General features: G+C 37.3%; 5 protein-coding genes and 5 long non-coding RNA genes across 38 annotated transcripts in view; 7 read left to right on the top strand and 3 right to left on the bottom strand.

Moving 5' to 3' along the window:
- The window catches only part of LOC136246419 (uncharacterized), a 28,398-nt gene extending 8,293 nt beyond the window's left edge, over positions 1-20,105 (top strand). The window contains exons 2-3 of the long non-coding RNA XR_010696408.1: positions 5,423-5,463; positions 19,959-20,105. This is a non-coding gene — a long non-coding RNA (uncharacterized lncRNA). The remainder of the gene's footprint in view (positions 1-5,422; positions 5,464-19,958) is intronic.
- Positions 1-35,758, top strand: part of LOC136246420 (uncharacterized) — a 423,931-nt gene extending 388,173 nt beyond the window's left edge. The window contains exon 4 of the long non-coding RNA XR_010696411.1: positions 35,554-35,758. This is a non-coding gene — a long non-coding RNA (uncharacterized lncRNA). The remainder of the gene's footprint in view (positions 1-35,553) is intronic.
- A 7,201-nt stretch (positions 35,759-42,959) lies between these two features.
- LOC136242478 (uncharacterized) lies at positions 42,960-44,450 on the top strand. The gene is made up of 3 exons (XR_010694551.1): positions 42,960-43,987; positions 44,039-44,308; positions 44,364-44,450. It is a non-coding gene; the product is annotated as an uncharacterized lncRNA (long non-coding RNA).
- A 61,191-nt stretch (positions 44,451-105,641) lies between these two features.
- On the top strand, positions 105,642-174,578 carry LOC136246411 (uncharacterized). The gene is made up of 8 exons (XM_066037800.1): positions 105,642-105,724; positions 130,794-130,913; positions 144,457-144,529; positions 169,027-170,755; positions 171,297-171,643; positions 171,701-171,763; positions 172,374-172,433; positions 174,128-174,578. Exons 2-8 carry the CDS (start codon positions 130,872-130,874, stop codon positions 174,406-174,408), a joined length of 2,595 nt encoding a protein of 864 aa, XP_065893872.1. The 5' UTR covers positions 105,642-105,724; positions 130,794-130,871; the 3' UTR covers positions 174,409-174,578.
- LOC136246412 (uncharacterized) lies at positions 112,303-118,929 on the bottom strand. 15 transcript variants are annotated; one of them, XM_066037802.1, is made up of 23 exons: positions 118,560-118,929; positions 118,252-118,458; positions 118,131-118,202; positions 118,010-118,081; positions 117,889-117,960; positions 117,768-117,839; positions 117,642-117,713; positions 117,521-117,592; positions 117,395-117,466; positions 117,284-117,346; positions 116,918-117,231; positions 116,669-116,724; positions 114,365-114,485; positions 114,154-114,295; positions 113,942-114,090; positions 113,823-113,894; positions 113,702-113,770; positions 113,603-113,644; positions 113,482-113,547; positions 113,388-113,426; positions 113,305-113,334; positions 112,487-112,513; positions 112,303-112,433 (listed from the first exon to the last, which is right to left on the bottom strand). In XM_066037802.1, exons 2-23 carry the CDS (start codon positions 118,271-118,273, stop codon positions 112,377-112,379), a joined length of 1,773 nt encoding a protein of 590 aa, XP_065893874.1. In that variant the 5' UTR covers positions 118,274-118,458; positions 118,560-118,929; the 3' UTR covers positions 112,303-112,376. The 15 variants fall into 15 exon arrangements, with proteins under 15 accessions (XP_065893874.1, XP_065893875.1, XP_065893873.1 ...); XM_066037803.1 differs by having other exon boundaries at positions 113,969-114,090; positions 114,344-114,485; positions 118,560-118,927; XM_066037801.1 differs by having other exon boundaries at positions 114,344-114,485; positions 118,560-118,925.
- Positions 174,579-186,668: 12,090 nt separating the features above from the next.
- On the top strand, positions 186,669-188,909 carry LOC136246339 (zinc finger MYM-type protein 1-like). The gene is made up of 3 exons (XM_066037732.1): positions 186,669-186,759; positions 186,834-186,960; positions 187,016-188,909. Exons 1-3 carry the CDS (start codon positions 186,669-186,671, stop codon positions 188,907-188,909), a joined length of 2,112 nt encoding a protein of 703 aa, XP_065893804.1.
- A 56-nt stretch (positions 188,910-188,965) lies between these two features.
- LOC136246340 (52 kDa repressor of the inhibitor of the protein kinase-like) lies at positions 188,966-189,448 on the top strand. Its single transcript, XM_066037733.1, has one exon. The coding sequence runs from the start codon at positions 188,966-188,968 to the stop codon at positions 189,446-189,448; it is 483 nt and encodes a 160-aa protein (XP_065893805.1).
- Positions 189,449-196,176: 6,728 nt separating this feature from the next.
- Positions 196,177-229,106, top strand: LOC136246390 (pleckstrin homology domain-containing family G member 1-like). Of its 5 annotated transcripts, none has more exons than XM_066037777.1 (22): positions 196,177-196,324; positions 203,062-203,409; positions 206,277-206,489; positions 207,779-207,882; positions 209,481-209,606; positions 210,293-210,350; positions 210,523-210,615; positions 211,426-211,476; positions 211,784-211,864; positions 215,672-215,700; positions 215,838-215,876; positions 218,563-218,695; positions 219,851-219,932; positions 221,963-222,088; positions 222,184-222,379; positions 222,439-222,569; positions 222,801-222,978; positions 223,279-223,443; positions 224,336-224,441; positions 224,629-224,798; positions 224,873-225,010; positions 225,069-225,264. In XM_066037777.1, the coding sequence occupies exons 2-10, from the start codon at positions 203,125-203,127 to the stop codon at positions 215,687-215,689; spliced, it is 1,029 nt and encodes a 342-aa protein (XP_065893849.1). In that variant the 5' UTR covers positions 196,177-196,324; positions 203,062-203,124; the 3' UTR covers positions 215,690-215,700; positions 215,838-215,876; positions 218,563-218,695; positions 219,851-219,932; positions 221,963-222,088; positions 222,184-222,379; positions 222,439-222,569; positions 222,801-222,978; positions 223,279-223,443; positions 224,336-224,441; positions 224,629-224,798; positions 224,873-225,010; positions 225,069-225,264. The 5 variants fall into 5 exon arrangements, with proteins under 5 accessions (XP_065893849.1, XP_065893850.1, XP_065893848.1 ...); XM_066037778.1 differs by having other exon boundaries at positions 222,439-222,557; XM_066037776.1 differs by having other exon boundaries at positions 222,439-222,978.
- On the bottom strand, positions 221,565-225,448 carry LOC136246392 (uncharacterized). Of its 2 annotated transcripts, XR_010696380.1 has the most exons (4): positions 225,261-225,448; positions 224,328-225,210; positions 224,012-224,100; positions 221,565-222,969 (listed from the first exon to the last, which is right to left on the bottom strand). It is a non-coding gene; the product is annotated as an uncharacterized lncRNA (long non-coding RNA). The 2 variants fall into 2 exon arrangements; XR_010696379.1 differs by having other exon boundaries at positions 224,328-225,448.
- On the bottom strand, positions 228,996-235,926 carry LOC136246391 (uncharacterized). Of its 10 annotated transcripts, none has more exons than XR_010696374.1 (5): positions 234,689-235,926; positions 233,748-233,869; positions 232,395-232,481; positions 229,734-230,718; positions 228,996-229,678 (listed from the first exon to the last, which is right to left on the bottom strand). It is a non-coding gene; the product is annotated as an uncharacterized lncRNA (long non-coding RNA). The 10 variants fall into 10 exon arrangements; XR_010696371.1 differs by having other exon boundaries at positions 228,996-229,293; positions 229,519-230,718; XR_010696376.1 differs by having other exon boundaries at positions 229,734-229,802; positions 234,689-235,910.
- Positions 235,927-243,793: the final 7,867 nt, after the last annotated feature.

The following is a 243,793-nucleotide window of genomic DNA, read 5'->3' on the forward strand; positions in this document are numbered from 1 at the left end:
CCAGCTTTTGTAATTTTAGGAGTACGAGTGTCTCCACTCCGAACTATTTTTGCTGCAAGCTTTTTGTTAGATTTTCTAACACATTTTAATTCATTTGAAATATCCTTTAATTTATGATTGGCTTCTTTGAATTTATCATTGGCTTCTTTGAATTTATCATTGGCTTCTTTGAATTTATGATTGGCTTCTTTGAATTTATCATTGGCTTCTTTGAATTTATCATTGGCTTCTTTGACTTTTTCTTCTAGTTTGGCAAACTTCTGATGAAATGACTGAGCAACCAGGTGGTCAGGGTTTCGCTTCCTATTGGTTGGAATAATTTCAGTATCCTTTAACTCGAGTAACCATTTTGTTTCTTTCCAATTGTCTAACAATTTAGCATGGCCAGTTTCTCCTACTGATTGAATAGCTTTTCCCATTTTTGCTAATTTAGATGTAAACAAAGCTCTCAACCTGTCTGTTATCATCACATCACAATGGTAATGGTTGAAAAGTTTCACAATCACCCTTTCAATCAATAGTTGCTTATCACTTAACTTCTGCTTACTGCATAATTTTGCCTCAGAATCATCTGATAGGTCACACTGAGGAAGACCATATTTATTTGGATGGCTAATACTGTACAGATAGTGGCTATAAAAAACAAAACAGAGTCATAATAAAGTCACACAAAACAAAATAAATAATTTATAGAACCATTAATATAGCTAGTGCATAGACAATAAGAGGAAACGCCTACTGCCCTAAATAAAATCAGGACTGAGATAAACGCTCTGCAGCAGTTATCTTACGTACAAAACTACCCTGATAAAATTGCCATTGAAGTAGGAACGCTAAAATAACCCACTTACTTGTCAATGTTCAATGAGCAAACTTCTGTGGAGTGTAGCGGACTGTATGTTGACTTACATAACGAAAAAGCAGACATTATCGCTCAGCATAAAGAAAAGTCTTCATAACTAAGATACGCTTCAGACATCAATAGTCGTAATTCCTGCTGTATTTACTGTTAGTCTCATTCGTAACAAAATATTTTCATCAATAAAGGGAGATTGTTGAAACCCACAATTGAAATTTGTATTGTAATGGCTGACACTTGTAACGAGAACTAAGCAAAAAGCGGATATTACAGATACGAGTATTGCTTTTATTCCAATGTACACATGACATAAAGATGTTTGTGAGTTAGTGTCCAGTTGTTTTGTGTAAAAATATATTATACAGAATTTGCTATTTAGTGCCAGAAACGAAAAAACTATTACAGCCTAGGCTTAGGTTGATTTGATTTTTTGTTTAAACTCATGATGTTCGGCATAGCTGTTCTTCCACATCAGAGTACACATGCAAATACACAAGTACAAAACTGAAAAACATACAAGACATGACACATACAAAGCAGTACATTTAAATAATACACAAATTAACTACGTATTATTAGTCATACAATTGGTCTTCGTTAAAGTGACAATAGGAAATAGTGACATTACATTTTACGAATAATAGATGGGAGTGTCCCTTTACATGTAATGTACAAAAGATCTATTTGGGTGTTTTGATATGGCTTCGGGTAAGGGTAGAGGGTGGGGCGACTTAGCAACGCACTAATGGTCTGGACTTGTTTAAAGGACCACTGCTCCACCCAGACGATCTATGCAGAGAGGGTATTATTAAAAGATCAGTACAAGAGTAAAGTATGATAGAATCACATTGATCACTATCTCATTACTTTGTCTGATGTAGTGATTATGTCATCATAATTTTGGGAAGCTATCAGTGCTATAAGTGTGGTTTTGAAAACTGTAAGAAAATGTGCACAGTTCGTTAAATATGAGATACTCTAATAGAGCAGTCAGAAATTCTAACAAGTGCAAAGAAAAATATTGATATGAAATGCAATAATAATTTGTCATGTTGTGCAGTATTTTTGGCATGTGCATTGCACGTTTTAACTAAAATTCTTGAAAATCATCCTATTATGCTGGCATAATGCTTGATGCTTTTGCTAGCCTATTATGCTCGAAATTATGCCGGAATAATTGGCACAAGCCTAATGGACATTTAATCCCTAGTTCAATTATGGGTATAGGGGCTAGCAGACAACCTCCCTTGTTTCACTACTTCTATCCCTAATCAAACCGAAGTTTCTGTTTCCTTATACTGTACTTGTTAATGTAAGTATCTGTTTTGATTACATGTAGGTCTACCAGAATTTCGGCACTGCTAAAAAAACAAAAAACCATAAACAAAAGAGCAGTAAAGGTTTCCAGATTTTTCTTACACTTAAGTATATGTACAAACACTACATTTCATTATAGTTAGAATAACACAAGACAACAGGTTGGTGACCAGGTAATATTCATAACAACATGTTAGGCTAGGTACCAACATTAGTTACCATGGTAAGACACACATACAACAACTAGACAGACCATCGGGTAAGTAGAATTGGGGGGAAAGTGGAAATGACCAATGGAAAATGCTTGACAAAAGCCACCATGATTACATACAGGTTGGATTTGCAGTACAACGCTTCTCTGCAACATTGTCTAATCCTTCTGCTAAAACAATCAAAATACACACACTAATATAGCTCATAAGGTAACTATTTGAAAATCATCAAATAGTTACCTTATGAACGAGATTACTTAGTCTTGCGTGGCCAGATCACCTTTTACTCTATATCATTGGTTGGGAAAAACAATGAAAAAGAGAGGTCTGGCCAAGCGCATGAAGCGAGACTATATAGAAACTACTATGGGTGGAAACATAACAGACCAACAGGGTGGATTATACATCCCGTACAAACACATCATAAACACTTACTACACATGCTCACTGATAATTTCTTTTGGTATCGCTCCTGCTCTCTCCTGTTCACCTTGCTCATGGTTCACTTCCAGACCCGAGACCTCGCCCGAGACCTATCCATACTTTCCGGATATTACCTACACCAGTCTCGTGATTTGCCTTAGGTAGTCCTCGTCGGTCTTCGGGTCCTCGTCAATAGCTGATAATCACTCTATAACAGGTGTTTGTGTGTGTTGTGTAGTATATTATGATGAAGTGTTGATTCTTGTTCGTGTTGTGTCCTCGGGTAAGGAAGGGTAGAGGGTGGGGCGACTTAGCAATGTACAAATGGTCCGGACTTGTTTAAAGGACCACTGTTCCATCCAGACGATCTATGCAGAGAGGAAAGCTGGAAAAGATCAGTGCAAGAGTAAAGTATAATAGAATCACATTGATCACTATATCATTACTTTGTGACAAATATTCTGATGTAGTGAAACTGTCAGTGCTACAAGTGTGGTTTTGAAAACTGTAAGAAAATGTGCATAGTTCATTAAATATGAGATACTCTAATAGAGGGGTCAAAAATTCTAATAAGTGAAAAGAAAAAAATTTGGGGATCATAGGAGTGTACCTGAAGATAGCATAAGTGACCGATTATCAAATGAGATTTATACTTTACTTTTCATAAATGTCTCCAGGAAAGCAGTATTAACCTCAAATTTTCACCAGGAGGTAGCACCTTTCTCATAGAATATCTCACGTAAGTTTGAGCCGATTAGAGTCCATGTTACAAGTGGATTTCTGCATTCCGTATAATACGAAGTATTGAACATTGCTACCTAATATCGAATGACCGTTAATTTCCGTTGATCAATTATCAAACATTTTGCACCTTCTCTACTCTGGTACCCTCAGTGAAACCTACACACTCTTAATTATTATATCAACGTGTTAACTGAAGTACCATGGTACTGTAACTGAAGTATAGTTTTGATACAAACATGCACATGTGAGTTACAACAGCGAATCGTTTATAGTGTTAAAGATATACAGTAAAAAGTCAGCACACTATGAACAATAACACAGCCTTATCATCCTTGTTTACAACAACCCCTTCTGTACAGTCTTTGTGGATACATCTTTCACTCGGAAAAATGATAAATAGTTGGCAATTCTGCTGCCAAAGTCACACTCGAGTTTTAGTTCTTTCATGACAATTCCTGTGTTCTTTTTCTTCATTTCTTCATCGGTAAGCTCATGGACTACACTATTGGAATCCTCCATATAACACCTTACGAGTATGTGGAATAATATTGTAACTTCCAAATACATTACATAATTTAATGTTTGATAATAGGTACCGTTCGATAATAGGTCACTATACTGGTGGACATTTAATCCCCAATTTAGTCGTGATTGAAGAAGGGACTAAATGTCCACTAGTATATCGTCAGGTGTAGGCGACTCCATGCACTTGTTTCATTGCTTTTAAATCTTAAAATTCCTAATTTTTCCTTATATTATATACTTGTTTGTTGTTTGTTTACCTTTTTGTACAATAATTATACCAGCGCATAACACATTAAAAGACTTTACACCAGACTTGGTTTATCTGAATGGGCACACCAACTTCAGTTACTGAAAAGTGGCAAGTGGCCAGTATAATTCATTTTTAGCTACAGGTATGTTCAACCCTTTAAACAACGTTACAAATGAAGAACCATATGAGAGGTACCTCTACAATCAATCCAGTCACTACAGAAAATACAGATGATTCCTGTTACAAACTTAGAGATGTTATCACTTGCTGAATCAACACCTTGAGCTGTCAACAAAGAAAAATAGGACACAAAGGAGGAGAGAAAGTTAGTCCATGATGGATACATTGTATGTACTGTGGTATCACAGTTAGGCTGAAGTGATGTCTAACAGTAACTGACTGATACTACCTGACTGACATACTACCTGACTGACATACTTACTGATACCTTCACACAAGCATAACTTAATAACACCTATATATGACTAATTGACTATGGGCTTGATTTTGTCAGTCATGTAGTAGAAATTCCTCTAAATGAAAGAAACTCATATAGCTACACTGTACCTAATGGAGGCATTTCAAGTAGTATTAAAGGAACTTTTGTGTTTGATTATACTTACTGTATACTGCCAAGGTGTCATGAAGGTATTGTGAGGCTGGTTTACGGGTTGTTGTTTTTTTGAGACTCCGTGATCCTTAATATACAGTACTGGTAAACAGTCACACCAGTTAAACTACTCTACTAGGATGATCCTTAATATATAGTACTACTGAATTGCATGATAAACAATCACACTAGTTAACTGCTCTACTAGAACAGTCTGGTAGAATGTGAGAGCATGATTGCTAAATTATTTAACCAATCACTGCTTCGGCAACTTTAGTAACCACATGATGACATAAATCAAAACACAGAAATTTAAATGTGTGTGTTCTGTTACTGACTCCATTGGAAAGATACTGTATCTATGAATATATTCATCCCTATTACAGGTAGCTTATAAATTTCCTGATTCATGTGATCATGTGATCCACAATAGATAACTGTGTAAATATTACAACATGTTGTATTGTGTTATGTTGTTACAGAGGATAGTGATATGGCTGAAAAGAAGAGGAAACCTACTTTTGTGAGTATACACTTATTATACCTGTATTGTGCATTGTGTTATATAAATGTCAAACCTACAATGTGTGGTTGATGTATTAGTGTGTGAAATAATGTTTGGACAATGGACAATTACTGGCCAATTACACTCGTTGTCAGGCCATATTTTGTCAGGAAATAATGTCTTTATAAGTTGAGTGTGAGTGAGATATTGGCCAAGGAGGGACACCAAACATAGAGGTATTGGCATATAATTTGTGCTGTTTCCTTGTGGTGACCAAAAAGCCATTCCTAGGGTAAACTGTGAGGTTAACAGTTTACTATGTTGTACCAGCCTACTTGTCTCAGTTATGTACCTGTATTGTAGTAGTAAAATGTACGTACTTATAACCTGTTAGCCATTATTACCTTTTACTTGTGGTTTTCACCTGTACATCTAGAATGAACTAGACATCACTGCATCTCTTACACTTTTGACCTTAGTGATAAACCTCAATAATAAGGCCACTTTGTTTTATAGCTACACTAGCATTGGTACCTGCCTTACATGTAGGACCATCTCCACATGTGTTAATGCTGGACACAGACACCAAGCATTTAGCATTGGTACCTGCCTTACATGCAGGACCATCTCCACATGTGTTAATGCTGGACACAGAGACCAAGCATTTAGCATTGGTACCTGCCTTACATGCAGGACCATCTCCACATGTGTTAATGCTGGACACAGACACCAAGCATTTAGCATTGGTACCTGCCTTACATACAGGACCATCTCCACATGTGTTAATGCTGGACACAGACACCAAGCATTTAGCATTGGTACTTGCCTTACATGCAGGACCATCTCCACATGTGTTAATGCTGGACACAGAGACCAAGCATTAAACACTAGCACTGCTCATGTAGGTATGTACCATATATGGTAATGTTACTTTTAAAGAACTTGTCACCCCTCAAGGTAGGTAAAAACAGTGTACCCAGGGACCAAGGACCCGGGAACCTGCGGGAATCCAACTCTTCTTGGAATTTTATACACTTCACAACAATCTATACTTGTACTAGGACAAGTAGTCTTGCATGGACAATCCACTTTTTCCCCATCATTGTGTCTCCCTTGATGTTTATACCAATTAGAAATTACAAGCTCCTCTGGAAAAGTGTATGAAGCTGACTGCACTTTATATAGGCCACTTGCCTACATGAGCATACGTACTAGTCTATTATGCTGCCTAGCTACTAGAATAATTTAGAAGCATTGTGCAAAATGTATGAAGTCTGGTTTTCGAGCTGCTGGAACTTGCTTAGTTTGGCTTAGCTAGTAATCGCTATTTACATAGAATATTTGTTTGCACAATATTTCTAAACTTTAGTAGCTAGGTGACATAATAGACTAGCATGCTCATTGTGCAGCAGGTGAATGGTTTGTGAATGCAGTCAGCTTCAGACACTCTTTCATAGGGGTAGGTAAAAACAGTGGACCCATTGACCCAACTCCCTGACCAGGGGACCCAGGGACCCAACTCTTCTTGGAATTTTATACCCTTCACAAAATTCTATATTTATACTAGGTACCTTTGCAAGTAGACTTGCATGACTAATCCACTTTTTCCCCCATCACGGTATCTCACACAATGTCTCACGCGATGTTTAAACCATTATAAGCACCTCTGAAAAAAAGGTGTCTGAGGCTGACATTTATAGGCCACTCGCCTGCTGCACAATGAGCACACTAGTCTATTATGTTGACTCAATACTAAAATTTAGAAACATTGTGCAAATGTACCACCATGTAGGCGTAATGTATTTCACGGACTGGACTCGCGGACTGGACTCGCGGACTGGACTCGCGGACTGGACTCGCGGACTGGACTCACGCACTGAGCTCGAAAGAGTTTTTAAACAATAATCCAGACATTATCCATCTCTTGCAACACTGAAGACACGACTATCGAGCTACAACTGCTAATACTGCTCTTCCTTACAAGTACAAGTGAACAAACTAGCGCATGCACTAATTAATTAGAATACACTTACAATGCACGAGTACTAGCAGTGATAAAACGTGATAGAGGCTGTTGTTGTAGCTTAGATATTTTTCCTTTGTTGCTCCAGTACTTAGGACTAGTGTTAGGGCTGTAGTGATGAGCCAGTTTATTTGCATAGCCCCATCACCTCACCGGGTGGTGCCATCTACAGCTACCCTGCTAAGAATTGTTACTGACTCATCTCTACAACCCTAGCACTAGTGCCAAAACAATAAAGGAAAACATCTATGCTACAACAATAGCCTCTATCACGCTTTATCACTGCCAGTACTCGTGTATCGTAAGTGTATTCTAATTAATTAGTGCATGCGCTAGTTTGTAGACTTGTAAGGAAGAGCAGTATCAGCAGTTGTAGCTCGCTAGCGGAGTCTCCAGTGTTGCAAGAGATGGATAATGTCTGGATTATTGTTTAAAAACTGTTTCCAGCTCAGTGCGTGAGTCCAGTCCGCGAGTCCAGTCCGTGAGTCCAGTCCGCGAAATACATTAGGCCCATGATGTATGAAGTCTGGTTGAATGTCGAGCTGTTGGACTGAAACTTACTTAGCTAGTAATCGCTATTTCCCGTGAATATTTGTTTGCACAATGTTTCTAAATTTTAATAACGAGTCGAAATAATAGATTAGTATGCTCATTATGCAGCAAGTGAGTGGCGTACAGTTTCAGACACTTTTTTCAGAGGCATTTATAACTTCTAATTGGTTTAAACATAGTGTGAGATGCCGTGACAAGGGAAAAAGTGGATTAGTCATGCAAGTCTATACTTGCAAAGGTACCTAGTATAAGTATAGAATATTGTGAAGGGTATAAATTCCAAGCAGAGTTAGGTCCTTGGGTTCCCGGGTCCTTGGTCCCTGGGTCCACTGTTTTTACCTACCCATTTCATAGGCGCTTATAATTTTTGGTGCAAACATCATGCGAGACACTCTGATGGGGGGAAAAGTGGATTGACAATGCAAGATCACTTGTAGAGCCGGGTACCTATAGGACCCGGGGACCAAGGACCAGGGGACCTGCACGAATCCAACTCTTCTTGGAATTTTATATACTTCACAATGTTCTATACTTACATTGTATTAGTCCTACTGTTTTTACCTACCCCATCCTGCATACTGAAATTAATGATGTAAAGCAACAGAGTTATTTGTCTGTGGTTTTGACAGGAATGTAGCTCATTTATGGGGTGAGTCTTGGCTACCAGTGCCTTCAACGTGCTGTAAAGAACAAATAAAAGCTTTGGCACCTGCTGTACATGTAGGGACAACAAATGTGACATTATTAGTATTTCTATATTGCTGTGTAGCATACATGTTGATAGTGCTATGAACATAATCCTTATGTCATCCATATAGTGACATAATGAACATGCAGGGTTAGTTGAACTACATGCAAGCTAAGGCCATTACAGGTGGTGTGCACACATAACACGGTTTCTATCTCTGCATGAAATTTACCTTACTGTCAACAAAAAGAAAGAAATGAACTTGTGCATAATTTAAAGGACATGACTAAAATGCAGAGCAGACTGGGAAAACAGACTCATAAATGAACAGGGAAAACTTACTCCAAACATCTGTTTACCACTCCTGAACAATATCAGATGCTGCAGTGACTGTAAATAAACCTCTGAACATTGTCTTGAAACTTGTATAAGCCGATATTAAGTAGAGCTATACCAACAATCGGATCAGCCAAAATATCGGCCACCGATATGGCATTTTTTTACCAATCGGTATAGAACAATATCAAGACCGATATCGCTACCGATATTTATACAGCAATAGTTCGTATATAAACGGATTATAATATTAATTTTCTACGTTATTCATGTGGTTGTTCAGTGGCAGTGGCTTATTTTCACCCTACAGCAAGCGCTACGTTACGAGAAGCCATGCAATTCTATTGTTTGTTGCTGGAAAGTTTATCAGTCTTAAACAAAGCAGTTATATGTAGTACCTTTGTAATAAAAAGAGGAGTCACAGGATAACCAAGGAAACCTACTGTACCAGCCTTCACACAAGCCAATAAAATGCAGAGTAATGCAGAAATATCTGTTTAAGGCTTCATGGGAGTAACTGATTGTGGGTGACTAATTGTCTGGATTGCACAATAGAAACCCAAGCCACCATCACCACAGGCATAGAGTGAGCAATGAATATATCCACATGTTGTTGAATAGTAGGTAAATGTACACTTTTGCATAGATTAACTATGACTTTTATTTGTAATGCAAATATCGATCGGTTATCGGCTTCTTTTGGTGGTATACATATCGGATATCGGTACATGCCAAAAACCCATATCGGTACAGCTCTAATATTAAGCACCGTGCTTAAAACTGCTATTGAACTTCATTCCTTCTGTGCTGAATTAAAAGTGCATTCTTCATGGCGTGACTTTATAATGCTGTAAACAAGCCAAAGGTGACTTGTTGAAGAGATGCTGTTATTATTAATAGATTTGTGTTCAGGTTAATTGCTACATAGCTTTGTGGCTGCTTCTCAGTGTAACAGGTTACGGAAGGTGATGGGCAGGCTTCAAAGTCACACCACAGTTTTACTTCACCAGCTGATAAGGCTGACTGCAACAATGAAATGTGCTATAATTATTATTCAACCATGTCTACAGCACTGATAGTGACAATTTCACCCGTGACTGCTATTACCTGAATTTATTGAACCCAGTTTTAAGTGCTGGGCTTGTTGTTAGCTCGACCGCGTTTTAAAATCATGGTTAAAAGCTTTTGTAAGACCTTTGTTGAGTGTAGTATTGTTTATGGGATGCTATGCTATGAGCTATACTGGTATTTAGGCTTGTTTGAACCAGTCCATTTACGAGTCCGTTCCGCATTTTAACCATGTCCATTTACAATTGTAGTTACTGCATGGCAAGCAAAGGACCAGAACTTGTTCTATGCTATGCACTTTCAGTATTAACGTTGTAGTGACACCTCTTGCCATACAAAACCCCATACTGGTGTTTAAACATCATCATTTAATTTTATTGTAATATATGACATTTAATGCACTTGTGCTGTAAAGCATAAATAAATAAACTAGTGTCCATTTGGTTCTACTTGGGGTACTTTGAGATAATGAGTTACTCTCTAGAATTCCTATGGATATAGTTACATGAAAATAACAGGGAGAAATCATCCTGACCACCTGGTAGACTCCTGTAAGTGTTCGAGCGTAAATCGGATGGCAGCAAGTTCGAGGCTACCTAGGTCCAGTCATGGATTTTTTCTTCTTTCTCCAACTTTTCAAACACACCTTAAGTAGCTAAAGTCTTTGAGCAGGCTGTAGGACCAGGTGCCCTACAGACCTTCAGCACTTGTGCTGTAAAGCATAAATAAATAAAATAAAAATAAATAATGATCCTTTAAGCAGATCTAGAGTGAAAAGATGTAAGCAGGATTAGTGAAATAGTTGAGCAATTGCATGCATAGTTCCTCACTGCAAACTATGGTATCTGCATGGTGCCAGTAATATCATTTTTCAGATGCACAGTAATACCTGCTCAATCATGCAAGTTGCTTCTTTGAGGTAAATCTGAACAAAGTGTCGTACAGATTAAGTGTGAAAGAAGCTATTAGCTACACACTAGACAAACACACAGATGGACAAATATTCTGACAATTTGCCTGCCCTACCACAAAAGTGCAATAAGAGTCCATCCCTATGATGTAAAGCAGTCTCTATGTACCAGTGCTGAAAAACTGTAAGCGTAAGGATTTGTGGATAATACATTGCATGTAACAGACACTGTAGAACAAATAGATACATCTAAATTTTTTATAAAGTTATGACCTAGGCAGGGATCAAACCTAGGTTGGCTATAATCAAGGGAGGTGCACATATCACCTCAGTTGTTTTCCTGTGGTTTTGACAAGAATATTACTGTAGCTCAACTTTTCAGTGATCCTATCCTAGACCAATGTCTTCATCGCCCTATAAAGAACAAAGAAGAGCATGTATTGATTTACGGTACTGCTCTCGCGTAATATCTCACTCACTTGCATGCATGCAATTACAAGCAATTTAAAAAAAACTCACTAAAAAGTTGGCGTGGCACCTTTTTCGATCGTGAGTCTTTATCCCTCGAATCAACAAATGAATACCAGTGATCAAAACAGGTGCCACACCCACTTTGTAGCAACTATTTTAATTGCGCGTAATTGCACTCGAGTCTTGGGTGGTACCATACACTTGGGCAGTACCATACTACAACATCACTTAAGATGCCAGATGATATACATTTACACTAAAATTCCTTGTCAATAATAAATTATGTGCTTTGCATGTCATATATGAGCTAAACGTTGAGTTTTATATAGGTGTGCACTAAAATGTACTGTTTAGAAAAAAAAGTGCCAACACATGGATTTGAACCCATCACCTCCAACACGTTCTACTACTTGAACAGTTTGTGTTGTGGTTTTCAAAGGAATGTTGCTCAAAAATTTTCCAGACCTTGGCCTTATACATGCTGTAGAAAATGAATGGAATTACACATGAACTCGTGATTATAATCTTCGAGTAGCCAGATGATGAGTGCTTCATTATCAGCTTTGATTATGTCGATTCTCTCTGAATTTTGTGAGTAAGTGGCGTGACGGATGGATAGAATGCTTATCAGCTTTATATATACTTAGATTAATGAGGTTGTCAGTAATAGGGTCACCTTGCTAACAGGGCCACTTATTGTGGTCCTATAGGTGGCTCTGTTAATGAGGTTTCACTGTTTTCTACTTGTTTCACTACAGTTTTGACCTTGTATACAAACATCCCACACTAACATTGTGTCCTCCTTACTTTTATCAATTTCATTATTTTGCTGTGCATAACTTAGAATACACAATTGGTGGTATTAATCAAGTATTGTTAGTCTTTTCAAATCAGTTCATCTCATCTAATATCTCCAAACTAAATGACAACTCTCAAGATGATTATATACAATTAAATTACCTGTAAGTGTCCTCCACCACTGACTACAATATTCATTAAATTTAAAAGGACATGTACTGTAAGTTCTACCTCATCATTCTCTTTACACATTATACTAAGATCAATGAAATTATTATGGGATAGCATGTACATGCCAAGCTGAGTTCTGAGAAAACAGATAAAATAGATTTTTCCTGGATAGAATAGCAATTTAACCAACCAAACAATAATAGTGATGACAGTAAGGTGTCAAGAGCAAAACAGGCATGTGCAGATTGACTCTGTTGCAAGTTGAAAAGAGTGAAAAGATGTAAGCAGGATTAGTGAAATAGTTGAGCACTTGCACACACAGTTCCTCAGTGTAAACTATGGTATCTGCGTAATGCCAGTAATATCATTTTTCACATGCACAGTAGTACCTGCCCAATCATGCCAAGTTGCTTGTTTTCTAAGTAATGAGGTAAATCTGAACTAAGTATCATACAGATTAAGTGTGAAAGAAGCTTTTACCTACACTGGACAAACACATAGATGCACAAAAATATGCTGGCAATTTGTCTGCCCTACCACAAAAGCACTATAAGAGTCCCTATGATGTAAAGCAGTCTATGTGCCAGTGCTGAAAAACTGTAAGCATAAGGGTTTGTGGATAAAAAAATTGTATGGAACAGATACTGTAGAACAAAAGGTGCATTGAAAGTTTAAAAAAGCTATGATCTAGGCAGGGATCGAACCCAGGTTGGCCATAGGCGTGCATATCACCAGTTTTTTTTGTCTGTGATTTTGACAAAAATATAACTCAACTTTTCAGTGATCCTTCCCTACACCAGTGCCTTCATCACCCTATAAAGAACAAACAAAAGTATTTACTACAACAACACTTAAGGTGCCATATGATATGCGTTTAATTTCACTAAAATTCCTCGTTGATATATGCTTTGCATGCCAAGACACTATGAGCTAAAGGTTGAGTTTTATATAGGTGTGCACAAAATGGTACTATTTTAAAATAAAGAAAAGTGCATTTGAACCCATCACCTCCAACACACTAGTCAGGCGTTTTACTACTGAACAGTTTGTGTTGTGGTTTTCGAAGGAACATTGCTCAAATTTTCTCTACACCTTGGTCTTCTACATATTGTAGAGAATGAATGAAAGCACACATGAACCTGTGATAATAATCTTAGAGCAGCCAGATGATGAGTACTTCATTATCAACTTTCATTTTGTTGATTCACACTGAGATTTTATGAGTAAGTGACATGATGGATGGATAGAAGGCTTATCAGCTTTATATATACATAAGTTGTTAGTAATAGGGTCACCTTGCTAACAGGGCCACTTATTGTGGTCCTATAGGTGGCTCTGTTAATGAGGTTTCACTGTTTTCTACTTGTTTCACTACACTTTTGACCTTGTATACAAACATCTCACACTAACATTGTGTCCTCCTTATTTTCATCATTTTTTGTTCTCTGTAACTTAGAATACACAATTGGTGGTATTAATCAAGTACAAGTACACAAAAAAATTTGGAATTTTCAACTAGAGTAGGGACCATAGCACATTGATAAAAAGTACTGAAACAAGTTGGAGTAGTCCATGATATTAAATCACAGCAAAACAATAAGAAGTGTTATATCCGTACTGTGCTCAAGATACCATAACGGAAATACACAGTAGGGATATAACACTTTTTATTGTTTTACTGTGATTTAATATCATGGACTACTCCAACTTGTTTCAGTACTTTTTATCGATGTGCTATGGTCCCTACTCTGGTCGAAAATTCCAAATTTTTTCATGTACTTGTTTGTTAACTTTTTTGTAAATAATTTTATTGTGACTGGTGAACCCACGCATACCGCATCTGAAATGGCGCCACGTCCCAGCTATATCAATTATCGTCTGAAAAGTGAAGTATCCATTACGCTTAGTTGTCAGCTATGTTCAACCCGTTACACAGCAATACGAATCAAGAACTTTTCCGGAAGCACCTCTACAATCTATGCATACCAAAAGAAATGGTGCCACGCCCCAATTTTATTAATTATCGTCTGAAAAGTGAAGTATCCATTACACTTCACTGTCGGCTATGTTCAACCCGTTACACAGTAATACGAATCAAGAACTGTTTGAAAAGTGCCTTTGTAATCAAAATAGCCACTATGAAAAATATGGATGATTTCCGTTTCGAAGTGAAGCCATCACGTGCTTGCACCAAATTGACACCTTTCCCTGTCAGCAAAGATGAATGGGACGCAAAGGAGGACACTGGTGAGTCCATGAAGAATGTATTGTACGTACTGCGGTATGCCAAAGGCACCTGTCGGGTCGAAGCGACGTCGAACAGTGATAAAATCAAGAACATAGCCTTAGCCATTATCGAGTTACACTTGTCTGAAGGCATCAGTCAGTTACTCAGTCAGTCAGTAGAAAATTCTGTTAAATAAATTATTTTAAAAATTCCGTAACAACTTGTTGAAAGTATTTCGGGTCTGTTTATGATTTCCTCATTAGAATTGTACGATGAAAACTTTGATTGGCCATCAATAACGTGTCAGAGATCATCACTACAAATGAGCCAAATTTCAAGAACTTGTGTAATTCCATACTTGAGAGTTATTGAGAGTTCAGCTCAATGCATATAAAAGAGTACTATACTAAGCAGGCTCAGGAACACTGTGATAAAAATGCAGTGTATTTGATGTAGTTGTACTACTTGAAGAGGTGTATGGCTAGTTTAGACAACCATTACAAAAGTTACATTGCTTATAACATGACATGTGTGAATTAGTGGGCGATGCCTATCAAAATGGTGTAGTTGGAGATGGTCGGATATCCAAATTTCTTGTAATAACCATTTCTGTGTCAAATTTGGTCATAATGTACACTTGTTATGCTATGCCACTGCACCATTTCTAGTAGTGGTACGTATTACTAATGTCACAGTAGTAGGCCATGTCAACTTAATTATTTCACAGGCCTGACCAGCCCATTGTTCAAAGATTAAAAAAAACTCATCCATGGAAAAGGAAGCTAAAATGCCACTAAAAACTGAAACTCTGAATACAACCCTTGTATTATTCCAATACAATTAACTACTATGTATTTACCTGCCATTCACCTTCTCAAAACCTAACTCAGAAACACAGTATGGTTGCAAATGAGTTGTTGCTTTGTTGAGACCAAATCGCCGGGTTTACTGAAATTGTTTTCATAAATGTGTGTGTACCTATCTATTTACCTAACTATCTACCTATGTTTGTCCGTATGCACCCACATGAGCAAAATCATTAAAATGGCAAAAGTAGCTTTACGTAAGAAGTAAAAGCGAAGTAAAGTCTGTATTAAACTTCTGCACAGGTAAACTTTGCTCTGAGGTGGTTTGCAGTCTGAAATGTGGGTGTGGCAGCTCTCCTCAGACTTTGCGAATTACATTCCCTTTGGGGTTTTACAGACATTTAACAACTAAAAACAATGGTGCAGGCTTCGTAGACTACTAGGAACAGCATATCCCTTCTAGTCGAAAGGGGACATATCCTTTGCGTACATGAACAAAAATGAAGAGCATGCAGCTTTCAGGCTTTATCAAGAGAATTTGTGGGAGAAAACATGATAGTCAAACTGTAAAACAGTTTAGACGATACTTTTGTGCATAATGTTTAACAAGCGCTTCCATAGCAGTGCATAGCAACATAATTGAAAGAATTATGAAATATGAGAGTTACGCACTGATAATAATTTATTATCGCACAACCAAAAACCCTATTGGTTAAAATTATAAGATAGTAATACATAGTTAGTTAATTCCAGATGAGTTAGAGCTACTGTAGCTGCATGGCGCCTGGTTTTTATAAGTAGCACAACATCAACTTGTTTTTGTACTCATATTGTTCTGATTCTGTTAATATTACATACTGACCTACCAACCCTATACTCTTGATATTTTAGTCTGTGAAACAAATAATCAAGTTGAAGTGTTCTTAATGTAACAATCATTTACCACAATAAAACAAATACCTGTGGTAACTCAACAAGTCTCATGTGTCAATACCACAAATAAACTTGTTTACATAAATTGACCAGTTGTCTACATCACCCCCTGACTTCAAACATCTGGTAATTCTCTACTGAAATTATGTGGAATGAAACATGTCCAAAGGAGTCCTAGAAGGTATGGTGGAATTGTAAAAAGCAGATGATATCAAAATCAATATGACTTAAATATCATATGATACTGGTATATTGGCCAGTCCTATTTGTCATCATTCATTACACACTACTAACAGTAATGTAACTTAGTTAATTTACTTTATTATTGTAATCCAATAGTGCTCCTAGTTATAGCTAAAGTTCAATCACTTTAACATTACACTATACAAACAGATACAAAAGGTATAACTTGGCTAATAATTAAACAAAATAAGCATCTATCCATATTGTCTTCACTTGAGAAGCTATTTTGGAATCATACTGTAAACAGTGGTGAAGAACAACTTGTATACTAACAATATGCTAAGGTTCTTACATTCTCAGTGATATACCTTGTGTACATGTTGAATTTGGCTTAAATTTTTTACCATGAATTGGTTTTAAATAAAAAGTGACAAAGATCTTGTTTACGTACATACCCCATTGTAAACAATCGCATATCATTCATATACTGTACTCTTGGTTATACAGTGTAACTACAGGAATGATACAAAGATATTCAAAACTCTCCATGATAACAAGTTAATAAGATAGTATATGGTGATAACTAACTTATCACACAGTAGTAGAGCCATCCTGTATAGTTGTATGGCAGTTATCATCCAGCAAGGAACTTTGACAATTCCACACACTGGGATTTAAGAGGGTGTCACTAAAAGGAGGAAGACTGAGGTCACTTGTCGGAAGAATGAGGTCGAATTTGCACAATACTGAGAACAATTGATGAGCTGCTTTCATTCAGTCTTGTTCATTGTCACTCTAGCTACTCTTAGCAAAGTTGCACTGACTGTAGAACACCAAAAAATTGATTCAAATACTAAGTTTTGACTATGCACTTCCAGCTTGCACCCTCACTGATAACTTTTGACGCCTTCACTTGCTAGCAATACCACCAATACGTCGAAAACAAACTATGGAGAAATACTCAATTTCCCATTTCCTCATTTCCCAAATACATATTTGTGTATCTCATGCTGTGATTATACTATAGTGTGATTACTCTACTCAGTGTCACAAGTTCTCCTGTCACTGCTACTAACACTGGTATAATGTACATGTGATGTTGTAGCTATCAGATGATTGCTCATGACATTTGTATTTACCATGTGCTTAATATATAGTCTCAGATGTAGTAGTCAGTGAAGTAGTAGTAGAACAATCAGTTACCAAGGGAATCTCTTACACTGTATCATAATCACAAAATATTAATTTTATATCATGTACTATAGCTACTACAAACATTGCAAGGTGCAATACTATAAGTCACCTAGTTCACTATACAGTCATGATAGTACTGGTGAGCATATACTGGTAGTGGATTGGTGTTTTGATATTACCATATCCTTAAATAAAACTGGATCATCTTTCTTGGAACACATTATTTGATATTTTCTTTTTGAAGGAACTGAGTACCAGTAGCTGGCTAATGACACTCTACCCAAGCTACTACCATGTACAATTACCTCTACATATATGCTGATTACACATGTGTCATATACATGTACATATAATCATATTACGTTACCATGTGTATGTGTCATTAGTGGCTACTTACATTCATAATTCTTGATAAATCATAATTTGATTAGTACGAACTTCAAAACAACTAATACAGTAGTTGCACTAATGCCATGACAGTGTTGATGGAGACTTAATGTAGTGACAGGAGAATTTGAGTTCAGTAGGAGGTACACAAATATGATTGAGATCACATGCCAGAAGAATGAGGCCAAGTTTGCACAATACTGAAGAGCTACATTCAATCAGTCTTGCTCATTGTCACTCTAGCTACTCCTACTCCTGTAGCAAAGTCACACTGACTGTCGGATGCTGAATACTTGATTCATATACCAAGTTTCGTCCATGCACTCACTTGGCTTTATGTCCAGCTTGCACCTTCACTGATGGCTTCTGATGCCATCACTTGCTAGCAATACCACCTGGAATACGACAAATTAAAGTGCACTATATAGAGAATCACTCCATTTCCCATCCATTTCCGGTTTCCTAATTTCCCATTCCTCCTTTTAGTGACACTTGATTTAAGATGGTTTAGTTGATGTTAGGCTTGCTTCCTAGAGTAACACATAATGTATTGTAGCACATTATTCCTTTTTCTAATAGCATGCACAATTTCACATACTTTTCAAATATTGTTTATTTAAAAAAATTGTTGTGCAAGCAATGTGGGTTATGCTGAGATGGTCACATATACACTGAGCACTGTAAGTTTTGACACTACATTTGTTGAGACATTAGAATGAAGTCATTTCCCTTCAATTCAAGATAGGATTATAGCATGATTGGCTATTTTTGTCTGTACACCTTTTAAAAACATGACCAGATCTGTAAAAGGAGTCTTATAGCCTTTCCAATTTCCAAAATCGATGGGTCGTAACTCATCATGTGATTAACCCATTGTCTAAAATTACATCCAGGAATATTGCTATGTTAGGAGCAGTGTTGGGAGTAACGCGTTACAAAAGTAATGCATTGTGTAATATTATTGCTTTTGTGGTAATTAAGTAATATAATGAAATACGCTATAAAAACAGGTAATATAACTCAAGTTATTTTACTTACAAATGTAACGTGTTACCTAAGTAATATAGTTACTGTAACAAGTCTGATATTACATAATATTAATACTACAAGTAACAAAGTTACGAATCTCATTAGTAATCCACTGAGTAATGCCTAGCCACAACGAAGTAATGAGGCCTACTGAATGAAGCTTATTCACCAGCTTCTTACTTATAACCAAGATTTGCATATTGTCCAACAATGCAATTATGTCACGTGATAAGGTGGTAGTTTCACACGTGACAGCTTAAGGCTGTGGACACAAAGTAATATAATATGTAATATTATTACAGTCACTTTATTTTATGGGTAATATGTAACTATAACTAAATAGTTCAGTTGCAAGTACTATGTAACTAGTTACTTTACAAGTAACTTGCCCAACACTGATTAGGAGTGTAAGATGACTAAACTTCAGGCTACTCACAAATCAAGTTATGGATTGCCAAGTACATGCAATTGGAAAGGCTATAACACCTTTTTGCAGATCCAGTCACAGTTTAATGTTGAAGCCTGGCTTAGAACTGTAAACACTCGGGTTTCTCCACAGATAATGTGTTATGTCATAATGTAAATATTGAAGTATAGTACATTATGTGTAAAGATGGTAATCATCATTGGAGAGATAGTTCACTAGTAATGACTATAATTGTGTTGTGGTATTAGTGATTGTTGTTATGGTTACTAGTAGGTCTGGTGTAGATGATGTAATACATGTCATATATTAGGATGAGAAGAGCAGACTTCGCAGAGCTATAGAAAATGATGATTTGGAAACAATTAAGACAACAATGGAGTCCATAGATGTTAATTCCTGGTTATATTATTCTGTAAGTGTTACTTCACGTTGTCATCACAAAATACATAATATAAGATTAGCAATATTATAATTTGATAAAAGTACAACATTATAGACAATAACTAGAACTACGTAAAAGTAGAACATGACTCAAGGTATAGTAAGAAACACTCTGCTACACTTCAGAATATTTTCCATAACAATTATGAAATTTTCCAGTAATCATCTGAGCATCATTTCACATACTGATAACGGTATACCATATTTGGTAGTGTTGCACATTCTAGTATGGAACAAGCTTGTAGGTATGATTTTTATTGTTAGATTAAGGTTGAAGTTAAGGTTGACTCACTTTCAGTTCGCATTTTTAAATAATGTGATGACATCCGGCTCTATTTAACTACAAGTATAAGAAAAAATTTGGAATTTTAACTTAGATTAGGGACAGTGTATAATGCTGCAATAAAAAGTACTGAAACAAGCTGGATCGGAGTAGTACGTAATGTCCAAATACAATAAGAAGTGAATATCCCTACTGTGCATTGATCATGAGTGTAGCACAGTAGGGATATTCACTTCTTATTGTTTTACAGTATTTGGACATTACGTACTACTCCGATCCAGCTTGTTTCAGTACTTTTTATTGCAGCATTATACACTGTCCCTAACCTAATTTAAAATTCCAATTTTTTTCTTATACTTGTTTGTGAAGTATTTTTGCAAGCTCATGAGCACTAAATATCTGCTGAGTTACTCACAGCACTATTATACTAGATTATGACCCATACAATAACAACTGATCAGTGGGCGTGGCCATAAGCCACGCCCACTGATCAGTTGTTATTGTATGGGTCATAATCTAATAGCGCTACTTTAATAGCGCTACGTTAATAGCGCTACTTTAATAGCGCTACTTTATTTATTCAACATTAAAACGAACCCAACAGAATTGTATGGCTGTTTTCTCAATGAGTTTAAGCGGCAGAGTCACCGGATGTAATTAACTGTAAGCCACGAATCTTTTGAAATGTACGCATTACATAATCAATTTGAAATGGAGCAATCTGATTGGAGCTTCCAACATTCCGGCAGCGCCAAACTTTTTGTACACAGTTTCACCAGACCCTCTTTTCAGGGTCGGGCGCCGCAAGACTATCGATGTCCCTAATATGCAGTACTATCGTACTGTATGATAAATGTGAGATAATATACATAGTATACTTGTTAATGTCTCCAAATGTTTATACAACTATTGTAATTGTCAAAATTTAATGTTGTTATTACATGTTTCTTAGTGAATTGTGCTTATGTGATGGTGTGATCATTTGATGTTTGTTTGTCTTAATATTATTGTTGATTTGATGTATATACACAAGTATAAGGAATTTTAGTTTGATTAGTGATCATAGAAAAGTAGGGGGGAAAAGGAAGGTTGTCTACATCTTCACTTCAGTCATGGTATATAGACTGAAGTAGGACTTAAAAGTTCACTAGTATATCTGCAGGTGTAGGCGACCTCCCTTGTTTCCCTACTTTTTTCTATGATCCCTAATTGAACTAAAAATTCCGTTTGTTTGTTTGTTTGTTTGTTTGTTTGTTTGTTTGTTTGTTTTTGTTTTTCTTTGTAACATTATTATAACTAGTAAAGCTGTACATACCACATCAAAGAAAAGGATGGCACCAGATTTAATGTTTTCATTTGAATGTGCACTGTAACTATCGATTACTAACTTGAATGTGAATTGGTCATTATGCTTTGCTTTCTGCTATCTTCAGCCCATTACACATTGCTATAAATGAAGAACAGTAGGAGAAGTGACTCTGCAATCAATCCAGTCACCACAAAAAATATGGATGATTTGTGCAGCCCAATTATCAATTGCTGACTAGAAAGTGAAGTGGCAGGTATGCTTATTTACCCAGTGTTACAAATAAAGAACACTATCAGAAGTACTTTTGTATTCAATTCAGTCACCATGGAAGAAACGGACAACTCCCATTTACAAACGTATAGAGAAGCCATGCATTACACCACTGTGGATTGACACCTTGGGAAGTCAGTGAAAAGAAATGGGATGCAAAGGAGGACAAAGTTAGGTCCATGTTGTATACATTGTACATATTACAGCAGGGGAAGATGTAGGATCATTGGGAGGGGAGTTTATAATAGCTGCTTGCTAAGAAAAGTAACAACTGGTTGATACAACTAACTACAACTAGTATAGTATACAATTAGTATAGTGTGCAAGCACACTTAGCACGCGGAGCATGTTCTATCTATCTAGGGGGTCTAGGGACATGCCCCCACAGACTGCATTATTATCACACAGATGCATTAGAAGTGCATTAGATATGTACTATGGATCCCTTTCAATATGTACTCAGTTGTAAGTGATGTTCTGATGTTTGTTATTGAGATTAAATAAGTGACTCATAGTGCTTGTAAAGTATTATGAGTCATCCAAGCGTAATGATGATGAAATAACATCATTATTCCTGAACAGTTGTAATACTAGCTGTCATATAAAGGGTGCAACCAGTAACTAAACATTAATTCTTTACATCTTAAAAGAAAACAGGAAGGGGAAAGATATGAATGATAGCTACACTTGCCATTAATTTTGTGTTTCAAATACCTTAATTTAGCAGTACATTAAATTTAGCAATTTTAGAGTTTTGGATTTTGCTAATTGATTACATCAATTCACGAATTACTAAAATTTTTATATGCTAATTCATCAATATACAGGATCACTAATTTAATTTAGTGTATTGCTCAGCTTAAGGTATAGCTAGTGTGCTGGTTCAAACTATAATGTCCAAACAGTAACAATGAAGAGAGGGCTTGAGAGCACAAATATAGACTCACCAGTGAATATGTAGAGTACACAAACATAGAATTTTACTGGTAGGGGTGATGCTCTGTCTAGAAATTTTTGGATTATAGCAGCTATCACAAGATTGAATCTAGAAGCTATTTTAGCTGAATACTCTACTGTACTGTAAGATTGTGAGTACAAGATGGATGAGTTCTGTTATTAACAATTTTAGTTGAAAAGCAGGGCTATACTAATGTTACTGGATTGTAAGGCAATGCATTGTCAAAGACAATACACAGGATTGAATCTTGTGGTCATTTAGTTACATGTAGAGATTTAAAATGCACACAAAACTAACCTCAGTTTTATGTTATAGCCACACACTTTTCTGTTGCTATTCAAACTGACTTTTTACAGTTATGGCCCCATCACCATACTTTACAACTGGAGTCCAATGTCACATACATATACAATTAGTTTGTGGCCACAACTAACCCCCTTATAACCTAGGCGCACTGACAGCATATATTTTGCAGTATCATTTGAGCTTATAAAGTTGAACTTCAAGAGGTTTGGCAAGCTCTTGAATTTTATTAGCTTTAATTGATGCTAAAATATAGGGATATTCATCAGATAACTGCAGCATGAAACTTTGGTACTGATGAGCAAAAACAAACAGTTCTCAGATGCTAAACCCTTGTTAACTTTATACATGCTAAAAAATTCACTGTGTTACTTAAGCATGTCAACCCAAGAATCAAGTTTGTAGCAACAACTGAAAATACTCACTATGATATTAAATGTTTGACAGAAGCTGTTTTCAGAAAGTGATTAGTATATGGCAGGATGTTTGGAACAATGGTAAAATAGCAGTGCACAGGTAAAGAAGAAAGTGTTTTTCAAGAAGTTGCCAGTCAGCACTGAAATCGGGTCACTACCGCTTACCTGGATACCTGGATGTGACCTAGATAAATTAAAAGTGAGGCGTGTACCAAGAGCTACATTTAGACTGCCAACTAGTGCATTAAGCACAAGGGTGTCTACACTCAATGATGTTAATCAGTGGACATGATTCCACATAAGTTTGCAAAAAAAAAGGATATGTTTCCTACAAGTGGGTGTGGCTTTGCTTATACCTAACACACAATACTTGTAAAGTATGACACATTCCCGATATAAAATGAGCGTGGCTCATGAAAGAAGCTGACCTTGACTGTGTCTCAGACAACAATCGATTAGCGGGTGTAGCTCAGCATAAGCCAGCAGGCAGTTATGAACATGGTTTCGTACATACCTGTAGACTTTAATATCACCAATAAATGGGTTTGGCTGCACATATGGCTGCAGGCAGTTGTCCAATAAGTGGGCATGGCTCACAAAGAAGCTGGGACTTGACTATGACGCATTATACACTTTCTTATCATCCAACTATTTACTTTGCTTTGCACGTGATCCAATCCAGGTTAGACCTGGATAATTTTTAAAGCATGACTGACCCAGATGACCTGGACAAAATGTGACCCGGTTGACCCAGTTTCAATACTGTTGCCAGTGTGTGGCACACTGACAACGTTTGAAAAACATTATAATTTCATGATGGATGTTCTATTAGAGTAGTTTACTGTTTTATTAGAATATTTTGATTTTTAGCAGCTTTTAGATTAGTTTTACACCAAAAGTATAATTTAAACCATTCACCTTTCTCTTTCCATCTTTTCATTGCCCATGCATACATATATAAGACATAATTGCAGCTGTACTGCAATTATATCTTCTAGAGGCTTCCTAGCTTGCACATAGCTAGGGGCACCCAAAGTTCAGCATTCCAAACACCCCCTTCCCCCAATCTGCTCTTTTGTGGTATGCCAAAGGGCACATCTCAGGACAAAGTGATGTCTAACAGTGATAGCCATTCTCAAGTTACACATGCATAAAGGCAGTTAGTCAGTAGAAGATTCCATTAAAATATTTTTAATTTTGTAGAAATCTATTGGAAGCATTTAAGGGCAACCAAAAGTACTTCTGGGCTTGATTATACTTAACCAATACAGTCAGGATGGTATTGTGAAACTGGTTTTTGAGTGATTTTTTTTGGCCAGAAAGACCAAAACATTCATGATCTATAATATACAATACTGCCATACTACATATGTGATAATTTTATATTCTACTGAATTGAGAAACTGTATGACACCCATCAACTAGGGGAGACAAGCATCACAAGGGTTGTTGACACAGGCAGTACATGTATGTAGGATCATTTTGACTATTGTCAAGGCCTTGTTTGCATAGACAGCAAATGTCATAAGAAAACAATAATTAGATACAGTATTCTATGACAGTTAAGCAAGGTCAGGGCACTACTACAGGTCATGTCCTAATACACTATAGGAATTAACCTTTAAGGTTGTCATAGATTCTTTCTTTGCTACTAATTATTATTTCGGCATAATGTATACATGTCTAGTTGTTGTCTAGAGGAAATATCAAATTTACTGTTAGTGTTAACATTTTAGCCTTATCTGTTGAGTAATCTTAGAGTTATGGTAGAGCAGTAACAGTGAAATCAAAACACACGATATTGTGTTGTGCTGCCCAAAAAACCAGTGCGCCACACTGTGAGTATAACAGGGAGAAAAGAAAACATGTTTTCACACCTATGTAACTCAGTGATCCTTTATCTGATTGGAATCAAATTTGCTACAGAAGTGCTATCCAGGTAGGGGAGGCTACATAACAAATTTGAAGAAACTCACCCCAGACAGTTCTGAGATATGAGTGGGCATACTTTTATTTTAATTTCTTTGTTTATTCTTCATTTTGCACACTTTGTAAAATCCGCCATAAAACACGAATGTGTGCTCCAATTAGGTTGAAGTTTGGCACACGTCAAGGGCTCATTGAGGTGGATTTAAGTACCAACTTTAGTAGGAATCTGATGGATATTCACAGAGTTATGACCGATTATTTGCATAAAATAAACTTGAAAGTCTGTCACGCCCACACAGTAAACCTTTTAAAGGAACGAACTGAAAATTGCTATGTAGATAGAGTAACCATCGTAGGAGTGCCTTTTTATGGTTTAAAAAAATAGAGATATGACACAAAGCCCCACCTGTGTCACAATTACGTGATTTAATTTTATGAATAAAAGAATATTAGTTTTCACACCTACCAGGCAAATCGCTTAGAGCAATGAGCTGAAATCTATATGTAGCTGGAATAATCATCATAGAAAGTCCTTGCAGTAGTACAGAAGAATTGGATCACAAACTACGTAGTGAAGTGAACTGTTGTATGTGTAGCAAAAGCGAGATCGAGATACTCTTATAGAACTGTCACCGTAATAGAGCATTCAACTGCCAAGTTACTCTAATAGAACAGTCACCATACAGCTACAGATAAATCGCTCTAGCGATTCAGAACATTGCAAGTCACCCTGTACGGAGATAGCTTGAAATCAATTCACCTTGTAGAGAGTTCAGCCACAAACAAATCACCTTGTACAGAGTTCAGCTACAAGTAATAGACAAATTCCATAATAAGGCTTTATAGCAAAAACCACAAATGGTTTGAGCTACGTACATTAGTTAGCCTATATGCATACCAATTTTAAAATTATTTCTATTAGTGTTTTACCCTGTAAGCATGACAACAAGTCGGCCTTTTTTAATGAAATAATCTTTGACTACGTATTTAGCAGATATGCACCAAACTTGGTACATGATTTTGCCACAATAGATCCTTAAAGTGCACCAGAAATGAAGCTATGCATTTGTATGTTATAATCATTTTGTAAAGTGTGCCATGGGAATAATGACCAAAGTAAAGGAAAAGAAAAGAAGAATGCATCGTTTTTAGAACCAAAGCCACAATAGTGGCATTTGGGGCCAAAGATTTAACTACTTATAGAGTAATAAGGGGAGGGGTGAGTCTTGTTATTACATATGGAGCATGAACAGTAGTAATGAAAAGTACAGATATTGTCATTGTTGTCTATAAAATCTAATCAAAAACAGCCAAGCTGTAAAAAAAGGTGCGGCCCCCAAAAAGGCCATGGTGAAAAAAGATGTGAAATCCAAGGTGGCGGCCAAGAAATGGCTGTGATGGTAGGTTAATGGTAAAAATTTTAATAACGACAATTCAGGTGAATTTGATGCCAAGACCAAGTGGCACAAAATTCACTTGAATTGTCGTTATTAAAATTTTTACCATTAACCTACCATCACAGCCATTTCTTGGCCGCCACCTTGGATTTCACATCTTTTTTCACCATGGCCATTTTGGGGGCCGCACCTTTTTTTACAGCTTGGCTGTTTTTGATTAGATATCACTTCTTTTTGTATCTGTATACTGCAAAGCCAGCCTATGGCTGGCTTTGGGGCTTTTTTAACCCATGTGTTTTTTTATTTACCACAGGAAGAAGAAAAGAACTTATAGAAGATTTTTAATACTTCAATTATTTTTGATTTTATTAGTAATTATACAAATTATATACATATATTTATTACATGCCCATTATTCCCCACAGGATATTTTTTAGCAGCTGATCTCTCTACTGGGTGACTTAAAATATAGCGGAACTATATACAGGATGGTTTCTTTGTAGCTGAACTCTCTACAAGATAAATTCTTCTAGCTGATTTCTCTACAGGGTGATTTGTTTCTAGCTGAACTCTCTACAGGTTATTTGTTTGCAGCTAAACTCTCTACATCCATGGTGGTTTCTTTGTAGCTGAACTCTCTACATGATGGTTTCTTTGTAGCTGAACTCTCTGCAAGGTGACTTCTTCTAGCTGAACTCTCTACAGGGTGATTTCTTTGTAGCTGAACTCTCCACATGATGGTTTCTTTGCAGCTGAACTTTCTACAGGGTGACCTCTTCTAGCTGATCTCTCTACAGGGTGATTTGTTTCTAGCTGAACTCTCTACAGGTGATTTGTTTGCAGCTAAACTCTCTACATGCTGCTTTCTTTGTAGCTGAACTCTCTACATGATGGTTTCTTTGTAGCTGAACTCTCTACAAAGTGACTTCTTCTAGCTGAACTCTCTACAGGTGATTTGTTTGCAGCTAAACTCTCTACATCCATGGTAGTTTCTTTGTAGCTGAACTCTCTACAAGGTGACTTCTTCTAGCTGAACTCTCTACAGGGTGACCTCTTCTAGCTGATCTCTCTACAGGGTGATTTGTTTCTAGCTGAACTCTCTACAGGTGATTTGTTTGCAGCTAAATTCTCTACATGGTGCTTTCTTTGTAGCTGAACTCTCTACATGATGGTTTCTTTGTAGCTGAACTCTCTACAAAGTGACTTCTTCTAGCTGAACTCTCTACAGGTGATTTGTTTGCAGCTAAACTCTCTACATCCATGGTAGTTTCTTTGTAGCTGAACTCTCTGCAAGGTGACTTCTTCTAGCTGAACTCTCTACAGGGTGATTTCTTTGTAGCTGAACTCTCCACATGATAATTTCTTTGTAGCTGAACTCTCTACAAGGTGACCTCTTCTAGCTGATCTCTCTACAGGGTGATTTATTTCTAGCTGAACTCTCTACAGGTGATTTGTTTGCAGCTAAACTCTCTACATCCATGGTGGTTTCTTTGTAGCTGAACTCTCTACAAGGTGACTTCTTCTAGCTGAACTCTCTACAGGGTGATTTCTTTGTAGCTGAACTCTCTACATGACGGTTTCTTTGTAGCTAAACTCTCTACAAGGTGACTTCTTCTAGCTGAACTCTCTACAGATGATTTGTTTGTAGCTAAACTCTCTGCATGGTGCTTTCTTTGTAGCTGAACTCTCTACATGATGGTTTCTTTGTAGCTGAACTCTCTACAAGGTGACTTCTTTTAGCTGATCCCTCTACAAGGTGATTTGTTTGCAGCTGAACTCTTTAGGTGGTGATTTCTTTGTAGCTGAACTCTCTACATGATGGTTTCTTTGTAGCTGAACTCTCTACAAGGTAACTTCTTCTAGCTGATCCCTCTACAGGGCGATTTGTTTGTTGTTGAATTCTCTACATGGTGCTTTCTTTGTAGCTGAACTCTCTACATGATGGTTTCTTTGTAGCTGAACTCTCTACAAGGTAACTTCTTCTAGCTGATCCCTCTACAGAGCGTTTTGTTTGTTGTTGAATTCTCTACACGGTAATTTGTTTGAGGCTGAACTCTCTACATGGCGGTTTCTTTGTAGCTGAACTCTCTACAAGGTGACTTTTTCTGGCTGAACTCTATACAGAGTGATTTGAACTCTCTACATGATGGTTTCTTTGTAGCTGAACTCTCTACAAGGTAACTTCTTCTAGCTGATCTCTCTACAGGGTGATTTCTTTGTAGCTGAACTCTTTAGGTGGTGACTTCTTCTAGCTGAACTCTCTACAAGGTGATTTCTTTGTAGCTGAACTCTCTACATGATGGTTTCTTTGTAGCTGAACTCTCTACAAGGTAACTTCTTCTAGCTGATCTCTCTACAGGGTGATTTCTTTGTAGCTGAACTCTTTACAAGGTGACTTCTTCTAGCTGAACTCTCTACAAGGTGATTTCTTTGTAGCTGAACTCTCTACATGATGGTTTCTTTGTAGCTGAACTCTCTACAAGGTAACTTCTTCTAGCTGATCCCTCTACAGGGCGATTTGTTTGTTGTTGAATTCTGTACACGGTAATTTGTTTGAGGCTGAACTCTCTACATGGCGGTTTCTTTGTAGCTGAACTCTCTACAAGGTGACTTTTTCTAGCTGAACTCTATACAGAGTAATTTGTTTGCAGCTGAACTCTCTACATGATGGTTTATTTGTAGCTCAACTCTCTATAAGGTGACCTCTTCTATAGCTGAACTCTTTACATAGTGTCTAGTTTCTAGCTGATCTCTCTACAGGGTGATTTGTTTGCAGCTGAAATCTCTACAGGGTTATTTGCTTGTAGCTGAACTCCTTACATTGTGTCTAGTTTCTAGCTGATCTCCACAGTGTGATTTGTTTGTAGCTGATCTCTCTACAAGTTGATTTGTGTGTAGCTGATCTCTCTGCAGGTTGATTTGTTTGTAGCTGAACTCTCTAATGGTTGATTTGCTTGTAGCTGAACTCCTTACATTGTGTCTAGTCTCTAGCTGATCTCTCTACAGGGTGATTTGTTTGTAGCTGATCTCTCTGCAGGTTGATTTGTTTGTAGCTGAAGTCTCTACAGGGTGATTTGTTTCTAGCTGATCTCTCTACAGGGTGATTTTTTGTAGCTGACCTCTCTTCAGGGTGATTTGTTTCTAGCTGATCGCTCTACAGGTTGATTTGTTTGTAGCTGAAATCTCAACAGGGTGTATTGCTTGTAGCTGAACTCCTTACATTGTGTCTAGTTCCTAGATGATCTCTCTACAGGGTGATTTGTTTGTAGTTGATCTCTCTGCACATTGATTTGTTTGTAGCTGAACTCTCTACAGGGTGATTTGTTTCTAGCTGATCTCTCTACAGGGTGATTTTTTGTAGCTGACTTCTCTTCAGGGTGATTTGTTTCTAGCTTATCTCTCTACAGGTTGATTTGTGTGTAACTGATCTCTCTACAAACTGATTTGTTTGTAGCTGATCTCTCTGCAGGTTGATTTGTTTTAGCTGAACTCTCTACAGGGTGATTTGTTTCTAGCTTATCTCTCTACAGGTTGATTTGTGTGTAACTGATCTCTCTACAAGCTGATTTGTTTGTAGCTGATCTCTCTACAAGTTGATTTGTGTGTAGCTGATCTCTCTGTAAGTTGATTTGTTTGTAGTCGATCTCTCTACAGGGTAATTTGTTTGTAGCTGAACTGTCTATAAGGTGATATGTTTGTAGCTGATCTCTCTGCAGGTTGATTTGTTTTAGCTGAACTCTCTACACGGTGATTTGTTTCTAGCTTATCTCTCTACAGGTTGATTTGTGTGTAACTGATCTCTCTACAAGCTGATTTGTTTGTAGCTGATCTCTCTGCAGGTTGATTTGTTTCTAGCTGATCTCTCTACAAGTTGATTTGTTTGTTGCTGATCACTCTAAAGATTGATTTGTTTGTACCTGAACTCTCTGCAAAGTGTTTTGTTTGTAGCTGATCTCTCTACAGGATAATTTGTTTGTAGCTGAACTCTCTGTACAGTGATTTGTGTGTAGCTGAATTCTCTAGAGAGTAATTTAATTGTAGGTGAACTCTCTACACGGTGCATGACTTGTTTATAGCTGAACTCTCTTCAGTGTGACTTGTAATGTTCTGAATCTCTACAGTGATATAATTGTAGCTTAATTCTCCACAGGGTGACTTGCTTCTTGCTGAACTGTCTATAAGATTAACTGTTTGCAGCTGAACTCCCTACAGAATAACTTGTAATGTAATAGAATTCTATAATGGAGTAAATAAATTAGCTGAATGCTCTATTAGGGTGACTGTTCTATTAGAGTATCTCGATCTCGCATTTGCTACACAGAGTTGGCTTTCGAATCATAACTCAGTAGTTTGTAATCCAATTCTTCTATACTACTGCAAGGACTTTCTATGAAGATTATTCCAGCTATACACCGATTTTCAGCTCATTGCTCTTAGCGGTTTGCCTAGTAGGCTTAAAAACTAATACTTTTTTATTACTAAAAATCGATCGCGTAATTGCGACACAGGTTGGATTTTGTGTCATATCTCCGTGGTCTTAATCTCGATTCCTTTCAAACCACCAAAAGGCACTCCTACGATGGTTACTCCATCTACATAGCAATTTTCAGCTCATTCCATGAAGCGGTTTACCCTGTAGGCGTGACAACAAATCGATCTTGTTTTACGCGAATAATCGGTCATAACGCCTGAACCATTCATCGGATTTGCACCAAATTTGATGCTAGGATGCGTCTTTGGACTCCCTTTCTGTGTGCCAAATTTCAAGGCGATCGGAGCACGCGTTTGCGTTTTATAGCAATTTTTGCAAGTGTGCGAAAAGACGAAGAAGAAGAAGAAAAAAAAAACGAAGAAAAAAAAACCTAACTTTGGCCGCTCATATCTCGGAAATGGCTTGAGCGATTTCCTTCAAATTTGGAATGTAGACTCCCCTAGCTGGCGGGCAACTCTGCAGCAAATTTGGTTTCAATCGGATAAGCTATCACTGAGATACAAAAGTGTGAAAATGACGTTTTCTTTCTTCCTGTCAATATACTCACGGTGTGGCGCGCCGGCTTCTTGGGCCGCACGACACACTATCGTGTGTCTTGATCACTGAGATACAAAAGTGTGAAAATGACGTTTTCTTTCTTCCTGTCAATATACTCACAGTGTGGCGCGCCGGCTTCTTGGGCCGCACGACACACTAACGTGTGTCTTGATGATTCCTAAATGGGTAAGTTGATATGTGATTGTCACAAAGCATAAATCAGATCAATAAGGGGTAAGTAAATTCACAGTCTTGGGAATGTGCAAAAAAAAATAAAAATAAAAATTTGACGTAGAAGTATGATGAATAAGCTTGTTTGATGAAGATGATCTTGTAGAAGTGGATGATCACATTGTAATTTAGTTATTGATGCCAAAGTGCGAATGAGGAGTTTTGTATGATTTTTATAAAATGTTGTAAATCACTTAGTTTGTACTGGTACACATGTTAGGGATGCAATAGGATTAGCCTGACCTTGTAGGATGAGTGATAATCATTCAATGTATACTTTGTTGCTCTCCTTTGTAATCTTTCTAGGGCAATGATGTTCTTTAGGAGGTAAGGTCTCCACAGCTGGCTGGGATAAGTCAATTGAGATCAAACTTATTTGATGTATGTTTGGCATTGATAGAATGAGTAGAGAAAGTTCTTCAGAGCAATCCTAAAGTTTTGTATGCTTTTGAGGTGATCTTGTCATAGTGCATGGAGAATTTACCAGAAGATGATACATAAACTCCTAGATCTTTTACACAGTTAGTTTTTGAGATGGACAATCCATTTATAGTAAAATTGAGGGAACCATTTTTTTCCAAAATGTATATGGAGGAACTTAGATTCATTAAATAATAATCCTTTACATTGCTCCAGTTTAGGATTCAATTGAGATCATGCTGTAAAGAAATTTAATGTATGATGTCATCTAACTGCAAAGGGGAAAGTGTCCTTAATTTTTCATACTGTGCCAAAGTGTGCTATATTTTCCTCTTCAGTCTACTATATTTTCCTTTTTATGACAATAACATGCTTTTTGTGAATGTTACACAACCATAAACACGACCAATGGAAACACTGGAATGACCACCACTAATAATGCTGTCAACAAAAGTATCATAGCCATTAATAACAAGTAATGGCTATGCATACAAATGTTTGTAATTCCACTACATTTATCATAGTACAATTCAGTCTTCCATTATGGGTGTACCTAAGTCTAGAAAATTCTTGGTTAGATTTAGTGGGCCTCTGACATTGAGGCCTTCAACTTTGTTGCATTGATGGCCTCGCTCCTGAACAACAATATCTAGCCTTCCTAAGTCGTTCTCTTCATCCTCCTGTCCCATTACTAAGTGAGTTCTGGATCTGACGAATCATAAATCATGTGATAACTCAGCATTAATAATTATTAATGGCTACAAATTAACCTTCTGCTAATCATGAGTATGTAGGCAATACTTTTCTCACTGCCATCATGGTGTTCCTTATACAGTTACCTTCTTCTTGATTGCTACTTCGGATTCATATATTAAACCAGTTAACTCACTACATATGCTTGTACACTATGGAAAATGCCAATAACTACATTTACAAGAGGGCACTCTCAAATATTCAGACAGGTGTCAGCTCGCTTAAATGTTTATTCTCACTCATTTTCTCCTGCCACTATTAAAATATGGAACAGCCTCCCAGCTACCGCAATTGAAGCAAGCAATATAGATGAGCTTTAAGAAAAGGATTGTAGACTATGTTTGTATTAGCCCAGCTATAGACTAAAATGTTGTTCGCTTTGTGCTTATGTATGTTTTTTTGTGTGTACCTGTGCTTTATACTCCCTAATTAAGGTCTTCACAGTATCAATAATAAATAAATAAATAAATATAGTACTCGGGTCTGGTCTTGTGCCAAATGTAGTACTCAGCTTTGCTTTGTGCTATGTTTATCTTTCGACTACATTCTCTTGCTAATTTTCCGTACTGCACTTGTCACGGTACTTTGACTGCTATATATTGATGTGGTTAGAAGTAATCTTACTTTGTGTCATCAGCAAATAGAAATAGCAAGGATAATACGATGGAGAATAGTAAGTCATTAACGAACACAGCAAGCAGAAGTGGTCCAAGAATGCTTCCTTGTGAATACCCGAAAGAACAGACATCACACTTGAATACCTGTTGTTGGTGTGCACACATTGTTGTCTAGAGCTAAGACGTTGCCTATTCCTAGTAACCACTTAAATTTATAGTTTGCCATGTGAGACTGAATTAAAAGTCTTCTAGACTAGCCTTTGATTGCATTTAGAGCTACAGTGGATCCTCAGTTATTCGAACAGCTTTGTTCTTATAGTTAGCCAAAAGTATTCAGATAAGTGAAATTGTTCGGATAACTGAAACCCATTGATTTATATACAGAGCTTCGTTCAACTACTCTAATAGTCACATTCGTATAATAAAGGTGCTCGGATAACTGAGGTTCAGATAAGCGAGGATCCACTGTATTTGAACTGTGTTAGCCACTAGCAGAAGTTATAAAATGAATGGACCCAAACTGTATGTTTAATAGTGATTGCAATAGAAATGACATTGAATTGTCATACACTATATGGTCTTTCTAGAACTTTAGAATAAAGGGATAGGATGATAGTTATTCACTGCTACACAATCTCCAGATTTGAACATGGGTGTGATAGAAAGTATCAGCAATTCGTTAGGAAGTGTGCTATTTGTTAAGCATCAGGCAGACAGCTGATGGAGGAGTGGGTAGCATAGAACTAGTTCATATGCTTTCCACACTTTTGGACTAATCTAGTCAAGTCCTTGAGCCTTCTCGGGGTCAAGGGAAATAAGAGCATTATAAACATATTTTGGAGAATGAAAATGGTTTCCAGGATATTACTGTTGCTATTGTTGATATAGTTGGTAAATGAGGTTGGTGAAGAGTTCTTAGTAAAACTTGAGAAGACAATACTGCACTTAAAGACTTCACTTCTCAAGTTATCAGTTTTTGTTCATTTTGTTGTACAGTACTATCATTAGGTATTAGTCTTTATTTTGAACCTTGCATTATGAGGATAAATGAAGTGCTTATGTAAATATGCTTTTATAAGCAATTTGTGACAGAAAACACACTATTATAGTAGCAATAATGACATAATAGTCAAATGTGGTAGAGTAGACTAACACTTGAAAAGCTTCATAATCCATCATGCACTGTGAAATATTGTAGTTAAGGGTGCTAGCAGGTTTTTGAAGCCATTCAAGGGACAACTCACATAACCACATGTGGCTGTTACATCATAATTGGCAAAAGTACACATACTCAAAGTATCCGTGTTAGGCAGCTGTGTTTTGCACCAAAGAAATTGGCCAAGAAACAGCCTGTTTCATTTGAAAACCATCACGAAAATGATAGTCTGGGTCCCCAAGAGTGACAATAGAGTGAATTAGCCTGAAAGTGTTAGTTTTGAAGACACGTGCGAACACAAGCTGGTTTGTAGCCAACACACGTTGTTCCTGTGTATTCTCAGTGATAGCGTAAGCTGGTAAGTTATATTTGTAATTGTACACCTATTTTTAGGTAGTGACGATGTTCCAGCTGGATTTATCACCCATTACAAGACATTGACTGTGTGTTGTTACGAGGTGTTACCTATCGAAGAGCAGGCTTGGCAACTCCACAAGCAACAGGAAGGTGTCCCAGTGCGTAAAGAAACAACAGCTTTTCTTTTGTTCAGAACTTCATTTATAGCCTGTTATTTGATAAAGTTGGCATGTGTGGTTTATTGGAATTTGTTATAATAACTTTTCAGCGTGCACAGGCTCTACACAGCACTGTAAAAGGTAACACTCTGGAATGCACGATGGTCGGATTTCTACCAAACTTTTGGTGGGCCATCAGTGATAAATTTGCAAACTTTTAGTACATGGGATTATAATTGTTGTGATCCAGCACAAAGTTACAAGGCCCAGAAGTTAACATTCGTTCACGAGCACTCGCTCTTTGTCTTATAACTTAAGAAAGAAGCAGTGCAAAGACAAATCCATGCGCTAAGTTTCCACAAGTTCATTGAAGAATCTTCACAGCGAATTTGATGCCTGTGCAAGCAGCCAGTATCTCTAAATAAAAAATGTATGGGTTAACTTTGAGGGACTATAGTGCCTTAATGAAACAAGGTACGATCTTATACTTTGGTCTCTGTATAGTAGAAAGTTAGGTCAATCTTTGAAGCAGTAGTTTGGATTCCTGTAACCTCCTTTTTGTCTGTATCAATGATAAAAAGAACAGCATTTGTATGGCTTCAAAAACCCACTAGCACCCTTAATTCGATGTTTGTGTCAGTGAATATATGAATGTTATTTTGTTATTGCAAATACTGGAATTTTAAGTTTGATTATGGATCATGGCCAAAAACTGAGGTGCAGTGAAACAAGGTAGGTTGCCTACACCTGCAGATAAACTATTTAATGGACATTGAATCACTGCTTCAGTTTATGCCTATTTTGAATTACGGGTTAAATTATATTTGCAGGTGTAGACGACCCATAGACTGAATTAAGTAGGGATTAAATGTCCAGTGTTATATCTGCAGGTATAGATGAACCACAGATAGTCAGAGATATAGAGATTAAATGTACACAGATGTAGTATATTTGTAGAGGTACACAATATTATAATCAAGTGCTAATGAGCCTCAGAAAGCAAGAAGTTAGTAGGCTACCCAGCACGTTTTATTCTTCTCAGTCAACCACACAGTGTTTTCCAATACAATACATTACTAGTAAAAGACTTCTATACTATTCTTTGTTTGCATTTGAGCTATCTGAACTGTGTTAGCTACTAGCAGAAGTTGCACATTAAAATGGATGGACCCAAACTGTATGTTTAATAGTCATTGTATCAGAAGTAACATTGTTTTGTCGTACACTAGTCTTTCTAGAACTTTAGACACAATACATAGTAAAGAGATAGGATGATAGTTATTCACTGCTGCACAATCTTCAGATTTGAATAGAATGTATCAGCAATTCGTTAGGAAGTGTGCTGTTGGTTAAGCAGATGACGGAATGGATAGCATAGAACTGATGCACATGCTTTCCACCCGCTTGGACTAATCTGGTCAATTAGCACTGTAAACATACTGTGGAGGAATGAAAATGCTGACCATAATATTACTGTTACTACTGTTGATATAGTCGGTAAATAAAGTTTGTTGAAGAGCTCTTAGTGAAACTTGAGGAGACAGTACTGCACTGAAAGACTTCACTTCTTAAGTTATCAGTTATTGTTCATTTTATTGTACAGTACTGTCATTAGTTATTAGTCTTTATTTTGAACTTTGAATTATGAGAATAAATAAAATGTTCGCAGAGGTTGCACAATTATACAGAGTATACAGGTTGTAGTTGATTAAAGTCTTTAACAAATCGCTTGACAAATCACAATTACAAGGCAGCAACAAATAACAACAACTAGTAGTATAATAAGAACTACACTGCTTATATAATCTAGCTTCATGTGTTTAAGATGCACATTAATCAAATCAGTCTTGTTACAAGCTACTGACATCATCGCATCATATCCCTCCCTTGTCCCGAGCGTCATGTTTTAAAACATCCAAGTACTTGTTTTTCTGATGACTTTTCAATGAGTATGGACATCTGTTAGGCTTAGACTGTTCATTTTGCTGTTTCTGGCAAGTAGTATCTTCCTCTACACTGAAATAGAGGTCTGGCCACACAAGACTAACTTACTCTGTACTATATAGAAATTCTGCAAAGAATGTGACAGTTAACGCTTGTTAATTGATGACATCTCTTTAGATATCCTTTGAACGTAAGCTTCAGTAGCAAACTACATAGTTTTGAACTTCTGTTTCTGTACAGTGGTTTACCAGTTAGAGATTTTTCATAAAGGACACTTATAGACTGTAATTGATAAGTGACTGAGCTGAAAGATAGGTCTGGCCTAACTTGTTCCTTGAGTGAGTCTTTGAGCTTGCTCTAATAAAGATATCATGCTAGTTGACTGTCGTTGTTATGTACATCCCCTTCATACAACATGAGTGCTGTATAACGAACAATAGTAAAATTATTGTTAACTTTTTACATATTTAGTCATGCATAGTCCAGTCCACTAAGTGATGACCAAAAGGGATTGTTGTAGTAAATCAACAATAGGCATGAGAATTTGATGTTATTTTGCTCATAAAGCTGAGCATTATGATTTTGAGTAATGCTACAATACATACCACCTTTGAGGAATGTCCAAATTATGCCACCATTTTAACCAATATTGCTGTATCACATTTGAATTGATGATTTGACTTTAAATAGGCTTCTTCTCCTTAATTAGATACTATATTACAGTAATTCATCTCATATTTGTGGCTTATCAATATATGTGACCACTTTAATAGAGTGGCATTAATAATGTGACTGTTCTATTAGAATTTCTGACTGCTCAATTCTTTTAAGGGAATTTTGTAAATTACAGATTTTCTTACTGTTAAACTTTATAATTGCTTCAAAGTACTAGCATAATTGCAGCAGCTTCCGCAACAGAGACAACTAGGTGACTAAATTTTGGAAAATCACCTTCATGGTTGCACCTGAAGCAACTAGAATTTTTGAAACTAGCATGGTGCTGTTAACGGTAGAAAACACTTATCAAATAATTCTAAGTTTTTTCTTGTAATTCAAGGTATCTATGCTTTATTCCACCCTTAAATGGGTAGGAATTTAACTTATAATGCTGTGTTGCGGAACTAAATATTTTATGTGTCAAATGCGCCCATGAGAGTGATTATTCAAAATTTGGTCACATGTAACGTTTTGCAGTAGACTGGTCATAATGACTTGTCATATGTAGAGGTGTACCGATAATCGGATCGGCTACAATATCGGCCACCCGATATGGCATTTTTTAACCAATATCCGTATCGGTACAGAACAGCAGGAGGACCGATATCGCTACCGATATTTATACAGTTGCAATGGTTTGTACATAAACGGATTATGCATTGGTTTTCTACGTTATTTATGTGGTTCATTAGTGCCAGTGGCTTATTGTTCACTCTGCAACAAGCGCTACGCTACGAGAAGCCATATAAATGCACGCGATTCTAGTGTTCAGTCTTTACAAATGAAGCAGTTATAGAGTACCTTTGTAATAAAAGAAGGGTCACAGGATAACCAAGGAAATTTACTGTATCAGCTTCCTCACAGGCCATTAGAATGCGGAGTAATGCAGAAATATCCATTTTAGGCTTCATGGGAGTATACATAAAAATATTTGTGGGTGCCTAATTATCTGGATTGCACAACAGAAACTCAAGCTGTATACCACCACAGGTACAGTATAGCAATGAATATATGCACATGTTGTACATAGGGTAGGTAATTGTACATTTTCGTGTACTTAAAATATTAATGCAAATATCGGATCGACTATCGGTTATCGGCTTCTTTGGTTGCATCAATATCGGATATCGGTACATGCCAAAAACCCATATCGGTACACCTCTAGTCATATGTAGGCATGATCGGTCATGGTGGGAAATTACAACTAAGAGTTAGATTGTACATGATTATTAATTCTGTTATATACTGTTCACTCATTCATTGCTCTACTGTATAACATTGCTAATTGAACGGGAGTAGGCCTAGTGCATCAATGGCCACCCCCCTTGTGTTGTAAGAATGTAGTATCTCTTAGCAACCAAGTGGTAGTTATGATTAACAGTACAAGCCATAAACCAATCAGATAAACTTTATTCCTTAGGCTCCATCCCTTTTCTTTTGATAGCTAGGACATTATGTCTGAGCAAACTAAGTTATGCATTGTCCAGACCCAGAGGCAGCAAATGTCAAATGCCTGGTGATTGACTGTTATAGCATAAGTAATTGATAATCGACCAAATTTCGTACTATAATGGTATCAAGTACTGCGGCCCAAGAAGCCGGCGCGTAACACCCGTGAGTATATTGACAGGAAGAAAGAAAACGCAATTTTCGCACCTCCGTAGCTCTGTGCTTCCTTGATGAAACAAGACGATTTTTGCTGTGGACATTCCCTCCAACTGCAGCACTCCACATTCCAAATTTGAGCTAAATCGCTTAGCGCGTTCCCGAGATATGCGACTTCAAAAATTGGCTCAGTTTCTTCGTTGTTTTTCCTCCTTCTTATTTTTCTTTTTCTTGTCGCACACTAACAAAAATTGCTATAAAACTCGAACGCCATATCCGATTGCCTTGAAACTTGGCACACAGAAGGGGGATATAAGGGCGCATCGCGGTACCAACTTTGGCTGGAATACGATAAACAGGCAAAGAGTTATGAGCGATTATTCACGGAAATTAACACCAATATGTTGTCACGCCTACAGGGTAAACCGCGTATGGGAAGAAGCTGAAAATCGGTGGGTGAATAGGTTAACTATTGAACCTCAAACCTTTTGTGGTTTGAAAGAAATCGAGCTAAAAAACAGGAAGATACAACGAAAAAACCAACAGTGTGTAACAATTACGCAATTGAGATTAGCTAATAAAAATAACGACTGCTTGCCACGCCTACCAGATAAACCGCTTGGGGTATTGCTTTGAAAATCGTTGTACAGATGGAGTAATCATCTTAGAAAGGCTCATCAATGGTGTAGAAGAATCAGACTTAAAGCCACGGAGTTATAACACGAAATCCAACTTGGTGTAGCAAGTGCGAGATCGAGATACTCTAATAGAGCAGTCATCCTAATAGAGCAGTCACCCTGAAGAGAATTCAAGAGATCAGCTAGAAACAAGAAACCTGTATAGAGATCAGCTACACACAAGTCACCCTGTAGAGAGATCAGCTAGAAGAAGTTACCTTGTAGGGAGTTCATGCAACTATGGAAATGGATAGTTCAGCTAGAAAAAATCACCTTGTATAGAGTTCAGCTACAAACAAATCGTCCTGTGGAGAGATCAATAGAAGAAGTTACCTTGCAGAGAGTTCAGCTACAAAGAAACCATCATGTAGAGAGTTCAGCTACAAAGAAACCATCATGTAGAGAGTTCAGCTACAAACAAATCTCCCTGCAGAGAGATTTGTTTGTAGCATGTAGAGAGATTAGCTAGAAGAAGTTACCTTGTAGAGAGTTCAGCTACAAAGAAACCATCATGTAGAGAGTTCAGCTTCAAACAAATCACCCTGTAGAAAGATCAGCTAGAGGAGGTCACCTTGTAGAAAGTTCAGTTACAAAGAAACCACCATGTAAAGAGCTCAGCTACAAACTAGTGACTTTGTAGATACATCAGCTAGAAGAAGTTACCTTGTAGAGAGTTCAGCTACAAACAAATCACCCTGTAGAGAGATCAGCTAGAAGAAATTACTTTGGTGAGAGTTCAGCTACAAAGAAACCACCACGTAGAGAGTTCAGCTGCAAAGAAATCACCCTGTATAAAATTCTGCCACAAGCAAATTGCCCTGTAGAAAGATCAGTTAGAAGAAGTTACCTTGTAGATAGTTCAGCTACAAACAGATCTCCCTGTAGAGAGATCAGCTAGAAGAAATTACCTTGTAGAGAGTTCAGCTACAAAGAAACCACCATGTAGAGAGTTTAGCTGCAAAGAAATCACCCTGTAGAAAATGCAGCCACAAACAAATTGCCCTGTAGAAAGATCAGTTAGAAGAAGTTACCTTTTAGAGAGTTCAGCTACAAAGAAACCACCCTGTAGAGAGATCAGCTAGAAGAAGTTACCTTGTAGATCGTTCAGCTACAAACAAATCACCCTGTAGAGAGATCAGCTAGTCTAAGAAGAAGTTATCTTGTAGAGAGTTCAACTACAAATAAACCACCCTGTAGAGAGATCAGCTAGAAGAAGTTACCTTGTAGAGAGTTCAGCTACAAAGAAACCACCAAGTAGAGAGTTCAGCTGCAAAGAAATCACCCTGTATAAAATTCTGCCACAAACAAATTGCCCTGTAGAAAGATCAGTTAGAAGAAGTTACCTTGTAGAGAGTTCAGCTACAAAGAAACCATTTTGTAAAGAGCTCAGCTGCAAACAAATCACCTGTACAGAATTCAGCTATGAACAAATCACCCTGTAGAAAGATCAGCTAGAAGAAGTTACCTTGTAGATAGTTCAGCTACAAACAAATCTCCCTGTAGAGAGATCAGCTAGAAGAAATTACCTTGTAGAGAGTTCAGCTACAAAGAAACCACCATGTAGAGAGTTCAGCTGCAAAGAAATCACCCTGTAGAAAATTTTGCCACAAACAAATTTCCCTGTAGAAAGATCAGTTATAAGAAGTTATCTTTTAGAGAGTTCAGCTACAAAGAAACCATTCTGTAAAGAGTTCAGCTGCAAACAAATCACCTGTACAGAATTCAGCTACGAGCAAATCATCCTGTAGAGAGATCAGCTAGAAGAAGTTACCTTGTAGATAGTTCAGCTACAAACAAATCTCCCTGTAGAGAGATCAGCTAGAAGAAATTACCTTGTAGAGAGTGAAGCTACAAACAAAACATCCTATTGAAAGATCAGCTAGAAGAAGTCACCTTGTAGAAATTTCAGTTACAAAGAAACCACCATGTAGAGAGTTCAGCTACAAACTAGTCACCTTGTAGAGACATCAGCTAGAAAAGTTACCTTGTAGAGAGTTCAGCTACAAACAAATCTCCCTGTAGAGAGATCAGCTAGAAGAAATTACCTTGTAGAGAGTTCAGCTACCCAGTAGAAACCATCTTGCAAGAACCTGCAAGATCCTGCAAGTTCTTGCAAGAATTTATGGTTGCAAGAATTTCTTGTCAAATTCTTGCAAGAGTAGTTAAAATCTTGCAAGAAAATATGACTGCAGGAATATCCAGTGCAAGAATTACTCTATTCTTGCTAGAACATAAAAATCTTGCAAGGACTATACAGATTCTTGCAAACCTTCTTACTTGAATTTATAATTACACTTGAAAGAATTAATATACTTTGGGGAAAATGATTTACATACTATATGATGACTATCTGCCGAATTGAGGAAAGTTCTGGATTAGTAGCTAGCTATCCCTGGAGCCAGTAGTTCATGGAGAGTACAAAGATATCCAAGTAACAGCATGTTATAGCAATACATTTTACAGGTAGCTTCAGTACAGGTAGTTGTCATTCATGTTTTTTTTCTTTCTTTCAGTGTTTATGGCTATACAAGACTGATAACACCATGCCAAGAGCCTGACAGAAGTCACAGAGTCACCAGAAGGATAAGCTGTTGCAGAAAAATACCGAAATACATTTCAAATTATTAAATACAATATTCTATAATAAGCGCGTTATTTAGAGTAAAGAATATTACCATAGAAACGGCTTCTTTAGCAACGGTGTCGAGTGGAGTAGTGAAGAAAGCATTATTTTATCAGTGAAATTCTTGATCTAAAAGGTGACATTTAAGTTTTTACTCGTATTTTGAATGATTGCTGGCCGGTTTCTTCCGGTGGGAGTTATTTTCGAGCTGTGACATCGTGACTATTTACATCATAAAGCGGCTCTAGCGGAAGTCGCCGTTACTTGTAGTATGGCACCTTATTGTGACATGGCAAAGGAAGTTTAAAGACTGAGAGGAAAAGTGCAGTATTAGTGCGAGCTGGTTGTGACGGCTACGAGTAGTGGCCGGTCTTTCAGCCCGCTATGATGTAAACTACGTGATGGTACCCTACAACACTGCAACCGTAGTTTTCTATCGTGAAGGCGAAGAAACTGGGAATTTATCGACGTGTGAGAACATGCGTCTCCGAAGTTCCATCACTATGCAGAGCCGTCTAGGCAGCCGGTAAAGTCAGTGATGTCTTGCTTAAATTATCTGGTAAGCTAGTTTGTATCATTGGCATATTCCGGTGTGACTAGTATCTATATTATACTGTAGGTTACCAAGTCACTATAGAACAATAATATTTTTTCATACAGAAAGATAGCTACAATACAATACACATCATAGTAGGCGGTTAGCTACATCTTGCCACTTCCAAGTTGGCTCTTGCTCTGCTTATCTTGTAAGGAGATAATGTGTAGTTGACATAAGTGAGCAATTAAATGTTTATTAGTATGGATGCCTCAACGTCACTGAGAATACCCATAAAGTTGAGAGCATTAACACTGTACATAAGGTTGTAAACAAGATAATGCAAGCAATCATCCAATCAGTTGACCTCAACAACGAAATGATGTGCTCCATATAGTGACTAATACTGTTTTATATATGATTGCAACTACATATTACAGGTTACCTAATACAGCATGCAGTGGGGAATTCAAAACCGAAATAGCATTGACGACAACTGTATGTGACATATTTTAAATGGATAAACATATAGGTAACAAACTATATAGTGGTGGAACATTCCTTAAATGTGTTGTTTTCTACGATAGCTGGAAATCAAGTTCTGTACAACAATCAAGAGTTAAATACAACAGTTTGGAACAAGAGTCATGTCCATTTACAAGATTATGTTCAGCTTCTAATAAATGTTTTCATATTCATTGATTATTGAATTATAAGTGGCCAGCTATAGGATGCATGCGTAAAGCTAATGATGGTCTTGCAAGACATGCAAGAAACCGAATTGCATTAAACTTTCTTGCAAGAATAGATTTGTAAAATCTTGCAAGAAAAGATATGCCAGAAAATTAATGTAAGAAAATTTCACAAGATCTTGCAAGAATCTTGCAGGACTATGCAGGATTCTTGCAAGAAAAGGTCCTTTTTTATTGCAAGAATGAGAATCCTGCAGGATTTACAGAAATCTACCAAGACTTTTGCGAGAATCTTGCAAGACTTACATGCACAGATCCTGCAGGATCTTGCAAGATGGTTTCTACTGGGTAGAAAGAAACCATTCTGTAAAGAGCTCAGCTGCAAACAAATCACCTGTACAGAATTCAGCTCCAAACAAATCACCCTGTAGAGAGATCAGCTAGAAGATATTACCTTGTAGATAGTTCAGCTACAAACAAATCACCCTGTAGAAAGATCAGTTAGAAGAAGTTACCTTTTAGAGAGTTCAGCTACAAAGAAACCATTCTGTAAAGAGCTCAGCTGCAAACAAATCACCTGTACAGAATTCAGCTACAAACAAATCACCTGTAGAGAGTTCAGCTACAAACAAATCTCCCTGTAGAGAGATCAGCTAGAAGAAGTTACCTTGTAGAGAGTGAAGCTACAAACAAATCACCCTATTGAAAGATCAGCTAGAAGAAGTCACCTTGTAGAAAGTTCAGTTACAAAAAGAAACCACCATGTAGAGAGTTCAGCTACAAACTAGTCACCTTGTAGAGACATCAGCTAGAAAAGTTACCTTGTAGAGAGTTCAGCTACAAAGAAACCATTCTGTAAAGAGCTCAGCTGCAAACAAATCACCTGTACAGAATTCAGCTACAAACAAATCACCTGTAGAGAGTTCAGCTACAAACAAATCTCCCTGTAGAGAGATCAGCTAGAAGAAGTTACCTTGTAGAGAGTGAAGCTACAAACAAATCACCCTATTGAAAGATCAGCTAGAAGAAGTCACCTTGTAGAAAGTTCAGTTACAAAAAAAAACCACCATGTAGAGAGTTCAGCTACAAACTAGTCACCTTGTAGAGACATCAGCTAGAAAGGTTACCTTGTAGAGAGTTCAACTACAAAGAAACCATTCTGTAAAGAGCTCAGCTGCAAACAAATCACCTGTACAGAATTCAGCTACAAACAAATCACCCTGAAGAGAGATCAGCTAGAAGAAATTACCTTGTAGATAGTTCAGCTACAAACAAATCACCCTGTAGAAAGATCAGTTAGAAGAAGTTACTTTGTAGAGAGTTCAGCTACAAAGAAACCGTAAAGAGCTCAGCTGCAAACAAATCACCTGTACAGAATTCAGCTACAAACAAATCACCCTGTAGAGAGATCAGCTAGAAGAAGTTACCTTGTAGATAGTTCAGCTACAAACAAATCACCCTGTAGAGAGATCAGCTAGAAGAAATTACCTTGTAGAGAGTTCAGCTACAAAGAAACCATCATGTAGAGAGTTCAGCTGCAAAGAAATCACCACTGCCCAAATTTCAAGGCAATAGCTCTTTCCAATCTGAAGTTATCAATTGTCAAAGTTGGCAAATTGGATGTGTGGAAGGCCCCTTTTCGCAAATCTGGTCACATATGTATTATATGTGACCGGATTTACGAAAAAGGGTCTTCCACACACATCCAATTCTATGAACTTGAATGACCATACCTTTGTGCTCAAAGAAGATACTAACCTGAAATTTTGTTCATGCATTAACCTATGTTGTTACTCATCACTGTCCAAATTTCAAGGTAATACTATTTTCCTATCTGACATTATGAACTGCCAAAGTTCGTAAATTGGATGTGTGTGGAAGACCACTTTTCGCAAATCCGGTCACATATATATAATTTGTACATTTACTGATAAAATATTTAAAGTACATCTATTTCATCTTTTCTTCTTCCTGTAATAAAGAAAAAAACATAGGTTAAAAAATTCCCAAAGCTGGCCATAGGTCGGCTTTGGGGTATACAAATACAAAAAGAAATGAAATCTAATCCAAAACAGCCTAGCTGTAAAAAAAGTGTGCGGCCCTCAGAAAGGCTATGGTGAAAAAAGATGTGAAATCCAAGGTGGCGGCCAAGAAATGGCTGTGATGGTAGGTTAATGGTAAAAATTTTAATAACGACAATTCAGGTGAATTTTTGTGCCGCTTCACAAAATTTACCTGAATTGTCATTATTAAAATTTTTACCATTAACCTATCATCACAGCCATTTCTTGGCCGCCACCTTGGATTTCACATCTTTTTTCACCATAGCCTTTCTGAGGGCCGCACACTTTTTTTACAGCTAGGCTGTTTTGGATTAGATAACTTATGACAGGAACCTCACATCTACTTCCAAATTTCACCATCATAATTGGCTATTCTTGGTCTCCTCCATAATCTAAAGTTGTATACACCATTGTTTGCCTAAGCAGTGCGTGTTAGACTAAGACCATATTATAAAGCCGTGATTATCGACCACCAGTATCTATTATTGACCACCTGTACAAATTCAATAAAAGTATTATTGACCACCCTGCTACTTCCCTTACAAGTGAATACTCTGCATGCAATTTACCTTCCACTGATATACTAACATAATAGATTTTCAAATTGTTTGTGTGTGTTATTGGCAAGTTATATGGCAGACAAATAATATTGCTCACACAGTGTATTTGTCAATGCAAAAAGTACAAAAATATTGAAATCCATCATTGTCTGATACAACATCTTCAATGCAGTCTTCATGCAACCATCTTCCACACTTGAAGAATATCCACTCTGCCCCACCCCCTTCCAGTACATCATCATGCTACAATTGAAAACACATACAAGATACGTTCGGATCAATGTCTTCATTGTCCATTAAATTCTTTTGCTGAGCTATTTCTGTCAGTAGCTCTTCAGCAGCAATATCACTGATATCTGAATCATCAACTCCACCATTGATAGCTGTAATGCCAACAGTGCTAGCACTACTGTTTGTTGTAGTGGAATTCTTTTTCTTCCTAGATACCCTCTTTGATGCTTGTCCTGCTGCCTTCTTGAGCAAACCTGGGCCCTTTGTTCTTTGTTTCTCTTTGCTGTTTCTTCTCTTATCCATTTCTTATCAGCTCTTTCCTGCTTTCTTTTTTCTTTTTCCTCAAGCTCTCTTTTCTTATTGTTCTCTTTTTCTTCTAACATTGCTAAGCTCTCAATACTAGTAAGTAATCTAGCACAAGGCAATGATCTCTCTGGTGTAGATGATGGCTCCAGGCACACTAAGAATTCTGATATGCTAGAGTTTGAGGACCTAGGCACTCTGCTGGGAGTTTCTGCAGATGCATTTAAGATCTTTGCACAGTTTGTTCTGGTGTAATACCTGATCGTAACACTGGGGCCTTAACAACACTCATAGAGCCCTCTGCAGATGCAAAATTCATTCCACCATCTGGTGTCCTGCAAGCATCTGGCACACTAGGATTTCCCAGAATGTTACATCAAAGACTTGGGGGTTTCTGCAGGTATGATTACTTCATCAGGTGTAGTGGGACCAGGTTGCTCTGGGGTGATGCATGACAACCTTGATGCAAGGTCCATAGTATATCCCTGGTAGGGGTTTCTGCAGGTTTGGAAATTATACTTTCAATAATACAAGTGTATTCAAAAACTGCTACAGGTTCTTCTGGAGAGATATTTGAAAATAAGACAACTGATTCAGATTCTGAACAGCTACTTGGATATGATTCGGGATGGTACATTCTAAGCCATCGTATGTAATCTGGGTCAATATACAAATTATATCCTTCATCAAATCTCTTCTTGTATAATTGCTGTTGTTCAGCATTAAAATCACTAGGTTCTGCATCTATGTCCACAGGCACATCATTGTATGTGCTAGAAATCTCAGTAGCGGGTGATCCATCATCATTGCTGCAAGGTGGCTTGCCTTCCACTGCTGTATTACTTCTTCCTGATTGTAAGGATGAAACTTTTATAGCTGAAGAATTGAAAGACCTGTATAATAAGACCGCCTCTAATAAGACCACCTCATTATAGTAGTTATGTCAACAAATATTGCTAAGGTGTATACTCATAAGTATCAATCAATCAATCAGTCAGTATTTAAAAGTTAAAGTGACAGCTGCAGGGTTGTACAAAAGGATATGCGATCTCACCATGCCAAGACCATACCAAGACCTAAAGTCCATGGTCATTGCATGTCACAAATGAAAATGGAGCAATTGCATGGATAATATACTCCGCTGATACTGGATTTGATAATGGAATCGTGCGTGATTTAGGAGTTGCATAGTTACAAAGTAAACATTAATGATCTTGGACTTTATGTCTTAATAATAGTTAAGCACTCGTATAGACATCCTCAAAGATTTAAAAACCTGAGGTGACATCAATAATTACCGAGGCACAGGTAATTATTGACATAACCTCAGGTTTTTAAATCCTGAAGCCTATAACGAGTGTCTAACTATTACCAAGACACAAATTCCAAGATCATTAATTTTACTATACAATTCTTAAATCATGCACAATTCATGAGAAATCCATTATCAAATCCAGTATCAGTGGAGTAAATTATGCATGTAATTGCTCCATTTTCATTTGTGTCTTGGCATGGTAAGATAGTATATCCTTTTGTACAACCCTGCAGCTGTCATTTTAACTTTTAATTACTGATCACATGACTGACTGATTGATTGATATTTTACATTATGAGTACACTTTAGCCATATTTGTTGGACCTACTTGACATAACTACTATAATAAGGTGGTCTTATTAGAGGCATGGTCTTATTATACAGGTGGTCTTATTACAGAGGTGTTCTTTGTTAAGAGGTACCTGTTAATATAACATTTTGACCAATTTTAGTTTTTTGTCAGTTTCAGTTTTTAATTTCAGCTGTTTCCAATTTCCCATGTGGTTGTCAGATCAGATCTGTGATTTAAAGTCAACTTGTCTAATAAGAACTATTTTTGGATTTGCTAGAAATGGTTGCTACACATTAATATCCAATTAAAGAAGTATAAAGTAACTGCAGCACATAGATGGCCTTTCAATACAGGTGGTCACTAATACAGGTTGCAATGTATCTAGACACCTTCATTCTGTAAGACAAACCCCTTGTTGCAAGTGGTTATTGGAGGTGTACACTCCCATACAGCAATTATTTAATTGGATATTAATGTGTAGCAACCCTTTCTAGCAAATCCAATAATAGTCCTTATTAGACAAGTTGACTTTAAATTACAGATCTGACCTAACAACCACATGTCCAAAAGCATATCATGTGAATATTGTATCATCTCTTCAGAAATACCTTCTTTATTAAGTTGAATCACACTGTACTGGACTTAGCCCTATTTAAGTTGTGTATGTGGTTGCATAGGTACACACGACAAAACTCCTGAAATGGATACCTGCATGGACGCCTTGATAAGCAAGATGTCTGTTTATATTCCCACTCTAGTCAGTAGCAGATCCAAAGGGGGCACGTGCGCATGCCCCCTTCCTCTCCAAAAAATCATATAAAAGATTGAGATACTCCAAAAGAGCAGTCCGTCGATTAGTTTAATCTCCACAGTAATTGCAACTTGTATCTGTAGCACTAATCCATGGACACATGTAGACTTAGCTACAGCCTGCTAGGAATTTAAATGAATTTGGTCCTTTGCATGTCATTCTACAAGACAACTTACTTTGGGTTTGTAACTGAACTCATAACTGCATGTCATGGCATGATCCCTGCAGCTCTTGAGCAATGCAGGCTACATAGAAAGCATGTCATATTAGATATTTGTCTACCCTACAACAAAAATTTCAGTCATGATATATATATATATATGTATATATATATATATCTAATCCAAAACAGCCAAGCTGTAAAAAAAGTGTGCGGCCCTCAGAAAGTCTATGGTGAAAAAAGATGTGAAATCCAAGGTGGCGGCCAAGAAATGGCTGTGATGGTAGGTTAATGGTAAAAATTTTAATAACGACAATTCAGGTGAATTTTTGTGCCGCTTCACAAAATTTACCTAAATTGTCATTATTAAAATTTTTACCATTAACCTACCATCACAGCCATTTCTTGGCCGCCACCTTGGATTTCACATCTTTTTTCACCATAGCCTTTCTGAGGGCCGCACACTTTTTTTACAGCTTGGCTGTTTTGGATTAGATTTCATTTCTTTTTGTATTTGTATACCCCAAAGCCGGCCTATGGCCAGCTTTGGGACTTTTTCAACCTATGTTTTTTTCTTTACTACAGGAAGAAGAAAAGATGAAGTAGATGTACTTTAAATATTTTATCAGTAAATGTACAAATTATATATAATGTATAATACATATGTGACCGGATTTGCGAAAAGGGGTCTTCCACACACATCCAATTTGCCAACTTTGACAATTGATAACTTCAGATTGGAAAGAGCTATTGCCTTGAATTTTGGACAGTGGTGAGCACCACTATAGCTGAATACGTGGTGAAATTGTCAAGTTAATATGGTACTTGAACACTGAGTTATGGTCTCCAACGGTTACGGAATTGGATGTGTGTGGAAGACCCCTTTTCGCAAATCCGGTCACATAATATTATACTGATTACAGAAATCTCCATGGTGGTTTCTTTGTAACTGAACACTCTACAAGGTGACTTCTTCTAATTGCTCTCTCTACAGGGTGAATTGTTTGTAGCTGAACGATCTACAAGGTAACTTCTTCTAGCTGATCTCTCTACAGGGTGATGTGTTTGTAGCTGGATTCTGTATAGGTGATTTGCTTGCAGCTGAGCTCTTTACAAAATGGTTTCTTTGTAGCTGAACTCTCTAAAAGGTAACTTCTTCTAACTGATCTTTCTACAGGGCAATTTGTTTCTGGCAGAATTTTCTACAGGGTGATTTCTTTGCAGCTGAACTCTCTACATGGTGGTTTCTTTGTAGCTGAACTCTCTACAACGTAATTTCTTCTAGCTGATCTCTCTACAGGGAGATTTGTTTGTAGCTGAACTATCTACAAGGTAACTTCTTATAGCTGATCTCTCTACAGGGTGATTTGTTCGTAGTTGAATTCTGTACAGGTGATTTGTTTGCAGCTGAGTTCCTTACAAAATGGCTTCTTTGTAGCTGAACTTTCTCCAAGGTAACTTCTTCTAACTGATCTTTCTACAGGGTGATTTGTTTGTAGCTGAACTATCTACAAGGTAATTTCTTCTAGCTGATCTCTCTACAGGGTGATTTGTTTGTAGCTGAATTCTGTACAAGTGATTTGTTTGCAGCTGAGCTCTTTACAGAATGGTTTCTTTGTAGCTGAACTCTCTACAGGGTGATTTGTTTGTAGCTGAAATCCCTATAAGGTAACTTCTTCTAGCGTGATCTTTCTACAGGGCGATTTGTTTGTAGCTGAGTTCTCTACAGGGTGTTTGTTTGCAGCTGAATTCTCTACATGGTGGTTTCTTTATAGCTGAACTCTCTACAAGGTGACTTCTTCTAGCTGATCTCTCTACAGGGTGATTTGTTTGTAGCTGAACTCTCTACAGGTGATTTGTTTGTAGCTGAACTCTCTACAAGGCGATACTTCTAGGTGATCTCTCTACAGGATTCCTTGTTTCTAACTGAACTCTCAACAGGGTGATCTGTTCATACCTGAACTTTCTACTGGGTGATTTGTTTGCAGCTGAACTCTCTAAATGGTGGTTTCTTTGTAGCTGAACTCTCTACAACGTGACTTCTTCTAGCTGAACTCTCTACAAGGTGACTTGTTTCTAGCTGATCTCTCTACAGGGTGACTTGTTTCTAGCTGAACTCTCTACAGGTGATTTGTTTGTAGCTGAACTCTCTACATGGTGGTTTCGTTGTAGCTGAACTCTCTACAAGGTAACTTCTTCTAGCTGATCTTTCTACAGGGTGATTTGTTTGTAGCCGAATTCTCTACAGGGTGATTTATTTGCAGCTTAACTCTCTACAAGGTGACTTCTTCTAGCTGAACTCTCAACAGAGTGATTGATTCTTTTGCAGCTGAACTCTCTACATGGTGGTTTCTTTGTAACTGAACTCTCTACAGGGTGATTTGTTTGTAGCTGAATTCTCTACAGGGTGATTTGTTTGTAGCTGAATTCTCTACAGGGTGATCTGTTCATAGCTGAACTCCCTATAAGGTAACTTCTTCTAGCTAATCTTTCTACAGGGCGATTTGTTTGTAGCTGAGTTCTCTACAGGGTGATTTGTTTGCAGCTGAACTCTACATGGTAGTTTTTTTGTAGCTCTACAATGTGACTTCTTCTAGCTGAACTCTCTACAAGGTGACTTGTTTCTAGCTGATCTCTCTACAGGGTGACTTGTTTCTAGCTGAACTCTCTACAGGTGATTTGTTTGCAGCTGCACTCTCTACATGGTTTATTTCTTTGTAACTGAACTCCCTGCAAGGTGACTTCTTCTAGCTGATCTCTCTACAGGGAGATTTGTTTGTAGCTTAACTCTCTACAGGTGATTTGTTTGCAGCTGAACTCTTTACATGATGGTTTCTTTGTAGCTGAACTCTCTACAAGGTAATTTCTTCTAGCTGATCTCTCTACAGGCCGATTTGTTTGTAGCTGAACTCTCTACATGATGGTTTCTTTGTAGCTGAACTCTCTACAAGGTGATTTCTTCTATAGCTGATCTTTCTACAGGGTGATTTGTTTGTACCTGAACTATCTACATGATGGTTTCTTTGTAGCTGAACTCTCTACAAGGTAACTTCTTCTAGCTGATCTCTCTACAGGACAATTTGTTTGTACTTGAACTCTCACATGATTGCTTCTTTGAAGCTGAATATTCTACAAGGTGATTTCTTCTAGCTGATCTTTCTACAGGGTTATTTGTTTGTAGCAGAACTCTCTACAAGGAAACTTCTTCTAGCTGATCTCTCTACAAGGAGATTTGTTTGTAGCTGAACTCTCTATACATGATTTGTTTGCTGCTGAATTCTCTACATGATGGTTTCTTTGTAGCTGAACTCTCTACAAGGTAACTTCTTCTAGCTGATCTCTTTACAGGGTGAATTGTTTGTAGCTGAACGATCTACAAGGTAACTTCTTCTAACTGATCTCTCTACAGGGTGATTTGTCTGTAGCTGAACTCTCTACAAGGAAACCTCTTTTAACTGAGCTCTGTACAGGGTGAATTGTTTGTAGCTGAACTATCTACAAGGTAACTTCTTCTAGCTGATCTCTCTACAGGATGATTTGTTTGTAGCTGAACTATCTACAAGGTAACTTCTTCTAGCTGATCTCTCTACAGGGTGATTTGTTTGTAGTTGAATTCTGTATAGGTGATTTGTTTGCAGCTGAGCTCTTTACAGAATGGTTTCTTTGTAGCTGAACTCCCTACAAGGTAACTTCTTCTAGCTGATGTATCTACTGGGTCACTAGTTTGTAGCTGAATTCTCTACATGGTGGTTTCTTTGTAACTGAACTATCTATAAGGTGACATCTTCTAGCTGATCTTTCAACAGGGTGATTTGTTTGTAACTGAAGTCTCTACAAGAAAACTTCTTCTAACTGATGTCTGAACAGGGTGAATTGTTTGTAGCTGAACTCTCTACAGGGTGATTTGTTTGTAGCTGATCTCTATACAGGTTACTTATTTCTAACTGATCTCTTGAATTCTGTTCAGGGTGACTGCTCTATTAGGATGACTGCTCTATTAGAGTATCTCGATCTCGCACTTGCTACACCAAGTTGGATTTCGTGTTATAACTCCGTGGCTTTAAGTCTGATTTTTCTACACCATTGAAGAGCCTTTCTAAGATGATAACTCCATCTGTACAGCGATTTTCAAAGCATTACCCCAAGTGGTTTATCTGGTATGCGTGGCAAGCATAATAATAATAATAATAATAAAATAATTTTGCTAATCTCGATTGCGTAATTGTTACACACTGTTGATTTTTTTGCTGTATCTTCCTGGTTTTTAGCTCGATTTCTTTCAAACCACAAAAGGTTTGAGGTTCAATAGTTAACCTATTCACCCACCGATTTTCAGCTTCTTCCCATACGCGGTTTACCCTGTAGGCGTGACAACATATTGGTGTTATATTTCGTGCATAATCGCTCATAACTCTTTGCCTGTTTATGGTATTCCAGCCAAAGTTGGTACAGAGATGCGCCTTTATACCCCCCTTCTGTGTGCCAAATTTCAAGGCAATCGGATAACGCGTTCGCGTTTTATAGCAGTTTTTGTAAGTGTGCGAAAAGAGGAAGAAAAATAAGAAGAAGAAAAAAAACGAAGAAACTAAGCCAATTTTTGAAGTCGCATATCTCAGGAATGCCTGAAGCGATTTCGCTCAAATTTGGAATGTGGAGTACTGAAGTTGGAGGGAATGTACACAGCAAAATTTGTCTTGTTTCATTAAGGAAGCACAGAGCTACGGAGGTGCGAAAATTGCGTTTTCTTTCTTCCTGTCAATATACTCACGGGGTTGCGCGCCGGCTTCTTGGGCCGCACGACACACTACCGTGTGTCTTGATCTTTCTTCCTGTCAATATACTCACGGGGTTGCGCGCCGGCTTCTTGGGCCGCACGACACACTACCGTGTGTCTTGATATGTATATATATATATATATATATATCTAATCAAAAACAGCCAAGCTGTAAAAAAAGGTGCGGCCCCCAAAAAGGCCATCATGAAAAAAGATGTGAAATCCAAGGTGGCGACCAAGAAATGGCTGTGATGGTAAGTTAATGGCAAAAATTTTAATTACAACAGTTCAGGTGAATTTGCATTGCCTCCTCCACTGGGATTCGGCACCAAAATCACCTGAATTGTCATAATTAAAATTTTTGCCATTAACCTACCATCACAGCCATTTTTTAGCCGCCACCTTGAATTTCACACCTTTTTTTCACCAGGGCCTTTTTGGGGGCTGCACCTTTTTTTATGGTTGGGATGTTTTCGATTAGATATCACTTTTTTTTGTATTTGTATATAGCAAAGCCAGCCTATGGCTGGCTTTGGGGCTTTTTTAACCCATCAGTTTTTTTTATTTACCACAGGAAGAAGAAAATAAAACGATTTTTAATAGTTCAACTATTTTTCATTCTATTATATAGTAATTATACAAATTATATACATATATTTATTAAACGCCAATTATTCCCACAGGATAATTTCTTTGCAGCTGATCTCTCTACTGGGTGACTTGAAGTGTAGCTGAACTACAGGATGGTTTCTTTGTAGCTGACCTCTCTACAAGGTGACTTGTTTCTAGCTCATCTCTCTATAAAGTGGTTTGTTTGTAGCTGAACTCTCTGCAAGGTAATTTGATTGTAGCTGAGCTTTCTACAGGCTTCTTTCTAGCTAATCTCTATATAGGGTAACTTATTTGTAGCTGAACTTTCTACAGAGTGGGTTCTTTGGAGCTGAACTCTCTACAAGGTGACTTGTTTTAGCCTATCTCTCTACAAGATGACTTCCTCTAGCTGATCTCTCTACAATGTGACTTGTATTTAGCTGAACTATTTACAGGATGATCTGTTTGTAACTGAAATCTCTACAGGGCTAGCTGATCTCTCTATAGAGTAAAATGTTTCTAGCTGAACTCTCTACAGTGTGCTCTTTGTAGCTGAACTCTCTACAAGGTGACTTCTTCTAGCTGATCTCTCTATAGGGTGACCTGATCTCTCTGTACGGTGACTTTTATCTAGCTGAACACTCTAAGGGTGATTTGTTTGTAGCTGAACTCTCTACAGGATGATTTCTTTGTAGCTGAACTCTCTACAAGGTGACTTGCTTCTAGCTGATCTCTCTAGACGGTGACTTCTTCTAGCTGATCTCTCTACAAGGTGACTTGTATAGCTGAACTATCTACAGGGTGATCTGTCCATATCTGAACTCTCTACAGGGTGATTTGTTTGTAGCTGAACTCTCTACAGGATGGTTTCTTTGTAGCTGGTCTCTACAAGGTGACTTCTGCTATTACAGGATGACTTGTACAGTATCTATAGCTGAACTATCTACAGGATAATCTGCTTGTAGCTGAAATTTCTACAGGGTGATTTGTTTGTAACTGAATTCTCTGCAGGGTGACTTGTTTCTAGCTGATCTCTTCATAGGGTCACTTGTTTCTAGCTGAACTCTCTGTTCTTTGTATAGCTAAACTCTCTACAAGGTGACTTTTTCTAGCTGACCTCTCTAAAGGGTGACCTGATCTCTCTAAAGGGTGACCTGATCTCTCTACAGTGTGACTTTTATCTTGCTGAACTCTCTACAGAGTGATTTGTTTGTATCAAAACTATCTACAGGGGGATTTTTTATACCTGAACTTTCCTCAGGGTGATTTGTTCAGTTGTAGCTGAACTCTCTACAGGGTAATCTGATCTCTCTACAGGGGGGTGATTTACTTGTAACTGAATTCCCTATATTTTGTCTAGTTTCTAGCTGATCTATCTACAGGGTGATTTGTTTGTAGCTGAACTTTCTACAGGGTGATTTGTTTCTAGCTGATCTCTCTACAGGATAGTTTCTTTGTCACTGAACTCTCTACAAGGTGACTTGTTTCTAGCTGATCTTTCTACAAGGTGACTTCCTCGAGCTGATCTCTCTACAGGTTGATTTGTTTGTAGCTGAACTCGCTACAGGGTGATTTGTTTGCAGCTGAACTCTCTACAGGGTGATTTGTTTGTAGCTGAACTCTCTACAGGATGGTTTCTTTGTTACTGAACTCTCTACAAGGCAACTTTTTCTAGCTGGTCTCTCTACAAGGTGACTTCCTCTAGCTGATCTCTCTATAGGGTGACTTGTATCTAGCTGAACTATCTACAGGATGATCTGTTTGTTGCTGAAATCTCTACAGGGTGACTTGTTTCTAGCTGATCTCTCTATAGGGTAACTTGTTTCTAGCTGAACTCTCTACAGGGTGATCTGTTCATAGCTGAACTCTCTACACGTTGATTTGTTTGTAGCTGAAATCTGTTGTTTCAAATTGATCTCACTGTAGGGTAACTTGTTTGTAGCTGAACTCTCTACAGGATGGCTTCTTTGTAGCTGAACTCTCTACAGAGTGATTTTTTTTGTAGCTGAACTGCATATAGGGTGATTTGTTTGCACCTGAACTTTCTACAGGATGATTTGTTTATAGCTGAATGCTCTGCAGGGTGATTTGTTTGTAGTTGATCTCTCTACAGAGTTTCTCTGCAGCTGAGTTCTCTACAGGGTGACTTCTTTTAACTGAGCTCTCTCTTGTTTCTAGCTGATCTCTCTACAGAGTAACTTGTTTGTATAGCTGAACCCCTTACAGAGTGGTATTTTGGTTGCTGAACTCTCTACACAGTGACTTGTTTACAACAAAGTGACTGCTTAATTAGAGTATTTTTGTGATTTACTGATTGTTCTATTAGAGTATATCGATCCGTACTATGCACTCTACCCGTGTCTTGCAGGTTTTCACTGATAAAATACAAATTATGGCACTTAGATAGTTAGATTTAGCATACTTGTTGCAGCCCAATATTTGTTTCTGAAATCCAGGTTTTTCAAAAAGCTGATGCGGGCATTATACCCATATATTTCTGTAATTTCACATTCTCCTAAAAAGGATGCGGGCAGTGGACCAGAAACATAATTACCAATAGGAGTGGCCTAAGGTATAACCGAGATACAAAGGTGTGAAAATGACTTTTCTTTCTTCCTGTCAATATACCCACGGTGTGGCACGCCAGCTTCTTGGGCTGCACGACACACTATCGTGTGTCTTGATATATAAGATACCTGTAGCTTCCAGGGTTCTGTGCTTCTGCTTTATATAACTACCTATTATGCTGGTCATGGTGCACCCCTCATTCCAAACCCAGGATCCGCCCCTGCTAATGGTACACATACATTTGGACCAAGATTCTGTAATATGAACACCTTATTATGGTCCTAGGAATGGAGGGGTTTTACCGTATGCAAACATTACTTACACCTCAATGTATGAAATTAATTACTAAATTACTTTACACTGTTTACCCACTTTGAAGATCAAATCATATAAATTCATGCACATACTCATGCGGTAGGTAAACATGTTGACCATGTTTTCATCCTGTACTGATTTTCAAAGCGTGAATGCAAAATACTTTGAAAAACCATCTAATAATTACAGTACTATAAATCACACACTGAGGTACAAACAAGAGTTCATATTATAAAAAAAAACACTCTTGGTATATACAAGCAATGCATCTACTGTATACCGTGTAACTCTTCTATTCCCTGGACCATAAATAGTGACTGGATCTACGAAAACAGGACATTACTTGTCTCAGGGGAGCACGCTCCCACAGTGGCTGCCCGGCCAGCCATAGGGCTCTTGACCCTGCTCTGAAAGAAGGTCAGGTGCCTTTCCCTTAATCCAATAAATTTTTTAGTCTTTCTTTTGGCTAGCACTTCAACATCTAGTGCTAGGGGTGGTGGAAAGGGGTGCTGGATACCCCGGGAAAAATAAAAACAAAAAATAATAAACAGGACATAGCTAATCACATATTTTTCGAATCCCTGTTTGTTAAATATTTATAATCTACGTAGCCAAATGTACCCACTGGCAAAGTTTCAGCTTCATATGCCAATAACTGTGGGAGTCACAGTCCTACAAAGTAGCAACAAAAGAAAAATCGATTTGTACAGTAAGGGAAAATAAATTACAGGCGCTTACAAAAACGGTTGTAACTTACCAACGGATTGAGATACAGAGCTACAAAGTTGACCATCGTGTTCGCCATGAATAGGGCAATCGATTACTGGGTAATTTGTTTCTTTACTCACTCTTCTTCACTGCATACAAAGGCAAAATTCTTGAAGAAAAATTGATCTCGTACGATCGCTTCGACATAATGTAAACAAACGCTCATAACTTCCGTATCCTTGGGTCTACTGCAACGAAACAAAGATTTTCCAACTCCTCTTGAGCAGGCAAATAAGATGATATCTATGGTGTTATGGTTAGTCCCTTTCTTCACTAAGAACGCGGCGTTCAAAACATTTCATTACAAGAAATGGAGGTCATTATTGAATGCTCTATTAGAGAGTTTTAAAACTATTTTAGCCTGCATCAGAGCACAGCTAAGTGTCTTTGATCTCTGCTATTACAGTCCTCTTATAGTGTAATGTAAGCTGACATATAGGTAAAATTATTCATTGCAATAATGAATCACATTAACAAAATGCCTTGTGAAGAAATTCAATGTGCCTTCGCAAGGCCTCTTATGAATATATTTGACACTTATATGGCTTTCATTTGTTAAATAAGCTGCTAGCTGACCACCTGTAAGGGAATTACAAGTATATGGTTTCCTGCTGAATTACTCTTAAGACAACAGGAGAAATATTTTTAAATATCATCAAAACTTTCTAATAAAGCAGTCTCAAATTTCTTGTAATGAGTACGGAATTTTTTCAATAATATGCAAGTATTTCACCCAATGTATTCAATGCTTTATACTGTAAATTTAGGCTTGTGTGATTATGTCCTGTTTTCGCAGATCCGGTCACCATTGATAAAGTGAGAAATAACAGACTAGTCTTGGGTCCAAACATACGTACAATTATAAATTGAAATCAAGAAAACATATCCTGGCTATCAAGGTGTCTGGGCCCTGGTGTCTGGGTCATCTTTTTGAGGAAGTCTGTTTTACTTATGCAGCCATGTACGTAAAATGAAAATAGTGTGGAGTGGGGCTATGTATGTAAGTGCACTATAGCGAATATGACTTAATAAAGTATTTCTAAAGAGATGGTAAAACATTCATGTATTTATGGATGTGTGGTGATCTCATTTAATGTCCACCTGTCTAACAAGGACAGATTTGCTAGAAAGGGTTGATGCTTTGGTGCTATACATCAATATCCAATTAGAAAAGTATAAATAAACTGCATCACAATAAACGGTCTTTCAATACAGGTGTTCACTAATACAGGTTACACTGTACCTAGACACCTTACCTAGACACCTTCACTCTGTAAGACAAAACTTGGCATGGCCTTATTGTGAGTGGTTATTGGAGGTGTATACTCCGATACAGCAATAATAGGCAACAAAACTCCACTGCATACCACAACATAATTCATCATATCTCTTGAGCCCATTGTGGTCCCACCACAAAACTTTTATCAAACATAGACCAAGACCCATTCAATATTCACAAAAAATTTACTACTTGGAGGAGGTCGTGTGCATTAGCCAAATGTTGGCACGATGTATCAATTAGCGGATTGACATAAAACTGTGTAGACCAATAATTATCGCTAATGTGCACTACCTGAAGCTGTAATGCCAGAACAGTAACAATACTAAAATTCTGTAAAATTTCCCACTTGTTTCAGCTTCTCACCCATGAGAGTGTTGATGGTACTAGTCTTGCCTGCTCCCTCAACACCGAGTGTTACCAGTTTAAACTGATTAGAAGAAAGGGAGCCTTTTAAAGAGCCTCATTGTAGGCATTTATTATCTTTTGGTTAAATTCTTCCCTAGGCTGCAGTGGTTCATCTCTTGCTAACCGAAAAATAAGGGAGAAAGTGGTCTAGTGAACAAAGAGTTGATTAAACAGAATTTCATTTTTATACAGTGAAGTATTCTTGGATTGGCTGCAATAGTAGTGCCCACCAAAACGCTACCACTAAATTATTATCATAGAATTATCTTATACAACAAATTGTAAATGTAATGTTTCAACAGGGAATCCACTCAGTGAAGCACTGATTTTCAGTGGAGCCCTGAACATAAACTGTAGAGATTGATGCAATTGGAAAAGAGCTTTTTTGTCCATACTTCTCAATTTAGATTTATTATTATCTCAGTGTAGTTATTTTAATATGCATGATTGTAGATCATATTTATTTTGAAAAATCATGGATCACAAATGACAATTTTTTTGGTGTCTGCCTTCATACTTAATTGATAAAGACTGTGGCTGAACTGCAACTTCTTGTGTGCCTTGCTCTGATGTTTCTTCCTCCTGTGTGCCTTGGTCTACTAATACTACCTCTTGTGAGCTATGGTCTGCCATTTTTCTTCAATGTCAGGTTCTGGTAGAATGGTTGTTACTTCACTGGTGTAGCTACAGGCAAATCAGAAAATAATCTACTAAAGAAGACACGTTATTACTTGAGCCATCAGCTTCTGGATGGGTGTCGTATAACCATCTTAAGTACTCATCGGACAAATCATAGCCTTCTTCACAACTATGCTAAAATATAGCAACTATTTCAGCTGGCCACTGGCTGCCAGTTGCTTCCTCACTGTCACGGGTGTTATGTAACCCACTTAAGTACTGCTCATCAGGCAAGTCATTTCCTCTTCATGTTTACATTCAAAAAGAACATCATTTTAAGCTGGCCACTGGCTGCCAGTTGCTTCCAGATTTGCACTTTTGGGATCATTGGAATTCTGATTTGCTTTGTTTGATCAGGTTTAGGCCATCCTTTATTACAGTAAGACCACAGTCAGTTACATCAAGATTAAATGGGAAAACACCACACACTTGTGAAAACCAGCACATACTGCTGAGGGGGCCATAGTTTTGCCACAAACATGGTTCAAGAGACTAGAAAACTGGTACTTGATGATGGTCATTGTTGGGTGAGATTGTATATAAGGCTTGCCAATTTTGCTTTAAAGATTTAAAAACACTGGCATCAAGTGGCTGACTCACATGAGTTGTGTGGGGTGGCAAGCAAAACTGCACAATTCCATATTGCTTGGCAAAATAGTTTAACTCAGGTTGATAATGTGGGCTATGCAACAAAAGAGGGTGTGCTCCAACAGCATGCTCAATGAAATGCTCAACAAACCAACCCTTAAGCATCTCACTTCCTACCCAGTCTTTCTCACTAAGCCCATAGGAAGTTCCTGGTACTTCATCCTTTGTGTAGTCACTGTTCAGTCTTTTGGCATCAAAGATAACAAAAGGTGGAATGCACTGTCCACTGGCACTCACACAAGCTATAACCGTACTTTGATTTTTGTTTACTGATGTCCTGTATCATCTTTTGGCCTTTTAGGGCTACAACCCATGGTGCATGACCTTCCAGAGATATCCCAGTTTCATCAACATGGTATATTCTACTTGGAAAATTCATAAAGTTGCCTTTGATCAACTCCTGTTTTAACAGAGCAAAATGATCAGAAATTACCTCCTCAGTTAAACACTAAATCCTAACATTTGAGTCCCCTTTTCAATACAATAGTTGTGGTTTTCTATCCATAAACTTTCTGAACCATCCATCTGAGGCCACTATTGGTGATTCTACAGTCTTTCCCTTGTCACGTGCACATGATCCTGTGATGGTATGTACTTGCTTCCTTGTTCTACCATATCCCACTTTGGTAATATCTACGTGCTAAGAAATCAGCTAATTCCTTTTCTTCTGTGCTAGATAAGTATGGTTTAGGACCTGGCTTATGTTTAACCTTCCCTGATACCAGGTCATGTGGAGTCGATTTTGGCACACTGTAAACTTTTGCAGCATGAATCACCTTTATTTGTCCATTCGTAACAGCTGCTATAGCATCTTCCATTGCTTTGGGACTCCATTTCTTCTGCATTTCTCAGCTTTCGACATCAAGCATCAAGAACAGCAGGAGCTAACTTAGACCTTGGCCTACCTCTTTATACACAAAAGTCATACTCAATTTGGTATTTACCAACCTGGACTTCACATACTGTTATCACAAATGTTAGGCGATATAATACTTACAGCTATATGAGATAAAAGTAGGGACAATCACAATGCTATGTACAGAAAGTTTCATGTAAAGTGAAGTCGTGGCACTGAAAAATAAATGGAGAACTACCGTTTTATATCAGAATTCCATATCTGATAATTGAAAATCATTGTTCCAGTAATTGAGCCCTGTTGATAATTGGTTACTAATGCTAGTACCAGATCTAGACATGAACTTTAGAAAACTGCAAACTTGAAATGGTTGAAGCATTCCTTTATTATGCATCCTTTAGGTCGCTTAAGTATTTACACTGTCACAAAATGTCTATTAATTAATCTCGAGAGTTAATCTTGTATCTAATTAGTGACCTGCAGAATATGCCTGAATAATAGGTAGTAAAAACAAGTTTAGAAATAATAGAATAATTTTCAGAAATACAGTTTAATAAATTTATAAATTATGCCTCCAGTATTTATTTTGCAGAGACCACTCAAACACTACTAGCATAAATGTACACTAGAATAAATGACCGATGTACTCTAATAGAGCTTTCATCTATCCGAATAAAGCAGTCAGTTAATTGTAACATGACAAATATCTTGATCTTTGAAGGTAGAAGTTATAATTGTTGATGGTTGCAGAAGAAAACAGATATACTTAAGTATATTTCAGAATCAATCTATAGAATTTTGACAGTTAGAGCGGGACGCATTTTACATTTGCGACTAGAAGTTTTGTAGTGTCAAGATCAGGATGAACAGGATTTTTCCTTTATTTTCATGTCAATAATCTAATAATATCAGGTATAATGGGCAAAGAAAAATAATAAGGAACCTGAAAAGCATATTCCGCTGATCCTATTTATGATCAGATTAAGTAATGGCACAGACAAACAATAGTGTTGTGTATATTATTTAAGAGTTACCTTCCCTTTGCAATATGATGGTACGCTAGCTAGCATGCTCACTATGCTGTGAACTATGTTATCTCACCTGCCATCCCCAGTAATGATAGGATTGATTATTCTACTTATGCTCATTTTTGTGATAATGAATACACATCAATTATGATACTACTATTATTGCATCATTCACAACTACTACATGCTTGACTTATCAGTGATGATCTGAATTGCATCTCTTGTATCTAGTACATAGCCGTAGCATCAAAGGCGATTGTAAGGGTGGCCATGGCCCCCCTTGCTGAAAAATAATTTTTCTTAAATCTTGGGGAAAGTTGTAGTATAGATTGGCATTGTTATTTTGACATTTTTCATGTTTTTACCATCAATTTTAGGCTGTTTTCAAGCTTTAAATTGCAAACATCCTGCAGCTTCTTGCACCCCCAGACCCCCCTGAAATTCTACTTTATATTACAGCCATTCAACAATAGTTATACTGTTCCCTACTTGGCCCTCCCCTGTAGGTCAGATCTAGAATCACCACTGCATAGCATCTAGTGTACCTAAATTGTGATTGAATTTTGGAAATCTCCCATATATGGTTGTGCATAAAGCAATAAGAATTAACACGATGCAGAAAATAATTTTTGCAATGTTGTAAACTTTAATTGTACTTCAAAGTATTTAGGTTTATTCTACGCATCAATGAGTAGAAATTCAGCATTAACTGCTTTAGTTAAGATTTATATTAATAATTCACTGATATGGTTGAGTTTCGAAAATTCAAATGTTCATTTTATAGGTGAATTTTTGTGGATGTTGCTATTACTGGAACAATGGAATAACATATTTTTGTTATTGTACATTTGCTTTACTGTGTCACTTTAGTTTAGGACCCTTAATTAGGGAAGCTTGAACCCTCTATGGAAACTGGATACAAGCCATGGAATGTGTGAAAACTGTTTTTTCAACAACTTTACTTACTGTTATATATGTGACTGGATTTGTGAAAAGGGGTCTTCCACTCACATCCAATTCTACGAATTCAGAAGACCATAACTAAGTCCTCAGGTAATGCATTAATGTGAAAAGTTCTCCATCTACTAAATAGACTATGTTAGTGCTCACTACTGACCAAATTGTAAATCAATAGCCTTTCCAGTCTGTAGTTATGAGTCATCAAAGTTGATAAATTGGATATGTGTGGAAGATCCTTTTCGCAAATGCGACCACATATTATGTCACTATGTAGCACTTACTCTTACTCTCACATGGCCAGACCTCTATTTTAGTGCAGTGGATATCAATTAAAAGTGCCCACATTAAAATGTTGCACTTTATATCAAAATCACCATGTTTGCATCAGTAACCAAATGAATGTTGTATTGTTTATCCTATAGGTACTTCATTTATATTGTTATTGTGAATATCACATGTGTACACATTGATTATGACTATGTGTGATGTGTTCTTTGAACTACTTTTGTTACTTTATATATACTTCTTTATTTCATGTTCACTTCATCAAATTTGATGGATGCATAGGGAGTAAGTTATCATAAGTAATCTTGATTCAATTAATAATGTTATTATTGTATGTGCATAACATGTGTACACATTGATGATGATATGTTTATTGTACAGCTTTGTGAAATGTGCGACTTGTAATTGTGTCAGTTGTATATGTACATAATACAGTACACGACTATTTATTGGTGATAAATTTAAAAAGGTCACAATGTTTCTGACTGTAAGTGTTGCCTGTTTTTACTGCATAAACCACATGCACACACACATCAGTTTCTTTCTGGTGTCAAACTGTATTTTTAGTGTAAACATGAACCTCATGCTGTAAGCAAGTTCATTCATGAAACAACACTCATAAGACTTATTTTATTATAAATTGTGTAACTTGTATAAATTGTGTTGTTGTGAACCTTAACTTTAGCGTAATTTTGATTTTGAAAGCATTCTTTTGAGTATAATAAGGTTGATTTTTGAGCATTACTCAAAATTATAACTTAAGCATAATTGGCTTCAGCCTGCTGGTGATTCCCAGGAGGCTCAAGTTTCCACCTTGCAGGGCTCAGATAAGTGATAGCCTTGATACGTTTTCATGCCAGGTAGTTTGTATAAACTACAGGTACACAAAAAATGTTAGAATTTTCAACTAGAGTAGGGACCATAGCACATCAATGAAGGGTACTGAATCAAGCTGGAGTAGTGCACAATATTAAATCACAGTAAAACAATAAGAAGTGTTATATCCCTACTGTACATTCTCATTATGGTATCTTGAGCACAGTAGAAATATAACACTTCTTAATGTTTTACTGTGATTTAATATCATGCACTACTCCAGCTTGTTTCAGTACATTTATCAATGTGCTATGGTCTAGTGATGTTCTATAATAAGTTTGCAACTATATCAATTAATCATGATAATTACGATAATTATCACAATAGCAGATCCAATAATTATTTTCTATGCATATACGTCATACCAAAATACAGCAAAGTGCAACCTCAGAGAATACATACATAATTGAGTAATCAACGAATGCTTTAATTGTTAGAGTAATTCCAGTGAGGTAAGAATGTCTAATATTGGTGCTCACGATAATCACAAGCTATTATCATATCACGATAATGAACCTCTGCGATACGATTATAACACTATCGATATTATAGCACATCACTACTATGGTCCCTGCTTTAGTTTAAAATTTCAATTTTTTTTGTACTTGTTTTATAACTTTTTTTTGTATATAACATAATATTATTATGACTGGTGAACCCATACATGCTGCATCAAATACAGAAATAGCACCACATGTCCCAGCTACCAATTATATATTGTCTGAAACCTTTATGCTTCATTGTCAGCTATGTTCAACCCGTTACACAGCATTACGAATCAAGAACTGTTTGAAAAGCACCTCTGCAATCAAAGTAGCCACTATGAAAAATACGGATGATTTCTGTTATGAATGGAAGCCATCATACGTTACTGCCAAATCAACACCTTTTGCCTTGCGTTTTGCTGTCAGCAAAGATAAATGGGACACCAAAGAGAACACTAGTAAGTCCATGAAGAATGCATTGTACATACTCCCTGTACTGCCAAAAGGCATCTCTCAGTCCAACGCAACATCGAACAGTGAAAAATCAAGCCCGTAGCCTTAAGTTATTCTTGTCTGAAGACATCAGTCAGTCAGTTACTCAGTCTGTCAGTAGAAAATTCTGTTTATAATTATATATACAAAAAATTCCATAGCAACTTTTTGAAAGTGTTTTGGGTCGATCTGAAGGCTTGTTTGGGCTTAGTTTTACCTAACCAATACTGCCCCATCATCATCAGGGAAATGTAAAGCTGGTTATTGGGTGATGTTTTTTCATGGGCCATGCCTACACCTACTGTACTATACAGTATTATTGTAGTTCCCTTTTTACACAAAACCTAAAGAGTACATGTGACTGGGCCTGCAAAAATAGGGCATGTGGGCACATGATTTTTGTCTGCTTTTTCAATGTTTCATTTCTCATAGTGTTTTGTACCATTATGCTATGGCACTGCAATTTTCAGTTCTTAGTAAACATTTAATTGGCATAGTGACGCAAGTTACAGAATGGAAATATACTTTTCCAATACTGCAATATGACCTGTAGAGTGATGGGGTGTAGTTTGTGCCTACATGCCCTGTTTTCGCAGGCCCGGTCAAACATGTATGGTGAAGAGAAGTACGTATGTAGTGCTTATGGGTGGACTCTACATATAGAATTGCCCTACTGAATGCCCTTGGTAACTGGTTGGAAAAAGTGGTTGGGCAGCCAACATGGCTATAACAGAGGGGAGAGTTGATGCCGTTCAAAGTGGTTAACTCACTTCATGAGCCCAGTGGAGTCATCAAGTAGCAGCAAAAACCTTATTCCATCTACAAAGTCAAGCATTCACCCCATACTAGAATAATCATTTTAGAGACCGATAACATGACAACAAAGCCATTCAATGAGCAGTATGCATAAATGGAAAGTGGTCACTCACAATTCTTTACAGTGGGTAAAACTCTGAAGTTGGAGGTCCTCTTCATCCAATTCATGTGATCGCAATGAATTTACTTTAAAGCAGTTTGATGTTTGCCATGGATCACTTTCATTATACATGGTGGATTTTAAGTACATGCATAAATATATTACAAGTGAGGGACCTCATAAAGCTGGAATGTGAATATCCCACAGTTTGGAACCAGTCCCTTATAAGGGACACTACGTCTCTCAGATACCCCACACAAGTTATCAATGGTGGCTCATGATCAGTTTCATGAGCAGTTGAATGCCACTGTAAAGTGGAGTAATACGTTATTGAGAATGAATCACTCTTCGATGCTTGATGATTGCTGGCTTAGATATGGCTATGAAGGTAACTGAGATCAGCATTAAAAGTCTGGAAAACCAAAGTGCAGTCATTATGAATAAACTCGAAGTACACAGAACAGATTTGCAAGCATGTAGTAGATATTTTCAGTTAATTGGGAAATAGATGTAGTTTGGGACTCATACACTGCTCTGTGAATATCGTGTACTAGAAATCATTTGTGTGCATTTGAGAGAACCCTCAGAACTGGAGGAGTTTTTACGTGTTAATTCCAACAAAACGGAGCTCTTCCAGTTTCTTGCTTCAGCCATTGAATCTGTTGTGACATCTGAGGCCATCACCACAAGCCTTGCATGCAATAAGATGCTGGCCATTGTGTTATGTTTCATTGTGTTCATGCTCACCCACATGGTCTGGAGAAGATTATGTTGTATGCGACTGGCACACATATGCATGCTTGTACTTGCTATCGTTACTGCCAGCGAGTTAGAGATATGTAAAATTTGGTTACAACAAAAATTTCAGGTACAATGCATTTCATGTAATTGTAGCTGAACTTGGTGATGATTTGGTGCAAGTTCCTGTTGTTCATGCACATCTTCTCAGGCTTTGATACAGTCTTATCTTTTTTGCAGCATAGAGAAGAAAACTGTTTGGGATGTTTGGAGGTCTTTACCAAGCTTAACAATTCTGTTTGGTCATCTTTCTCAAGACCCCAGAGGCAATTATTAATGATCAAATAGATAGATTTTTGTGCAGCAGTATTTCACAACTTGTCACTCTAAATGCTGCAAGGAAGCAACTCTTTTCTTATAGGAATAGAAAGCTGGAAAATCTTCCTCCTGATAGCAAAACCATCTCTTCCAAGTCCCAAGGATTGGAGTTGGAAGAAAGACAGAGATGGAAATGGATACCATTATGGACCAAACTTGCTGAAGCAAAAAAATTCAGAGAGCTGGTTAAGTGTAACTGCAAGAAACGCTGTCTTGGACACCACTAAGCCAACTTAAAGTCTACACAGTTGTGAAAAATCTTGACCACACACATACTGAGTTAAAATTTAAGTAGGAAGCCTTGTTCTAATGAGCTGGTTTCAGTTAAATTTAGAATCAACATGTTTTAAAATACCAAATTTTATGCTTTCTGCCAGAAGTGAACATGTTTGCCATTTGATGTTACATATCCACCCCACTATTATCTATACATGCTATTGGTCTTTATGGTGTATCTTTATTGTCTTTAGCTCAATTTTTTTCAAAAAACAAAAGGCTTGAGGTTCAATAGTTAGCCTATCCATGTACCAGTTTTCATTTTATACCCATATGTGGTTTACTCTTTTAGGCATGATAACATATTGGTGTGAGTTTTCATGATTAATCACTAATACGTAACTCCTTGACTGCTTACCATATTCAAGCTAAACTTAGTACCAAGAAAAGCCATTATAGAGACTCTCCCCCACCTCTGTGTGCCACATGTCAAAGCAATTGGATAACCTGTTCGCGTTTTATGACAGATTTTATCATTATGCAAAAGTAGAGGTGTACCGATAATTGGATCGGCTAAAATATTGGCCACCAATACGATAATTTTTACCAATATCGGTATTGGTTCAGAACAGGAGGGAGACTGATATCGGTGCCAGTGGCTTATTGTTTACTCTGCAACAAGCACTACGCTACAATAAGCCAAACAAATACATACGATTCTAGTGTTTTTTGCTGGATAGCTTATCACAGTCTTTCCAAATGAAGCAGTTGAGTACCTTTGTAATAAAAAGAAGGGTCACAGGATCACCAAAAAAACTTGCTGTACCAGCTTTCACATAAGTCATTAGAATGCGGAGTAATGCAGAAATATCCATTTAAGGCTTCATGGGAGTATACATAAAATGTTTGTGGGTATCTAATTGCCTGGATTGCACAATAGAAACACAAGCTGTATACCACTACTGGCAGAGTATAGCAATGAATACATGAACATGTTGTAGGTAAATGTACACTTTTGTTTGTTTAAAACTAAAATGCAAATATCAGATCAGCTATCGGTTATTGGCTTCTTTTAGTGGCATCAATATCGGATATCAGTACAAGTCAAAAACCCACATCAGTACACCTGTGTGCAAAAGATAAAGAAAATGAAGCAAAAAAAAGCCAGTTTTAAATGTTTCATATATCAGGAATGCTAACAGTGAAGCAATTTTGCTCAAAATTGGTATGTACAGTGCAGACAGTGGAGGGAATTTTCACAACAAAATTTGTCTTGCAGAATGGAGTTACGAATGCATAAAAATTGTGTTTTCTTCGTGACAAACTTGGGTAGCATTACTAGCGTTATCAAAGAAGTACTGTACTTTTATAAATAGTTTCTTTCATTGTAATATCAATAATGTAATCTTGACTACATTGTGGTATTAGCTATCATACAGTACGATAGTACTGTATATTAGGGACATCGAAGGTGTGAAGTTTTTCCTCACAATGACATGACAGTATTGGTTGAGTAAAACCAAGCCCAAAAGTTGTTATTGTTATTGTTATTGTTATTAGTGCTTTACAGTGACCAGCACTGAAGGTCTAACAGCAACATGTGCTGCAGCCTTAGGATTACCTAACCGAATCTCAAGGACTTACACTTAGTGACTTATAGCTGAAAAGGTGTAACAGAAAAGGGGCCAAAGTAAGGAAAAGTGTCTTCAGATCGACCCGAAACGTTTCTGCCAAGTTGCTACAGAATTTTTAAAAAAAATTAGTCAATGGAATTTTCTACTGCCTGCCTGCCTGACGCCTTCAGTCAAGCGTAGCGGAAAACTGGCTACAGCTACAGCCCTAATTCTTTTGCAGAAACGTTTCTAGATCGCTTAAGAAAAAACCTTTGGTATATTGATAAACATACAATGCTTGCGCTATTGTCTTACCTTTATCCTTCTTTACCATGGCCATCAGTCAAGGTTCTACCACGAAGTGTTAGCTAATAGACTACAGTACGGCTTCTATATTGCATCAAACTATTCGAATACTTGTGGTCGCCGGTTGTACCAAAAACACACGCGTACGTTAGATTCGCTGTTGTTATCGATTGGAGAGAGCAACTCACGGCGAACTATATAGCAATGTGTAAGTCAATAAATATAGTTTAATTAGTAACAATTAATTTTAAACCGAGTCGGGTCATCCAGGTCCTGCTTTACAGATTATTCGGGTCTGACCCTACGTGCTAAATTAAATGTGGATGTGTTACCACAAGTCATGGCGCAGCTCTGCTTCTTTCGTGAACCACGCCCACTTACGTAAATTACAGTCTGTAGACATATGGTAGCCACGTCCATGTAGATATGCACTTGAATTTGCAAAAAATCGAGATACAGTCATCACATTATACTTTAATAGAACAGCCACCGTGATACTCTAATAGAGCATTCAGTATACTATATCAATGCTTTCATTACACTGGTTGGTCTAAGCATTTTAATAGTCTTCAAATTACTTTTCAGTGAGCCATCTGCATAGAATTGCATGATAGGCTAATTGATAATGCTTGTTATGTATTGGAAATTAACTACAATCAAAATTGCTTCTGTATCTCAAAAGAACTAAACTCACTTTGTAACATGAAAGTAAAATTAGCTACTAGCTATGTATTAAATTGAATTAATTGGTATACAGTAGCACAAAATTACCTGGATATATTCTTGGTGTTAAAAAAGCAAAAAGTGACTGTGTATGTAAAATAGCTTCCAGATGCCAAAATTTTCCCTGGAAGCATGCCCCCAGACTTCCCTAGCTTAGCATGCTAGCAATTGCAAAAAATGAAAGTAGATGATCTGATTTAAATTTCAAATCAATAAAAAAGTAGTGTGCATGACTATGACCTCCATGCAGTCCATGACCACTCAAAATCTCTGGGCTCCGGACCGTTTTACCCTATAAAGGTGTAGTTGTTTTAAGCTTCCGTTATTATTCAGACAGACAGTTGACAGTCACCACTGTATCAGTACATTCTCTTTAGCTGGCTGCTTAAAATATCACATTCACTTATACCTCTAAAAACGTTGGGCTTATACCTCTTCCGATATTATCTCAGCATATAAGTATGTTGCTAATATATATATTGTCCTAATGGGTGTACCACATTGATACAAAGACACAGGACAGATATCCGAGAAATGGGACCTCTATGGGTGAGTCCGTTTCAGTACTAGCATATCTTGCTATGAAACAGGTTTTGCAAGGTATAGCAAGGCTAAAGTTTGTTCTATGAGTGAGTCATGTGAAGCCATGCCACCATATGGGGGCAGTGACTATTGATGGATTAAAAAAGCATAACATCCAACCATAGAATGTGTTTGAATGGTCTCATAGTGAATTTCCACATCTACAAGAAGACTCACCAGAGATGAGTAAGCCATCTTCTATGAGCGAAGAGCACTACTACAGCCCATAAATAACTGCAACGTAATCTCGAGTTAAAAAAAAACAGTGGATACAATGTATAGTTGTTTATTATTATGGCTAACATAACTTAGAAGCATTTAGAATGGCAATCTGCAAAACAAGCATATATATGTTTGTAGAAGGACTCAGTATGCATGACTATAATATTTCTAGCACAAAACTAAATAACTTTTTGTTGTGTAGGACTGCAGCAACCTAGCTACTATTAAGAACAAATATAAGAAAAAATTGGGAATTTTAAATTAGATTAGGGACAATGTATAATGCTGCAATAAAAAGTACTGAAACAAGCTGGATCGGAGTAGTACATAATATCCAAATACTGTAAAACAATAAGAAGTGAATATCCCTACTGTGCTACACTCAATGCACAGTAGGGATATTCACTTCTTATTGTTTTACAGTATTTGGACATTACGTACTACTCCGATCCAGCTTGTTTCAGTACTTTTTATTGCAGCATTATACATTGTCCCTAATCTAATTTAAAATTCCCAATTTTTTCTTATACTTGTTTGTGAAGTTTTTTTGCAAGCTCATGACCACTAAATATCTGCTGAGTTACTCACAGCACTATTATACTAGATTATGACTCATACAATAACAACTGATCAGTGGGCGTGGCTCTACATAAGCCTGCAGACAATAATGGATGTGGATAGGTGGCTGAAAAGTGGTAAGTGGTGTGGCCAATGCTGGACCAGCCAGACCTTGGGTCCAGCCCTAGAGTACAACCAATTGTCCTGAGATCTTCTACTTGCTGTTGTATTCTGTGCCTCTCTGTATTATGTACACGTTGATGATGAATACTCTGTGATGTCCAATAGTATGAACTGTGTGCAAGCCTTTTCCTGTTGGCATCGTATAGTGTTAAATAGTAGCATATAATGTGTCAATTGCTATCATATATACTTTGCATACCCAATTGCTGCCAGAATTCTACATTGGGTGTACACACAACAACTAGTGTGCTTGTCAGTGACATAGACTGGCAATATTGACAATTATTGAACATGTATCGATACTTAAAGAGTGCATGTATGTGCATTTTTATGGTTTATTGGCATCAAACTAGGAGAACATGTTGAACAGGCCCTGCCAGTGTTGGATTGCAGGTATCAATGTGTAGTGTTAGGTATTTATGTAGGTAAATATGGAGTGACCTTTATGCATCAATTATGGTAGTCACACTTTTGCATACAAACTGTATGTACATGCGTCCCATCTGGGTATATAATGTACGTGTGACGTGTATATTATAGTGTACCCAGTGTTTGAATGAGAATACTCCCCAATGGCCAGGTGGGACTTTTGGTGCTCTCCTTTGTTTGTAAGACATAATAATGGTTGTAGCTGTGCCTCCAGAATTTTTATACTGATCCAATAAAGCAGCTCCGTATTTTACCTGATGGTGCTAACATTGATGACCACAACAGGTGAAAGCTTTCCTCAAGTGTGTGTATGGGAATATATATATATATGTGCTTGAGAGAGAGGAGGGGGTGGTGGTGGGTAAGATAGCACTAATTCATAACCCATGTCCCTGGTAGTATTAGCAAACCAAGTACGGATAGTATGCATAGTGGATATTGTCATACAGCAGTTATATGTACCTAGTGTTAAGCGATACTTGCAATTCTGTAATATTAATTGAATACCGACTACAGATACTGTTGTATTTTGGATCACCTGGGCCCTCTGAGTACCACTTGCACTTCTACACTGTCGTTGTGTTCTTGTAATATCCATGCTGTACCATGTAGTGCTGGACGGTATTCCATTTTGTGCTCCTTGTATCCAGTATTGAGAAAAAATTCCCCAATATTCTGGTGATTCACTAATACACATTTTAAATCAAGCTGGTAATGTTATTTGTGTTAAAAACAGACAGCAGTTAATCTGTAATTGAAAGTTACCACAGATGAAAGTTATTTGTGTCTAACTAGGTTATAAATGCATTTTGTTAACTGGATACAAGTAGGCTAGTGCTACACTGTAACCTGAAACCTCACAATTTACTGTTAGGCAGGACTTGTGGTCATCAACACATAATTTAGTTAAATGCCAAAGACCTGATGTCTGGCTTCCCTCATAGTGTAATACACCTAATGGCATTCATACCAATATTACCTGTATGTTTGATAGTGAATACCTTTGAACCAGTTTGGAGATAATACCATGATATCCCAGTACTAGTACACTGCACTATTTTGTATGTAGGGACCCACCAATTATGCTGACATAATTATGAGCATAATACGTAGGTGCCTGAAAGCATTGAGCATAGTGCTAGCATAATAGGTAGAATATTTGTGTAATAGTATGAATCCTTTCTTATTAAAATGACTATCACAGAAAGACCGATATACTCTAATAAACAGTCAGTAACTCGATAATAGAACAATCACATAGCTGACTGTTCTATTAGAGTATATTGATCTTTTCTGTGATGTGCATTTTGACAAGTAAGTTTGTACTTCAGCCACTTATTATTTATCCATGTAAATTATTAGCAGAGCATGAGAACTGAAGCATAAATAATTGGGCATAATCTGTGCATAATAGGTAAGTATTGAGCATAAATTTAAGCATTATATATAGGTAAATTTTTGAGCAGCGCAGCATAGCATAATATGTGAGCTTATGAGCATAATCAACAGATCCCTATTTCTACGTAATTGTTGTCAAGTCTTATGGCCTCCTCAATGGATATGAATTATTTAAATTCAGTTGACTACATACTGGAGAACTGTTCAAAAATGAAAATAGACAAGCCAATTAATGTAAGCACTTGTTATATGTGCAATTGACATCGAGGAGAAACTGTACATGGCTAGTAAGGAGAAACTTCAGCAGACCCCAAGCTGTTGTACATACAGTATCTTTTGAGTCTGCTTTTTGATGTCATTTACACTAAATCTGGCTCAAGACATACACCCATAGATAGCTGAATACATACTACTCTAGCAAGTCATACTTCTAACTAGAGCACTTTGTGGATACCAGTTTTCATCAGCATTAATTTAATATTTAATAGTTAAATATTTTAAAATGTTTATTGTTTCAAAGGAGTAGCTAACATTCAATATTAATGACTTAGCTTCTTAATGTATGAAAGCTATAGTCCATCAATTCACAGGTTTCCAAGTGAAATAGTTGACAAAACATTCTTGACTGCTCTATTAGAGTGTTTCAATCATTTTAGTGGAAGCATCCAAACCACACTGCAAAGAAACATTGTGCTGTAAATATAACCTATACCCAACACTATATTTCATGATGACCTTTATCAGGCATTTTCCATAGGTCATTCCCGTCCTGTTCCCATTTTTCTCCAATTCTACTTACTTGACCATGAATGTACTAGGCCTACTCCCATTCAATTAGCAACAGTTTTTAGCTCACAACAACAACCACCAATGACCACCAATTGATACAAGTGTAAATGAAATTGATTTAACTGACTCTAACTGATCGAATATCCTACCGTGTCCTACCACAACAGATAAAGCCTACACATGATAGGACATTATGGTGGGTCTACTGCTGAACATTATATTTGTCTCTGCTTTAAAATTATCTTCAATACACAATACCTATATTTGAATAGGTACTGTTCCTATTTTTTTAGCTTAGTAGTGTAAGTTACCAATTATCAGAATGCTTGTTACCACAGTGCCTAGCAAATGTAATTTTAGCACCGTGTACCCTATTTTAGGTACTACCATTCTAAGTGTCAGTAACCAGACACATTCCAAGTTATAAGTTGCTAGTACATTTGGTTTACCAGTTACTATTTGGAGGTCAGTGTGCATTAGCCTATTGTAGGCACAATGTATCAATTAGCGGATTGACATTAAATTGTGTAAACCATTATCGGTAATGTGCACTACCTGAAGCTATAATGCCAGCTCAGTAACTATACTAAAATTCTGTAAAAATTCCCACAGGTTCCAGCTTCTCACCCATGAGAGTGTTGATCGTGCTGTACTTGCCTGCTCCCTCAGCACCAAGTGTTACCAGCTTAAACTGATTAGAAGAATGGGAGCCTTTTAAAGAGCCTCACTGTAAGCATTTGTCATCCAAAGGTTAAATTCTTCCCTAGTCTGTGATAGCTCATCTCTTGCTTCATTGTAACCTAAAATAAGAGAGAAAGTGATCTAGTGAACAAACAGTTAAACAGAATTTCATTTTATACAGTGAAGTATTTATGAATTGGTTGTAATAGTAGTGCCCACAAAACACTGCCACTAAATAATCTTATGCAACAAAAGTTGTAAATTGTAATGTTTCAACAGGGAATTCACTCAGTGAAACACTGATTTTCAGTGGAGCACTGAATACAAACTGTTGAGATTGATGCTACTGGAAATCTGCCATTTCCTCTTCAATGTCAGGCTCTGGTAGAATGACTGTTACTTCACTGGTGTAACTACAGGAAAATCAGAAGAATAATTGCTAAAGAAGACACATTATTACTTGAGCCATTCAGGTTCTGGATGGGTGTCATATAACCATCTTAAGTACTCATCAGGCAAGTCATAGCCCTCTTCACAACTATGTTAATGAAAGAACATCCTTTTCAGCTGGCCACTGTTTGCCAATTGCTTCCTGATTTGTACTCCCATCTCTGGAGTTCTGATTTGCTTCATTTGATTAGGTTAAGGCCCTCCTTTATCTGGCTTGGCTACAGTAAGACCACAGTTAATTGCATCAGGATTAAATGGGAAAACACCACACTTGTTAAAACCAACACGTATTGTTGAGGGGGCCATAGTTTAGCCCCAAGCTTGGTTCAAGAGATTAGAAAACTGGTACTTGGTGATGATCATTGTTACATGGGTGGGATTGCATATAAGTGTGACAAACGGCTTGCCAATTTTGCTTTAAATATCTAAAAACACTGGCATTAAGTGGTTGAATCTCATGATCGTGTGAGGTGGCAAGCAAAACAACACAATTCTATATTGTTTGACAAAATAAATTAACTAAGGTTGATATTGTGAACTACGCCCATCTAAAAGTGGGCATGCGTTCAATAAAATGCTCTACACTGCTTGAAGGTTCTTAGTTTACTAATTTGTTAAGATGCCTTACTGTAGTTATACTGATAGTAAAGTGTCAGTAAACTTAAGTATATGGAACATAATTATTTTACTAAGTTTTAAACTCTCAGTAAAACATCAGTAATGCGGGTTTACTGAAAAACTACTAAAATAACAAACAATTAACTGTTCCATATACTGGGGATATACCACTGTAGTAAACTAAGATACTTCAAGCAGTGCTACAAGCCAACCGTTAAGCAACTCACTCTTTCTCACAAAGCCCATAGGAAGTTAACCAGTTACTGTTCAATCTTTTGGTATTAAACATAACAAAAGGTGGAATGCACTGTCTACTGGCATTCACGCAAGCTATGGCTGTACTTTGATTTAGGTTTTCTGATGTTCTGTATCATCTTTTGGCATTTTAGGACAACAACCTGTGGTGCATGACCTTCCAGAGATATCCCAGTTTCATGAACATTGTATATTGCACTTGGAGAGTTCATGAAGTTGCCTTTGGTCAACTCCTCTTTTAACAGAGCAAAACAATCAGCAATTACTTCCTCAGTTAAACACTCCATCCTTACATTTGCAGTTGAGTCCCCTTTTCGATGCAATAGTTGTGGTTGTCTATCCATAACTTTCTGAACCATACATTTGAAGCCATTATTGATGATTCTAGCCTTCCCTTGTCATGTGTGCATGTTCCTGTGATGGTAGGACTTGCTTGCTTGTTCTGCCATATCCCACTTTGTCAACATCTACGTACTGAGAAATCAGCTAGTTCTTTCTCTTCTGTCCTATGGTTTAGGACTTGGCTTATCTCCATGTTTGACCTTCCCTGATAGCTGGTCATGTAGAGTAGATTTTGGCACATTGTAAACTTTATAACATGAAACACCTCCATTTGTCCATTCCTAACAGCTGTCCATTGCTTTGGGATTCCATTTCTCCCGCTTTCCTTTATTTCTTAGCTTTTCGACATCAATATAACTCTTGGCCCACCTCTTTACACACAAAAAATATTATAAAAGTCACACTCAATTTGGTTTTAACCAACCTGGACTTCACGTACTGTTAGAACGACCATGTATAGTCACTACATTTGCCATCTACTATTGGTTGTGTCAATTGAACAGCTATAGACAAGTTGCTTAGTTAATAAAAGTTGCACAGTCATAATATTATTGTATAAATAATATAGAATATAGATACAGATCAAAAACCTTGTGTATCGGTATGTCAATAATCCTGCATAACCTAGCTAGCTAGCAATTTCTTCAATGTTTAGGGCAAAGGCTATAGCTTTAAATCATACTGAAGAACACAATTATGTATAATTTGCAATGTTTGAGGTGCATATTGTGCACTTTGAAATCCTCATGCAGTGTGGTTGGGTGTTTTATGTACAAGTAAAGTAGTCTTTCAGGGATGGCATCCCAGACATCCTGCAATGTATGTGATGATAGAATCGCTGTTGGTTTTCACTAATTGTTGACATGTGTAGTTACATTTTTATCCAAACGCACTTAGTTATACTTGTAGGAGTGCATCTAGCTATAGTTTCATTTGAAACAATGTGGTATATACTTTATAAAGTTGCACAATGTTAATTTATAGCATTACAATTTCCATTTTGCCATTAGCACTCTCAATCAAGGTGTTAAAGCACGAAAGTGTTCTAGGATGGAATCCCAGTCCCCTGCCATGTAGTTGATCTCATGCTAGGACCAGCACACTAAGTGTTGCACTTCCCTGTGTTCTATGTTGCACACTCATCATCTCACTCACATTACTTTGGAAAGCATGCAGTCACCAAAGCTGAATAATCCATGATAGCTGTCAATCTAATGATAGTTCATGGAATTATAACTACATACATATACGCAGCTTGCTACACTGCTCCTCTAAGAATACTGCATGTGACTGCTCTAGATTGAGTATATACTTCAATCTTGACTGCTCTATTATAGTATCTAAATTATTGATGCTATTGAGCTAGGCTCTCCATCACAGCTTCAGATAATTTTAGGGGGGCTAAGCCCCCCATAATTTTTTCACAGGGGTTGCAGCCCCCTTCTCTGCTGCCCCTGAGGAATAGACTGTTTTACCATAAAGTTGTGTTAACATCAAGTGTAGCACAATAAGCACATGCTAAATTTATAATTATGAGCATAAGTGAGCATGTTTATCACTGCAATGACTCCTTGATAATTAACTCTATAATAATTATCTATATTCACTAGTTGCATTGTGCTCAATAAGTAGACAAACTGCCAGGTCTTTCATTTCTTATTCCAGCTCCTGCATACATTTCCCATATCTTGTTAACTATATAGTGAGACGTACCATATATACTTGTACATTAACCTACCCACATTCTATAGGTCACTTCAAGAACAAATTGTGTGATTAGTCTATTACATTACACACATGTAGTTTACAGTAAACAAATCATACATGTGCATGACCATACGCTTAAATAAATTAGGTCACATAAACCAATCATCAGACCAATTATTATTATTTCTTTACAAACTAGTTGGCTGAAATGATACCCCAAATGATTTGTAATGCTACATTTTAGTCTGCTCTAGCCATGCATTTATTAACTTTGATGACAGCTTCATACAGCTGCACTCAACAATCAATGGAACAAACAATCATTGATATGGTAAGAGAAACAATGACATAGGCAGAGATGCAAAATTAATAGATCTAGATGAACAGAAATTTGGCTTTATAAAGCAGACAACATTGCAGATTGATGAGTATTTTCAAGATAAGTTTGTTATTTTGGACGGGTGTTGTTACACAGAGCAGTCCAATGCATATGGGCCTGTGACAAGCAGAAATCAATACAACAGGATAAACGTATTCTTTGGACAATAAAATTCACTAATGTGTTCAAGGAATTATTCAACCATGCACATCTCCTTACAAAGTACTTGCAATTAGGCCTGTGCCAAATATGCCAGCATAATAAAAAGCATAATAGGCTGGAGTACCATGCCACATAATGCTAGCATATTAGGTGGATATTTCAAGCTATGGAGCTTAATTCCATGAAAATAGGTTGATACTTTCCAACAGAGCAGTCAATGCATGGATGCAGCAAGCTGAGCACTCAAATACATTGTAGATTTATACTCTCTAATAGAACAGTCACTTTTAGTGAAATACTTTAATAGAGCATTCACTGATTAAAATGTTCAAAGATAATTGTCAGAATTGTTGCTAACCTAAGAGCATAATGTAAGCATAATGGGAACATCTGATGAGCATAATAGGTGAAAATTTAGGGAAATTCCTGAAAGCATTTTGGGCAAAAGTTTGAGCATATTTGACTCAGGCCTACTTGCAATTGAATGTAAAAAGTTCTTTAATTATCCCATACAGACACAGATTCTGGATGCATACCCCAGGGCTCTGAGACAGTACTTTGGGTGTCACTTTAAAATTAAGCAGCTACTAACAGTTTGTGATTGCTCTATTAGAATGATTAAGAGCACATTGATCTTTTGATACAAGAATTGACCACCAAAACTGGGGGATCATGGCCTGTGGTTCCCTGCCCTATTTTCACTACCTGTGAAAACATGATAAAAGGACACTGCAAAAACGTGTGTAATCTATTGGTCTACCTCACCTATAAAGTAATAAACTATTCTAATAGAACACATTGACAGATAAAACTGTGAAGCTTTACCTCTATCTTAGTCATGAATCAACAATTTCACAAACTCATAGGCCATATCATAGGTGGTGGAGACGGGGAGGCCAGGGGGGCCATGCCCCCACTTTTATGGGACACTGAAGATCGAGATGCTCTAATAGAACTGTCAGGATCTGGATACTCTAATAGAGCAGTCACAGTATTCAGAGAAACGGTGCAGCAAGCTACTTAATTAGCTACGTATGTGTAGATATAAAGAGATATAATTGATGGAGTGCAGCTATTGTCAGCAGGTAGTTGTTACCTTTTCTTTTTGGTCTTCAACTTACAACTGGCCTGGCCCCCTCACTCTTTGGCCTGCTCCACCGCCCCTGGGCCATAGACACAGCAGCATTAGGGTATTATGGCTATACATGCATTACTGAGTTGTCATTTGTTTAGGCAGTTGCACAAGATTCATTGTTGTTAATTTCATATAGAAAACCAGGTATATAAAATGTGAGGTTAATGAGCTGGTCCTACAATAAAGTGCTCCAGCTGATACACAATGATTACTTCATAATAAATGAATGGATTTCAAATACTATTAGACTCTCCAGCATTATGGATACTGCATTGCTTGCATCATCATAAGGTTAAAATATCAAGATTTAAATGTCCATAAAATGCACACTTGCCAAGCAATCCATATAGCTGTTTAATTGACACGGCCAAAAGCAGATAGTAAATATAGTGACTACATGATTGTTCTAATAGAATACTGAATGTTCTATTAGAGTAGTAGCTTCCAATGACCTGTTAACTTTACAAGTCAAGGATTTGACCACTTCTTAGAAGCCTCAGATGTTCTTCTGGATCTTCTCCTGATTTAAAGCTCCTATGGAAGACAGTTTGTAACAGTAGGAAGGAGGCAACCCACCAAAATCATTGAAGATCATTGCACTGAAAATTTCATCTCTGCCAGCCAGATGGTTAGAAAGGTCGCAGCTCTTTCAAACTTGGTGTGTACAACACTTATACATCCAACTTCATTACCATCTTATGTGATAGGATTGGCTTCTCTTCTCTTGGCTGGTAGAGCACCTCGAATGATAAATTTTCTCGACCCATCCGCAGAAAGTCAGCCTCTGTGGAAAACACAGGCAAAGTCTTACTCACTTCTATGCATGGTTTGGTAGGCCAACAACACTTGATATCACACTCAGAATCTGGGAGCTCTGGACGTCTTCTTTGGAGCGCACGAAATAAAGATCAATCATGTGAGATATTAAAATCCGCGTGTCTCTCCAACAAGGGAACTCAGTTCCAAACCAAGGGTGGTATTAGTGATGGGGCACTAAGGGTAACATACTACGATAGTCGGGGATTTGTTTCTTGCAGCTTCATTTTTCACGTTGCGGACCCTAACTAAGTGTAACAAGTGCGCGATCGAGATACTCTAATAGTGCAGTCACCCTAATAGAACATTCAGCTGCGTAAAAGTCACTCTATCAGAACGTTCAGCTACAATCAAGTCACCATGTAGAGAGTTCAGCTAACAACATAGGGAGTTCAACTACAATCAAGTCACACCTTCAACTAGTATCAAAAACACATAGCTCTGTAGAGAGTTCAGTTACAAACAAGTCAACCTGTAGAGAGTTCAACTACAAGCAAGTCACCCCATAAAGAGCTCAGCTAGAAACAATTCACCCTGTAGAGACCAGCTAGAAACATATCACCCTGTAGAGAGATCAGTTAGAAACAAGTTACCCTGTAAAGAGTTCAACTGGAAACAAGCCACCCATAGAGAGATCAGCTAGAAACAAGTCACCCATACAGAATTCAGCTACATTTCATAGTGTTTCAGCTAGAATTAAGCAACCCTGTGGAGAATTCAGCTACAAACAAACTCTTTCAGTAGAAAGATCAGCTAGAAACAAGTTATCCTGCAAAGAGTTCAAATCCACTTGAAGTCACCCTGTGGAGAGTTCAGTTGGAAACAAGTCACCCTGTAGAAAGATCAGCTAGAAAGAATTCATCCTGTAGAAATCGGCTAGAAACAGATCACCCTGTAGAGAGATCAGCTAGAAACAAGTCACCCTGTAGAGAGATCAGCTGGAAGCAGGAGAGAAATTCAGCTACATTTCGTAGAATGTTTCAGTTAGAAATAAGTTGCCATAATGGTGAATTCAACTATACAAACCATTCACCATGTAGTCAAAGAGTACAGTTACATTATGAGGCTCCCTGTAGAACTACATGCACATTTCCCTGTAGTTGCAAACAGTTGAACCTGTGTGACTTATTTTTATGATAAATCAACACAATTAAAAGTAATGCCTAAATGTATATGTAGCTAAACAAATCATCAGAATCTTCTTCATAATAATCTTCTCTCTAGATCTGTGGTAAAGAAAAAGACAAGTTAAAGTTAATACCTAAAGCTGGCCATAGGCTGGCTTTAGTTTGACATTACAAAAAGAAGTGATATCTAATCAAAAACAGCCAAGCTGTAAAAAAAAGGGTGCGGCCTCCAAAAAAAAAGCCAGGATGAAAAAAGATGTGAAATCAAAGTTGGTGGCCAAGAAATGGCTGTGATGGTAGGTTAATGGCAAAACTTTTAATAACGACAATTCAGTGTTGCCTCCTCCTAGGCACCAAATTCATCTGAATTGTCGTTATTAAAAGTTTTGCCATTAACCTACCATCACAGCCATTTCTTGGCCGCAACTTTGATTTCACATCTTTTTCATCCTGGCTTTTTTTGGAGGCCACACCCCTTTTTTACAGCTTGGCTGTTTTTGATTGGATACTGTAATAGAGCAGTCACCTATACTCTAATAGAGCAGTCAAGTACATTCTAATAGAGCATTCATGTGAGTATGAAAGTAGCTACTAACAGATTTGTTATTGTGATAAGGGACTTTTTATTTAAACTTTTATTGAGGGAGGAATATTTCTACGTCAGACATTGTGGCATTATACATAATATGCATGGGTGATGCAAACTGAGTATGAGCTTCTATTGTTATAGTCAGCAGTTTTTAGTCATGCATGGGAATCTATAGAACTCCTGAATTTATGTTGCACTTGGGTGTCCAAGACACATCCTCACTACACTTAATTGTAGCAAAATTGAAGTCTACCTGACGTCTGAATCTCCATGTATAGTTAAATGAATCGTGTATATGTTATTTGCATATCCATTCAGGCAGCTGCAAGTTATATCACTTGTGTAGGCAGGTGTAGTGTGATGGTAGAGCACCAGTCAAAATATTAAAAGAGTGATAATTAGTAATATCATGATATTTTTCCATCGATATACTGTATGGATCCTCTAAATAAATTCTTCCAAAGCTCTGCCGTTTAAAAATCTTCATAGAAATAATTTATTGGAAATAGCTAGTCTATATTTAGCACCACATTTTGTATTATAGTAAGAGAACACTCACAAATAAATGAATACATGTTTAATTTGTTTTGATTTGATTTGATCCTATAGGTAGGGCTGGATGGTATTGAAATTTTACTGTGGGAAAATATCATTATATAACTAATTATCATGATATTAATTTTATCATATTTTGACAGGTTCTCTATATTATCAAACTACACCTGCCTACACAAGTGACATAATACAGCATCATGAATGCAATGATTTATATGCATGTCAATGATGGCATGTATGTACCGTTCATTGAAATATACATGGAGATACAGACATCAGATAGACTTCAATTTGCTACAATTAAGTGTAATGAAGATGTGCACGTGTCTAAGTGCATGACAAAAATTCAGGAGTTCTATAGATTCCCATGCATTCTGCTGAAAATAACAGGAGAAGGTCATACTCAGTTTTGCATCACCCACATTTATATATTGCTACAATGTGTAAAAATTTTCCTTGATTCATTAATAAAAGTCCAATTAATCCTTTATGACAATAACAACTTTTATTGATGTTCAACACGGCAAATCTGCATTGGTAATGGCAACAATGCCATTGGACAGAGTTTGCTTATCTTCCCACAGTTTGAGCCAGGCTTGCATGAATACTCTCTTGTAGTTGACTGCTCTATTAGAGTATTGATGACTGCTCTATTAGAGTATTGATGACTGCTGTATTAGAGTATCTTGATCTATCCTTACAACCCCCACCCCCATCCCCCGAATCTACAGTCTGGATCTGGATCCTCACATGCACCTTTCCTGTAGCTACAACAGCAGTGGTGTGACATCCTGCCATGTTTACAGTAGTCAATACAGATACATATTATTGGAGAGTGCCACAGTAATCTTGATATCGCGATAATATATTTCTAAGAATTTTTGATGATACTGGTATCATTTAATCAGAGTTTTATGATATAACCGAGTTACGGCCACCACTACCTATAGGTACAGTATATTGTTATTGTGAATATCACATGTGTACACATTGATTATGTCAATGTGTGTGATGTGTTCTTTGAACTACTCTTGTTACTTTGTATATACTTCTTTATTTCATGTTGATTTCATCAACTTTGATGGATGCATAGGAAGTAAGTTATCATAAGTAATCTTGATTTAATTAATAATATTGTTAATGTATGTACGTAACATGGGTACACATTGATGATGATGTGTTTATTGTAAAGTGTGACATGTAATTGCGTTAGTTGTATATATACTAGTTAAAGCAAACCCTTTAACGCCTGAATTGTTCCAATGAAAAACACGCATTTTTGCTGTGTTTGTGAATTCACCCTTCTCTCTCCCAAATCATGTGCTACTGTTACAAGAACCCTTTATAGCTAACATCGATGTACATACCTTGTCCCAAGTCTTCGACGATTAACAAGCCCATCAGTAGGGTTTCCAACTCAAAATATGAAAGTGTCTCTTTTTGTTGTTTTTGGCGATTTTCACACAGGCTGACCTTTAAGATATAACAAACAACCATTTATTTGTTGTTAAAATGCTTTAGCACTTGGTATTAGTGTAGTTTTTAGCATGCGTAAATACTCAAAAAGTGGTCACGTGACCAGCAATTCAATAGGCGATATTCAAACAATAATTATGGCTAAAGCGAATTCATAGGGTGAACTAGGACACAATTGTCGTGTTTCTTACCTCAGTAACATTTTCTACATCTTGTAGTTCCGTAGCATGTACAAAGTGTGTAACTCAAACTATTGTGGGATCTTTGGTCACGTGACCACTTTTTGAGCATTTACGCATTCTAAAACTATGCTGTTACCAAGCGCTAAAGATATTTTAACAACAAATTAACACTTGTTTGTTATATCTTAAAGGTTGGCCTATGTGGAAATCACTACAAATAATATAAATGAGCACTTTCGTATTTTGAGTGGAAACCCTACCATCAGCCGACAAGAACAATCCTTGTACTCCTGGACTCTCCTTTCTTCACGAATCGGCCATTATTTTACATCTTTTTTGTTCGCGTCCATATCTCGCGAACAGATATAAAATCTAGACGCCATTTTGTCGAGTATGACGTAGGGAATCCGTTGAACTTTTATCCAGGTCCGTGCACTATAGTATGCGGAAGTAATGGCCGTTTGTATTTCGATAAAGAATTACGCGTTTTAAAACAGAATCGCCTTGTTGAAAACCGGTTCGTTTACCCCTTTCCCCCAAACGCTTAAACCTATATATCATTCGATTTCCCATTCATTAAGGAATTCAGGCCCGTAGCCATGGGGGGTTCAGAAGAACCGCCCTCTTGGGAAAAAGGTCCACAATTTCAGTAAAAGGTCCACAATTTTAGTATACAAGTCCAAATTTTCAGTAGCGAAAGTCCGTTAGCTCCAGTTTAATAAATACCACTAATAAGAAGCTAAATTAAGTGCTCTGCCGAGTAGCTGGCTCATTCAGTGCTTGTAATGCAATGCAAGATCGAGATACTCTAATAGAGCAGTCAACCACCCTAATAGAACAATCACTCTAATAAAACAATCACTCTAATAGAACAGTCACAATTACATTTTCTTTTAAAATCTGTATGTAATTGCATCAGTACACCTCTATACAAAAGATATAAAATATGAGGCAAAAAATAAATTAAGCCAGTTTTTAATGTTTCATATATCAAGAATGCTAACAGTGAAGCGATTTTGCTCAAATTTGGTATGTGCACTGCAGACAGTGGATGGAATTTTCACAGCAAAATTCATCTTGCAGCATGGAGTTACAAATGCATGAAAATTGTTTTTTCTTCCTGTCAAGTGTGGCATGCTTGGGCAGCATTATTACCATGTGTCTTTATCAAGGGAGTACTGTACTTGTATAAATAGTTTCTTTCATTTTAATATTGATGATGTAATCTTGACTAGATTGTGGTTAATACTAGGTTGCTGCAGTCCTGCACAGCAAATAATTATTTACTTTTGTGGAAGAAATATTATACTCATGCATACTGAGTCCTTTATAAACATATAATATGTGCTTGTTTTGCAGATTGCTATTCTGAAGCCTTCTAAGTTATGTTAACTATAATAATAAACAACAATACATTGCATCCACCAGTTGTTTATTTTAATTTGAGATTACATTGTAGTGTTGTTTGACTTTTTAAAGGCTGTAGTAGTGCTCTTCACTCATAGAAGATGCATCTCTGGTGAGTCTTCCTGTAGGCATGGAAATTCACTGCAAGAAGTCATTCAAACACATTCAGTTCCTTATATGTAGCTACGTAAGATAAGTAATAACATTGATTACAGTGTATTCAATGTTACGAATTTGGTTTCTATAAGGATATCACAGTGGAACAACACTGCCACTTTAAGATTGATGTACTCTATTAAGCAGTCAGACTCTCTACTATAGCTAGTGGTCAGTTATTCCTGTACATTAACCACACACTATAACAACCCAACAAAAGGAGCCAATGATTAGACACACTAAGGATGTGGCACCTTACTGCAAAATTTTTGAAGCCTGACCAATGCCAGATTGTGTCCTACTCCCCTGTTCTAAAAAAGCATTTTATTTTCACATCGTTTATTACAGCAAGTGCCACTCTTGACTGTCAACAAAATTTACATTACTCAATATTCAGTATTCCATATTATATGTGCATAACAGCTGCTGGGTTCAGTAGATTTCTTTAATACTTTAATAACTGCAGAGCATAGCATCCAACCATAGTACTGTATGTAAAAATCAAAAGTAATTCAGTAGTATAATTAATGTGGCCGTCCAGCCCACCCCATAGTAATGGCCTCACAGAAATAATTTGCACATATCTGTATAGTAGCCTAAATGTCTAGCTATTGATGAAATATTTCTCACACAATTTCTATATATGGCTAATGAATTCACCACAGATAATAGTGTGGCTTAACTGTTCAACTTCAAAGCAATGTACATGTTAGCATGGAAGAGTGTATAAGATAAGTACATTGTTCTTGTCAACAATATTGATAATATTATTATAATATTGTACATTAACTTAAAGTTTGGCCATCATTAACTTGGCCACCTTAATTTGCTGTTTTGCAAGCTTTTGGATTAAGCATTGCATGAAGATTGCAATACCTTGTACAAAGATGTAAAGAGATTTGTGTTATGTTGTCAGGGACATACGCGGGAATTTTGAAAAGGGTTTCCACTAAAACTAAGTGACTGTTATATTAGAGTAGCTTATATTACCTGCAGGGCCACCCAGAGAAATTAAGGGGCCCAGGGCAAAAGAGTTAAAGTGGGGCCCCAGAGGCAAGGAGGTTTCCATTCTGAATCACAACTTTACCCAAGCTGTAAGTTTGAAGACCAAAAAAAAAAAAAAAAAAAAAGGTCATGACCTGCTAACAATGACAATAGCTACCCCTCAACAGCCATATCTCCTTATCTATAAGCTTACTACACTGCTTCTGTGAAGAATACTGTGACTGCTCTATTAGAGTATTTAGGTCTGACTGCTCTATTAGAGTATATCGATCTTTTAAACAGGTATTCATGGGGCCTCCTGGGACCCCTTTCAGGCAGGGTCCCGGGGAAAAATGCCCCAGTTGCCCCCCCTCCCCCCGCGGGCGGCCCTGATTACCTGACTTCTCTATTGGAGTACCTCAATTTTTTTACCAACATCATAATTCAGAAAAATGCTATAAGTGTTGCTATCATGTTAGAAACCGTTATTTAACTAAGATAAAAGTTAAAAATATATCCTGTTCCATGACAGGTTCCATATTCTGGAAACCTGAAGTTTCAATTTCTTAATGTTTCAAGTAGTGTATGAAATCCAAAGGGGTTTCCTGAAACCCCTGGAAACCCCCTCGATATGCCCCTGGTTGTGAAGATGTGGATAACATTTCAGAAACAAATTTAAAGTGACATAATGAAGGACATGTTTTCTGGATGAGTTGGTCTGTTTTAAGAAGTTAATGATGGGAGTAAAAGCTTTCTAGAATCAAATACTCGGAGTTTATGCAGAGCATGCATGAAAAGTGCAATAATGACAATCTTAATCTAATCCAAAACAGCCAAGCTGTAAAAAAAGTGTGCGAGATGTGGATAACATTTCAGAAACAAATTTAAAGTGACATAATGAAGGACATGTTTTCTGGATGAGTTGGTCTGTTTTAAGAAGTTAATGATGGGAGTAAAAGCTTTCTAGAATCAAATACTCGGAGTTTATGCAGAGCATGCATGAAAAGTGCAATAATGACAATCTTAATCTAATCCAAAACAGCCAAGCTGTAAAAAAAGTGTGCGCACCCTCAGAAAGGCTATGGTGAAAAAAGATGTGAAATCCAAGGTGGCGGCCAAGAAATGGCTGTGATGGTAGGTTAATGGTAAAAATTTTAATAATGACAATTCAGGTAAATTTTGTGAAGCGGCACAAAAATTCACCTGAATTGTCATTATTAAAATTTTTACCATTAACCTACCATCACAGCCATTTCTTGGCCACCACCTTGGATTTCACATCTTTTTTCACCATAGCCTTTCTGAGGGCCGCACACTTTTTTTACAGCTTGGCTGTTTTGGATTAGATTTCATTTCTTTTTGTATTTGTATACCCCAAAGCCGGCCTATGGCCAGCTTTGGGACTTTTTTAACCTATGTTTTTTTTTCTTTACTACAGGAAGAAGAAAAGATGAAGTAGATGTACTTTAAATAAATATTTTATCAGTAAATGTACAAATTATATATATGTGACCGGATTTGCGAAAAGGGGTCTTCTACACACATCCAATTTACGAACTTTGGCAGTTCATAATGTCAGATAGGAAAATAGTATTGCCTTGAAATTTGGACAGTGATGTGTAACAACATAGGTTAATACATGAACAAAATTTCAGGTTAGTATCTTCTTTGAGCACAAAGGTATGGTCATTCAAGTTCATAGAATTGGATGTGTGTGGAAGACCCTTTTTCGCAAATCCGATCACATATAATACATATGTGACCGGATTTGCGAAAAGGGGCCTTCCACACATCCAATTTGCCAACTTTGACAATTAATAACTTCAGATTGGAAAGAGCTATTGCCTTGAAATTTGGGCAGTGGTGATTTCTTTGCAGCTGAACTCTCTACATGATGGTTTCTTTGTAGCTGAACTCTCTACAAGGTAATTTCTTCTAGCCGATCTCTCTACAGGGAGATTTGTTTCTAGCTGAACTATCTACAAGGTAACTTCTTCTAGCTGATCTCTCTACAGGGTGATTTGTTTGCAGCTGAATTCTGTACAGGAGATTTGTTTGCAGCTGAGCTCTTTACGGTTTCTTTGTAGCTGAACTCTCTACAAAGTAACTTCTTCTAACTGATCTTTCTACAGGGTGATTTGTTAGTAGCTGAACTCTGTACAGGTGATTTGTTTGCAGCGGAGCTCTAAACAGAATGGTTTCTTTGTAGCTGAACTCTCTACAAGGTAATTTCTTCTAGCTGATGTCTCTACAAGGTGACTAGTTTGTAGCTGAACTCTCTACATGGTGGTTTCTTTGTAACTGAACTTTCTACAAGGTGGCTACTTCTAGCTGATCTCTCTACAGGGAGATTTGTTTGTAGCTGAACTCTACAGGTGATTTGTTTGAAGCTGAACTCTCTAAATGATAGTTTCTTTGTAGCTGAATTCTCTACAAGCAAACTTCTTCTAGCTGATCTCTCTACAGGGTGATTTGCTTGTAGCTGAACTATCTACGAGATAACTTCTTCTAGCTGATCTCTCTACATGGTGATTTGTTTGTAGCTGAATTCTGTATAGGTAATTTGTTTGCAGCTGAGCTCTTTAAATAATGGTTTCTTTGTAGCTGAACTCTCTCAAGGTAACTTCTCCTAGCTGATGTCTTTACAGGGTCACTAGTTTGTAGCTGAATTCTCTACATGGTGGTTTCTTTGTAACTGAACTCTCTACAAGGTAACTTTTTCTAGCTCATCTTTCTACAGGGTGATTTTTTTGTAGCTGAATTCTGTACAGGTGATTTGTTTGCAGCTGAGCTCTTTAAAGAATGGTTTCTTTGTAGCTGAACTCTCTACAAGGTAACTTCTTCTAGCTGATGTCTCTACAAAGTCACTAGTTTGTAGCTGAGCTCTCTACATGGTGGTTTCTTTGTGACTGAACTCTCTACAAGGTGACCTCTTCTAGCTGATCTTTCTACAGGGTGATTTGTTTGAAGCTGAACTCTCTACAAGGTAACTTCTTCTAGCTGATCTCTCTACAGGGAGATTTGTTTGTAGCTGAACTCTCTACATGATGGTTTCTTTGTAGCTGAACTCTCTACAAGGTAACTTCTTCTAGCTAATCTCTCTACAGGGAGATTTGTTTGTAGCTCAATTCTCTCTACTTGATGGTTTCTTTGTAGCTGAACTCTCTGCAAGGTAACTTCTTCTATTGATCTCTCCACAGGGCGATTTGTTTGTAGCTGAACTCTCTACATGATGGTTTCTTTGTAGCTGAACTCTACAAGGTGATTTTTTCTAGCTGAACTATCCCTTTCCATAGTTGCATGAACTCCCTACAAGGTAACCTCTTCTAGCTGATCTCTCTACAGGGTGACTTGTGTGTAGCTGATCTCTATACAGGTTTCTTGTTTCTAGCTGACCTCTTGAATTCTCTTCAGGGTGACTGCTCTATTAGGATGACTGCTCTATTAGAGTATCCCGATCTCGCACTTGCTGCACCAAGTTGGATTTCGTGTTATAACTCCGTGGCTTTAAGTCTGATTCTTCTACACCATTGATGAGCCTTTCTAAGATGATTACTCCATTTGTACAACGATTTTCAAAGCATTGCTCCAAGCGGTTTATCTGGTAGGCGTGGCAAGCAGTCGTTTTTTTATTAGCTAATCTTGATTGCGTAATTGTTACACACTGTTGGTTTTTTCGTTGTATCTTCCTGTTTTTTAGCTCGATTTCTTTCAAACCACAAAAGGTTTGAGGTTCAATAGTTAACCTATTCACCCACCGATTTTCAGCTTCTTCCCAAACGCGGTTTACCCTGTAGGCGTGACAACATATTGGTGTTATTTTTCGTGAATAATCGCTCATAACTCTTTGCCTGTTTATCGTATTCCAGCTAAAGTTGGTACCGAGATGCGCCTTTATATCCCCCTTCTGTGTACCAAATTTCAAGGCTATCGGACATGGCGTTCGAGTTTTATAGCAGTTTTTGTAAGTGTGCGACAAGAAAAAGAAAAATAAGAAGAAAAAAAACCAAGAAACTGAGCCAATTTTTGAAGTCGCATATCTCGGGAACGCGCGAAGCGATTTCGCTCAAAATTGGAATGTGTAGTGCTGCAGTTGGTGGGCATGTCCACAGCAAAAATCGTCTTGTTTCATCAAGGAAGCACAGAGCTACGGGGGTGCGAAAATTGCGTTTTCTTTCTTCCTGTCAATATACTCACGGGTGTTACGCGCCGGCTTCTTGGGCCGCACGACACACTACCGTGTGTCTTGATTTCAATTGCCAAAATGTATTCAGGTCATAAGGAGTGAGCTTCTTACAAGATAGCGTAAGTGACCAATTATTGATCCATATCTATTATCGACGACGTTGAGGCATGCGTAATGTAAATGGTAATATAACGTAAATTGTAGTATACGTACAGTGGCGGATCAAGGAATTTATAAAGGGGGTTTCCAGTTTAGAAGGTGGAGATATACACTGACATGAGATACGCAAAAGTTTACACTACATCGTCTGGTTTGGTAAGGTGAGACCAAAAAAAAAAAAGGTCACAGCCTAGTGACAGTACATAAAATATCTAAAATAACTTGCTACACACTACTTTAATAGTTACTGCTATGGTTACTGCGACTGCTCTATTAGAGTATCTCGATCGAGGCGCACGCCGCGCTAACTAAATCATTTAATTGATACGCAATCATTTTTTCAAAGGGGGTTTCCGTGGAAACTTTGAAACCTCCCTAAACCCGCCACTGACGTATTAAGCAAGGAGAAAAATACGTGGTTTTCTTTACTGGTAATATAAGTTTTAAAAAGTATTTTTTTGTATATTCTCTACTAGTCCTAGGTTGTAGTTAGCAAGTTATTGTGAATAGTTCAGTGGTTTTCATCAACCACAAAAACCCATAATGTCACTACAGAATAATAGTACAGAATAAGGACCCGCCGATTATGCTGGCATAATAATGAGCATAATAGGTGACTGTCTCTAACTGAAAGTATTTATTTATTGTTACTTTTATTTATTGTTACTGGGCAGACGGCAATTGCCGATGCGCCCAGGGGGCGATCAACACCCCAAAGAAATCACACATACACATAAGATATACAGCAAACAATTAGATAGACAATAAGTAATTAGTAAATGTATCTATGTTTTCTGATTCTATGACAGATACTGGCAAGCTGTTCCAATCTTTGATTGTTCTTGGAAAAAAAGCATGTTGATAATAACTGGACCGTGTAAAGTATTGAGCATAATGTTAGCATAATAGGCAGAACACTTGTGCATTACCATAAATTCTTGCTTACCAAAATACATATTACTGAAAAAGATCACTATACTCTGATAGAACCGTCAGAGAATAATCAGGTAGCTAACTGTTCTATTAGAGTATATTGATCTTTTCTGTGACATGTATTTTAACAAGCAAGGATTTAGAGTCTTTGCTTCAGCAACTTACTGTTTTCCATTAAAGTGCAAATTTACTAGAAAAACATGGGAACTGAGGTATAAATATTGAATATAATTTGAGCATAATAGGTAAATATTGAGCAAGCATATTAAATATAAGGAAAATTTTGAGCAGTGCAGTATAGCATAATAGGTAAAATAATGAGCATAATCAGTGGGTCCCTAGTACAGCACAACAAAGCCAAACATGAGCCATTTACTTTTCAAAGACATCCCCACATTAGTGGCAGATCTAGGAATTTATAAAGGGAGTTTCCAGTTTAGAAGGTGGACATATCCACTGCATATAGGCTCCGGCCTTTTATGCTCAAAATTTTACCTATTATGCTTTTGAGTATTGCTCAAAAATTAAGCCTATTATGTTCAAAATTATGCTTTTAAAATCAAGATTATGCTCTAGAACTGACCGTTTTATTAGAGTATACCAGCCTTTCCTGACTGCTGTATTAGAGTAAGTGACTGCTCTATTAGTGTATCTCAATCTTATTTCTGCAAAGTGTGAATAACCAACAAAGAAACGGTTATGGTATAATAAGTTATATTACGTGTTTTTAAATATGAAATGCACTAATAATACTATTAGCAGTGAATATTTACTTTCTTTCAGGCGCACATTTTAATTAAGTTTTCAAATATCGTCCCTATTATGCTGATTACCGTAGGCAGGGAAAGTTACGCTTGGGAAAAGTTTCGCGAATTTCGCGATTGTAGTAGCTATCACGAAACTTTTACGCCGGTTAGCTTCTACATGCTTGTATTTGTACAGTAATAGATCAGTATGCAAAATCAGCATCGCGAAACTTTTACGTCAGTATACAAAGTAGAGTGCAATTCGCGAAACTTTTCCCATGCGTAACTTTCCCCGCCTACGGTATGCTTGATACTTTTGGTCAACTATTATGCTTTAAATTATGCCGGCATAATCGGCCGGTGCCTAACTGCATAAGAGGCAGAAGGATGCTACAGTTAGGGGTGCCTTAAATTTATGGTGGTAGTAGCTAGTAGGTGTGCAAAGCACACCAAGCATACTTTGCATGCTAATTCTAGGGGGGTCTGGTACCATGCCCCCACTAGAAAAAAATTGAAAATTAGGTGTCAGGAGATTGAATTTGGAGGAATTTTCGGTGGTTTAGCTGTTAATCAAATCTAATCCAAAACAGCCAGCTGTAAAAAAAGTGTGCGGCCTACAAAAAGGCTATGGTGAAAAAAGATGTGAAATCCAAGGTGGCGGCCAAGAAATGGCTGTGATGGTAGGTTAATGGTAAAAATTTTAATAACAACAATTCAGGTGAATTTTTGTGCCGCTTGGTCTTGGCAAAAAATTCATCTAAATTGCCGTTATTAAAATTTTTACCATTAACCTACCATCACAGCCATTTCTTGGCCGCCACCTTGGATTTCACATCTTTTTTCACCATAGCCTTTTCAAGGGCCGCACTCCTTTTTTTACAGCTTGGCTGTTTTTGATTAGATTTCACTTCTTTTTGTATTTGTATATACCCCAAAGCCGGCCTATCCGGCCATAGGCCGGCTTTGGGACTTTTTTAACCTGTCTTTTTTTCTTTTCCACAGGAAGAAGAAAAGATGAAGCAGATGTACTTTAAATATTTCTGATTTTATCAGTAAATGTACAAATTATATATATAATACATATAGTTATTACAGAACTCTCCATGGTGGTTTCTTTGTAACTGAACACTCTACAAAGTGACTTCTTCTTGCTGCTCTCTCTATAGGGTGAATTGTTTGTAGCTGAACTCTCCACAAGGTAACTTCTTCTAGCTGATCTCTCTACAGGGAGATTTGTTTGTAGCTGAACTCTATACAGGTGATTTGTTTGCAGTTGAACTCTCTACATGATGGTTCTTTGTAGCTGAACTCTCTACAAGGTGACTTCTTCTAGCTGATCTTTCTACAGGGAGATTTGTTTGTAGCTGAACTCTCTACAGGTGATTTGTTTGTAGCTGAACTCTTTACATGATGGTTTCTTTGTAGCTGAACTCTCTACAAGGTAACTTCTTCTAGCTGATCTCTCTACAGAGAGATTTGTTTGTAGCTGAACTCTCTGCAGGTGATTTGTTTGCACCTTAACTCTCTACATGATGGTTTCTTTGTAGCTGAACTCTCAACAAGGTAACTTCTTCTAGCTGATCTCTCTACAGGGAGATTTGTTTGTAGCTGAACTCTCTACAAGGAAACTTCTTCTAGCTGATCTCTATACAGGGAGATTTGTTTGTAGCTGACCTCTCTACAGGGTGATTTTTTTTTGTAGCTGAACTTTCTACATACAAAGTGACTTGTTCTAGCTGGTCTCTCTACAGGATGACTTGTTTCTAGCTGATCTCTCTGCAGGGTGACTTGTTTCTAGCTGAACTCTACCGGGTGATCTGTTCGTAGCTGAACTCTCTACAGGATGATTTGTTTACAGCTGAACTATCTACATGGTGGTTTCTTTGCAGCTGAATTCTCTACAAGGTGACTGCTTCTAGCTGAACTCTCTATAGGGTGATCTTCTCATAGCTGAACTCTCTGCAGGGTGATTCGTTTGCAGCTGAACTTTCTACATGATGGTTTGTTCATAACTGAACACTCTACAAGGTAACCTCTTCTAGCTTATCTCTTTACAGGATAACTTGTTTCTAGCTGAACTCTCTACATGGTGATTTGTTGGTAGCTAAACTCTCTACAATTCGATTTGTTTGCAGCTGAACTCTCTACATGGTGGTTTCTTTGTAGCTGAGCTCTCTACAAGGTAGCTTCTTCTAGCTGATCTCTCTACAGGATGACTTGTTTCTAGCTGAACTCTCTACAGGGTGAACCTTTCGTAGCTGAACTCTCTACAGGGTGATATGTTTGCAGCTGAAGTCTCTACATGATGGTTTGTTTGCAGCTGAACTCTCTACAAGGTAACTTCTTCTAGTTGATTTCTCTACAGGGTGACTTGTTTCTAGCTGATCTCTCAACAGGGTGATTTGTTTGTAGCTGAACTCTGTACAGTTTGATTTGTTTGCAGTTGAACTTTCTACATGGTTGATTCTTTGTAGCTGAACTCTCTTTACAAGGTAACTTCTTCTAGTTGATCTCTCTACAGGATGACTTGTTTCTAGCTGAACTCTCAACAGGATGATCTGTTCATAGCTGAATTCTCTACATGGTAGTTTCTTTGTAACTAAACTCTTTACAAGGTGACTTCTTCTAGCTGATCTCTCTATAGGGTGATTTGTTTGTAGCTGAACTATCTGCAGGGTGATTTGAACTCTCTACAAGGTGATGTTTTCTAGTTGATCTCTCTACTCAGTCTGGATGACTTGTTTCTAGCTGAACTCTCTACAGTGTAATCTGTTAAGTTTCTACCTGATCTCTCTATAGAGTTATATCTTGTTTGTATAGCTGAACTCTTTCACATGGTGATTTTTTGATTGGTTGCTGAACTCTCTCTCCACGGTGACTTGTTTGTACTACAGAGTAACTTGTTAGTAGCTGAACTCTCTACAGAGTGACTTACTTGTAGCTGAACATTGCATAAAGTAACTTGTTTGTAGCTGATCTAGATGAACTCTCTACTAGGTAGCTTTTTTTGTAGCTGAACCCTTTACGCAGTGACTTGTTTGTAGCTGAATTCTCTACAGAGTGACTTGTTGTAGCTGAACTCTCTATAAGGTGACTTGTTTATAGTTGAATTCTCTTCAGTGTGACTTATAATGTTCTGAATCTCTACAGCAACATATTTGTAGCTGAACTCTCTACAGGGTGACTTGCTTGTAGCTGAATTGTCTATAAGATTAACTGTTTGTAGCTGAACTCCCTACAGAATAACTTGCAATGCCAAAGAAATTCTATAATGGAGTAAGTTATAAACGTAGCTGAATGCTTTATTAGGGTGACTGTTCTATTAGAGTATCTCGATTTCGCATGTGTTACACGTAGTTGGCTTTGGAATCATAACTCAGTGGTTTGTAATCCGATTCTTCTGTACTACTGCAAGGACTTTCTATGATAATTATTCCAGCTACACACCGATTTTCAGCTCACTGTTCTAAGCGGTTTGGCTGGTAGGCGTGAAAACTAATAGTTTTTTTATTCATAAAAGTCGATCGCGTAATTGTGACATTGGTTGGGTTTTGTATCATATCTCGATGGCCTTTAACTGGATTCCTTTCAAACCACAAAAAGGCACTTCTACGATAGTTACTCCATCTACATAGCAATTTTCAGCTCATTCCTTCCAGCGGTTTACCCTGTGGGCGTGACAGACCTTCGACCTTATTCTACGCAGATAATCGGTCATAACCCCGTGAATGTTCATTGGATTCCTACCAAACTTGGTACTGAGATTCGCCTTAATGAGCCCTTTAAGTGTGCCAAATTTCAGCCCGATCCAAGCACGCATTCGTGTTTTATTGCGGATTTTGCAAAGTGTGCGAAAAGAAGTAGAGAAGATTGAGAAAAAACGAAGAAAAAAACCCAAACTTTGGCCGCTCGTATCTCGGAAATGGCTGGAGCGATTTTTGTTCAAATTTAGTATGTGGACTCCCCTACCTCGCCGGCATTTCTGTAGCAACTTTGGTGTTAATAGGATAAGGAATCAAGGAGCTACAAAGGTGTGAAAATCGCGTTTACTTTCTTCCTGTAAATATACTCACGGTGTGGCGCGCCGGCTACTTGGGCCGCACGACACACTACCGTGTGTCTTGATACTAGTATTATTAATGTTATTTTAATACATGCTTGAGTTGTATTAGGGTGGCTGCTCTATTGGGGTGACTGCTCTATTAGAGTATTTCGATCGTGATTGACAAGATTCTGGAAGTTCATGTGATGACTATTGTGTAATCCAACTTTGAGTTAGGGGTACTCAGCACCCCAGTAAAATAGTTGCAGCACCCCCTCTTCCGCCGCCTATACACTGACATGGATGAGTGTGCGAAGAAGCACACTCACCATGCATACAAAGCATGTATGTGCCAGGAGGGTCTGGAGGCATGCCCCCAGGAAATGTTTGAACTTTTGATGCTCTGAGACTGCATTTAGCAACAAGTTTAGCTCATTTCACTAGTTGTGGAAACTTTTGGCATATGGACACCTTTTACTTTGTCTATTCTTCATTCTATTGCTAATCGTACCACCACCCATAGTGGCATTACATTTAAAGTAGCCAGAAGAAATTGACTTCAGCAAATTTCTGTTGTTTATGGATAAATAATTCTCACATGATTTTAAGGTATTAGGCTCTACAAGGTGGTGATGATGACTTTCCCCTTTCCCTGTGGTTGTTCTTTCTTTGTTGTTCCCCTTTCCCCATAGCTAGTTGTATTTTGTACTTTATTCATTGTGGTTATATAGTTTGTTTTGTAGATTCTAAAAATAATTAATTAATTAAAAATAAATGTTAGCGTGAAAATTTTTATGGAGTGTTGAGCATGCACACTGTTTATTATAGGTGAACGTTGCAATAATTAATTAAAATACTTAACTGTTGCATAATCATTTGTCAAAGGGGGTTTCTGTGGAAACCTTGAAACCCCCCTAAATCCGCCACTGCACATCTTTTGTAAATCCATAAATTCCACAGAAAGTTAGAGGGAAAAGTTTCAAAACCCATCTATATCAATGTATTGGGCAATAATAGGCTGGCGGTTTTATGCTTCCTGACATAATGAGAACTTTGATTACTTCCGTTAGTGCTCTGAAAATTGTTGGGGAGTGAAGAATGGTACTATCGTACAGTGAAAACTTGACCTTCGTAGGTGGTTTACTTACAAAGTTATGATAGTTTTGATAAAATGTTGACAATAATCTATATACCTACTGTATTAAAATAGTTTTGTTTTAAATGACAATAACAAATAACTTGAAAAAGTGAGCGATTTTATATTTTGTTAACCATTGTACAAACTATGGTGATGAAGTGAAGGGATTGAAAATTCCCTTGAAGTTTGTACCTACACCAAAATTATTAGTTTGGCTGTGCAGATAAAATGGTATAAGCACTGAATAAGGCATGGAGTATAGTGCAATAAGTGGTAGTATTTAAAGTGAATATTACTCAGGGTTAGTTCCTGATGTAGAATAAAGGTAACATCTAACTTAAAGGTCCGGTACAATATGCTTTAGCAATTGTCAATTCTTGCAACCTAGTGCGTCACCATGAATGCGAATTAGTCACATTTGATTTGCTCAGTTAATATACTGTGGTTAGTTGATTACATTGCATCATAATGCATCACACCAAGAAAGTCCACTTCAGTCCATAGTGTCAAACCATACCAGACATAGCACTTAAAATGCAGTAAGAAATTGGACTGCAGTCAGTACAAAGCTACAGGAGAATACAGTGCCAAAACGTTTGTGCTATTTTGATGTTACTTCTACTGTATAAACCTCCAACTTCCGTAAAATTCCATAAAATTTCTGCAGAGTTTCAAACTTGCACACCATTTTCATGCAATTTTCAACTTCCACAACACATTACTTCCAAGTGTTATGACACACTATTACCAAGCTCCATGCCACACTTCCACACAATTTCAATACAATTTCCAAGTTCCATGCCACACTTTCAACTTTTCCCAAATACACTTCCATATTATTTCACATGTTCTATTAGTTTAGCAGAAAAAATGAGCATTCTGTGCACTTCCTGATAGTAATGTGAAACTACACAATTTGCACTCCTTGTTGCATGCAATTCTTGATACAGTGTCACCACAGATTTGACCTTTACATTGAAAAGTCATAATTTTTGTCTTCATCTTCCTGAGGCATTATAACTATTAAATCATGACTTCATATTAAAATTTTTTAAAATCTTGGATTAGCTCATTCCTCCTAAGCTACAGTTTGATTATTTCCATTTGCCACAAATTTCTTTGAATTTATCTGACCTTGCAGTGTACATTGCCCATAGGAGGGTGACATAATGTAGACAACTTGTGATTTTATACTTTGTTGACCATGCATGCAGTTTGCACCTACACCAACAGTACAGCACATGTAAAGGTTTATAAGTACTGAATAAGGCATGGAGTTCAGTGTTTTGAGTTATAGTAATGTTACTCAAGGTAGTTCCAGATAGTGAACAAAGGTAAAATCTAACTTAAGGTTATGGTATATTTTAAAATGCGTGGGCAGAACAAATTACAGAACTTGCTCTAAACCACGCAAGGGATAAATAATTTCACCAACTGTGTTGTGGAAGTAATACATCTATTTGTACTAGTTTGCTTATGCTGCAGAACAACAACTGTTCTCGGGTGTGTGGTCCATGATAGAGCCATTGTTTTTCAAAGACGCACTGCCAAAAACCAGACCAACAGATTACTGAATCCCTCACAAGTAACTAAGCAACTAAAATATCTAGGTCCTGTGGAAGCGATATTTTAAGTTATTGTTTATGATGACGTTTTATTAAACTTTTAGTAGTTTCTTTGAGTGAAACAAGCTTTTTGAAGGCTTGTATCTCTGTCACTGGGAATAAATATGCCAAAAACGCTTCCACAGGGCCTAATAAATTTAATGTACAGCATCATCATGCCCCAGAACTGCCCATAGAGTCTACAGCTTTTGCTGCATTTGGTGGCAGAAAAACATGGCAGTGGCAGCTGATCGGTGTACGGGCAGGCTTATCCGTCTTGCTACAACAACTTGTAGTGTTCCACCTGCCTCAAACTACATTGTAGCAACATAAAAACATTAATTAGACTACAACAAGTTTGATACTGAAATTTGATTGGCTGAAAACGTGGTCTCTAAATCTCGTAGAGCCACGGTCATGTCCAATAGAGACCACGCTCTGAGGCGATACGAAACACGATAATTACGCGCCTGTAACATTGGCAACGCATGGGCATTTAAATGGCTAGTAACAGCCGTACTGAATTAGAGGGAGGTGTAATGGGCTTGTTTGTACTAATCAACACTACATTACTTGCTTACAAGCAGCTGTCAAGGCACAACAACAGCAACAATGAGTTGTAGTCCACTCGCTGAGTCCAGTACTTCGATACATAGCACGCGCTTGTAACATTGGCAACGCATGGGCGTTTAAACGGGTAGCAATATCCACGCTGAGGTCCCGCCATGTCGGGAGGTGTAGAGGGCTTGTTTCTAGTAATTAGCCATACATTTCCTATTTACAAGCAGCTGTCAACTCAAGGTACAATAACGAGTTGTGGTCTAAATAAGTTAGACGTCAAGAACCACTGGGTTCTTGACGTCTAACTATTAGCTATATATGAATGAACAACTCTGTGTTCACTTTAAACCTTTCATGCTGCTATACTTAGTAGACTTGTTTTATGGCTTTCTCAAAAAGCATCGATAGGCATTCAAAAATTTGAATGATTACCTGTGACTATACCGTAACCTTAAAGGTGCACTGAAGTTGTGAAATATACTTTAGCTATTATCAATTCTTGCTACTATGCAGTGTCACTGTGAATGTGATTTAGTCAAATTTTACTTTACTATATACAGTGTAATACATTTTACTATATTGTGGTTAGTTGACTGTAGATTAAATTGCATAATAATGCAGCGTCCTTCCTTCTACAGTTCAGTAGAGATGAAAGAAGGTTATAAAGCACTCGAGAAAACAGATTCATCCTAAGTTAAATTTCTGTAGTATCTCTGGGCTAGTCCATACATAGTAACAAATGTAGCTACAGTGTTTCACTATACCTCCCATAATTTATAAAATGAATGATGTAGTTAATTCATGTTGGCTTGGGTGCCTGGTTACCTGCTCTGGCTATATATTAGCCTGAAATATGCTTACAAAAATAATGCAAATCAATGATCAAAACTTAATAAATATTTGCAATGTTAGTTATTTGACTGCAAAGTTAGTTATCTGACATGACTGCTCTTTTAGATACCGATTGCTGCACTTAGATAATGGCATTCATAATGCTTTCAGCAATGAGGTATTTAAGAGACCTGCTAGCAAATCTTTAAAATAGAGACCTGATGTCAGAAAGACCTCAAGTTTATATGGGGCTGCTTTATTACAGTACTTTCAAGATGATACTGCCAATAATTAATTTTAATTTTTTCAATGGAAATATGAGACCAACTGTGCAAAACCTGATGGAATTCTGTTTTTGAGAGCAATGCAAGTGAAATGCATTGGGTAATACACATGCTAAAGAAAACTAACTTAATTGCTTCAGTAAACATTGAGAGAAGACATGAATTAAATCATGTATGTACGCACGTGTTGACCTGGATCCTCAAAAATGATTGATAACTTGTGATTGTTACATTGCACAGACCTCCTGTATCGCTCTTTAGGTAGCACCTCTCAACCCGCTAAATATATATATTAAAAGTGTTTCTCAATCGAATGAAAGCACTCCAGTTATGATGCTGTAAAGTTTCACCATTCATTTTCAATGTGGAGGCCTCTATTCATGGCCTTTTGATGTTTATGTTGACACATGTTTGTAGTGAAACCACAGGTCACACCCCCTCCCTCAACATGCATGATTTCAATATCTGTTATGTAAGAGGCTGTAATACATTTTAAAAAATTTTCATCAAATGAAACACTATTTGTATGAATTTGGGCTGATAGTACCTTTAATAACTTCCAAACACTCCTGCACTGATCAAACATACAATGGTATGCTCACCTTCTGCTAACAATGCATCAATAATTTCAAAAGTGCACTCACTTACTCTTCAATTCTCTTCAAGTACTTCACAGAGTTCGATACAATGACTTTAGTATAGTTCTCCATGCAATGACTTCTGGAGAAAAATAATATACAAGTTGTAACACTAGTACTGTAAATAGCAAACAATCTTACATCAGATGAAGTAGGCTCAGAAGAAGGCCTGGGCTTGCTGCTGGTGGTGGTTGTGGAAGAGTCATTAATACCACCACCACCATCATCATTATCTTCTATCACTGCTGATGTGGATGAGGAATCACTCTAGAAGTTCTTCATGAAGTGCATCGTGTTCACAGTAATGATCTTCAACTTTTTCTTGAATTACTTTATCAAGGATTGCCACCTCTTAGATGTAGTGACCTCATATCCTTGATAAACCAGTTCCTTATCTTCAGTCAATGTAAACTTTTAAAACAGGCCCAAAACTATGATATTGTCCATAATAATGTTGTTATACATCTTGTCATTCTGTTTTACATGTCCTTTCACTTGAGCCCGGGCCATCTCAATTCACAATGTAGCCACATGCCAAATATTTGACTCTGCCTACAAGTGTTAACAACTACACTATGACTGCTGTGATATAACTGGCTTATATCAAGTGAAAGACTGTCAGTGCTTTGATGTATGTATATACAGTATATATATGGCTTCATACACAGCCAAGGACAATTGTTAATATCTACAACTGCTGTGATATAACTAGCTTATATTCAAGTGAAAGACTGTGGGAACTTTAATAGGTATGACTTCATATTCAGCTTGCATGAATACATTACACTGACACTGCATTCTGATTGCCAACATTTTAACACCTTACTGGACAATACGGTAGTTATTGTACAGGCTTTACAGTTTCAGTATAGTATGGCTTCAAATAGGTCTATATAAAAGTGTGACATGTTATTTGAATGTATAATATCTGTTTTGTATAATTGTGTGTTGGAAGTGACAAATTTAAATGATTTTTTTACTCTAATTGGTAGAATCTAAATTCAGTATGTACTTGATTATAAAGTAACAGTTAAATGGTTAATTTTATAACTGCATGCATACCTGAGTGAGTAGCAAATATCTTAAAGCTAATTCTTATGGAATATACAGTGTAAACAAACATTAACAAATGAATAACATTTAATTAACAACTTGTAAATTGTAATACAATTTTTCTTAGTCAAACATAGTGATGATATTTTCCATCACATGTTGTATAGTGGTATACTGGACTACACTATTCAGTGCAGCAGAACAAGATCAACTGCGTAAGGTGCTACTTACAGCTAGGAGCTGATATTACCATAAAGGATCAAGTAAGTAACTATTGTAAATGTTTAGGTATACTCTAAACTATTACTTAGTCATGGGCCTTATGTACCAATCTGGTATTGGCTAATATAAACTTTACTATAGTGTTTTTTTGCTGGTTATAGTAGTAGTATAGTAGTAGTAGTAGTAGTCTTTCCTACACACATTAAATAATTGACTAAAATATTATAAAGTAAGGAGGTGTTCAGTAAGATAATGTACATATTTGGAATACTCAAAGGCATAACATTTTTATAAACCAACTGGTACTATACATTCATCTCCATTGTCTGTTGTGTATTTTTAACTAAAAGCATGTTTTAAAGACTGTATCATTTTGTGGTATAGTAAAATTGCACTTGAATATAAGTAGTAGAGAACTGCTGACCTTGCTAATCATATTAAATATTCAATTTATGTACAAGTAATAAACATGTACATTGTAGTACAGCACAAATGTAATGTTTAGGCATGTGGCTACATATTATGCTTTTAAAATTGAGCATTATACTTTTGGGAAGTGCTCAAAATGTACTTTGGAAAAATTAAATTATGCCCATTTTTGGCCTGTTAAATGGTGTATAATAGACCATATACTTTGATTTTCATTCTTAAATATTGCTCTATTCTTATAGCCGGTTAATATATTAGAGAATTTCATTATTCCAAGTGACTGCTTTAATAGAGTAGTGAAATTGTGTGACTGCTCTTTTGCAATTGTTGACTGTTCTATTATAGTATATCATGTAATTGTACAATTTGCAGATTTTCTCATTGTTAAAGCTTTACAATTGCTTTAAAATGCTGGTATAATGTCTGGCTCCCAAACATACCTATTCCCAAAATTATGCCTGCAACCCTTGCGATGTTCCCAGTCACAAGGGTACTACCCTGTCTTCAACTGTGAGTGATTTTTAACCTAAACCCTCGATGCATTAAGACAACAGCTGAATGATTTCCACAGGTAAATTTTGCCAGAACTGTGGATAAGGAAGCCTAAGGTGAGGCCAAAACTGTAGCTCAACATCAACTTGTTTGAATTATGTTTAAGAGTCCAGTACAGCAGGTAGAGGCAGAGAAACACAAGGAGAAATGCTTGTGATGGCACCACTGGCAAGATATGCATAAGATAATTATTTTCCCTGCCAGGTAGATAAGTGACTCAGGAAAAGTCTAACAGTGATGCTATTGTTTGTTTCCTGGTACTGCTAACCAAGCGTTGTAAAAAACTAAACCAATCTTGCTTCAGAGGAGCATAATGAAGTGTGGGTTTCGATAGCATGAAGCACTACAGTCAACAACTCCATGCTTTTTTGAGTAGAAAGTTTTAGTATTCTTGAAATGCTACAAAGTTGATAAGGAGAGCTTGGTCTTACCACCTGCACAATAGACTTTCACTTTTTTGTCTACCTTTAAAGTAACAGTTCTTGCGATTCTTTGTTTTATGTCACAATGTGACATATGCAATTAAAGATTGTGGCTTAATATATGCATTTCACTATAATTATAACAATGTATTTGATTTATTTAAAGGTGTTTTTGAACATTGCATGATGCAAGCCCCCTATATATTCAAGCAAGAGAACACCTGGTATAATTTTTTGCATACTACAGTAGGTGACTGATACATCAGGCATAATAGCACTGTAGTATAGTGGACACAATAATTATTCCTTACTTTAAGTTGTAGTCCTACTTACATGCTCTAATAGAACAGTCAGTAACTACTTTGTAAAGCTGCCAAATGTCAAATTTATATCATGGACAACAATTCTTTTCTTCTAATCATGAGGTAAAGTTAATAATGGCTAAGGTGTATTTACTGTGAACATAACAAGTTTATACTTTGAACAGCAAATATTTGAAAGCATAATAGGTTGGTACCTAGTTAAACAATGTACATTAATACAGTCACTCTCACTGTATCCCAGGGACAAAACCAGCAGCTGGCAAGGAGGGGGACACAAACAGGCTAAGTTGTAAGTGGTTGGGGAGACCCAGATTATCTTGTTAGTTGCTGTATTTTTGAATTTTGAAGCAGCAAAAAATTACCTCTTAATAGTATCTCAGTGTTGATTTTGCCATTTTTGACTTTGTAGATGGTTGTGAAGTCTTAAAAGCTGTTTAAAAGGCTATTAATGTCTTTAAAAGCAGCGCAACACAATAATTATTTTATAGGTGCTTAGTATGCACGAAGGTGTTGAGTGACAATTTTATGGCTAGTTTGACTGATTTGCTTTGATTACTGGTGAATTTGTAACAATAAATGCTAGTAAAAATGTGCATATTTTCATGCGTTATAAATTGATCTTGGCCTGACATAAAGTTCAGTATTTTAATCAAAAATATAGCTAGCTATATGGCTACTCCACAAGGTAAGGAGCGAGATTAGGCATGGGGGTTGGCGGGGGGTCATTTGCCCCAAATGTCCCATCATGGATCTGCCATTGTATTCTGTTTTGTACAACTTGGCAGATGCATCTCTAGCAACACAAATATACATATGGATAATGCAGCAACGAAAAAATTGAAATATAGGTTCAATATACAGTTATTGCACTATTGAATCTAGCCTGATGGTGTGGATTTGGTGATGAAGTTACTGTATATACCTGAAGGCAGCTATAGTTTATGCATGTATGAATATTAGTTATAGTAGTCACATTATTCTTAATATGTAAGCTATGTAGATGCTGTAGAAGAAAAGTCATCCACAATTCCTAAATAAACAAATACTCAACTACACTAGACTCTTATTGGAGACTCATAGAATATGCCATTATAATTTTGGGTAAAAATAAGTAGTAATAGGCTTCTGTCATTTGCCAGGATAATTAAGAGCATAATAGGGTGCTATTCCAGCATAATTCTAGCATATTAGGTGGATATTTCAAATTCTGGAGGTTAACTTCTGGAAATGGATTGATACTACCTAATAGAGCAGTCAGTGAAATTGCAATAGAGCACTTAAATGATTGATACATAGCTCTTTAGATAGATAATCTCTAATAGAACAGTCACTTTGTAATACTGTAGAATACTCTAATGGAGCATTTACTGATTATAATATTCCAAGATGGTTGTAAGCAATGTTGTTAAGCCACAGTAGAAGTATAATGCAAGTATAATGGAAGCATTGAAGAGCATAATTAAGGCCTGAGTCAAATATACTTTTACCTAAACTGCTTTCTGGAATTTTTCAAAATTTTCACCTATTACAGGGTGCTCCCTAAAGAGTGGTAGAGTAGTGCTGCACCACTATACCTTGTAAAATACCTTTGATGTGGTTAAAGGAATGTATACAATAAACAAAATCTAATGGCTTTGGTGTTGTTAGCAAATTGACACTTTCTGGGGAAGGCTGTGTAGGTAGTATAGGAGAGTGGCTAAGCTAAACAAGTTGGTGTTGTGCTGCTTCTAAAAATCAGGAGCCATGCATCCAGTTAAGATAGTGAGCGACTGTCTAACAAAATTTTTATGATGTAATTAAGGCGGGCTTGATGTTGTTGTGTTGTGTATCAGCTGATAACAGGCTTAAATTGTTGGGAGAATAATAACATGCTGACTGGACAGTTACAATGCACAAGAAAACACACGTAACAGTACAAGATAATATAGAAACAACACACTTAGCAACTGACGCAGCTGTAAGCTCATGCATAGTTTTGCCCAATAATTCCCTGAACCAAAAATTAGGACTGTCAAACAAGTTGTTAACATTTTGTATAAACATACTACTAGTTTGCCTTCTTGTCTAGATCCTGGTGGAGCCATTTCTAAGAAATAATGTTTCTAGTGCTTGTGACATGAATTTAAAATTTTATTTTGTGACCACAGTCATTCTTCTTGTCAGTCCCTCACAAGTGATGCTCTTCAAACCTTAGAATCGTCATAGTTCTTCATTGGTCTGATTTTTGGTTCATAGTTTAACTATTTGGCATGGGGATAACTCATACTTCTATGACAACATTTGAATTCCATGTCAATTAATGAGAAGTTAAGAATGCATAAATATTTAGTAACATTGGATTAAGAACAAGTTGATGGAATGCTACTTCTAAAAACCAGGTGCTGATGTAGTTAATACTATCCCATTCTAACCATATAGTAATCAACCATGTATATATTTGTATTATATATTCATGCTATTGTTATTATTAATTCAGCTAGACAATTAGATTTGTAATTACTGTCTCAGTAATTTAGCATATTTCATAATTCATGAATTATTTTGTAATGTGGTAATTATGTTGCTCTACACTGCTAAGGAAGCGTAACTATAACCAGCAAATTACGTACAAAAGTATATTCTCAACTGTTTTATAGTGTGTCTATCATTTTTTCTCACACGGATTGTTTAGAGAAAGCCTCGAGGATTCCTATCATTTTTGTTCTCATAAGTATGGGTGATACCCCCATTTCTACCCAAAGGATACACTATCTCTGGTATCCTAAGAGTCCTTTAATGTTGTTTTAAAGATGTTAAATGTCTATAAAACTGAAAGGGAAGACCGTTCACGAAGTATATGAATAGTCGCCATACTTGTTTTACAGACCACCGAGAAGAAACCAACTCAAAGCAAAGTTTACCTGTGCGGAAATTTAAACAGACTTCATTTCGCCTTTACTTCTTATGTGCAAGTTACTATTACCATTTATGATTTTGCTCACGTTGGTGCATACGGACAAACATACAGTAGGTAGATAGGCACACACACACACACACACACACACACACACACACACACACACACACACACACACACACACACACACACACACACACACACACACACACACACACACACACACACACACACACACACACACACACACACACACACACACACACACACACACACACACACACACACACACACACACACACACACACACACACACACACACACACACACACACACACACACACACACACACACACACACACACACACACACACACACACACACACACACACACACACACACACACACACACACACACACACACACACACACACACACACACACACACACACACACACACACACACACACACACACACACACACACACACACACACACACACACACACACACACACACACACACACACACACACACACACACACACACACACACACACACACACACACACACACACACACACACACACACACACACACACACACACACACACACACACACACACACACACACACACACACACACACACACACACACACACACACACACACACACACACACACACACACACACACACACACACACACACACACACACACACACACACACACACACACACACACACACACACACACACACACACACACACACACACACACACACACACACACACACACACACACACACACACACACACACACACACACACACACACACACACACACACACACACACACACACACACACACACACACACACACACACACACACACACACACACACACACACACACACACACACACACACACACACACACACACACACACACACACACACACACACACACACACACACACACACACACACACACACACACACACACACACACACACACACACACACACACACACACACACACACACACACACACACACACACACACACACACACACACACACACACACACACACACACACACACACACACACACACACACACACACACACACACACACACACACACACACACACACACACACACACACACACACACACACACACACACACACACACACACACACACACACACACACACACACACACACACACACACACACACACACACACACACACACACACACACACACACACACACACACACACACACACACACACACACACACACACACACACACACACACACACACACACACACACACACACACACACACACACACACACACACACACACACACACACACACACACACACACACACACACACACACACACACACACACACACACACACACACACACACACACACACACACACACACACACACACACACACACACACACACACACACACACACACACACACACACACACACACACACACACACACACACACACACACACACACACACACACACACACACACACACACACACACACACACACACACACACACACACACACACACACAGTTTTCTGAAAATAATTTCAGTAAACCAGGCGTGCACCCAACCTGGTTTAAAACATCAAAACCCCACACAGCGAAACTGGTAGTCTATGACGACCTTGTCCTTGTACGTATAACATACCGTCGTGGATTGGTTACGAGTGGATACAGCGTTCGTATCAGATTTCGTATCATCAGTCGTCTTGCTTCGTCGTGGGACCATTTCTTGGAGACGGAATTCTGTCTGGCACCGTAACAGTAGCTCTCTATCAACACCCAGTACCTCCGTCGCGGTAGTATCAAAGCATCCTTTGCCGTATCAGCAGTCCTCTATTAACACCCAGCAACACCGTCGCGGTAGTATCAAAGCATGCTGAACTTCGTCCCAGTAAAACTAGATCCCGTAAAACTAGCCATTTTCCGTATAGGTATATTAAATTTTCCGTATACTAGATATTACATTTTCCGTGCATTAAAAAGAAATAAAATGTTAGTCTGAATCTTCAAATATGGCAACCACCGGATCAGCCAAATCAACTTGGTGTACCTAGAAATATGCACCAAATAACCACTTATTTCAACAGCAAAAAATTTACTTACAAGATTTGGAGGTGTTGCATACTGACCCTAAGGAAAAATAAATAATTTAGCATATACATATAATTTTGTACAATGTCTCAAATAGCGGGCTGGATGTTTCTTTCAAGCTACTGCTAAATTCACCCAAACCGCTAGCATAAGTGGAAAATGGTTACAAAGGTACTACAATAAGGATTAACAACACGGTTGTGGCTACACTTGTACAAGGCACGTCCCATAGGCCAACTTATGATGCATATTTGTGGGCTATCAACTGCCTTCATAGTTGTAAGGTTTCCAATACCATGCAGGACGCCCAGCCACTACACCTTACTAGGTGTTCAATTTCATAAGGAAGAAAGGAGCCAAGTCCTAGCGGCTTGCTTCAATTCCTTCATGAGTTATGATGGATTACACGTTACCTTCTGTGGCTTATTTTTCACATACTGTAGACATGTACAAATTCATTATTTCACTCTATTGCTGTTTTCTAAAACTAAGGCTAAAACTTTGGACATCCCAGGCCATCGGTTTTTCTCTATATATAACCAAGAAGTTATTATAAAAAGTTTCAGAAAATTGCAAAACTAGCTGTGCTTTTGGTCACATATCAATAATGTATGGATGTAGCCAAGCTTTTACCACACAAACTCAATCTTAACATTTCAAGCAAAACGCCTTAGATTTGCTGTTGTATTGCCAAAGTATCAATCAACAAACTTTCTTCTCAAACGTTAACATGATGGTAGTGTATAAAGCAATCCCATTGAAATAACCCAATATTCAGTATGCAATGCTTATTATTTACAGTAATGACAAATTATACACAAACAACTCACCTGCTGTGATGGCAATGATTCTTCATAGTGCTACAAAATCAATAATATGTAAATGTAAGCCTAATCGACACTTTGACACTTACGTTAATGCAATGATCATTGTTATCTGGTCGTTGACTGAACTGTAATACAACCAGTTAAGGTACATCACACGGAAGATTTTGTAGGTTAATTTACCTGAAGATAGTACTGGTCTTGTGGAGGCTGTATGTTGCGAGCATAGTACGGTGAAGGTGAATAGCCCTTTGCAATGTGTAGCTAAACTAAACATATGAACTTTTATACTGTACACACATACATCTGAATAATCATCTTGCGGCAGAGGATAGTGTGTGAGGCTCTGAAAATAGATAATAGCCATCAGAAGAGGTTTTGCTATGTCATACGTAGTACGTACCTCAGAATCATAAGCTGCGTGCATCTGATCATGACCTGTACCACCACTAGCAACAGCTGGATCTTCAACCTGTAGTGGTCAAAATAAAATCACAAATGATACAGCTTAGCTGTGTACACACCTGTTCCACTTCAGTATAGGAGGATTGCAACTGGTGACCATTTTGTGGTGCATCATGATAAGCAGTTGTTACCTAAAATGTATCATCTGTTACACTATACTAATTATAAGTTAACACACAGTAGGACTTATTGACCGTGCTCTCACTGCCCAAGCTGGAGCTCCCCTCGGGGCCTCACACACTAGTGGAGTAGACACTACTCTGGGCTTCTTCAATACACTTTTCACTGTCCACCTTTGATCCAGCTCTTGAATGAAGTCTTCTAGTTCTATCAGGGAGACCATAAAATCAGCCTTGTTGTAAGAAATACCATTCATGTAATGTAACTAACCAGTAGATCGCCACGATGGTGAATGTGTTCTGTAAGAGCCTTCACCGTCATCACTCTCTTCAGTCATATAGGCTGGTATGATTTCTCTCCATCTTTTCTTTTCTTCTTTCGTCGCGCATAGCTTCTTGCGACGATCATACAACTGTTTCCACAATATTGAAATTTATTGATGCACCCAAAGAAAACTAACCGCTTTCTGCCTGCTCCTCACTTTGGTGTTCCTGTCATTGGCTTCTTTAATAGCCACCCTGTCAGGCCTCACATCAGTAACTAGCTTTCGTCTACGGGATTCGTAGTAACGATGAACTGCCTCTAATATTAATAACCAACATCTATATATGTAAATAAAGTATGTAATGTGTACTACGTTACATGACTCAAACAATATATACCAGTATGCCTTGCAAATCCCAGATTTTAAACAAAAAAACTATATGTACATGTTCCATCAATTTTTAAAGTATATACAGCAAGAGTTGCTAAAAGCTGACCAATTTAGTAATATGTAAATAAAGGGTCTAAGTACCTCATTAGCGACGAAACTTTAAAGCATACTATGCGTACCGTAGTCTCAATTAGGTGTAGTCTCATGAAGGTACAAATATCACCTGGTGACATTGCTCTTACTTCAATGCAGCCAAAATGTTGGCTGGTCAATCATAATTATAACCCCAATCATTCAGAAAATCACGATGCAGAATTTACTTAAAACAACCTTGAATTATAGAGGAAGATGATTTATTTTAAAACTTCAGTGCTGGTCACTGTAAATTTCTTTTGAAATATTTGAGCCAAAATTCTGCAGTTCTCAAGTGCAATGAAAAGACGACTTGAGTCACTTGACAATGAACAATTAGGTGAGAAAAGGCAAAATATGGAATAACGGAACGGCAGAATTACAGAATAAGCAAAACTTTGAATATCCCTACAAGGCGAAGATGAGACAACACTAAAACTATGCTCAGCAATTCTCAGGACGATCTTGAAATAGAATCACTCTAAAGTAGAAAAGTACCAATACTGACATTACGTAGTATCACTGCCTATATTACTGGTATCGGTACCAGATCCATATTGGCAATACATACTAAGGAGTGAAGACTTACCACATTTCCTACATTTTCAACCATCATTAAATAAGTTTCTAGTAGCAAATAACTTACAGTAGTTATGCAAACAAACTAATACCTTGTTACCGGGGCTCTTTTTAAACTATTGGCACACACACACACACACACACACACACACACACACACACACACACACACACACACACACACACACACACACACACACACACACACACACACACACACACACACACACACACACACACACACACACACACACACACACACACACACACACACACACACACACACACACACACACACACACACACACACACACACACACACACACACACACACACACACACACACACTCCATGTGTATTCTAATAAATGCTCCACGTCACATGGTGCTTAAAGTGCAGTTAGGTACAAAAACTTCAGTTCTTTCTGCTGTACTAGCTAATATCAGCTATCGCTCTAAGTTAATAGCCCTAATTTATTGCAGACACCTTTCTATTAACAGGTGAAAGTTAAAGCAGGATTTAACCTTCATATTTTTTTTTATTTGCTTAGAGATGGATGACTAACAGTTGAGGAAGATGATTAAGTAGAATAATTATTGAAAACACAGAATACGGCAAAATGCAATAGCAGAGTTGCAGAAAACTGAAATTTGAAATCTACCGAATCCGATCTGGCTTTATATGCTCTTCACCTCATATAATCACAAACACAAGACAACAATAGAGTAATGCTCAGCGATTTGAAGGGCAGTCTTTAACGAATCGAATAATGCTAGTAGCAAATTATCGAATAGTTATTTCAGCACTATTTCAAATGCACTTCACCATAATTTGCCACTAAAATTTAAGTTCTCTTTGCTGTACTAGCTAATACCAGCTATCACTCAACATTACCTGCCCCAATTTATTAGTGTACACCGTCTTCTACGAATATAATCTCTCAAACCCTAAAGCCACCGGGCTGCTCTTCATTTTCGTTTGCGTAAGTACGGGTCACGCCCACTTTTAGAACGGCGAGATACGCATCTACTGGGAGCCTATGAGGCCTACTACGGCGTTTTTCAGTTGTAGAACACCTGAACAGCCCACTAGGAAAGCCAATTTCGAAGCCTGTGGAGAGTTGCTGCGCCGGTTTTAAACCTCGGAAAAGAAACCACCTTCAAGCCAAAGCTCACCAGTGCGGTGGTTCACTAAAGGCTTTGTTTAGCCTTAACTTGTTGTGGATAAGCTGTTTTTACCACTGAGCTAATGGTTTGCTCACGTGGGTGCGTACAGACAAACATACATAGGTACACACACACGTTTTTCGGGAAACAAGTTCAGTAAACCAGACGCGCGCCCACAGCCGGCCTTCGGCTGGCTGTGGGCGTGCGCCTGGTTTAATTACATCAATATTTGTTGTCATTTGCTATTTCGTACCTTTCTTCTAAATCAAAATCAGCATCGAATTCTTCATATAGCTTCTTAACATCTCCCTACAAATATGATCAGTTAGCCATGATAACGGTTGCAGAAGTATCAATCCAACACAAGGTAAATAAACAAATGAAAGTTTATTAATCCACCTGCACATGGCAATGCAATCAAGTAAGATGCAGCAACTAATACTTAAGCACTTACATAAAAGCTTCTCTAATATTAACTGTTAATGAATACTGTAGTACTTACACTCAAATTGGTATCGAGACGTTCATCATTAGAGCTAGCAAGTGCTTCGTCTGGTGTGGTACCTTCCTGACCGGCAGACTGTAAGTTTGCTATCTCTTCTCTCATTGACCCAACTTCTTCTTTTAAGGCTTCTACGGTCATCCTCAATGCCTGATTGTCCATGGCAAACTTTGATAGTGCTTCCTGCTGACTTTGCATCATAGCAGCCATCTGGTCAAGTTTCCCCTCAATTGCTGAGGTCACAGGTTCACTATGCTGCTCTTGTCTAGATCTCGCATAGAATCCAACCAAATGACTGTTCCTATTATCCACACCTAGTGGTACCCAAGTAACACACAGAATAAATTTGGACTGTTGCCTTCTCACCTCGAGTCCTTGAAGTAATTTGTTGCTCTAATCTTTGAGGTGTGCCACGGTTGGCATCCATATCTATTGGAGAAGTAGTGATATGCAGAAATTAAGTCTGCGACTTCTCACCTCGGCCTTGTGGAGTCTGTGATTGAAAGCTGTGATCTGGTCCCTGAGGTGTGCCACGGTTGGCATCCATACCTAGATATAAGTAGTGATAATATTGTGTAGAAATTATGTGTGCTGACTTCTTACCTCGGCCTTGTGGAGTCTGTGATTGAATGGTCTGACCTGGATCCTGAAGTGTGCCACAGTTGGCATCCATACCTGTATATAAAGTAGTGATATGTAGAAATTACATGTGCTGACTTCTTACCTCGGCCTTGTGGAGTCTGTGATTGAAAGCTGTGATCTGGTCCCTGAGATGTGCCACGGTTGGCATCCATACCTAAATATAAGTAGTGATAATATTGTGTAGAAATTATGTGTGCTGACTTCTTACCTCGGCCTTGTGGAGTCCGTGATTGACTGGTCCGACCTGGATCCTGAGGTGTGCCACGGTTGGCATCCATACCTGTATATGAAGTAGTGATATGTAGAAATCATGTGTGCTGACTGCTTACCTCGGCCTTGTGGAGTCCGTGATTGAATGGTCCGACCTGGATCCTGAGGTGTGCCACGGTTGGCATCCATACCTGTACATGAAGTAGTGATATGTAGAAATTATGTGTGCTGACTTCTTACCTCGGCCTTGTGGAGTCTGTGATTGAACGGTCCGACCTGAACCCTGAGGTGTGCCATGGTTGGCATCCATACCTGTATATGAAGTAGTGATATGTAGAAATTATGTGTGCTGACTTCTTACCTCGGCCTTGTGGAGTTCGTGATTGAATGGTCCGACCTGAACCCTGAGGTGTGCCACGGTTGGCATCCATACCTGTATATGAAGCAGTGATATGTAGAAATTATGTGTGCTGACTTCTTACCTCGAGTATTGTAATGGGTCATTGTGTTAATTAATCAAAATGCTCGAAGAATTGACCACTGGGATTTCTGATTCCACTCTCTAGGACTAGCCAATTTCCGAGCTGGTTGGACTGTACAGCTGGCTGTTTTAGCGGTTCAAACAACTCAAGTTGTATAAATTTTCTTTGATGGCGCTTATTTCTTGTCATCCCTCTCCAATTTTCTTTCTACAACCAATTTCACGCTCACACATAACTCACGCTCACACATAACTCACGCTCACACATAACTCACGCTCACACATAACTCACGCTCACACATAACTCACGTTAGATATCTCAACAAAGTCCTCTTCGTTTCCATTTTCGGGGAATTCCAGAAGTTCTCTACTTGCGTCCTCCTCGAGATCCGAGTCTTCTGTATGCATTAACTTGTGCCGATAATACGTAGACTTGGACACTTCTTTGTGGCAGTGATCACAAAACTGTCGCTTTCTATTTCGCTTGACTCCTAGCTAGGCTTTGTGAAGACAAAGTTGTCTCGGCCATTTTATTATCGTGTCAAACCGTAATAGTTACGGATTCTTATACGATTGGCGTATCCAATGTATCACGAAATTTATTTCGTATCCGTACGTCTAGCTCGTCTCGAGAAATGGCAGGTTTCAAGTACGGAAATCGTGTCAACTCGTAACTATTAGTGAGTTTCGCTGTGCCAAATCATGAAAAATGATATATAGTGTACACATGGGTTTACGGTATCCTGTGAACTTAAATAATAGGTTTTTGGTTGTGCAATAATACATAATTAATTGATTGTAATTCTTGGATTTAGTAATTCATGAAATTTTCATAATTTTTTGATTGTGCCTTGTTAAACAAACCACTCATTATGCACACAAGTATCTTCTATAGTTTAACTGTTGTTTTTTTCTCAAAAATTCTCTAGACAAAGCCCCAAAGCTGCTCTTAATTTTTTTTGTGCACATAGGGATATGCCCCCTTTTAGCCATTGGAAGGGATAGGGTAGTTTACAACCTGCACCATTGTTTTTCAGTTGATAAATGCCTGTAAAACCTGAAGGGAAAGTAATTCACAAAGTCTGAGAAGAGTCACCACGCCTGTATTTCAGACTGCCAAAATAAAGTCACCTCAGAGCAAAGTTTACCTGTGCGGAAGTTTAATACAGACTTCATTTTGCTTTTACCTCTTATGTAAAATCTGTTTTTATCATTTAATGATTTTACTCACGCTGGTGCGTACGTACAAACATCTGTAGATAGATACATAGATAGATAGGTACACATGCACACTTTTTAGAAAACAATTTTACTAAACCAGGCATGCACCCACAGCCAGCATTCAGCCCGCTGTGGATGTGTTCCTGGTTTAATAAATCATTAACTTTGATAAAAGTTCCAAATATGGTACTGTAACAGTATTTGTGATTCATACCAACAGTTAAAATTACCATATTACACACAAAGAACTCAACAGATAAAACCAATAGAGAATATGGAAGACATAAAGTGCTCAAATGTGCACATATAAAATATTACATCTTTATTGCCAAGCAACAGATAATCAGCTCTAAAAGCTGATCAAGGGATGTGTCAGGTCAGTAGGTCATATTCTTATGAGGCACTTTTGTAAAGCCATGGTTATGCAGCATGTTATTTCTATTGGATTGTGTTTGTACTTTTATAATGAAATATTGGCACCTTCAGAAGAGCAACTAAAACAGTTTGCGTTATCATAATTCAGTGGCAGGTCTAGGATTTTTAAAAGGGAGTTTCTGAAAGTTAGTATAGTTGAATAAGGCATTTGATGACATTTCTCCAGAAAATGTTGCAATTTAGAAGCTCTAAAATCAGATTTTAGGCTACTTGTAGTTAGCAATTACAATAAATCCAATGCTTTAAACTGTACGTACTATAGCTAACTATATAGGCAATTGGTGACTATAAGCTGTAGCTTTGATTACTCTATTGGAGTAGTTACTTGACTGCTCCATTAGAGTATCTCGGTCGTTTTTAATGCAGTGGGAAATGAAAAGTGAAGTGTTACTAAGGATTTAATAGCTATAAATGGTTTCAGTTAAGTACAGCTGCATGCATTCTACTGAAATGCAGTGGTATATAGCTGTTTGATATGACAAATTGTCAGTACAACAATCTGTATGTATTTAGACTGCCACTGAGCTAAATTTAAAGGGGGTTTCTGTTGAAACCCCAGAAACCCATCTAGATCCACCACCTTAATTTGAAATATATTCTGACTGCACCTGTAATATTGGAATAAATTCATGTTATGTAAGACCAAAAGACCAAGTTTGTAATTATCATCATGGCTTCTAGATCAGCTAGAAATGGTTTAATAGTTTTAAAAGATTTCAAATATCACTTTCCTTTATAGTTAAAATAGGCTGTTTTCACTTTAAATTTTTCTCAATCTTTATTGGTTCATGGTGTGTGTGTTTGCTATGGTTTGGTTGCAAGACCACAAAATTAATGGTTCTAGAAAAAGTTAATGTAAATCAATAAGTTATGATAGGCAGTGGAATTTTGTGGTCTGTTGCTGTTGTATGTGGTGTAAACCTCCAATACTAACTCTTGACCAGCCCATGCAAAGGATTGTACAATAATAAAGTATCCCTAGTACAATGCAATGTAACCATCTGTACAAAATGACTGCAGTTACTGTTTTTTGGACTCATGGATAATAATCCATTAACTCAATAGGTGGCATGGCTACTATACAAAGTACAGTAGGGCATTGATGGGGCAAACACTTGCTACTATTCGTTTACACCATCCATGTTACATGTAATGTGCATAACAATGGCCAACAGTACACTGCATTTCTACCCCAGTCAACCCTCCAGTCTGCCAGTTTATACCATTAATTTTTAGAAAAGGTGCTTTTAAGTGTCTTGTAAGTGAAATGGAGATCTGCGGAGTTAGCTAGTATGCAAAGAATGTGCCGTATGTGCACGTACAATTTTTTTTAATATTTACCCATCCATATACATGCCTGATAACCAGAATAAAAAAGGCCATGTGGGTATATTTACAATCTCAAGATCTATACACAGTAAGTAGATTTGTACCTGTTGTGCCAGCTTAACTAATTTAAAATAATCATTTTTTTGTGAGAATACCGCAATAAGCCATTTACAGACATAGTTTTGGAATTATAGACGATATGCACACTTTATTACTCGAACGAAAAATGATCAATTTAGCGTAGACGGTGCAAAACTCAACGGTAAAGAAGTGTATGGCAAGCCAGATGACCTGCCCTTAGCTCGAGTGGTGAGTTATTGCTCGAGCCGCATTTGCTTCCAATACTTTTGTATGGGACTTCTGCTTTTAAGTTACCGTTGAGTTTTGCGCCGTCTACGCTAAATTGATCATTTTTCGTTCGAGTAATAAAGTGTGCATATCGTCTATTGGGCATCCAAGAGAATAATCAGTGGAATTTGATGGCTATCTCTTCTTAGTATGATTAAACTGAAAGTTGAACCAGAATTATTAGCTATGAATATAGACGGAAAAGTTTCTAAAAGATCAACATACACTAAGAGAACATTCAAATACTATAATGGAGCAAGTCATGCCATGTCATGTTAAAAAATCTGCTAACATTAATTGAAATTGAACACATGATTACCTCCCATTCTGAGCACTGCAAGTCACTGAGCACATTATTGTCTAAGTCTCTATTATGTACATAGATGCTCTAGTCTGCTGTAATATATAATAGGAACTTACCTAAATGCTAAATATTTGACCTCGTTGGTTTTTCATCAGAAACTTGTAAGTGTGCAGTGAGAGCAGGAAGGTCATTACCATTATCTGTTATCTCTAGTACTCTCAACAGTACAGCTAGTTATAATAGTCCAGATTAATGTAGCTATTAGGGCTGGGACGAAGCTTCGAATGCTTCGTGGGTTCGAAGGTTAAATAAACTTCGAATTATAAAAGTATCCTTCGAAGCTTCGTAGTGCACTCATAGTCTACGAAGGAATTACAAATAAACGTGGTTATCTTTATTGCAGCTGCTTATTCCTCAATGTTCGTCTCTTCGCGATCGATCTTCGTGTACCACGCCCACTTTTAAACCATCGCAGTTCAGCTTGCTACAACAGTTGCAACCTTAAAACACCTTATAAAGTGATAGATAGTCTAATGCATGGAAAATGCCATTTCTCGGTGTTTACCTGTGCATGATTGTAGTATAGCGGACACGCCCATTTGCAATCGATCGTTCGTGTCATTCAGTACTGCTGCTTTGCACTTTCCAAATGCTTACAAACTTTTAAATAGGTTTAGAAAGATAAAACTTAAGAAGGGAATGCATAAATACAAGAAAACTTGTAACTTGAAAGCTAACACCGAAGCTTCGGATGCTCGAACATTTTATTAGCGAATATTCGAAGGTAATTATAAATTTCAATATTCGTCCCAGCCCTAGTAGCTATTTATAGTCACACTTTAGTTCAACTTCTTTGATATCTTGTGAAGACCAATATCAAAGAGTCCACTACACATTTCTTCCAATTCAATGAGAATATTATCTTGGTTTCAATACACAAGGTGGCTACTATAGGAATGTAGCAATCTTGAAAACTGAAATATACATGCTCAAGATTTTATTGTTTAGGCAAGTATAGTAGAGCGGCATAGTGTGATAGTTGTGCACTTTTTGACACCATTGTGAAACTTTCCATATAAGGTGTACTCCTTGTGACATATATTTTTTGATATAGTGCCATTACATATTTGACCTTTGATGACATTCACAACATTTTTTTGCATAGAAAATTTACCGTTCTTGTCTTTATCTCCCTGAAGCATCATTTTGCACAGTTTCAAATTAAAAGTGTTGCTAAAATGATAAAAACAGATTTATTAGACATTTTCCTGCTGAATCCTGCATTGATTCTATTTTGTGGTGTGATGGAAAATGGCTACAATGAATACTTACTATACCAACTAGGAATACAACTGCACACATCTAAAGGTGACGAATTTTTCACCCTGTAGCTGCTAAATGACCAGCTTTTGGTATGATACCAACAGTTACATTTGTACTATCATAAAGTAAGAACTGTGAAGTGCGCCTTTTTTTGCATAGAAAATTTACCGTTCTTGTCTTTATCTCCCTGAGGCATCATTTTGCACAGTTTCAAATTAAAAGTGTTGCTAAAATGGACTACTCGGGTTTTACTTTAAATCAATAGGTGATTGCATTCCAAAGGTATGATCAATAATATTAGCTATAAATTACTTGCTCATTAGTAATTTACACCCCGAGGGAAAAGAATTTTTTTAAATGATCATAACTTTGTAGTAGAATGATATACTAACTTCAAACAAAAGCAAATAACAGTTCTTAGATCAACACCTTTAATTTGATATCGTGTTTTAACCGTGTAAAATAATGCCTCAGGGAGATAACGACAAAATATTAATTTTCAATGAAAAATGGCTGTAAAGGTAACCGAACGTCAAATCCATGATGGCTCTATATCAAAATAAAATGTCACAAGGAGTACTACAATTTGTGCAGAAATTTCACAATATTATTGTATCCCAAAGTGCAATGAATGCTCATTTTTTGGTGCTATGCGCTCTACTAAATTTAATGGTTCAATCTTAAATAATGGCAAAATACAAGTAGCAGTGAATGTAGGTTCTGATGAAATAACAGAAAATCATTAAAATAATGTGACTAGGGGAATATAAACACATACAGGTAAGCCTGCGTCAAACATGCCAGCATAATAAAAAGCATAATAGGTTAAAGTATATAGTGCAGGAATCTTAGGTTGGTATTTCAAACTATGGAGCTTAATACCATGAAAATATATCGATACTCCCTAGTCAGTGACAACTGCAAACTGCAATAGAGCACTCAAATGCATTGTACATAGCACCTTAGATCGATAGTCTCTAATAGAACAGTCACTTTATAGTAAAGTACTCTAATAGAGCTTTTACTGGTTAAAATGTTCATAAAAAATATGCAAGCATAATGGGAACACCTCAATTCCATGAAAATAGATCAATATACACTCCCTAATAGAGTAGTCAGTGGAAACTGCAAACTGCAATAGAGCACTTAAATAAATTGTACATAGTACCTTAGATCAATACTCTCTAAACAAAACAGTGAATTTATAATTAAAAAAACATTCACTGATGAAAAGGTACGTAACAAAATAATGTTGCTAACCTAGGAGCATAATGCAAGCATAATAGGAACACCTGAATAGCATAATAAGTGAAAAATTTTGGGAAATTCCTGAAAGCATTTTGGGCAAACATTTAAGCATATTAGACTCAGGCCTACATGCAGGGTAAATCTCGATGCTAGAACAGATTATCTGTATTATGTAACTTGGAGTTATAGCCAATTTAATACTGAATTGGCATTGAAAATTGTGTGGCTATAGCTTAGCAGGGGCGGATCCGGAGTTTGGAAAGGGGGCTGCACTTTGCTGAAAAGGTGAAGAGCAAAAAAAGGGTCACAGCAATAATAGCTGTCCTTTACCAAGTGTATATACTATACAGTATATAAAGATCCTTATTCAGATCCTTATTCATAGCTTCATAGTTAAGCTACACTGCCTCATGAATACTGTGACTGCTTTATTAGAGTGACTTGTCTATTAGAGTATCTTGATTTCGTATGCAGTTTTTTTGAAAAGGATGAAGGAAGGGGGCACGTACACCCCCCCCAATCCACCAATGCTTAGTGACATAAAAAGTTTAAACATAGGAATTTTTATGTATCCACAAGCCGTATTTTTTGCAAGATTTACAGTATTACAAATAATACTTTGCTTGAGAATGTTTCACTGCATGAAGGTATTCTAACTAACTTTGTTTTAACTACTCGTGGCTGGAAAGCTAATTAGCTGATGTTTATGATGAAATATGCTTCTTATATGCCTATAAATTACTTCTGGAGAAATTTATCAGAATGGACTCTTGAGAAATGAAACAACTAGCGCCAGTATTGGTGGGTATTAATTAAATAAATAAATAACAATAAGCAAAAGAAGAATGTGGAGATAGTACTGTAGGTTAGATACTGTGTGACAATATAAGGGAGACATTTTTCAGAAGCACTGGAAGGGGTTACCATTAGATGTGACCAGATTTGTGACCGAATTTTGGAAATCACCCATAGGGGTGCATATGAATCCTAAAATATTTGTGACTGGATTTTGGAAAGTCAGTCTTAATGTCACATTCTACAACTGGAATATTTATAATTAAAACAAGACATACAAACATCTACTAAGCTTTACAGTGATTAGATCAGTAGTGAACACCATACTAATTACATGAAATTCTGTGAAATATTCTACTAGGTGCGTAAGTGCTTTAGTGGTGACTCATATAAGTGTGGATTTCTTTGTATTTCAAATGTGACATTCAGACTGATTTTCCAAAATCGGGTCACATGTAATAATCGAATCACAAACTTTATAGTGCAAATCTACTTGTTAATGGTTGTAAGTCATTTTCAATACGTTAAATTACAAGAAAATTCTTGAAATTGTTCAAAACTGTACCATGCTCTTATTAGTAACCCACTAAACATGAAAATTCTAATTATTTCATGAGCACCCATATGGATAATTTTCCAAAATACAGTTACATTTGTGGCTGCACATTTTACATGTGTGTAAACAAAATGTTGTAACAGTTGTCTCCTTATACTGATTAAGCTGCTGTTTCTATCAAACTATAGCCAGTTACTGAAGCTACACTCATGGAAAATGTCAGACAGTTATATGCTGTGATACAAAAATTATGAAGTTTCTAATTTCAAAATATGGGTCAAATTTTGTGCAAATTCAGTCACAAATTTCAAGCATAGTAGGCCCAAGCCTATATAACCGTAAGGATAGATATGTATGAATGGATGACAAATTTGGTGCATATGTATCCAGTGTGATCCAGTATGTCTGATTACAATGGGAACAGAGAAATGTTGGTAGCATTTTTTTATCAAGAATGTATGCTTGCCATGTCTACTGCAAGCACAAAATTAACAAGGCTTGAGATTTTCACTGTAAGACATTACTTCATCCCAACTGATACCTTTTGGTATAAAACAATATGTATGATGCACTCATCACGGACTTGCCTTTTAGTATAGCGGCACAACCAAAAAATCATGCACATTTTCGTAAAACCATATAAGTTTCCACATAAATAGTACTCCTCAATTCATGTATTTTTAGATATAGTGCCATTGCTTATTTGACCTTTGGTGACCTTTATGGCAATTTTGTACAGAAAATTGATCATTTTTGTCTTTAACTCCCTGAGGCAGTAATTAACTTGTTAAAATATGGTACCAAACAAAAGATCTCATTGATAGAAACAACTTGGTTTTGATTTGAAGTCAATAAGTGAATTCATTACAAAGTTATGATCATTTTTACTAGCTGCAAAATCTGATAAATTTACCTGCCCTTGAGGTGCACATGTGAATTACCTGTGGGCAGATAATTATGCATAAATTTATCAAATTTTGCAGCTAGTAAAAATGATCATAACTTTGTAATGAATTCACCTATTGACTTCAAATAAAAACCAAGTTGTTTCTATCAACAAGATCTTTAGTTTAGAACCATGTTTTAACAAGCTAATTAATTCATCAGGGAGTTAAAGACAAAAATAATCAAATTTCTGCACAAAAATGGCCGTAAAGGTCACCAAAAGTCAACGCAGTGATGGTACTATATCTAAAAATGCATGTCATGAGGAGTACTATTTATGTGGGAAGTTTTATGAAAAAGTGCACAATATTACCAATTTTGGGGGCTACGCCGCTATACTATTTGTCCGCCTTTGTATTCCATAGCTTTTTGCTAATAATGAAAGTTATGGTAGTGCACCAATTGTTTGTGCTCCTATTTCAAAATAATACAATGAATATTGTCCATGATTTTTGCATCACTCCTCCAGCAGTTGAAGTAAACAGATTGGTTGTAGAGTAGTTTCATGTATTGTTAGTGTGTAGGTCAGTGTAAAGGGAAGATTATAGTCAAAAACTATATGAAATGACTGTATTTCTTATTAATAACTAGTATAAAAGTGTATGTTGTGTCGTACAATTGTAGTCTCATACATCTGGCACTATTCTATCCTTTGATGTAGTGTTATAGTAGTTTACTAGTGATGAATAAAAAATACAAAAAGTATAACAAATACTTTGGAATTTTACAAGCTAGAAGAAATCACTACAATAATAAAGTACTTAAAAAGGGGAATCATGAACTAAAGTACAAATTTAATCCTTACATTAGTCATGCTTATATGGGCTAATCCAGGAATTACATTTATACTTCAGCTGATGACTCACCTCAGAGGTGGATCCAGGGTTTGACAAGAGGGATGTACCATAATCAGGTAGTAGGTATAGTAGCTTTATAAGCTGCCCCTAGAAGAGTTAAGTGTTTTACATATTTCAGGACTGAAATTTTTGATGCAGAGTAGATTTATGCAGCAATATATAAATCACAGCAATAAATCATACTTTCTAAGTGTTCTACATTCATCAAGAGCTGCATGTAGGGATCAGTGTCAGTCACAAGTTCCACTATAGAACCTAATGTAAATTGTTATATTACATGCAAAAGACTAAGCTGCAAAAAAATCCTTGCAGGTTATACCACTAAGTGTGTCCATGGGTTGGTGTTACAGTGTTCATACTCAGTGGAGGATTCTTAATAGTGTTACACACAGAGAGTCTGACTATTCTATTAGAGTATTTTACTGACTGCTCTATTGGAGTATCTCTATCTTGTGTATAGATTTTTGGGAGGAGGGGGGCACATGCCTCTTGTGCCTCTCCTCTGGATCTGCCACTGCACCTTGTTTAAGCACTTTTCATTGCAATAAGCTATTACTAATAAACAGCTTGTAAAATTTCTAATGTTTCCTTAACATTGTCATACAGTGCAATAGTACTGGTGCATAGAAATAATAGATTTCAATATATAGTTCAGATGTCTCTCTTAAATAACACTCAAAGTTTTTATTTCTTTAATAAAGACCTGTAGTTGTGTGTATTCTTTGGATACTTGTTGAAATATTTTGTTGCAGGCAACAGACTGAATGTACATACTGTAGTATATGTTCACTGTAGCCAAGAAATTCTATGCACTTGGTGCGTGTTAAACTGTGCAGCACTTCTGCCTTAACACATACCTAATTGTAGACATCATGCTTTAATATAACTAAACCACAATGAAATAAAGGAGGTTTATTGCATCTGATTATGCAAATCATTTCTCTCCCAACTCCACATGATTAGAATTATCTTTAATAAGTAGTAGTCAATGGTGGATACAGGATGGGGTATTTGGGGAAAATGCCTCCCCCCTTCTTTCATCCCTCATCTTGTGGAGGAGCCAGACACACTTCTGGTTAAAATAGCTACAAATTTTATGCCCAGCCAAGACAATCATGAAAATATGCACATTTTACTACAAATTCACCTGATATAAAAGCGAACCAAAGTCAAACTAGCTGTGAAATTGTCACCCAGCACCTGTGTGCATAATAAGCGCCTCTGAAAATAATTATCATGTTGCAGTTGTCAAGACATTCAGAGCCTTTTTATGACTCCACAACCATCTGGAAAGTACAAAATGGCTAAAATAAACAGTGAGACACTACTAAAAGGTGATTATATACTGCTTCAAAAATGCAGCACTGAACTGGTTCTAGAATCTGGCTCTCCCCAACCACTTGCAACTTAGCCTGTTTGCACCCCTCCCTTTGCCAATGCCTGTATCCACCACTAGTAGTAGCTACTTACTATCACAACTACTCTCAATGATCAATGATTATAGTTATATTGACCAGTAGTAGCTACATACTATCACAACTATTCTCAATGATCAATGATAATATAGTTATATTGACCAGTAATAGCTAGTACATACTATCACAACTACTCTCAATGATCAATGATTATAGTTATATTGACCAGTAGTAGCTACATACTATCACAACTACTCATAAAAATCATTGCTGATTTTTTCTGATTGCGTTTGCTACTGTGATCATCAATTTCTTTGAGAGATTTTTTGATGTGATTAACTACTGGTTTACTAAAGTCTGTTTGAAAGTTATGTACCAATACATTGAATGCTTCTAGAATTTTGGACTATACTGTTTGTTTTTTTTCAATTAATAGTTATTGTAATGACATTACATGCATTACAAGTTAGGTTCCTGGAGTACTTTATAGTGGTACATATTATTATACTCTAGGAAGCAATGTTTGTTGACTGTATACATAGTAATCCATAGTCTTGTTGTGTGTGTCATCCAACCACTATTCTGCTGCACAACACATTCAGTGGATCCTATACAGTAGAATTAATTGATGACTTATAAAAAATCAAAATTTGTGGTTGCTGTTGCTTGTTCATCACATTAATTATTAATATATCAAAACATAAGTAAAATTAGCCGATACATTTAAATTTTCTGTAAAATTATTATGCATAAAATAGATGCACAGCAGCCTATAAAGGTAAGTTACACTATTTACCATAACTCTTGTTCTGAAGGCAGTATCAATTTTGTTCAGCTGCCATTACACATGAATAAGCCTCCTCTATCAAATGATATCAAAATTAAATTGATGTTAAAGTGTTTACAGGTTGCAAATTTACAAAAAAAACTGGTAGTAAGTAGCAACTTACTGTGACGCAATACAAAATCCATTGGGGAGTCAATCATGAAGTACGCATTCTAATTAAAATAATAGTAGCATAACGCCATAACCATGGTGATTAAGAATTTTGTTCAGGAAGAATCGAATAGAGCAATTCATAAGCTGTTGGATGGTACTAAAAGTTATTATATTTGATTATGTCTAGTGCTTGTAAAAATTGAAAATACGAAGCAATGCAAAATGTAAGGAGTTTGTATTAGAAGAAGTGGTCCATCCAGCCTGAGATCTTTAGGTAATCAGAGTTTAATTAATCAGTCCAATGAGCCTTATCCGCAATTACGTCACAACGTAAAAATGGCGAAAAGTGTGGGGGCCTTTTGTACAGAGAGCCATTGGGAAGAAACCAAAAGCAGACCGTAGGACTACTCGAGAAGTACGAAAATGCGTGCCCCTACATAGTAAGATAGTTAATAAGCCTCACCAGAGTTTTCTCATGCTTTCTTCACGTGGAGCATCTCGAAACGTTATCCCTTCCATACAAAGTATCCCCACACTTTTCGCCATTTTTGCGTTATTTTCGCGTTGTGACGTAATTGCGGATAAGGTTCATTCATAATCTAAGTACAAAAAACAAGCAAAGGACACTGGTAATACACAGAATTGCTAATAAAATTTGTAACTTTTAATTTTAATTTTTACCATTCTGACTTTACAATTCCCAACAGTATGTTTTGATTTGACCACATAACACACTTCTGTGTGTCTTGATCAGTTATTGAATTGATGTTATATCTTAGCTATGATGAGTTTGGTTTTGTAATAACCTTCTCATTTTACTAATGTAGATATACAAAGGTGGTTTCACCAACAAGACACCACTAGAAAGAGCAGCTGATGACAACAATGTGGAAATTGTCTATTGTATGCTCAAAGAATTCATTAAAGATGTTTCCAGTGTTAATCAGGTATAAACAGTAATAGTCCTTATTGTATCATCCTCTAACTGATTGTAGTATGTGCATGATGTTCCTATGTGACTACCTGTTGTTTCATCATGTATAGTTGAACTAACTTAATATCCTATAATACATTGTTGTATACCTTTAAGCCACACAAGGGCATAGGGTTCTGCAATACATATAGATATGGCAATATATCGATACAGCAAATAAGTATCACAATGCGATACTGTACTTAGAAAATATCTATGTTATTGTTATGTTATTATCTATACTTTACCTGTTAGGAACTGGAGGGTGTACACAGAAGGCAGAGCTTGTTTGAGGTGTTTACCCATAGCCTAGGAGCCTAAGCAAAAATCTTTGAGCTAAATATCCTAAAGTGAAATGGGACAAATACCTAGAAGGGCTGAAAAAAAGCCAACCCCATTGTGGCTTGATCCACAGGCCACCCAGATTCTGGCCAAGCACCATGCTCGGAGCCAAATTGAACTTTGGGGAGGCCACCTAAGTAGGGAAATGTTGTTGTTATTATCTACTTTACCAGTTAGGCACTGGAGGGTGTACACAGAAGGCAGAGCCTGTTCGAGGTGTTTACCCATAGCCTAGGAGCCTAAGCTATATATCGAAGTTTTCTAGTAGAAACAGTCAGTGATTGCTCTATTACTGTAACAGTGATCTAGATACTCAAATAGAAGCCTCTCTATTTACCTGTGCTTTAAAATTCAATGTTACGAGAAACCATACAATGCACGTGTTTTAGTGCTGTTGTCAATGCCTGTTATAGCTAAAATAACGGGTCTTCCAGTTGGTTACACTTCAAGAATAAAGAACTGCACCACTAAGCAGTAAACAATCTGCTGATACTAGCCATCTTGACAACTCATCAAACTGCGGAGTAATCCAGACGAGCCTTTCTGGGAGCATGCATTAAAATGTTTGTGATACCTAACTATCTGGGTGGTGTAATAGAGGCAGGTATCCAGGTAGATATGTGCTTTCATACTAAACACACTAGCTATTTGCCATACTGTAGTTTACCATCACTCACTGAATAAAAATTTGTGAATGTACAATCAGTGTTGGCTCGGCTCTTTAAAGTACAGATAAATTGGATACTGTTACAATTATTAGCTAATATTCCAGTTATAACTAGTTATGACTATTTCATTATAGTATCATGATACAGTATCGCATCAAGCAGTTTATTGATGGTGAAACGCGATACACAAAATGTACTGTATCGCAGAACACTACAAGGGCATATTAGTGTAGAGGTTCATTAACAGAATTTGTGAGACTTATACCGGTAATATATAAGTTTGGTGCAGTACAAACATTAATGAGCACCTAATGGGTATAGTAAAAATGCAATTAGTAAAACCATTAGATTCATTTCAAACTTGCAGTACAGACTGAGTGAGCATCCATCTTCATCACCATGTTGTAAGAGAGAGTTGGCTATTCTATTCTCAGAGGGAACGCAATTCCAACATTAAAATTCATACTTTTAATCAGTGCAACAATTTCATTACTACCAGCCAGATAGCATACAATACGCCATTTCATTTTTGGGTCTAAGGTATGCAATCAGACTAATTACTGATGATGTAAGCGCTGGAGTACATTCTTCCGTGAAAATACTCCAAGCCTCAATAGGCTCAATACATTTTTGACCTTTTTAAAAATTTTGTGGTTGTGTAACCATACCGTATATTCCAATAAACAGTGTACTGTTAAATAGACCAAAGCCTGCCCTACACACTGGTGGTGATCTGGGATTAATCTGTCAAGGCAATCTTGTGTAGTGAAGTGATAAAGTTAATTGATTTTTGGGCTAATAATGCTAGAGATATTGTTAAAAACCATGATTAGTAAGTTCGCTACTACCTAAAGTGTTAATTTACATCACAAAGAAGAGTCCTTACCAGTTTATTGTATTGTTAACCCTTAATTCCTCAAGTATTGCACGCGTACTATAATAAACGTCTGCCCACCTGTGGAATTTGCTTTCTCTCAGGTCCTTATACTTCAGTAACGTTTGTTTGATTAGATGGGCCTTTCAATCAGGCTTCTAGCACTCACAGATTCTTATTTTTAAGCGATACTGTAATTTTCCAATTGATGGCACGAAAAAGTTCAACGTGAATTTTAAAGCAAGAACTTCAGATTTTTTTTAATAGTTCTCCTTAACTGATTCCTCCCAAACTTGAAACACAACAACAGAAAGGTACTGTGAACAGGTGGAAATAATACAATAGTTGGTAAATGTTTGCATGATGATTTTGCAACAATACAAAAGCATGTGCATGCTTATGCATGCTTACAACACACAATACAGTCTCTCAATCCTTCGCTGTAGGCTATACCAGCAGCACAAATCATTCCACAACTAGCCCATTCGATAGTTTCAGTGTAGAGAGAGAGCATTCAGCAGAAACCAGCTTATAAACACTCCAGATCCTTCTTCACTGTCAACATCACTCATGCAAATTGTTCTTTAGGCAAGCGTAATCCATTAAACAACCTTACAACTCTTCTCTCATCCAAGCACTATATAGAATCTCCTGGCTACTATTTATAGGTGTTACCTTATATAGTCACTACAGGAAAATCTAAAAATATCGCAAAAAGTCTGTTATCGTCATTTTTATTTAAAATATTGTTCAAAAATGCACACTTTTTTTATAGCATTAAGGGTTAAACCTATCTCTTTGCACCAATCACATATATCAATAGCGAATTTTGACCACAAAACCATGTCAGCGTTATCGCTTCACTATTCAGGATTGCCTTGGCAGATTAATCACCAGCAGCATGTAGAGCAGGCTTTGGCTTATTTACTAGCATACTGTTTATTAGGATATACGGTATGGTTACACAACCACAGAATTTAAAAGAAGGGCTAAAATGTACAGGAGCCTATTGAGGTTGTGCTTTTTGGTTGACATAATGTACTCCAGCAGTCAATTAAGAAACCCTACAAAGTTAATGAATACTTCTACCAAACATGAAAAGGTCTATTTCAAATTCAATTCAGACTTGGAGTACTGATTGAGTGAACATCCACCTTCATCTCCATGGTATGATGACGAGATGGCTATTCTATCTCAGGCCCAATTATATTTTTATTGATGTGAGGAAGATGTGGCTATGCGGTGCAGCAGCCCAACTTTTATTTTATCCACCCCATAATTATTATTGCCACCAGTGGCTGAGCCAGATAGTATCAAAGACTGAGAGAATATCCACTTTCATCATTATGCTGTGATGAAAAGCTCTTAAATTCGTAGCTAGCTACATAATATTATTTTCATTACTGAATGGAGCCAGTCCACATCCAACCATACCGCTACCTTTGCTATGGACACTTGTATAGATCACATGCAATAATTCAAATGCAAATACTCATCAGCTGCCAATGTAAATTATATTTCATGGCTCACTATTTTGCAAAACCCCAAGCGTATCAGCTACTACAAAAAACTAAGGATATTTGTAAATCATATACAGTAGATTTACTAGAAATACTTAACTAATTCCTGATGTGACATCCCATGTTTCAAGGTTACACGCATAAAGTATAAGATTGCTTGTTTGCTCCTTTTTATCTGGCTGGTGGCAATGAAATTATTACATCAATGAAAATTAAAAATTCCATTATTTGGGCTGATTTACTTTCTTAGGAGAATTTAGTTCTTCCTCACAGCATAATGATGCAATTGAATGCTCACTCAATCCATATCACAAGTTTGAAATTAATCTGGGATTGTTTGCTATCTGGCTGGTGGCGATAAAATTCAGTATTGCATTGATAATAATATGTTTTGAGCTGCTGTGCCATCTATACAAATACAAAAGGAAGTGATATATAATCCAAAACAGCCAAGCTGCAAAATCAAATTCACCTCAATTGTCATTATTAAAATTTTTAACATTAACCTACCATCACAGCCATTTCTTGGCCGCCACCTTGGATTTCACATCTTTTTTCATCATAGCCTTTTTGTGGGCTGCACTCTTTTTTTACAGCTTGGCTGTTTTGGATTATTGAGATGCTGTAATATATATCATTTATCGTGATAAAATGGATTTTCTTATCGAAACTTATTGAGATTTAGATTTTTCAATTATTGCACAGCCCTAATTGTTGCATTGATAAAAGTAAGATTGGGCTGCAACACCATCTAAGAATAAAATAGCCCTTCCTCACATCATGGCGATAAGGTGGACACTCACCCAGTCTCTACTGCAACTTTGAAATGAATCTTAGATTTTATGTTATTTTACTGGTGACAATGAAATTGTCACATTGATTAAAATATGAAGTTTTACATTTTAGCTGTTGTGCCAATTGAGAGGAGACTAGCTAGGTCTTCCTCACATGTAAGTGAAATTTACACAAATAATTACACAATGTATTTGTGGATATAACTATTCCATTGTCACCAGCCAGATAGCAAAAAAATTCTCACATTAATTTCAAATATGCAATATGGACTCAGTCCATACTACAAGTTTGAAATTAATCTGAGATTGTATGCTATCTGGCTGGTAGTGATAAAATATATATAACATCACTAAAAGTGCAAAATTCAAAATTAGGACCACCGTGCTATCTGAGAAGAGAAAAGCCAGCTCTTCATCACAGCATGTGGATTTTCACTCAGCCACACTGTGTGGAAGAGCTGGCTTCTCTCTTCTCCGATCGTAGGTCAATTCAAACATAATTTTTTCATATTTTACCAAATCAAGCAACTACTCAATACTGTGCATGTTTGTTCATTACTGCAACTCTAGATAACATTTAGTGAATGAGAATATTCAAACCTGTCCTGCAGAAGTAACTGTGTTTACAACACCACATTGTTAATTTAAGTAATGCGACATGTAAAATATTATGTCAAAATAAAACGATTGTGCCTCTGGTTGTATAGTAGTTCAAGCTTAGTGTAATAAAATAAATACACTGCAGTGGTAATGAAATTATTTGGTGATAGTCAATTTTTTCATTGGAACTCTACTATAGAGATGTCTTTAGAAGAATCTGAGAGCACGTAATATTTACAGGATGCTACTGTGTAGGCGGCGTACTGTGTCATGTTAATAGCAACAATAATATGTAACAAAAGCATTGGAAAATGCACAAAAATACTTTAAGAATTTGGACATAATTATATTAAGTTATTTTTAACATGATCTCAGTAACGTTTGATAGAGACTAATTAAAGGAATAGTGCAAGGATAGATCTAGGATTTCCCACAATGAAATTGCTAAGCTAGGGAATATCAGGGGCTAAGCTGGTTGAGACAACTGGTAGCTAGAGCTAGTACAGTGTGTATGTGAAGCACCTATTAAGGGATCTGGGGACATGTACCCACAGGAATACTTTAGTCTTCTGAGATTGAATTTGGAAAATTGATGCTACGCTAAATTAATGTTGATAACACTAAAAAATGAAACCACAACCAGTTGCAACTGCTTTCTAATTCTCACCAGAAACTGCTTTCTAATTCTCACCAGAAAGGGAAATCACTTATGGTTGCATGGGTATTGTAAAGCATCTCTTTATAAGGTTGAAATTTAAGGCAATGGGTGCAATTTTATTGTTTATGCTAAAAACGAACTTTACATTATATTACTTATAATGTATACTTTCAAATTCAATATGCAAGTAGAAGGGATATAATAATACAGTGGTCACATTTTATTTGTTCTAAAGCTATAGGAAAGTTAGATAATGTGTGGAGCTGATCTGGTTCAACTCAACACGGCCGGAGCTCAGAGATTTTTAGTGGTCCGGCCATGCATGGACTACAATGAAGGTTATAGCCATCATGCATACTATTCAATCTTTATAGATCTAATATTATGATCTTTAAATTAAATTAGAGATTATCTGCTTTCATGTGATACTCAACTGCATGTGCTAAGCACACACAGCATGCCAAGCTAAGGGGGTGTGGGGGCATGCTCCCCTGGGAAATTTTTGAAAATAGATGCTCTGAAATGGCATCTGGTGGCTATTTTATATGCAAAGCCTTTTCAGCATCAATGGTAATTTGGTGTTATAGTATATACCAATGAATTGAACTTCATAACTATGTATCTTGTTAGTAGATAATTTATTTTAAAAACTCTCAAATTGAAAGTTTAGTCCTTTGAGATATGATTGTAACTGCTGATGCATGACATAGCAGCCTAGTGTAATTAGAACAGTGGCTATATTCTATACTGAATGCTCTATTACAGTGTCGTGATGACTGTTCTATTAGAGTATATTTTGATGACTGCTTTCTCGATCTTTTTGCAAATTCAAGTAGCAGAAAAGTGGGCTCTGGCACTGCCCAAATATCAAGTTTGTAACTACAACTGATATTAACCACTACATATTTAACCAAAAGAAGTTATTCTCAAAAATAATATAAAGCCTTTCAAGAGAAATCAATGTCAGTACATAGAAGTTATAGGATTGTAACATTTCAAGCAATCAATATGACAGGATGCTTGGCACAATGGTGAGGATCAGTGTACTAGTCAAGAAGAAGTAAGGGTGGGCGGTATCTCGGTTATATCGTAAAACCGCAATATTCTGATGTAACAACGATACCAGTATCATCAAGTATCATCAAGAAATTTTGGGAACAATATTATCGCAATATTGTGATTACCGCGGTGTTCTCCAATAATATTCATATTTGCTAACTACTGTAAACATAGCGCTGCCGTTTAGCTTCCGGAAAGATCGAGATACTCTAATAGAGCAGTCACCTATATACTCTAGTAGAGCAGTCAAGCAACTTTATAGAGCATTCATGCAAATATGTAAGCAGCTACTGAAGGGACTTTATTATTTTTGGATTTTTATTGAGGAAAGCATTTTCTGCACATCGTGGCATTATAGCTAATAAAATGTGCATGGGCGAATGAGCTGTTTGTTGCTATATTTAGCAGTCTTTTAGTCATGCATGGGAATTTGTATAACTCTTGAATTTGTCATGCACTTGGGTGCGTAACCACATCCTCTACACGCTTAATTGTAGGTCTAGCTAATGTCTATATCTCCATGTATAGTTCAATAAATGGTTAATGCCATGCACTGTTAAAACTCAGGTGGTCATAGCACACTTAACCAGCAGCACACATTTGGGGTGCAGTCACACTTTTAGGATATGATGTGTAAAGCACATAAGACAAACAGTGTGACTGTACGTTGGTGTGTATGATACCAATATTTTTATATGAAAAGCTATTCTCTGCCATTATACATGATTCTAGTATTTAAAAGAGGTATTTTGTGCCATCCTTTTTTATCATTGAGGGGTTGTAAGAAGGATCGCAAAGTATCAATTTCATTGAATTTATGCGTTATTAAAATATAACCGTGACAATAAACTTATTTTGTGCTAAGCCAGACAGATCAGATCAATACACAAAGCTGGTATCAGGGGCGGATCTAGAATTTATAAAAAAGGGGGGGGGGGGCTAACTCAAGGTATTAATCTCTTGGGTAGAGATGTGTGAAGCACACTTCCCAGCATGCAAAGCATGCTGGAACTAGGGGGGTCTGGGGGCATGCCCCCCCCAGGAAAATTTTGAAAAATAGATGCTAAAATACTGCAATTTGGAGACATTTCCACATAAAATTCATAATATTTTCTGCCTGTAGATATTTCATATACTGCCTTTATTTTATAGGTATGGCTCTCTAAAGCATTTTGGTAATGGAAAAGTTTGGGTAGGTACAGACAACCAAGTACATGATGCACCCCTCTCTCAATTGCACAACACTGAATAAGTGCATGTTAGAATAATAATGTTGAACGTGGAAAATTTTGAAATTTGAACAATACAAGATTGAATCTGAGAGCATTTTCAATGGAAATTGTGTACCTGAATTAAGTATTGCCATACATATAAGCGCTTTAAACAGACCAATGCACTTCATTGTATGTATAGGTGCAGGCAGATTTGGAAAAATTCCATAACAGAACCAACTACATGTTTCCAGTGAATGTTCTATTAGAGTAGTTAGCTGACTGCTCTATTAGAGTATCTCGATCTTGTACACCTCTAATGCTGATCCGGGTCCTTGTTGCATAAACTTTAGCATAAATCCACTGATGATACCTTGGAAAGATGTTTATAAGGTGGTTTTATGAGTATTTGTATTATTAGTGATCATATAATTATGCTAAGACAAAATTTCATTATAATACTCAGCATATTGATCAAGTAAAGTAAAGCCTAAATATGAAGGGGGGGGGGCTTCAGCCCCCAAAGCCCCCCTCTGGATCCGCCCCTGGGTATATATGTTTGTATCTACAAAATTAATTTCCATTAGCTCATAGCTAAATAAAATACATTCAATTATGTCATCAGACATCAGAATGTAAACAACAGAAAAGGGATTACAATGCTGTGCACAAATGATCAGTGGGGCCTGTACATATCATACTGTAAAATATGTAAGCCTTGGTTGAGTGAAATTAAAACCCACAATCAAATGCCATGCTTGGTGATATAGGTTTTAAATACATTTTGAAAACAATTTTAAGTAGAGATGTTAAAGTAGGTAAGTTGCTGACTGACACATAGTGCTGTGTACTGTTTGTAGATTGTTGACATTCCATGATTGTAACACCAATCGTGAAACTGTAGATGATACAGCATTTCACAAATAATACTGAGATTAGTGGTTGACTTTGACAATAGCATGTCATGACATGCCTCCCACTCCTAAATGTATTAAGTGCTTTTTATCAATTGTAAATTTATGGTCACACTCTTATTAGTGTGATTGATGTGGTGTGCATACTACACTTGTAAAGATGTGCCATGGGGCCAGTTTGGACAGCAATATCATTCCTGTGCTGGTGTGTTATGACCACCTCTGTATTAACAGTGTGTACATGTATTTTTGCACATCCATTCATGATGCTACAGGTTATATCACTTGTGTAGGTAAGTATAGTTTCATAGTAGAACATCTGTCAAAATATGAAAAAATATCATGATAATTAGTAATATCGTAATATTTTCCCATGATATATCGTGATAATGAAATTTCAATACCACTCAGCCCTAAGAAGAAGTGTTCAATTTCAGCATAGCTACACACTGGTCTTTCCACTTTAAAAAAGGGTTTTAATGATGAATGTTCTATTAGAGTAGTTTACTATTCTATTAAAGTATTTTGATTTTTAGCAGCTTTATAATCCCAAAAATAATTATAAGTTAGACCCTTTTTGTGGTGGATTTTGGAGGTGTCTAAGTTACTTAGACCCTTTTTATGTTTACTTAGACCCTTTCATGTTTACTTAGGCCCTTTTCGTGTTTATTACGTGCACCTACACTGGTAGCGTTGGCAATGCTTCACCACCTGAAAATTAATTTAAATTAATTAAATAAACCCATAACAACATGTTACAGGTGGAAACAGTTACGGGTGGAGTAATGGCTTGTTTCTACTAATGAACGCTACATTTCTCTGTTACAAGCTGCTGTCAACAATTTTAAGGTACAACAACTACATAAAGGGTCTAAATAACTTAGACTTCAGACCACGGGGTCTAAGTAATTTAGTAACCCTCAGGCCCTGTAGTAGCGCCTTCGTTTCGTTCAGGCACCATAACACAGCGCCATCGGGTTACTAAATTACTTAGACCCCTGTGGTCTGAAGTCTAACTATTACTTTGACCCATTCTTGTTAATTCCTAGCAGAGATTAGCTCTTCTTTCTATCTTTTATTTCCCATGTATATTTTAAAATGCAATTGCATCTGCATAGTGTAAGTTTTATTGTTCTTCTAGCGCTCCCCTAAATCTTTTGTAGTGAGATTTTTTTAGTATTGTAAATGAACTATTCAGCACTATATTTCAGGTGTACTTTAAAGTTGCCAAGAAGTTTCAGGCCAGATGTATAATTTGCCTTACAAGCCACAATTTAACATTCAAATCCTTCTATTATTCTTTATACCAATTCTGTTATTTTTCGCCTATTATTTCCAAAATTACTCTAAAATTTCCTGAAATGCAGCTAAATGCATTTATTTTCTTATGCAACTGTACTGGTAATTACTAGCAAGCATATATTATTGTAGCTTAAAAATTTAAATATTCTAATAGAGCAGTCACTTTACTTATGGGTGATTGGGTGCTCTATTAAAGTATCTCAATCTTTGTATTCTTGTTTTATGTTAGCAGTGTTTGAGAGATGTCCCCAAGTGAATTTTTGCTATATTGCAATTAAATTAATGAGTTTTAAATAATTATTTCTGAAAATAATCCTATTGTTCTGGAATTACTCCTGATTCTTTTTACTGCCTATTATTCCCAGAATTATTCCAGCATATTCTGCAGATCCATACTGGTGGTTTTTGAGATGATAAACCATGTTTTATAATAAAATAATTATGTTTACTAATTCTCTGTAATACATTGTGGCTATTCATATGATGTAACAGTGTCCTGTAAATTATTTTCTGGAGACTTTTATACTGGACCTATCAATAGTAAAAAACATTAGCTTCATCTTTACAATTCGACTTTACAATGTTTCTTGTTTGTGAATGCTGTGCTGTTGGCATAATAGGTATGTGTGGGAATCAGGAATTATGCTAGCATTTTGAGGTGAGTGTAAAGCTTTAACAGTAGGAAAATCTGCAGATTGCACAATTCCATTAAAAAGATCAATATACTCTAATAGAGCAGTCAGAAACTCGAATAGAACAACAATGAATATTATTTACTCTAATAAAACAGTCTTATTGAAATGAAATTCTCTAATACAGTAATCAGCTATAGAACTCAAGATTATTTGAAGCTTAAACATCAAGAAAAATGGTGTGATACAGCAATAAACTGGCATTATTAGCCAATTATGGTGGCATAAGTTTGGGAATAATGGGGAATTCTCAAAAGCATAATAGGTGATATTTTGAGCACTGCTCAAAAGCATAATGCTCAATTTTTTGGAGCATAACAGCCTCATTCCTATGTGCTGTTTGTTTAGCCTGGATATTTTGCATTGCTACAACTTTCTCATGTAATCATCAAACAATATGCAAGCCTACTGAAGCCTTGCCAAACATTTAAGTGCAGTACCAGGTCACACCAGAGTTTCAGTTAGACATTGCTAAAGCCCATTTTATATGTAGTGTTCCACCAATAATGAGATTAGTATCAAAACAGACCAAACGATTTGCTTTTTCCCATTAGTATTGTACTCTGATAGCAAGTAATAACTACTAACACTGACTGATTATCATCATCATAAGTGATACTGTATGTAAAGGAAGAATAGTAATGCGATACAGTAAGTCCTGAACTATGAAAATGGTATATCATATATAGTAAAAACTTGACAAACTGTAATAGTGCAGTCAGTTACCATTTTATTAGAACAATATTGATTATGATCAATGGTATTATATTTGACAACAATGCAATTACTTTACTTTCTTATTACAAGTTAAAAGTGATTATGATTCATACCTGTTCAGAAAAAAGTGCCACACTTACAAGCAAGGTATGAGATAAATTCTAAAGGATAATGATGAGCAGAGTAGGTGGAATATTCAGCACAAAGAATAATGGGCTGGCTCCTAATTAAGAAACCTTAAAACCTCTTAACTAGCTGTTGCATAATGATGACCAACAAAATTAATATTTATGCGTAGATTAGCTATGCAGCTGCACAATAGTTACCACAGTCATCACTGCACTGTAAGACTTTTTCTGACATGTTTCACATTAAGAGCATTTGTTGTAATCATCCCTTTTCTGCATACTCTATCAGAGTATAAAGTGTGTATCGAGCACATTGCATACTGATTGTGTAATGCACATAATGATGACTCAACAAGATTCAGTATAACGAAGCCTCAGCATAATCTAACATACATGCTTCGATTAAGGTTACGGGATACTGTAAACCCCACATGTACACTATCGATCATTTTTCATGATTAGGGGTTTGATTTTTCTTAATGCATTGTTATCAAATATTTATGCATTCTTAACTTCTCATAAATCGACATAGAATTCAATGTTGTTATGGAAACATGAGTTGTCCCCATGCCAAACAGTGAAAACTGTGAACCAAAAATCAGACCAATGAAGAACCATGAGAACTTACTAACAATTCTAAGGTTTGAAGAACATCACTTGTGAAGGACTGACAAGAGGATTTGTGAATAATGTGTATAGTTGCTGAAATATGACTACAATATGGCCTAAAGCAAGACACTGTGGTCACAAAATTAATTTTTAAATTGATATCACAAGCACTAGAAACATTATTTCTAATAAATGGCTCCGTCAGGACCTAGACAAGAAGCCAGACTAGTAGTCTGTTTATACAAAATGTTAACAACTAGTTTGACAGTCCTGATTTTTGGTTCAGGAAAATATCGCCATTAGTCAGCAAAACTACGCATGCGCTTACAGGTGCGCCAGTTGCTAAGTGTGTTGTATCTATGTTATCTTGTACTGTTACGTGTGTTTTCTTGTACCTTGTAACTGTCCAGTCAGCACGCTATTATTCTCCCAACAATTTAAGCCTGTTACCAGCTGATGCAAAACACAACACCAAGCCCGCCTTAATTACGTAATAAAATTTTTGTTTGACAGTCGCTCACTATCCCGTAACCTTAAGGTGTTTAGCACTAGAGCAGCATGTATAGTGTGAGCTATTGTGCATGCATGTCATACATAGTTCCAGTTATGGTAATAATACTCAGAACTCAAATACTGTTAAGAATTACTGGTTGCAAACGGCCTTACATTTGCTTAAAATGCTTGATTCAAACAATTTATTGATATTATTACATTATAATTCCACAAATAAGATAAAAATTGTTTCACGCACTTAAGAATATACATTCTTGCCTCATTGTTCTAGCTCTGGTCGACTTGCATATATTACAGGGTACGTACTGTATTTTCTCTTTGTTCTGTCATTACATGACCATGCATATGGAAAACAATGCATGTACCTGACCGTGAATTGATCAACTGTCAATGGCTTGGTGCAGTTTGGATGATTCACATTTTATTCTAACATGATAGACAACAAGCAAAACTATTATATGCCACCAACACACTTTTGCTGCAAGCAAAAATTAATGGGGTATAGCTAAATGAGGAGAAATAAGTCCGTAATGTATTCATTGTACCTACTGTGGTGCACCAAAAGTATGTTTCAGCCAAAGCATCATCTATCTGTATAAGAATGAAGACAATTTATGCTTGTCTGGAGGCATTAATGCAAGAAATAAAGAATAGAAAATTCAGTTTTACAGTTCTGGAAGTTTACCAGAAATTCTATGTCAGTCATTTTGAAGGCTTTATTCAAACCTAGCAAATATTGTCATGGTGTCAATTAGGAATTCTGATACTGTTTTCTTCTAAGCTGGAAAATTCTTATCTTACAGTATTAGTATACAGCACTACACATATTATACTGCATGATTAAATGTTTACCATTTTGTAGTGAATATCACTTCCAATTTGTACACAGTATTACTAGCATTTGATAATTATTCAGGGCTATCGGCGAAAGATTAAGAATATGATCAAGAGCTATGAAAAATCTCATCCTGAATTGAGAATATCAGAAGGTTTGTGAGTGTTACAAAATGTATTGTACGTAAGCATTACAATAGGTGTGATGTATTGTGTGATTCATGTCCGACATACACTTGAACTACTTACTTAGTTCATCTACATACTTTATGTTATCACACATACAATAATATAGTGTGATGAAATTATTACAAGAAGTGTCCATTGGGGTTCTCATTATTCAAGACAGCTGGCAGTTAGTCAGAGTAAAATAGTATGTAGGGGTACTATATATACTTCAGTAATAATTGAGGTTAATACATACAGTAGCCATGGCAGCAATATTATTTTTGTTGTTACTTTTAACAAGTGTAGTAAATTGAGACTTCATCCAGCAATAGTAGCAATAACAAGTCTCTACTGAGAATTATTATCACTTAATGGTATAGGATTGATCCATAAATTTGTTGCTGGAATTTGGATGCAGCATCAGTGCTATGAGCACTAGCAATCATTGCCCGACACTGCTCTGGACTAGAGATGTTAGCTCCATGGTCTATAGTAAAGCAAGATACAATAGTAATGAATACTGAAAGCAGGACAATTAATTTGATTGGTTGTGATACTGTAAAGTCTGATTGTTAAATGCACATAAAATTGTATTGAACGCATATTATTTATTAAGCATATACTCATTTCTTCTACTTAATCATGGTTAGTAAGTGCAACATAAAACTCCAACATGTAGTGCAGCTGCACAAGAGACAAAATGCTCAGGATTTGTCAATTGTACAAGACTCAAAATTCACAATATCATGGTCAAAACTAATGTGGATTTCACTTTACTTCCAAACAAAATGGTCTTCTGCCATATAGAACATATCTTCCACACAAAAGATTTACAAAGAAACTAGACTCCTGCTGGTTTACTATGTGTAGATTATCACATTGTTGTATGTGCATGGTTGTATGTGCATGGTTGTATGTGATCCGGTCCCAGTATTAAAAATAATAATAACCCACGTACTTTAGGAGACATCTGACTGATACCTGAAACATTGGTGATGTTCAGGATTTTTCTCATACATTTGATGTACTGTGTTTCTTCCTTAACAATAATATAACAATAATACTGGCTTGCGTATTAGGGGAACAAGAAAAAATGTGGCATTGCTTAAGATTTGAGGATGGTGCCATTATTGACTCTCTTAGTTAGTAGTATTATTTTGTACAATGTATGTGTCCTTGTGTTTGTGCTGTATCTTTGTATTTCTGTTTCTTTGTCATTTTCCTTTTTAGTTTTCATGCATAAGTTTATTAATTTTGCACCTGTGCTGTTATATTCCCCTTTGTTCATGTACTGTCGTGCTGTTTTCTTTTATATTAGTTCTTTGTTGTGATTCAAATTAAGTTCTGTTTGTGGATCTGTAACTTCAAGTATGACTCTTATAGAACATCTTAGCATAGAGCTTTAGTGTGGTGGATGGGATTGCCATTAGGACCAGCATAATAATTACATAATCAAGTAATAAGAATCTAATCAAAAACAGCTAATTTGTAAAAAAAGGGTGCGGCCTCCAAAAAGGCCTAGGTGAAAAAGATGTGAAACCAAAGTTGGCAGCCAAGAAATGGCTGTGATGGTAGGTTAATGGCAAAAATTTTAATAACGACAATTCAGGTGAATTTGAGGAGGCAACACAGATTCACCTGAATTGTTGTTGTTAAAATTTTTGCCATTAACCTACCATCACTGCAGCCATTTCTTGGTTGTCACCTTTGATTTCGCAACTTCTTTCACCCTGGCTTTTTTGGAGGCCGCACCCATTTTTTACAGCCTGGTTTACTGAAATTGTTTTCGTAAAAGTGTGTGTGTGTACCTATCTACCTATCTGCATATCTACCTATCTATGTTTGTCCGTACGCACCCACGTGAGCAAAATCGTTTAATAATGGTAAAAGCAGCTTTTACGTAAGAAGTAAAAGTGAAATGAAGTCTGTATTAAACTTCTGCACAGGTGAACTTTGCTCTGAGGTGGTTTCTTTTCGGCGGACTGAAATACGGGTGTGGCGACTTTCCTCAGACTACCTTCCCCTTGAGGTTTTCAGGCGTTTAGCAACTGAAAAACAACGGTGCAGGCCTCGTACACTACCAGGAATAGCCTATCGCTTCGAGTTGAAAGGGGGCGTATCCCTTACGTACGCGAACGAAAATGAAGAGCAGCTTTGAGGCTTTGTCGAGAAAATTTGTGGGAAAAAACACGTTAGTCAAACTATAAAACAGTTTAGAAGGTACTTATGTGCGTAATATGTTTGGTAAAAGCGGTTTGTTTAACAAACGCTTCCTTAGCAGTGCATAGCAACGTAATTGGACGAATTACGGATATTTCATGAATTACAAAATACGAGAATTAGCTAATAATGTTATTGTACAACCAAAAATTACCCTATTGTAAAGTAGTAATACATAGTTGGTCAATTCATAGTAGTATAAATGAGTTAGCTAGCTGCATGGCGCCTGGTTTTTAAAAGTAGCACAACATTTTGATTAGATATCACTTCTTTTTGTAATCTCATACCTAAAGCCAGCCTATGGCCAGCTTTATGTACTTCTTTTAACTTGTCTTTTTCTTTACCACAGATCTAGAGAGAAGATTATTATGAAGAAGATTTAAATGATTTGTTTAGCTACATGTATCTTAAGCAATAATTTTTAATTTCGTTGATTGATTTTAAAAATAAGCCACACAGGTTAAACTATTTGCAACTACAGGGAAATCTGTATGTAATTCTTTTCTACAAGGAGCCTCATAATGTAACTGTATTCTGACTACATGGTGAATGGTTTGTAGTTGAACTCACCACAACAATAACAACTATAACATGATAACTGAAACACTCTACAAAATGTAGTTGAATTCTCTCCAGTTTCAGTGATCTCTTTACAAGGTGACTTGTTTCTACAGGGTGATTTGTTTCTAGTCTGGCAGCACGTCGTGTTCAGCGACGTGCTGCCAGATTTGTGGTGTCTGATTATGATTTTTCAAGTAGTGTTACCAGTATCTTGAATGAGCTTAAATGGTGTAGCGTGGAGGTTAGAAGACAAGTAAGTAGACTGATGATGTTTTATAAGATATTGCAAGGTTCTGTCGCACTAGAACTACCCTATGAGATATCTCTCATCGACACTGTTACTAGAGGGCACAATAGAAGATATCAAACACCTTTTTCAAGAATTGATATACACAAATTCAGTTTCTTCCCAGCTACTGTCAGATTGTGGAATAGTTCACCTGACTCAGTTGTTAATTTGGATTCCCTTGAAGCATTCCGTAGATCTGCTACTGATTTCTTAAACAATTTATAATTTATAATTCTTTTTATACTTAATTAACTACTTAACTTAACTACATACTATATTGCACGTATACTCTTTCAGAGTCCTGCAATTATAATAATAATAATACTAGTCGATCTCTACAGGGTGAATTGTTTCTAAATGATCTTTCTACAGGGTCACTTGTTTCCAGCTGAACTCTCTACATGGTGACTTGTTTCTATCTCATCTTTCTACAGGGTGACTTGATTCTAGCTACATTCTCTACAGGGTGACTTGAAATGTACCATACTGGGTGACTTGATCCAACTGATTTCTCTACAGGGTGATTTATTTTTGTTTCTGGCTGATCTCTACAGGGTTATTTGTTTCTAGCTGATCTCTCTACAGGGCTGCTTGTTTCTACTGAGCTCTCAGCAGGGTGACTTGAAAAATAGTTGAACTCTTTGCAGGTAACAGGGTAACTTGCCTAGATCTCTCTACACACTGTTAAAAATGAAGTGCTATGGTAGCACCTCTAGGTGCTATTTTTTGACATGATTTGTTTCTACCTGAACACTGTGCAGGGTGATTTATTTCTAGCTGATCTTTCTACTGAGAGATTGTTCATAGCTGGATTCTCCATTGGGTAACTTGAAAAGTAGTTGGGCTCTTACGGGGTGACTTGATCATGCTGACCTCCCACAGCCTCACTCTACAGGGTGCCTTGTTTCCAGCTGATCTCTCAAAACAGTGATTTTTTCTAGTTGATCTCTCTACAGTGTGGTCTTTTCTAGCTGATCTGATCTATTTCTAGCTGAACACCCAGGGAAAGGCCTATGAAAATGTGATGGTAAACCATGAAATTTTAGGTAGTTTTCAAGGACACTGCCTATAAAAATTCATGTACACTGCCTATGAATATTTGACAATTCATGGCCACTACAATCATGAAATTTTCTTGTGCCATGAAATAATTTGTCAGTGCTACAAAATTAACATGAAATCATGAGTATTTCATGGCATAGATATTACAATGAAATATCAATGAAATGACTTTCATGGCACTTAATGGGGATTGTTTTACTGTTCATGAATAATCCATAGGTGTTTCATGGCACTGTTCTCTGGTAGTGCTACATGGTGCAGACTTCATTCTATCTGATCTTTCTATCTGATCTTTCACCTTGTTTCTGACCAATCTTACAACAGTGTGTCAAGCTGATCTTTTTACAGGGTGATTTGTTTCTAGGTGATCTCTATACAGGGTGACTTGTTTCTAACTGATCCTTTTATAGGGTGATTTGTTTCAAGCTGATCTTTCTGCTGGTGATTTTCTCTATGGATGACTTCTTACTGATTGAATTCTCTACAGGATGATTTGTTTCAAGCTGATCTCTCTACAGGGTGATTTGAAATTTAGCTTATCTCTATACAAGGCTATACTTGTTTTCTAGCTGTCTTTTCTACAGAGTGACTTCAAATGTAGCTGTTGAACCCTTTGCAGGATAACATGTTTCTAGCTGATCTCTATACTGAAAGAGTTTGTCTGTAGCTAAACTCTCTACAGGGTTGCTTATTTCTAGCTGAATCACTCTATGAAATGTAGCTGAACTCTCTCTAGGTAGTTTGTTTTTAGCTGTTCTCTCTACTAGTGACTTGTTTCCAGCTGAACTCTCTACAGGGTAACTTATTTCTAGCTGATCTCTCTACAGAATGATTTGTTTCTAGCTGATCTCTACAAAGTGAATTGTTTCTAGCTAATTTCTCTACAGGGTGACTTGTTTCTACCAGCTCTCTACAGGTTGATAATGTTGAGCTGATCTCCCTACAGGGTGATTTGTTTCTAGCTTATCTGTACAGGGTGAACTGTTTCTAGCCAATTTGACTACAGTTTCCAGCTCAACACTCTAAGGGTGCCTTGTTTCTGGCTGACCTCTCTACAGGGTAATTTGTTCCTAGCTGATCTCTACAGGGTGAATTGCTTCTAGTTGATTTCTTTACAGGGTGACTTGTTTCTACCACATCTCTCTACAGGGTGATTTCTTTTGAGCTGATCTCTCTACAGGATGATTTGAAATGTAACTTATCTCTTTACAACGTTACTTGACTCTCTACAGAGCAACTCCAAATGGATTTGAGCACCTTGCAGGATAACTTGTTCCTGGCTGATCTTTCTACTGAAAGAGTTTGACTGTAGCTGAACTCTCCACATGGTTGCTTATTTCTAGCTGAAAGACTCTACGAAATGTAATTGAGTTCTGTATAGGGTGACTTGTTTCTAGCTGATCTCTCTATGGGTGGCTTGTTGCCAGCTGAATTCTCTACATGGTGACTTGTTTATAGCTCATAGTTTAGCTCGGTGGATTTTAATCTGATTCCTTGTAAACCACTGTCAGATCACTGTAAAATGATTTATCTACCTCTCTACCTGATTTCAGCTGATTCTGTTAACTAGTTTGTCTGGTAGATGAGGCAAATATGTGACTGAGCCTGCAAAAATAGGGATGTGGACACATGATTTTGCCTACTTTTTCAAACTTTCATCACGCATACATTTTTTGTATCATTATGTTATGGCAATGCACTTTTTAGTTCTTAGTAAGCATCTAGTTGGCTTTATGATACAAGTTACAGAATGCAAATAATTATTCTGCTCCAATACTGAGATATGAGCTGTAGCATGGCAGAGTGTAGTTTGTGCCTACATACCTTATTTTCGCAGGCCCGGTCACATATTAGTTTTTGGATTTTTTATTAACAAAACTCGATCGTGCGCATTTTACATGTGATTGGCGTTTTTGTTATAACTCCATGGCTGTTAGTGCAATTTCTTTCAAACCACAAAAGGTTTGCACTACGATGATTACTCCATATACAGACCGATTATTAAGTCATTACTTCAAGCGGTTTACCCTGTACCCGTAACAAAAATCAATATCGAATTTTTCGAAAATCGTGTGTAACTCCCTTGTTCTTTATTCAAAGTGTACAAAATTTTGACTGTAAACGTGCTAAATTACGTTCTTAAATCCTGCCTAATTTGAAGAAAATCGACTATAGCATGCGCGAGTTATAGCAATTTTTCTTAAGTGTTGCGAAAAGAAGAAGACAAAGAAAAATATGAAGAAACTGAGACGAACTTTAAAGGCGCATATCTCCGCAATGGCCTGATGGACTCAGCTCACATTTGAAATGGGAGGTACCCATCTATGAGGGAGTTTCCACTGCAAAAATGGTTAATTTTTGTCCAGCTATTATCAGGCTATACGGACGTGTGAAAACAACGTTTTCTTGGTTCCTGTAAATACGCACTTGTCTATCACACGCCCACACTAGCTGTACTTGGCCACGTGACACACTAACGATAATAGAAAGTTGCATGTTTTACATTATAAATAAATAAATAAACAATTTAGTAATCACTTAATGTACAGGCAAACTACACAGCGCACACATGAATACTCACTGGCATTGTCTTAAATGAAAGGAGACAAAACAAAATAAAAGGTGTTTCTTCTTCCATTCCTTTGTTAATTTGTTAGGTTTTCTAATAAATGCCATACTTTCCTGATCTTGACAACCAGTTCAAAGACACCATGTGTTAGTTACAAGGCATTCCACTTGTATAACCTGTTTGAGTTCCCATCAACCAGTTTAAACTAAGCGTTAGATACTTTGAACTTCAACTCGATGCTTTGACATGAGAACTTGCTGGATGGAACTAGAGCAATGTACTCTGTAGAGGGATTGAGATATGGGTAGGCATGAGGCTATTATGCTACAAAATTTGAGTATTATGCTTTTGAGCAGTGCTCAAAAAATCACCCATTATGCTTTTGAGAATTGTGCATTATTCCCACAATTATGCCACCATAATTGGCTAATTCCAGTTCATTGCTGTATCAGACCATTTTCATTGATGTTTAAGCTTTAAATGGTCTTGAATTCTTTAGCTGGTTGCTGTATTAGAGTATTTCGTTCCAATGTGACTGCTTTATTAGAGTAAATAATATTCAGTGCCTGCTCTATTAGATTTTCTGACTGCTCTATTAGAGTATCTCGATCTTTTCTAACGGAATTGTGCATTCTGCAGATTTTCCTACTGTTAAAGCTTATAAAAGCACCTCAAAATGCTAGCATAATTCCTGATTCCCACTTATACCTATTATGCCCGAAATTATGCCAGCATAATCGCCGCATCCCTAGATATGGGTGTGACTTTGAAATCGCTCAGATTCGAGATAGTTCGAACTAGATGGCTAGTGTGAAACAGGCTGTAATGAAAGCACTGTAACATCTGTAACACTGACTCAAAACCATAGACGTGTCTTGGTCACAACTAAAACAGCATAATTTTATGTAACACTTTCACACCTCAGATCAAAGGAATTCTTTATGCTACAAATGTGATGTGGCACACTTAGCAGTGCAACATCTAGATGTTGCACTGCAAAGTGTGCTGACAATTCATTACTGCATTCCACAAACTGTACAGTTTTAATGCTTCTTACTATTGAATACTATAGTAAAATGTATATGAAACCTATATGAGCAAGATCCACTTTACATTTTGGGCTTCAGTGATCTCCTGTGGCCTACAATTGAGCCTCCTGTGGCTCTCAATTGAGACCAACTGAATCCCACAATCAAAACTGTCTCTTGGTGATAAGGTTTCTTATACATTTTGAAAACCTTACATAGTAAGTACTAGTGTTATAGTAAGAGCTAATATGAAACTTTGATGTAGTAACCACAATGATATATTGAACCACCACAAAGGATCCTGGACAAATACCAGACCACATTAAAGGCACCCCCAACCACATCAAAGGAATTTAACTTAATAAGTGAATTTAGCAGCTTAAAACTACTGTAAAAGTAACTTGAAAGGCTTAAAACTACTTTAAAAAGCACCTTCAGAGGCTTAAAAGCTACTTCGAAGTGTAACATATTAGTTGCAACACTGTAAGTAGTGCATTACCTGATATGTACACACTCGCCCTCGGGCGCTGCGTGCCATCAGGCATCGTGTGCACATATCAGGCAATGCACTCCCTACAGTGCTACAACAATTACTCTTTTGCATTTAGAATGTATTAATTTTTGGGAGTACAAAGTGGATTTTAAAGAATACTGTAATATTGTGACACTTTTCATTTTCATACTGCTGCAGAGAGACTATCTGTGATGTCCATTCAATCCACTCATCCATCAATGTAATTTCTTGAACAACGGTTAAACCTTCTCATAGCTTGTAACTGTACTCCAGCAACTGTTACCATCTTGATGTTTTGGACCTACGTATAATTATACCTTGTTACATACATACACTAAAACACACATGCACTTCTTTTGAAATGTGTGTTTGTGTGTGCATGCATCAAGAGCATAGCCAGCTAATAGCTGATAATAGGCTTAGCTAGTATAAACTCTATACACACATACAAACAAATACTGCTTGCATGACATGCAAATTGATATACCTAACTATTTATAACTTGTAGCCCTGGCCATGGTCTTCATCATACAAAGGTAGCTACAGTATGCATCGGTGACAATCATCGTAGTTGGACATCAACAACATTAGTAAGCCTGGAACAAGAACCAAGTGTAAAACAATTCATCATATCTGAATTACCAGCGACAATCGACTGAAAGTAGAGACATGCAATTTACTCAAATAAACATTGTGTCCTAAATGAGCATGAAGGACAAGAGTGCTAATGTGTGAACCAGGCAAACTCCTGGCATACAATTTATGCAGCTAGCTTTATTATACTTACTAGGCCTGCAACAAATATGCCAGCATAATACGAAGCATAATAGTATATGTGACCGTCTCAGCAAAAACCCGACTTGTTCGCACAAGCATGCGTATTGAGAAAATTGAAATTTAAAAATAATTCGTAAAATTACGCATGCTACAAAAAAAACTACGCAAGTTTTTATCGAGCCAGTACTCGAAGAAGGAAGACTCAAATCGATTAAAACTATATACCATCTTATCCGCCTGTTCATGAAGAGTTCGCAAATCTTTGTTTCGTTTCCCTAGCTCCAACGGTATGCGTGTCACGTGCGTTTGTTTACGATGCGGTAAACGCAAACAAGATTGTCATCGTTTCTTCTACAAAACCACCTTCATATCCATTTGCGCAAGTATCTACAGGACTAATACTTTACCTTGGCTGATGTGCTGATCCATGGTGAACGTGTTAAGCCAAATTGCAATGTTGTAGACCAATCCAAACAGAAGTTATGGCTGCGAATGTAAGCGCCTGTAGTTTATTTTCAGTATAGTCACTGTACAAATCGATTATCTTGCTCTTTCTACTGTCTAGCGCTATAATTCCAAAACTACACACCACAGAAGGCTGAAACTTTGGTGGTCCATTCCTTGAACACTGCTGATATTGCTGAGTGAATAAAAAAGATTTTTTTAATTGTGCGAACAAGTCGGGTTTTTGCTGAGACGGTCACATATTAAGTGAATATTTCAAACTACGGAGCCTAATTCCTTGAAAATTGATTGATACTCCCTAATAAAACAATCAGTGGAAATGCAAACTGCAATAAAACACTTAAATGCATTGTACATAGCTCCTTAGATTACAGTCACTTTGTAATGAAATCCTCTAATAGAACATTCACGGAGAGAGAACCATCACTAATAATTGATGAGAAAACATGCATGATTACAAACAAATTATATATTATGTGTGTGTCCTCGGACAACATGCGACCACATGTCTGACCAACAGTGGACAGCAGTGGGCATGGCAAGGAAGAAAAAAATTATATTTAAGTACAAAACTAAAGTTACAGCTTAAATTATATACAGATTAAAAACAGTCCAGGTTGATTGTCCATTCTTTAGAGTAAATTTTGTTTATGGTAAGGAATGTTGTTAACCTAGGAGCATAATGCATACAAAATGGGGGGGGGGCAGTGAAGTACATAATAGGCAAATGTTTGAGGGATTCCTGAAAGCATTTTGGTTGAACATATTTGACTCAGGCCTACTTCATAGTAACAAATTCAGTTTGGTCTCACTGAGTCATAACAAATGAGTACTTTGCACAGATATAGTGTCTAGATACTATAAATGTGGTTAATCATTGTGTGATATACATTACAATTCGCAAATGACTTGACCTTCTTTCCACTTCCTGTTCCATCTAACCCATATCATCGAGTGTATCCAGAGGAGGGTGGAAGCAGTTTAAGTGCCATTAAAGTGAATTATGTAAAACAGATCAGTTTCTGAACAAAATAAAATGTGTGGATGATGTAACAAAGTGTTGCATCATTGCTTGGCTTAGAATATAAAATACCTTGCTAGCACTAGTATTGCTATGTGTGAAATATTGTTCCATCAGTTTTGCCTAGAAAACTAAACTAAGTGCTTTTACAAAACAAAATGCATCATTACAAAGCTGAACCAAAATATCTAGGGATCATCAGCAATTACCACCATTCGCTAGTTTTGTATTCGGACTATTGAGGTTCACATAATTAAACTATGCAATTAAGGTAGTATTTTCAAATAATGTCTGAAGCTCTTCTGCCCTCCTCTGGAGTGTGTCATTATAAAACAGAATTTGCTTCTTTTCCACTCAACTTTATCATTGGTGTATGCACCTTGGGTATGCAGCACTTTTCATAGTAGACTAAAACACAACTGCACTGAAATGACGTGACAAAATCTCTTACTGGTAGAATCCAAATGATTCAGACATTTAGTGTGCTCTACTGTGGCACAAGCCTTCAACGCTATTTTGAAAATTCAAATACTTTACATATACATTTACTAGATGTGTGTAAGATACTTTTCCCTAATAATTATGTCTTTAATCAATAAATCACACGAATCAATTGGATTCAGGCCTATGTCAAACTTTTTGTAGTCATGATTCAAACCATGTGGTACGTGCACTGTTGCCGTCACAGCATTGTTTGTGTGCTACCTTGAATATAGTTTAGCATAACTAGTGTTGAGCTAGCTACTTGTGATGGTTGGGCCACACACACTACACATGCACACACATGCACCACATACAGACACACAGATGTAGACATATACAAAAACACAAAAATATGCACACACATACAAGCATGCACACACACGTAAGTGCGCACACGCATGTACATGGACGAATGCACACATATGTGCACACATAATAAACACACATGCACACACACACACACACACACATTATAAATACACATGCACATGTACACACAAATGTACATAGACACACACTATAGGATGGATATTAGCAGACATTTTCACAACTATCACTGTTCCTTGCCTAGCCATGATTAACTTTGTGTGTTGTGTGTGTGCGTGTGTGTGTATGTGTGTGTGTGTGTGTGTGTAATTTGTGTTCCCATATGTGCATAGTATAGTGGGTGGTGATGATTGTGTGGTAGCAAAGTCTGTCCAGTAGTTTATTTGTCTGGTAACCTGGGGCAGATCCAGGAGCTGGCAAGGGGAGGGGCACAAACATGTTAAGTTGTAGGTGGTTGGGGAGAGCCAGATTATCTTGTTAGTTGCTGCATTTTTGAAGCAGCAAATAATTACCTCTTAGTAGTGTCTCACTGTTGATTTTTGCCATTTTGGCCTTTGCAGATGATTGTGAAATCAAAAAAGCTGTTTAAAAGGCTCTGAATGTCTTAAACAACAGCAAAACAACAATTGTGACCGGATTTCATATAACAAGGCTTCCACACACACAAAATCAAACTTACGATTTTACCAGAAATGGATTGCTGGTCTAATACACTATCATATTTCACACTGTACTTCCTTCAGCACTGGCAAGTCTGGTTTCTGTAGCAGCTTTCTTCCGACCCTGTCAAAGCCACGAGTGTGAGATTGGCACCATTAAATGGCCATGGCTTTGTGATAATGGTGTGTAGTGAGCTGGGACTTCACAGAGAGCTCGCCAATGGTGTTCTCAGTCAATTTGGAGTAATTTGAGGGCCATGGAGGGCCATGGAGAGCCCAAACTTGGCCTCTGGATTCCAATCGTCTTCTTACTTCATTTTATACCCGTATATTTAAGACCACCGTCCACCCCCACCCTCCCACCCTATTACTACCACCGTCCACCCCCATCCTCCCACCCTATTACTACCACCCTATTACTACCACCCTATTACTACCACCTGTGATATTATTACCCGCTCGATAAAAGCTGCTCAAAACAGGGCAAATTTTGGGTATCAGAAATGTATACACCCACTCAGTGATAGCTAGTGAACAGATGAACAATTGGTGCAAATTTTGTTTGCACAGCTGTAGGCACTGGGAAGTTATTACACAATGATTCCTTAAAATCGCCATATCTCCTAACAAAACTTTGTGCGTCGAAGCCTTGTTTTGTCAAATTCAGTCACAATTATTTTTAGAGGCACTTAGAATGCATGAAGGTGTTGGGTGACAATTTGACAGCTAGTTTGGCTTTGGTTCACTTTGGTTTCAGGTGAATTTATAATTGTCATAGTAAAATGTGCTTATTTTCATGAGTTTTATAAACTGACCTTGGCCTGACATAAAGTTTAGTATTTTAATCAGAAGTTTGGCTGGCTCTTCCACAAGGTGAGGGGGGACATTTTCCCCAAATGCTCCATCCTGGATCCACCATTGGTAACTGATGAGTTAATGTGAACACATTTAAATTTTTCTACTGGTTTTTACTGCCATTAGTTCAGTCAACCCAACAGTAGTAATGGGAAAGTGTGGATACTGAATAAGCAAAGTATAATGAAAACGAAGTAAAAATTTTGTGGGATTTATTGTGTGGACTGATAAATTGATTCCTGCTCATCGTACAGACATAGTACTGATTGATAAATTGGACAATACAGTGCAGCAGCTCATTGATGTTTCTATCCCAGCAGGCCATCACATCGTATCCAAGGAGAACAAAAGTATAGAGAAATATCAAAATCTTAGAATTGAACTTAAAAGGCTTTGGAAGAAGAAAACCTCTGCTACACCAATTGTAATTGGTGTACTTGGTGTAATTTCCAAGAAATTTACCCAGTATGTTGACTTGCTCGATTTAAATGACAATAAATATTTCCATCTGCAAAGGCTTGTTCTAATTGGTATAGCTTCAATCCTTCACCAATGAGTATTACAACTTTCATGTACTGGATAGTGCTTGAGCTTCACCAGTTTATATAATTTGTCATTAGTAAACTGTGTGTGTATTAATAATGTTAATCAAAATAATAATAACAATAATGAGAAACTTGAAAAGTACTGAGATTTACAAATTTCCATCCAGAAGTTATGGTAAGTGCCTATTACAATGGTTCCAATGGTTATTGGTACTCTGGGCTCTGCTTCTCTAGATCTGTCAAAGTTACTGAAGTGTTTGGAGTTGAATGACTCGCTGATATGCATTCTTTAAAAGACTGTTTTATTGGGGACTGTCAGCATATTATTAAGATGATGTTTGAATACTGTAACTTAGTGAGTGTGTATGTAATTACGTATGCCAATGCCTTGGTTAGGTTAGGTATTGGATTGTTGTACCAGTTTTTAAGCTGTGATAATTACTAATAATAATGATAATAACACGAAGATCAACTAAATGGCAAATTTAAGTTTTGTCACAAAATTATATACTTTCACTTGATACTACCTATTGACCTATACTCATTGAAAAGAACCACCAGAGGATTTTTGTTTTTTGAGTTGAAGGATGCTTTTCAAGATGGTCTGTGTGTTCTATGATAGCTATTAGGAATTTTAAAATTGGCAATCCCTATTATAAACCCACTGTGGTGGTTCATGATAATGATACATTAATATGTGACCAGATCTGCAAAAACCTGATATCTATGATCACAGAAGATTATTTCACACACAAAAAAATTTGTATTTTTTTTGTTTAATGTTTTGTTATTTGTGACAAAAGCGATGGTAACTATGTGGATATTATTTTATTTGCTTGCTCAAGAGTAGTTTTAAACCCCAATTTGTAGAGGCCTCCAATCTACTGCTTCTAAACTGCTATAACTTACACACCATATCATCCTATAAAATTATATATCATTTTACTAGCTAAGGAATAATAAGTTTGATTATTGAGTTACTGTTTACACAAGATCAACCACAAAGCCATTATATAATTTTAAAGTGCACAAATCAGCCGAAGAGAAACCAAATATGAAACTACTTTACAGGCTAGGACTGATTATAATGACACAATAAACATTGCTAACCTGTATACAGTTGAAGTGATGATCACAAGTCTGGTTTTCTAGTGTTTAAGCAAGTGCACATGCACCTACAGAGATGAGGTCACTGTTTCAAGGCATAAAAAGTAGCAACATGTCACTTAAACCTATATAATCCTTCTCCTTACTGTTTCCATTCATTATTAGCGCCACTATCACTTTGAAGAATCATCTACAATGCTTGTTATCAACATTTTGAAAGTATAGGCATTACATATAACCAGACAACAGTTCAAGAGAGACCAGTTATCCCTGTTCCTGTTTACTTAAGGGTGTGGCCGCTACTCAGTGGATAAGCACAGGAACTACTAAAACACTCCAATAAAGTTACAAAGTGCTTAGAATGTGATGCTATGGGCGTTTATATATCAAAACTGCAATATGGCGGTTGTGGTGGTGAAAGTGTTAATTAAAATTCTTCCCTTTGCTACAGTAGCCTAAATGGGAAAACTAGTTATGTACTTCTGTTTACGTCACATCAAAGAGGTAGTACACTATCAATCTTTCTTGAATAATTAATTTTTGGCCCTCTAAGAAGATGGTCCAGAAAAAACTTACCCAGCAATCAATTCCTCTATTCATGGTAAACACAAAGGTCTATGTCTAAACTCCATTTAACAATCTTACCAGTACTTCTTTCCAACCGCCTTATGGAACGGGCGTGGGGCTGCCCACATGCCACCCAACTGCCCCCGAGCAATTATACATTATCAGCCAGCCCCACGCCAACCTTAAGGCAGTTGTACTAGTTGACATGCACTAAATATCACAAACTAGGTACGACAAGCTACACACATACATGGTTATTAATCACAATGGTATCAATACACAAGAAAGGCTCACCTTACCAGCAATATATGTACGATTACCTCCATTATTACACGAAGATAGAAAGCAGGATGGCGGCCTGTCCCTTTTTCACCCATCCGCCCCAGAGCTATGCATACAATACAGACAGGCCGCCATCCAATCCTCCCTTTTAAATGTACCTGTAATATTGAATCATGCACATGTGACAATTCACTCTAGTCAAGCATGCTTACCAAGTAACTAAACAAAGAAGCCAGCTTAGTGGTCTAATTTGGGTGATAACTGGGCAACTGAGGGGTCACGGGATGGCAGGTCAGCAGGTACTGAGCCGCAGTTGAAGCACATGCATTTACATGTAGAAGCAACAAACCAAACTTGTCTTAAATAACATTAACTGCGGCAATGGTGAAAGTTATGCAGTGGCATGCATCAGCGCTCTCCAGTATGAGCAGCCATGAACATTTATGTAACAGTTAGCAATAGCTATCATGCAATAACAGCCATGACACTCATGCAGCAGCACCTCAATTCAAAGTAGCAAGTAACATGCACACGGTGGCATTCTTAGAGCAGCAGATAACAAGCACGCAGCGGCACTCTTGGTACAGCCAGCAAATAACAGGCACGCAGCTGCACTCTCGGCACAGCAAACAGCACACACGCATGCACACAGCAGCACTTTCAGTGCAATCATAACATGTACGCAGCAGCACACTCTGTGTAATAATAACATGTACGCACCAGCACTAATAACATGCACGCAGCAGCACTCTCAGTGCAGTGGGCAGCATGCACCATCCATCCACAATAAATATTCATGTGATGATACTTAGCATGCTTCGAGTTCTAACAGGCATGCAGGTTAGACCGCTGATACGCAATAAGCAACGGGTAAAAGTTGTTGTCGAAGTCAAGTACACAAAGCTGTGATCATTACACACGCAAACAGTTCAAGGCTATTTGGTTAAAACTTGCCCTAATTTTCTTTGCCCAAATTAGTTTCAGTTTCCTATAAATTTACTTCCCTCAGTTGCCTGAGTATTCATCCTCTACACGCGGTGCCAAGGTTATATTTTATATTAGTTTATTTATTTATTTATTTTTAATTTTATTTTTAACATTGGATAAGCAGTGGTTAACGGAATGTACATTTATCTTAACAAATACTAGCATATGGTGTGTCAGTTTAGCTGGTTAATGTGTCAATGCATACAGTCTGGGTCCCATTTTGGTTGGTTGGATGCGTCCGTATGAGCTAATAAACAGTGAATAGCTGGAGTTCTTGATGGTTGGCAGTGAATATAAGACAAGTAAGCATTGCTTGACCAGCGTCCAAGGCTTTTAAGACCAGCAGCTGCTGCGGTGGTAGCAGCACCTATTCTAAAGCTATGTGATGCATAGTCCATGTAATTAAGACCAGCCTGTGAAAGGAGCTGTCAAATTGCTCTAGTGACTGCTGGACGGGACAATGAAGTAAACCTGCCAGCTTGATATAGAAAGGCATTAGGTGGTGTGCTGGTGACAGAATCCTTATAGCGTTTGAGTGCCTTAAGTGGGCAGGTAGATGAAGTGGTTTTAAAAATGTGCACAGTGTGGCCTCGTCTGAATGGATCAGTCTTTGATTGGTGTAGAGTAATTGACATTTGTTCTTCATCATAAGTTACATCATCCCAGCGAAGGTTAACATATTCACTTGCTCTGAAGAAGCCATAAAAGGCTATAGTGAATGCTGACCACAGCATAAGCTTTTCTTGGAATGTGTAAGAGGACTGGCAAAGCTGCTCCTTTAAAGTGCGTAGGATGTTGAGGGTAATTGGTAATCTGTTCCACTGGTTATCGCCCTGATGACGACGAATGCCTCTACAGACTAGTTTCAAGAGGTTATCTCTTGTAGGATCTTGATAACCGTTCTCAATATGGTCAAGGCGAATAGCTGCCAAGTACACTTTAATGGTCTTATAAGAGATGTGGCGAGCTTCATGTACACAGAAGTATTGTAGCGTTAGAGAAGATGCTGGGTGGGTGTGGAGATTGTACTGGTCGCAAAAGGCGTGGAACTTTGTGAGGCCTGCACTGTACGTACGACGTGTTGATTGGGAAACTCCATGATATCGGCATTGCAGGAGGCTCGCATGAAGGTCTGTGTCAGCCATGCAGGGGTGCTGTCCGGCCTCGGGTTGGCTGTTGGAGCTAGTTTCCAGAACCGGTCCATCTGAAAACGAGATAATGCATCTGCGATATTATTACAAACACCGGGGACATGCACTACACATACATTCAATTGGTGGTGCACTGCACAAAAGTATAACAGTCTTACTAAGGCCATAGTGTGTGCAGCACAAGTTGACCCCTTGTCCCAGATGTCCACAACTGATTTATTGTCGCAGTGAAATAGGATTTTACGACGCGACCAGAATGAGCCCCATGCATGTACAGCAGATACTATGGCAAACAGTTCCTTCCAGGTGATATCCATCTGTTGCTGGGCAGGCGTCCAACAAGCTTGCAGCCATCTGCCCGACCAGTATGCCCCCCAGCCACTTGATCCTGAGGCATCTGTATAGAGGTGCAGTGTTGGTGATGGTGTCCATTCATTTTTCAGGATGAGGCTTTTCCCTGACCATTTGGGTAAGTAGTTAATCCACCATTGGATATCCAGTTGTGCTTCAGTGGTTAAAGGGATGTGATGATTAAGTTTTTTCACCGTAGTGCTCAGGTTGATCATTCTATGGAGAAACATTCTACCCGCAGGGAGAACTTTGCAGCAAAATGATAGTTTACCGATGACTGAAAGCAGCTCCTTTTTAGTGCAGCTAACTTTATGGGTCATCCAATGAAGTTCATGAAGGAGATCTAGTTTCTTTTCAGGTGTTATGCTAGCTTCCATAGTAACTGTGTCTAACTGAATTCCTAAAAATGTTAAGGTGGTGGAAGAGCCTTCCACTTTTGACATCTTAATGGGTGCATTGATCTTGTCACACAATGCAAACATAGCTTGCAGGTTCTGCTTACACACTGGGGAGTCAACGGGGCCGGTAGTAAAGAAATTGTCAAGGTAGTGAATAAATTTTGAATACCATATGTGTGCTGTAAAATCCAGTGAATAGAAGTTGATAGCTCATTGAAGATGTGAGGGGCTGACCTAAGTCCAAAAGGTAAACATGTGTCTACATAGAATTGGTGACGCCAGCAGATTCCCAAAAGTTCCAGTCTTTGGGTCTGACCGGGATGAGACGGAATGCATTTTTTAAGTCTATCTTACTCATGAGAGCTCCAGGTCCTAACGTGTTGATAATTCTATATGCATCGTCTATGGTGCAGTAAGATAAGGAATATAACGATGGGTCGATGAAATCATTAATACTAAAATTTTGCGGTGCCGATAAGTGATAAATAATTCGCCACCCTCCGTCATGTTAGGCACAAGGCCTAAGCCAGAAGTGCGAAAGTGCGGGAGGGGTGGGTGTTGGAAAGGTCCAAGAATACGTCCTGCTTTACACTCCTCAGTAAGGGTGGTGTCGATTACTTTAGGCTGCTGAGATGCAGATTGTAGATTGGTAGCAAAGTAGGTAAATTGAGGTCCTTCGTAGCCGATTGTACAGCCATGTCGTAGATTATTGATAAGTCGCCTGACAAAGGCTTTGTTAGGATGGTTGCTTAACTCACGTTCAAGAACAAACGGTCATAAGGGAGTCCACGGTAGTGGCTTATTGATGCCTGGGCTGCCTACGAGAGAAGCAGCTTCTGACCGGGTGGTCACCTCCGCAGTAGTCACATTTATGGAGGTAATTGCAGTATGGGCGGTGGCAGACTGCATTGTTGTAGTCGTGGCAAATTGACGGCTACAGCTGGGCCCTTCTCTAGTGAGATGAGTGCCCTGGGGCTCGCCGCCTAGTTCCTGGTCCGGTATCTGAAGTTCCCGCATTTGAAATTCCAATGCTTGAAGATGACGGACGAAAAGGACATCTGTCTGGGAAATGGTTAGTGGCACCACAATGGGGGCATGGCTAACATTGTGATTGCATGGCTTTCGAGGTCATGCATTCCAGCCACAAATCTGTGTCGCGGGTATCTCACCTAAGGGATGGGTCATTCGCAGCTTTGGTACGGAACTTTACATCGTAGTTGAGCCATTCTGATATAGAGTGATCAGAGTTGGCTGAAGTAATAATGCACTGGTACCGTATTAATTCTGCCGCAATGTTGGCCATGCCCCCATTGTGGTGTCATTAACCATTTCCCTGACAGATGTCCTTTTCGTCCGTCATCTTCAAGCATTGGAATTTCAAACGCGGGAACTTCAGATACCGGACCAGGAACTAGGCGGCGAGCCCCAGGGCATACATTCCAAGCCTCCATCCAACTAGCAAAGGAGGATATCCGTTGTGAGGAGGTGATATGAGGAACGGCTGGCTGGACTGTAAAGGAGTCGTCGTCAGAATTCAATCAAAGTGTGTGATTGCTGGGACAAGGGGTTATGTGTGCTAAACATTGATTTAGATAGCAGGCTTGCAAAATCAATGTACTCACCTCTGGCGATTTTATCTCTGACTCTAGTTGGGATAACCGGTAGTTGGATCTTGGTGAAGTTGACTGGTAGCTGAGTCCTGGTGAGGTTGACTGGTGGCATAGGTGATGGCAGGGTAGGCAGAGCAGGTGTGATTGTCGGTAGTGAGGTTCTAGCAAGTGTGGCACTAGGTGCTAAAGTAGCTGATGCTACTGCAGTAGTGTATGTAGCCATTTGAATTGGGGCTACCATGGTGGTGTGAGTTGGCCCCGATGCAACAGACAAGTTATCATCATCTACAGTGTTACCCTGGTTTCCTGCAGTTGTGGTTTGATATTGCTGAAGATAGGTGGCCAGCTGTTCGAAAAGTTGTTGTGGCAGGGCCAGAGCGCCAGAATGTGTGGATTGTGTGGTGGAATTTGCTGGTTGAGCATTGGAATTCGTTGTATGGGTAACAGAAATTGTTGATTGAGAGCCCACAGAACTATTAGTATTTGCTACAGAGGTGGTTGTTTGTGAGCCAGCAGCACTCGCAGGATTGGTATTTCCTGGTTGAAGTGAAGACAAATGATTGTGGAGGCGGTCTACTAATGCAGCTTTGTTCCCTGGTGTAGCCAAATGGTAATGCTTAAGGTGTGACCTCAATGCGTTTACCGTCAATGCTGGCAGTTGAGGCTTGGGAGCGCCTACTAGGGTGTAAGGCTCGGTTACAGGGAGGTCCTTATATTTGCGCCGGGTCGCTGGCATTACAATAATGAAGTTGCTACAGGTGTGAACAACAAATTCAAATGACACAACACAAACAAAAACGGATTTACACACTTGGAGCGTAGACAACGTTGGGTATGTATCCTAGTTGGGTTTGCTGAAGAATATGATCCCGGGATCGTATAATTCAGGATTGATTTCCGGACTCCTGTAGAATGTGATCCCATAACTCTTTACTGAATAATACGATCCCAAGAGTTTCCTGAAGAATACGATCCTGACGTAGGCATGTGCTCCGCACGCTTTTGCGCGTAATTTTAAATTCATTATTTTCGATAGCTCGACCAAATTTTGTACGATTGCCCCAGACTTGCATTGATCCTTGTGTCCTACATCATCCGAAATGTGTACTATATCATCCGAAATGGCACTATATAAAACCTTAATTGTCAGCTAAATGCACAGCTATTGCTTCCTTGCAACAACTATGGATGAGCTTGAGCCATTAATATTTGGAAGTTACGAAGAATGTCTGATGTATTATGCACGTCAGCAGCTTCTTGCAAGTCAGGCGCACTGTAGGCTCTGTGGAACTACTATGGATCTGAAGAAACGGCCAAGTGTCAAGGATCAGTTTAGCTGGAGATGCACTAATAGTAGCTGTCGCACCTGGTTGACCCTCCGGCATGGTTCTTTCTTTGAGAAATCTAATTTGGATCTCCAGAAGTGGCTCCACATCATTTTTTGTGGTCAGCAGATGCTTCACAAAAGCAGATAATTGAAACTACTGGCATCAGTCAGAAAACCATCATTGATTGCTGTAGTTTTCTGAGAGATATCTGTTCCTGGAAGTTGTTAAGAGATCCAACTATCCTAGGAGGGCCAGGCTGTACTGTGCAAATTGATGAGTCGTTGTTTAAACATAAGCCAAAGGTTAAGTTTTACTATGATACTTATCATTTACTTTGCTGTATTTATAGAACCATAGAGGAAGATCTCCCCAAACTGAACAATGGGTGTTTGGTATTGTTGATATTTCAACTCGTCCAGCAACAGGATATGCAATTAGTGGCTCAAAGAAATGCAGCTACTCTTCTTCCTATCATACAACAACACGTGCATCCAGGGACAGTGGTACATTCAGATGAGTGGGCAGCTTATTCTCGTATATATGCAGCAGGCTATACCCATTCATCAGTTAACCATAGCCTTCACTTTGTTGATCCCATTACAGGGACTCATACCCAGCATATAGAGAGCTATTGGTCAAGAGCAAAAGCTAAGTTGAAGAGGATGCACGGAACATGTGATGACCATCTCCCGGAATATCTTGATGAATTTATGTGGAGGGAGAGATTTGGAAGGACAGCAAAAGAGGCATATGATAGCATGATTGGTCATATCACCGAAAGATACCCTCTACCATGACTTACTGTAATTAAGTCTTTGACTACCATATCAGTGATTGCAACTACATGTATATTGTGTAACATTTATATATTTCTATCATTTCATTAATCAAACATCAATTTATGAATCGAAGAATATAGCTACACTTATCAAAGGGGTAATTAAAAATCTCATGATTGTGTTTTATCAATTATCCATAGCTATAGCTAAAATGGTAGTTATACAAGTAGGATAATGTAGGACACAAGGATCAATGCAAGTCTGGGGCATTCGTACAAAATTTGGTGAGCTATTGAAAATAATGAATTTAAAATTACACGCGGAGAACATGCCTACGTCAGGATCGTATTCTTCAGGAAACTCTTGGGATCATATTATTCAGTAAAGAGTTATGGGATCACATTCTACAGGAGTCCGGAAATCAATCCTGAATTATACGATCCCGGGTTCGTATTCTTCAGCAAACCCTCCTAGGTGTGATTGCGGCTGAATTCAGCTGTAATTGGCGGCGGAACTTTCGCAGTCCGACGAAAATCCACAATATTGTTAGCAACAGGCTTTCTCACAATTTCAGCGACGGGTAGTAGCTATCCCACAGAGTAATACGCCAGCAGCAATTCCGTTTCTGAGAATTTCTAAGCTTGCGATTTTTTTTCACACTTCAGGCAACATGGCGGTTCACGAGATACAGCGCATCATGTGAGCTTGGGTTTAGATTTGAGTCTCTCTTAGCGCCTGATAATTTCCAGCTACTCTTAGCGCCTGATGCACCGGGTATGTTAACTTCAATTTATTGTAATAATAAATTACATATATCAATGCATTCATGGGTTACAACCATTTTGGTAAGTATTTGATTATTTTGCTCAATCTACTTGTAGTTGCTATTTAATAAGTCTGTAAATCCAAATTTTCTGAGGCTGAAACTTTACCAGATCATACACTTGGCTAATAAACATTAATTTTAATGAAATAGAATTTGAAGAATGTGTTATTTTGCAAGGTTTTTGCAGATCCTGTCACATAATTATAAATTATGGTAGTACTGTATATTGGAGATAATGAGGAACTCGGATTTTTAAGTCTAAAATATCGCCCTAAAACCAGCCTGAATTTTCCTTCATGACACCTTTTCAGCATTGGTTAGGCACAGCCATTCCCAACAATGTCTTCAGACCAACTAAAACCCTTCCAAAAATATTTATGAAGTTTTTTTTTTAATTCTACCTATCAGATTTATATGCTGACTAACTAACTAACTAACTAACTAACTAACTAACTAAATGATGCTTTTAGCCAAGCATAACTCAACAATGAAGTAAGCAGTGGGCATGATTTCTTCACTGTTCAATGTCACTTAATCCCAAACTGTACCTTTTCACCAAATGCAGTACATACAATACACACATCATGGACTTTCCTTTGTCCTAATTTGTGTTCCGGTTCTTTTTGCTGGCATCGCAAGGTTTCAATTTGCGATAGCGTGATGTGGCTTCCCTGTGACTGTGTTGGCTAATGTGCTTATCATGAGCCGTAATGATTGGATTTATTGCAGAGAAGCTTCTTGTACTGTTCTTTGTTTGTGATGCTGTGTAAGGGGGGGAATATGACTGAAGACAATGCGTAATGGCCACCTCCCTTTCCATAACATAATTGATTGTTGGGCACTTGTTCTGCACAAAATTACTTTTATGGCATTCCTGATTATATGTTATTTTAAATGTAAACAAACAGGGAGCTAGAAGGAATTTTAAGTTGGATTAGGGATGAAACAAAGAAAAAAGTTGTGAAACAATGAAATAGCTTTAAAAAAGTAGTGGAACAAGGAATGTCGCCTACATGACATTGTGCAGAAATACTAATGGATATTTAATCCCTACTATATTCAGTAATGGTTATAGACTGTTAAGGGATTTAATGTCCACTAGTGTGTCTGCAGGTATTATATCCAACCTTCTTTATTCCACTACTTATAGGAAATTCCCTATACTTTTTTCTTTGATCCCTATTCAACCTAAAATTCCTTGTACTTGTTATATAAATGTGACTGGGTCTGTGAAAACCTGACACAATCATATAAGCCTAAAATTATAAAGCATAGAATACATGTGTATATTGGGTGAAATACCTGCATATTATTGAAAAAAAATTCCGTAAATTTTTGAACCTCTCTTTCGTAGTGAAGGAAGGGACTAACAATGAAACCCTGGATATCATCCTATTCGCCTGCTCAAGAGGAGTTGGAAAATCTTTGTTTCTTTGCAGTAGATTCAAGGATACAGATTTTTTTGTTTTTTTGCTGTACAAATCAATTTTGCTTTTGTTGCCACTTTGTGGGGCTGTAACTCCAAAAGTTATTAGCAAATGAGGCTGAAATTTTGCCAGAGAGTACACTTGGCTAAGTAGCATATAAATATTTATTAAAAAAGAATATGAAAAATGTGCGATAGTGTCAGGTTTTCACAGATCCAGTCACAAATAAGCACATTTTTGCTTATTTTAACATACGAATTGTCATCATGGTTAGTAATGCTAGTTTTGCCTATTAGATGGACTTCGTGCATTTGAGAAGATAGCGTACTCACTGGCCCTCCAACAAGGAAAGGCTAAAGCACTTGGTATCAAATTATTGCTCTTTGGACCTGAGTTCGTTGGAAAGACCTGCTTAGTTTCAACTTTGGTAGGAGACCCTTACCAAGAGGAGAGAGCCACAGAAGGTGCTGACATGTCTATCCTCAATACAAGTAACTGGACAAAAATAACTGCTGATCAAGTTTCAGACCGGCTTCAAGAAAAGTTTCTGCGGGATTTGAAGCAGTCAGCTAAAAGCCACAAAGAAGTTGCTACTGGTGAAAAGATGCCTGAAAAAGCCATGCACTATCCAGAGGAATTATCGCCAGGATTAGCCACTGCCAAGCCTACGTTTCTTAAGAAGGCTATGAATTTTATTTCTCCAAGGAAAAAGGATTTGTCAACCAAATATTCAGCACCAACCCCAAAGCTGAAGCTTGATGCCTGTGAAATCAAACAAGCAATGAAAGCTCCAAGCATTGAATTAGGGGATGAGGATGGCATAGATGTTACCATACTGGACTTCGCTGGACAAATCATGTACCACAGTACACACTCGGTATTCATCAGAAAGGACAACATCATCATGGTGGTGTTCAATGCCTCCCGACCTTTATCCAGCAATGTCAAAGTTCGATCCAGCACACTGAGATCTGATCCCATGACCAATTCTCAGAATGTGCACTTTTGGATGAAGACCGTCCACTCGATATGCCATGTTCCAGGGGATGAGAATGATAAAGCTGATTTGCTTCCAGTAATTCTGCTTGTTGCTACACATCTTGATTTGCTTGGGGATTCTGCTGAACAGGCAAAAGAAGATGTCATTCAGCAATTGGCACAAGAGCTTAAAGGAAAACCATATGCTCATCACCTTGCAGGACACCGTGAGGGTCTTGTACAGGCACTCAGAAAGTATTGCATTTTCATTAGCAACAAGTGCAGAAATCCAGCAGAGATTTCTAGGCTAAAGAATGTTGTGTTTGAGCTGTCTCAACCGATCCTTTTGAAAGAGCATCCAGTTGTATACCTTAAGATCGAAAGAAGATTGCTTTCCATTGAGAAGGGAGTGCTCTCAACCAAAGAGTTTCATGCTGTCACTGAAGAATGTGGTTTTCCTGTTACCATTGATAGCAAGGAATTTGTTGGAGCACTAGAGTATTTTCATAACAGAGGAACTGTCTTGCATTTTCCATCCATTAAGAGTCTTCGGAAGCTTGTTTTCCTGTCTCCCCACTGGCTAACCAAGCTTTTGTCTTACCTCTTGCTTGCCCACCCTTATCAGCGTATTACTGGTCGCTATGAAAATTCGTTTCTTCTTCTTATAGAAAATGGAATCCTTTTGGGAAGCTTTCTGTCTTACATGCTGGATCTGTTCAATAAATCTGAGTGTGTTACTGGCTCTGAGGCAGATTCCCAAGAAGCAGTTGCTCTTATGAAAAGGTTTGGCTTTGTAGCGGAAATCAGCACTACCACATACTTCTTGGAAGAGAATGATAAATTTCATCAAGAAGAGGGGTTATTGATTGTCCCAACCCTGTTACCTGAAGATCCACAAAATGATAAGCAGATCCCCAGTGAAGATGATCCCAATGTAAAGGTAGTTCGTTACTACTTCCCTGATCGCTTCATTTCACCAACAATTTACAACACCATGGTTGCTGAATGTATCAACTGGAACACTGAGAATCATGAAGACTTGATTTGGTGAGTTACAATCTGGTATGTTGACTAAAATGAAAGTGTAGTTGTGGTAATGTTTGTGATATAAAGCTACACTTCTATTGACTTTACCACAATGAGGATATCTTAGTATAAGGTTTTTACTTTTATCTGATATTAATTTTAGTGCTGAAATGCTTTAAACTAAACTGATTTAGAAATTGTGACCGGGCCTGTGAAAATAGGGCATGTGGGCACATGATTTTTGCCTACTTTTTAAAACTTTCATCATTTGTAACTTTTTGTATCAGTATGCTATGGCAATGCAATTTTGAGCATCTAGTAAGAATTTAATTGGCTTTATGATGCAACTAACTAAATACAAATATGCTGTTCCAGCACTGAGATATGACCTGTAGAGTGACGTGGTGTAGTTTGTGCCCACATGCCCTGTATTCGCAGGCCCAGTCACAATTGTTGATTACCACTTCAAATACTTTTATTACAATGTTAAAATGAGTAAATAATAGTAATAATAATAATGTTGTTATAATAATACACATTTGTTTCTACAATTCGTTTTCAGGTTGAGGAAAGGAAAAGCAAAGATGGTACTAGGAAATGGCCAGGATTACTGTGTCAGTTTAGCTGAAGAGGAACACTGCATCAAATTGTCCATCATCTTGTCAGCTGATACTGAACATTCAGCTGAAGAACGTAGAGACCTGCTGGAGTTCTTTCAGTCAAAGCTTGAAGAAATAGTGACGGATTTCATGCCAGCTTCAAAGATGCCAATAGCCTATATCCCATGTTTCTACTGTGATCAGCTACATGCTAGAGTTGAGGTGCTACTTGAGGGAAAGCAGCTACACTGTCCTGTTAAGGATAAGCCATTGCCCAAGGATTATTACTGTAGTCTTGTTACTGATCAAGGTTTGTATTTACTGTACAATACAAAGTATTATTAGAATGTGATGTATTTATAAATAGATGAGAATATGCCTGTAGTGTCTTCTTCTACTGAAGCATCAACTTTGACAGCCACAGCTGAAAGTAAGAAGCGAATCATCCTTATTAAAATATATATATACCCTGATAGCAGTGGCACAAGTATTGTATTTGTTGGAATGTTAAACAATTAATTAATATTAATTCCACTGAATAACCATATCAATATTTGTACAAACAATAGCACTGTCAAGGACATTAATGCATTATTCTCCTGCTTTTCCTTTATCATGCCATTGTGTATAGTTTTGTGTTGATGGATGTTATTCATCTAAGCATTAGTTTTGTGTGATCTTTAATTATACAGATAACAATATTGGTATAGATTCTGTTCCTAGTAAAATTTAATACAAGTGTTTTGTGACCTTGTTGTAACTACATATATAATTAACTGTATATTGTCAGTATGTAGTACTAGAAATACACTAAACAGATTCTTTCTCCCTGTACAAATAACAAATATATGTATGCCTACACCAGTTTCTATAGTCTCATTGTGTAACAATGGAGACCTCATTTACACTAGAAATAAGATAGTTAGGATACACTATTGATGCTCAACATCCTAGTTATGTTGTCACCTTTCGAGGATATATTTTTCTGGCAGATTGTCTTACCTGTATGTTTACTTACATATATCATTTTGTTTCTGTAGGTGAGAAGGTTCCTGCAAAGTCTTCTGTAGTTGCGTCAAGTTTAAAAGGAACAGCCAAGAGTGAGTTGTTTGAGTGATCATGATACTTATATGACCTATAATTTCCATAATATGGGCAAGTGCACATGCATTTGTAGATGAACACTACTTTGTATTATTAACTCACTGTGCGTTGCAGCTACACACACACATGTGTAGGCATTTTAGAGTGGTAGCTTTTTCATGAGTGTTGCTGACCATGATTGCTTGTGTATGCAGGGGTGGTAAAGTGGTGAGCAAGTATGATTCATATATTGACAAAAGTTGTAATGACAAGCTCCATGCATGCTAAAATACATAAATCTGGGGGGTCTAGGAGTATGGTACAAAATACAATTAATTTTGTCATGGATATTAACAACATATTCCAAATTAAATAAGAAATCATAATTTTGGGGTAAAGTGCAGGAAGGAATTTTACATTTGTGTAGGAACATGGTTCCTACATGTATAGAGCATTATTGAGAATTTTTGCAGAATTTTGTAGGAAATATTCCTACACTGTTGAATTTTGCAAGAAAGATTCCTACACATTGAGTGAAGTGTAAGACATCTTATTGCAGTGTATGAATAATTCCTACAAGCATAGGAATATCCTACACATTGTACCATATCTTTCTTACAAAATTCAATAGTGTAGGAATATTCCCTACAAAATTTCTTAATATGTGACCAGATTTTACAAAACTGATCCAAATCGCACATCAGACAAAATCAAACTAACACCACCAGTGGATAGCTACACTATCGTACTACTAGTTTTGACCCTCAGTACTACTCAAACTACTCGAGGCTGGTTTTAACAGATGTCTTTTCTGGGTAGTATAGAGTACTCAAATGGAGGTTTCAGGCCTTGTGAAGGACCTGGCTTGGCATGAATCAGTGGTTTACTGGTGGACAGCCTTATAATGTTGGCCAGACGTTTTCTCTGTTGATTTTGCTACATATCAGCCACTAAGGAGCCAGCACAGCGCTGTAATCTCGTGTCTGGACCTCAGTCATGGTCTGCCTCCATTTTGAGGTCTATCTCTTGCCCTCCCCACCACCCCCCACCCTCCACTGCTTTGTGAGCACTCATGATACTACTTTGTTCATCCAACTGCTCAGATTTTCTGTCTTATTTGGCGGAAAACTCTACAAGCAGCTACAAGTACTGGAAGTGGCCTGAAAGGTAACAGATTAATGCATCGTTTGTGTAAATTTCATACGCGTGCTTGCTATCTTTGGAGAGTTATGCTGGCTTCAATTCTTTAAAGCCGTTTATCTCAAAACTTCTCATGTGCGATTTGGATGGTTTTTCCAAAATCCAGTCACATATAGCCCTACACGTGTAGGAGCCATGCTTCCTACACAAGGGGAAATTTGGTACATCACATAAAATTTGTTGTGCTTTTGAGAAAAACTTGCCACAAATTAAAATTTTGGTTCCTTATTTATTTTGGAACATGTTAACTTTGCCAGGGAGATAAATAATGTCATTTGCAATCACTTCAATTTTTTGTTCTCAAAGGTACTGGAAGGCTGCTTAGATTTTTATATTTACCTACAGAAATCCATCTTGAAAACACAGACCTAGGCAGATTAGAACAAAGCAAGAATTGTTAGTATAGTTTAGTCATTTCATGCTTATGTTGTTTTAAGGCTTGCCTCAGTATAAGCTGGTCAGTATTAATCTGTTAGCAGTAATCCCAAGATAGTTACATATAATTTTGCAGAGGAGATGTCATACCCTGAGCTACTGAAGTGGGTAAAGCAGACAGCAAATTGGCAGCTGTTAGCAACATTCCTTCTTAATGAGCATACTGTGTCAAGGGATATTGACATAATTGAAGATGAGGCCAGAGGAAAAGTCATCAAGTGTCAAATAGCTTTGGCTAGAAAGTTTACCGAGTCCACTGATGTTGAAGTCTCTTGGAGGAGGGTGTATGATGCATTCATCAATGCTGATTGCAGCAATATTGCTGAAGAAATAAGGAAGAAGTACCTCTTGAAATAACTCATGCACTAACACATTTAGCTGACTTATTTAGTATTTCTTTACATGCTGTAGTAGGATTAATGCTTTGAACTGATGCTTAGGAAGTATTCATTATAGTTTTACTGCTGTTTGCAACTGCTAACTTTGATAATAGTTGAGTTTGTAATAACATGCTAAACATGCTAATAGTTTGGGTTAATTTATAGAGGGAATATAAAGAGGAACAGGTATGAGTGGATCTGGCATTTTTCATACGGAAATGAGTACAGCTAAACACAGAAACTTTGTGGTTGAGCCTATCAAAACATTGAAACCAGACATCAACTATATACAATAGATTATAATTTATAGTCTCTCATTGAAGGTCAGTAAGTATCCCATAACTTGATCACTTGTAGACAAATGTAATAGACATAATTATGCATTTACTATGGACTGATTGCAATTAACGGGTAATTCTCAAAGCTTCTTTATCAGTATGTCCTCCTACCTGTAAAGTTGATGGAGACAGTATAGGATACATCTACCAACAAGTTGTCTATAATAACAGTTCTCAGGGTGTTACATCTGTTTTTCAAATTTAGTGTTGGGTTCAGGTTTTAGTTTATGGGTCATTCCATGTCAAATCAACAAGAAATTTAGAGTCACCTTATCGGATTTTGATGAAACTTGGTGTGTTTGTAGTACCTACGGTGCTACAAAGTTTTATCCCCATGCACCACATGGTTTCTATGGCCACAAAATTAATATTTTAAATATTTCATAAAAAATAATCTTCCTGAATTGAAGTTACAAAATCAACTGAAACTTTGTGTTTTGTTAATATTTCAAAATAACATTTTTGGTTGACCTTTCAAGCGATGTATAAATGTGACTGAGCCTGCGAAACAGGGAATGTGGGCACAAACTATACCCCATCACACTAAAGGTCATATCTTAGTACTTGAACAGATTATCTGCATTCTGTAACTTGCACCATAGTACATAAAGTCAAATATATAAAAGCTTACTGAATGATAAAAATTTCATGGCCATAGTAGATTTGTATAAAAGATTATGAGTCAAGGAAGTTTGAAAAAGTGGTAAAACTCTTGTTCCCACATACCCTGTTTTTGCAGGCCCACTCACAAATTATGGGATATCTAAGGTTCAAAGTAGGCCTGAGTCAAATATGCAAACTTTTTCCCAGGATTTTCCCGAAGTTTTAACCCATTATGTTCTTTCAGTGTTCCTATTACGCTTGCATTATGCTCCTAACACTGCTTGAAGTTTCTTAGTTTACTAGAGTGGTATATCCCCAGTATATGGAACAGTTAATTGTTTGGAATTTTAGTAGCTTTTCAGTAAACCTGCATTCACTGATGTTTACTGAGAGTTTAAAACTTAGTAAAACAATTATGTTCCATATACTTAAAGTTACTGATATTTTACTATCAGTATAACTGGGCACAACTACAGTAAAGCAGCTTAACAAATTAGTAAACTAAGAACCTTCAAGCAGTGTAAGATAGCAACATTTGTGACAATTACCATGGATAGGTACCAGCCTATTATGCTTTTAATTTTATCTATTATGCTATGCTGCAGTGCTCAAATATTTTGCCTATTATGCTCATAATTATGCTCAATTTTTTTTTGCCACATTTCCAATGTTTTGTTACTTTCTATATAATTATGGGTAATGATAAACTTTGGCTAATGGATAACTGGTTAAATATAAAAAGTACTTGTTGTGCATTAAGAATTAGGCTGCATTGAAAACTATAATAACAGTCATGTCAGATAACTACTTAATGCCATATCAGTGGCATCAACTGTTCCATTATTGTAAGTCAAACTTTTTCTGTACTGTGGCATGCATTTTTGCTTACAGTATGGCAATTATTCTGCCTATTATGCTAGCATTATGCTTGATACTTTCATGTACCTATTATGCTCAAGTTTATGCCAGCATAATAGGCTGGTGCCTAACTATGGATCATTAATTTTTAATCAGTGAATGCTCTATTAGAGCATTTCACCACAAAGCAATCTTTCTATTAGAGAGTATCGATCTAAGGAACAATGTACTGCAGTTTCCACCAACTGCTCTATATTAGGGAGTATCGATTTATTTGATGGAATTAATCTCCGTAGTTTGAAATGTCAACCTAATATGCCAGCATTATGCTGGCATAGCACTCCAGCCTATTATGTTCTTTATTATGCTGGTATATTTGACAAAAGCCTAGCACTTAGTTGAAAACTTTAATTCTTTATATTTCCAAAATGCTATTTAAAATTCTTTGAATTATTCCATAAATAATCCTTTGGTCATGGTCTATGGTTGATAATTGAGACAACAGTGGGTTCAAAAGATATAATCAAAATGCTGTGGTCTGCAGGGATATTAATTTTGTACTATATCACTACTGTATGGGAGCGTACACCTCCACTAACCACTCCCAACTACAAGTTTGTATTACACAATGGAGGTAGACAACCATGGTAAAACCTGTATTAGTAACTATCTTTATTGAAAGACCACCTGTTAAATCGTAATTACTTCTTTAATGCTATCCTTCCAATGCAGCCACTCTGCCTAGCAAATACAATTATGGACGAATGGACATCAAACAAGCCAACACATGTCCACAAACATCTATATAAGTGTTTTATAATATCTATTTAGTTCATTTGGAAACCTTATATCATTTCCTATATTTAACCACAATAATTTATATTAAGTTCATACCAGAGCAACAATGTTGTTGTGTATCACTATGTACTTGACTTATTTGTGATCACATAGCTGCACAAATCAGAAGTGCTGACCACAGCATGCTATACACTGCCTATAGTTGGATATGTCAAAGCTGTATAGTACAAAATACATTCAATAGTATAGAAATATGTTTGCTAATTCTGATAATATTAGCTGACTACTTAATAGCTACTGTACACGATGACTAACTTAACATACATGTTTAGTACTGTGTAATATCAAGCACCACCAGCACCTCTTATCATCATGTTAGTTATCCATAAATGGATTTATAAAAAGTAAACAAACTAGTGTAAAAATAAGTTTCAAAACTTAGAACATGGGAATAGAGATTGCTGAAAAAAGTAAAGAAACAAGGGTCAAATAAGCCAACATGTTAAACACACAGAGATCTCTATTTGGACTCAAATAAATATTTATACAGTAGCATTCTCAGTGCTTACTAATTATTTTCAGTACTTATCTGCCCCTATTTATGAAACTACTGCTTTTCCTTAGTCTCTAGCCATTGAGTCCAAATAGAGATCTTTGTGTATTTAACATACTGGCTTGTTTGACCCTTGTTTCTTTACTTTTTTCGACGATCTCTATTCCCATGTTTAAATTTTTGAAAATTATTTTTACACTAGTTGTTGGGACTGTGAACAAGAATCCTCCTATATGTCCACTAGTCAGGTGTCCTTCTTGAGAAATTCCACTGCAGCACCACATGTGAAACATAAACACTGTGGTGTGGAGTGGGCCTGTGTAAGTGCATTGTGGTGGGATTTTAAATCAATACAGTGGTACTTTTGAAAATTGAAAAGAAATAGAGTAGTGTTATAGATATGTGAAAAAGATATTCACTTCTGGCAGAAAGCATACAAATTGGTAATTTTCGGTTTTAGAACACTTCATCAGAACAAGGTTTCGTGCTTAAAATAGAAATTTTAATGATCTTTAGGTAAAAAATATCCCACAGTTTGGAATCTGTTCCGTAAGCACTTCATCACTCAGAAACCTTGCAAAAATTTTCCATGATGGCTCACGATCAAATTCGTGAACAGTTGAAAGCCATTGTGAGGGGAGATGGTGGAATAATAGGAATTACTGAGAATGAATCAGTCTGCGACACTGAATGACTGTTGGCTCAGATATGGCTAGGATAGTAAGTGAGGTCAGCCCAAAACAGGCTGGAAAACCAAAGTGCAGTCATCATGAAACAACGGCAAGTACACAGAACAGATTTGCAAGCAATGTGAAGAATGTGGTAGATGTCTTCAGTGAAATGGGAAATCCTTTTACAGAACAAACTCAAATTTATTTGCTGTTGACACAAACATATTCATGGCTAATGAAGTTGTTCAACATGTTAGGGAAGCTGAAGATTTGGAAAATGTTCAGTACAAGGCTTTTGTTGATGACCACATGATCAACATGATTAAAACAATCCATGACACTATACCAAAGAACAATTTAACCCTATTCAAATCAGGGTGAGGAAAGAGATGCAAAAACAAAAATCTCCAGCATGAAGAGTGACCTGGAAATGTTTTTGAGAATGTACAGTTCTTGTCAGGCCAGAGAAGGGGAGATGGATGTATTTTTGAGCATGAAATCATGCTTTACCACCATCTCTAGCTGAGAATAGTTCAATGCATCATGGAAACAAAGTAGATTTGCTGAAATATCTGGAGCCTATCACACAATGTCCAAATTCATCACCTGAAGTAGATTTAAAAATCTTGGATGGAGCACCTCTTGTTCACACATTGGAGAAGCCAAAGAACACAGCTTCTGCTGTAAAGTCATTCAAGGATTATGCAGACAAAGCGCTCTTGCCCTATATCCTCAAGCAACTTTAGATTGTCCAGTGAATGGATGTAGTGTGGGACTCGTACACTGTAGACAGCTTAAAGGAACATACGAAAGAGTGCCACGGTACTGGAAATCATTTGCGTGGATCTGAGAGAACACCTCTCTCACACCTGGAGGAGTTTTCCATGTTGATTCCCACAAAACTGAGCTCTTTCAGTTTCTTGCTTCAGCCATTGGATCTGCTGTGACACCTGAGACCAAGGAGAAAGTGTTGCATCACAATCAGCACATTAGATGTGTCTGTTCTTCAGTCTTGCACACAAGAAGAAGCTGACCATTGTATTATGCCTCATTGTGCACATGCTCAACAACATGGTCTGAAGAAGATTATGGTGCATGAAACTGACACAATACTTGCCACTGCCACTTCCAGAGTGTTAGAAGGATGTGAAATCTGGTTAGCATTTGGTCACAACAAAAATTTAGATATATAAAATTGCAGCTCATACAATTGCTGCTGAGCTTGGTGATGATTGGTGAAAGCAAGGGCTTGTTGTTCATGCATGCTTTCTCAGGTTGTGATACAATCTCATCTTTGTGTGTAATAGAAAAGAAAACTGTTTGGGAAGTTTGCAACTCTGTTTGGTCGCCTTTAACAGACTCCATCCAGTGGCAAATACTGATGTTGATATGAAAGAAATAGAAATATTTGTGGTTGCATTGTACTGCCATACTTCGCAACTTGTCACTATAAATGCTGCAAGGAAGTAATTGTTTTCTTATGGAAATAGAAAGCTGGAAAATCATCCTCCTTCCAGAGAAGCTCTATATCAGCATGTGAAATGTGCATCATTCCAAGCAGGCCATATTTGGGGACAAGTGCTGATAACAAAGCCAACTCTTCCATGTCCTGCGGACTGGGGACAGAGATGGAAAATGGATACCATTATGGACTACATTTGCTGAAACTTCAAAAGAATGTAGAGAATTCATTAAGTGTAACTGTAAGAAATGCTGTCTTGGACACTGAAAATGCCACAAGGCCAGCATGTAAAGTGTACACAGTTGTGTTATTGTAGTGGACAGTGCACTGAACAAGAAAAAAATATAATAAATCTGTATGTAATATACGTACATACTGTATATTAAGCTCACTATGAATGTATTTTAGAATTTACTAAAACAAAAATACAATGTCTTCGTATTAACTTTAAAATCTTGACCACACCCATTCTGAGCTCAAATTTAAGCAGAAAGCCTTATTCTGATGACGTGGTTCCTCTAAAATGTGGAACCAGCATGTTCCAAACCCCATAATACCAAATTTTATGCTTTCTACCGGAAGTGAACATCTTGGTCACTTCACATTACATATCTGCCCCACTAGAAGGTACTTTTTTGGAAAGAAGGTAAAATTCTCACAAATTCTAGACACATTATGGTTGTTTTGAAGTCCACCAGTTTAATCAGGACTGAGTTTGGATCTGTTAAACAAGATGGCTGCATTGTATCTATAACATTAATGTCCAACTAAAGATACAAGAATTAATAGTAGTATTAAGGTGGTCCTTCAATACAGGTGGTCACTAATACAAGTTGCACTGTACGTATTTGTATACTTAGACTGTGTACTTGAAATAAGTGGTTATTTGAGGTGTACACTGCCATACAGCAATAATAGAGTGCAAAATTGCACTGCACAAGTGCACAGCACCATATTTACACAATTATATTATCTCTTTAGTCCATTGTGGTCTCATCACAAAAAAATTGATTAAATGTAGACAATTAACAATGATATTGTTCACAAATAAATTCAAAGAATTTTGAATAGCATTTTTTGGAAATATTAATTTTTTTAACTAAGTAGCTTTTGATCTTTAGTACCATAATTTATACATCACTTGAAATTTTAACCAGTAATCTTCAGTTGGTGAAAATTTCATCTTAAGATATTAACACAGTACAGAATTAGAGTTTGTGATCATAAATCAGAAACGATGTGACGTATGGGGTTAAAAATTTGTTTGGATGATGAGCACCATAGGTACCACTAATACACTAAGTTTTATCAAAATCTGAGAGGTAACCTTAATTAATTCCTTGTTGGTTTGACATAGATTGACCCTTATTCTTCACCAGGGTGTGTGTAGCTATATTATAGCCAGGTTCTTATTGGTTTACCTTTTAAGCAAGGCAAGAGATAGGGACCCGCCGATTATGCTCATAATTTTACCTATTATGCTATGCTGCACTGCTCAAAAATTCACCTATTATGCTTAAATTAATGCTCAATATTTACCTATTATGCTCGATTAGGCCACTTATTGTTAATTTTATGTTTCAGATCCCCCTCCCGCATTGCTTTGCTGCACCGCCTAAATTTAGTCATTATTGTGATGTCATGTCTAATTTTCCATTATTTTTTGTACTTAAAATTTTTTGTAATGTTTTCGTGCGAGTTATTCAGTTAGCTAGTATGCATGGCTTCGAATATCGTAAATGTTATTGTGTTCTGCAAGTCGACAAACAGTACTTTGTTGCCTTGGCAAATTGCCAAAATTCATCCTCCTTCTGCTACTTTTCGTTCCTTTTTCACTGAAGTTATTTCCAAGAAAATGGCGCCACGGCATGATGGAACAGTAGGAAGCATTGCAGAAGTTTTTATTGGTAAAAGAAAGGACCTGTTAGATTTGGTGGATCCTGATCTACAAATTACTGAGGTTACTCCTACCTTTGGCCAATTTATCAAGTACTACATGCACGATCGATCTGCTAGTGAATCTGGTGTGACAACAGTGACGACAACGGTGATTCAGTCGAATGGTCAGTGCAGAAATGCGTTTCAAATCATGATGGCAGCACAAGCCGAACTCTGCAGTAAACAGTTACCAGATGTTAACCCCAATCCTCGAAATGGAAAAGAAAAACTTAGAAATGACGTTCTTTCATTCCTTGCAGCCAAAGGATGCAAGTGGAAAAACAGTTCAGAACTGGATTGTCTTACACTTGTGGTGCCTTGTTATCAGACCTTCACTTGACTGGTAAACTTTCAAATGTACATGTACGAGATTTAAGATGCTATGACTCTATGGAGAAATTGTACTACTCATCAGGATGTAATGATCAAGTCTGCTACTACTGTAGTTGTACCAACAACTTGCACACCGTAGGAAACTCATATCCCATCTGCACCTCTTGTAAGAAGTCGAAAGACCCTGTATTAAAGCGAACATAACTTTCATTAATATAGGTCTATGAATGTGCATTGTACAATTTTATATGTTTTATGTGTGACACAATTATTGTCTTTTAAAGTTTGAAAATACATGGTATAAATAATGAATAATGAATAATGAACCTCCCTCCCGCCTTGCCATACAGCAAATTTCCTGATCTGAAACATAAAATTAACAATAAGTGGCCTTATGTTCAATGTTCATGCCTTAGTTCATATGCTTTGCTACTAGTTTAACACTATATAGAAAGAAAAAAATGAGCGGCTGGAACACAAATAATAAATTCTTGCTGCATGCCTGCATGTAAGAGACAAGATCGATATACTCTAATAGAACAGTCACTTTGATGATTGTTCTATTAGAGTTACTGACTGCTCTATTAGAGTATATCGATCTTATTTTGCAATTGTCATTTTTCCAGCAAGAGTTTACACTATCGTACAAATATTTAACCTGTTATGCTGGCATTATGCTCAATGCTTTTAGGTACCTATTATGCTCAAAATTATGCTAGCATAATCGGCGGGTCCCTAGCAAGAGAGGTGGCCACGGGTAGCTAGTATGTAATGGTGTAGCATGGTGGTAGAACTGTGTAGGTTTGGTCCTAGATCCTCTGAAATGTATGTTGCACTCATTTTAGGGACCTTTTGTCTAAGTTTTATTTTCATTGCATGACTGTCATACAAATAGTAACACCTTTAAAGTTACCCGGGATATTACCAACAATTGCATAGCTAAACAAATCTTGCTCATTTAATATCCTGATATTATAAGCACACCAACTGCTTTTTAAGTACTACAGTTTATGATTTCTTTGCAATAAAAATAGGCTGGAGTTCTATAATTATATGCCTTAAATGCTAACATATAATAATTATTATATTACCAAACTATGGAGCTTGATTCCAAGAAAATAGATCAATATTCACTAGTGGAGCAGTCAGTAGAAACTACAAACTGTAATGGAGCACTTAAATACATTGTACACAGCTCCTGATTGATGCTGTCCAATAGAACAGTCACTTTTTGTAGTGAAGTACTCTAATAGAGCAATCACTAATTAAAATGTTCATAAGAAGTGCTGCTAACCTAGGAGTATTATGCAAGCATAATGGGAACATTGAAGAACATAATATTTGAAAATTTTTGGAATTCCTGAAAGCATTTTGCGAATTAGGTAAAATTTCAGTCTAATATGATGTAAACTAAGGCCTAGCTATGTAAGACTTCATTAGTATGTGACCGGGCCTACGAAAACAGGACATGTGGGCACAAACTACACCCCATCACTCTACAGGTGATATCTCAGTACTGGAAGAGTATATTTGCATTCTGTAACTTGCATCATGGTGCCAATTAAATTCATACTAAAGGCTGAAAATTGTAATGCCATAGCATAATGGTACAGAGAGTTATGAGTGATGACAGTTTGAAAAAGTAGGCAAAAATCATGTGCCCACATGCCCTATTTTCGCAGAGCCCATCACATATCATTATGCAAGTTAGGGAAACATCACATAAAATTAATTAAATAATTATTAAGAAGTTGAAGCAGAACTTGCATATTAACTATATTACAAAATTACATCCAAAGCAAGCAAAACGCTTGGTTTGTTGTTTTGAAATATTAAACCCTTCTCTACTACAACTAAGGAGCTGGCTTATGCTGGTAAGACCACAATAATTATTAGAGTAATATGCAGCAGCTCTTTGGGTTCCTGGCAGTTAGGCCTGAGTCAGATATTCTCAAAATTTTGTCCAAAATGCTTTCAGGACTTCAGGAATCCCCAAACTTTTCACTTATTATGCTCTTCAGTTTATCATTATGCTTGCATTATGTTCCTAGGACCTAGATTATCAACTTTTCTTAGGGACATTTTAAGCAGTGTATGCTACTATTAGTGTATGCTACTATTAGTGTATGCTACTATTAGTGTATGCTACTATTAGTGTATGCTACTATTAGTGTATGCTACTATTAGTGTATGCTACTATTAGTGTATGCTACTATTAGTGTATGCTACTATTAGTGTATGCTCTATTAGTGTATGCTACTATTAGTGTATGCTACTATTAGTGTATGCTACTATTAGTGTATGCTACTATTAGTGTATGCTACTATTAGTGTATGCTACTATTAGTGTATGCTACTATTAGTGTATGCTACTATTAGTGTATGCTACTATTAGTGTATGCTACTATTAGTGTATGCTCTATTAGTGTATGCTACTATTAGTGTATGCTCTATTAGTGTATGCTACTATTAGTGTATGCTACTATTAGTGTATGCTACTATTAGTGTATGCTACTATTAGTGTATGCTACTATTAGTGTATGCTACTATTAGTGTATGCTACTATTAGTGTATGCTACTATTAGTGTATGCTACTATTAGTGTATGCTACTATTAGTGTATGCTACTATTAGTGTATGCTCTATTGAGTATGCTCTATTAGAGTATGCTCTATTAGTGTATGCCACTATTAGTGTATGCTACTATTAGTCTATGCTCTATTGAGTATGCTACTATTAGTGTATGCTACTATTAGTGTATGCTCTATTAGTGTATGCTACTATTAGTGTATGCTACTATTAGTGTATGCTACTATTAGTGTATGCTACTATTAGTGTATGCTACTATTAGTGTATGCTACTATTAGTGTATGCTACTATTAGTGTATGCTACTATTAGTGTATGCTACTATTAGTGTATGCTACTATTAGTGTATGCTACTATTAGTGTATGCTACTATTAGTGTATGCTACTATTAGTGTATGCTACTATTAGTGTATGCTACTATTAGTGTATGCTACTATTAGTGTATGCTCTATTAGAGTATGCTACTATTAGTGTATGCTACTATTAGTGTATGCTCTATTAGTGTATGCTACTATTAGTGTATGCTACTATTAGTGTATGCTACTATTAGTGTATGCTACTATTAGTGTATGCTACTATTAGTGTATGCTACTATTAGTGTATGCTACTATTAGTGTATGCTACTATTAGTGTATGCTACTATTAGTGTATGCTACTATTAGTGTATGCTACTATTAGTGTATGCTACTATTAGTGTATGCTACTATTAGTGTATGCTACTATTAGTGTATGCTACTATTAGTGTATGCTACTATTAGTGTATGCTACTATTAGTGTATGCTACTATTAGTGTATGCTCTATTAGAGTTTTTCACTGCAAAGTGATTGTTCTATTAGAGAGAATCGATCTAAGGAGCTATGTACAATGCATTTGAATGCTGTATTGTAGTTTTCACCTTTCACTGACTACTTCATTAGGGAGTATCCAGCTGCAGTAACGTCATGCAGCTCATTTTGTAGCAAACCCCAACAACTAGTGTCACGGATCTCCAACCACCAGCACCTTAGTTAGCTTCCAACAATTAAGATTGACAAAGTTATACATAAGTAAGACCATATAGTACATGCATACAAAAGTAGAAATCTCTCTTAATGCATTTATATAGAAGGGCAAGAAATTAAATTTTCACTTGAGTAACTTATATAATAGTCCCTTTGCCATGTAAAAATCCTCATATCAACAATCCTTATGACCTGCTACAATACAACTCTGGAATAAATTCTGTGCAGTGATTAAAGAGGCTGCCTCCTTGGACCTTGGACTCATTTATATTGAACATTATTTTACTTACAGTAGTTATTTAATGTCTCAGGGAATAGCATGGGTAGCAGTGAAATTTGGGATAAATACCACGAGTGTTGTATTGGAAATTTACCATTTCCAATACAACAAGCAGGGCCGCCCACAGGGGGGGGCAACTGGGGCATTTTGCCCCGGGCCCCAGCCTGTTAGGGGCCCCACTCAGGGCCCCTAGCTATGCAGTTTAAAACAGTGAATTTATGATTCAGCCGCATACTACATCATTACTTTAATTTTTATTAACTTACACCTTAGTGTCCGCCTACCATCATCAATGATCAAAAGAAGTGATTGGTCTTTGTGCAGTCTTACGACATGGAGGAGAATTCCAAATCCATTATCCATGACTAGTAATCAGGCGTACGTTTTTATTCTCTTTGCGCCTAATGAATACAATTTTAACCGTGCTAATTAGGCGCTTATATGACATCGTGACTGACAGACTGACATTCAACAGAAGCCAGAGACTGTGACTAGTGAAGCCAGAGACTGTGACTACTGAAGCCTTTGTTATAAAAACTGAAGCCCAGTAAACCAGGAAACCTCTGTTAATGACTTGACACCTTAATCGCAAAAATAATGTTACAGCCATGCTGCTATAATTAGCTATATGTGTGACCAGCTCCTTTTAAGTAAGTATTAACCATTATAGCTTTATGTGTATAAATATACGTGCAATTTCAGGTGTATGGTACTGATTTTAGTTATTTGAGTATATGTAGCTAACTAGTGATGTGAGTAAGTAGGAGCCTGGCATTGACTGCCAATGGCATAATAGCTATTAAGGCTTTAGCTATAATGTCAAGTGTGAAACGGACCTACCTCTCTAGTTCTGAAAAAAGAAAAGCGAAAAAGAAAAGGATTGAAAAGAGAAAAAGGGAAGGCAGACGTTAGAAGAGTGTGGCTGGTTTGCATGTCGATCTAGTCCAGCAACTCAGCCAACAAAATCTCATTCACTGACAGAAGAGGATATTTCAACTGTGCACATCAGTGGTATGTCAGCTTTGAGCTCCAGTGATGCCTATGTGACGGGACAATCAGATAAGTTGGAGGAAAACATGGAACCTACAGCAGATTGTCATAGTGAAAGGTATGATTTAATTATAGCTATACTGTCTAAGGATTTTTACTCTCTTTACCTGTAGAGGAAATGATGTAGAAATTAACTCATCTTTGCATACTCAAACTCTGCCTTTAAGCAACGATAATGAAAATACAGGTAGCTGCTTTTTAGACAACCATGACATCGGTGAATTTGGTCAGCCTTTGCAAGAACTTTGCGCTGAACACGAAACACCTTCATCTTCAGCTGATACCAATCATGCCATAACATTGCCTAGTAATGACCCAGCAACTTGGACCCACCTCTCAAATACAATAAGAGAAAGTATTGTCCTGAGTGGTCCACCAGCAAATCCATCCTGTTTCCCGTGTGATTCCCATGGTAGGAGTTTTCCCTCTAACATATTCGACAAAACATTGCAAAATGGAGAAAAAGCATGTGTTGACTGGCTTGTATGGAGTCATTTAGCTAGCAAGCTATTTTGTTTTCCCTGTTGTCTCTTTCATGGTGCAGATGATAAACAAGAATCGTCCAAGTTAGCTCTACCAGATGCTGGAATTCAGGACAATTGGCGAAAGTTGTATGAACAAGTCAAAAGCCATGAACGAAATATGCTGCATGTTTCCCGCTATTTAAAATGGAAATGCTTAGAGGCAGCTTTGAAGAAGAAAACAGGAATAGATGCTGCTATGCAAAGGCAAATAGATGAAGAAACAGCTAAATGGAAGGAAATACTAAAATGCATATTGGATGTCATACTTTTCTTAGCTGAGCGCAACCTTCCATTTAGGGGATCAAGCAACAAAATAGGGGATGCAGACAATGGTCTGTTTCTAGGTATATTAGAGCTGCTGAGTAAACACAATAAGGTACTAGAAATGCATCTTAACAATGTAAAGCAACATCAGATATCAGAAAGCCGTATGCAAACACACTACCTTTCATGGAGATCGCAAAATGAATTTATTGAAGCATGCAGTACACAGGTCCTAGATGCTCTTCTTGCAGAATCTAAGAATGCTATATATTATAGTGTAATTGTTGATGCAACCCCAGATGTATCACATACAGAGCAAATTACGTTTGTTCTAAGGTATGTGCACAGAAATGAAGAGAATGTTTGGGATGTAAAAGAGCGTTTTCTGATGCTTGAAGACTGTGAAAAAAAGAAAGGAAAAGATATAGCTGCCTTGCTATGTAGTGTATTGGAGAAAAATGAAATAGATCTTCAAAACTGCAGGGGTCAAGGGTATGATAATGGCTCAAATATGTCAGGGATATATAAAGGTGTACAAGCACTAATCTTCCAAAAAAATCCCCAAGCGATATATTTGCCTTGTAGTGCACACAGCCTTAATCTTTGTGGTGTCCATGCAGCTGAGTCCAGTATAGATGTAAAGTGTTTTTTTGGGAACATACAAAAGTTGTACAATTTCTTTAGTGGCAGTGCATCTAGATGGAAAGTTTTACAGGATAAAACAAGTATATCTTTACACAGATTGTCGGAGACTCGATGGAGTGCTCGAATTGATGCTGTAAAACCCCTGGTAAAAAGGCCCAGGGAGATTTTGAGTGCTTTGGAAACATTGAAAGAGGACTTTGACCTACCGGGTGACTTATACAATGAGGTTGTAGCACTGCATAAATGGTTTTTCTCTTTTGAATTCGTTGTTTTGGCAACCTTTTGGTTCAAGGTTTTGCAAGCCATTCATAATGTTAGTTGTTTGCTTCAAGGTACTCAACTTACTCTAGATGAAGAGATACGGCTGTTTGCACTACTTACCAGTGATCTGCATCGTATCCGTGAATCATGGTCAGCTATTCTTGATGAGGCTAGAACTGTGGCATCTAATCTTGGCTTTGAGGAACAGTTTAAACAGAAAAGAAAGCTTTACCTGGTGAAGACCCCAGAAATGCTCACATTCATGCTAATGAAGAAGACAGGTTTCAGATTGATGTTTTTTATGTTGCCTTAGACAAACTAACACAAGAGATTGAATTGAGATCCCAAAAAGCAGCAAACGTTAATGATATGTTTTCATTTATTTGGCAACCAAGTAAAGGTGATGCAGACTCCAATGTTGCAAAAGCTGTTAAACTTGCAAAATTCTACTCAAATGACTTGACAGTAGATGATTTTTCTGAAGAGATTCTTCACATGACCATGGTAGGTAAAGAATTATTTGGAACAGTGTCATCACTTAATCTACTTAACCTAATTTATCAAAAGGGACTACAGAATATTTTCCCTCAAACATGTATTGCCTTGAGAATTTTAATCACAATACCAGTATCAGTTGCTGAAGGAGAAAGAACCTTTAGCAAACTATCAATTGTAAAGAATCATCTGAGATCAACAATGGGACAAGAACGCCTCTCACATCTGATTTTGATGTCATGCGAACATGATTTAGCAAAAGGATTAAATTATGACAACATCATCGATTCTTTTGCATCACTGAGAGCCAGAAGAATTCACTTTCCTTCTTCATCTTCAGACTCTTCATATCAATAACCCTATCAATTTGATCAGTTGTAATACCTATAGTGTCATAGTGATACCTAAATTCTATGTGTATGACATGTATCAATAATAGTAAAATCATACTTTTCAAAAATTTACATAGTAAAAGCAAATTTGTGCATGTGGCAATGTGCTGGCCTACAGAAAAAATAAACACAATAAAGTTTCATTACTAAGTTCACAGCTAAGCAACTGAGCATCCCTCTCTCTCTCACACATACACACACACATCTAGCTATACTGTAGTAACAGACATTAATGCATGGTTTATACAATGAATCCAACTAAAAATGAGACCCTAAAATACCTCTAACATTCAATCTCAGAACACTAATTTTTCAAAAATTTCCTGGGGGGGCATGCCCCCAGACCCCCCTAGATAGCACATGCTTCGCATGCGAATTGTGTTTCACCATTCTGCTAATCACATCTTTATATAGGGGCCCCAATTTAACTTCTTGCCCTGGGCCCCTCTATTTCTCTGGGCGGCCCTGACAACAAGAGTGGTATTTATCCCAAATTTCACTGCTACCAATGCTATTACTAGTACCTATATTTCAGTATTTGTAAATCCCTATAAATGTATTCACAGAAAGTAGGTGCACCTGAAATTTGAACATTTCTTGACTTTTCATGAAATATAAACTACTCTAATATAACAGTCACTTAGCTGTAGTGGAAACCCCTTTTCAAAATTCCTGCGTACGCCCCTGTACATATATACAACAATACTTGAGTCTGTACATTATTAATGAATAAAGTTTAAGTTTGATCTTAATCAAAATGAAATCTTTCACTATCTGTATAATGGTATATAAGTTTTTGACTGGTAATAGGTGAGCTATGGTTGGCTTCATTTCTTGCAACCTTAGCTTGCCTTGCAACCATGAAAAACTTACCTTCATACAACTGGTGTGTTTGATTCTAGAAGTTAAGATCAACGATTGCTGTATATTACAAAAACAGTGTTCATATGACAGAATATTTACTCCAAACTTTAAAATTTAAAGACAAAAGGCCAAACATAACAACCAGCTACTAGACAACACCTAAAAGAAACCTAAACTACATAAGCACTAGCTATGTACTTTATACTTATAACCAAAGTCCATGTCATCCTCAGAAGACAGAGAATATTGGTGGAGTATCATTTTGGAATTATGCCGACACAAGTCACTTAATGTAGTAATTACCACCTGGGAAACTTAGGGGTGTTCTGGATTTTTAGCTGTTGTTCTGTCGACTATTGAAAATGATACCTATAGATAGAGCACATGACGACTGAACACCAATAATTATTGTTTTACGTACAGGTAGGATAAAGTTTCATTCATAATGTCTATTTTCATTGCAAAATCTGTTTACATTTTTCACACTGCAGTAATACATACATATTTTCAAGAGTTCATAATATATATTATGAATTCTTGGTATTTTAAAATTCTGTAGCAACTTGTTGAAAGTGTTTTGGGTTGATCTGAAGACTTGTTTGGGCTTAGTTTTACCTAACCATCATCAGTTTTACCTCACCATCATCAGTGAAAATCGAGGCAGATTTTTGAGTGATGTTATTTCATGGGCCACGTCTATTCCTTTGTGGTCCCTACTATACTATCATACTATATGATTAGTTTTATCTTGGTTTATCAAGATAAAAATATTAGAGTAGTTTATATTACCTGACTGTTCTATTAGAGTATCTCGATCTTTTCACCAAAATCATAATTCAGAACAATGTTATAAGCGTTGCTATCATGTGCCATGACAGATTCCAGATTCTGGAAACCTGAAGTTTCAATTTCTTAATGTTTCAAGTACTGTGTAAAATCCAAAGGGGTTTATGAAACCCCTGGAAACCCCCCTCGGTATGCCCCTGATGTATACATGCTGATATAATATTAAGTAAGAAAGTAAGTACAGTGGAGCTTCAATTTTCCAGACCCCACTTATCCGGATGCTCTTTGCTCGGTTTACTGAATTACAGAAATGACTGTTCTATGAGCTGTCCTATTTCTGTGTGTGACTGTAGCTACAACACCGTGGTGTTGAATAAAGACCTGTGTGTGAATGTAGCTCAGTACAACACTGTGGTGTTGAATAAAGACCTATGTGTGACTGTAGCTACAACACTGTGGTGTTGAATAAAGACCTGTGTGTGACTGTAGCTACAACACCGTGGTGTTGAATAAAGACCTGTCTGTGACTGTAGCTACAACACCGTGGTGTTGAATAAAGACATGTGTGTGACTGTAGCTACAACACCGTGGTCAGGGTGTTGAATAAAGACCTGTGTGTGACTGTAGCTACAACACCGTGGTGTTGAATAAAGACCTGTGTGTGACTGTAGCTACAACACCGTGGTCAGGGTATTGAATAAAGACCTGTGTGTGACTGTAGCTACAACACCGTGGTGTTGAATAAAGACCTGTGTGTGACTGTAGCTACAACACCGTGGTGTTGAATAAAGACCTGTGTGTGGCTGTAGCTACAACACCGTGGTGTTGAATAAAGACCTGTGTGTGACTGTAGCTACAACACCGTGGTGTTGAATAAAGACCTGTGTGTGACTGTATAGCTACAACACCGTGGTGTTGAATAAAGACCTATGTGTGACTGCAGCTACAACACTGTGGTGTTGAATAAAGACCTGTGTGTGACTGTAGCTACAACACCGTGGTGTTGAATAAAGACCTGTGTGTGACTGTATAGCTACAACACCGTGGTGTTGAATAAAGACCTATGTGTGACTGCAGCTACAACACTGTGGTGTTGAATAAAGACCTGTGTGTGACTGTATAGCTACAACACCGTGGTGTTGAATAAAGACCTATGTGTGACTGCAGCTACAACACTGTGGTGTTGAATAAAGACCTGTGTGTGACTGTAGCTACAGTACAACACCATGGTATTGAATAAAGACCTGTGTGTGACTGTAGCTACAACACTGTGGTGTTGAATAAAGACCTGTGCTGTAAAATATAAATATGTAGCCAGTTTTGAGACCTGAATGGCCCATAACTAGGACTTATTCATCCCTATTCCTTACAATTCCTATTCAGTTGTTTTAAACAGCCTCCTGCCCTACTTCTGGGCCCCCACCTCCCTCCCTTTGTGGAGCTTGCCTGATACAGTCAACCTCGGTTTAAATACTACCTAAAATAGTCGAAAACTTAGTTGTTAGCTAGTTGCATAGTGGATGGTATGAAGGGAAAGGGATTGGTGTAAGTGAAAATTTGGCACACATATAGCTTCAACCATTAGCGAGTTACAACACACTAAATACTTAAAACCGACATTTCTTAATACTATAAATAGATGATAAGACTGTTTTCCCAGACTGGGTCACACATGTGCTTCATTGCCTTCGTCTTCTGTATTACAAATGGGTGCCTTTGATCCTATACCATATATGGTCGATAACACATTTGTAAACACTCCATTCTTGAAACTGCAGCCCTTATATAGATCATGTTTATATACAATTAATCAGATGCAAACCTCATGGGTTATTACATGAATAGTCATTACATGTCCTGTTGTTGTCACAGGTTGACATGTTTGCTAATGATAACCATTATAATGTATGAATCTTTACACCAGTGGAAGACCAGATAAAAGAAGCAGATCAGAGTACATGCAGGCTAATGTTAATAATGTAAACACGAAGGCCATGTGTGTACCAACTGGTCACAGTTCTTGTTTCTCATTTTAGTGATCAACGCAAGACTGCATGTAGCACTATTACTGTGTGTCTGTCCATTTGAATTTGACTGCTCTATTAAAGCATGTTGATGTTTTGTTGTAATTTAGGTGTACAAAAACTGGACAGTAGACATTAACTACACTAAACAGCTAAGTTATGTAAATGAATGAAAGAAGATTTTTTGTGGGGTATCCTCCACTACCCTCAGACAGAGCATGCCCCACAAGTTGAGTGTACTTTGCACATGTACTCTACTAGTTGTATCACGGTATTATTACTTTCCTTTGACTCATACTTTCATGTAGCTCTGTCAAAACCCACTCTTCCCCTCCTTGATATTATTGTATAGTTTATCTTTCTAGCTAGTCATTGGTAGGACTTGATCAATGGCTTCCACTACATTTGCTCTGATACCATAATAATTTTCTTCATTGTGTGGCAGTTGGAATATAACTACTCTCCCACACTACTCCCCAGTGGGTATAGTTGGGTTAAGTGGATCCATAGATAATAATTATACATGTGTATATTATCTAGGGTGGATCATATTAATGAAGCACAATGTATGGTTGTCAATGGCAATTCTTACAATTATAACAGTATTTGTACAAGTTGAGCTAAGCCCTGATAAAACAGCTAAACAGAAAAGTGGATTTTTCATTTCTATGATTATGTGGTGACAGTAAAGATGTCAAGAGTATACATGTGTGGTTTGGCTCCATTACAAGTTTAATAACAGATGGTGTAGTTTATGATTCCCCATAGGAAGTGTATGATAAAAAGTTTGATTGATCATTAATATTGCATCAGACATTTGAATGAAAAGATTTTGGAGGGTCCTCTATTATGCTCAGTTTTTCCCATTAAAATTTATATCTTACTGCTGTATTGGTGTATCTATAGCTAATAGATCTGAGAATGTTCTATTAGGAGATTTCGATGATATGGTTGCCGTTATAGCTATTTGATCTTTACCCACTATTTCCTTCACAAAGTAGCTGTAATTCTGTGTTTGAATGTTTTATTACACTATCCAATCTACATACGTACATCATTAAATATGCAGTTTCAGTATCTAACAAAATAACGGATATTTGCTGTAGGTACTCCAATGCAAAAATCATAATATACTCTAATAAAACAGTCAGGCAATGTCAAGTTGTGGAGACAAGAATGCAGCCATCACAAAATTATCATATAGTTAGAATTGTTGAACAAATTTAATGATGTTTAGCACTTTGTGATCACTGCAGTAGTGTCTCACAGATAGTCTGGCTTCATCAAGTGGACATCATCATGAGTACATTACATTGCGTCATCATGAAGTTGTAACTAGCAGTATAATGCCCGGTATAAAGCCTTTGCTAGTCTAGCTAGTAGTATAAGCCACAATTTTATATTATTTTAGTAAGACATATATTCAGTACGTGAACATCACAGAAACTGAAATGATATGCTTTGGTTTTATCAAGTCAGTTTATATCTATATAGGGGGATATGCCAGACTATGGTGAAATTGAACAGCATCACAATGAGGTACTCAAAATGTAGGATAATGAGTTATGTAAGATGAGCTATGTAAAATGCAGTACACTGAAAAGGTCAATATTTAATTACACCATCCAGTTAGCCAGTCATTGGGAATCAGATTATTGTGCATTTATGCGTTCCATCCTGTTGGCTGTGAAGTGATAATTATAAAGATAACCATGTCACATATGCTCCTAGTTACAGTGTTGTATTTCATGATCGCACACACACACACACACACACACACACACACACACACACACACACACACACACACACACACACACACACACACACACACACACACACACACACACACACACACACACACACACACACACACACACACACACACACACACACACACACACACACACACACACACACACACGATGTGATTTAATGCCTCTTAATCTACATGAAGCAGTGGCGGATCCAAAGGGGAGCACAGGGGGCACGTCCCCTCCCCCCACCCCACCTCCATTCCTTCATCCCTTTCAAAAAAATTGCATACAAGATCGAGATGCTCTAATAGAGCAGTCATTCACTCTAATAAAGCAGTCACAGTGTTCATGAGGCAGTTAGTGTAGCTTAACTATGAAGCTATATATATAAATAAGGGTCTTTATAAAGATACATATAGGACAGCCATTATTGCTGTGATCTTTTCTCTTTTTTTGCTCTTCAACTTTTTAGCAATGTACACCCCCTCTTTCCAAACTCTGAATTCGCCCCTGTGAAGTCAGTTTCTACTCAATGTACATGGCTAGACTTTCTGTCATGCACAGCTGGAGTGAATCACACAAGGTACTAAACACCACTAAATAATTCTAGCAACATGATAGTTTTCTAGCTTCTATAACTTGGCACTACCTGACTGTTTTATTAGAGTGTATGCGTGACTGCTGTATTGGAGTACCATAAGTTGACACTGCATGCTCCAGCCCCACCTCATGCACCAGCACCATCTAATTCTGTTAACTGTTAAACCATTGCAGTTGTTAGATGTGTATAGCTAAAATCAATAGTAATTTGACAAGCTAGTAGTCTGTAGCCGCCTACATGCTCAATAATAGTCGGGCAGCATAGGCCCGCCTATAGTACGTAGGCCGCAGTAAAAGATGTACGTGCTTTTACATTAACGTTTTTTGTTATTTTTGAAAGATGACACCGTTTTTTTTCGCGCAGGCACTTATGGATTCATCAACGTCTGGCGGCGCCGAACCTCTTTGCAAAAAGAGGAAGCGTTCACCACCACCCCAGTTTCTGCTAATGCAGCCTCTCCTTCTACTGATTCTCACATGTCACAAGTTCAATGTACTGTACTGTAGATAGTATTGTAGATAGTAAAATTAGCTACAGTTAATACAGCACGTGATCAAACTAACCGCACGTGATCTATCGAAGCCAAAAAACATCGAGGACTCATCATCCAATCAGGAAGTCATACTAGTGTTCAGAGCGAGCGTGGGCTACGCTAAGATAAACATGTAGTGACTAGCGTAAAAGAATTTGTTATTTCGCGTGTCATCACCGTGCATTGTGAATTGTGTTGTTTGTCATCGCAAACTCGTCGAGAACTTGATTATTGTAAGAAAAGCAATAAGAGATAAGTGATTGTGTTTTAAGAGAAGGTGAGTGGTGATTGTTAAACTGTTTAGTAACGTGTTGTAAACATGTTTTCGTTGTGTCTTCCTCAAAACGTGACCTTTCACTACTAGTAGAGGGAGCGAAGCGACTGGTGTTTTTATCCTTCGCGCTCTCGCTCATTATCTTCAAAGTGATGTACACTTTCTTTTTGTCGGTCTTCTCATTTGATAAATGAAGTGTTTTAATTTGTTTACGCCTTATCAGAAATGTCAATGTTGGTTACACCTGGAATTAGTTTATATTATTCGCGACTTGTTAGATCCTTGGTAAAGTTCTGTTGTACAAAGCTGGGACTGCAAAGTTGTCATCTGATATGCCATACGGCCTGATTGTAATGTTAAGAGGGTTTAATGTATTTTAATTGATTCTAATAAGCAATCCTACAATTGAGACTGGTAGATAGTTCAGTTGGTTAACACACAACTATGACATGTGATGTACAGTTCTTGTACTGTGTACTAGTAGAGGTCAAGTGTGTATGTAGTATTGTTTATCCAGTAGAGTTGATACAAATATTTATACCTTAGTACATGTACCATCCAGTTTAGTAATACAATAATTTTATCAGACACTGGACAAGGATTTATCTAGATCACTCCATCTACAAATCATTAACTGACACTTGTGGAGGTTATGGTGTAATTCAGAGGCTATCCTAAATGTAGAGAGGTCCCTAGAAGGACTGTTATTGTAATGTCAGTAAAACAAATGAGACTCTTCCACTGAATTAGAATCGTACAGAAAAAAGTCTTCTCCATACTGTATCCCGATAATGACCAGTATATTGATGTCATAGTTGAATCTCAAAAGACACCAACAAGATTAATTTTGTCCTTGGTTTATAAAGTGGTTGCCTACAATTCAGAGGTATGTTCCATTATATGGTTATATAGAACAGGGTCTAGTGCTGTCAGTTTAGCCTCCTCCATTCTTCTCACTAGGAATATGATGGTATGTGAGGTCACTATAATAATATTCATCACATTTTGAGGTATTTTCAGTGTGAGTAGTGTCTATGACCTGACCTTGTATATGGTGTGTATGTGGGTAGTGTTGTGTGTGAGGCAGTATAGCAAAGTGGCTAGAGTATCGAGCTGAGGTTCCAGGTTCGATGCCCAGCTATACAAATTGGTGTTGTTGTTTCTTTGAGCTAGAAATTTACTCATATAGCTGTAGTCTACCCAGTTGTTTAAATGAAGACCTGGTGACTTGGTGTCAACTGGGGAAGCAACTCACCAATCAATAAATATCTGGTGTAAACTATGCCATGTCTCAGATACTGTAAGGTCTGGGTGGGACTTCTGCTGCTGACACCTTCACCTGTAAGACATGGTACAGTCTCCAGGTTATCTGGAGGATTTACCTGCACTACAGTAGCTCGTAGCACCTGAATAGTAGTCAGTGGTAGCCAAATGCTTGTGTTTTGCTTGTGGCTTGCTAAACTGCACAGGTCAAGTATTACAATATGTCATGTACATGTGCAATAACAACAACAATGCTATGTTGTACCAATAGTCATTAATTCTTCACATGGCTTCTTTGTTAGTTAAGCAATTTCTAGTGTGACTGGAATGATTGTAATGTGTTGTATGTAATAACTTGTAACTGTGTGTGTTGTGAGTGAACCAGCACTGGGACATGTGTGCTACTGAGTTGCTAGGAGTCAGTGCTGGCAAATCCTTATGGGACAGAATTAGTAACCCGCAGGATTTCTCACAGATGAAGGTGTGGACACCTGCAGTCCCACCTGGACTTTACCCTCTGTGTGAGACATGGACAGTTGGCATTTACTCATTGATGTTACAGCTGGGTGGGTTGCTTCCCCAGTTGACACCAGGTCCCCATCTAAACAGCTGGGTAGACTTGAGCAATGTGAGTAAAGTTTCTTGCTCAAGGAAACAACAACATCAATTTGGCATAACCAAGCATCGAACCGGAAAGCTTTTGTTTACCAGGCTGATGCTCTAGCCCATTGGTTATGCTGCCTCACATGCATCCCAGCATGTACACACACACACACACACACGTATGCACGTATGTACACACACACATACAGTACACATAGAGAGCCATTGACACATATGCACATGTACAGTTTGACACATCATCTTATTTCAAGCTAGTACATATCTATGGCTTATCTGGTATGTTATCATTAATTTTACTAGATACTACAGTACTTGTCCATAATGTGGTGTAGTGTGTAGTATCTAACTGGAATAATAGCAACTCTTCTTTGTAATAGAAAACTACTAGCTGTATTGTTTTTTTAGAAATTGTAGATATCTAGTTTGAAGACTAGAAGTAATCCACCAATCATATTAATGTGTTAGTTATTGTAACTTAATATATCACCTTACTGGCTTATATGTCATCCATTAGTTTACAGTATGACTTTGACACACACACACACACACACACACACACACACACACACACACACACACACACACACACACACACACACACACACACACACACACACACACACACACACACACACACACACACACACTCACAAAACAAAGCCTTTGGCTGCTTTGGTAGCAAGGTCATACCGACCCAATGAACCAGCAATTTACTGCTCAGGTGATACGAGTCAGTGCAGACAAATCTTCTTGTACCATATCTCATATATGATGGTTTACACTCCCAAATTGCCTGTGTGAGACATGAACGGTTGGCATTTGCTTCCGGATTAGCACCAGATAAGCACCAATACCTATGTTGTAGTTGGGTTTGTGGGTAAAGTTTCTTTCTCAAGGAAACAACAACGACATTAGTAACTGGGCATTGAACTTGGAACCTTTCAATTATTGGGCTGGTAGTCTAGCCACTTGGCTGTGCTGCCTCAAGCACATGACATGTATGCATGCACACACAAACCCTCAACCACTGTAAAAATGATTCTACTTAGTTGACCTGTGCCTACAAGTACCTACTAGTCAACACAGACTAGTACTGAGGCTGTACCATGTCTCACCAGTGAAAGTGTTGAATACAGAAAGTGATCCTGTGGAATGATATGAATTAAGTGATCACTACTAGAAAATTACTAGTTATTATCCCTCAATGATATTGTCTCCTTATAACCTTATGTTGAAGTGTCCTTATTATAGAAGTACCTCATTTCAGGGGTCTAAATGTGTGTACACTAATACAAGTGCTTGAATGAAATATATAGACTGGTCTGAGTTTATCAAGTAGTTTACCAGTCCAGTAGTTTACACAGATGTGTAGTTAGTGGTGTACCATATATGGTAATGTTAATGTAATGGTTATTATTATGGGTGGTGTTGTGTACATAAAGACTGTATGTAGTGTAGTGGTGTAACAGGTTTGTGCAGGTATTGTGTAGTGTAGTGAGTAGAGGTTCATGTTCAAGGAGACATTCACTGGCCAGCTTAACATGGACAAAAGGGGACACATGGGCAATCACTGTAGGTAGATCTGCAAATCTAGTGCAAAGTTCAAGGCCACCAAATTCCTGCCACGTCAGAGGTCAAGGGGACAAATTTCCAGCCCGCAATCGAAAAGTACTGAAATATCGTTGCTAACTCACCGATCAAAGATTGAAAAAGGCTCTTAGTTACAGGTCAAAGCAAATTGTTAGGTTTTGGTGGCAGTCACAGATCTACCTACAGTACATACCAATATGCCACACCCTCTTGATGAACATGAGTAAAATGCAGAACGTATGTATGTATGTCGTTCTGCCACTTCTGATTTTTGTTTATCGTTGATTCCTGCCCGGTTTACAAGGTGGTCAAACACTTGGGTGATTATCTGTGAAGCTGAATAGCCATCAGCCAACACTGTTGCTTGAATAATGTTTTCTGGTTAATTGTTAAAACCTGCTCTTTAGTTTTACAGGTGACAGGTAGAATTCATGGTAGAGATGGGTGGACTTCTTATCAGGACCAGATTGTGTTTTAGTCAGCTGGCAAGGCACTGGCTACTAATAATACAATTGGTATAATTCTGTTTGTATAAACTTGTTTACAACTAACAGAGACAACTTCACTATCACAGGTGGTTGCACTAGCATTTTTAAAGGACTAGGGCTTGATGTCATCTCAAGCATGCTTTGAGATTGTGTTCAGAGGTTCCGTTGTTGTGTTTTATATTCTTTCTAACAGCTACACACTGAGTTTCTGTGGCAGATAAGCATTTTCAAGCAAGTTCCTCCCAGTCCGTTTGTGAGTACATTTTCCGGTCCGTTCCACATTTTAGCCATGTCAGTCTAATATTGTTCCTGCTTTACTAAAAGGTATCCAGGGGAGAAGTTGTCTGTGACTCATAATGAATGAGGTTGAGGTGAGACTTTACACCCTGTTCACATTATCCGGCTTAGCCAGACAGATTGTTTTCATTGAACTTGATTTATTGAACAAGTGTCAACTCTGGCACTTGTCCACCCTACTGCATCTAGCTCAATAGTGTGTGTAGTGTGAGGAAGCGTAGGGAACCAGCTGAAATAAGCCGTACAGTGTTATAGCCACCATGTTTAAGCTGTTGGGTGCTCCTTTCACAAGGAATATTAATGTGTCGGTCAAGAGTAACTGTCACAAAGACTACCAAACTATGGTATGTGGTAGCCATTTTGAAGAAAGTTTTAGTGTGTAGAATACTCGCTGTGTGGCCAACAGAAGCAAGTTATATTGTTAACCTGAGTTGGCCAGCTCAAAATGTGTCCACACTATATCCTATCCCAGGCCAACTTGTGCCACCTTGTCATGTCGTGCTGGACCCAGTACGGCACGGCTCATTTGATTCACACTGCAATTTATTTTGAACTGTGCTGTGCTCTCCCTGGGTTAGAAGGTAATGTAACGGGGTGTTGGAGGCTACAAATATTTATGTGTAATACATGGCACGTGGGCTGCTAGTCATATTCCTTGCCATCTCTGAACTATTGTAGCCTGACTGAGTCACATAGGACACTTCTTTGTAATGGACAGTTTAGGACCAGCAAGTTTTGTCCTTTGAAAGAGGTTGTCCTCTTTCATAGTGACTGGTTTAGTGGGAGGTGATGTGTCTGGTTATTGTAGGTGTGTGTTACCATGGTAATTAATGTGGGTACTTAGCCATAAATTACCTAACATGTTGTTATGAATATTAACTGGTCACCAATGTGATGTCTTTGTGATGTTACGTGTTACTCTCAATATTACTCTCAATATTACTCTCAATATTACTCTCAATATTACTCTCAATATTACTGGTTGCCTTGCTCATTGTTTTTATCAAGTGTTCGTTACAGTAGTATGGTATATTATGGATCGTGAAGTTTTGGGTTTTTTCTGGCCAAAATATCACCCAACACAGCTTCACAATGTCTTCTGGCACCTTGACAGTATTGGTTAGGGGTGGTAATACCAAGCTCTCCTTTTCAACTTTGTAGTGTTCCAAGATTGCTGGAATATTCTGCTGGAAAACAATAACAGAGTTGTTGTGTTGCTTATACGTAGCTCGGCCTGTACTGCTTCACACTATTGAAGCTCATTGACGCTTCATTATGTTTATCTGAAGGTTAGTTAAGTTTGTTTACAAAGCTGGGTTAGCTGTACCATGAAACAAACAATGATATGACTGTTACACATCCCTGAGTAGCTTCTCAACCTGACAGCGATAATATCTCATGCATATCTTACCAGTGGCACCATCGCAATTGTTTTCCCTTGTGTTTCTCTACCTCCATTTGCTGTAGTGGACCGTTAAACGTATTCAAAAACATTCAAGAAATTGCTTCAACCACTATACTTTTGATTTGCAGTCCCTTTAACAGGTGTTCTCAAGCACAAGACCACTGACAATTCACTAACGATCTCTTGTAGACTTGTATTATGGTATTTCAAGTTGTTATGTTAAGTAAAACTAAATCAAATCTAGCTGTACATGGACACTTCTGTCACTGTAATGTCACCTCACGTGTGTAATAAAGTTTCTTTATGTGATGTGTTATGATGTAATATAATTGACTAGCCACAATATATTGAACAAAACAAAACCTGACTAAATCACATATACCAATCTACCCCACTAGTAGCAAGGATTGGCAATAACCAATAGTGTATTTCAGTGAACAATTATAGGCTGTGGTTTGTAGTTAAAATGATTTAATATCAGTCATGAAGTCTTTACAGTTGTTGCAAGAATTGAAATAGTCATGTTCGTATGTGTGTACATACACATTTCAGCTTTTTAACTACTTATCATTTCCCAGTTATCATCATATTTGATGAGGATTGGTAGTGATATATTGTGAGTTAATTTGTGACATTCCTGAGAAATATGACTACAAAGTTAACACAATTCCGTGAATTACAAACAATGTGTGATAATCAATGGTTAATATAGATGATATTGTGTAATTGTTGTAACACAATGGACCAGTGTAATATGGATACCTTGTGACCTTATTATCAACATGTACTGGTTAAGTAGTACTGTAGGACCCTAACTAAATGATTGTTTAGATATGGTGTCCTCAATTTTGCAACACCTTGGTGTTTTGGCATATATAATACTCTGTTTATGGGTTACCCGGCATATTTTAATTAAACTTGAGTTGGACGTTGTTAACACTACAACATCTAACACAAGTTGGGTATCACATTTGCAAGTAACCTGTCTATAATGCAGCCAGTGAAGTTTGTTGTAAGACTTGTTCATGTTGTATGTGTTTCTCACGTACCTCATTACACTTGCTCCATTACAGATTGATCTAAATAATGCCCACCACCGTTAGTACAAGATAGCCAGATCACATGATCTCAACAAGATGACGGATGCAGAACACCCTCGTGGTCAGATGGTGTTCCAGTCTCGTCTAACAAGTCCCAAGAGCGATGAACAAGTTGGGGTCTCAGAATACAATAATGGACCAGTGTTAGCATTTAAGGTATACCCTAAGGGTTGGGATGATGGGGATCACGTGATAAGTAGGGAGATGCGGTCCCTTCAGGCAGATAATGACATAGATGATATAGAAGAGAGTGAAAGATTAGGAGAGAGTATCAACCTGCCACCCATGTTGTCACCTCCTCCAAGATATGTGCCATCACAGGTGTGTGTGTGTGTCTGTTAATATGAATGTTGTACATCTGTGTGAAGGTACAGTAGTAGTAGTAGTAGTCAAAATGTTGTTGGCCTCGCATTGTTCCAGGCTCAATGTGTATGGAGTTGTTCAACCCTTACAGTAAGTTACATAGGCCAATACTTCATCATACAGTATGATAGTAACTGTATAGTAGGGACCACAAAGGAGTAGGCGTGGCCCACGAAATAATATCACCCAAAAATCAGCCTCAATTTTCCCTTACGACGATGGGGCAGTATTGGTGAGGTAAAACTAAGCCCAAACAAGCTTTCGGATTGACCCGAAACGCTTTCAACAAGTTGCTACGGAATTTTAAAAATTTTCTATTCAACGGAATTTTCTACTGACTTAGTAACTGACTGATGCCTTCAGACAAGCGTAACTCAATAACGGCTAAGGCTACGGGCTTGATTTTTCCACTGTTTGACGTCACTTCGGCTCGACAGGTGCCTTTTGGCATACCGCAGTACGTACAATGCATTCTTCATGGACTTACCAGTGTCCTCCTTTGTGTCCCATTCATCTTTGCTGACAGTGAAAAGTGTCGATTTGGCACGAGCATGTGATGGCTTCCCTTCGAAACGGAAATCATCCGTATTTTCATTGTGGCTATTTTGATTGCAGAAGTGCTTTTCAAACAGTTCTTGATTCATACTGCTGTGTAACGGGTTGAACATAGCCTACAGCGAAGTGTAATGGGTGCTTCACTTTTCAGACGATAATTAATATGATTGGGGCTCGCGGCATGATCTCTTTTGGTATGCGTGGATTGTAGAGATGCTTTTCAAACAGTTCTTGATTCGAAATTCTGTGTAGCGGATTAAGCATAGCTGACAACGAAGCGTAATGGATACTTCACTTTTCAGGCAATAATTGATATAGCTGGGGCGCGCGGTGTCTTTTCAGATGTGGTATGCATGGGTTCACCAGTCATAATAAATTATTTACAAAAAAAAGTTAACAAGTACATGAAAATTAGGAATTTTCAACTAGAGTAGGGACCATAGCACATCGATAAAAAAGTACTGAAACAAGTTGAAGTAGTTCATGATATTAAATCACTGTAAAACAATAAGAAGTGTTATATCCCTACTGTGCATTTCCATTATGGTATCTTGAGCACAGTAGGGATATAACACTTCTTATTGTTTTACAGTGATTTAATGTCATGGACTACACCAACTTGTTTCAGTACTTTTATCGATGTGCTATGGCCCCTACTCTAGTCGAAAATTCCAAAAATTTTCATGTACTTGTAATGAATGTAAAACACACTATTATCACTAAATGATGGCTTGTAAATAAGCAATGTATTTTACCACTTGTCTTCTCAAAAAAGTTGCAACTCACTTGTCTTGAGTGTTAAGGATTGATATGAGATTATGGTGTACATATTGTACAGCCTGGTGACTTCAGAGTGTTTTGTTAATTAGGGAAGTCGTCTACCCAGTTGTATTAATGATGACTTGACAGTCCTGTTCGGATACAAATGATATGTAAACTCAAGCCCACAATCACTCCTCACATCTTAGTGTATAAAAGTGTCCAGTGTATAACACTCTGCTTAGAGGAACAACACACCTTGTATGTTGTAACGAAGTGATTGAATATTTGAAGGCCTTATAAGGCCCATAATAAAAATAATATTATGAAGAGTGCTGTGTAGCGTGTTACTGTGGTTCTGTTAATGCGTAGTCAAAATTTTTAGAGGATTTTTTGATCTGTAAAATTCTTCTGACTAATTCACCTATCAATGTTAAGCCCAACCCATCCCAGGAGGGTGGGATATAGTAGGGATTTGACCTGCTATAAAGCCAAATTCCCCACCCTGGCCTACCACATATATCCCCACCATGTAGCGTGGGGATAAGGAGATTTGACATGGAGCTGTGGTTTTATCACATGTTAAAAGTCAGTGCTTGATCATTTTTCCCACGCTGGGGCACATTTTAAAGTTTGAATCCCTACCTAAAGCCTGGTGTTGTCCTACTTAGGGGGGTGGGGCTTAACAATGATAGGTGCATAAGGCTTTAGCTGTGTATATCACATATAAACACACTTGGTTATCATCTTCCTAATATTACACCACCTGTTTTATTCTGGCAAATTTTGTAATAAGGCATCGATCAGGCAGTCAGTCAATAGAAAATCCACTGAAAACCTTTTTAATAATTGTAGCAACCCATCGAAGGTCATACTGAAGGCACTATTCATACAAACAATGGATAAGGTTACAGTCTTGACTTTTCACTGCTTCAGCCCAACAGGTGTGTTTTGACTTACCACAGTACGTACAATGTCTGCTTCATGGACTCGTGCCCTCCTTTGTGTCATTTATTTGCTGACAGCACAAGATGTCAATTTGCTTTAGTGCATGTTGCATGGTTTCCAGAAGTTTGTTATAGAAATCATCTATATTTTCTGTAGTGGCTAGGTTGATTGCAGAAGCGTTTCTCAGATTTTTCATTTGTAACACTGTGTAATAGGCTTATGTAGCTGAAAATGATGTGTGATGGTCACTTCACTTTCAGATGTAGTTGTAGACTAAACTGGTGTCACCATCCATGTATGCCTATAATGTGTAACACACATTCCCAAAGTATCATACACCTTTAAGGGTTAAACGTTGTCAGTTCAGTAGTCCAGTTCAGTAGTCCAGTTCAGTAGTCCAGTTCAGTAGTCCAGTTCAGTAGTCCAGTTCAGTAGTCCAGTTCAGTAGTCCAGTTCAGTTAGTTACATCCATATTTGGAGTTATTGGACTTTTGTATTGTATAATTAGGACAACTATGAGATGTGTTGAGTTAATCATTATTCTCTGTGTTTTGTTCTTACAGGATTTCTCCCAACCAATGCCATCACTAAACAATGATGGACAGTTTGGTAGTGCTACTGGTGGGGAGCCATTTGTATGCTCTTATCAAAAGGCCATTGATGAGAACCCTTTATCTCCAACCACTGAACAACGTCGTACTAAACGTGAACATGTTATCGATGAAATTATCTCAACCGAATTATCTTACGTGAAGGATTTATCCCAGATTATTGAGGTGTGTGTGTGTGTGTCTGTGTGTGTGTGTGTGTGTGTCTGTGTGTGTGTGTCTGTGTGTGTGTGTGTGTGTGTGTGTGTGTGTGTGTGTGTGTGTGTGTGTGTGTGTGTGTGTGTGTGTGTGTGTGTGTGTGTGTGTGTGTGTGTGTGTGTGTGTGTGTGTGTGTGTGTGTGTGTGTGTGTGTGTGTGTGTGTGTGTGTGTGTGTGTGTGTGTGTGTGTGTGTGTGTGTGTGTGTGTGTGTGTGTGTGTGTGTGTGTGTGTGTGTGTGTGTGTGTGTGTGTGTGTGTGTGTGTGTGTGTGTGTGTGTGTGTGTGTGTGTGTGTGTGTGTGTGTGTGTGTGTGTGTGTGTGTGTGTGTGTGTGTGTGTGTGTGTGTGTGTGTGTGTGTGTGTGTGTGTGTGTGTGTGTGTGTGTGTGTGTGTGTGTGTGTGTGTGTGTGTGTGTGTGTGTGTGTGTGTGTGTGTGTGTGTGTGTGTGTGTGTGTGTGTGTGTGTGTGTGTGTGTGTGTGTGTGTGTGTGTGTGTGTGTGTGTGTGTGTGTGTGTGTGTGTGTGTGTGTGTGTGTGTGTGTGTGTGTGTGTGTGTGTGTGTGTGTGTGTGTGTGTGTGTGTGTGTGTGTGTGTGTGTGTGTGTGTGTGTGTGTGTGTGTGTGTGTGTGTGTGTGTGTGTGTGTGTGTGTGTGTGTGTGTGTGTGTGTGTGTGTGTGTGTGTGTGTGTGTGTGTGTGTGTGTGTGTGTGTGTGTGTGTATAGTGTAGTCTAGTGAAGTGGCTTTTACGTGATAAGTCATTGATTAATGATCAGATGTGGGAATGTGGCAAAAGATAATTTGTACTAGATGTATTAAGGATCAGAAATTGCGTGGCCTTTTGGGGAGAATGTTATTATTAACCTTCCCATTAAAAACATAACATGTACTAATATTGTATTAATTGTTTTTGGTGAAGCAACAAACCTACATGTTGTCATGTTATGATATGAACATTAACTCCCTGTGTATATCATACAGTAGAGTTGTGTGTGGTAGTGATTGTGGTTAATGGAGAACGCTTAGTCTGATTGTCTATAATACAGGCTAGACTACGCACATACACTTCATATCGACTATTGTACATGGTCAAATAGTATAACCTGACATTGCTTACTACACTGATGAGACTTGATAATCAAACATCTTTACTAATCTGACATAACATCTCGGTAGTGATGAGTGTGGGAGGTTTATCTGTTATTATGTAACTGTTTTCTGTTTGTTGGTTGTGCTACTAATTACTGACCATTATTCCTTACAGGGTTACCAGACCCCACTAGTGGAGAACATGGACTCACTTGGGGTCACTGATGGAGACATCTTAGCTTTGTTTAATAATATTGAAGAGATCAAGGATTTTAATGAGTATGTCAAGATATTTTTGCTGTGTTAACTTCATTACTATAATTTATCATGGTGCTGCAATCTATTGAACACACACACACACACACACACACACACACACACACACACACACACACACACACACACACACACACACACACACACACACACACACACACACACACACACACACACACACACACACTACACAAAAAGCAAAGGCTCTGGAAGCTATGCGAAGCATAGCTATTGCCGTCCACTAGGATGCCTGTGCACTTGAACCTTGTGCAGGCAAATCCTCCTGGGGCAGGGCTAATAACTCGCAGGAAGACTGTCCAGGTCTCACAGAGAGGTCGCGGAACCTAAAGTTCCACAACAACCCCAACACCACTAAGCAAGACAAGGACAGTTCAGCATTTGTTTCCCCAGTTTACTCCAGGTACCCATTGATGTTACAGCTAGGTGGGCTGCTTCCCCAGTTGATACTAGGCCATAGAGATGTAACAATACAGTGTATAGACGTATCGATATATTGCCTCTTGTGTATCACGATACAGCGATATATTGCGCGGTGAAAAGTGGAGTCTAAGTGATGGTCTGTGTTGTTTTTTATGTTGTTTTTTGTTAAGAGAAATAATTGAGCTGATTTTTCTTTGAGATGTATTACATACTACTCACAATGTACAATAATTTGATTGTCAGCCATGTTAACAAGCTACGATATGTCGATATATCAATATAGTTTTACTTTATATTGATACTGCAATATTGTCTTAAAATGTTACGATACACGATATATTGTTGCATCTCTACTAGGCCACCAGGTCCCCAATTTACACAGCTGGATAGACTGGAGCAATGTGAGTAAAGTTTCTTGTTCAAGGAAACAACACAAAAATGGCTCAACCAAGAATCAAACTGGGACCTTTCGATTACCAGGCTGATGCCCTAACCACTTGGCTATGCTGCCTCATGCACGCACCACACACACACACACACACACACACACACACACACACATACACAATTACAGTAGGTACAGTTGTACTACCTGACAATTTGACAAGTGTGTCATTACCCTGAATGTTATACAAGACTACTTCATGTGTTTACTAATATGTTGTGCCTGTGGTATCTGTGGCCTTCCTTAAACTACAGTACTGTATAGCAGGTTTATAATTCATCACGACTGCAACGCTACTTTCTGCAAACCTAGATTTCCACGAAAATAAATCTACTGAAATTTTTTTGTTGATTAGTAGATGAACTTTGGAAGAGGAGAGGGCATACAATTACTAGCTGAAGGGCATACATGATTGCTAGAGGTGTTGTACCTGCCATTGATGGCCGTTTATCGAAGCCAGCTTGGCTGCCTTCACAAAATACGATGAAATGGTGGTTCATTTGGTACATCCCTGTTGTGCGTAAGGATGATGTAACCAATGATATGCATAGTAACACTGGACGCCATGTTTGAATTTTGCCTGTTGTATTGGTGGTGCACAGAGTTACATGTTCCCTTGTCCATAAGATCTGATGCGCTCTTGGTAATGGTCCAAATTCATGTTTGCATTTTGTTAAAACTAAAATCTGTTATAATACACTTTGTTGTACAACAGGTTCATGTTAAAGAACTTACAACAGTGTAAAGATGACATCAAACAGATAGCAAAATGTTTCATCACAATATGGGAGAATGCTGAAGGGTTTAAGATCTACTCTGATTACTGTACCAAGTATCCAAGGTAACTATGTGTTCCAATTAGTGCCCACTCAAGTGTATGTTAGTATTGACAATGATGTATAGTAATAAAAATATATTTAACTGTTTGGTTACTAGGTTTTGGCTACGTGTCATATACATAGATAGTTTCTGTATTATATGGTACTGTTTTTTATTGTAACTAATTCCTTGTTGTTGATTCTATGTAGCTCTATGTCTACATGGTAGGGCTTGGACAAAGGTTCAAAACTTCAGATACCTTTGTAAAGACCTTGTAACCTTTGAACCCCTCCAAAGCTTTGATCTCACAGTTGTGCATGTACTTCCTCCTTAAGACAAAACATTATTTCTACCTCATCATAAACAAATGCCCATAACTTGCTTGCCTTTGACTGTATAAGCATGAAACAAAAATTTTCTTACTATCCATGAACTGGTAAATTCATTGGTGTGTAGATTTTATTTATTGAGCTCTGTTTTAGTGTGTACTGTAGTTGTGACTGTACTACAGGTGTAGCTAGGGTGAGGCTACTACGGTGTTCACCAATCACTGGTACCAACAGTGTATAGTGGTGTACTACATGTAAACGTGTAGCAGCAATTTGATAGTAAATTTTCAGTGACAGAATTCCAATCATAAAATTATAGAAAGCCTTTGTACATAATACACATGTTGGTTGTTTTAATATGTTGTTATTGTTTCCACAGAGCTATTGAAGTATGGGGGAAATATGCCAAACATACTGCAATGACCAACTTCTTCAAGGTCAGTGTGTGGACATAACCATCACAATAATTGAACAATATTAAGCCTGTAGTAGGTAAAATGCTAGGCAGGCATACATAATGTCACAAAGTCATGTAATACACAACTAGTTATTGATAGTGTATGGTGCAGATGTGTTGTGTAATAATCACTATATTGTATTATTTTACAGAAATGTCAACAGAAACTTGGGCACATGTTGCCATTAGGAGCCTACCTGTTGAAACCTGTCCAGAGAGTGTTGAAGTATTCACTATTACTAGAAGTGTGTGTGTGTAGTGTGTTGGTGCGTGTTGTGTGTGTGTGTGTGTGTGTGTGTGTTTTATTTCATATTTATTTGTCTGTTTACAGTATATGCTGACATACAGTTATACATACACACAAGAGTACATAATGGGGGAGGGAGGGAGGGAGAGTGTTGAACTGTGCTATACGCTGTAAAAAGATGAGCCCGTAAATTCCTATGGGAATTTTCAAATGACTCAGTGATTTGTGTTGATTGGTGACCAATTACAAGTGCAGTTGGTACACTTGTGGACATGCACGCGCGCGTGAAGAAACTGAAGCTACAGTACTGAGTGAAAGAAGGTATTTGAGAAAAAAATATGGACATCACAGAGAGGAACTTAATACATATAAAAAGAGGACACAGGTAACTAACCTGAATAGCAGACACCACCAGGAACATTGATGCTGCCTTGGACAAATCCAAGTTCCAGTTCTCACGTGCGCTGCATTCCGGGTCATCATAACCTCGTGTGTGACACACTTTCGTTTGAAATTTCATCATAGTCGCCATCCCTGCCTCAACAGTTCTGCTAGCAAAAGTGACACGTCTAGATGGAGTTTCCACCATTTTGATTCCTTGTGGATCACCCTCCTTAAACTACTACAACAATTTCAATCTGGGCAATCAACAGTGGTCAGGTTTATGAGAGGAAATGAAGGTGTGCGGGTTACTTTACAGGCTCTTTTTTATAGCTTATAGCGTAGTTCAACACTCTCCCTCCTCATTATATTGATACAAGTAATTCATCCTTCATTACTAGTCATCATTCTTGTATTACTATTACAGAAGATCAATGATTGTTTGAGTACTGGAGAGGATGGGAAAGAGGACATTATTGTAAGTCACATGTGCTTGTATTAAGTCATTATCAGATAATAGCCAGAGAGGGGTTCATTGGTTAGTCCCAATTACACTAGAACCTGTTAATGTGGGCAATTGAGGACACCTACATAATCCAGACGCTTAGTTAAAGTCCCATAGTATCCCTTAGTACATAAACTGACCTGGAAAATCAGGACACCTTGATTATCACAAGACTATTGGTTGGTCCCAACGTGTCCATATCACGTACACTGGTCCTGCTGTAGTCACTGCAAGTTATTGTAATTATTTCCCACCATTACAATGCTATCAACATCTCCAGGCTGCCGTAGAGACGATGGGTAAAGTTGGTGAGCAGATTAATGAAATGAAGAAGAAATACGAGGCAACAGTTAAACTGCAGGTATCACTTACTATCTATATTGTATACATAGTGTACATGTGATCCTGGTGGAGTTGGTGATGATGTATTACTGGTAGGGTGATGGTGTTGTTAGGAGGAGGACGTTATCTACTAATTACTGTTATATTGTCTGTTACAACTGGTTTAAAGGTGTAACTAAGTACTCACTACACAGGGTCTATATTAGGTGTGGTACAAATCTACCAACCCTTAGGAAATCAGAGTTAATCAGTTTTCGAGAATTAATCATTGAGTTGATAGCATGTACCTATGTGCAATGTACTCAGGAACTAACTGTCTCAAGGGTGACCTGAACTAGTTAATTTGTATTCTGTTATAAGTATACTGAAAATTTTGGATTTTCAACTAGAGCAGGGACCATAGCACACCGATAAAAAGTACTGAAACAAGTTGGAGTAGTCCATGATATTAAATCACAGTAAAACAGTAAGAAGTGTTATATCCCTACTGTGCTCAAGATACCATAATGGAAATGCACTGTAGGGATATAACACTTCTTATAGTTTTACTGTGATTTAACATTGTACACTTCTCCAGCTTGTTTAAGTACTTTTTGTCGATGTGTTATGGTCCCTACTCTAGTTGAAAATTCCATAAATTTTTCTGTGTACTTGTTTGTTAATTTTTTTGTATATAATTATTATGATCTCGCATATCGCATCTGGAAATGGTGCTGTGCATCCGTATAGCAATTATCGTCTGAAAAGTGAAGTATCCATTATGTTTCGTTGTCGGCTATGTTCAACCCATTACACAGCAGTATGTTTCGAAAAGCACCTCTGCAATCAGAGTAGCCACTATGAAAAATACGGACAATTTCCATTACGAAGGGAAACCATCACGTGCTACTGCCAAATCGACACTTTTCACTGTCAGCAAAGATGAATGGGACACAAAGGAGGACACTGGTAAGTTCATGAAGAATGTATTATATGTATTGTGGTATTCCAAAAGGCACCTCTCGGACTGAAGTAACGTCAAACTGTGAAGAAGAAAAAAAAAACCTGTAGCCTTAGCCGTTATCGAATTACACTTGTCTGAAGGCATCAGTCAGTCAGACAGTCACTCAGTCAATAATAATTTAGAAAATTCCATGAAATAATTTTTTATTCTGTAAGAACTTGTTGAAAGCATTTCGGGTTGATCTGAAGGCTTGTTTGGGCTTACCTAACCAATACTACCTCATCGTCATCAGGGAAAATTGAGGCTGGTTTTTGGTTGATATTATTTTGTAGGCCACACCTACTCCTTTGTGGTCCTTACTATACAGTACTATCGTACTGTATGATTATACCTGGTGTATGTTGTGTCTATAGTGCTTCTACCTGAGCGGGGTCTTCCCTTAGGAGCCAAAGAGTAGTGCTGCACCACTCTACTTAGTTCAAAATTCCTTTGATGTGGAAAATATAATTAACAAAGTGGCTTTTATAGTGGTAGCAAATTGACATTTATACTGCTCTACTTTATTAAACCAGGCGCACGCCCACAGCCGGTTGTGGGCATGCGCCTGGTTTACTGAAATTGTTTTCGTAAAATTGTGTGTGTGTACCTATCTACCTATCTATGTTTGTCCGTACGCACCCACGTGAGCAAAATCATTTAATAACGGTAAAAGCAGCTTTTACGTAAGAAGTAAAAGTGAAATGAAGTCTGTATTAAACTTCTGCACAGGTGAACTTTGCTCTGAGGTGGTTTCTTTTCGGCGGACTGAAATACGGGTGTGGTGACTTTCCTCAGACTACCTTCCCCTTGAGGTTTTCAGGCATTTAGCAACTGAAAAACAACGGTGCAGGCCTCGTACACTGCCAGGAATAGCCTATCGTTTCGAGTTGAAAGGGGGCGTATCCCTTACGTACACGAACGAAAATGAAGAGCAGCTTTGAGGCTTTGTCGAGAGAATTTGTGGGAAAAAAAGACGTTAGTCACACTATAAAACAGTTTAGAAGATGATTTTGTGCGTAATATGTTGGTAAAAGCGGTTTGTTTAACAAACGCTTCCTTAGCAGTGCATAGCAACGTAATTGAACGAATTACGAATATTTCATGAATTACGAAATACGAGAATTAGCTAATAATATTATTGCACAACCCAAAACTACCCTATTGTAAAGTAGTAATACATAGTTGGTTAATTCATAGTAGCATATACTGTCTATAGTTAATTCCAGATGAGTTAGCTAGATGCACGGCGCCTGGTTTTTAGAAGTAGCACAACATCAACTTGTTTTTCTGGGGAAACCTCTCACCTTTGTACCTGTACCTGACTAGAGATAGTGGGAAATCACCAGCAGGATTCGTAATTTTATGCTGGAATGCTTTTTAACGAAAGAACCTTCAATTCATACATGTTGTATGTAATTTCTAGTAGTTTTGTTATGGGTTTTGTTGGTGTCACTTGTATGGCAGCATGTGTATACGTGTGAGAGTCTACTAATACACATGTACATACTGTACGTACAGTGTTGGGAGTAATGTGTTACGTAATATTATTACTTTTGTGGTAACTAAGTAATATAATGAAAATATAACTCAAGCTACTTTGCTTACAAATTTAACGCGTTACCTAAGTAATATAGTTACTGTAATGAGTCTGATATTACGTAATATTATTACTACAAGCATAGATAATGTATGCGTTCCTAATGGATTGGAAACGCCCGTTAAATTATTTTCCTATCCTAGTTACAGTGCGCCAATACATTGGGGAATTTGTTGAGTGGCTGTTTGGCTTTCTCTTGCTTGTTTGAAGGCCGGTTCGAAGGTGTGGACATTCCTTTTACATTGTTTATTGTGTTGCGTTGTGTACTGAACAAGAACACAGCGTGTCTGTGGGTACTGGGAGAAATATTGTTTGCGACAGGTGACAATGGCAGGTAAGCACCAGCTAATAATTCAACAGCAGTACTATTAGCCAACTTCTCGTCACAGCATTTACACAACCAAAGAAATATGTGATACATTGAAATAAATATTAAGCTACAGTACTGCTCAGCTTGAGCTAAACAATAGCACAAAGTAGTGCCTGTTTTCTGAAGTTTTATCGAAGCAGTGGAAATATACAGCGAAGCAGTGAATATCTAGCTAGCCTATTACACTCTACCTGATACAAGTGGTGTAAACAACAGCAAAGAAACAATGCTACACTTTCTGTTTCTTCAGGAAATTTGCACAACCGTTTTGAAACACCATATTTCACCTTTGAACCTGTATTTTCTTACGCTATTGTTTACTGCTCTCCAGCGTCCCTACCCAGTCCAGCCTCCAATTAGTGTAGGTGGTAACTAACCCAGCTGTAAACAACAAACAATAATTTGCTGGTTAAAGTACAGTGAAATCTTCCACCTGTCTAGGCCATAAAGTTTGCGCAAAACGAGGATAGCCCATGACTTCACTATGTAAATAATATGGGTGTTTCCAATCCATGTGACATACATTATCTATGCTACAGAAGTTACTAATCTTGTTAGTAATCCTCTGAGTAACGCCTAGCCACAACGAAGTAACGAAGCCTACTGAATGCCGGAAGCTTATTCACCAGCTTCTTACTTATAATCAAGATTTGCACATTGTCCAACAACGTAATCATGTCACGTGATAAAGTGGTAGACAGCTTAAGGGTGTGGACACAAAGTAATATAATGTGTAATATTATTATAGTTACTTTATTTTATGGGTAATATGTAACTGTAACTAAATAGTTCAGTTGCAAGTAATATGTAACTAGTTACTTTTACAAAGTAAATTGCCCAACACTGTGTACGTATAATCCAATCTTTATTTTTGTAGGAGATTCAAGACAGTTAGATGGCTGGGATGTGTGTTATTATGTGTGGTGTCAGCATATACACTTTTAATCTGCTGTATGGTAGCTGTAGTTGTGTAATTTAAAATGCACAGTGTAATTACAAATACATTATGTAATTTGAAATACACCTATATATTGTTACTATAGGGTAATGACCTCACCACATATGGAGACGTAGTGTGTCAGGTACGGTGTGTTGTATTCTAATAAATTAGTACATTTACTTTTATTACACGTACTTTGTATAAGCTGGAAAGTTTGGTGGGAGGAAACTTTGGTGATTTTGCCGCGATAGGATTTTGGCGGAAAAAATAGTTTGACAAATTTGTTGAGCTAATACAGATTTGTATTGGACAGGTGATCTGACGAATTTTAGTTTGACGAAACACTGTTCACTAGCCAAACTCGCCAAACTTTCCAGCTATATGGAATACTGTACACATACAAGTATAATGGCTGACAGTAGATGAGGTTGGTAGTCAGACATCTTGTGGTCTTGTCCACCCCCTTAACGGCTTAGTAAAAATATTCTAATCTGTCATGATAGTATGTGTCTCAGAACCTTCAGGCCTACAATATGTGGTTTTCCTAGCAACGTAAGTGCTATATTATCCGCACTTCTTGCTAATGTGACCAAAACAATTCTAAATATCAGTAATACCAAGAGTTCTTAATATAGAATTCTTGGTAATACCATATGTGACTGGGCCTACGAAAACAGGGCATGTGGGCACATGATTTTTGCCTACTTTTTCAAATTTCCTTGATTAATAACGTTTAATACCTATGTGCTATGGCAATGAAAGTTTTACCACTTAGTAAGCATTTAATTGGGTTTATAATGCAAGTTACAGAATGCAAATATTCTGTTCCAATACTGAGATATGGCCTGTAGTATGACAGGGTGTAGTTTGTGCCCACATGCCCTGTTTTCGCAGGCCTGGTCACATATTTGGTTACACTGACTATGTTATAATGCATAACCATTGTCTTCTGGTCTTAAAGGTAAGGTTATGCCTTGTAAGCTTTCATCTATCTTGTGTTATGGACACCTACAGTGTACACATATTGTTTGTTATGTCAACAATACTAAATGTTTAGTACCTGCTGTGATAGAAACCTTACTACTGTATTTGTAAACTAAATATAGTGTGCATATACTCCCTGTATCAGTGTTCAAATACACATCAAGTACTTCATCCCAAGCTTTAGAATATACTCCATTTAAGACTGCGACACAAATTTCTGTGAGTATATATCTTCCACAAAAACAAAATCTGCTGAAATTTTTGCCTGAAAATTTTTGAATACATGCCTGGGTCCATTAAAATACCGGAGTGCTAAAACTAGGCTGTAATTCTAATATACTAAAATATCACTTTTCAGCAGTGAAGTCTTAAATGTAGCAAGTTCAACATACACTACTAACTGTTTTGGTTACAAAGGTGAGGGAAACGTGATATTACATGAAGCCTGCAATACCCCTAATGGACGATAATGTGATAAATACCAATAATTATACAATTACTACAAACATGTATGTTATGTGTGTGGTGCTAGTGTAGGGGTAATTGTAGTTGAGAAATGTATTGTATTGTGGGAGGTTGTGTAGTAAGTGATTTAGTTTACAATATCCAAACCAATAACCATATGTGACTCCTCCATTTAAATGTTTGCCTGGCCAAACTGCTGACACAACCGGTAATACAAAGGAGTTGAATATGTGTATACTTCTTGTACTGGAGCAAGTCATGTTGTCATGTTTAAATACTTTTTTGATGAACAATTTCTGGTGTTTAAACTACTGTTATTACAACAAGTAACCTACACAAGTTACAGTATGTGTTATGGGGAAAACTTTACATGTCAAGTGAATACAAATAGTCTAGTACACTAATATTTCATTACTGGTTGATCCCTGCTTGTTTGATAAGCTTAACCCTTAAACCCGCATAATCCAGAAAACTGGATTTAAACTTAATAAATATGCATGCTTTGCACAAAGCGCTGTAACTTTTGAAGCGTCCATCCTATGACAATGCAATTTGTCATTGTACTTGGTGATGTGGCAAGGATTTAAATGATACCTAGGGTTTTACCCTAATGCTAAATGGCGAAGCCAAAACTAGCTGTGAAAACAATTTTTCGGTAAGGAAATACACACATCCTTTACATACCTTTATAAAATGGTTGATAACTCGATGGTAGTTGATCCTATTGCCTTGCAACAATTTCTATTCAATTTGTCATGATTTTTTTTATCAGGCCATATATGGCTCATGTGAGTAAACCCACAATTGAAATTAAACACGTGGCAAGAATTTAGAAACATGGAGATGCAACTCATTTAGAAACACGGAGATGCAACTCATTTAGAAACACGGAGATGCAACTCTTCGCTGTTCGTCGCTTCATAACAAGTAAGCTACTCTAGTTACAGTGTTCATTTAACCTTCTAGAAGTAGCCCAGTGAACACAGTTTTAATCTATGTGTATTTGTAGACCATAAGAATTGAGTTACCCCACCTAGTGTCGCCATGCGTGCCCATATTGTGTAAACACGCATTTCCAAAAAGTTCTCTGCGGGTTTAAGGGTTAAAACTTGGCTAGTTAGTGTGGGAGATGATGGATATGTGAAATGAAAATAGTACAAACACCTTTCAACTTCACTTTCACAGTTCCTACGGTAAACTACTCTAATGGGACAGTCACTGTTGAAGCTGTGTTATTGTCATAAAAACTACATTATTATTTGTACATATTTGATGTATTTAACATTTATTTCCAGTATTTAACATGTATTTGCAGTATTTAACATGTATTTCCAGTATTTAACATGTATTTCACATACAGTTAACATATTTCACTACAGGACACGTTTCGGTGGCAAGCCAGTCAATACTAGTATCGGGCTGACAACAGAGAGACACTTAATCCTCTTCCAGAGGTTACTGTTAATGACTAAGAAGAAGGAAGATCATTTTGTATACAAACAACACATTAATGTATGTAACTGTGTCTGTCCGTCTGTGTGTAGAACTGAACGATTTTGGCAGTCAATTGATTGTCATGATAGCTATTAACAATCGTGAACTTGATCATTCATGTTATCCATATCTGTGCTTAGTTAAAATATGGACAACAAAAGCAAACACAATAGCGTTGAAGTTCAGAAAACTGTAAAAGACTAGTAACTTGAATGTGGACAGCAAAGATAACAACTGTAATACTGACACATAACAATTTGTAGTGCTTGAAAAGCAGATATGTGATTTGACGTAATCGGAGTATTCATGTGTTGTATATGTGTAGTAATAACTGCTAGTATCTATCGTGATATTATCGTTATCATGATATGAAAGTTACTATCAAATCGTGATAGTGACAGTGATACTATCGCTCAGCTCTATCTGTGTATTATTATGGTACAGAAGTGTTCACGTACAGTCAGCTGGTTGTTATGAATATCACTAAGGTGTTAATCTGTTTATCTCTTGACCTTTGCTGACATTATTGTAGTGTCCCATATCTTTTGTACTGTTAGTGTTGAGTTGTACTGTGTCTATGGTGATGACATAATTAGGGAGTATTGTGTCTTCTGTGTACACCGTCTGTGTAGTGATGTGTTGTGGGTCGAGGGGTACCTTTGTTTTGTCATAAGTGTAATGATGTGTCGTATGATTGATAACTGGTTTAATTATAACAAATTGATGGACATTGATTATTGTACCTTGCTGACAGTTTCATAATGTAGTATTACTGTAGTTATCTGTTACATGTTGTCATGACGATTATTGGCAGAGTTTCAATTTGATGGATATGCCAATTAAATTGCTAGCCAAGTGGACCAATAATGGTCCCTGTATTATCCAAAATTGTTAGGCTCTAAGTGCATTCAGATAATCAAAAAGTTTGGATATACTCTAATAGAATTGACATGTCAGACAAATACTCTAATAGAACAGTCATATTTATTGTTCAGATAGCAGAAAGTTCAGCTAATTGATATACCACTCTGTGGTATTGCTTGCATTATATAGGTGTGTGTGTCTGTCTGTCTGTCTGTGTGGGTGGGTGGGTGTGTGGGTGAATGTGTGTTTGTTTGTGTGTGTGTGTTGTATTACCAGTGTATGTGGTACATATGTTATATTGTCTTGTAGATTGAAGATAAACTAGTGCTAGGGTTTCATTCCCAGATATTCGACATGCTGGACATCCACTACCAGGATGTTCACATTTCAGGTGAGCTCATTGTTATATGTGACCTGGTCTGACAAAATCGGTCTTATTGCCCAAATTTCACAAACGCATTTTTTAGCTCTATACTGTTTAATACAATGTACAGTACCTGTATACGAAGTTTGAGCATCTTCCTGTATTCCAATCTCTTGTTAACCACGAAAAACAAAATCACCCATTTCATGTAAACATTGAAAACATTAATTCTTACTAATTTCCGTTTACCATCGAATACTTCATGTCAACAAATCGAGACAAATCTTATGTTCTGTGTATTTGTTTATCACTAATAATTTATCACATTCGTACACGAGGAGATGGAGAAGTTGTTGTTTCATATCAGATGCACCATGGTCATTGTAATATGTCATGAAGAAATTGATCGGGAAAAAATATTTGTAACAAAATGCTTTTTTTTGCTTTCTGCATATGTGGTTAATTGGTGTGAAGTACTGTCATAAGATTTGTCAGTACCGTTTGATATCCACTTTGTGCTTGCGACCATTGCTTGTAAGTCTCTATATTAATTGTAGTTGTTGTTGTTAGCGCAAGTTGCCGATTATCAAACTACATATTATTGAACTTGACATTCTATAAGCAAGCTAGACAACAGATAAAGGCTAACTAAAAACTTATTCAGCTGTAGTAGCCAACAGTACAATATTTACAGTAGTAGTTTCTATTGGTAAGGCTCTAGTGGATATGCAGTGGTGCAAAGCAAACAAATTTACATTTAATTTAAGGTGGTGGTTACCTGACAATTTGCGGTTTAAAGGATATTTTTAAACTTAGTAATGAGCACATTAAACGGACTACACTAAAGTAAACAACACCACATTGTACTCTTCCTCTATCTACAAGCTGATTTTTATCATCACGTATTGAACGGTGATGTTATAAAATTGATTGTAAAAGCACGTAAAATACTATTGGCGTCAGTTTATTTCTATGCCAGGCTGAAACATGACTGTGGGGCTTAAAAAGTGTTTTGGCCATGTACTGCAAAAAGGGACCTAAAACCTGCTGGCGTGGACAGGCAGTACAAATGTCTTTGTGGCCCTGCTACAAATACCACTTGCCTAATACAAAGGTCTTTCTCACTAGTATACAAGATGCAGTAAGTTGTATCAAGACTCCATACTAATACTCTGGAATACCATACTAAAACCACAAGTGACATATGCCACCAAAGTGTGAAGTACCCGAAACCCTTCAAACAAAGATTCTAAACTACTTTACTTACTTTATTGAATGTCTTCTTTACAATATTCACAAAGCAGAGCTACGTAATTTCTTTTTATTACAAGGCCATAGACCTTAGCACACATATTTTTTTAATCAAACCAGCAAGCCTGGAGTTATGAGCAAAACAGTAGCACCTATAAGAACACATAGTTTTAGTGTATACCTGAATAACTCACGATGGTGTATTCAGCCTCCATACAATTTCTGTCACAGATTGTTATGTGGTAGTTGGGTATCCCATAGAAACCTCAAAGTGACAGGGTTAATTCCCAGTAAGTAATTCATTGGAATGTGTGAACTGTTCGAAAAAATTGGTCATTGAGTGGAGTACTGCTGTTCAATAATATGTACCAGTGTTTAAGAAGTGGGAAATGATAGGCTTTGTGATAGCTCATGGTGTGCTGATGTAAAGAGACCAAAGACTATTGCATAGTCTAAACTGGAAGTTTGTGTGCTGTTGTGTTGAGGGATTATAAGTGCTTGTTGAAATGTGATAAATGGTGACTTACTAAGGGAAGTAGAAAGTACAGAGGAAAGGCTTGGCTGTGAATATTGTTTGGTTTCATTTAATGTACAGATATATAGGTTAGGTTCATTATGTCATAGCAAACACCTTATATAGGCATAACCTTCCTTGTACACCCTCCTGTGTCGAGCTGATAAACCAGCGTAATACAATGAATGTATAGTTTTATCATAGTTTTAAATAGCTTGTGGATATACACTGTCCTGCTTATCAGCAGGACAAAATTCTCTTATTTTGTCATACAAATATTTTTGTTGTTCAGCTGAAAGCCCCATAGGGACTACCACATCAGGGAGGTCATGAGCTGATGGTGCCCAGGAAGTGTTTCTCAATAGATTAATCTTCCGTTCTGACCCTGATCCCACTGACTTCACAAACACAGCACCAGGTGAGCTGGAAACAAATCTGAAGTGGTGCATCTGAGTGATGCCCTTCAGTGCTGTTTTGATGGTTTTCTCATCAAAGTAATTGCTCCAATTATAGGTGTTCACAAGGGTGCTTCCATCAAGTGACCCAACCAGCTGTGGAACGTTGACCAAAGAGGAGTGACTAACACAGTTAGCAATATCATCCAGGTCTCCAATTGTGGTTCAACGAAAACTTTGCTTCGCAACAGTCATGTGCAAATTTTGTGTGCCCGACTGGTAAGAAAGAGATCTTCACTTCCTCGTACAATCCGGTAAGGATCCACCACATTAAATAGTACATCATGAATCTCTTTTATTTTGACCCGTACAGTTATCAGCATGGAGGTGTACTGAACTCTCCCCAAGTCCATGCAGTTCAAAAAAATTGTGTAACGTCATGGATGTACTTGAATTTGCTCCTTTCCCCACATTAAAAGCCTCACCAATCAAGTATGTTACCAGGTAAATGTGTATAATTTAGCTACCACATTATTACACCCGCACCTGTTGGGGTATTGCCTCGCAGCACACACCAAATATTCCATATTTGCGTGGAGTTAAAAAGTAAATTTTTGCCCAGGCTGGAATGGGTCACTGGATAGTGGACCTAATACAATAAAGTCTCACACACTTAGCTGTGTTACAACATATTTTAATGTACTTGTTGTGCCATGTCAAAACTGTAATGTACAGTTATCTGATGACTCTGAGGTGGTGAATAAGATGATGGCAGTGGGGGATTGAACAAATCTGCTGTGGTAAAAGCAGCCTTCAGCATTTCCCTGCTGGACTTGCAGACATTCCGGTAAAGGGACCTCTCCAGTGTAACTGTCTCCAAGTGATTCTTGGCATCATCAATTGTCTACATAAGGTGATCATTAAATAAAGTACACAACTACACTAATACAGCTATAGGGTAATAGAAGTTTAATGTGAATGCACACAATTGTAGTGTATGCAATGAAACCTCTGTAATCCGATATCTCTCTAATCCAGAATACTCTGCAATCTTACACATTTCGCTGTGTAGAATATATATAATCACTTAGCTAGCTCATTTTTATGAGTGTTATGTTACAGAGGCTTCACTGTAGTGTATAAATATACCTTCTGCTTTTGTCAATCAGAAGTATTTGCCATTTTCATAATAGCCATACTATTCTGTTGGCAGGTCCAGCTGAGATCCGTTCGTGGTTTCCCTATGACAATATGCAGCAGCTGTGTTTGCCAGTATCTACAGATTGTTCTGTAAGATACTGGCTGTATAATATTGGTCACTCTTCTGGTATGGCAACAGGCAACGTAGAGGTCCCATATTATCTACACACACTAGAAGGTATGCAGTGTGATTATTAATAAGTATGAATTAAATGTTTTAATGGAACAAGTTTTTTTCATATTGTGATGTCTACTGAATTTTTTTTCTATTCCTTGTTGATACCAAGAGGCTGATAAATTATAATTTTAAACCAAAATTACTGAAGAGTACTGGTATACTAATTTCTGTTCTACTATGGTTTGGTATCCTAATTATCACTGTACTGTCTACCGTATTTCTATATTTATAAACCGTAAAAAATATTTTGTCGAAACTAGCATCTGACGAAAATTTATTACGCGAAAATTTTTTATTAACTTAATATTTGAGAAGTTGAATGAATTCGGTTAACTGCTTTCTGGCCACCTGGATCGAGGTTGCTGCGGTCTTTTAAAAATAAAGGCCTCCCTCATCCTAGGAGAGAAGGGAGCTGTCCGGTCTATTTCGCCGCACATTGGTAATGATATCTGATTCCATGATAGACAACTACTACAGGACACATTAAATTGAGTATATATGCACAAATATGCAAGTTGATGAAATGAGCTTCTAGCTACAGTCATTTCACTCCAGTCCGTTACTTTACCTGTGACAGACAACTTCTGAATCTGGAGTGCAGCCTCCATGGAACGGAGATGCCACAATTCAGTTTTGCTGCTTGTCATTCTGCTTCTCCTGTATACAAAAAAGGCCGTATAGAATTAATAAGTTACGTAATTCATTGTTAAAAATTTTTTATCGCTTGAGGACACAGGTGAAAAAATTTTAACATGAAAATTTAACTCGTGAAAATTTCTCGCAGCTTATATTTATAGAAATACGGTAAGTGGAAGTTTGGAAATCTGGATAATATTTGGGCCATTTATTATAATTTTTTACCAATGATATTTGTTTGTACTTACCTTCTTAGTGTCAGATGATGGAATAACTGTGACGTCGTCTTGCTTGAACCCAGGGATGCAGCCAGGCAGGAGGATGACATTCAGTTTTTGACAAACTGAAGAATCCTACCCAAAGTAAGGGCATGCTTGGGGTGATTGCCAGTATTGCCATGTTCCTGTGGGGTTAAGCCATTGTCCAAAAACTGGTTTTTCATCACATGTATTTTGTACTCGTCAACCTCATGCAGGAAAGTGAAAGTGTTCCTGCATATGTGGTAGCCTTAGTGTATATATTCAATTGTTGTCCTTTGACGTTTTGCAGGTTTGTGACCACTTTGAACTACTACATCATCTTCGTCATCACACACAGTAGCAGCTACTCCTAACAGCAACATATTCAGCTTATCTCATGACAAGATAAAAGTCTGTGTTTGGGTGTCAATAAAGTAGTCCCTTGGAAACAATGTACTACAAGGATTCCCATCTGCCAAGGTACATATCATCTAACAATTTGTCACACTTGGACACTTCTGATGCTAGCTCACGTTCCCATTTCTTTTGTCTAGCAATGAAGGCTTTGGAGGTGGCTGTTGGTGTGGATGAGGTAGCAGCAGGTATCAGTGTTGTGTGAGCAATGTCAGGTGAAGCAGTGCTAGATGAGGGCAACGATGACTCCATGTTGTCAAAGGGATCTGGCAATACCGGTAATTCAAACATAGCTGTAAATTTAGTTGTTATCAATGTACTCCTGTAATTACATAGATTTTACCTTCATCTGGCCGGAAAGTCATCACAAGGCTCATCTAAGAGAGAATGGAAAAAAAAATTATGTATTTTTTTTTTTTAATTCACTGTATGCATGTATCACTGACTTGATCATAGCATTCTGTTAATTCTTGCTGCCCTGAAATAAGTTCATGTTGTAACATTGTATTTAAAGTATTGCTTTTTTACCTTCCTTCCTGTGGTCGCATTCATCACATTCGTCATCGATAGGGCCTTCAATAAAGTGGTCAGTAATAAGCGCCTCCATGGCACTTCCGTTACAACCGTCAGAATAATAAGTCGCTCCTTCATCTGTAAGGAAGTTAAGAGCAGAACGAACTTTCTTGGCACTGGATATAGCGCGCGTTTAGAAGAAAGCCTGCAGCTGTTATAAATGGGATGATTTGTCCAGCTCCGTGTATGAAGTTACAGGGGTGTAAGGAAGGCGTCATATCTCACCTTTCGAGTATCGAATAATGCTGAAACTTCACAAGACGATGTGGAAAGGGTATGTTAATATGTTATTCTCAATTTACCCTATAAAACTTTGTTTTGCCCGTACTGAAAATTCTCTGCTTTCGGCGATAAAACCGATTTTGTCAGACCGGGTCACATAATAGCTAGTGTGTCTATGAAGTGTGTGTAGTGGTGACCTTTACTGCTAACAGAATGTTGTAGTGTTTATACCAAGGGCCCGGCAATTGGTTTATACACTGTATGGGTACAATACAAACTCTTTTATTGGTAGGGATGTGCCGATTTTACCAGCAAATGTTTTGGTAATACCGGCAATTTCAGTTCCGTTTGAAAATTATACTGTTTGCGTGATGACGTCAACCGGTTCAAAACAACGTGATTACATCATCACGCAAAATGCCTGTTTTCAAATGGAACTGAAATCCCCGATAGAGGGATTGCACGCGTGATGCGTTATGACGTATTTTCATAAAATGCATAACAACCGTTGCTTGTCAGACATTTGTGAGGGTAGGTGAGTGCAGGCTACAGCCAGTCTCAATGGTTCAGTGTAGAATGGAACACATTTGTGAGGGTAGGTGAGTGCAGGCTACAGCCAGTCTCAATCGTTCAGTGTAGAATGGAACACATTTGTGAGGGTAGATGAGTGCAGGCTACAGCCAGTCTCAATCGTTCAGTGTAGAATGGAACACGTTTGCTAGGTTAGTCACTTGTATAAACTAGGATAGCCGTCGTCAAAATTGTACAAAGTGTTAGTGTTCACGACTAATCGGCGAAAGTTGATATTACGCTTGTCCAACTTACTGCTAGCTAGTATTTAATATTTGTTTTAAACCTTATCCTAGCTTTTGACAGAGATTCTCTTATTTGGTAAAGCGTGGTGACAAAATAAGTACATTCACCCCATTGCATGCCATTGAAAAGTAAACCTCACAAATGTCAGACTAGCAACGGTTGTTAATCATTTTTATAATTCACACCACAATACTTTTCGCGTGCAAACCCTCTATAGCAAAGAGCAAAATGTTGGAAAAATTGGGAAAATGGGCACCAAGGAATGACAACCTAGCACATTTTGTATGAAAAAATTTGAGATACTCTAATAGAACAGTCACACATAGTATTAGGACAACATATGCTCATAGGAAACGATGACTAAAGATTGAGATACTCTAATAGTGAAATATTCTAATAGAACAGTCACACATGCTTGTAAGCTTTAGATACTGCAATTAATTTTTACTGGTGCTCAGTGAAATAGAAAAATTTTGAGTAAAATAAGAAATAAACATTTGCTGGAAAGAATAATAGGTGGGAAAAAAGCAAAATAGGCTCATCCCTATTTATTGGTTGTGTGTTGTATACACCATAGTGGAACTGTTTACAGTGCTCACATGTTACCATCCAACATGTTGTATACACCATAGTGGAACTGTTTACAGTGTTCACATGTTACCATCCAACATGTTGTATACACCATAGTGGAACTGTTTACAGTGCTCACATGTTACCATCCAACATGTTGTATACACCATAGTGGAACTGTTTACAGTGTTCACATGTTACCATCCAACATGTTGTATACACCATAGTGGAACTGTTTACAGTGTTCACATGTTACCATCCAACTGGCTCACTCAAAGATGAATAGTGATTAGTGTTGATTAGGCTCCAGCCTATTATGCCCAAAATTTTACCTATTATGCTTTTGAGCATTGCTCAAAAATTAAGTCTATTATGCTCAAAATTATGCTTTCAAAATCAAGATTATGCTCTAGAACTGACTGTTTTATTAGAGTATATCAGCCTTTCCTGACTGCTCTATTAGAGTATCTCAATCTTATTTCTGCAAAGCCATGTGAATAACCAACAAAGAAACAGTTTAATAAGTTATATTACGTGTTTGTAAATATGAAAGAGAGAATGAGAATAAACGTCTTAATGATTAAGACAAAATATACATTACAACTGAGCATACAGGGGCCTAGGCAAGACTTACATTAACTAAAAGTAAATTAAATTACAATACACCAAAAAAACAAAACAAATCTATATCTACATATATGTAATACTTAAAGTTTACCTAAGGTGGTCTAAAGGATCCCAGCCCGGGGAGGCTCTAGAATTAAAAATTCTGTAAGAACAGGACACAGCAATGCAAGCTGCCTGCTCAAACAAGGCAATTAGAGATGAAAGAGCTGAAGCAGCTTCTTCCGTAGATATCGCGTCGCTGTTGAGAGCCTCCCGGAGCAGGAAGATCATTGAAAACATACACTAATATGCTTTCTTTCAGGCGCATACGCGCACATTTTAATTAAATTTTGAAATATCGTCCCTATTATGCTGGCATTATGCTTGATGCTTTGGTCACCTATTATGCTTTAAATTATGCCGGCATAATCGGCCGGTGCCTAGAGTTGATATGGACATTCCTTATAGGGTAAGTGTTGTATTAGTGTTGCTGATGATCAGTGTAATCATTGATATTAGCTAATTTTGCAAATAGTAATATCAGTAATGAAACGCTTGATTAACTGAAACCCACAATCAATCATTAAATACTGTAGCAAACATGTGACAGTACAGAAAGTGGTGAACACAGTGGTAAAACATAACTATTTATTAATTATACAAAAAGTATAGTTGTGAGGCTATAACAGGCTGTGTTGGCATCTAATGAAGAAGTTTTAAAGATTTTGCAAGAGTGATATAGAACCGAAGTGTGCTGCCATCCTACTAGCTTTGTTCCACAGCTTTGGAATTAGATTAAAGCTTGAAAGACAAAGAGTTACGCTAGACAGCAGCTGTACATAGGAGAACAGAAACATGACAGTACAATACCACCTAGCCAAGTTGTAACCAAGGAAATATGCAGCGTTTAAACTAGAGGTGTGGCTTACAAGCCATACTATTCAATTCAAATGACCAAAGGGGTTCTAATAAGCCATGTACCATTGATACCAGAAGGTGTGAAATGTACCTTGATGTAGAAGTGATACTGAAATGGCATAACATGACAAGTTTCTTCTGTGGGAAAGGCCAGTCAGTGACTTCCACCAAAGCAACTTGTATCGCTCAATCTTTGAGAAGTTTCATATTCTACTAAACCTACACTGTGATAGTCTACACAGTAAAGAGAAATGTTAGTCTTTTCATGCTCTTCAAAGTGGTACCAAGCAAAAATTTACCTCGTATCTTACCAGTGACGTCATTTGTACAGGTAGTATACTGGGCACATGACACCATTTACAATCCCTATGAAGAGTTTACAATGTATTATATCTATGGTGACATGGGTCAAAGGATGTCTGACATGTGACTGTTCCATTAGAACATGTGATTATAGTGTGACTGTTGTATTAGAACATGTGATTATCATGTGACTGTTCATTCATATCAGGTCATGTTGAAGTGTTCTGATGATCTACTACCACAAGTTTAACCAGATCAAGATCACTACACATGTGATGACAACATAACTTGGTGATATTGACCACACACAAACAGCTATTAAAACTTGACTTTGTTTTACATAGATTAAACGTGTGTGAGATAGAATCTAAGTCATAAATAACAAATAGGAATTACAAACTAGTGATATACACAATGTATTGCTGAAGGGAATTAGTCGACCATCATGAGAGATAGTCAAAACAGTTAGTGACCTCTTTAAGGTACTTGGAGAAATGTTGTTTCTTCATCACAAGTGATAACACTCTTCTCCAGGAAGAATCCAACTTCTTTCCTACAATAGAGAGGTGACTGAAATAACAACAGAAACTAAGTACACTTAACCCTTAAACCCACAGGAGAACTTTTCGGAAATGCATGTTTACACAATATGGGCACGCATGGTGACACTAGGTGGGGTAACTTAATTCTTACAGCCTACAAATACACATAGATCAAAAGTGCATTCACTGGGCTACTTGGAGAAGGTTAAATGAACACTGTAACTACAGTGGCTTACTTGTTATGAAGCGATTAATAGCGACAAGTCGCATCTCTGTTTCAAAATTCTTGCCACATGTTTAATTTCGAATGTGGGTTTACTCATGTGAGTCATATATGGCCTGATGGAGAATTTCACGACGAATCAAATGGAAGTTGTTGCAAGGTGATAGGAGTAACTACATTGAGTTACATGTATCAACCATTTTATAAACGGTTTGCATGTTTCCTTACCGAAAAGTTATTTTCACGGCTAGTTTTGGCCTCACCATTTAGCATTACTAGGTATCATTTTAATCCTTGCTACATCACAAGTAGAATGATGTAAATTGCATAGCCACAGGATGGACACTTCGAAAGTTACAGTGCTTTGTGCAAGGTATGCATATTAAGTTTAAATCCAGTTTTCTGGATTATGCAGGTTTAAGGGTTAACTGGCTACAAAATGGATTTGGTGGAGACAAACAATTTCCTATTTGTGCCATGGATGTAATTCAGTGACATATAAAATTACAAAATAATATCAAATATTAACACTTTTAGTTACAACACTACATACATGTGTAAATTGGGTTGAAATTTTCTGCCCTACGGGATACCCCTTGAGGTTATACTTCACATGATGGGTACTGTACAACGATGTCATGTCTATCTACTTCATCATAATTATACCCCTAGTTTACCCTGATATTAATGGTCATATTCACCCCTAGGGGATACCCCCTGGGCTTACAGACTTCACCTGTTTGAGCAATGCCACCATACAGTATATACCTCCAGGGAATACAGTATACCAATAGCTAATTCATCATCTGGTAAGCCATACCTATTAGATCAGTTGTTGCTACAAGAAAAATGGGTTGGTCAGAAAAACAAAACATGTATTACTGCACTGTGTGCAGGTATGATACAAGCCACACAAGTGTCGAGGTGTAAACATAACGGTAGATACATTGATAACACATTACAGTTTAATGATTTCTTTTGTTGGGATGTAAAAATGCAATTAAATAACAGCTGGGATTTACATCTACTGTAAGAGAGCCTCAAATTTTACCTTATGAAATCAAAACTGGAGCAACTGACAGTTCTATTAGAGTATTTAAACTATTAGAAATTCCACGTGTGAGTGACTTGTATTTAACTTTAATCAGAGTATTAGTTTTTTACTGAAATTTGATTGGCTGAAACATATTCTTTAAATCCAGTAGTGCCACACCTATGTGTTCAATAGAGATGACAGTCTGAGGTGATACAAGACACAGTAATTACATGCCTGTAACATTGCATGGCAACATATGGGCTTTTATAAATGACTAATAACAGCTGTATTCAGTTAGAGAGAGGGAGGTATAATGGGCTTGTTTGTACTAATCAAAGCTACATTTCTTGTTTACAAGCAGCTGTCACAGCACAATGAATTGTAGTCTATTAATTGTTAGTTGTACTTGAAATATAACATTGGTAACCCATGGGAATTTAACCCTTAAACCTGCATAATCCAGAAAACTGGATTTGATAAAACAGACAAAAACCGCACAATTCTTTTGCCATTTTACATACATGGTTTTAAACAGCATATCTCGTGAAGCGTCTATCCAATCTCTTAGAGAGATTTTAGTACTTGGGAAGGCTTACCCTTTGTAACAGTATACAAACTTTTAACAAACAAGGAGCTCATGCACTACGAAACATTGGATCATTTTATTTCCTTTCATGTCCATATTGTTAGTGTTCTTATCGGCCATTTTGTCAATCATATGATAGCTGTATACAGTATGAAACACCATCATGATGCGAGCAAGATGACATTAAGAAAATGTTTATACAATGAAATATGGCCGAGTTATGGTCCTTTGTGTATCGATATGCAAAGGAAGAAAATTGAAGAGATAGTTCTTTTGCACTTACAAAGCACAGACTGAAGTTCTGGGATGGAAGGATGCGAAGAAGGATAGAACCATTTAAACCAAACTTTACCAGTGGGTAACATGGTGTTTGTAGCTTTTAGACATCTTTTACAGTTTCTTGTATTTTATGAGTTTGTTTAAAAAGCATGTCATGCATTTAATCCAGTTTTCTGGATTATGGGTTGTCAGTGCTTGCATTTTTTAAAACGACTGCGAGTTTAAGATATCGATAGCAACAGCCATGTTGAATTAGAGGGAGGTGTAAAGGGTTCATTTCTGATACATTTGTGACCAGATCTGTGAAAACCAGACAATGGCGCAATTCTAAATGTTCAGTATAAGCCATTGATTGGAATTGGTAAAATATTCGTGTAATTAAAAAAAAACCATAAAATCTTTTAAACGGTCTGTTGTTTGTGAAGAAAGGACTTGATATCATCTTATTTGCCTACTCAAGAAAAATCTTTGTTTCGTTGCAGAAAACATGAGTCATGGGCGTTTGTTTACATCAAGTTGAAACAGTCATGTGCGATCGATCTTTCTTCACTTATTTCGTCACTGTATGTAGTGAAGAAAAGTAAATGAAGGAAAAACTTACCCAGTAATGGACTCTCCTGTTCAGTAATAGACTCCCCTGTTCATGCTGAACATGATGACACAAGTTGCAACTCTGTAGTTCATTGTGTTGTAAGTTACAGTGTTCATATATTTTGGTAGTGTCTGTATTATTTATTTCCCAATACTTGTTCAAACCTATCTTTCCATTGTTGCTACACTGTACGAATGTAACTCCAAAAATTGTTGACATACAAGACTGAAACTTGGCCAGAACATACACTTGGCTAAGTGGATTATAAATATTCGCTAATAAAATTTTTTTTAAATGCACTATTATGCTGGGTTTTCACAGATCTGGTCACATTTCTCGTCTATGGGCAGCTGTCAATACTGTATCAACTTATGTTTCAGCACAATATCAACTCACGTTTGCTCATGATACAGAAATGAAAATTCTTACTCTCGCAAATCCATTCATTTGTATATTAGATATTTCAATCAGTGTCTTCTTTCACTGGATTAAAACACATAAAATTATTTGTGACCGGATCTGCGAAAACCCGACATAATGGCGCAAGCCTAAATTTTCAGTATAAGGCATTGATTTGCAATGGGTAAAATTGAAAAAAAATCATTAATTTTTAAAATGCTTTGTTCTTTGTGAACGAAGGGTCTTATGATAAAAACCTGGATAACAACATATTCGCCTACTCAAGAGGAGTTCAAAAATCTTTGTTTCGTTGCAGTAGACTAAAGGATACGTAAGTAATGAGCGTTTGTTTACGTCACACCGAAACGATCGTACGCTATTGATTTTTCTTCACTGATTTCGTCTCTGTATGCAGTGAAGAATGGTAATAGAAGAAAAACGCTTACCCAGTAATGGACTCCCCTATTCATGGCAAACACAATGGTGCAAGTTGCAACTCTGTACTGCATTGTATTTGTACGTTACAGTTGTTTTTGTAAGTGCATGTAATTTATTTTCCCAATACTTGCTGTACAAATCGATCTTTCTGTTGTTGCTACTTTGTAGGGCTGTAACTCCATGAGTTATTCCCATACGAGGCTGAAACGTGACAAGAGCATACACTTGGCTAAGTAGATTATGGATATTCAATAATAAAGAATTTGAAAAATGCACCATTATGTCGGGTTTTTGCAGATCCGGTCACATTTATGCACTGTAGCATGCATTCTTTACCCAATGCATTTCAATGGCAAATAATTTTCATTCAGCGGGTCACATATCAAACTAGTGCTGAAATGAATAGCAATTTTTACTATTCGAATAGTTGTGAACAAAATGACCAAATACAGCTGTATTGGATTATTCTTTAAGCTTATACTTCTATTGAATAAGTACTGAAACCTTTTGTTAGGGAGCAAGGTAAAGCCTAAGAGCTATTTCTATCTTTTCTAAAATAGAATTTCTATAGCATAGATACATCACGTCATTCACAAGTTTCAATACAGTCTACAAACTGCTAATGATTATGTGAATAGTGTGGTAATGAATCGAATAGTGTCATACCAACTTAATAGTCAAATAACCGAATAATCGTTTCAGCACTATATCAAACAATACTTTATGCGTAGAATGAAATTTCTTTACAACAGATTACTGGTGTAGGTTGACCTTTACCACTAGGAAATTTGTACTGTTAGAGGTCAACATGGATCATGGAATACAGAGAGGTTTTATACACACTGTCCATTATGTGGATTAGTGTTCTAGCAACACATTCACTCTGTTGTGTTATGTTTTAATAAAACTTACTTCTTTGACTGCACACAGCCTTTAACATCTGGTCAGTTGTCGACGTAATAAACACTTTGCTTTTCAGTGATGACAAGATAGTTTCCTGGTAATGGGAACACCATCATAACACCATTGCACACCTGTAGCAATGAAATAATTATACAAACAAGTAATGTTTTATGTGGTTCAATTATTAACCATATTAGTACTTGTTATTGTGGCCATCCAGAACTGGAGGGATAACCAGTGACCAGAGGAGGGTGGAAGCGGTTTAAGTGCCGTTAAAATGAATTATGCAAAATGCTCGTTTTCTGTGATTAACTAAATCGTGCAAATGGTGTAACGAAGTACGGCATCTTATCTTGTTGAAGAATTATACATACCTGGTTAGTGCAAGCGTACTACACGCGAAAGCGTTTCATCAGTTTTGCATTGAAAACTAAGTAATTTTACAAAACAAAATACATCATTGTAATGCTTACACTAAGTACAATCTAAATATCTAATGATCTCCAGTGATCACATTGTTCACTAGTTTTGTATTACGACTATTGGGGCTCACGTGAAATTCTACACAGAGGTATGCAATTAATGTAATATTTTTGAGCAGCGCTTCCACTCTCCTCTGACCAGTGACTTTACTGGACTCATCATAGAAGAAGACACTCACCTCTACAACATGAGGTAGAAGGGCAAGAACAAACTTAGTGGGGCTTCTAACAGACCAGGAAAGTTACCAGTCACTTATCCAATAATGTATGACCACAACCACAGACACATATACACCATTAGGAATAAATTTGAGAGGATACCTCTGTTTAAAACTTAATGGTACAGAAATGAAACAGATCATCTTACCCCATACATACACACATACGCACATGCATCTGATTTACTGTACATGTGTAGATATAATAAATTACTTCATACACTAACATTACATTACATTAATCCCGTACATTTTCTTTACTGATAGTAGCTCAACATATTCTCCATCAGTATCTCCTTTTCCAATCATGTTGGACATGTCTCCGCTTAATAAGGTAACCTTTCTTCACTACTCCATTGACATAGTCTAGTATTACCTCACCTGTGGTAATGATAAAGGCTCACAATATCACACATAGACCAAACAGTCAATATTGTGAAGTGTGTAACAAAACCTGAGCAGTTACACTACAGCCATGCAATTTCAGCTCATATTCAACATTTTAAATAGTTTGTAATCAAGTTAGAGAAAGGGAAAATATTCCTACTCTCATATAAGGGCGCATCGTGAAGTTATGATGTAACGATAAGATGTTGTGGTTTGTGACGTACGAGCAGCCGTAAAAGTGCAAGAATCGTTAGCACCATTTCACACTCGCGACGCTCAGGATAGCTGTATTTGCGAATGGCTTAGCAAAAAACGTCTACGAAGTGGTCTTAACCCATGAAGGAACGATTGTAGTTCAGTGAGAAACGCTTAGAGCTGGAGTTAATTTGGTTGCTAGCGACGTTGTTAGGCACACGTTCAATCAATACCATGTTCAACTAATGACATCATTAATTATACAAAGAAAAACAGGTGAACTCAGAAGTGTTACGTCATAACTTCATGATACACCCTTCTACAGGGGTATATGAGAGTAGGATACTCTCCTTAGTATATATATTAGGAACTCTTGGTTACAGGTAGTAAAAATCAAACTAATTTTTACAAGATCAATTTTTGTAGAATGAGATTCTACACACACTATAACTACAATCACACACAGAGTAGTTTACATTCCCACAACATACACAAAACCACTGGTCTATAATGATCTCATGTTAACATTACTGTGGTAAAGTTGTCAACACTTTGGTGGTAAATTCCCAACTATATCATGTGATGTAACCACTGGACAAATTGACCTTTAACACATTACTGAAGTGTCACTAAATCACTCACTGAATTGTGTTATCAACACAAGTTTATAAAATGAGCTACACAAGGACACAGTTATTAAACTACAAGAAAACCTGTAACTTGAAAGTTAACACCGAAGCTTTGAATGTTCGAACATTTTAATAGCGAATATTCGAAAGTAAATTTCAATATTTGTCCCAGCCCCCTATTTCAGAGTATTTGTATTTAAATACTTTTCAAAGTATTTGATTCCAAGCCTAACACAGACGCACCACACACACAACACACAGAGAGTACATTGTATTATTATGAACATACAGACTTTAATTCCATACTCTCCCTTGACCGATAGTACTGTAGATCAATTGATTCTCCTCCAGTATGAAGTGCTCCTTTTCCAAATATGTCTTTCATTGCACATGATATTCATGTTAAAAGGTTAAAACATCAAGTTGACATTATTGTGGTAAAGTTGTCAAAACTTTGGTGGTAAATTCCCCAACTATATCATGTGATGTAACCAATGGACAAATTGACCTTTAACATGTTACTGAAGTGTCAACCATGACATTATTTTGCTGCTAGCTACCATCATTCCAATAGGACAAGAAAGTCATAGACTGGCCAGAACAACCGAGAACTGATGACATTAAACTGGTGTTCAACAATGAAGACATGTAATAGCTAGAGAAGAAAGGGGAATAAGATTTCCTTTAATGTATATTGTGAAATGTTACACCACATTTGATAGGACATTGAAACATCTTACTGACATAATATTTATACACAAATACACACATACCGTATTTGACAAGTTAATAGCTGTCCCAGATAGTAGCCGCTCCACAGCCTAGAATTATTGTAATAAGAACCACCCTCGAATAAGAGCTGCAGCTTGTATCTGAACATACTGTTGCAATTGTAGATAAGACATGTTTGAAGCAGGAACCTGGCAAAGGAGTTGTTTTAAGCCAGTAAATATAATTTTTGTTAGAATGAATGACAGTATTGACAGATGATTAAGCAAGGTCAGTCACTCCTGAATCCAAATAAATGCTGTGGGCTGCTGCCACACAAGCCCATAGTAGCTACCTTTGCATAATAGCCACAGGTTTTTGCTCATTGAAAGTTACAGTAGCTACAGCCATTAACCGGTCAAATACGGTATTCTACATAGTTACACAAGCATTTCAGTGCCAGTGCGTAAGTATTGGCAACACAACTTTATGAAATGATAGAGTACACAAGGACAGAGATGAGAGGCAGAGCATGACAAGTGATCTCAGATATACAACAACGTTAACAAAACTATATCATTGGCTATACATTGAAATGATCATGTAGATAATGTAAGTAAGAGATATTATCTTGAGTACTGACACAATGGGTTGGCAAGTCACAACCTTTCATATCAACTAATTTAGTAAACAAACGCTATACAATAAGTACAGTAACACAAGTAGCTATTAAGTGTCATTCTGACATTTTATTACATAGAAATCTATCACTAAAACAAGGGCCACTTGTTGATTTCGTCACATTTCACTAGAGAATATTACAACTGAGCAAGTTGTGTTCTGTTACTATACCCAAAGGTGTCTACCAGTTTAGTACTTCACAACTAACTGCTACATAAACTCAACATACACGACCGGGTCTGAAACCTGACACAATCACACAAGCCTAAAGTTATAGTATAACACATTGAATACAGAGGATGAAATGCTTGCGTATAATTAAACAAAATCTGTAAACTTTTGGACACCTTTCTCTTAGTGAGGAAAGGGACAAACAAGAAAACGTGGATATCATCTTATTTGCCTACTGGAAAGAAGTTCGAAAATCTTTGTTTCATTGTAGTAAACCCAAGGAAATGTAAGTTATGGGCATTTGTTTGCAGCACGTCAAAATGGTAGAACACAATCGATCTTTCTTCACAAATTCATCCTTTGTACAGTATGTAGTGAAGAAAGGTGGCACACAGAAAAACTTACCCACTAATCGATTTCCCTATTTATGTCAAAAATGATGGTCAAAACCTTAACTCCATATATGTCATTCCATTAGTAAGTTACAACTACTTTAGTGCTTGTATTTTATTATCCCTATACTTGTTGTATAAATCAATTTCACTGATGTTGCTACTTTGTAGGTCTGTAACTATGAAAGTTATTGGCATATGAGGCTGAAACTTTGTCAGATGGTACACTTGACTAAATAGATTATAAATATGTAATATACAGGAATTGTATGATAGGTTTAAATGTAGTACTAGCCACTTGTCTCACTGTATAGTAGTACTGGCAAACATGAGTAGCTTTTATTTGTGGTCTTACAGTTTAGCCTACAATGAGTTGTATATCAATGATTATGTCACTAATATGAGTCACTTGGTAATGATGAGAATGAGTATTAGTGATATTAGTGTAAATAAGATCGGTTATAAGTATTAGCTACTGTAATTGTATTACTTAATCCAGTTATTCAAATTATAGGCTAATATTGTTATCTGCATACATTAGTTGCTGAACGTGAAGCTTTCACCACTACACATCACACTATGTACCTGCATAAACCTGTTACACCACAATACTAATGTACACAACAACACCCACCATAACTATTACATTACCATATATGGCAAACCACTAACCACATCTTTGTAAACTACTGGACTATTGTAATCTACTGGACTTGGACTGGATAAATAACTACAGTATTGAGATATAGACCAGGGGTACTTTGTAAATATCAGAACAGGGTATAAAGTCTCTTGTCTAATCAGCCAACTAATCCACAAATGTGTCATTTGTGCATTAAGTGAAGTTTGTAGTACTACACACAACACAACACAACAAACACACTACACACACTATACTACATACACATGCATGCATACACCCACCGACTCATCCACATACGCACCCACGTACATATGCACTCACGAGCACCACACCCACACACACACAGAGCTAAGCGATAGTATGATAGTACAATAGATCACAGTAGTTACTCATGAAGACAAAAGTGATAGCATTGCATCACTACCTTAATAGTAGCTAGGATTTGTGCTAAAAACATTATCTATCACTAACATTTTAAACCTGTATATCTTTATCAGTGCTTTCTTCACTAACCAGTGTTACATGTTACACTACACAAAACCATTTACGTGCACTTGGAAGCATATTAATATCAGTTGAAAAATGTTCAGACTGACAAATGGAACATACTAAAGGACTTGCTACAACAGCTGCCTTTGAAAAAGCGGAATAATCCAGATCAGACTTTGTGGGAGCATGTATTAAAGTTTTTGTACTGCCTCATTGTCTGAGTTGTGTAATACAGACAACACCACCAACAGCAAACAGGCATAGAAATGTTTGTAAGAGGATATACAGAATCAAGTTGTCTAAAGAAATATCCACTTGGTAATACAGTAATTCAGAAACTGCCGGGATACAGTATTCACTATTGTGATATTAGATGAGAAACTACTGTATCGTGATTACAGATTTTTGCTAGCAGAAAGTGTCAAACAGTGCCACTGTACTTGTTAGTGGAGCTGACAGTACATCAGAAATGGTCCAGTATCTTGTCATAGCCTAGCAATTGTGGCATGTAGTGTGATAATGACCCACCTGCCCGCACACCAGCCTCGCGCCTGCTTGTACTCCACTTTTTAAATCTTCTGATGAGAAACTGAAAATCATCAAATTGTTACCTTATGAACCAGATTACTCAGTCTTGCGTGACCAGACCACCTCTTACTCTTTATCATTGGTTGGGAAACAATGACAAAGAGAGGTCTGGCCAAGCGCATGAAGTGAGACTAGAGACTACTACGGGTGGAGTAACAAAACATAACAGACCAACTGGAGGATTATACATCCTGTACAAACACATCATAAACACTTACTACACATGCTCACTGATAATTTCGTTTGGTATCGCCCCTGGTCACCTTGCTCCTGGATCCGATCGCGAGATGTATCAATACTTTCCGGATACTACCTAAACCAGTCTCGTGATTTGCATTAGCCTTTGGTAGCCTCATTTTCTTCAGATCCTTGTCGATAGCTGATAATCACTCTATAACAGGTGTTTGTGTGTGTTGTGTAGTATATTACAGTATGATGAAGTGTTGATTCTTGGTCGTGTCTCAGTGTGTCTTCGGGTAAGGGTAGAGGGTGGGGCGACTTAGCAATGCACAAACGGTCCGGACTTGTTTAAAGGACCACTGTTCCATCCAGACGATCTATGCAGAGAGGCTATTATTAAAGCTGGTAAAAGATCAGTGCAAGAATAAAGTATGATAGAATCACATTGATCAGTATCTCATTACTTTATGACAAATATTCTGATGTAGTGATTATGTCAGCATAATTTTGGGGAGCTGTCAGTGCTGTAAGTGTGGTTTTGAAAACTGTAAGAAAATGTGCACAGTTCGTTAAATATGAGATGTTCTAATAGAGCAGTCAGAAATTCTAACAAGAAAAACTAATTTAGGGATCATAGGAGTGTACCTGAAGATAACATAAGTGACTGATTATCAAATGAAGTTTACACTTTACTTTTCATAAATATCTCCAGGAAAGTAGTATTAACCTCAAATTTTCACCAGGAGGTAGCGCCTTTCTCGTAGAATATCTCACATAAGTTTGAGCAATAGTATCCGATTAGTGTCCATGTTACAAGTGGATTTCTGCATTCTGTATAATTTGAAATATCAAACACCGCTACCTATTATCGTTAATTTCCGTTGATCAGTTATCGAACATTTTGCACCTTTTCTACTCTGGTAACCTCAGTGCAACCTACACACTCTTAATTATTATATCAACGTGTTAACTGAAGTACCATGATACTGTAACTGAAGTATAGTTTTGATACAAGCATGCACATGTGAGTTACAACAGCGAATCGTTTAGTGTTAAAAGCATACAGTAAAAAGTCAGCACACTATGAACAATAACACAGTCTTATCATCCTTGTTTACAACAACTCCTTCTGTGGATACATCTTTCACTCAGGAAAATGATAAATAGTTGGCCAATTCTGCTGCCAAAGTCACACTCGAGTTGTAGTTCTTTCATGGCGATTCCTGTGTTCTTTTTCTTCATTTCTTCATCGGTAAGCTCATGGACTAGACTATTGGAATTCTCCATATAAATACCTTACGAGTATGTGGAATAATATTGTAAACTTCTGAATACATTACGTGACTTTAATGTTCAATAATAGGTCACTATACTGGTGGACATTTAATCCCCAATTTAGTCGTGATTGAAGAAGGGATTAATTGTCTACAAGTATATTGTCAGGTGTAGGCAACTCCATGAACTTGTTTCATTGCTCAACTTAAAATTCCTAAAGTTTCCTTATATATACTTGTTTGTTGTTTGTTTATTTTTTGTACAATAATTATACCAGCCCATAACACATTAAAACACAGACTTGGTTTATCTGAATGAGCACACCAACTTCAGTTACTGAAAAGTGGCAAGTGGCCAGTACAATTCATTTTTAGCTACAGGTACACCCCTGTATGTTCAACCCTTTAAACAACGTTACAAATGAAGAACCATATGAGAGGTACCTCTACAATCAATCCAGTCACTACAGAAAATACAGATGATTCCTGTTACAAACTTAGGGAAGTTATCACTTGCTGAATCAACACCTTGAGCTGTCAACAATGAAAAATGGGACACTAAGGAGGAGAGAAAGTTAGTCCATGATGGATACATTGTATGTACTGTGGTATCACAGTTGGGCTGAAGTGATGTCTAACAGTGACTGACTGATACTACCTGACTGACTTACTTACTAATACCTTCAGACAAGCATAACTCAATAACACCTATATATGACTATGGGCTTGATATTGTAAGTCATGCAGTAGAAATTTCTCTAAATAAAAGAAGCTCATATAGCTACAGTGTACCTAATGGAGGCATTTCAAGTAGTATTAAAGACACTTTTGTGTTTGATTATACTTAACTAATACTGCCAAGGTGCCATGAAGGTATTGTGAGGCTGGTTTACAGGGTTGTTTTTTGAGACTCCGTGATCCTTGATATACAGTACTGGTAAACAGTTACACTAGTTAAAATACTCTACTAGGATGATCCTTGATATACAGTACTACTGAATTGTATGATAAAAAGTCACACTAGTTAAACTGCTCTACTAGGACAGTCTGGTAGAATGTGAGAGCACGATTGCTAAATTATTTAACCAATCACTGCTTTAACTTTAGCAACCACATGATGACATAAATCAAAACACAGAAATTTAAATGTGTGCGTTCCGTTACTGACTCCATTGGAAAGATACTGTATCTATGAATTTACTCATCCCTATTAGCTTATAAATTTCCTGATTCGTGTGATCATGTGATCCACAATAGATAACTATGTAAATATTACAACATGTTGTGTTATGTTGTTACAGAGGATAGTGATATGGCTGAAAAGAAGAGGGAACCTACTGATGTGAGTACACACTTATTATACCTGTATTGTGTATTGTGTTGTATAAATGTCAAACCTACAATGTGTGGTTGATGTATTAGTGTATAAAATAATGTTTGGACAATTACTGGTCAATTACACTAGTTATCAGGTCATATTTTGTCAGGAAATAATGTCTTTATAAGTTGAGTGTGTGTGAGATATTGGCCAAGGAGGGACACCAAACATAGAGGTATTGGCATGTAATTTTTGTTGTTTCCTTGTGGTGACCACAAAGCCATTCCTATAGGGTAAACTGTGAGGTTAACAGTTTACTATGTTGTACCAGCCTACTTGTCTCAGATGTGCCTGTATTGTAGTAGTAAAATGTACGTACTTATAACCTGTTAGCCATTATTACCTATTACTTGTGGTATTCACCTGTACATCTAGAATGAACAAGACATCACTGCATCTCTTACAATTTTGGCCTTAGTGATAAACCTCAATAATAAGGCCACTGGCTTTGTTTTATAGCTACACTAGCATTGGTACCTGCCTTACATACAGGACCATCTCCACATGTGTTAATGCTGGACACAGAGACCAAGCATTAACACTGGTACCTGCCTTACATGCAGGACCATCTCCAAATGTGTTAATGCTGGACACAGATACCAAGCATTAAATTAAACACCGGCACTGCTCATGTAGGTATGTAGCATGTATGGTGATGTTACTTTTAAAGAACTTATGCCATCCCTCAAGGTAGGTAAAATCAGTGTACCCAGGGACCAAGGACCCGGGAACCTGCGGGAATCCAACTCTTTTTGGAATTTTATACACTTCACAACATTCTATACTTGTACTAGGACAAGTAGTCTTACATGGACAATCCACTTTTTCCCCATCATGGTGTCTCCCAAGATGTTTATACCAATTACAAAGTACAAGCACCTCTGGAAACGTGTCTGAAGCTGACTGCACTTTATATAGGCCACTTGCCTGCATGAACATACGTACTAGTCTATTATGCCGCCTAGCTACTAGAGTAGTTTAGAAGCATTGTGCAAATTGTATGAAGTCTGGTTGTCGAGTTGCTGGAACTTGCTTAGTTTGGCTTAGCTAGTAATCGCTATTTACATAGAATATTTGTTTGTACAATATCTCTAAACTTTAGTAGCTAGGTGACATAATAGACTAGCATGCTCATTGTGCAGCAGGTGAATGGTTTGTGAATGCAGTCAGCTTCAGACATTCTTTCATAGGGGTAGGTAAAAACAGTGGACCCAGGGACCAAGACCAGGGGACCCAGGGACCCAACTCTTCTTGGAATTTTATACCCTTCACAAAATTCTATCTTTATACTAGGTACCTTTGCAAGTAGACTTGCATGACTAATCCACTTTTTCCCCTATCACGGTATCTCACACAATGTCTCACGCGATGTTTAAACCAAGTAGAAATTATAAGTACCTCTGAAAAAGAGTGTCTGAAGCTGAAATTTATAGGCCACTCGCCTGCTGCACAATGAGCACACTAGTCTATTATGTTGACTCACTACTAAAATTTAGAAACATTGTGCAAATGCACAACGATGTATGGAGTCTGGTTGAATGTCAAGCCGTTGGACTGAAACTTGCTTAGCTAGAAATCGCTATTTCCCATGAATATTTGTTTGCACAATATTTCTAAACTTTAGTAACGAGTCGAAATAA

This window comes from Dysidea avara, chromosome 2 (genome assembly GCF_963678975.1).
Source record: "Dysidea avara chromosome 2, odDysAvar1.4, whole genome shotgun sequence".
NCBI classification, from domain to species: Eukaryota; Metazoa; Porifera; class Demospongiae; order Dictyoceratida; family Dysideidae; genus Dysidea; species Dysidea avara.

Excerpts from the sequence above, each read along its gene's own strand:
- LOC136246412 (XM_066037801.1), bottom strand. The coding sequence starts at position 118,273 with ATGACCCATTACAATACTCGAG. Across the intron at positions 118,203-118,251 it reads GACCCATTACAATACTCGAG|GTATGGATGCCAACCGTGGC; the intron begins GTAAGAAGTCAG and ends CTTCATATACAG. Across the intron at positions 113,548-113,602 it reads CGCAAGATGATTATTCAGAT|GGCTATTCACCTTCACCGTA; the intron begins GTATGTGTGTAC and ends CACATTGCAAAG.
- LOC136246411 (XM_066037800.1), top strand. The coding sequence starts at position 130,872 with ATGCTCAAAGAATTCATTAAAGATGTTTCCAGTGTTAATCAG. Across the intron at positions 130,914-144,456 it reads ATGTTTCCAGTGTTAATCAG|GGCTATCGGCGAAAGATTAA; the intron begins GTATAAACAGTA and ends ATAATTATTCAG. Across the intron at positions 144,530-169,026 it reads TGAATTGAGAATATCAGAAG|ATGGACTTCGTGCATTTGAG; the intron begins GTTTGTGAGTGT and ends TTTGCCTATTAG.
- LOC136246339 (XM_066037732.1), top strand. The coding sequence starts at position 186,669 with ATGTCAAGTGTGAAACGGACCTACCTCTCTAGTTCTGAAAAAAGAAAA. Across the intron at positions 186,760-186,833 it reads GAGAAAAAGGGAAGGCAGAC|AAGAGGATATTTCAACTGTG; the intron begins GTTAGAAGAGTG and ends ATTCACTGACAG. Across the intron at positions 186,961-187,015 it reads GCAGATTGTCATAGTGAAAG|AGGAAATGATGTAGAAATTA; the intron begins GTATGATTTAAT and ends CTTTACCTGTAG.
- LOC136246340 (XM_066037733.1), top strand. The coding sequence starts at position 188,966 with ATGTTTTCATTTATTTGGCAACCAAGTAAAGGTGATGCAGACTCCAAT.
- LOC136246390 (XM_066037781.1), top strand. The coding sequence starts at position 203,125 with ATGACGGATGCAGAACACCCTCGTGGTCAGATGGTGTTCCAGTCTCGT. Across the intron at positions 210,351-210,522 it reads CAATGACCAACTTCTTCAAG|AAATGTCAACAGAAACTTGG; the intron begins GTCAGTGTGTGG and ends ATTATTTTACAG. Across the intron at positions 210,616-211,425 it reads AGTATTCACTATTACTAGAA|AAGATCAATGATTGTTTGAG; the intron begins GTGTGTGTGTGT and ends TTACTATTACAG.